Source organism: Rousettus aegyptiacus, unplaced genomic scaffold (assembly GCF_014176215.1).
Source record: "Rousettus aegyptiacus isolate mRouAeg1 unplaced genomic scaffold, mRouAeg1.p scaffold_m13_p_7, whole genome shotgun sequence".
NCBI classification, from domain to species: domain Eukaryota; kingdom Metazoa; phylum Chordata; class Mammalia; order Chiroptera; family Pteropodidae; genus Rousettus; species Rousettus aegyptiacus.
Window position 1 is genome coordinate 33,743,150 of NW_023416310.1, and position 243,793 is coordinate 33,986,942.

Genomic DNA, 243,793 nt, shown 5'->3' on the forward strand with positions numbered 1-243,793 from the left:
TGGAGAACTGAAATGAAATGAGAATGAAACTGAAATGTTTAAATTCTTATATATTAAGCATGCATACAATTAATTTCCAGTGTGTGGCTGATTGTGTTGTGCAATCACTATAATAAACTCCTGTCCCTTTGGGAAAGCCAGGTCCTCACAGAGCAGAAACTCAGGGGGCTAAACAAACTGAGTTAAGAATTTACACATGAGACATGGACAGCAAGAGCTTCTGGTACTTTCACTTTATATTTCTGACTGGTCCCCACCCTGCACAGTTATTTCAGGACAGGAGGTGCTCCTGGACTTCCGCCTTCAGCTAGAATAGCCGGAAGGACATGAGTGTGTAGTCCCAGGGGCTGGACTTGGCTCCTTATTCTGAATGGAGTCACTGGGAAAGTTCCTGAACCATCCCTCTCTAAGCAATCATGAATCCACACTTAATTCTTTCCCCTTAAAGTAAACCTCATAAAAATATTCTCCCTTAAACTTAAATAAACCACAACAGGATGACTACTCTCAGAAGTTATAATAGTTGTAGCATTATTGATTCATGAACAATTGAATTATTTGAATTAGTGCCTAAGAACACAAAAGAAATTCTTGTACTTTTTCACAAGTCCCTGTGGAATTTCCCATTCCAATGAAAGCAAGTTACACTTTTTTTTTTAATTTAGCAAAAGTACCATTTTCAACCATCAATGTAACCACTTGATAAGTTTTTTGCTGTTGTTGATTTATGATTCAGATCTTTTTTATAAAAAAAGAAAAGAAATGCAGCTACCAAGAACTACGATCACAAAGATAAATTTGCAAAGATTATATTGCATGTTATTCTCTCCAATTTCTGCTTACCTTCAAAGAAAACTAAAGGGGAAGAACGGCACTGACGCCAACTCAACTGGGCCAAAACCAAAGCTGACCCAGAGTGGGCAGAACCCACTGAGCTGAGGTCAGAGCAGGTCCAGCCTTGCCTCTCTGCTGGGCAGGAGTCTCAGTAGGATTCTATCTTGGGCCATCCTGGCTGTGACTGCTCCTGGTTGACTGACCCTGCCTCCCGCTCTTTAGCTTAGGGCTCAACTCCAGTTCTACAGCTGACCAAAGTGCTGGTCAGGGCCCAGTGCTTACTGTCAGTCTCAAGGTTCAGGGTGCCCTGATCTGGCTTAGAAATAGCCAGGCCATCAGGGGTCACAGCAGTGGAGGCTGGGTCCAGGACTAGCCAAGGAGTCCGAGATCCATTCCACAGCTACTCAACTCCAAGGGCTTTGACTGGAACCAGAAAAATTATGGCAATGCGGCAAATTGTCTGCCCAGCAGCATTCAGCCCTAGGTCAGTCACAGTAGGTGTTCAGAACCCCTGGTCCTATGTAATCTATCAGAGACAGACAACTTCCACTAAGAACTAAAAACCTGGACAAGCTGTCACTTTGGAACTATGAAAGGAGGTAAAGTCAAAGCATGCTCTTTGACTTTAACTCATTCCAGTCTCTCAAATGAGAACAATAACAAAAAATAAAAACAGAAGTTATCCATCAGCAGTGCAATATGCTTTATACTAGGCTAAGCCTTGTATTTTCACCAACTTGGATTTTCTTTCACTTGCAAATTTAACGCAAACCCTTTGTTTTTGTTAAGTGATGGCACACATATTTCTTTTTATTTATTGTGTGCTGGGCTTCCTACATGCTGGGCATAGTCCTAAGTGCTTTATAAACACGATCACATTCATGTATGTGTATATATATATATATATATATATATATATATATGTACACTTATCACAAAATGTACACATTACATGGTTGCATAAATTCCAAAAAAGAGTGTGCTTTTAAAAGTTTTGTGACTGTGTTTTTAATATTTTTAATTGCTAAAAGTAATATGTCCCCATTTTAAGAAAGTAAAGAAGGTTTTATAAAGAAAAGTGAATAATCTTGTTCCTTTGCAGATCCCTCCTCCTGAGGTAACACTAAAAAATGGTTTTTAAAGAAACCGAAGTCTCAAAGCAAACAAGTAGCGTCAGATAAAAAATTACATTTTCTTAAGAAAAGAAAAAAAATTAAGAGATGAAGAAGAAAAAAAGATAAAGGAAAAGACTCATAGCCTCAGCATGGAAAGAGGCTAAACAGAGTATCTGTAGTTGAACTTTAAATTAATGTTGTTGAGGTGGGAATAGTAAAGAATGAACCATACATCATTGTAGACTTTGGAGGGGGAATGGAAGGAACAACGTGAAATGTCAGGCCTTCCATAATTGATTGGTGAGTTTCTAGTCATTAAATAGAGATAGAGAGCACCTAGTAATTACTTTCAACAGACATTTCAAGTTGAGCCACATGTCCTTTTTAAAATTGTCCAGTTACCTTCTGTTCATATACCCCAAGGATCCATTTGCATTTGAACAGTCTGCCAATACGAAAAGGAAATTTTGTACCTCTTCCCTGGAGAGAGGAATCACGTGGCCTGACCAGGAAATCTGGAAACAGTTTGTCCACTGAAACCTCCATTCTCCCCTTAGATGTGTGCAGGAGACATTTGGCCCAGTCTCCAAGAAGGCTTGGAAGTCAAGAGAAGCTCACAGGTGCCCTGGAGGACAGGATCTAGGATGGTCAGTACCAAGGGGGTCCTTTGCGGAACTAAAATGAAGCACGACATAGCAGAAAAGATTCTGAGTAGAGGGATTAACTAAAAAATAGAGAAGGGTGTAGTACTGAGGATAAAAATACAGTAAATCTTCCAGGGTCACCATTGCAATTCTCAGAAAAAGGAAGGCTTCAGGCTCTAGGGACCACCCTTCCAGCTGCAAAAATGTCACAGACTGAGAATCTTTGTCTTCCATGGAGACCAAAACAAAGATCAAATAATGGAGGGGGTGAGAGTGGGAATATAGAACTTCCTAGCTCGCTGACCTTAACATGGCATGTGATTTGAAAGCTTTGTTGTACCACATAATAATCAGTCTCTTGGCCTTTTAAAAATTCATGTGTTAACTGTTATTTCATATCTTCGTAAAGAACTGTTAACCTCTACCCATAGCTAATTAATAACTCTTAATCTTCAGGTGTCTTGACTTAAAGTTCAAAGCATTGTATATAATCATGAGACGTGCTTTAGAGGATATTTGTCTAAAGCAGTGGTTAGGCACCCTGGCTGCATGTTAGAATCACCTGGAGAGTCTTAAAATATTGATGCCTGGAACCCATCCTCAGAAATTCTGATTTAATTGTTCTGGAGTAAGCCCAGGTTATCCATATTATTTTTAGAAGTTCACCAGGTGATTTGAATGTGCAGGTAGCAGTGAGAAACACAGGTCTCTGATCCTTGGACTCCTAATCCCTTCCTTAATAACCATCCCTTTCTATGAAGGGTGCACAAAGAAAACAAAATGAAGAACCCTTTTGAGGAGTTTTGGCCCCCAATCTCACTACAGCAGTGTGGTAAGCTAGGCTGGACCTAAGAATGTTTTTGCATGCATCCGAATAGCCAAAACGAAAGACAAATGAAAAGCTTACTCTTCTTCTCCATCCCCAACTAAGCCTCTGTCGTCACCACTCCAACAAAAGGAACAGCCACATCGACATACTTGCAACTCATTTTCAAGCAAGAAAGGATAAGTATCCCAAAATAGAAGGAAATGCAAATCAATATGAAAAAGGCAACAACCCAATGGAAAAATGAGCAAAGGATATAAACAGTTAATAAAAGAGAAGCCTCTAAAGACCAATAAACATAGATTCCCAACTACTCCAGCAAGCAGGGAAATGCCAATTAAAACCACAAATATGACAGATACCATTTTATAGTTATCTGAAGGACTAAAATCCAAAAGTTTGGTAATACCAAGTGTTAGTAAGGATGGTGAGCAAGAACTCTGATATATCACAGATGGGATATAATTTTGCGCAACCACTTAGAAGAGTAATTTTGCCAACGTGGAAGGTGTGCATACCCTTCTAGGAATCGATTTCCCCTTCAGGGTTTTGCCACTCAGACGGAGTATAGAAGGAGACATAAACAAGGGTACCCACTGCAGCACTGTTTGTAATGTGAGTAGGATGGAAGAGTTAATACCCTACAACAGTGGAACAGATAAGTGTGGATTCATCATCATACAATGAAATAGTATATTCGATTAAAATGAATTTAAAACACCTATGTATTTCAAAACACTTTAATCTAAAACAATGTTAAATGAAAAGTGCAAGCTAAAAAAAGTCATTTTCAGTATACCTTTATGTAAAATATTAAAACTCACATGAACAAATATGTAGAAAAAGTTTAAAAACCTGGGCAGGAAAAAAGAACATGAACAATAAGAAAAGTTATTACCTTTGGGAAGAGGTAGTATATCCTCAGTTGAGACTCGGGAGGCATTTCAACTGCAACTAAAATGTTTTCCTTCTTCTCTCCTTCTTGTCACTTTTTAATCTGAAGACATGTGGCCAAATGTTAACAATTTTAAAAACCGGGTGTAGGTAAATGTGTGCTGTTACACTTTTATCTATATCTTATTGTACATTTGAAACAGTAATTAACTTCTTTAAAAAAATTTAAGAGGAAAAAAGAAAGCATGAGCGTCTCCTTCAGTAGCTGCTTTGGTATATTTCCTCTCCCTTGCTTTAATACTGAGGAGGCAAACAGTGGTAGTGGAGAAGCCTGCTGCAGGCTTCCAGGATCCACCTGCTGATAGGGGTGCCAGGTGACCCATGCCACGGGCGTCAATCACATCAGTCTCATGTTGCATCATCAATGTGCGTTCAGTAACTCCACTTTGGAACACGGGAGAGATTTGACTTCCAGAGTAACACACCAACCCTGGAGTGACGAAATCTCTTTACTTATATAATTGGTGTTTTATGTGGGATAACTATTAGAGTTATATTTAACCTGTGTTCAAATGCTCTGGCCCTATAAAGGATCAGGTTATGAGTCATTCGCAAGTAAGTCAAGGGGAAACTGGAAGCAGCTGGGGAATCAGTGCTTGGGGGTGGGGCATTTGCTGGATGAGAAAACAGAGAGTATAGAAGTAGGAGAACTTGTCAGAGCCTGCAGCTTTGTCATTGCGGGAGGCAGGGCCCTCCCTTGACTCCCTGCCCAGTGCCCGGTGACCCCAGGCTGCCAAGGTGTTCTATTTATAAACAGGTAAAATGTCCTCAGGGAGAAAACTAAAAAAAAATTGAAGCTTTTTTGCCCATCTTTTCTTCTATGGTGTTGTTTCATCTCTATATTCAAAATTTATAGAAACTAAGCTATTATACACTTAGGTAACCAGTTTATTTGAGGAAACATAACTTGAAGAAGGAAATATAAGAAAATGGCTATATATATATATATATGAATATGTATGTATCTATTTTTTAATTACTGCTTTCGACCATGTCTTGTCAATCATCCTTTCCATCCCTTAGCATCATTTTTTATTGTTTATTGGTTAAAATAATTATATAATTCTCAGATGTACATTATAATTTGACATATGTATATCCTATTGTGTGTTTACCACCCAAAGTCCAGTTTCCTTCAGCTACCATATATTTGATCCTCTTTACCCACTTCACCCTCTCCCTACCCTGCTATATTCAACCTCCTTTACCCTGCCTACCTCCCCCTTTCTCCCCTACCCTATCTCTAGTAACCACTAGTCTATACTCCATGTCCATGAGTCTCTGCTTGTTTGTCCTATTCATTTGGTGCTTTTAGGTTTATATCCCACATTTAAGTGATATCATGTGATTTCCAAACTTTTCTGTCTGCCTTATTTTGCTTAGCATGATAATCTCAAGGTCCATCCATGTTGTTGCAAATGGCAGTATTTCATCTCTTCTTATGGCTGAATAATATTCCATTGTATATATGTACCACAGCTTCTTTAGCCAATCACCTATTGTAGGACACTTTGATTGCTTCCATGTCCTGGCCACTGTGAATAGTGCTGCTATGAACATCAGTGTACAAATATCTTCATTGATATGAGTTTTCAAGTCTTTGGGGTAAATACCCAGTAGAGGGATTGCTGGATCATAAGGTAGATCAATTCTTTGTTTTTTGAGGAACCTCCATACTGTTTTCCATAGTGGCTGTAGCAATTTGCAGTCCCACCAACAGAGTACGAGGGTTCCTTTTTCTCCGCATCCTCTCCAACATTTGTTATTACTTGTCCTATTGATTATAGCTATTTTAACAGGTGTGAGATGGTAGCTCATTGTAGTTTTGATTTGTATTTCCCTAATAGCTAGCGATGTTGAGCACCTTTTCAAATATTTGTTGGCCATTTATATGTCCTCTAGGGAGAAGTGTCTGTTCAGGTCCTCTGCCCATTTTTTGATTGGATCATTTGCTTTTTTGTTGTTATTGAGTTGTATGAGTTCTTTGTATATTTTGGATATTGGGCCCTTATCAGAGGTGTTGCTTGCAAATATATTTTCTCTTCAGATGGTTGTCTCTTTACCTTGTTGATTTCTTTTGCTGAGCAGAAGCTCTTTAGTTCAATGTAGTCTCATTCACTTATTTTAGCTTTTATTTCCCTTGCCTTTGAGGTCAAATTGCTTAGCATCATTTTAGGCAGATATCTCTTAGGTCACTTTTAGTTAATAAAATTTGTCCAAACTAATTCATAAGGAATTTAAAGCTCTCTTCTTCTCCAAGGTAGGTTTGGCGTGTGTGTGCATGTATGTGTGTATCTGTTAAGGGATACAGGACCTGGCTCTGACACTGCCAGCCCCTTAATTCTCAGGAATTTGTTAGAGGCTTGGAAAGGGACATAAGAGGATTAAGAAACCTGCTTCTGTTGGCTAGTGATCCTCTGTTAGTGATTGGGGGAGGGTCACCAGTATCACAACTAGTTTGTTGTGATTCTCTCTGAAACTGGAGGTATGTTAATTTCAGAGCTACCCAGCACCCATATGATGCCTGGGCCAATTACAAACAAGTGCTCCCAACGAACCTTCTTGAGTGGTGGAATGCTTTCCTCTAAGTCTTCCACAGGAATAGTCCAAGCTCTCCAGTAAAGCCCCTCATGGCCGAGTGTATGTCAGAAAGCAGGCTGTTAGAGAACGCGGGCTACACGAGCATGAATTTTTCTAGGCTCCATTGCCATCAAGCATAAAGAGGCACCAGGACACCTTCCCTGATTCAATGTAGCTGCTGGAAAGAGGTTGAGTCACTCACAAATTTGGTTAAGGTCTTGCTTTTATCCTGAGGGAATCTGTTCTATTTTATTAAACTAAGACCGGCCATTGAACCCCAATGAATAATTTATCAGTAACTACATCAATGGGGAGCTAGGGAAAGAAAACAAAGGTTAGAGAGGAAGCACTCAAAGCATTCCTTCAAATGACTATTCTGGTCATAAGAGGGACAGAAAAGAGTGGAGAGGGAGGAACATATGCCTTGTTCTAATTTAAAAAAAAAAAAAAAAACTAAACTAAAACAAAAAAACTTTTTATAAGAAAGAAGTCCACCAGAAAGTTCTCTCTGGAGACAGGACAGTCCCCTCATCTGACCGCGTCCACTTCCTACAGCCCTTACCTGTTCCTCTGACTCGCTTTTATGAAAGCTTTGGATAGTGATTCTGTCTAAGTCTGGACTGTGTTTCAGGCTCCTCCATGACAAGGGAGCTATGAACATTCTTTCCTGAAAGGAAGTTGTCCTTAAAGAATGTCATTCATACCAAATGGCAGGTGTGTTTTGCTCTTTGGACCTTGTCAGAAACCTTCTATTTCAGATGAAACTTGATCTCTTTCAATTTTGAGACCTTCAGCAGTTAAGGCTCCATTTCTTATGAGCTCTTATTTTAAAATTCTGTTTTCAATATCAAAAGTTTTAAACCTTAGGAAGAGTTACCATATATATTCTGGATAGAAATCGATTTGAACTATATAGATCTTGAAATAATCTATGGACTACGTCGGTTTAACACAACAATCCTTGTGTTAATGTTTTTCAATATTTTTTATGTTGCTGAGATGTCGAATAATCAATACATATTCTGTGCTCTGAAGATGTTTCTAGTTTGCATTGGTCAGAAGTTACAGTACTGATATACGGTCAATATAAATTGCACTTATACTTTGTAAAGTGCTTGTTAACTTCTGTCAAATACTGAAAATAACATTCTGAGGGTAATGAAGAATATATATGACGAGATCTTGTTTATAAGGTCAACAGATGCTTATCACCAATTAAATCATATATTTTTTTTCTCTTAGTTAAAACATTCATGGCATTCATTTCTCTTTCAAATGTGCAGCAATTATTTACATTTTATGTATACATGTTAATTAAAATTACTCTCCCTTTAAAATATTATAAACAAAAATATGATTTCCAGCTTCTATTCGAGTTGTTAGAGCAACCTGGTTTGCAATTCAGCAAGGAAAGGATGAATCAGTCATCTTCTCAAACAAGAAGCACATGGGTCTGAAATATTTATAACAAGGGCAGGTCAAGGATAAGTGCACTTGAGGGTGATTGTATGCAATTAGTAGGATGCACAGCCTAATGATATATAGAAAAAGTGACAGTTGCAAATAACATAAGCCTCTCTAGCTAAATATACATCTTCCAAATGTCTCTGAAACATTTCGGAATGTCTGTCATTAGTAGCTATCACAGCAATGGTTTTAAAGAAATGCCATATCCCTTCATAAAAGTGAGTGGATGGCTCATTCTACCCATCTGAATGTGACTCAAAGATCTAGTTTCCCATTAGAGAAAATTATAGGGGTTGGAAAAAGTGAGAGGGTGGGAATAGGGAGAGAGATTGAGAGTGTGTGTGTTAAGAATTCTAGGAATCCAATCAGAAATCCACCATTGGGCCCCCCAAGCTGCTAATAATGTGATACTAGCAGATAATGAATTATGGTATATTAGCTCAGTTTACTCCTTTGGATGATTTAGCAGAGGCACCTTCTTTAGAGATATTGAGATCTGACTAGGAGTGCTGAATCTCTTTCCTTTATAAAGAATTTTAAAGCACAGAAACTCTCTGATTTTCTCTCCTACACATCCCTGCTCCTCGCAAGAGATGCAGTAAAGACGTAAATGTCCTCTGAGGTGGAGTTGTTGCTCCTGTGGCTACTAGAGATCCCTCAAGGAAGCTTCTTCCTTCCTCAGGACCTCTGCATCTTTTTGCTGTTTTGAATAATTTATGTTGAGCTTTTAGCTTTTATATGCCCTGTCTCAGATTCTTTTGGTCATATCAAGTAAAAATGCTCACATTTTCCCACTCTCAGTGAATTGATCTGGCTACTTAACTGTAAAGTATATTCAGTTTTCCATCCAGAAACACTAGCGAGTTGTTATTTCTGCAGTCTATTGAGCTGCCTTCTTCCTGTGTTGGATGTATGTCAACTAAGCTGGAACTACATTTCCCAGACTTCTCCCTCTTGCACAGTTGGCTTGGGTCAGAGGAGAAATTCTGTTTGAGAACCAGACAACAGAAATTAAGCAGTCATATTCTTTCTGTGCTTGAAGATTGATACTGGCACGGGATACTGTTGTCACTAACACGTCACTGCAGATCTGGTGGCTCCGCTGGTTGGTGAGGGGCAGCAGCCTGGCCCATAGCTCCTCCAGATCCCACCAGGTCTCCTATGTCAGCTTTTCTGACTCCAGGGCCAGGTGCATTCTTCTCCGTAGGAGAGTGTCACCAGCTTATCCTGCAGGTCATCTGCATCATAAACTTGGAGGCTTGTAGGTAGTTGAAAGTCCAATTTGAAGTCTAGCCATCCGTGCAGTTTCTGCCTTATCCTCACATGTGTCTATGCATCCCTCACTTCATACCCATCTTTCCTTCCCAAATGCCTGCCTGCAAACTTCAAGTTCCAATACCAGAGGCAGAAGCAAAACCTCACAGAGACTGTTCAATCAGCTCCCACAATTAAATAAAGTCAAATCCCTAAAATAAATCCCTTATGTTGTCACCTCAAATGATTATACTTCTCTGGTAAAACCTTGATGGATACACTAATTTTAACTGGTTGGGTGTATTTTAATAAATAAAGGAAAAAGGATTTAGGCTATAACTGTTAAGGTCAAAGTTACCTGTCCCTTAGCCTCACCCCGATGGGAAATCCCCAATCACACTTAAAACATTTCTATTTGAGCCAAATACCTGGAATTTGAACCAATAATGTCATCACTTCCCGTTCTAGTGCTCAAAGCAGTTTAAGGTTTTTCAGTAACTTTGCTTTAGGCCCTCTGACATGAAAGACTCTCGGATGGGTTAATGAGTATCGAGTGGCCAGGGTATGACTTCACCTTTGGGAGTATCCTGCTGCCAGTCTTCCATTGGAAGTGGGCTGTTCCAGGCACACCAAGGTCCTCTGACCTGCCCAGTCAGCCTCTCCACATTACAGGATGTGTTCAGAAGAGGCATTCTAAGGAGAAATAGTAATCTCTTTGGGCAGCCAAGCAATGAGAATTTATTTGACTCTTCTACATGGGTGGGTCTGTTGATTTTAAAGGATATGTTTTAAATTATAAAAGCTACCCAGAAGCCACAAAACTACATTTTGGTTACATATATGTTTATGCATAGGGAGTTGATGAGATCTGGAAAACACTTTAGGAAATCTCAGTATTATTCCCATGGCTGAACTTTCCTAAATATAATGACTTTTTTTTTTTCTTTTTAACATGAGAGTTTCTTTTGGATCGGACTTAGGTATATGGGTCATGCCTTGTACAAGTTCTTAAATAACCCAAACCTAGATGAATAAAAGCAGTTTCTAAACACAGCTGCTCAATGATGATGGAGATTGTTAACATCCTTTTTATGAGGAAGAAAGGATATTTTCAGATATGTTTTCTTTCCTCTGTAGTTTGCTTTTCATTCAATCCAAAAATGAAGACATTTTTTGTTAACTCAAAATATCCATTCTTGAAGTAATTTTGGGGTGATCTTTCTGCCTTCATCATCTTTACACTATTGCTGGATTTACTTCACATAAGTTCAAGCAAATAGACTAATATCACTCTAGCTAGGCCTACAAGTGTTCAATTATATGATTCTAGCAGGAAAAAGTCACAAAAATAGAAGCCAACATTACCCAAATAAAGGAGAATACATCTTTTTGTTATCTGCCATACTCAAATTCATTAGAGCCTTGAGTGCCCCCAGGCTACATCTGTCTGAGGATGCACAGGGGCTCATGCATGTAGGGGTTTTGGGGGTTCATACATATTCCTTATCTTTTATCCATCTGAGTTCAATAATAATTAGTAGCTAACACAGGTGTCAGATAAATGAAGATCAAAATTTTTGGCTTTCTTACTAAGGAAGGCTAAGTTAGAGACGTAGCTTAGTTGTACAATAGCCTTATTCCACAGTATCCTCAGTCAGGCACAGCTGTACAACTTCAGTCCTCACTCACAGGGTTTGGGACACTCCACTAAGCTTCCTGCATGATGAGGAACAGATGAGTCAAAAGAGTGCAGAGAGAAAAGAAATGAGCTGAACATGCCCAGTTCCTTCCTCCAAAAAATCTACTAGAGAAGTCACTATCCCTTGCACAGGGAGAGGAGAGTGAGGGATAGGGAGAGAGACCATGATGCTGCTCTGGGGAAGTTTCTCTCAATGAATCCTGCTGCCCTTCCTGGGCTCTGTTGTTGTCTCCTACAAGGTTCCACCATGGTTTCTGGAGCCCTCAGGGAACCTGAAGTGGCCCAATATTTACCAAGGCAAGAGAAAATGTTTCTATCCTTTTATATTTTTACAGTGGCATCTTGCTAACAAAATCCCAACTACACTCATGCTGTCAATATAACAAGCTATTTTCTTCCCCAGCCCCCTTGCATGAAGGGATGGCCACATGACACAATTTGAAATAATAGCACATAAACAGAAGTCTCAAATTTTTCTGCTTTCCGGATTTTATACACACACACACACACACACACACACACACACACACACACACACAGCTGGTCGTGGCCTCCCTTCCCACTTCCCTTTCTTCCTGCCTTGGACTGGAAATGCTGGAACTATAGAGCCATCTTGTAATCATAAGGAGTCAAGGATGAAGGTGAAAATTAGCATATTGAGGATGGTATAGCAGATATATAGAAAGAGACTAGGTGCCTGGTGGTATTTATTGTTGATCAGCAAAGCTAACCAACCACCAACCTACTTCTGGGTTTGTTATGTGGGAAAGCAAAAACAAAATAGAAAGCCTTTTGTATTAGACACTTTAAAATAGGTTTTCTGTTACTTGCAGATAGTTGGGATCTGAACTGATAGCAACCCTGTTTCCCCAAGCAGCTTCAGAAGAGACCTGCATGAAGCAGTAAAGATGAAAGAGGCTCTGCACTCTGTCTCACCTCCCATCCCACAGCCAGTCAAAGCATCCAGACCAAGACGGGTGGCCACAGGGATGAAACGTGTTGTGGCCATTTCACCCCTACCCCATCATTTAATAACGCCGTGGAGCAGAGCCAATTTCTTCATTCTTATCACTTATGTGCTATTTAAATTCCACTCTCACTGCCTATATCAAGCCAAGAATTCACCACCTTATTGATACAAATCACAGAGTCCATTCTCCTGGTTTTCTTATTTAACCTAAGGGTCAGCTAACTTGCTATGTCATTTACCATTTAGAAAAAATAGGATAAGTGAGAATTGTGTTTCCAATAGAGTCCTTTTATAACAAGCTATTTTGTCACCAACTTCTCCAGCTTTTAGGCAATCAATTATCTTCTCAGCAAACTCAATAACTCATTATCATCTTCAAAATCAGATTTGTACTGAGTAGAGAAAGAGGCTGAGTCGAAGAGACTCCCAATACCAGATCAATAAAGAAATCACATTTTCACCCCCTCAATAGTGCATCTTCACATCCCAGGGAGCCCCACCTTCCATAATTTAGTAGTATTCTATGCTAGTGAAAGAAGTCAGAGGATGTTAAGAGGGGAAAAAACCACTACCACATCATACTCTAATTGGCTGTTCCCTGAGACATAAAAAATTGAAAAAGATTACAAACCAAAAAAGATGTCTGGATTCTTGTCTTATTTTAATCAGAAATAGTAAATAATTTTTCTTCTGCCAAAAATATTACCAGATCCAGGGAACGTTGCAACAAATAAGTACTTAATGCATTATTAGTGGTTTTTCGCTTCCTTCTATAAGAATATAAAATTCTTTTAAATTAATCTATATATTTGTTGTAATGTTTCTGTCACTTCGTGGTTTCTATACACTTGAATAGTTCTGTGTGCCTAAGAGTCTTATTTTTGTCTGGCTGTATCAATTAGAACGTGAATCAATGAGAATGCATTGAACTGCAAGGAAAACTGAATAGTGGTTCAAACCCCAAGGATATTTATTGTTTAGTTATCAAGAAATTTTGAGGCAGTCTATCCTTGAGTTTGTTCAGTAACTCCTAGCAGTAAGGGTCTTCCACCCTGCCCTCCCCAGAGAGTTGGTGGTGTTGCAAGATGACTGCCACAGCTTCCAGAATCAGTCCTCATAATCGAAAAGTCTGAGCTAAGAGACAAAGACAAAAAGGATTTTGTTCATGGGTCTCACTTCTTTATCAGCGAGGAAATTTTTTTGTAGTAGCACTCTAACAAGCTTCCCCTTGGACATTATTGGCCAAGAATGGGTCACATGGCAAGTACTGGCTGCAGAAGAGGTTAGGACATTCAATATGGCATCTTCGACCTTTTGTATAGGAGACAGGAGAAGAGGAAGTACATTGGGAAAAGCTGTTGAGTAGGCCGTGGTCTTCTGCCATGGAGTATAAACTTTTAGGAAACAGTAACTGCATATTTTTATTTGCTCTGTGTCCTTTCATAATAAAACAAAAAAAATACAAAAATAATAATATTAAATATATTCAAATAGTTCTTTGAAAAAAGAAAAAAATGGCCCATAATTCTGTCCCCATTACAAAGACTTCTTTTTTCATATTGTCTTCTCACTTTCCATAGTCCATATTCATATTTTTACCTATTTATAATCTAATTTTGTTTTCATTTACTATTACATCATAATCATTTTTCTACATATTGTTCATAATTATAATTTTTGACGAATAAATGAATTTAATTAAGATTTATATATCACAATTTACTTAACCATTTCCTCATTACTGAACGCATAATGATTTTCCATAATTGGGCTAAAACATCTTTTCTAATGTAAGTTTTTTTCTGCTAGATTATTTTAAGTGCGAAAAAGCTATGAATAATTTTATAACAAAACACTATCACATTCTCATGCAGCCAGAATGACTTAGTTTAAAATTCCACTAGTAATATATATATATATTTGAAAATCTAATCACAACCTCACTAGCACACTGCTAATCATTCTTTAAATGTTTCTTTTTTCCTTTTACTGATTTTTCAACTCTAAAATATTATATTTTGTTCCCACTATTTTCCTTTTTTCCTGCCTGGGAGACCAGGGAACTAAACCAGTGAAGGGGAATCTTATACCACCATAGTTGGGGCAAGGCTGTTTCTTACTCAGCAAGGTTAAATTAAAACACTAATATCATTTAAAAGGTGCCTCTGAAGAGTATGTGAGAGATTGTTATTTTCTACCTTGTTTTTTTTTTTTTGCTAACTATACATTGAAAATTTATTACTTTGATAATGAATATAAAGCAATTACAATCTATTATTTTATTTTTAATGAGTTGATCTTTGAAAGTACTGACACAGATGTGTAAGTAAAGAAAAGGGTCCAAACAGATCATCAGAACACAAAGAGCCTAAGACAGGAATACAGAGATGAATATAGAGCCAAGGCTTAGGGCGTCCACAGAGATCAGAGCACAGAGCTGCATGCCAGTCTAGCAGACAGGATGCTGGAATCAAAGGCTTGCAGGCAGCTGGTTCTCATGAGCTCCCGCAGCAAGGCAGGAGACAAACCAGACTTTTTCAAGGCAAAAGGAAGATCAGATTGTTTCTTTGATTCCTGTTAAGGTGTTTTCTTACTATTATTGTTTCTTTTGGGGTGAATTGTATATTTACATCTTAAACTGTGCCTTTGTAATTTCTATTGAGCACCTCCTATGTGCCAAGCATTGTTGTAAGCACCAGGGTGCAGAATCAAATAACAAACTCCCTAACCAGAGAGGAAGGGTAACTGTTATGAGGAAATGAAAAGAAGGGTAAGGACAGAGAGAACGTTTGAGAGAAGAGAGAACCTCTCTCTCTTATACAGCAGGTCAGGGAAGACTTCTCTGATGGAGACACGTGAACAGAGCCTGAAGTGAGAAAATGAAATATGGGCCTATCTGGGAGAATGGTTTTCCAGACTGAGTGAAGAGAATGTGACCCAAGCATACTGGATGTTTCGAGAAAAAAGCATGTCCAGCATGGCTGGAATAAGGAAGAGCATGGTAAGAGATGTGACTGGAGAGAAACTTGGAAGCTAGATCCCATCAGCTCTCATAGGTCAAGGTAAAAACTTGGGATTGTGTTCCCAGTATGGGAAAAGTAGTTGGGTTTGCAATGACTTACATTTTAAAGGAATCAAAAGATGCTGTTTGGAGAATAGATTGGCTTGAGATGTTGGAAATGAGTGAAAGCTGGAGGTTATTGCAATAGTCCAGGTGAGAGGTGCTAGGGGTTCAGACTAAGATAGAGGTGATGGAGTTGGTGAACAGCTGTCAGATTCTGGATAGTTTTCAGGCTAGAGCTGACAGAATTTGCTGATGGATTAATGTGGCATGTAAGGGAAAGAAAGGAGGAATCTAGGATGACTCCTAGGTTCTTGGCTAAGTGAATCCATAGTGCCTTTTACAGCATTTTGGAACACTGGGGGAAGGGCAGGATTGGGGAAGAAAATCGAAAGCTCAGATCTCTTGAGTCTGAGATTAGGTGTCCAAGTGAAGATGTTCAATTGGCAATTGACTATATTAGTTTGGAGTTCAGAGCAGAGAGCTGGATTGAAGATTTAATTTTAGAACCACCAGCATATAGGTAGTATTTAAAGCCACAAGCCTGGATGAAATCACCAAGGGAGCGATTGCAAGTGGAGAAGAGGCTCTTTCACAAGGGAAAACTGGGAACACGAGGAGGATTCAACAAAGGTCATAAAAAGGAGTGGCCGGAGACAGGAGAAGAGAACCAGGTGGACTCAGGGTTCTGGAAGCCAGATGAAGAAATTCTTTCAAGAGTTGTTTCAATTAATTATGTCAAATGCTACTAAAAATGTCTAGTAAAATGAAGACTAAGAATTAATCTGAAGTTATGCTCTGGCTCTTGGTAGACTCCCAGATGTCTAAGGTGCATAAAAAGGCCATTGAAAGCAATCCCAGCAACCCTGGACTATTCCAAAGTGACATCGACAGGATTTAGATCTCTGTAAGGACTAGTTGGCTGGTAGCCAGAGGTTGTCTGAGATGTTTCCTCAGGTATTTTTGAGGTTCTTTTGAGGATTAAATGGATAATAAATATAAGACACAGGGTCTGACACAGTGTCTTCACTCAATAATGTCAGCAGTAGTGATTGTTGTAAACCCAGTGAGTCTCATTTAATTTTTAGCTCTTATCTCAGTCTGTTGTTTAGCAGTGTTCTTTGGATAAGCACTAAGATCTCTGGAAATGACTGAAAGTAATCATAATGCCTTAGAGCTGAAAGAACTATAGAGATTAAGCCTTTCTCTTCAATTTGACAGATAAGAAAACAGATCCAGCAAGATTAGGTGACTTTCCTCCACCAGATTAGTGGCAGGATTCAGACCAGAACACCAGTCTCCTAATGCTGAATCCTTCAGAATTAGTTGCAGTAAAGCTCATGGCTAGAGAGTTGAACATTCTGTGTCAGGGGATCTATTTCAGATAACTGAGGCTTGCTCCTTTTAATCACCAAAACTTAATAACAATCATTATCATCATCATTATCACTCTTGATTAAAATCTTCTACTGCTTTTGATTAAAACACTTCTCTTGCACAATAAAGTTATTTTAGTCTAGAGATTTGAAATCCTTAAAGTCAGCTTTTCATGTTACCTTAATTATTTACCAGTTACTTTAAGCTTTGATTTGTAAAGCAAGAGACAACTTCATGATTGTTACAATATTGTAAAATTGATCACTTGATATTTTCTGAAAAGTCAGAAATCTAAGGAGTTGAAAAGCACAATAAGCACATGATTCTGCATGGAAGAGCATCCACCATTAAAAGAGCACATTTATTATACATTATACATATTAGAATTGTAAATATATCATAGTGGAGATTTCGCTGCACAACACATCTTGAAACTCATGGAAAAAGTAGTCTTAAATGAATGTTATCTTTCCTTCAGCAGTTCAGACTACACATGGAGCTCCTATATATTTATTTGCTGAAATAAGTTTTATCTCTGCAGCATTTTTCTATAGAGAAATTCTGAACATCACTTCATTAGACACCCAAATACTCCTGAGAGATGAGGAAACAGATGTTATTATTCCTATTCTATAAATGAGAAAACTAACATTCCAAAATGTTAAAATACCCAAAGGACATAAATGAACAGAAATAAGGTCCCTTTCTCCCTTCTCTTTCTCACCGGGCAATCTTTTAGACTTGTCTAGAAGTCTGAATTTAGCCCTCAGTATTTTCAGCTGTTCCAGGAATAGAGACTGCCAGAAAATAAAGCCCACTAATTCCCAATGCTCACAAAGCCATCTTCAACTTTTCCCATCACTAATGACCACAGGCTTAGCCTCTGCCTGCCTCTAAGGTCATGTGGTCTCTGCTGCTACAACAATAGTGAATCTATCACATTTCGCTAGTAAATGTAAATTGCCAATCACTTACATTTTATCCAATCTTGTTTGAACTGAGCTGAGCATCTCTGGGAAATAGAGTAGCAAATAACAGAGTAGCAAAGGATTCTTTCTTGCCTTATCTAGATTTTGGTGTCTGTGAGTGATGAGAGATATACTGTTGGATGTTGGGCATGTGGAATGCTCTGGAGAAATAGCTGACATCTGGATAATTACAGGATGATTGGGTGGATTAAAATTAAAGAAAGTAATACATGCTTGCCAAAGGGACTTGGTCAAAGAAAATATTCAATAAATGTTAGTGGTTGTTGTTATTAGTATTTGTAGATTAGCTGGTAGAATTTGAGAAGATCTAATAATTGTAATCATGGTTACTATTTATTAAATTACACTTAAATCTCATGATAAGGTTATAAGGCGATTATCATTTTCTCCTTTCCACTAATGAGAAAATGACAGATTTAGGATTTGATAAAGATTTCTCTGATTTCAGAAAGCTTGTTCATTCATTCATTCACAAATATTTATTAAGGTACTGTGTACCAGACACTGAGCTAGGCAAAGACGTGAATGAGATAGACCTGGCCCTTGCTCTTACAGGAGTTTGAGTCTGGGGAGGAGTACAGACAGGCAAAGTCCAAATGTCATGATGTCCCAAATTCCACCTTCATTCTTGCCCTGCCATCTTGAATACAAACCTCTGCCCTTCTCTTTATCCTCCTAAAATAAATCCACTCCAGGAAGAAAAGGATATTTTGCTAAAGAATGCATAAGGAGAGTAGTTTATATTTCACAACACACAGAATTGCTCTCCAAAAGTCTCCACAAACATTTTCGTCTTCCCCGTCACATCAGTCCTGAAGCTACTCACCCCACTCTACTCCCAGTCTCCCAGTCCAGGAACAAGCCCCAAGGTCTGCTCTCCAGACAACTCTATGGCTCTCCCTTCCTTATGCACACTACATAACTCTTACCTCTTAGGTGTCAAACAAAGGTTTGACATCCCCTCCCTGGAAGATGGCAAAGGGATTATGAATACATTGTTTTTTATTCTTGTGGTTCCATACTTAAACAGGCAGATCTTCTGTGCTATGATCCCCTGTGTTAAGAAGAGCCACATAAGAGGGACCTGGAACCTGGACTTAGAGCAGCAGAGCAGGTGTCCTGGAAAAAGTGACATCTAAAGTGCAGTGGATGATATGGTTGCCTCCTTAATAGCCATTGCGTAGCCTACCCTAATTTGGAGGTTGAAGTAGAGGAACTCATACCTTCTATATGAAGCCCATATACTTTGCAGGAAACAATTCCACTCCCCAAAATCAAGTATAAGCTAAACAGCACAGCTTCATCCCCCAGCCATAGTTATTGATTCAAGGGTGAACAAGGACCTAAGCTAGGCTGATAAAACTAAAAAGTGGTTTTCAGGTAGGGGAGGGGGAAAGGGTCTGGAAAAGAAACACTCGTCTTTTCTTTAGTGGATATGAATAAGGAAGTGCATAGGCTTAATACCTACTATTGGACCACCAGACTCACCAGGAAGGCTATGTTGTCCCACAGAGTGAAGAGCTAAAAAGAAATTGAAAAAAAAAAAAGAAAAAGAAAAGAAAAAGAATAAAAGAAATTGAACCCTTCATTACTTTGTAGAATTGCTGAAATACAACCTCAGTGATATGAGCCTCTCTTGTCTAAGGCAGTTTGGCTTGAGTTTTCTGTTACTCACAATCAGATCTTCTGATACAGGAGATCTGACCAACAAGTAGCCAATAGCCTAGAAAAGGCGGTAGGCAAGTCCCAGATCTACAACTCACAAATTCATTTAAATGAAGCAGTTTGTTTTTCAAGACAAATATAAAATACAGGATGACTCCTATATACTCTTAAATTATCAGCTAAATAACATGATTTTAAAAAAGATCTGATTTATAATCACAACACACATACACTACACACACAATCACATAAATTTCCACAGTTAAAATAATTCGGGACTAAGTAATGTGATTTAAAAAAAAAAAGACTTTGTAACTTTGTTAGAATATTTGTTAGAACATTCAAGTGGAGAAACAGGGATAGTTCCAAGGTGAAAAGACTTAATAACATTAAAATGTACCAACATAATTGAATTTGAGTTTAATTGACTTTATAGATTTAATATATTCTCATCTAAAGCCCAATAATTATTTTCAATCCACAAAATTATTCCAAATTGTATATATAAAAAATAATACCATCAACAGAGAGTACAGAAAAGAAAATCAATGAAAGTTTCTACCAATATCACCCATTAAAACCTACTACATAAATCGGTATGTAAAAAATTACTGAGATTTTTATATTCTCTTTTTCATGTTAACACTTCAAAAAAATCAGGTGTATATTTACAGAATTTAGACTAGCTTCATTTCAGATCCTCAATAGTAATGTGTGGCTGGTGGCTATCTAATTAGACAGTAAAGCTGTGTGCAAATAAGTCTGTCCTTATTTTTATGACTAAGTATGTTCCTTCCTAAGAGAAAGTGCCCTCCTGAGTTAGGCAACTGAAAAGGGAACCCCTGTTCCCTGAAAGTATGCTTGCCAGATAAAATATAAGACATCTAGTTAAATTTGAATTTCAGATAAACGAAGAATAAATTTTTTAGTATAAGTATGTCCCCTTCTTCCCCAAAACCTACTACATAATAGCATAAGGATGAAAATAATAAGCTAACTGGATCACAAGTTAATGGAACCAAATAAAAAGACTTCCGAAGCCCTGAAAACTTACAGAAGCATTTATGTGGAACAAATTGACATGTTACTACATAAATTACACACACATGCATTTTAAAATATATGTACCTATTACAAAATAGTTTTTTAAAATATAAGGAAAGGAAGGTATGTAGCAGACACTTCTAGTTGGATGATTAAATGATGGTTCTCAACTCCCTTGTCCCTTGTCATCTTCTACAGCAGAATTAAATACTTTCCCAGCCACTATTACAGCTAGATGTGACCATATGATGCAGTTCTGGCTAATAAGATATAAGTGAAAATCTGCTGGTAGGTTTCTGAGAAAGCTTTTGTTTTCCTAATGAAGGAACTGATGTAATTCTCGTTGCCCTTCCTTCATACTTCAAATACAGTGTTCTTCCTGCTTTAAATACAGACAAGATAACTTGAGATTCAGCAGCCATATTGGAACCCTGAGGTGATAAGCATGAGGGAAAGGCAAAGAGAATTTTGGAGTCTCCAGTCCAAGCATCACTGAAATGATGCCAGAAGCTACTATATTAATATTATATTAATCATTAATCTGTTTTTGAATTTTTCTGTCCCTTACAATATTTCGATATCTTAAAAATCTTGCTGGCCAAGTAGAAACTGCCCTTTCAGAGCTAGCTAATGCCTAAAAATAGTAAACAACTTACTCAGGTAGTACACTTCTTGTATACAAGCCAACCATCCCCTTTATTTCTCTCGCACACCAAGCCAATATTTCCCCAGCCCTAAATCATCTCAGGATCAGGTACCAGACAACTAGAGACGATCTTTACAGCCCAAAGCCCCCAGAATTATTACTCAAACTAGCCAAGTTGTTTACGCTGCCTTGTCTTTCCTGCAGAAACCCCAATAAAGGAACAAAACCTGATGCTTCTCCTGTGGTTCTATGTGGCATGGCATGCCCTCTTCAATCACAAAATGTAAATAATAAATTTTTTTAATGGCATTGATCTCTCCATGTCGTCATTCAGTCACCCCTATAAATTAAAATTCCACAGGTACATTTCAAGACAGCTAGCAACTTCTAGACTTCTTCTAAAGTGAGAAAAGTAAACCCCTTTTTGTTTAAGTTATTGTTATTTGGATTTTGTTTAAGTTACTGTTATTAAGTTACTTGCAGTCACATAATCATAACTGATACAAGGAATATTTGATAAAAGGTACTAGAATTGGTGATAACAATTTTAAAAGTAACTAAATGCTCAATATACTCCAGAAGGAATGAGTTAATTTTTTTATTATGAGAAAAGAACAAAACATTGGATAAAAGATTTAGCAAATCCATGAGGAAGAACTTTTTTTCCTGAAAACTTTATAAGGAATCATAAAGTGAAAGGTAAATGCATATATAAATTTTAAACTTCTGTACAATCAAAACCATAAAACATAAGAAAACAATACAAAAAATATATCAAATATGACAGACTATATGGTCATGAGTAAAATATAAAAGGATTTTATTCAAATTTATTGGCTATATTTCTTTACTCTTATAGATAAATGAGCCAAGAATATGAACATGCAATTCCCCCAAGGAGAAATAGAAACAGTAAATAAACACCTGAGAAAATGTTCAGCCTGGGTAGTGATCAAAGAAATGCAAATTAAAGCAACCTTGAAATGTCATTTGACACCTACTAAATTAGTATTTTTAAAATTGATGGGCTGGCAAGGTGACAGTGATATTGGCACACTCATTCATTTCAGGTGGTGCTGCAAATGAATACTACCTTTGAGAAAGCACTATGGCAAGCATGAAGAAACATTCATGCTTTTTGACCCAGTAATTCCAATTTTTGCAATTAGCTCTGAGGAGAATAATTCAACAGAAGCAAAGAGACACATTCAGCACTGTTCTTCAGAGTCTTAGCAATTCAATTAAATTCAATTAACATATATTTTACACCTTCCACCTGCCAAGCAGAGACAATAGGGAATCAGAAATTAATAAGACACTGTATCTGACCACAGTCCAGCAAAGGAGTCAGGTAGGTAAATACAGTACAAAACAGTGTGATAGGTCCAGCAATAAAAACACAGATAAAGTCAAATAAATTAGATTTTTTAAAGTTAAGTTTATTGGGGTAGCATTGGTTAATACAGTCATATAATTTTCAGGTGTACATTATAATTTCACATCTGTATATCCTATTGTGTGTTTACCACCCAAAGTCCAGTTTCCTTCAGCTACTGTATATTTGATCCTCTTTACCCACTTCACCCTCTCCCTACACCCCTATATTCGACCCCCTTTACCCTGCCTACCTCCCCCTTTCTCCCCTACCCTATCTCTGGTAACCACTAGTCTATAGTCCATGTCCATGAGTCTCTGCTTGTTTGTCCTATTCATTTGATGCTCTTTGGTTTATATCCCACATGTAAGTGATATGTGATTTCCAAACTTTTCTGTCTGGCTTATTTTGCTTAGCATGATAATCTCAAGGTCCATCCATGTTGTTGCAAATGGCAGTATTTCATCTCTTCTTATGGCTGAATAATATTCCATTGTATATATGTACCACAGCTTCTTTAGCCAATCACCTATTGTAGGACACTTTGGTTGCTTCCATGTCCTGGCCACTGAGAATAGTGCTGCTATGAACATCAGTGTACAAATATCTTCATTGATATGAGTTTTCAAGTCTTTGGGGTAAATACCCAGTAGAGGGATTGCTGGATCATATGGGCCGAGAGAAGGCTCACCAAGGGGACAAGGTGAACCTATAAGCAAAAAGGCTCAGAGTTAAAATAGAGACAGTGAGTAGACTAGTACTGTGGGAATAGAGCTTCCAAGAGGAAGTTTATGGAAAACTAAAATTTGTGGCAGAGCAGAAAGAACTTTATTGCCCTTGTTAGTCATCTATGATAGCAAGAAATGAAACATTCTTAAATCACCAACATTGGAAATATCTCTTTATGAATTATGATACACAATGGACCTTTGTTCTACTGTAAGAATGAAAATTAGGAAAAGTCATATAAGGTACTTTTAAACATGTACAATATGCAGGCAGGATACCTGAAGAGCAACTGCCCTTGACAGACCTAAGCATTGCTCTGAAATTCACCTTTGCTTCTTTTTTCCCTCAAAATTTTTTTTTTGAAATATAATTCATACACTACAAAGTCCACTCATTTAAAGTATACAAGTCAATGCTTTTAACATTCGCAAAATTGTACAACAATCACCACTACATAATTCCAGAATATTTTCATCATCTGAAGAAAGGAACTCATTGGCAGTCACTGACTATTTCTTCCAGCCTTTGGCAACTACTGCTCTACCTGCTGTGTCTATAAGTCTTACCTGTTCTTCACCTTGCCCTTTGAGAAGCCTCCCAAACCCCTGCTGTCCTCCCCAGGCTTGAGTAAGCAGAGGCAGCACCTAGTCAATGCTCTGGTCCCAGGGGATATTGCCCCTCCCCAGAGTGTAGCTGTCTGATCACAAGTAAACACCACTCTTTTAAAGGCGCAGACATAACAGGAAATTAAATATAGACTATGTAAAACTAAAATATGTTATAAGAACAGGTAGCTTGCTCTGTGGGGCTATCAAGGTCACAATCCTTACCTGAACTTCTCCTCCCTGAGGTGAGTCCCATTTTAGCTCCCACCTCCCAGCTTTCCTCCTTGATATCTAGAGCCAAGAGAGTAGGTCCAGTGAAAACCAGTGCGAAGAGAGCATTAGGGTGGGGCAGGAAGCACACCTTCCTGGACAAACACACACAAAGGAAATGGTGCGTTTTCCTTTTCCACTCCAGCACTTGCACAAGGCATGGTTACTGTGGTGGCTTGGTCTCTGGCCACCTTCACCAAGTTCATTATCTCTCTTCCTCTCCAGCCTTATCTCTTGCAGGAGACTGTTTTGTTCCTTTCCCAGGGACACTGAGTGTTAAAGCTGCAGTTCTCTGTGGAAATGACCACAGATGAGTTTCCTTGCAATTGTGTTTGCCGCAATTTCCTGACTAGCTAAGGAAGACACTGAACATTTGCTGATGAAGTTTGACCTTTTTGTCACCACAACACATTCTCTTTGGCGGTCTCAGTGGTTAGAAGACTTTACTTTACTCACCACAAACTACAGGAGTGATTCATTGTCCTGTTTCTCCCAGTCTCCTGATACACTGTGTAGTGAAGACAGGGATGAATTATAACAGCATGTTGAAAGCACAGACATAGAGGCAGTCTAGCAACATTAGGAGGGGCACTGACCAAGAGTCAGCATGTGGAACCTCTCTGTTCTCAGTTCCTTCACTGATAAAGTGAGGGTTGGACTAGAAAAAGGCCCCAGCAGTTCCTGCTATATTGAAATTCCATAGTTTCTCCAAATTAGTAAGGTAAGGCCCAGGTCTCATTGATTAGGAGATGTCTGGTCTCAGGCTCCTTGTGAGAGAGAAGGGAGGGGAGGCAGAGGTGGCAGGGGAAGCAAGACAGAAGGGAACATAAAGGACAGGAGAAGTTTCAGGAGGTGATGGAAGAAAAGCGGACAAGTGAAGATGGGAAAGGACAAAGGGGAAGGCAGGAGAGGGGAGGGAAGGCACAGGAAGGGATAAATAGAGGGAGGAAAGAGCAGATACAGATGAGATGAGAAAGTAAAGGAAGGAAGGGGACCGGAGAGGAGAGGACAGATGGACAGGATGGAAGAGGAGGGGATGGACGGACAGGAGGAGAATGGAGGGGAGGAAACAAATAGGGAGGGCAAAAGAGGAGAGAAGAATGGCAAAATTATTAAGAAGAAAATGGAAAGAGGGTGAGAAGAATGCAACTAACATTTCCAATGTCCTACTAGATATCAATTCTCAAAACGACCTTCAAGGGAGGTACTGATACTGCTCTTTCACCAACAAGAACCTGAAGTTTCAGATTCTTTGGGACTGTCTCCTGCACGTGGGATAAGCAATACCCCTCTCCTCCAAAGGATTTTGATGCAGTTGGATAGTCTTTGAGACAAGCCAGTCTAAGCAATTTGCCCAAAATCTCACTGAGTTAATCATGGTGCTAAAACTCATACTCAAGCCTATCCAATTCTGAGACCTGTGTTCCTTCTACCCTACTAGGCTGAGAAAAGAAAACACAAAAAGAAGTGAGCAAAGGTTTCAGAGTGGATACCTCTTCATTCATATAATAAAAAATGGGGTAAGAAACCCTCTTAATAAAATCTACTGTCCAAAAAAAAAAAAAAAAAAAAATGGAGGAAGGAAAAATTAGGCTGAGTTAAGTAAAACCTATTCAGTTCAAGGAATATATTTAAGATAAAATTTCAGAGGCATTCTAGGTACATTAGACCTTTTCCATAATTAACATGTCTCTCTCTGTACTGGGCTGGCAATAACTCTTACTATTTTATTCTTTAATAGGGATCTAGATTTAACAATGCATTTTATTTTATAGTGCATTCACAATCTTGACAGCACTTTCACATTCATTATTATTATTATTATTTTGACCTTTAAAATAACAATAAGTAGGATTTCAAACACAGATTTTGGAATAAGACCTCAGTTTGATTGCCACCTCCATCACTTATGAGCTGTGTGACTTTAGGCTGGTTAATTAACCATTCTGAGCTTCAAACTTCTGTCTTATAATATGGGGATAATAGAAGAGCCTACCTCCTAGGGCCGTGGTGAGCATCCAAAAAGATAACACCTTTCAAGCGTTACCTAGCATATAAAAAGTGCTCAATGTTATGTTAACCAGTATTATTTTTACATATGTTTGTCAGAAAAATTATCTGACACTTAAAAATGGGCAGATAAGATTACTGGACCTTCTTTCAGTGCAGTACTGGGTGTGATTTTTTTCTATTGGCTTTGCAACTCTGTAGGTACAGATGCTGACCTGAAAATTTGTGCCTGGTAAAAAGGCAAATAAATAAAATCTTTGACATGTATTCATACTATATTTGCCTAAGAGATATTCTTTTACCATCTTGAAAATTATACTTTACTTGAAGCTAATATAGATAAGCCTGTCCCATTTACTTGAAAGACTCTCAAAAAGGTTGTGACTCCCAGAGTTTGAAATAAATTTTGGTTTCCTCAAATTCCAGTCAAGTATTTTTGTGCTGTCCTATTCCTTTGCCAAAAAGTTCAAAAATAGAATAACAATAAAGAATATAATACAAAAGAATATAAGGCCACACTCTTCCATTAGGCTTCAGCAGTTTCCAGGCTATCATCACAGCCTTCACTCAAAGTGAGAAACACCATGTGAAACTGCTTTCTAAATGTTCTCCTTCTCTAAATGATTTTCAAACTCATAGAGGAAAAAGGGACACTCCTTAAAGACGGCAATAGTTTTAAAAGGCATGGGGTCAGGAATCCGATAGTTCACTAACCTAGTTAATGGGAAATCAAAACTATTTGATGCAAAACAAATTTAATCTACATTGATTAGATAGAGAGAGACTGGGTTAAATCTATTTTGGTGTTTGAGCAGACTCAGCAACTCTGAGATCTTTATATTCTCTTTTCTGGGCCCGTCAGGAAAGTAAGCTTTCAAAATTAGAAGTGTAATTGAGAGGGAACCCTGTATCTGTGGGCTAAACTCATTGTTATGCTCTAGATGAGGATATCAGTTGAGACGTGACCTTGAATTTCTAAATTGATTTGGGGATAGTAAATCCCCTTTGGGATGGTGAGGAGAGCACAGGACGTGTGGGAGGAGGGAGGTAAGCAAGAAGGACACAAGGAAGTAAACTGTTCACATTCCACACATCAAGATTCCAAATAATTGCTAAGTGTCCAGAAAAAACTCTGAGTGAAAGACATAGAGTAATCATTTTATTTTTATTCTGCCAAGTAAGATAAAATTGGGGAAAAGTTATCATCCACTGTCACCATCACCATCATATCATAAAATATAAAGAACACTTAATTCCCAAAAAGTAGAAAAGATGTAAATTTCATCATTTTTAAAAACTGAATAAACTTGGTATAATGAAAAGTTCTTATGCTGACTTTATTTCTTCCATTGTACCATGGTCCTTTAGAAATGTCACCACTGATAGTGGGAAACCATTGACTTAAGTGAATGGTTCAAGGTCAATGAGTAATCACAGACAAGTTTCCCAAGTCTGTACTCCTCTACATGTCTATGGCCAAATAAAACTCTCTAATAAATACTCTCTGGTAGGGTATTATAATGTGTAGGTGAGTAGGTGATCTCAGAAACTTGGCATTAAAATGTTACTTAGAATTTTTTCCCATACATTAACTGATTATAAGCCTAGACATACCTGAAAAAAAGGTTAAATGAAGATAATAAGTATACGTGTGTGTGCATAGATGTGTGTGTATAATGTACTACTGAAGAATTCTTTAAAAATATTTTAAAAGAATTTTAATATGTAAATTAGTACATACCTACTGAAACTAATGACTAAGATATCTAATATGGTTATGTTGCATATAACACAAGTAGAATTTCCCTTCATTTCAGTGTAAATTGTTTTAAAAATAAATATTTTTTAAAGAATAAGATAAAAAGGCACAAATAACAGAGACAATTGAAAAAAATGTTTGGTTTCCTGGGGCAACTAAGAAACAAAACCAAACAAGGCAGACAATATCAAGTGTTATTCATTTACCACCAAACAAATTTATTTAGGAATAACACCCACATGAAAAAGAGAATATATTTTGAAAATGGAAATGTGAATAATTTCCCTTAGATGACTTAATTTGTATGAAGAGGAAAATCTGCTCACAGAGTATATGCAGAACCCAAAAGACAGTGATTGGAAACAAAGCTGTAAAAGGAGGAGAGAAATATTCCAGGCCAAGAGAGTGTTGGCCTGCTCACACTTGAAGTAGGGGGCTGGGATATATGTCATAGCCCATTAGACGCCATTTTAGGCAATTAATAATTTAGGGCCCAAGGGGAGCACTGAGTGACTGTAGTCATACATATAAACGAATAACAATAAGGACTAAGTGTTCTGTCATTTCATTGCCCCACAGGTTCCTGGAGGACAGTAAACAGGGGCACAGTGTTTGACTCACTAGATAAACAGCAATAATAAGAGGAATCATTATGATTCCAATTCGGAACTCTAGCTCTGCAGGGGGCAGCCACATAATCCATTCAAGTCAAAAAATAAGAAAACTCCATTAGCAGCTGTCCTCCACCCCCAATCCCCTCTGATGAGGGAAAGGAAGAGAATTTTTTCCCCACACTCCCTAAGCCGTGGGGGTGTCTCTTGAGCATCTGAACAGCACTCAGGAAATGAGGCTGTTCAGTAAGTTGATACTGTGAACCACAGGTCCTCTGAAGAGCTTAAATGGAAAAATAACACTAGTGGATAGATTTGAATTCCCAGTAAAACCAAAGTTATTCTTCCTATTTAGTTCTAGTAGACACTGTCATATTTTAAATAAACTCTGTATAATATTTGTGATTTACAATCAGATTAAAAATCTTATCTTTTGATGCAACAAGCAGTCAAGCTTTTCCTGGCACTCAGGACAAGCAAAGGAAGCTCGTATCAAGCTTCTTGGGCCAGAGAATGTCCACCCAACACACCCCTCCTGGAAATATCTTAAAAACAAAATGACTCCCAGACCCTCCCATTTCCCTTGGTTATAGCAGTCGGAGCCCATTGTGAGCTTAAATCCTGTGTCCTACTGGAGATATATGCCCAAGCAGAAGAAAATAGATCTCATGACACTGATTTTTTTTGAATTTTAATTAAAAAGCTGGAAATACTTCTGACTTCTCTTGCTTCAAACTTCATCTCAGCTGAACTCATGTTAGTCTTTCACTTATAGGGACAGTCTCTGTGAAGAGGTGGGGAAAGCATGAGAAAGGAGGAGTTCAGGGACCTGGCTTTACTCTGCCTGTACCAGCAGCCAGCTGTGTGTTGATTGTGATCATATCACTTTATTTTCCTTCTCTGAACTTTAATTTCTTTAGCTGGATAATTAGGATCTTTTCTAGTTTCAAAATAATATGATTTGGTGTTTATAACTATGTGATTGGGCAGAAAGTTTGTATAGCTCTGTTGCCCAAAAATAAACTGGCTATATCATTCTATTGTTGAATGATCAAGGTAACCCAATTTGAAAACCCTTGGCTTATTATTGTAGCAACCTTAACTACTTACCGGCTTGACCATAAAACAGTCCTTTTGACTGCTTAAAACAGCAATCAGAAAGATACTCAATGGACTTAGAAGTATAGATGAATTCAGTGAGAACTTTAACAAAGAGATAAAAAACATAAAAATGGACATGGATATTATAAAAGGGAACCAGTCAGAAATGAAGAACACATCTAAAAAGAAAAGTATATTAAATGAATAAACGGAGTGAATAAAGAAGAGGAGCAAATGACATATAGAGGATGGGGAGCAAAGGACACTCAGTCAGAATGGCAAGAAAAAAGAAGCCAAGACTATAATAATAATTTAAGGAGCCTATACGTCACTATTAAAGGTAAAAATATCCATGTCATAGGGGTACCAGAAGGAAAACAAGATGTTGAAGAGCTATTTGAAAAAATAACGATGGAAAAATTCCCTGACCTGGTGAAGGAAATAGACATAAAACCCTAGAAAGCTCAAAGAGTCTCCAAAACCAGGAACCCAAAGAGGCCCACACCAAGACACATCATAATTAAAATGCCAAAGGTTAAATACAAGGAGAAAATCTTAAAAGCAGCAGGAAAAAAACAGTTACCTACAAGGGAGCACTCATAATACTGGGCAGCTGATTTCTCAAAAAAAAAAATTGTGCAAGACAGAAGGGCTTGGCACAAAATATCTGACGTGATGAAGACCCAGTATCTACAACCAAGAATATCTTATTCAGCAAAGCTATCATTTAGAGTTGAAGGACAGATAAAGAGCTTCCCAGACAAAACTAAGCTAAGGGAATTTATCAATACCAAGCCAGTATTACAAAAAATTTTGAAGGAACTTTTATAAGAAGAAAAAATATGTATCAAAAAATGGAATAAAGAATGGTAATAACTACATTCTCATCGACAAGTACTTCAAATGGAAAATAATTAAGTGCTCTCACCAAAAGATAAAGTGGCTAAATGGGTAAGAAAACAAGACCCCTACCTACGCTGCCTAAAAGAGACTCACTTCAGATTAAAAGACACACACAGACTAAAAGGAAGGGGACAAAAAAAGATATTGCCTTGATGGACCCAGAGGGTATTACACTGAATGAAATGGGTCAGATAGAGAAAGACAAATATCACATGATTTCACGTACATGTGGAATCTAAAGAACAAAATAAACAACAACAAAAGCAGAAATAAACTCATAGATACAGAGAATATTTTGAAGGCTACTAGATGGGGGGGATTTTAGGGGTGACAGCAAATAAAGGCAAAGGGATTAAGAGGTACTAATGGATAGTTGCACAATAGACATGGAGATGTAGAGTGTAGCATGGGGAAGATATTAATAATGTTGTAATAAATATGTAAGGGGAAGAGGGGTACTAGATTTAGTGGGGTGATTGCTTTGTAAGTTATGCGAATCTCTGATCACTATGCTATACAACTGAAACTGGTATATTATTGTATGCCAATTATGATTTGAAAAAATGCGTTGAATTGTACAATATAAATACAAGCAAATAATTGTCTATTATATTTCAATAAAGCCGGGGGGGGGGGCGGGGCGGGGACAGCAATCGAAACAGTTAAAACAGCTTAAAAAAATAAAAACCATCTTTGATCAATTGGTCTTAATCATATAATCTGGGCTTGAGACACATATCCCACAGGTTGTTTTGAAAACTCTCCTCCCTTAGTGTCTATAAACACAACTCTGCTGCATCTTGGATTCTGCTTCTTATTCGATTTTACAACTCCTCTTTTTCTGTCCACCCCCCTACATGTAACTTTCTTAGTACTCCTTCTCAGACCTTTTCCTCTCACAGTATTTGCTCTCTTTAGATGATTTCACCTTCAGCCCACAATAATGTGATGTAAATGTCAACAAAAGTCCAGATTTTAGTGTTTGCTAACTTCTGTGGTGTAAATACTCTGACCACTGCTGGATTCAAGCTACCAGTCATTGTGGAGTTGGGAGCTGATGCACAAAATCAGCCCTTACCGGCTGTATGAGCCAGCTCCAGTATACCACCACACCCATCCTTTCTCTTACTACCTACATGCTCTCTTTCTCTCTCTCTCTTGTTCCAGACTCAAATCTACCTGAATTTCAATCTTCTTAACATCATCAAGGAAAAACAGACACGATCTTCCTAGAAATCTTTTCCTGTATTCCCAGTGTATCAAGGTAACCATAGATAAAAGTGAGTGATCCAGACTACGAGAGATGTGCTAACCTTAACTATTGCATGAATGCATCTTTTGAGCAACACTATGACTACATGTTGGTGGATGGGAATAGATTTTTTCCCAGCAGGGAATAGATGTTTCTGCTCAGTCATCATGTTAAGTGGTTTCTCTTGAGACAAGAAATGGGAGATGAAGAATGCTTTGAACTAAAAGAGAGAAAGATCTAGGGCCTAAGATCAACTAAGTTTGAATCTGAGGTAGAGAGAAGCCTAGAGTTTGTTCTGCTAGCAGAGGAACTGCTGCTATTACATGGAGGCAGTGGATGTTAACACCAAGTTTCTAATCCAGCAACAACATGGAGGCTGAAAAGGCAAGGCAGAAAAGGGGCCAATTTCTGGAGATCCCAGACTGAGGCAGCAATTGTGGACCTGGAGAGTCTTGAGAGGGGACAACTCATTTCCAAGGCTGGAATGGAGATACATAGGCAGCAGTCATTCATAAGTCTGCTGATCCCAGGGAGTCAGGATCTCAGAAGGGCATTAACAGTAGCAGCAGTAGCAGCCAAGCATCAATATTAGAAGGTTAGAGGGGAAAAAAACCCAAGGGACTTGCTCTGTAGCTCAACTGAGAAGCGCTCCAAGACATTCAGAAATAACTGATATGACAATGACAGCAGCTGGTTTCCAGCAAGAAGTTCCACATAAGCCCAACGCTATAAGAAATTAATATACCAAGGAATAATAACTATGTTTTAGTCACAGGCCAATAGGACCAGGGTATTCCCTTGGATTACATTTATTTCCATCTATATCAGACCATCTACCCCGAAGCCTAAGCCTGAAAACTGGGAGTCATCCTGTATTTTCTGACCTATTGCATATGATTAGTCACAAAGTTAACAGTCTCCAGCCTTTTTGGCAGCAGGGACTGGTGCTCCTATGAGAATCTAATGCCTGATGATCTGAGGTGGAGCTGAGGCGGTGATGCTAGTATTGGGAAGCAGCTGCAAATACAGACGAAGCTTTGCTTGAGCCTGCCACTCACCTCCTGCTGTGCAGCCCAGTTCTAACAGACCATGGACCAGTACTGGTTCACAGGCCAGGGTTTGGGGACCCCTGATTTAATGTACCTTTGATTTATTAATTCTTTGCCCTAGACTGAACCAACAATGGCTTGAAGAACTTTCTGGATATTTTCTCCTATGCTTTTCATCAGCTAAATATGGATGAAGAAAACTGAAAGATATAATCTTGCTATCCTCAATAAAGTACATTTTCATATTCACTAAGATATTACATTTAGAATAAGATACAACATTTAGATGTATTCCGCACTTGTATGTATTCACAGAGGAATAGAAAACAAGTGCAGGTTAAACTTAAATTTTTCTCATTCATGAAAGGTTAATAATAATAAATGAATAACTTTTAATAATAAAAAAAGTATAGCCTCTGGTTTTAACTTTAATTTTAATCACGGCTGAATCAAATATATTTAAGGTTTATATCAATTTTTTTTCCCAATAATTACTTCACATTATCTCATTTAGTCCTCACAGTAGCTCCAGAAGGAAGTTACTGTTTTTATTAATTTGTTAATTTATAGTTGGGGTAATAGAAGTTTAGTATTGTATAAGAAGTAGCTCAGGGTGACACAGCTAGTAAACGAAGGGGCAAGGGTTTGAATTTTCGTAGTCTGCCTCCAGGGCCACTCTTAGACAAACTGCTAAATTGGCACCTCCCTCTCCTTTACTCCAGACATCTAATTGATATGACAATTCTACCTCTTTCCCATTTATTGACCTAACTAACCTCTTCTATCTAACCCAACTAGCCTGAGTTTGTTCAGGCTTCTTGCTTAGATTATTTCTTTAGCTTTTTCATTAGTGTCTTTGTTTATAGTTCTGCAAATAAAAATACAAATCTGATAACTTCCTTCTCTTATTTGAAATGCATACAAATTAAAACTACAATGCAATTTCACTGCTCTTATTATTCTGCTTGGGCTGCCATGACAAGATACCACAGACTGGATGGTTTAAACCAGCGGTCCCCAACTCCCAGGCCATGGACCAGTACCAGTCTGTGGCCTATTAGGAACTGGGCCCCACAGCAGGAGGTGAGTAGCAGGGGAGCTAGCAAAGTGTCATCTGTATTTGCAGCCATTCCCAGCGCTAGCATCACCACCTCAGCTCCACCTCAGGCATTAGATTCTCGTAGGAGCACCGGTCCCTCCCAGTTGGGAAACGCGGGCTTAAACAACAGATATTTATTTTATCAGAGCTCTGTAGGCTGAAAGTTCATGATCAAGGTGCCAGCAGGGCTGGTTTCTGGTGAGGGCTCTTTTTCTGACCTGTAGATGGCCTTACCTCTGTACGTATGGAAAGATAGACACATACACACACACACACACACACACACACACACACACACACACACACACACAGAGTGTCATATTTGGGATTAGGGCTTCAGCATATGAATGGGGAATGGGGGACACAATTCAGCCCATAACAACTACACACACACGTGAGCACACACACACACACCAAAATGGCTAAAACGGGGAAAAAACAAACAAACAATATAAATTGCTGGAAACTGGAACAACTGGAACTCTCATATACTGCTGCTGAGACTTTAAATTTGTCCAATCACTTTGTAAAACTGTCAGAATCCAAGAAAGCCAAATATATACTTATGACCCAGAGATTCTACTCCTAGGTGTTTTGTCCAATAGAAATGCATACATGTACCAACCAAACAACAAGTACAAGAACAGGCACAGCAGCACTATTCATGACAACCTCAAAATGTAAAGAACTCATATGTTGATACAAAATAGAAAGGATATATAAATTATGGCAAATTCATACGAGGAATATTACATAACCATAAGACTGAATGAACTACATCTCCACATGACAGAATGGATGATGCTCAGAAACGTAACGCTATCTGATAGAAGCCAAATGCAAAAGAGCACATACTTTAAAAATCCACTTAAATAATGTTCCAAAACAGGCAAAACAAATCTATCATGTGGTCCCAGTGGTCCCCCTTGGAAAAAGGAGTAGTGACCAGAAAAGAACGAAATAGGGTTTTAGGGGTTCTGATTACTTTATGATCTAGTTTCAGGCTATACAGCTGTGTTCAGTTCATGAAAATTCATTAAGCTGAATATTGATCATATGTGCACATTTCTGCATATATTTTACACTTCGATAAAAATTTTTCTTAAAAAGAAATATTCTAAAGGCTCCATATCACTCTAGAATAAAGCCTGGTCTAAAGCCCTTTGTGACCTGGTCCCAGGCTAACCTTTCCATCCCTATCCATATTACTCCTGGCCTCAACTCCAGCCAAAATGAGCCATCATCAATATTCACAATGCATCATGCTCTTCGATGCTTTCCCCCTGCCGGAATACTCTTTCGATTTCATCTGTTTCATCTACCTGGTTGACTCCTCTTAAATTTTAAAAATCAGCTCATGCTTCATTCTCCACCAGGAAGTTTCCCCTCACCACTCCCAACCCCAGCTGAGTTAGGAGTCCCTGCTCTTTCCTCCCTTCACATTCCATGTACTTATCACCCTTAGCACACTGCACTGTCATTTTTGGTTTATAAATCTGTCTTCACTGCTGGACTGTGATGTGATGAGGGCAAAGACTGTGTCCTTTATCTTAGCATACACAGTATCTAGTGCCAGGCCCACCAGATAGCAAATGCTCAAGAACAGTAAATGAATTAATAAAGGGATTAATGAAATTTAACTTATATTTTCATTTGGTTACAAGATTTTTCTTTAGTCATACTAGCAAGAAAAATTTTTTTAAATGAAACTAATTTGGTAGCACAGACTATACTATGCCCCAAATTTAGTTTGCAATGAGTGCTTTGTTCCCCATGAACATAAATGTCAGGGAAACCAAATACACATTTCTTAAAATATATAATAGTAATATTGCCCATTCCCTAAAGACTGTCCAACTGTACAAAATAACTGCATTCCTCTGGAATATGGGTGAAGTGTTAATGTTCTTGGTTGGCTTGAAACTCAAGAAATTCCTCTAACATCTAGATTGGCCATGTATCTTGGTGGATCTGCCAAAAATTCCTCAGATATCCTGGTCTGGGATTTATGAACTGAGAGGTTTATAATATTTCAGAGTGTAGAATAGACTATTGTTTTACATATTAGACAAGTCAAGTAAATGCAGTGAAAGCTGCGATTGGGCTTGGGGCCTGAAAAGTGAACCAAGTTAACAATAGTCATTTTCTATGCAAGTTCCAAACAGCCTTACAGCAGACAAAAGGCTAAGTAGTGATCATATTGGCTTCTGTACAACATTTCTTCCTACGTCTGAGTTTGAGCTTCAGGTACGGCTCCGTAATAGAAAGTCATAAAAGGTATTAATGATAACAGGTAGGATAAAAAGGATAGTATTATAGCTTTATTATCCTTGTGTCCTTGATGATATTATATCCTTGATAATAATTCCTGGTAAACAAGGGTGAACTATTTGCAACAGAACAAGCACAGATGTGAAACTTGACCTCAAACTGATTATCACCCAAAAAAGGCAAAGGTAAAGAGACAGTAGTTTATTTTAAATACTTGTACAATCTGAGTAGTGAACCTAGGCCTGCCTTTAGAGCATTTGTCGACTCCTTCTAGATGAGAACCTCTCACCCACTGCACCCCAAGGATCGGAATTGCAGACTTATTTGTACTGTCACTGATACTACCCATCCTCTTGAGCCACAGCTGATTGGACCAGACACAGGCATGTGACTCAAGCTGAGGCAATCAAATGCTCTGTTTGGTTTTGGGCGGTAGTTAAGCCAGTGTTCCAAATGAGAGAAACAGTAGGGCTGCCTGCCCAGCAATTTGAAGTGGAAGGGAGAGAGGAAGCAGAGAAAAGTGGACAGAAGGGATACAAAAAACCATCGTGGCAGGATAGGGAGCTGCTGATTCTGTTTCCAATCCTCTGGAGAGATCTGATATATTCTCCACCCAAGGCTGGCCTGCTCTTTATGACAAAACACCATATTTTGTTCATGCTGGTTTAGGTGGGTTTCTTAAGTCCTGGGACTATGACATGAGTGTTCTGGTTCAGGCAGGAGGTCTTTACTTGCCCAGTGCCTTAGAAAATTGAGAGAAGGTACAACTGAGCCTGGCCCTCACAGTCACTGCCACGGGCTGAAGTTTTAGCTCTGAATACCAGGGGCTTGCAAGCTGTTGGTTAATGGGGGTGTTACATGGTTCTTTAAAAAAGGAAACATGACATCGTGAATGATGACATTTGAGTGTCAACAATACACATTTAAGCCTGTGGAAAATTTTAATTATGATAGCTAACACAGGAAATTGCATTTATGTATGGAAACTAAATTTAGAAGCCTGGACAGATTGTCAGGATCCCTCCTAAATCCATGTAAATAGCTCATGCCAGGTGCCAGGAAGTAACTGCAGTAGCAGGGACTGGGCAGGCAGGCAGGTCCCTTGGATGTCCTAAAGTCTGAAGGAAGAAAAAGGTCTTTTCTCTAGGCAAGTTTATTTTTTCAGAAGCCTTATCTTCCAAATTAAGAGAGAACAGTTTCTGAAGCATTTTCAAGTCAGTTCTTATTATCTCTTTGCTCTGTGTCCATAAACAAGGAAAGGGTGTGGTCACAATTTGGATTAGCTCAGGACAGTGTTTCTATAGTCCAGGCCAGCTGCCAGAGGCAGGACCCAACAGAAAAGGGGAAGTGTGGGAGTGGGTGAAGGGAAATCCCTAAGGCTCCTTCCTCTCACCACTGTGTCCCCCATTCTTAGGGTCCCCTTCTTCTATGGTGTTCCTCCGTCACGTCAAGTCCCAGGAACATGAAAACTGGGGTGAGAAACAAAGGAAGTGACATTAATAGTGGATCACTAGGGCAAGGACGTTGTAGTCAAGCAGACATGTTTAAACCCCTGGTAGTAACATCAAGCTACTCTCAGACCCAGGAAAGAGAGGCCTCTTGAGGGCCATGAGCTCTAGAGAGCCCTACTCTGGTCTTCCTCAGCAGTGCTCCAGCCCATGGACTGAAGAGTCCACAGGGTGAAAGGAACATGCCCGCCTAGCCCATCTCTCTCCTCTAGACCATGTTCCAGGTCTTGAGACACCAGAATTTTCTGAGTCCTGCTTCCAGAACCGGGAAGGCCTCTTCCTAGGCGTATCTTCTGAAGGATGTGTATTTTGATTTCAGGGTCTCTTAGGAGCAGTTGTTTGTAGAGTCTGGACAAGAGTTGGTTGTTGCCTACTGCAGTACAGGTACACGAGTTTCAGGGGTAGAAAGAAAAGAGCACCAGGACAGGTACTGGGGCTTGACAATCTATGCAGCACCTCTTTCTAGCTTATACCATGGAGTCTAAAAATTCTAAATTTGAATCTCACCTTCCAGGTTGTTAGGAAGGTTTATTTTTCAAAGCAGTAGGAGAGAACATATTTTATTTTTATTTACCTATTAGCTTTTGCCATGGTATGTGGCTCTCTATTTGTACTCTTGCTCTAGGCTCCTCAAATGTTAGGAGTGCGTTACGCCACTACTTCAACATTGTGTAACCTTAATTAAGTTGCTTTATGTCTCTCAGTTCCAATTTCCTTATGTGCAAAATGAAGGCAAAACAGTGGCAGTTATTTTGAGAATTTAAAAAGTAATTAGTTTTATTATCATTATGTGCCCTTTGGCAAGCTACTTAATTTCTCTGTGCCTCAGTTTTCTCATCTGTCACATTGGAGAATATTAACAGTACCTGTCTTATGGGTTATTATCAATTAATGTATGTAAGGGTCTTAAGAACAGTGTCTAGAGCATAGTAATACTATATAAATATTAGTTGTTATTATCATCCACTGCCCACTACCACCACCTGGCCAACTGGACTAAAGGAAACAGCATGTGCAGTGTGTAGGTCACAGTAAGACACACCTCTGCCACATGTTTTAGTTACTTTGAGACTTTTCTTGTACTCCATATTCATCTTGTGATTTCAAAATCCCTACCAAACTTAGGAAGTAAGAAGCCTGTTCCTGGTTCCAACTGCGACTGTTGCTTTGGCCAAGTGTAATCTGATGAATACAAACTAAGAGTCCTGTCCTGGAATAACCCTCATTCTTGTCTGTAAAGGGCTTTGAGATCCACTCAGAAGGTGCAAAACAAATCTTAAATCTCTAGGCAGAGATGTGGTGGTGGCAGCAAGTGAGAAATGGGGGAGGGATGTTGGCCCTTCTCCTGAGATCCACCAATTGCCATTCCTTGCTATGGAAGTATTTCTGCAGCCCTGTGCTTTGGCAGGCTCTCCAGGCTAGGCTGGGTTTGGGAATTAACTTGAAATGTTAATTTTGTAAATTAAATCTAGAGAAGGCTGATCCTCCATAAGAGAATACTTGATCACACAATACCCATAAGCCACAGAGAGCTACAAAAGGGGTTCCAAACCACAAGTCCCACTGCCTTCCGATACACAACACTGCCTCTGTGGATGAGCAGCGCTTTCTTCTACTCAGCACCCAGGCAGCTCACTCCTGTCTGCTTCGACTTTGTGAGAGATCACCAACAGGCAGCTTAGATACCAGAGCTCTCCATGGGAGTGAAATTTAAGAAGGGTACCAGAGAGGCCATTAGCAAAACATCAAGCATCAAGCCTCCAGCTCCTCACTTCAGCAGCATCCTCTCCCCAAGGACCTACTGCAGGTAGGTTCTTCCTACATCCTCATGCTCTAAAGACACATTTTATCTTAGAAATGTTCTATTACTTGTTCACATTAAGCCACAAGTAACTTAAGAACAGCATAGAGTATTATAATACCCCTCTCAAATTTTTCATTTTAAAAAAGCTTAAGAAAGTCCTAAGCCAAAGAAATGAGGCAATTTCAGACAGCAGTCAGCAGTTGGAGAGGGTTTTTGCCAGGGTGGTGGTCCTGAGGAATGGCAGGCTTATTCCAACGTCCTTCTCACCTCAGAATCCATTTATTCAGCCTAAATGCTTTCCAACTCGTGCTTTCAAGTATATTAGGAATTGACTCCACAAATTCATTGGTGTCACTGTGGTTTGGGGCTGGTCCCACGGCTATTCCCCAGGGCCTATGAGCAGTGACCATTAAATCCCTGAGGCTATGGTTTCTGTTGAGGCCTTTGCTTTGGAGTCCCCTTCTCGTTATGGTCAACAGCTCTGAGTTCTATGTACAAGCAGGAAGTGGTGTCTCCATCGTCTTTCATTTGTGTTTGGTGGCTCTGACCATATACATCACTGGCTACATCATAGCAGTGGATTGTTTAAACATATGGAAAATGCTAGAGTGAAGAAAAGGAGCACCATGGTGCTGCCAATGACGGTACTTGCTTAAATTAGTATAAGTGGTACCTTTGTTTTTAATATTTGAAGCAGGGTGAAAATAGGTAAGTTAGTTTGTATGTTATGCTGAACAAAACCAGCAATAATTATAATTATAATGATAATTATAACTATAATCACTCTTGTGACATTTCTTAAAGGGAGTAGCTTCTCTATATGACTAGTAAAAACTTTTTCAAGAGTTAAACATCTGAGCTATTTAAATTCTTCTGCTAAGTGTGAAAAGCAAATTAAGTAATCACATCGCAATCACTCAGATCAGAAGAATGAAGAGTGTAGACTTTTTTTTTTTCTTTTAACTGGTGAGGTAGTAGGGGAACATTTAAACTGTCAAAATTCAGTCAAAATCTCTAGCCATTAAAAGTTTTCAGGAGATAAATAATATCCCTTACAGATGGTTAGCTAGGATGACTATCCTTATGGAACAATCAAACTAACATCTATTTGATTATTGACTGCTGTGTGCTACAGAATGAGGGTGGAAGTTCAGGGCATGCGGAGACCATTATGTGTTATGGGTGTGTCCACGAAGCTGCAGAAATATTTTCCTTAATGTTCTGTTTATGAAACTTAGTTTGTTGGACAAGTGCTGAAGAGTCAAACCAAAGGATATGATAGTTACTATTTTCATCCTAATTTAAATGGAATATCTAATTTAATGAAATATCAGTGATATCATAAGCCAGTTTACACCAGCTCTTCTCTGCTCAAAAGAAAACAGAGATATCTCTAGTTTATTTCCTGTGAAGTAAAGATTGATTCCACCCTGAATATATCTTTGTTTATTTATAGAGCTGTTTCCTGTTTTCTTTTTTTATCAAAATATTTCAGCTGTAGCTTAACAAATTGAGTAGGTATAGGAGCTTCTGCCCCAACCCTGTCAGACAAGTGTGTTTAATCACAGCTCTGAAGCAGATCCACAATGTTAGCAACTGAGGCATTTAGCAAAAATAAAAGAGAAAAATATTTTTATTCTACTGAGAATCTCCAATGGTAAAAAAAAAAAAAAAAAAAGAAATGTGAATGGAAAGAATAGCAATGATAAAACAAAATGACTATACCTATATTATATAACAATCAAAAAAAGTGCCATCTCACATTTCTATGTTTTCTTTCAAATAATGAGCATGCTTTTTTTCTTTGGATATTCTTTGATGCTTGAGTCAACAGCCTTAAAGGCCTAACATAACTGATGTCTGCCCCTTTATGAAGATTTTACATATCCCTACCCAGTGCCATTATTTGTTGACTTTATAGTCAATACTCAGAATATATGTTTGGTTCCCTATTTCCTATTTTTTGGTTGTGATGGTGGCTGAGGGTGGATATCTTACTTTTGCCCTCGTGGACCACCTACATAAGTGAAATCAAATTCCAAGGAAATGTAGTCTAACTCCCTCAAGCAATACATAAAAATATTTTATTATTGGAGACTGAATATGTACGAGTCTGTTAACAAATGCAGCTTTGGGGTATCAAAAGCTGGAAACTTTTTTCCTGTTTCTTTCTACAGAGGAGTCAATAATATTGAACAAGAAAGAACTGTATTACTTTTAGGCCAGAGAAGTGAAGGCAGCAGCACTTGAGGAGGTAAGAGAGTTAATCATGTGCCCTAAATTGAGCTGGCAGAGATATACTTAGTGAATCCAGTTAACTAATCTTTAATTTTTGTACTAGGCACAGAGCCAGCATGTCCAGTTAACCGGGAAAGATGATTAAAGAGAACACTATAAAAATGCTGAACATAATTCACTATCACTAAATTAGGTATCTCTAAAGCTGATGATCTTGCTCATATAAAATCCAATGATATGACCCAAATTGTGAGGAAAGGAATCCAACCTGGTTGGAATAGAAAAGACAAAACAAAAACAAGGAAACTTTGTCTCATGAATCATTTTTGTTTGGAAAAGACTGAATTTAGGCCTACAGTGCACCTAACTGCAATCTGCAGGCTGCCGATAAGCAACCATGGAACTAAACTCAGCAGTTCAAGGTGGGAGAGAATTTAGTGGACAGAGTCTACCTTCTGAAGATGTTCTTCTTACCAGAGCTTCCTGAGACCTTCTAGAGTGATCAGTTCCAAATTAAGTGCAGCCATAGGGAGAAAATAAAAGATTTGGCCAGCTGCGGACACGGGATTTAATTATCTACAGCATATTTCTAGCTTCAGAACAATTTCTGCTTCTACCTTAGAACCCACTACAGTCCAGGCGTTTAAGAATTTTACCTTAAAGTATTTAAATACAGGTTATTTTTTGAAAGAAAATTTCCAGAGAAAACATTTTTTAAAAACTGCTTTCTAATTATAGATACAATATATGCATGCATGTATATGAATAAATAACATTTTATTCACATGTAGAGATTTAATTCAAGGAGGTGCCTTGGCTCTATTCCTTATATGGAAAGTTTAAAGAGAAGGATCTCACCATGGCTTTTTCCTAAGTTAGGTATATTTTTTGGAACATGTTTCATATAATGTTACTTAGTTGCTCCAATTAACTGGACAAAATAATTATTACACATACAGAAAACAAATGGCCCATTCCTTTAATATAAAAATGAGTATTAAAATCAGTAAGAAAAAAGATGAAAAATTCTATAGAAAAATAGGCAAAGGATCTATACAGATATTTCACAAAAAGGAAAATAAAAACAGGAAATAGACATATAAAAATATATGTCAACTTCACTCATAGTTTAAAATTTCAGATGATGATGAGAGCAATTTTCACTTCCAATGGGCAAAGATTAAAAAGAGTGGTAATGCCAGTATAAGATATGAGGAAACAGTCACTCTCATACATTGTTGGCAAGCATATTAATTGATATAGTATTCTGTGGTAGCAATTTTACAATATCAAAGTTGACCCCAAAATTTTACTTCTAGGGATGTAACCCATAGAAACATTCACATAAGAATACTAACGCAGTACATGGATGGTGGTTGCAGCATAGTTCCTAATAGTTAAAAACTGGAAACAAACCACTAAAAAAAATAAAGTAGATCTGTATATACTCACACAAAAAGTGTTCCAAGATACGGCAAGTGAAAAGATCAAGTTACAAAAATAATATGGAAAATGGTTTCATTTTGTTATATGCAAAGAAAAAAATTTAATGGCATAATACTAAAATGTAAATAGTGTTTATTTCTAGAGGTGGCATTTTGGACCACTTTCCATTTCTACCGTATATATCTCTGTACTATTTGATTACATATTAAGGTAAAGTAAAAATAGTTTTAAAAAATAACAGTATGAACATCATTTAAATAGTTTTCTTACCAAACAAGTTAAATCCGAATCTCAACATGAGGAAACAATCTCATAAATTCAGATTGTGATATTCTACAAGATGAACAGCTCGGAGTCCTTAAATTTATCAATATTATAAAAAATGAGAAGAGACTGTTCCAGATAAAACATGAGACTGTTCTACATTAAAAATAACTAAAGAGGTCACTCACCCTTCTTGCTTCACTGCATCTTCACAATGACCGCATGCAGGAGGCAATTAGCTCCATTTTACAGAGTTGAAAATGGAGCCCGGCAAAGGGAAATGGTTTGCCCCACCCCCAATGCCAGGGCACCTGTCCAGATGGAGGCGGCGTCATTTCCCTCCTTTCCTTCATTGGTAGGCGTATGTCATCAGCATGATTGCCAATATGCACAATTTCTTTTTTAGACTGGAAGAAGTAAACATGCTTATACATTTTATAATATCATAAACGTACCTTCTCTCTTACTATAGTGTTCGCTGCTGGGTCATAAGGCACGCGAACGTCCCCCTCTAGGTGGCCATAGCAAGCCTGTTACCAAAGGTGGGGCACCAATCTGCTCTCCCACCTACTATAAACAAGCCATCTGATTGGTCCACATCCCTGCCAATGATTGGTGGATGCCTGGCCATGTGAGGCCCACCTGGCCAATGAGAATGAGGAGAGGGCTCCCCAAAGTATGCTGGGAAATTCGCTTAATCCCAGGAGTGACTAACCCTAACCATAATCTTAACTCACAGTGGGAGTAGGGCTCTCTTCTCCTTCAGGACATGAGGCTCCAGCCACCTTGTGACCACTAAGAGAGGAGAGAAAAGCAAAGAAATAGAGTTGGGTCCTAGGCAGCCATCACAGAGCCCCTGAATTAACCACCCCAGAGGCTACCCTGCCTTTGGACTTAAGCTTGTTACAGAGAACTCTGTATTTTCTCGCTGTTTTAGTCATTCTGAGTTGGGTTTGCTGTTACTTTCATGTTTTGCTATTACTTTCAGCTGTTACTTTGAACTGCCTCTCAGCCTAGTTTTCGAGCTATTCCATCATGACTCACTCTCCTTTTTAGCAAATCCTTTTTCTGCTTTAATCAGCTAGAACTGATTTCAGTTACTTGCTGCTTAGAATCCTAATGATACAGAAGAGAGTCTGAACTCAGGCCTGCCTGCCAATGAACAAAGGTGCCGAGACAGGAACAAGGGAGAATATTTGCAGATGGACATGAGAGGAGATAGGACAGAGGCTGGAGCTCCAAGAGTTACCTGCCCTCTCTTGGGTGGGAACAATGAAGGTCGTGGTGCAAGGACATAGCAGGGGTCAGATCCTGGTGGGGCTTGAATGAATGCTAAGCAGGAGAATGTTGACTTTATACCTAAAGTCACGAGATTTTACCAAAAGAATCACTCACTGAAATTTTTATTTTAGGGAGTTTGCCCAGACATGGTATTTGGGGGCCCTGAGCAGGAACTCTGTTATCTTCTGAGCTCCTACTGTGGGCCATTCAGGTCTCCACACCATCTCTGCTAAGCCGAATAGCTCCCCTCTGAGGGAGAGATTAGTTTTCCAGATGAGAAGCCTGTGGTGCAAATCAGGGAAGGGACAGCCCAAAGCCCCGGTACTGGTCAGGGGCATAGCCTCCCCATGCATTAGAAGAGAGTTAGCACTCCAGAACTGATCCTGCCAAAATAATCCGCACAACTCCAGGAAGGGAGAAGCCTTTGTACTGATCAGCAAAATGTTTCCGTAATTCTCAAAACCCAGTGATCGGGTCACTTTAAGGTTGTCTCTTTCCATGGCTACTGAGGCTGATAAGTGACGTCCCATCTTTTTATGCTACGTTAATTTAAATAAAGCCTTTGCCAGATGACAATAAATAATAACTAAAGAGAACTGATAACTAAATGCAATGTGTGATCTTTGATTGGAGCCTGTATACATAAAAATCATTACAAAGGACATTTTAGTACACAATCACCTTGGTAAACTTAGATGAAAGAACAGGATTTCTAGAATTATATTTTGAGAAATGCGAGTATGGGAAATACTCCTTTAACTGAAATGTATTGTGCTCCGCCATGCTAGATGTTCTCAAGGATATATTATCTCATTTAATCTTGGCTATTTATAGGAGAAGTTGATTTCCTATCGAAGGTAAAACTCTAATTATTACTATGATTGATGAGGGACACCAATATAATCAATTGTAGAATAGCTTATCTGGTTTATAGATTTCCAGTTAGTGCCTAAATACCGATTAGGATTTATCATTAGGTTGAGGAATTTCAAATCTTTGAGGTTACTTGAGATCAATCTTTATCTTTTTCTAGATGAGCAAAAGGGACCCAGATAGGTTAAGTGATGTATCCATAGTCAGTTAGAAGGAAAACTGGTTTTGGAAATCTTGTCCTTATAATTTAGGACCCTTATAATAAAGCCATAAATATTGATTTAACCCTTGCTTAATATCAAAAATAGACTAGCCTGCCCTGAGATGGTACCCTTGCGTAGAAAGAGCCTGTGTGGCTTAACAACTTTAGGAAGAATTACATGATAATCCTCAAGAAGCAAAGAGCCTCTAACTCCTAGCACTTGTAATAATGCAGGCAGTCTGCCGAGTCCAAGCCAAACCAAGACATGCCCTTTGCTTGACTTTTTTTTTTATTATTACATAAGAAAGCACTAGGAGTTCAAGCCAACACATTTTTCTACCTAGAAAAAAAGAAAAAAGAAAAAAACTACAAAAGAAAAAGAACTGAGTGCTTATAGATGATGGATTACAAAAGAGTCCTAAGTCTTTTACGTATCCTCCTGACAAATATTTCCCTGTAACACGTTCCCAGCAGGCCTCAACCCATCTGGTGGAATGATCGGAGAGAGATTAAATCATTTTTCTTTTATAAAACATGTGTACCTCCTTCTCAGCTGGACTAAGACTTCAAATTTACATCCCCTATTTCATATCTTCTTCTGGGAATAATCTCATGACTCACACAGTGGATTTAAGGAAATCAAAAAGCCTTTCTCCTTAAAATGACATCCCTGACTGGGTCATGCTCACTCCTCAGGGGCCAGTGGAATGTCCAAAATTGGTGATGGTGAGAGTGTGACTTCTCCTTGTGGTGGGGCAGATACTGGTAGGGTAGGGCAGGCAAAGAGCTCTAGAGGGCACAGTGAACCACAGAGGTATTTGTAGGGGTAAGCCCAAGTGTAAATAACTGGAAGAACACATGCAATGCCAAGATGGGAGGCTACTGAGATTGGAGTTGCTAAGTGTTTGGAATTGAATGGAAATTGGCTTATAGCACAGACAGGTCAGGGCCAGACAAGAGGGTCTCTTGGAAAAAAAGCCCCAGATTCTAACTAACTAGTGTGGCTCATCATTTGTGGATGGCAGGGCCTGGTGTCTTGAGTTGGCCAAGATCAATGGACTTGAAAGAGGCACTGGTCAGTGAACAAAAGCTAACCCCAATCCTTACATCTAAAGAGATCAGCAAGGTGTGAAGTCAAGGACAAACCCGTAATTGGACAAATAATCAAGTTTGACAAGGGAAGAACAAGAATGCAAGCACAAAGCCAGGGTGGTCAATGATAAAGGAGTGCAGTACACTGCTGGAGGTGGGTTAAAAGAGTGATGCCAGGGCCAAGGAGTGGATGGTACAGGCACTCTTCATTCTGTTCTTGCTGCTCTAATGGGATGTGTCTTGTACCACCAGAAGTTTGTTTATTCTGTTTCCTTGTAGTTCACTGAGAATACAAAGGGAAAGGAGAAGTTTGCTTTTGGGTAAGAGTATGTTTGTGTTGATTGAAAGTTTGAGTCCATAGGAACATCAGAATTTCAAACATTCAGGCATTACTAATGGAATATGCTGGGGCAGTAGGAATGGGGGAATAAGGTCTAAAGGACTGCTCTATGATCAGCCACACTGAGTTCTCCAAATGACTGGGTGGAGATCCATGGGTCAGGTCAACGTATACTTTTTAGACAAACTCAGTGAGAGTGCACACATTAGGGGGAGAATGCATACATTTGCACTCAAGAGCCCTAACAGCTCAGCTCAGATACATTTACGCTTAGACTTAGAGGGGACAGAATGAGACAGCTAGGGTGCTGGGGGATGCTAGGTTCCTAGCAAGTAAGCCTGAGAACACTGGACGCCAACGGGGCAGGAGAGAAAGGGGGGCAGTTGAGCCCTCGGGGTGCTCCAGAGCCTGCTCAAAGAAGTGGATAGAGTATGGAGTCCAGTTAACAGGATGCCAGTTTACCTACCTTTACCACAGCTTCTGCCATAGTAGGTCAACTTTCATCTATTTTGCACATTGGGTTTCTGTGATTTTCTTTCATTTGGCTTTAGGTTATTTGAAAACCACCACCCTATATCAACAACATTAAGTGCTGTTCATGTCCTCAGCTCTGTGTTAGATACTATCTTGACTATTTGCCTAAGATCATCTCCTCAAGGAGTTTGTAGTCTCTCTGGAAATCATATTAGCAAAAAGGACAGAACAATATAGGGCAGGACTTACGTGCTAAGGGATGTGTTAGGGGGTACATGTGCCTCATAACTGCAAGAAAAAAAAAAACGGATCCTTAAGTTGTGGGGGTGAGGGGCCATGCCAAAAAGTAGAGAAGTTTCTATCAAAAGAAAAAAAAAAGTGGCATTTGAGCCAAACCTTAAAGGAGGAGAGGATTTGAATAAGGTGGTAGGTTATTCCAAGCTGAGAGAAAAGCATGAACAAAGGTATCGAGGTAGGAACTCTCAAGACTAGTTTTGAAAACAGCAAATAGAGAAAACATATGGATGACTGACAGTGTTTTCCATTTTTCAAATTACTTATTCAGATTGTATCCTGAGCAAGAACAATTCCCTGTGGTTTATAAATAGGTCCCAGTTGTTTTAGTAGAATGCAGCAATGATGATCATTCATGGAATGTTTCAAAGAGATTTCAGTTTTTCAAGGGCCAGGAGAAAATGTATAAATGTGTAAGCAATGGTCCAGTGCATGAAACACCATGAATAAAACCTAATACAAAGTTTATGCAGAAACTTAGTGTTCCTGTCAGGTACTTGTCTCTGTTTCATTTTCCCTCCAAGGATTTGCTCCTGATTTACTATGCAAAATTCCTAAGGCTTCAGATGGCATGTACCTCTGAAAATAAAAGAACGAGAATAGAAATTGAGAGATAAAAAAAAAAAAAACCCACAAGAGATTAAGTCATTTGTCTGAACTCACAGGAAGGGCGGTGCCAAGGTTACAATTCAGGACACCCAACTCAGGTTTCCTTTCAGCCAAGATCTTGAATTCTGAATTTCTATCTACCTCTATAACCAAGAAGCCACCAAAATTGTACAGAATTCCAATTCGTGTGATTCCTAAGATGAAAACCATTTTACTGTTTCATAGTTTGGGGATCCCAGTTGCCTATACTTGAGAAACATTCCAGCGCTTACGTATATGTTACATGGTGTCCAAAAGAAATATGTTTATATTGAGTTAATTAGGTTTGAGACAAATCCATATTTTTTTTTTTTTTGCAATTAACATAATCAATTTTCTAGCACTGTTCTATTTTCCAATCACTAGCATTTATATCACTATATATTGTTCATTTTGGCCTAAGAAAGATTTGAATGAATACATCTTTTTTATTTGTATTTTCCCTTTGGTTTCCTCTAGTACTATACACTGAGGACAAAAATAAACTGATCATTATCCCAAATATTCTATCTTCCAGTCATAACTGGACCCTGGACTTTGTTCACAGCTTGGACTGATTAAAATTAAGTTTTAATAATAGTTACAGTAGCAGCAAACTACTTTATTACAAAAAAATTGCTTAGGAAAAACATCCAACAGCCAATTCTATCTTTTATCTTAAGAGATCACTATTGAACAGCTCCAAAACTATGAAATAACTCTATTACTAGTGATCCTACAAGTTTTTGCAAGAATTTGAAGTTGTATCCACCCCAGCTCTCTAAATAAGAATGAGCATTATTAAGTAGTCCTCTCATTTATCTTACGGGGTAATAAAACCACCACTAAAAGCATTTCTGGCCATTCTAATAACCTTCTCAAAAATTCTTAAAATACTCCTTGAATTGAAAAGGTAGCTCCACTCGACTTATCAAATGTAATAACTGCCTACCAAAAATGTCCTTTGACAAGCAAAATTTGTAGCCAAAGAGTACTATTTTGACACCATATTTAAGATTTGCAGAATCTTTTCTCAATAATAAAGGCTTTACTTGGTTTAGCCATCCCATAAGTGTAAGTTTTACTTTTCATGAGGATTTTCGGAGGGAGTGGGTGAAAGTATTCTTTTTTGGACATATTCTCTTTCACAGTGCTATGATAGCAACATTGGATTATATATTAAACCACCAGCTAATTAGCAATGAAGTTCACAGGTATAACCTAGATAAGCATAGTCTACATATATTTTTTGGTTCCCAACATCCCAACACCTTTACCTTGGGTATGGAAGAACTAGAATAGAATTTGGGAAATTTCTACTCTAGAAATAAAATCAGGCTTTTCCATTTGATACATAAAACAAATAAAGACAAAACAAAGAACAAAAACCACCAGTTTTCTGAGATGTGGAAGTTTAGTTTCTATGCAGTCCTCAGGAAGTAAGATTCAAAATATGCCCTCCAATATTTTAGCATTATATAAATTGTAAAGAGTGGCTACATACATGGGTGATCAGGAAGCATACCTTCCTTTCTCCATGATGGTCTAGTTAGGCTTTCCCAAGCTGGTACCCCTCCTAGCACTATTTCACTGACTGTGATTTGAACAAAGGACTTGAAAGTAGTGGCAGAGTACTGTGGTAATATTGTTTTGAAAATTTGAGTTGCAACATCTACCTCTTGGTTGACTTATGAAGCCTGGCAGTATATTAAAGTATCAGAGAAAATCTTCAATTAAGGTCTATTTTTGGTTATCTTAGCATTTCCCAAGCTTAGTTAACTACAGAACCCCATTCCTCTCTAGGCCATTCACTAGTACTCTGTGAGCTACCTTTGATTAAATGTTGGCTTGTGCAAGAGTGTTGCCTGTCACTCAGACACAGGGGCCTCAAAGGCTCACTCAATAGCTTTGAGACCTTGAGCAAGTTACCCTCTTAAAATCCTATTTTCCTCATCTGAATTAAGAAGTAGAAAATAATATCTATCTCTTAGGATCTTTTGAAAACAGATTATATGCTAAATATTCATCTCCTTCCATTTACAAGCCATAGTAGTATAAATCTTTGTCTCAACATTCCAATATCCTCTGTGATATGACTACTTTCTTTCTCCAATATCATCTTCCAGTAACATGGAGAGGTAAACTTACCAGCTGACTTTTGACTACAGGCATGTTACTCACCCTCTTTGTGTCTCCATCTGTAAAATGGAGATAATAATGGTACTTGCCTCATAGGGTTTTAAAGATTAAAGGCTAATATAGATTAAGCACTCAGAATAACACCTGGCATAAAGTAACTGCTCAATAATCTCAATAAAGCTACCACTAGTCTTATCTTCTAATTATACATCGTGCTCTAGGCATAGTCAGCTCCTTGCTATCCAAGGATACCTGATGCTTTCCCATGTCTGTGTCTTTGTTCTTGCTAATCTCTTCACCTAGAATGCCCTTCTTCGCCCTTTCTGCCTGGTAATATCCTGTCCGTCCTTCCCAGGCTATCGCAAATGCTACCATCTTGGTGTAGCCTGTCCAGATTCCCCCGGTTTTCATACACACTGAATGAATCCCATCAGGGTTTTATAGCTCTCTCTTGGCTTTTATCAGGTTCTACTTTATATCCAGTGAATTTTACACTCCCCGAGGAGCAACATACACACACACACACTCAGCCCCAAACACATCACCACACATTACTGCCATACGCACTCAGTACCCAGCAGTGTAATCCAGCCCTGCTTTGGGCTAGGAATGAGGAAACCTGGGCTCTGGTCCCTGGCCAACCACTCTGTAACCTTGGGCAAATCACTTCACAGGAGCTTTGGTTTCCTCTTTCTTAAAATAGTGGGTTGGAGTAGACCAGCTCTAAAGCCTCTTCGATCTTTACCTTTCTGTAAGTCTAGTACACCCTTCTTGGGCAGCCATATACAGGCAAGTGGAATTTCAAGTGAATAAAGGGAACAACATTTGAGTCAGAAATGTCTGATCAGAAATTTTTGATGGTATTATTCGTAAAAGCAAAAGACTAAATAACCCACATAAATAAAGTGTGGCAAATAATGAAATGCTATACAGCTGAAATAAAAGAAGGTAGAGGAGTATGGGGGAGAGGAGGAAGGAAGCTTATCTTGTGTGGTAAGGAAAGATCTCTAGGACGTATTAAGTGAAAAAATAGCAAGGCTCAGAACTGTTGGTGGTATACTACCTGTCGTCTAATAAAGGGAGAGAGGTAATAGAAATATATATTTGATTTTATTTATATATGTTCAAGGAGACACTGAGCAGGTACCCTAAAAGAATATATCAGAAATTTTAAAAAGTGGTTACCTATAGGGAATTGGGGTAGGGTATACGGTGGATGGGCACACAATAAGAATGAGAATTTCAATGCATACCTTTTAGTATTATTTTGATTTTTAATCAAGATGTGAATGACTTTAATGTGAATATATTACCTACACGAAGAAAAAGCTAAAATTAAAAGCGAAACCTGATTGTGACAATAAGTATTTTAAATAAAAGCGGATGTTTATCTTATTTATTTTCAGTTTTCCATGGGGCTAGGAAAGAACTAAGGAATGATTCACTACTTTATTGCTGCAGCTTTGTACTAAAGTATGAAGCCCCGTGGTAAACTTGTTATTGCAAAGATAAAACTTGGCAGTTAAGGTGTTCCTGGAGTTTTCTTGTGAGGCCAGCCACATTGATTCTCCAGTTCATGCCACCTGATGCAGGTGGCTGAGAAACCAGATGCTTCCATCCATCTGGGATGTAGTTGGTGATCGTGTGGAAGGTGAACAGTACCAGAATCAGCACCCCTGCTCTTTCTGGAGGATCTGGGAAAATTCTGTTGAGGAAGAGCGGAGGGTCAGCCTAGCAAATTCTCAAATCCTCTGGGAAGGCAAATTAACAGAGAAATGATTAGAGAGGGCTCTTAAAGATGGTCAAAAATAGCTATGCCTACATTACAATAGCTAAGACACAATTTGGAGGAAGCTTTCAAATAACTTTCCTAGCCTACCCATAGAATCTACCTCTCAGATAGCATAAATCTTCCCACCAAATGAGTGAAATCCCAGGTTTTTCTCAAATTAAGTTAGCCTACTGGCTTAAGAAACAGATCTATAAATATTTTTTGTTCCTACCACAGAGTCCCGTAGCAATTAGAAATCCAGTGTATAATTTTCTCAGCTTGCTTTGGTCCAAGGTCCTCTTTGCAGAGAATCCTGAGAGTGTAAATTACTTGCAGCTGAGACAGGCCCATACTTACCCAGCACGGATTGCACCAAACCCCAGCACTCCTCCTTGGCTGCTCTTGGGAAAACCTCAGAAAGGCTTTTCAAAGTGGACCTCATTAAAACAAACACCCCACCTCTACCCCCATCTCCTGTTTCCTTCAAAAAACAAACAACAATACTGCTCTGTTCACCAAACACAGGGGGATTTTCTGTTTAAAGTATTTTTTCTTATTCCATATTGGCAGCACTTATTAAGGAGTGGATGACTTTCAAGTTGGGTGAACTTTGTTTGAAACATTAGCCCATCAGAATCCAGGTGTTAAAAACTTTTTAAGACTGAGACATATCCATAGCCTTTATCTAAAAAACTATTTTGAAAGTTCTATTAAAAGTACGTCAATTAAAAAAAGTCTGCCTTTGAACACATATCGCCAGTCATTATGTTTGCTTTTAAAGCTAGTAATAAAATGTCTAACCTTGGAAACAGTTTGGTGTCAGACGAACCTGGGTTTGAATTTTGTTTTCATCACGTATTAGCTGTAAGACCTCAGGCAACTGACCCAACCTCTGTGTGCCTCAATTTCCTCATAGATTAAATGGGAATAATAACAGCATATACCACGTAGATTAGTTGTGAGGATTAAATGAGTACAGTAAGTCCTCATTTAACAACATCAAGGTGTTCTTGGAACTGCAGCAAAACAATGTATAACAAAACCAATATTACCATAGGCTAATTGATATAAAAACAAGAGTTAGTTCATCAACAGTACCACGAAATGATGTTGAACAAAACGGCATTACTCAAGAACCTACCTACATGTAAAGTGCTTAGCAGAGGGCCTAGAGATATATGTGAGTAGTAAAAACAATAATGTTAAAACAATAACAAAAAAAAAATCATTATGCCTTGTATCTGATTTGGGGGAAATGCTTATTAACTGAAATCTAGCAAATCCTTCTTCATTTCTGTGATTCATAAAGGCTTTAATTTCCATCTTAAATAAGGCTTGTCATTAAAATTGAACTCTTGCTTGTTCTAAACTGTGTATAAAAGAAAGAACCCAAGAGAAGAAACTAGCTTGCCAACCATGAGAAGCAAGCAAGGAAAGAATTTCACTGCCTCCATGGCAAGTGATCAGATAGTCTTAGTGCTTTTAGTCATCCTCTGAAAATGAGACGTAACATTTATGCTGTGACCGTGCATCCCCACCCACACAGCATCCGAGGGCATAGGGTGGGAAATGAGGATACCCCGACATTGGAAGTATGATTAGAGGGCAAGATCTAACCACTCGATCTAGGCAAAAGAGTTTCTCCTCAAATCAGCTACGTGTTAAATTTCTCTGACTTCTGTGGGGGAGTGATTTTTCTCTCTTTCTTTTTGTTCCTCACCCATCAGTCTATGAATTTCTGCAATTTCTTGGATGAATTCTAGGCATGAATCTAGCCCACTTCTGGAATCCTTTACACAGGCTGGAAAACTATGTCAAATTGGGGGCTTGGGGTGACAGGTGATTTATCTTGACACAATGGCACTCTGACATTGCCAAGGTTATCTTTAGACTATCAAAAGAATGACACCAGTCATGAAAATATTAGCCATACTTGTTTTCTGCTCACAGGACAGCATCCTGGCTTGGCCCCCACAGATACCAAGGCCATTGTGATGGATGCACTATGGGAAGCCTGGAAGTCAAAAACAACTTCACTTTGGAGTTCTTGCTTTGTGGCATATTCTAAATTCTCGTTGCTTTTCTTCAGTTTTCCTGAGCTTAAATAGTGAGGATGCCAATTACTGCAGTCCTCGTTGACAGTGTCTGGCACAGACTTGCCCAACAGAAATACAATGTGAGCCATATATGTAATTTTAATATTTTGTAATAGTTATTTTTCAAAAAATAAAAATGGTGAAACATTAAAAATAGGTTTTATTTAACCTACTATATTTAAGATAGTATCATTGCAACATATAATTGATATTTTAAAAATTGAGATTTTACATTCCTTTTTTTAACTAAGTCTTTGAATCTGGTGTGTATCTAGATTTTACAAAATTCACAGTTAAACAAGTAGATTCAAATACCAAACTTGTTCCAAACATTCTTAAAAATTTTCTGATAACTGAACCAAGACTCAAGATTTTAATTTAAATTTAAATTAATTAAAATTAAGTAAAATTAATCCTCTTTCCTGCCCCTTTCCCCAGGCCTGGGCAACCATCAATCTGTTTTCTATCTCTACGGATTTACCTATTCTGGATATTGCATTTAAACAGAATAACAATGTGACCTTTTGTGTCTGTTTTTTTTTTTCACATTATGCTAAATGTACATATGCTAAATATACTACACTAAATGTACAATGTACTAATACGTTGTAACATGTACTAGTGCTTCATTCCTTTTATGGCTGAATAGTATTCCATTGTATGGATGTACCACATTTTACTCATCAATTTATCCATTGATGGACATTTTAGTTATTTCTACCTGTTGGCTATTGTGAATAGTGCTACTATGAACATTTGTGCACCTGTTTTCAATTCTTTGGGGTATATAGTTAGGAGTGTAATAGCTGGATCATATGGTAATTCTATGTTTAATTTTTTGAAGGACTGACAAACTGTTTCCCATAGCAGCCGTACCACTTTACATTCCACTAGTAATGGTAAGAGGCTTTTAATTCTTCCACATTCCCGCCAATACTTGTTATTTTCTGTTCCCTTGCCATGTTTATTGAGCTATAATTGATATATAGTACTATATAAGTTTAAGGCATATAGCATAATAATTTGATGTATGTATATTGTGAAATGACTAACACAAAAAGTTTAGTTAACATTCATCATCTCAAATAGATACAAAATAAAGAAAAAATATTTTTTCCTTATAATGAAAACTCACGATTTATTCTTAACAACTTTCATATATATAAAACAGCAGTGTTAATTATTTGTCATCATGTTGTGCATTACATCCCTAGGATTTATTTATCTTGTAGCACTGTTTGACCACATTTATCCAAACCCCTCCCCGCACCCCAGCAAATTTGGTCTTTTCCATTTACAAAAAAAAAAAGAAAAAAATTAAACATTTCCTAGTGGTATGAAGTGGTAACTCCTAGTGGTTTTGATTTGCACTTCCCTGATGACCAATGATATTGAACATATTTTTATGTGCTTGTTATCTATTTGTATATCTTCTTTGGAGAAAATTTTATTCAACTCTTTTGTCCATTTTTTAATTGAGTTGTTCGTCTTTTTGTTGTTGAGTTTTAAGTGTTCTTTATGTATTCTGAATACTAGATCCTTACTAAATATATGATTTGCAAATATTTCCTCCTATTCTGTAGATTGTCTTCTCACTTTCTTGATAATGTCCTTTGATGAACGAGTTATAAATTTTGATGGAGTCCAGTTTGTCTATTTTTGTTGTTGTTTTCAGGCTTTTCGGTGTCATATTTAATTATCAATTACTTACTCCTTGAAGCACATTTCAAAAGAAAAATAAAATGATAGCTTTATACCTGAAAAAATACATACTTTGAAGTTTTATTTTACTCGAAATTTATACATTTACATTCACCCGCTAATTGGTTGATAAACAAAGTGTTTCTTTGAACATGTTTACTGAGGGAAAGGTCAGTTCTTTTTTGCATAAGCCACAGCTATCAGATTTCTAGTTTTCTTTTAAGTTATGAACTTAGAGACAATTATAAAGCAATCTGGACTCTAAATATGTCAAGGTTTTTATGACTTACATCCTTCCCTACTTTTTTTTACTGTTATCTTGCCCACATATATTTTGATGGCAATATTTTTAGTCTTTAATCAGACATTTCAAAAATACGCAACTTAGTTTTCACTGAAAGAACTCTCTTTTCACACTCATATTTAATTGGTTTATGTAATGCTTAATTATAATAAGCGTACTTACTAAGTATAATAAGCATAACTGGCATAAACAAATTTGGGAACAAACACAACTGATTGTAAGTATACAGCATGACTGTAGAGAGCTGAAATTACAGGTGTAGCAGATGACAGCCTACTAGCAGAATTTGTTTAGTGTGCCATGGACATTGGTCAATATGTTTACAACACAGAGGGAGTGAACAGGGTGAGGCAAATCAACAAGTGGGCTAAATGAAGAAACATTAAGAGTACATCCACTCTACTATTTTAGAGGTGTAAATTCAGAATTACTTTAAAAACTTAAAAAAAAAGTTATAATATACACATAGCATAAAACCGTTAAACCATTTTAGGGGTACAGTTCAATAGTATTAAGTACCTTCACATTATTGTGCAACCATCACCACCATCCATCTCTAACTTTTTTCATCTTGCAAACAGAATACTTCTTAATAATTAATATACAATTCCCAAACACACAGCTCTGATATGCTAGCTTCTAAGCAGACACCTCTGGCACTTAGTAGCTATGTAAATAAACTTGGACAACTCACTTAACCTACCGGTGTTTCAGCTTTCTCATCTATAAAATAGAGTTAATATCTATCCCACTGAACTGACAAAGGACAAAATCATATGTGTTAAAGAACTTTAAAAAATCGAAAGCATTTTATAGTTGCTATTTATGATCACTACTATTGTTAATAGAAAATTTGAAGATCTTTTATATCTGTAAAAATTTTGTGATAAAGTACCATTTCTGCGGGAGACAAAGCTCTATATAATCACATGGTTCTAAAAATGGAGAGTAGAATGGTACAGACATGATATCAATTAGTTTTAGGTTCGTTTAAATTGACCTTAATTCTATTGTGAAGATAATAAACTTCAGCAAAACTGCGTCAGAGATATTTGAGGCATTTTATCTTTTCTAGATTCCTGCCTTCCACAGAGATATATGTCTTCTCCAAAAATCTCTCCAGATTTAGACTCTTTTCTTTGACCTGTTACTTCCTTTTTGTTCAGTGGTACACTGTACTCTCTTGGATGATGATTTTTTTCCACTAAAAGGTAAAAATTTGAAAGTGAGCAAGTATTTAATCTGAAATCTTGCACTTTACATTTTTGGAATACTTACTGCCACTTCATCAGAGTACCTAGCTAAGGTTGAGTGTGGTCTCGCTTTCTGAAGGAAATTTTTTAAAAAGTAAGTGGGAATGGAATGGGGAAGGGGAAGTGACTCATCTATCAAATAAAGATTTATTCAAGTACTGTTATCTGTGATAAAGGAAGCAGTTAAAAGTCACATTTCAGAATAGGATTGGAAGAATTTAAACTGAGGCATTTCCCAGTATTGCCATTGTTTTCTTTGGTATTTCATTAACACTGTGAGTGGGGAGGTGGGGGGGAGGGCAATGGTCCTAAATAAGTGAAAGGGAAACAATTTCCATTCCTAGTGGATTTCCCTTATTACCTAATATGTTGATTCTGTTCAATTCAATTCAACAAAAAAATTTTGAGCACCTCTGAAGTGTCTGCTTTGTATAGTAAACAAATGAACCTTACCCTTGGAGAGTTTACCTTCCGGCTGTGTTAATCGACCTTCTGAGAAAAATGTTAAATTATTTTCCTTTCTCAATTTTTTTCATATATGTTAAATATATGCATTGGCACATTGAAAGTGATGGTGAAGGCCTAAAAGGAAGAATCATCTTCGTAAATTGCTGAGGACAATTTAATTTAGTTTTATTCAAAAATATTCATTAAAAAATACATACAAAAGTATAAACCCATCAAGTTTCAGTTCTATTGATTTATTGATTTGAGATATACGCATGATCCCAACTATTTGCCTGTTTTTTATTTGTGTTTTATTCAGGGGTTGAGGGGTTGATCTTTTCTAATTTTTATTTTATTTTTTTCAATAATTTTTTTTTTCAATTACAGTTGACACACAATATTACTTTCAGGTGCAAACATAGTGATTAGACATTTATATAACCTACCAAATGATCACCATGATAAATCTAGTACTCATCTGACACTGTATAGTTATATTATTGACTATATTCCTTATGCTATACTTTATATCTCCATGATTATTTTGTAACTACCAAAATTGTACTTTTTAAAGGTTAGTCTTTAGGGGAAAAGCCTTGGGGGCTTTTTTTTCAGAGGGAAGGGCCCTCTTCCCTCTGAAGCTTACAGTGCCACCACAGTAGGGCATCCATACAGCAGGCAGAAAATCAGTTTCTCCGGACTCTGCTTTCTGTAGAGCATTTCTAGTCCTGGTCATGGTGATGACACCATCCTTACCTCCCCAACAGTGGTGGTGCCATAATTTCTACATAGCCTGGGGGATAGACGGGTGGACCAGCTGATTGAGAGGTGGCCCTGGCACTTGACAGAAACCTCGCCTGTCTCAGGGTATGTGGTTAGGGGAAGAACCCAAGCCCTCGCCCGCCCCTTCACTGCAGCCAGGTCGTTCCTATTCCCCAGGAGTGGCTCCAGGAGATTCCCCACTTCAGGTGAAAGGGAGCTGGCGTTATGGCCAGAGGCGGGAGCTGGGCAAACCACTTGTAAGGTCTGTTCCCAGCTACCCCGAGAGAAAGGGTGAAAAAGCACTCAACAAAGGAGAAAGATCTTGACTTCGCCATAGGAACAGCCCTCTTCCCCCCATCGCCCAGTTTCCCACGGGGTCGCAGTCGCTCTACATTAGGGTAGGCAGAACCTACAAAACACCATCACCTAGATCTGAACCAAACCAACCAAACGACGCTCTAAAATCTCCCTCAACACTCTCCATCGCTTTCGAAACGCAAACGTCGCGGGCGAAAAGAGGCTGCACAAGTCACTTAGACAATTACGCTTCCCTTTTCCATGGCGATAACCAAATTAGCCTCAAATTAAACGTGAAATGGCCCTCGCCGGCTGTGAGGACAAAGCCCCCATTGTCCCTTTGCCCGGGGGCGGCTGTGCCCACCCTGCCCAGGCTAGCCCTGGCCAGACCCCGCCGCAGGGAACGAGATCCGGGCTGAGCCCAAACAGAGTCTCGGCTGAGTAGAGGGAGGACGCGCCCCAGGTCCAGCGCGCTGGCGGAGCCGGCGCCGGGTGGGCGGCTGTGGGACTCCCCGCAGGCGCTGAGGGCGGGAGAGAGGGAGGAATCGAAGGAGGGAGGAATCAGGATGTGCGGGAGAGAACTGTGCACGCGCGTGTGCGCGCACTCCCGGCTCCCGCGCGCTCCCTCTCCCCGCCCCTCGTCCCCTCCTTGCCTGTTCCCTCCCCTCCTCCCCCGCCCCGCGCTCCCGCCCAGCCCCCGGAATCAGTGCAGCTGTTGCCGTGCAGGCTGCGGATTCCTCCAGTCCCTCCCTTGGCCGCCTCTCCGCCCGGAGCAAGCGCGCAGCCCCGCGCAGCAGCGCCCACCGGTCCTGTCCTGTGAGCCCCGGCCCCAGCCGCGGACAGCCCCGCGGAGTCGCCTCCCGGCCCACCCGCCCGGCCGCCGAGGAGCGGGAGGAGGACGGGACCCCGGCGCCCCCACCCCCTATCCGCGGGAGGTAGGTAGGGGGCCTGAGGCAGGAAGATGCCAACTCACTGAGACTGCCTCCTGGGCGGCGGGCGGGCGGCGGGGAGGAGGGGCGCGGGCCCAGGCCAGGAGGACGCCGCTGCCCTACGGCTGCCCTGCGCCCCGGGAGCGGCGTGGGGGCAGGGAGGCTGTAGAGCCCGGGCGGGGGCGGTGCGGAGAGCCTGGGTCGTCAGTGCTTGCTAGTACTCGGGTTTTGTGGGGGCAGGGGCGGCAGGCCCGCGGTGAGGCAGCAGCAGATCGGCGGTGCGCACCGCGGCAGCCCGACCTCATCCCCAGCGCAGGGCCACTGATTCCTCCTCCCTGTCTCCGCCGCTGAGTCTCTCCAGCTGGACACAGCGGCCCCTGGCGCGGGGGTGGGTGCAGAGTGGGCAGCAACGAGAGTATATTTTCGGGTGCCCTCGTTCTAGCCCGGCTGTAGGGAGCGGGGGCGGCGTTGACAGGGCCGAGCTCTGCGCGTAACGGTACGGGGGATGCGGCCAGGCGTGGTCCGGGCTGCGCTGCGCTGCAGCTGAGCGGGAGGCGGTGGCCCGGCGTCACCCCCACCTCCCACCCCCCGCTCCCCAGTCCATCCAGCGCATCCAGCCCATCCTCGCGTCCCCCGTCCGCCCCCCCCCCCCCGCCCTGCCTGCAGTCCCCACTCTCCCAAGGGCTGGGGCGTGAGCCGCCTGCGGGCGCGGAGCGGCCGCTGCGCCCGCCCTTCAGCTCCTGCCATCCTCTCTTCAACAGGTTTGTACCAGCGCGGGGACTCGCCGGGCCTGCCGCTGGGGTGGTGGGCTGGACGCCCCTCTGCTCGTTACCTCTCATAACACGCCCGCGGTCTTTTTTGGGGGGGGGGGAGATTTCCCTTTGTTTTTGTGATAGGACAGATGCCAAGTGGCTGCCATCAGATGGGGAGGGGAAGTGTTGTGGGGAATCAGTAAACAAACCATGTTCATTATTTTTTTAATCAAAAGCCATGCCACATAGTAAGTGAGGAGAGGGCAAGTGTGGGGTGCTTCCGCAGAGGAGAAAAATATATTCGGTGGATTTATTTGGGTGGGGATGTGCTTTTTTGGCAAGATGGATGGCTCACGGTTCCCTCGCCGTGATGCAGCACAATGCAGCAGTATCGCAGCCTCCCCGGGTTCTCGCTGGCGGGGCTTGGCACGGCCACTCGGCGCCTGCGGCCCCCGCCCGGCCCCACCCAGGCCCAGGGCTGCCCTTGGCAGAGGCTTGGAACTGCTTCTACCTTGTCATGCTTCAGCGGGACATGGCGTCAGGAGGACCAGGTCACCTACCTGTGAGGGTGGACTCTTCCCTTTGGGGTGACTCCCTCCCGCCCAGCCCGTTGGGCTGTACTGTGATGAAGGGGCGCCCTGCGGCGCTAATGCAGGCAGAGAGAGCGGGCCTGCGGCTGCGGACCGAAATCTGATCTCGGACCGAGGGACCCGAGTGCTAGGGAGGGGCGGCAGGGAGGACGCGGCCCACTGGTGTGCGGAGGTAGTGATGCAGTCAGTATTGGGAGTCGCAGTGTCTTTCTGTGGCTCATCCATAATTTTAACCACAATTAAGCTATCCATCAATTTCATATATGAAAAGTTGATATTTATTGGATCTTACAGCTATCACATGGGTTAATACTAAGAATATGAATTTTTCCGACAGGGAACCTTTTTTTTTAAAAAAAATAATAATAAACGATTACTCTATTTTAGTTCTTATGTGCCTGAGACATTTCTAAAAATATCAACATTCAGTAGGTTTTATATTTTTTTCGATAGATAGTAAATGATTAATCTGTATTTGCTGTACTTGTTTGCTTTTTCTGTAAATCCAATTACATATTTGGATGCTTTATTAGGGATTATTAGGTAAAAGAGCATCGATTGATGGTGAATCGGTATTCAAACTTATTTAGATAGCTAAGTCAATCATAACTAATGGGATTATGATGGTAACTGATTTCATTTATGTTTGTTTACATATATTTTTTATATACGTATTTTTTACAGATGTGGCTGGGGAGGGGATTGAAGACAGACCACCAAGGCCTCTGTGGCTGATAGCTGGTCAGAAGGAGATGGTTGCCAGTGTTCTCATCTGTTTAGTACACAGGGAGTTTCTCTTCTAAATGCCAATTCTACAATTCATTTATTCAGTGTGGGATGGCAAATGGGTACATTTCAAATGTCACCCAAACTCTTCTAAAATGTAGATAGGTGAAAAAGAGAATTTCAGTGTGCTAACTGGAAGGAAAGTTTAGTGTTCCAAAGCAAGGATGTGTCTACTTTTATTTTTTAAATTCTCATTAATCCAGATTGGTGGCATGTGATAGCACATGGCTCTGTAGAGTAGAACTGAATACAGATTGTGTGGTTTATGTTCATTATTTTTAGTTTCTCTTAAAAGAGGGCCATTAAAATATAGAACTTTTTGGATATGGGTTTTGTTGTGCTGGTTGTAGAAAATCGTGTTGCATAAAGATATTCAGGAGTACTGTTTGCATGGATTATCCAGACATTTGGGATTTACTACATCGTAAGGAAATATCCTGTGTTGATGTCACGGGAGGTTTATCTGTTCTGACTTGCACACCAGGTGCTGAATTCTGTTAGGTTATGCTCTTTGTAACTCTGTCCTTTCTGGACTGATCAAAACCTTCATCTGAGAGAATAAGAAGTTTGGGGCCAGTGAAAAAACTGGTCACTGGGTCCTCTAGTCTCCTGTTGCACAGGGTTTCTGAAGAGAATCTTTTGAGTGATAATAGTAACAACTGTCTGTGATGTCGTAAAAGCAAGTGAGAAGACCTCACTCTCTACTTGTGACACATCCTTAACAGAGACTTGGCATTGGCAGAATTTCATTGTTAGAGTTTGTTGGAGTGGTTATTTTGTCTTGCTGTATGAAAGTATGACTTTACATGTGGAGGTACTATTTTGAGATGGAAGGATTTTACTACTAGTAAACAAACAGACATGATGAGTGGAAATTATTTGATGTGGTTTTGTTGAAATAAGCTTTTCATTTTAAGAGCGTATTCTTAGAGAGAATTTTAAAACCCAATATATATTTTTTTACATGCGGTGATGTGATGCTCCTTTAATTATGTTGGGCACTGACCAACATCTGCATTATAATCAAGCTTTAATTAATGTTCTGTGAATGTCCTTATGGTAGTCCTGGTTTCTTCCTCCGATATGATTGGGAATGTAAACCTTTCTGCCATAAGGAGAAGGCTAATACCACTGCTGGAAAAGTTACTTCTGTAAGTCTGTGGAGGTGAGTAAAACATCTTATGGATTTTTCTTGTAAATTTCCAGTCTTTGCTGTTTCTTAAAGCGACTTTTCCTTGAAAAAGATCTAGTGTAATACTCTTGATTTTTCTGATAACAATTGCCTGTATTCAGGTTCTTAGACCCACGCTTCTATTTTTAAACATCACTAGAGAAGGCATTTTTAGTAATATGCCTTGTTATCATGATGAGGTTCATGGACAGTGAACAGCAGGATCTACTGGGAATTTGTTATAAATCAGATGCTTAGAGCCCCAACCCAGATTTGTCCAATCTTAATTTGTATTTTTTTTGGTTAGTAATTATATGTTTTATTTCTTGATCTACCACTTAACCATTTATAGCATTGATAAAGCCATTTTAACAAAGCAAAGCCTACATATGCATGCAAAAGATATGTACTAGATGCTGTAAATTGTAGACAAAAACTATCATAAAAATTGTTTATAATATATTTATAGAAAATAGTTATATAAATATGTAGAATGTGTTCTTATTGCCTTATTAACATTTAAAAAAATTTTATTTTCTTATTGGTTTCAAGTTCATGGTTTGTATTGTAACAAAACCCCTAAAGGATTTGTATGCACACTAAATTGAGAAATCGCTCCACTCCTTCAGCTAAGGGACCTCCATATCAAAAAGTTCCTTCTTGTATTTAACTTTTTTCTTTTGCCGAAGTATCAACACATTATTTTCTCTTGTGTCACTAAGTAGCGTTGAAGAGTGATACACTCACTGTGAATTACTTAATACAGAAAAACTTTATAAAGTCCTTTAAGATTTTGGTGGGATAATCCTACTCCTTATTTAAATTAATTAGTTTTTTGGGTTTTAAAATATTTTTTTGGTTCTTTTCTAAAGTTGAAAAACAACCCCCCCACCCCCTCCCCCGGTGGCATTGGCTTTGAGACAGCAGAGCTGGAGTCCAGGATGTGCAGGATCCCTTCTGCTCTCCTCTGGCATCTTCTCTGTCATCAACTGTTTCTTTTAGTATATTCATATCCTGTCCTTCTAGTCCATTCTTTTCTTAAAGTTATTTTTCATTAAGTAATTTGTACATCCAATGATAATAAAAGAAATATATTACAAAATCACGAACCAGTAGACACTCAGCCAGTGACTACCTAGCTCAAGAAGAGGAACCTTATGATACATTTGGAGTTCCCTGTGTGCCCTTCTGTCATCCCATCTGAAGCAACCACTGTCATGAATTTTGTGGTTCCCATTTCCTTGCTCTTCTTTATGGGTTATCCTTTTTAGAATTATTATTGAATTTTTATATTTTTGAACTTCATATAAATGAAATTATACTTTATGTATTTTTTGCGACTTACACTTTTAGATTAACATATTTCTGAGATTCATTTTTTTTACTGTAGTTCATTTATTTTCACTGCTGTATAGTATTCCACAATGACTTACTTATTCCTACTACTGTTCATAGCAATTTAGTTTGATTCCAATTTTTTGCTGTTACAAAAGGGCTGCTATAAACTGTTCTTCTATATGTCTCTTAGTACATATGTGGAGACAGACACACACACAAACACACAAGTTGTCTGTTTCTCTATTTCTGGAATGAAATTTGCTGGATCATAGATATGTTCATGATCAACCTTACTAGATAATACCAAACTTTTTCCAAAGTGATTATGCCGATTACATTCCTCCTAGTTGTGTATGTTACTGTTGTTCTATCACCTTGCTAGTACTTCATTTACCAGACTTTGAAATGTCCAGGCAATACTTGTGAAATGTTATCTTATTGTGCTTTTTGTTTGCAACTTCCTTAACTATTGTGCTTAAGTATCTATTTATATTATTAACCATTTGGGTTTCTTCTTTATGAAATCCCTGTTGAGTCTTCTGCCCATTTATCTTTTGGAGGTTTTTCCTTACTAATTCGTAGGAGTTGTTTATGTAGATTGCTTACTGTTCCTTTGTGGATTATAAGTATTACAAAAATTACCTCCCAGTTTGTGTTTTTTAAAGAAATTTTTCGTGGTTCCTTTTGATGAATAGTCATTCATAATTTCAGTAGAGTCGTAATTAGTTTTTGTCTTTTAAGGTTTGTGAGAATGATTTCTTTATGGCAGAAAATTTTTTCTTAGTTTGGGAAGAGTATGGATTTTGGAGTCAAATCTCAGCTCAAATCCTAATGCTTTTGAATACCAGTTATGTGGTCATAGCTAAATTCTAGACTTGAGCTAGTTCGTTACTCTTGGAACCACAGTTTCCTCTTTAGTAAAATTGAAGTAATAATACTTATACAGTTGTGAGACAGCAGTGTACAGTGCTGCGACATAGGTGTTCAGCTGGTAATAGTTCCATTACTTTCTCTTCAGACTGCCTAAGCTATATGAACCACCATCTTCTTTTGAAATGCTTTGCAAAAGCTACTTCAACGTTTTGATGTCAAAAGAACTATTCAACAGCTTATTTTATTTTTTAGAGGTTATGTATTGATTTTATATATATGGATAAGACCACATACTGGTCAGTTCAGGTTTTTATTTTTAAAATTAGTGTAACTACATTTCTTTTTACCAATAAGTATTTATACTAATGTTCTCCCTTGTCTGCTACTTTAAGATCATTTTGTAGTATTTTCAAAAATTATTATTTAATAAATAATTACTCTTGCCAGGACTTGAAGTTGGGTTAGGCTGATGATGGTGTGGGCTGGCTTAAAGTTGAATAAGAATTAGTTCCTGGATGCAAGAACAATATATTCTACTATATAGATTTTACTCTATATATGTACATAGAAGATAAAAGAGCTTTTACTGACGAGATATGTCATTTCAGCAAGCTGTTAACCCTTTTAGTCTCAGATCTAAATTTTTGAAGTGAAAAACTTAGATGAAATTGTAATGGGGTTAAAACATGGCAGATATGGGTACTGCTCCCTGTGTCCTTGGCAGACATGGAAAATAATCATGACACTCTTTCTGCAGAGCTGAGATAGAGTGTCAGTAACATTCTCAGTGTAATGTCCTAGGCAATAAACTACCAATTGACCAGGTTTGGCCCTTAGATTTTAAGATCCTGTAAACTCTAAAATTCTGTGATGATAAGATATTTGAGTAACACCTCAGCCATGTTCAAAATACAGTGGAATGGGAAAAAACTAGAAGCAAAGAGACAAAAAAGGTGATTGTGGAGGTCCAGAGGGTAAGGGAACAAGTTATGGTGGTGGCCATGGGAATGAGATGGAGGAGAGAGATGGAAGAAAGGTTATCAAGAGCCAATCCTGTGACAACTATTTGTAGGGTAAGTGAGTGGGAAGTGAGCCTAAGTGGTTGGGACGAGAATCAGTTTGTCTTTAAACATGTTGTTTGAGGTATCAGCAGAAACCTAGTGGAGACAATGTTCAAAAAGTTGAAGTTAGGTCAGGGATAGCATGCCTGACAGGAGGCGACTGGATGCAGGAGTCCTGAGCTTTGGGCCCTGGAAATAAACAACCAGGTCTCTCCAGGTACTGACAAAGTGACCTTGGCTCCTATGTGTGCTTCAGAATCTTCATCTGTAAAATGGAGGGAATTACAGTACTTATCAGAGAGGGTTATTAAAGCTAAGTGAGATAATCCAGTGCCCAATCACAGTATAGTTTAATTACCATAAAATGTGGAATTTTTATTTTGTCTCAATTTTATGCTTTCTTTCAAATAAATAATTTGATTTGTTCATAAAAGATACATTCCAGTAAATAATATCATTAATTCAGATAAATAATGCTAAATCAGATCTATATTAAACTTGTTCTTGTGTATTATGTCAAAATGCAGAAATAGGAAAGGCAAACCTGATTAATATTTATTTTTAATGAACAAAACACTAAAACCCTAATATGTGGAAAAAGGCTAGGAACAAATAGTTTATAAAAGAGGAAATCAGGGATGCCAATAACTACTATAATGTTCAAACTCACTAGTACTATGAAATACAAATTAAAACAAATAGATTGATTTTCCTACTTAAATTGATAGGTAGGGAATGCTCTCTGAGATGCTATGAGATGACAACTGCAGCACCTGTTGGGAGAACATTTGGCTTAACATACAGCTAATTTGAAAACAGGTTATATCTCTACATACATACATACATTATATATATATATATATATATATATATATATATATATATATATATATATAAAACAGGAACCTTAAATGTTTATACCTTTTGAACTGAACTTCCACTTGTAGCTCTATAATCTAAAGAAAGAATTAAAAATAGAGCAGTAAGTTTTAAACAAGGCTTTTAGCAACAATGACACAATGACAGTGAAAAGGCAAATGGGGCATAGTCAAATAAATTATGGTACAGTCATAGGATAGAATTCAATGTAGCGCTTAAAATAATGGTTTGGAAGAATATCACTGAAATGGGAAAATGCTAACAATATAATATTCAGTGGAAATAATCTGTATAACATGGTATAACTCAAGTTTTGTTCCATTAAATAGAAGACTGAAAGAAAATACACTAAAATGTTAATAGTTTGCATTGGATGGTGGATTGATGGATGAAAGGAAATTTCTACGACTTAATGTTTCTCATTCTGTATTTTGAAATATTTTATCCATAGAGAAGAGTACAGTCAACAATATAATAGACTACCATGAGACCATTTTTTTAATAACCAAAAAGCAATCAACACTTTAATTTTTAAAAAAGGAAAGAAGAAAGCAAACCTGGCCAGGAGTAGATCTTCATTAAGGAATGGTTCAAAATTCCAAGGGGTTGTCACATCCGTCCTTCTCTGTACTTACTTCAGAACAGTGGGCAGATGTGTAAAAGCATCTTAAGGGTGTGGGTCTGAAAGAGAAGTGAAGCATCCCAGGGTAACGGAATGCTAACTTGAGTCTCTACAATCATCGGGGCCAGCTTATACAGTGGGGAAGACCAGGACTTTTTAGTATTTCGGAACTTCAAGCTTGCTGGGAGAGAGGAGTGGCATTCTGTGATGTGCTTGTTCTCACTTGTGGAAACCCATACTGCTGCTGGAACAGATTTTGTAACCATAAGTGCACCATGTATCATTGGAATAGGTTGGAAATATAGATCAAATTCCAAGTGAAAATTTTAAAATAAAAATGACTCCAGATTTAGATTACTTCCAATTAATGGTTTCTCAGCATTTGAGAATATTGTAGGCGAAGAGTGGGAAGAATGAATTTTAATGATATCCTTTTTTGTATGAAAGGAAATTCTTATGTAATGTTATTTATGATGTTTATATATACATATATGAAGCATCTACCTGTTCTATCTTATCTATATATCTCTATCACATAGGTGAGAAAGTTGAGTGTGATTGAGTAATCTCTACCATGAAGGGAGGCAAAGGGCTATTTTAAGGTTTTTTGATTGAGGAATATTATAGGGTGAGTATTTTGAAGGTGAATTCCAGAAATGAGTCACGTCTAGCTGGAGTGGGAAACGTTTGGGAGAAAATAGTACTTTATGTTTTATGGACCATGTCCCTAACTGTATTGTATTGGCACTTTGTAAAATTTATCTTATAAAAATGAACTAATTTACTTCTCATGAATTTTGTATGTTTCCTGCTGTGAACCTTACGCAGTTGATTGAAGAGGGTTTCAGGATTAAGTGTGCTTTGAGATATGAAAGTAAAATGTTACAGTTTGAAGATGGCTTTAAAATCGACCCTTGTTTATATGTGTCATTAATTCCATTCTTAGTAAACTCTAAACTGTGAGAGTAAACTCCTGAATGAGTTTTAGAACAGTTGGATATCTCTGCTCTAGAATCTAGAGATCTCTGCTTGTTCTGCTCTTTAACATATAAACTTGAAGCTGTTAGGTAGTAAAATCTGTAAGAGAACATAACTATAGATTTTTACCCAACAAATGAACTAAGATAAAATTTAGAGTGATATATAAATATAATTGTATTCTTTTAAGCATATATGTTCAGTATTTAATTCGTGTAACTAAATATGTTCGTGCTTAGAGAGTTCATTAACCTAACAGAAGTTATCTCTGGGCAATGGAATTGTGGAAAAATTCTAATGTCATTTCTCCATATTTTCCAAATTTTTGTAAATGTTTCACAAGAAACTCTTGTTTTTTATCAAAAATATTCTAACACCATAACACACCTCATTTAGCTGGCTAAGAATGAAATAAAATGATTAATCAGCTAATATGCCTTCTGTTCAGATTTTTTCTACCATAAATTTCAGAAAAGCAATATTAACACTGAAGGTGTAGAGAACCCCAAAATTTAAAAAATATTTTTCCATTCCTCATTTAAATGTGCATTTTGTTAGGGCCTTGCTATTTCATTACTTCCATGGAGTGTGGGAAAAGATGTAGGAACTGGGCCCCAAGGGAGCCTCACAGACATCCTCCCAAAGATCAGCTTCTATGGCTGCTGCCTTTGGCTCTGGATGAAGTTCTTGTTGTTCCTGACCCTCTTGGGTGGTTGCTTCAGGGATAATTTTTGTCCTAGGGTGTTTGTCTCAAGACCAAATCTAAATGTTCAAGGGATTCATATTTTTCTGAAATGTTCTTTACCAACCGTATAGCATCTTTGGGGTAGGATAATTCATGTTCTTATTGTGGCTTAGGGCCTATATTTAAAGGAGAAGAAAAACCTAGATTCTTTCCTAAAATGATGCTTATTTATATCATTCCATGATGTTTAAACATTTTCCATTGTATTGTTTTTACATAGATTTATTTATTCATTTTAATTAGTTTTAAGTATACAGTAGGTTAGACATTTATATAGTTCATAAAACAATCCCTCTAATTGCTCCTTCTCTCCTCTGGTTTTCCACCTAGCCAATACATTAATGCTAACTGCATTCCCTCTGCTGTGCTTCTCATCCCTGTGACCATCTATCAACTACTAATTTGTACTTCTTTAACTGTTCACCCCATTCTCCCTGACCTCCCCTCCCCCTCCCACACTGTTGTATTTGTAGCCTGTAATGTAGGAATAGTTTTATGGTGAGAACAATAGTCTTAAAAGTTAAAATACTCATTTTTTACCTTTTTAGAATCCCTGAATATTTGATAATCCGCTAATATACACAGAGTATATAGTTTCTGAATAGCTTCTGAAGAGTATATACTTTCACAAAGGTATAATAAATTAGCACAAATCATGACAAATTTTAAAATTTTTTAAAATATTTTTTTATTAAGCAATAATATATATTTATTGTGGGTCGTATGGAAAATTAAAAACGAATATAAAGAAGAAAATGAAAATCACTAGGTGAATTCAGTGACCCTATAAGCTTGGAGTTAATGTTTTAGTGTTTATCCTTTAAACCTTTTTTTCCTGGTGCACATATTTGTTCATATCACAAATAAGGATCAGTTCTCAAATCTTAGGCCCAAGATGTAAAACTTTGACAGTCTAAATAATCACTTGATGTTTATCATTTTCAGTTTATACCAGTTTATACATATCACATTGCAAAACAAAATCTTTTGCTGGTCATATTTAAAGCGATGGTGTGAATACTGTTTATTGCTCTGAGCTGTTTTTCATGGTGGAAATGTTAAAGAAAAGTAGTTACTTCTTTTGGAGGGGAGGGGGGAGCTTTTACAGTGGAAAAACACCAGAAACTAAGTTCTCATTAGATAATGTGTGCTTTCTGTTTTGTTTTGAAAGGAGCTCCCATCAGAGTTGCCTTAATTCTCTTGAGAGATATCTCCATATGCTTCGGACAACATGTGATTTTACTTTTGTCTTCAGATTTCAGAGAGACTTTGAAACAGCTACCCTATAATATGTCACAAATGGAATGGATGTGGTTATTATAATCTTGGTTTTAAATGTAATATATTTTACCGGGCTGGGTTTGGTTGAAAGCATACATAAGAACTCAGCTTTCTTATGACCTATTTATTAATTGAATTCTTTAAAATTCTACCTTTGGATCTAGGATCTGTTTCAAGGAGAAAAAGCAACATTTGTATTTGATTATGCAAGTCAATTCTTTAAGCTCTGGGACATCAGATGGGTAGAGGTGACTTGTTGGCACTTCTTTGTTGCCCTAATTCTAGTATTTGACCTCTTCCTGAAGAAGATGCTAAAGTGGTTTCTTCATGTCCTAAGGAAAGAGGGAGTGGAGAGAAGGGAGAAATACCCTTTCATTGGAAGAGAAAGAAAGTCCTTTTCAGCAGTTTCCACAAGGTGTTTTGTTGGTCTTGTCTGGGGTGGTGGGCTCTGAGGAAAAGTGGCAAATGACCTTTTTCCCAGGTTTAAACACCGAAGGCCAGTGGTAGCTCCTTTCATAGTTCAGAGGGAAAATCTGAGCTTGGTGGTGTGAGGGATGGAGCAGAGTTGGGCGATGGAGCTCAGCTGCACTAGTAGACTTCCTCTGTCCAAACAGGTTCTTCAGAAATTGCCATCCTGATGGGAATCATACCCTTTAGGGGTGACTAAAACCCATCAAAGGAAATGCTAGATGATTAATGTGCCTATGCTGCCCGAAGCCTGGAATAGGGATCTCAACTTAACCTCCAGGCAGCTGCAAACATTGGGCCTAGCACTTGAGCGAGGCATCCAGCTGAGACAGTGGGCATACTAGTCCCTGTGCCCCAGGTTAGGGGAGAGCAGGAGGCTGGAATGTGGCCTTATCTGGACCTCTGACTGGATGAGCACACCTGCCGCTATTTTAGGAGGTGAGTAGTGGTCAGAGGTATCAGTCGGGTGACTTCTCTGAGAGGGGCCTGGCCCTTCTCACAGTGGAGTTGACAACTCTGTGCTGCCAGCTGTCCTTAAATACCCAGTTTATCTCCTGGGGCGGAGTTGAGGACACACCACAGGTCTTGGAGCAGACATTTGTGTGCCATTTGAGCAGGAAAGAAACCAGTGCACACCTTGGGTTTTATTCTTTGTTTTAAAGGTAAGATTTTTGTTTACTTGCTCGTTTTTAAAATCAACACCCACTGCTAAAGGAATTCCTGAGTTTCCTTGATAATTAGGATGATTTGTCATTTTGAAAGGCTTATTTTGCTTTTGAAGTGTATGTTTCTGACATTAACACCAGCTTTCAGCCTAGTTCTAGAAATCTCGTTTGATTTTTAAAGGGCAAAAATTTAATTAGAGAGCAAGCTTATTTATTGTCTTGTTCCTAAGGAAGACTATTCTTTTTTGGCAGTTTTTCATATATATACTTCCAGCTCTGGAGAATTATTTTGTTAGTATACGTTTGTATGAATATTTTATTATTAATTATAGGATGTATATCTGTTGGGCTACACTCTTGTTAAGGAAAACTTGTTCACATGAACGAACTATATCTTTAGTGGGTCATCCTTGAGAACTGCTTTTTAGTCTTCTCAACTTTTAAAGTAGATATTTAATGTAAAGTATATTGATAGCTGGCCTATCACTGGAATGTTGTGCAGCTGTGCAGAGCATGAGGCTCGGATGTGCTAATTTTGTGTGTGTGTGTATACATATATATATATATATATGTATATATATGAAGGAATGGAATGTAGCAGCATGTGGTTAACCATTCCAGTTTGTTTTCAAAGAGCACTTTTTTTTCTTTTTTTTGCCAAATATTAATTAGAACATTGACTTAGAGGATAGGATGTACTGCTATGTTAAACTATTCTTATCATGGAGGTAATGGGATTCATTAAATACTAAGATTATCTTTTCAAATGTACCCTGATTAATAATGTGCTTCGAAGTGTAGACAGTGGGGCATAACTGGAGTTTAGCCTCTATAGTCAAGGTGTCCCTTTTTAAAGATTTGATCTCGCTCTTTCCCCTTCCTTATCAGTTATCTTTCCTTAGTCCATCAGTAGTCAACCTTTCTTTGGGCAGTGAGGCACAGTGTTTTCCCCTAGTTTGAGCAGTGTTCTGATACTCGTTTTGGGGACCAATGTGAACCATTTGGACTAAGCCGCATCCACACAGGAGTTGGTTTGATTTTTTTTTAAATCTAGACACTGTGTGAAGTGACCTGATGAGAATGAATGACAGATTGGTTATATAATGTGGCAACATCTTACTTAGTGTGTCTTCAGAGATAGCTGGAATGTGATCCCAGGAAGGCTGTGCGTAAAACGTTGGAATGTGTTGGAGAACTGCCAAGAGATTGGGAGCAAGCACTAATGCAGCCTTAACCTGCCTTTAAATAGCTATATAGTTCAACAGAATATCTTAAAACTTGTTGTTTCACTCAAGCAAATTTGCTTCTCTGAGTGTATGACCAAGAGAGATAGTTGCTTTCCTCTTCAGTTTATCAAGTTTTTTAATTTTTAAAGGTTTATTTAATTCATCTTTTAGTTTCAACAGTCTTAAACAATCTAGTGACTAGATGTAGGAAAATACTTTTGTGTAACCTCTTATCTTGCATTTTTTAAAATAATGCAAAAACAGATTTATTTGTTTGCGCAACAGTGATGATTAGGATACTAGATAAGGAAAGCAGTCTTACATGGAGAATAACGAGATTCTTTAAGTAATCTAACTTTGGGGCCTACTTATCTTGCATGGTTTTATCTGGACTAATTACTAATGCATTATCCCAATCTTCTGTGTTGAGCTTCTCCTCACTCACCACACTTATTGCAAAATATGCAGTCTTTGTTTTTTAAATAAAAGTTGGGGCCCTGGAGGTTTAAAATAAAAGCCTATTTTATATGTCTGGTATATTGATATTTGAACACTAAAACATTGTAGAAGCAGAGTAAAAGGCATTTGTTACTGTCTTGCATAACCTTATTTTTTTATTCACTTTTTGACTTAGTATTAAGTTCCTTGGCAGTTTGTCTGTAATACTTGATTCTTGTTTGTAATTGATTTATTTTCTAACTGTGGTCTCTCAATTTTTAAAAACTAGATAGGCTTGATTTTAAGTCAGGATGGTAAAAACGTAGGAGGGGATGCAGTCTTTAGAAGGGGTCCAGTACGGGTTTGAGCTTGATGGTGACATGATCCGTGCCTGCAGATAGGGTGCTGCCTGCCAGGATAATCCTAACAACCTATTAGTCTGGTTGCTATGAAGACGGATTTTTTTTTTAATGCAGTATTCGGCTTAGTGAGTGGAAAATACATACCAATTTTCTATTATTTAAGAATTTCTTAAAAGATGTTAACAGATACCTTAATTATCCTATAACAGAGTGTATTAGAAATTTGGATTTATACATTGCAATAATTTTATAGCTTTTTATAGTAGCCCGCAGATGGTTTTATGTCTTTGTATTGCTGTCTTCAGATTTATAATGTCTGAATTTTGCTTTGTCACTCTTGGTATCTTACATATATTGTGGAGGGGGTCTCCTTCTATAGAAACATTATTTCTGGCTTTATGTAAATGCCTTAAACAGAGATTTATAGTTTATAATTATTCACCCTTTGGTCAATAGAGTTGAGGTTATTTTTTTAGGTATGTTTTTGTAATATGAAAAATACATTTTGTTTTTAAAACATGAAAACATTTTTTGGAAAATGTGGAGATACTTAGCTTCTTTAGATGTATTGGTCTTCTCATTATTACATGACAAATGGTGTTGTTGACATGTAGGAAAATTTCTTTGTCAAGCTAATGATTTAAAAAATTTTTAAATTATGTTTTTGCCTTTCTCTTCTCGTACGCATTCCTTGTTTTTAAAAAAGTGCTCTTGGATAGTCAAATAGATAAACTGAGTTCAGAGATGTGTGAACTGTGAGCCAGAGCCCTGGTTATCTTTGTGCTTAGCATACTGTTACCTGATCTGCTTGTGTGAACTTGCTTTTGCATAGTTTTTACCTTAAACCATCCATTTATCTAGAGTATGCATTCCTTTAATCTTGCAAGAGTCTTCAATCATTCTCTATCGGATAAGCAGGCAAAAAATAAAATATTTGAATATCCTATTTTCTGGATTATTGTCCAAATTAGAAAAATCATTTTAATTTACACATGCATATCGAAAGTTACTTCTCTCTGTATGCCTTATATTGGCATAAGCTTATGAGACTCGGAACATACAAGCTTAGCATTTAAAATATTCCAAACATAAAAGTTGACAGAATTTGCTTATATGTATTGGTGGTTGCACAGAACAGAACCAGTGTTTTAACTGGCTTTTTGTGCAGTGGGAAGGCAGATGGAAACATTATAGAAATCTGCTGCAAATGGCAATGAACTGGACAGGTGAAGACCCGTGGAAGTTCATACCAGGGGTAGGTGGAGTAATGAGCTGGTTTTTGAAATGCTAGCTATCTTAGATGTTTCTACAGCTGTTGTCAGCTAGCTGAAAATAAATTGAACTTGTTGGAATGGTAAGAGTTTTGCTCTCTTATAGGCTTAAAGTAGTGCTTTAGATGCCTATTAAGATATCTACTGTAACGTTATTGCAATAGAAAAAAATTGGTAACAGCCCAAATGTCCATCATTAGTAAGCAGAAGTAGGAATTTTAAAGAGGCAGTACAATGTTGTAGTGGTTAAGAGGGCCTGCCTTGGTCTGAATCCTGACTCCATCATGGGCTCTGTGACATTGGGCAAGTCAGTTTCCTCATCTGTAAGATGGGGGCAATCTTAATACAGACCGAAGAATGTTGTCGTGAGAATTAAATAAATTAATATAAGTGATTAACCTAATGTCTGGCAAATAAATAACTATTTAACTATTGGTTATTACTATATTGATAAAAATATTATTATTGAAAACCTAATAATGTAGGCAGGTTTTTAATTTAAGGGGAAAAGGCACAAGTTTATATAAATGGTGTGATTTCAACTATGTAGAAAAACAAAGAAAAAGAAGTAAGAGGGAATATTTTGGAGGGAGAGTGGTGGGATCATTTGTGATTTTTGTTTTTGCCTCAGTGCTTTTCTTTAGTGAAGGACTTGTCAGAGCCTTTCTAAACTTAATAGGCATTCTAGGGGGGAGAATGATATATGGTATTTCCCAAACTAACCTGACCTTGGAATTCTTTTCTTTATTTCCATAGCCTCTCTTAGGCCCACGGTTTCATAGAACATGCTTTGGGACACCCTAGTCTAATCTGTTCTTACACAAAGCAAAAATGTTAGAATTACATTTTAATTATTCCATACTTTGGGAAGCTTTGCTTTTGTTAGAAGAGTTCATTATTTAACGAGTGATTTGTATTATTATGAATCTAATTGCAGGCCGTATGTATGTGTGTGTTTAAATTTAGTCGTTATTGGTTAACGTGCCTGTGCTGAATCCATAGGATTTTTTTCTTCATGTAGTTGCTTTTGTGTCCTAAATTTACCATTGGAAAAAATAAGGTTAAACAAACCATAACCACACATCTTAGTGGTTATAAAGGATAAAATTGATTTGAACAGATGGCCCCAAAACATGTAAATTTTTGGGGGGGGGAGGGGAGGGACTGCACCATTTGTTCTTGGTTCTCTGATTTTCCATAACAAATTTTCTGGAAATTTTGACACTACTGAAATGAGGGCTCTGATAAGAGGTATTGCTTATTTCTCTACCAAAAGGTTTTGGATTTATACATAGTACTTGTTGCCAGGGATTTGATGCATGCATATGTAACAGATCTTACGGAAGTTTTGCTTAAATATGGCTATTAACTTCCTATAATAAAGCTTTAGGCAAGAAGGATCTCCTCTTTCATAACTATGTATCAGTAAAGCTTTATAAAGGCTAACTCCCCAGACCTTTGAATTTATGGCATTATTTTTTTTGCTGTTATGAATTCAGTTTCTGTTAGAAATAATGTGAAATCCAGGCTGAGAATTCAGTTTTCATTCTGTTTAATTTTTTTTTCTTTGCAAGTGAAAAGATGTGAAGACCAGTTGCTGTTTCCTGACAGGAGACACACTTTTAAATCTATCAGTCACTCAGCAGTCCCCCATTCTTCCTCTTTCCCACTATCACTGACCAGTGGTAGACTTGCCTTCTGAAGGTGCCTTGTGAAGATTTGAGGCAGAAAACCTTCTTTAGAGCATAGTTTCCAGTTTTGTCCTTTTTGTTGATTTTAGTATCGTTGTAGAAAAAGCATTCATGACCCACCACAAAAACAAACATTAAAAAATGTTTTTCACATGGCCTGGGGCTGACGGGAGTCAAACTTAATATATCAAGGAGTATTACAAACATGAGAGTCGTCACTGTTCATTGCAGGGCTGCTCCCGAGCCTGGTCCCAGGACCCTTGCCTGTTGCAGGCCTCCCAGGTATTTGGTGACCTCAGATGCTTGTGTTGGGTTTCAGCACCGTTAGCCTCTGTGTAGGGTCTGCTTTTAAGAGAGGATTGTTTATTTCCATCACCTCGGGGACTTGCAGTGGGGCCCCCTCATGGACCACCCTTGTGGACCAGCCAGGAAGGCAGCTGTCAGGAAAGTTTGTGGTCAATGAGTGTTTTCACATTGCTGGCTGCAGCTCATGGTCAGAAAGACTGTAGAGGATACATGGAATTAGAAATTTCAGAGCTGGGTGTGATTCTGTAGATTTCAATACAACCACACCATTGTGTACAACAGAAGACAAGCTCAGAGAGGCCAGGTGAGTTCACATAGCCTCACACAGTGTCAGGGAGCATTATTCCGAGCCATTTGCAGATATGGAGGAACACTCAGTTTCCTTGTGACCATCTTGTACTGAACCTTGAAAGACATTTTACCTCTGCTTATTTGGACCACTTGTGATACATTTTTAAAATTATATTAGGAGGTGAGCCTACGAGTTAATGCTCTTGTTGGCAGTTGACAGCTCTGTCAATCTAGCATTAACATTTATTGGGAAACATTTATTGTGAAAATAGATTTACATTTTACCGAAGATTAAAAGAGAATTTTTTGTTTACTTAGGGAAAGAAGTATGGAACTAAAAGTCAGCACATACAGCATGTCTACCTTCATCTTAGTAAAAATAGCAAACAACTGTGCCCTCACTGCCCCAGCTGGACTGAAGGAAAGTGAAGGTCATTCCAAGATAGAAAAGGATCTGGTTAAATATTACTTTGATAAGTTGAATATGCTTAAAATTTTTCAGACCCAGGGTTGTAGATACAGGCTGAGTGAGGAATTCTGTCTGTTCACAGATGATTTTTGTTGTGTATTATCAGTGATTTAAAAGGGGATAAAGGACAGTTCTGAAAAACACGATCCTCACCTCCCCCAACCCCTCACCCCACATGGATTTGTAACCTTGTAGGAAATCTAGGGTACGATGGGTAAAAGTAAAAAAAGTTAATCTCATCTTCCCTTGGAATCCTCTTCTGTGGAAGGTAAGACTAGGCGAGGAGTATCTTTCCATGGTTGAGTTCTATTTCAGAGCCATACTACATGGGTAGGACCCTACCTTTGCCAGTTACTAACTATGCCTTTGATAAGTGACCATAAAATTTATCATCCAGATTGGGTAATTTATGGGAGTGAAAGGGGACACTCTGAATAATTGTACCATGACAGCAGGCATAAACTGAGACTGTCAGAGGCAAGCCAGACAATATGATCAGCCTATTCTTATCAAAATACCTAATCTCAGTTTCTTCATGTTATAAAACGGGTAGGATGACAGTATTCATTTTTTAGGGGCTAAGGATTAAGTGCAATAAAACAGGTAAAGAGTTTGGGATGTTTGATGCCTAACTGTTCAATAGAGTTATCTATTTTTTTAAACAGTCTATTATTTAAAGTATTTAATTCACATAATAATCACATATCCAGTGTACTTTCTGTTATCTTCATATAATTTCTCCATAGCAAATTTTGCTTTTTATTTTATTGAATTAATAACATTTACTAGTAACTTCTTTCTTTTATGGCACTTACTCAGACTTAATTAATTACTTGCTTTATCTAGGCCCTTTACTCAAATGAAGGCCCTGAAAGTAAAATTTACTTTGTCAGCTACTCATGTATCTGGCACTTAATTGGATAAGTAGCATCTGTGGGCCAGAGAAGGATGAGCATTGGGCACTTGTTTATTATGTGTTGGCTAATTAGTATCCACACTAGGAAGAACAGTTTACAGTTGACCTTGAGATATAGGGATGGTCGAATGGGTGGGGAGTGCCAAAACTAGATCTCCTTGCCTCTCTTCAAGTTGATTTTTCCTGGCATAGTGATATGTAGGGTTGCCAGATTTGGGGAAAACAAAGAAACCAGAATGCCCAGATAAATTTGAATTTCAGATAAACACATCTTCTTTAGTAAAAGTTTATCTCATGTAATATTTGGGGCACATGTAAACTAAAAATTCATTTTTTATCTGAAATTCATCTTTAACTTGTCATTATGTAATTCTGATAATCCAATTATATAGTCTAAAGAGACTTTTTACCCTTTTCAATATAACCCACATTCAAATGTGTCTACAAAAGCACAGTCCTATTATAAGTATTGTGTTAACTTTTAAAAGTCCGTGTTTTTTTACCCTTCATTGGAATGGACATTTGAGAAGTTGTTACTGAGTAGCTGCTGCTGGGTAAGGCCAAGATAAAAAGGAATTCAATCTGGTTTGCCACAGCAGCAGGGATTACATTTGCTCTGTGAGAACTTTTTGGCCGTGAGTATGGGTGGACTTAAGCCAGCTCTTTCTCCTTGGAGGGGAGTCCATTGGTTAAGGTGATTTATTGGAGCCTTGGCCAACTCAGGGAGTTTTCAGTTCTGAGGCTGAATTACTTTAGGAATAATCTGAGGAGAGGGAGTTTAATTTTGCATCATTTTTATTTCACTTGTGAATGTAGAGGGAACAACTTCTATTGTCATTAAGCATGACCTTCAAATACTCTTTCCATTAAAATCTCTTCTTCCTGTTTTTGACTTTCATTAGTACTGCTTAGAAAATGCTGGTGAGTTTTTTGCATCGGCCTTGGAACTCTGTCAGCATTCATTCTGAAGGGCACTGCATGCCTTTGGGAAATGGTGATTGGAAGATTAGGGCCTGTGGAAACCTGAGAGTCTATTTGCAATTTCTGCGCTCTGGATATGATGACCGTTAAGTCGAGACTCAGAGAAAAAGCTTCACCAGGTTAATGATACACTTGGTGAAATTAGTAATGGTAAGTGAAGGTTGAGATTTGTGCCTACTGGAGAAGAGCGTGCCAGAACAAACGGGTTTTGGACCAGTACTGGCTTTGTAATTGCTGCCATTTAAAAAGCTTACCCAATGAAAAGGCACAGGTTTCAGATTATGCTTGAAGAAAAATGCACAGTGGTAAGAGCTTACTGTCAGGCACAGATAGTGTGTGGGTGGATCAGCCAAGGGGAAAAAAGTCCAATTAGAGCTGTTCAGAGTACCAGATTTGGAGGTGTATTTTGTTGTTAACTGGTGACTTTCCAGAAAATAATTTCTTTGTATGTAAAGACTCATGCTAGCCAGGCTTTGGATGCTGGTAGTTATTTTGAAGAACTTCTTTCCTCTTTTTACCTTCCTTTCTGAGCTCGCTTCTCCGCTCCTCATTGCTTCCTTAGTGGCTCATTCCAACGTTTGTCATTGTGTCGTAGGATCATTTTGTACAATGGATGGAATTAGTGTTCATATGTGTCTGGTTGGATGTTAATGGTAGAAATTTTTACATTTTCGAGCAGTGATTCTCCATCTTGGCAGCACATTGGTATCACCTAAGGAGTCTTTAAAAATGCAGATGTCTGGGTCCCACCCCCAGAAAATTTGATTTAATTATCTGGAGTATTAAATGGGCACTAGGACTAAGAGTTCCCTGGGTGTTTCTAATGCATAGTCAGGTTTGCAAGTTATCCTTTGGTCTACTCTCAGAATTATGGCTCTAGCCTATGCTATCTGATAAGGTAGCTATCAGCCCCCATATGGCTACTTACATTTAAATTAATTAAAGTTTGGTAAAACTAAAAATTCAGTTCCTCAGTCACACTAGCCACATTTCAAATACTCAGTAGCCATGTAAGGCTCATGGTTACTGTTTTGGACAGTGCAGGTATTGAACATTTCCAATATGGTAGAAAGATGTTTGGACAGTCTAGATTTAGGCTGTCTGTGGGATGTCAACAAAACAGGGCAGGAGTGGTAAACATTTGAGAAGTCTAACACAGGAAGGACAGGCTGCGAATAAGGCTAATCCAACAGGACCTGCCAGTGCTGAGTTACTGCATACGTTTTTAGCAGCCTTTTTCTCAATGGTCTTTTGGCACCACAAGCCCTACAACAGTTGGTGCAATGGATTATGTGTCATAACTTGCTGAAAGGCCCTGTTTAAAGCAAGCTGGCCTGCAGGGGTGTGGTAAGGACTGAGGGCAGGAAATGTGAATTCTGAATCAGGGTCCACAGCCAGGGAAGAGAGAATTAAGCTTTATTCCTGCAGAGCTGAGGAATGCCCTTTAAGGAACTAAAGCATGGGTATTTGGGGTAAAACTAGGAGAGAGGGGATTTTATCCCTTCTGCTGAAGAAACACCTGCCTTAGTTGTTCTGGCTCATCTCTAGTGTGTAGATGAAAAGGACAGTGTTAGCACGCATTTCCAGTGAAATAAAGTTCCAGGTTCTTGGAGATGGGGCAAGGAAGAGTTGAGAGGGATCAAAGTAAATCATTTTTATTCAGACATATCTCATAAAAATGAAAGTAGGGTAGGTACGGTCATGGAAGGGAAAAAGGGGGAAAATGAAGTTTGCCAAAGGATGCGAATTTTCTAAATGATGCCTTCTTCAGGCAGGTTGTCTTTCTAGAATCTGCCTCCTGCAGGAGCGAGAAACCCTCAGGCCAGCAATCCAGTCTATACTCCTGAGGCTCTTTGCTGAGCCTTCTGTCTTGCATTACCCTGGACATCAGCACCTCCCCAGGGGCAGATATCTGTTGCTTTTTCCTGAGCCCATTAAAAAGGAAAAAAAGCCAAGTGTTCATGGGCTCAGGGAGTGGGCAGGAACAGCTCTGCCAGCACATGAATCAGAAGCATGCAGTGGTCCAGGGGCGCGAGTCACAATGGCTCAGCAGGGCCTGTGAGTCACTTGACTTTTTCCTTATTTTGTCATTGTCTGTTCTTAATCTAGGATTAAGTTTAAGGGCCTGTTGCAGGTGTCATTTCCTTGTTTTGTTACATTTTGCCATGTTAAGTGTTATTCATGGAGTTGTATCTAAATATCTGTATTGGGAAGTAATAACCACATAGCACTCACCCTTCATCCTCCTGAGGAATGATCAGGACCTGTCCACTCTGCTTTTGACTGCTGGAGAAGAGGCATATTTCCTTCCTTTCCATTCCCATTTTCAGTAATTTTTATACATTTTGTTAACATTCATCTTTTATTTTGAATTATGTTCAGCATTTTTATTTTGCCTGTTTTTCTATATTCTCTTGAGCTTAGAGAGCTGGAGGAAATGTTAACTTCTTTTAAAAATAGGAAAATGGAAGATTGGAAAGACCAACAAGAAGAATAACAAACAAGCAAGCATTAATTATTATCTTGTATAGTGTAGGATGCCATCCTGGTAACTCGAGAGAGAGAAGTCCTTTATTGTTTGTGGATTTTGGACATCTTTAAGAATTGAATTTTAAAGGGAAAATGAAAATTTGCCTCTAAGCCCTTGAAAACTTGCATTCTAAAGTACTGCAGTTCTTCATATAGTATATGAGAAATATAGAAATAAGTAGATCTGGGTTCTCAACAAAGATTTAAGTTGCAAGTAAAATAAAAGGGTGAGGTGTGGTCCCTTAGGATCATCTTGTTTGGTGGTTTCCAGACATGTACCTCAGAACCATCTGAGAGGCTTTTTAAAAATTACAGGTTTGTCACATCTTATCCCCGTTGAGTAGAATTTGCAGGCACTGGGCCCAGGAGTCTGTATTTAAAATTTCTTGGTGATTTTGCCAAGCAGCCAAGTTTAAGGGACCATAGGCTGTATTAGTTTGCCTCAATTTTCAGATGAGGAAACTAAGGACTAGGGAAGTGAGCTGATTTCCTTGCAATTACAAGTAGCCAGTTCGAAGATTAGAGAAGGATGATTAGATCATAGACCTTTGTATGTTCCCTTTCACCCTTGCGAATTTGTGGCTCTAGTTTTACCTTAGACTGTTGTGCTGTCTGACTCATACTATATATAGTCTTACTGAAATTTATTTCTTTTCATTTTATTTTTAATTTTTGGCAATATTCTCCTTTTTCATTCCCAGAGTGCTATTTCTTGCTTCATTATAAAAGGTGGTGTGTCACAGGTCACACAAGCCTGGTGTGAACTTGGGGGATGATCTCTGGGACCCTTTTTCTCAGATTTTAGAGTTTTGCATTATCTCATCCTGGTGGCTTCTTTGTGATTTACAGTATCCTCCCTCTCTTCACCATTAAAAAAAAAAAAAGTTCTATCTCTCGATATATTTTTGGCTGCAGAATAACTCCAGATGGTACATCTTGTATAGGGAAAAAATAACAGAATTTTTCACACTTTTCCGTGAATTATTTTCCTACTTTCAATTTTATTGAATGTATTAATCTTACAAAGGACTCATTTTATATAGAGACTAATCGCTGAGCAAACACACTTGCGTTACATCTTTAATTGCATTGGCAGAAATTAAAGATATTGTTACTCTCACACTGTTACACCATTTGTTACTGTCTTACATCTTTAGCATATGCTAAAATAATCCAATTTTCTAGAAATAGAAAATTAAGAACTTTTAATACTTGGATTTTGTCATTGAGAAAGGAGTACCAAAATGGGATCAAATAAAATGATGTAATTGAAAGTACTTTGAAAAATACACGGCAATATGCAGATTCAAGTTATTGATTTTTTGAAATAATAATTCTGACTTGAGAGCTGACATGGTTTCAAATAATTAAGAGCTTTCACAGGAGCATGCATATAGAAATCCCTAATCGGGAATTTTTTGCATAATACTACTAAGTATGTGAATTATTTCCGGAAAATGTTCTTTACTTTGAAATGATCTTTTCACTGATTTTTATTAGTTGGATTTTTCTGGATCAAGGAGAGAGGACCTATGATCTTTGAGCCTAAAATATTTTGAACCCGAACTGTGTTTCCGAAGACCAGGAGAGCACCTCAAGGTTAATTATTCATGCTGCTCTCTCAGAGCCAGCCCAAGAATCTGCTTAATTTTGCTGCGTTGATGATGCAAAAGATAGACAACAACTTTTTGGACTTCTTATAAAGAGGTCTTTTAATTCAGAAAGAATTTAAGGGGTCTCCGCTGATAGTGCTTTAATTCAGGTAGGATCAAAAAAAAAAAGGGGGGGGAAACAGGACATTTGAAAAATCTTGGGACCATTGGAATAGTGATGAGACAGTTCTTTCAAAAGGCAGTTTCTCCAGAAATTTCTGACTGGGAAAAAGCAGTTAGAAATAACTGAGTGCTTCGATTAATCTACCGTGTCTGAATTTTCCCTTAGTTGTGGATGTGTTTTCTCAAACTAAGCTGGATAACTAATTGCCTTAGTAGCATAGATGGGCATGGAGCTTCCGTCAGAAAGTAAGAGTACTTCCCATTGCTGTGGTCTGTGCTGGCACCAGAGCACAGTTCTGCCCTCACAGGGCGAGAGTTCAGAGGAAGAAATGGGGAAACAGTGACAAGTCCTTATCAGGATTAGTATAAACTGCAGACTCAGAATTGGTGTCTTATTCAGGTAGGTGCCAGACAGGATAGGAACAGCTTTCTGAAGAATGATGATGCCTGAGACAACTCTTGAAGAATGAACGTTAGCTGGAAAGATTAGCTGTGGGAGAGTCTCAGCCTTAGGGAACAGCATTACACAAAGTCATGGAGAGAAGAGTGTGTTTTGGGAAGTGTTCTGTTGTGGCCTGAGCAGAGTGAAGGTAGCTGAGGCAAGGCGAAAGGAAGGGAGAGGGTATTGAAAGATTTTAGACAAGTTTATGTGTTAGTCAGAGCTCACTAGAGCTCTATTATGAAAGAATGAATTTCAATAAGGCAAAATGGGAGAGTAGGCAATAATTCCGTCAAGAAACGCTGAGGGACTTCACGTAGGTCAGGGTTATGGTTCATAATTTTTTCGGTTCCAGAGAAATTGTTAATAATAAATGTGACAGGAAAAACTGAATTCCCTGTGCATCATAGTCTGTCACTGTGAGGGTTTACTCTCTTTCCCATATAGTCATACATTGTAAAGTCTCAAAATCCATATTTAAGGGTTTTGAAGATTGCCCACATCATTAACAGGACTTTATAATTATCATTACCAGCCAGATATTACGATTTGAACTGTTGTGGTTAATGTTCTTGGTGAAGAACAAATTGGTAATTGTTGGCATATTATGTAAGAATAATTTTTTTTGAGTCATGTTCCTGAAGGCTTGCATGCAAAGTAGAATTTTGAACATTCCAAGTGCATTATAGCCATGCACCATTTACATTAACCTTCTTGAAACTTCTGTCAGTTAAGGAGTCATTTTTAAGTAACTTAATTCTTATTTCTCTCTCTTCGAAATTTAGATTTTCCTATTAGGCTTTGCCTATAGGCCCTTAAAGAAACAAACATTCAGCATTGCTGGTGAATACATTTATTTATATGTTTCCAGAGAAATAATGTGGTACTTTAAGAGCTTTAAAAAAAACCGCGTATAATATTTATTTCAAGGATATATTGTAATTTTTTAAATAACTTCTAATTATGAAAGTAATACATTAATGGGTTTTCATGTAATCATTCCAGGGCTAATCCTTGTTAACATTTTGGCATATTTCTTGGTCTTTTTTATTCACACTTACTCACATGCATATTCTCACATACTTTTTTATATAATGGTGCTCACTTTGTAATGTCATGAGTTGTATCCATTTTTAAAACTTTTTTCAAAAACATTTTTTCATGGCTGTGTAAGTACCCATACATTCCCCTATTACTGGACAATTAGGTTGTGTTCAGATTTTTTTTTGCTGCCATCAAAAGCACAGTGATAAGTATCATGGCATTCACATTTTTATCCACATTTACCTTTACCCATAGATTCCTAAGAGGGTAATTGGTGGGTCTAAGGAGTTTTATTTAATACCTGTTTCTGAAGATGTGCGTTCCCATGACCTTCTTACTATTCTTGTGTTTACCAGCTTTACTCCCGTGGCAGATGTCATCAAACTTAAGCAAGCTGGTAGCATTTTATATGAGATTTGTCTTTTGTTACTTTAAAGGTTGGCTTCTGGAACATTTATGTAGATCACAGTAGTCTTAATGCTGAGGACACATGGACATGTGTCTTATGTCTCAAGCAAAGATATTCCCAGCCTACAGTAGAAATGTAATTGACTACTGGGTGGATTTCCCTTTAATGTGGACTAAGAATGAGATTTATTGGCTTGTATAAACTTGAGCAGAAAAGTTAATAGAAATAATAAAAACTGTCAGACTCTGTTTAGTTCTACTGTGCTTTTAAACTCAGATTCTTTTAAAACTGTTTAGAAAATTGTTGTGCAGTTTAATGTGTCTACAGAATATTGAATACAGTATTTACCAGAAAATCCCATCCTTTGAAGTTTAGTTAGAACCAAAGAGTATATCTCAGTGTTTTCAGTTTTCTTATTTCTGCGATGGTCTGGATTGCTCTTACTTACATATTCTATACACCCTGTCCTTCGATGTGTTCTAAATTTGAGGAGGTTAAGGCAAGGAGAGAGGGTCTAAGACTGTGTGCCAAGATAGAATATTTTCACATTAGAATTTTCTATTTTTAGCTCATGTTGTATTTAAAGCTGAATGGCCTCTTCAACAGGAAGCCTTTTAAATCTTACATCTAATTTTAGGTGCCGATATGGTGCGTATCAAAGACACAGAAATTTAATATAACTTCTCCAGAATCACATGAGCTGATTACTGTCTTATCTTGGAACACATACAAAGAAAGGGTCCTTCTTCAAGACTGATACAATCACGACACACTCTTTTCTCACAACAGCACTGTAGAGAATTAAAGAGAAAGAAGCAATTAAATGTGCCATCCAAATCCTGAAAAGAATGAGGTGCAATGTAGGGGAACTGGGCAGTAGACAGAGCGCAAATTTTTATGTAACTGTAATGAATACAGGCATGACTCATTTGAAGTTAACTTCAGATGCGAAGATTGGGTTTTAAAAGTTACAGAGAATGATTATTCACGTTATAAAATGACTCATTCCTTATAAAAAGGACTTATTATCTTTCTTTTAAGAGGATAGTCCCCTGGTGCATTTGGGTACTTGTCTGCCCTTTTTTTTTTTTTTAATGAATAAGAATACCTTATGATACAGTTTCTTTAAAAATAACACTATGACTATTATATGACCCAGGTGTTCTACTTCTAGACATTTACCCAAGAGAAATGAAAGCACATGTCCACACAAAAACTTGTACACAAATATTCATAGCAGCTTTATTTGTAGTGGCCAAACTAGAAACAACTCAGATGTCCATCACAGGTGAATGGATAAGTAAACTGTGTTATAGCCATATAATGAAGGTCTTTTTCTATATAGTTTTGTTGTTGTTGTTGTTGTTATAAAATTTTGTTGTAACATTTTTTAAATTCTAGGAAAGTCAGAATTTTATTTTAAAAAAGGTAAATTGAAGAACGTACACTTTGTTCAAATGGCTTTTTTCATATCTTACAGAGAAATAGCCTTGGTCTAGTAGATATTATAACTAAACTAATGGGAGGAGGGTTTAGGGCTGGGCGAAAAAAGAAGAGGGTTTAAGAGGTACAGATTGGTAGTTGTGAAATAGTCATGGGGATGTAAAGCAAAGCATAGGTTATATAGTCAATAATATTGTAACAACTATATATAGTGCCAGGTGGGTACTAGAGTAGTCAGGGGGATCACTTTGTAAATTATATAAATGTTTAACCACTGTGCTGTACACCTGAAAGTAATGTAAAATAATACTGAGTGTCAATGCCGAGGAATAAAAATTTTTAAAAATAAATAAATGAAGAGGAGGGACGTCCACTTCTAGAATTAAACACAGATGGGTACATATAGTGGTATTTTGTTACCTAGTGATAATTATTTCATCTGTGCTGTTCACAGAAAGTAACCACCAATGTGAACTCTGTTTTTTCAAAGGAAGATTTATTTCTTATCAGAAATAAGTGAAAAAGTATAAATATCAGAAATAAGTTCAAAGCGTATAAATAACGGTAATGCTTTCTAAATGTTCCATATATTGTTTGAAGCATTTTATATGCATTAACTCATTTAATTCTCAGAACAATTCAGAGATATATGTTTAATTAGTCCTGTTTTACCTATAAAGTGAAGCACAGAGAGTGCTTAGTAACTTAACCAAATAAGTGATCAGTTTAGGTTATGGGAAGTCAACACTGCTTCACTAGTAGGCAAAGACATGCAGATTAAAATAACGAAGAGATGTCACTTTAGAGAGCTTTGGTGATCTTAACCATAATACTTGGTGTTGATCAGGGTAGAGTGAAAACAGGCCCTCTCATACAGTGCTAGCAGGAGAGTCCATTTCCGTAGGGCGATAGATTTCTCTTCTAGAAATTTATCCTAAGAAAATAATGGCCAATAATGGTTAACAATAATATTAACCACATTCATGAAAATACTGAAAATAGAGAACAACTGTATGTCTTACAGAAAGGACTTGGTTAAATAAATTATGGTATATCCAAACTGTAGAACACTGCTCAGCTACCAAAAACAATAATTTGGGCATGTGTTTATGGAAATAGTTGTTCAGGAAATAGTAAACAGGGATAAACATATAGTGTGAAACATGACAACCCAACATCTGTGCACGCCCTGTGCTCCTGGTTGTGGGTATTTGGCTCCCCACCAGGGAACCAGCATGCCCAGCTTCCTCCTGTGCTTACTGCGGTGCCGAAGAAACTTGTCATCTCTTGACTCATAACATGCATGTCCAAGGAACTCCTGGGATTTCCTTGAGGAACCTTCTGGGGTTCTCTGAAAATGTGCATCATAAAAAATGTCTGGCTTAGAGGAGGGAGAAGAGGAATGAATATATTTTGTTATATCTCTTATGTTAACTCCATTTAACAAATGCAGAAACAGAATTTTAAAAGTGGGAAATCCAGCCACAGCAGAACATCACATTAGTTTTGTTTTGTTTTGTTTTGTTTTCCCAGTCTTCTCTAAGCCCACTTGAGTATCTTCTTTCTCCTTCCCAATGAGTTTTCTTTTTTACCTTTTTACTGTCGTGCCCCCTTGGTGCTAGGACTTTACATTTTTTTCCTGTCAAAATTATCTTTTCAAATGAAGGTCTCATTTCCTCTCAAGTCCTTTTGGATTTAGATGTTATATTGAACAATGGCATGGTGTGTTACCGTTCTCAGGTAATTGAACGTTCACAACTCCCTTTTATCAAAGGTGTAACTATTTGGGGAATCACAAAAATTATGACACTTGACCCCGACCCCAGCCCACAGTTGGTAGCTCTCCCTGAATCCTCTTCTAATACATAGAATTTAAAGGCTTCCTTGCTATCAAAAACCTTGTTTCTTGTGTTACAGGAAGAACCTTCTGTGGTGTGCTTTCTACAGTTTGAAAAATGCCTGCGAATATTTTGGGAACTGAATATTTGGGAAGGGTTACCCTCTGGCTGAACTCCGCTTGCAAAATCCATAAATACAGGGTTTTGGCCCTTCACAGCAGGACAGGTGCAAGTGTGCACCAGTGACCCTAACAGTCAGAGACCATTTCTGTTCACATCCTGCCAAGAGAAGAGAGAATAACAAAGGAAAAAAATTTCTAGTTGGCTTTCCTATTGAGGGCATCCATTAAGAATCAAGCTGTTGCTGACTTGTTCTTATATATTTTTGCTTAAAGAATGAGTGTTAGAGAGTCCCAATTGGAAAGACCTTTGTTATGTTTTATGAGGTGGAGGGTGTGTCATGGAGATGGGACTTCAGAGTTTGGAACCAAACCCAAATTGAGAGGCAGCAATAGAGTATTGCCTAAGAGCACAGACCAGTGTTTCCAGTGGGGCTTTCTGCGGTGACGGAAATATTCTATGTCCATGCTGCTCCGTTGAGTCTCCATGAGCCACATGTGGCTCCTGAGTGCATATAGCTAGTGCCCTTAGGAGGTGAATTTTAAATTGTGTTTAGTTTTAATAGCAACAAAATTGAACAGCATAGGATAGATTCGAAAAATAGACCACTTGAGTTCAAGTCTATATTCCACTAACTTTCTTCTCCTTAATCTTAGGCAAGTTCCTTAGCCACTCTGTGCCACAATTTTCTCCTCTGTAAAGTACAAAAGACAATAGTACCAACCTCAGAAATGTTATTGTAAGGGTTAAATGAATTAATATTTGTAAAGGGCTTGAGCCTGGCACATAGAGCTATATAAGTGTTTGTTAAATAATGCATATATATATTTTAAATATATATACACACATATATATTTTAAATACACACACACACACACACACACACACACACACATATCCAGTTCCATGTTGTGTTTTCTTTCAAGAAACTCCCATGCATTAATTATCAATGTATTTTCCCTTAAACCCTTCAAGTACTGTGGAGATCAAAAAGTCAATAAATATTTATTGAGGCTTTCGTGGTAAGTGCTGTACTGAGATAACACATTGTGGGGGCATAGGAAACTTAGGTCTTACCCCTCATCCTAATAAAATAGGTAAAATCTAGCAGAGTTTTCTTATCTAATGTTTGTGGATGTTTAGAACAAGAAGGGACTTTAGAAGTAGAGTAAATATTTAGGTTTAGACCCAGAAACCTGGAAAAATCTTTGTGCCTGCTCCTGGTCAGCTAGTGGGTACTTCAGCTTCCATCTGACTGCTAGTTCACACTGTGCTTTGCACCTCTAGGGCCAGATATGTCCTGAGGCGCTCACCTCCCGGTTTGGAAGCCTCGATATACAAATTACCATTTGTCCTCCCTCAACTGCAAAGGTTTGCTCTTTCAGTTCTCAGGTGAAGATGATGACTGTTCTATTTTAGGTCTTCTTTACAAAATAGTGGGAATATTGAATAGTAGTTTTTTAATTTTACCCTTAACTAAATAAAATTTGGAAACCATGTTGGCCCTTCCATTTGTTTGTTTGTTTAACTTTACAAGTTCATGAGATTGAAAAGTCTATGTGAGACCATACCACTCTGGTTTATATAAACCTTTTTTAAAAATAACATAAGCCCCCACATTTATGAAATACTAAAAGTGAGAGGTTTTGGACCATAATTTGAGAAGAAATGGACATAATGAAGGAAGGCAAATGGTGGGTTGTCTGTTGATTTGCTTTCCGCACTTGCTAAAAAGTGGAAGGAGGAGGAGGAAGTCCGACAGTTTGCTTTACATATGAAAAATATTAAAATGTCAGCATGGCCCAGCCACTGACATAAGAAAAATTGTTTAAAGTCTCTAAATGATGCCCTAAAAACGGATTTGTAATTATCTAATTAAATTAATAAAGGCTACAGGTAATAGAAATAATATGGGAGGCATTTTCTGGCAGATAAAGCTTCAAAAACGTTTATTCACATCTGTAGATGGTTATGGAACCCCTGTTGTTACTTTGCTTTCCCCCTTCCTTAGTCCACATTTCTCACTATGAACTAATAGTACATAATAATAAAACCCTGGATGTCAGCCAACGCAGAGTTTTGGCTAACTTTTAGAGTGTTTGTGAAAGTTGAAAAAGCAATGCAGCTGTTATACTGGGTACTTTCCAATGGAGGGTATGTTTTCCAGATGAAAGCACAAATAGTCATTGAAATGTAATCAGTATTTTTGGTATTTGGTATAATAATTTCTTTCACTTTTTGTTATGTTAATTATTCATTTCTTAGGGTTTGTTTTGTGCTTTTTTTGCAACCTATAATCAACTAAAAGTGAGGGAATGAATGAATGTTTTAGGCAGTATTTCATTTTATGTTGGAAAAAAACAGTGGCAAGTAACCTCATTTGTTAGCCAAAGACTTATTTTTAAATAACCACATAATTTTTGTTTAAGATATTTTATTGTGAGACTGATGTTTTAGGCAGCAGGGACGATAAGTCCAAAATACAGTGTCCAAATTTTAGAACTGACTAGAAACTTCTAGATCATTCAGGTAGCCTGCTGCCTCAGTGTTCAGGTGTCCTCAGGCCTAGACTTGCTGGAGATGCCTCTTCCTATGAGAGACTTGACTTAGTGAAGAGCTCGCCTTTTTCTTCCCCATCCACCACCCTTATTGAGAAGGGGCGTGCAGGTGATTTTGGTACTTGGGGCTTAGGAACTATTTTGTTTTAAATTAGAAGGGGCTCTAGTTAATCAAGTTCTCAGCCCTTACTTTTTAAAGACCCTGCTGCCCACCCACACTTGAACGTAATTAAATCAGAATCACCAGAAGTGCTGCCCAGGCTGGGAACCACCATTCTAGTCCAGTCTTCTGTCTTTACAGATGGGGAAACAGGCCCTGAGTCCCTAGGTGACATGTCCCAAGGTCCCCACTGACACTGACCTGAAGTTAGGATAATGGGTTTCTAGAAGAGAGATCAGTCTCTGATTCAGGATCTCTGGTCATCTTCTCTCCCAAGAGGCTGGGAACTGCCCTGTGGAGAGTGGAGTCAGGAGGCACAGAGAGCAGGACCCCAGGGAAGAGGATGGAGCATTGATCTCCCTGCCCCTTTCACTCAAGTAGGAACTGCCAGTGGCTTTCCCACAGGAGCTACTGCATTCCTCACTGGGGAATGAAAACTGCCTCAGGTGCTCCAGTTTTTTTCCCCCAGAAACAAATAGGTTTATAATTAAGCTAAATGAAATGGCAGCTTCTAGACCAGTTGCTGTTTATCACAAAAGAGCTTTTTGAATAGTTGGTCACCTCTGCACACCTTAGAAGCCTCTTTCTCCCCTTTTAGAGAATAGCACATTTTGTTTAGGTACAAAATTTGGTATAACTGACAATTTCTAATGCTACCTGTATCCATTAAGGAAAACTTAAACCAATTAAGTGCTAACCTGGTTGAACAGCAAGGTATAGGTCTATGGTGTCCAAAAAGAGAGGCTGGATTCCACAAACACTGAGTTGGTCTGTTCCGAGCCTGTCTGTGTTGAAGGCTTTGTCTAAACTGCCGTTCTTACCTGCACACTTCGTCTGGCCGCAGCTACACACCTGAGGGTGGTAACCTGGCTTGTTGCCTCACCCTGCACTGGGTACCTTTGGGGCACCCTACTTGGGGCATGCACCCTCTGAGGACAAGAGAGCACAGAGGAAGGGGTTCTTAGGAGCTGTGAGAGAAGAGGAAGCCAGGAGGGATATGGAGCAATTTGTGTGCGTAGAAACTTTCTTTGAGAAAAGTTTGATTACATTTTTGGTAAGTATAGCTCCCTGAAAATTTGTACTGCAGGTGATCATTAGCATAGTTTGGAATGTTTGGTAGAAAAACATTTGCATTGTAAAGGAAGACTGGATTAAAGGGCTTTGGTTGATTTCCAGACCTGCCGTTTATTTTTGTAACGTGACAGCATCCGTTTCCAAATGTAAAACCCAGAGAAATGAAGAAAAGAAAAACATGGGCATTTTTCTTTTCAGGATGTCAGTCAGAGAATTCACCCATCCCTTATTTACAGCACTCGCTGGCCTCTGAAACAACCCCCTCCACTCCTTGCCCCCAATGTGAGACTGTGGCTGTGATGGGGGAGCTGGTGATTTTGTTTTCTGTCCCAGAAGGCCTCAGTGCTGCTGTCATCTAGAAGCTGATGGTGAAGGTTTGTCACTCTTGTCAGGAGCCAGTTACAGGGACCTAAGGAATGTACACCAAATTGCGCAGCCGGCATCAATTTAGGCTGTGGGACGATCAGGCTGACACACTTGTCTGACTTTACCTGCCCATCCTCCTTCCCTTTGAGGAGTTGGTTTACATCAGAGAAGACTGCTCCTGACATTTCTGGCTATTTCTGGCAACAGGCGCAATAGAGATGGAAGATGCCTCCTGCCATTTAGAGGAAATGAAATATTCACTTCAGAGAATACATTTCGAGGCCAGGATGTACATGCATGGGTGACAGCTCCCTGCCTGCTTTTCCTGCAAGGTTCTGTACCTAGAGAAAGATTAATGGACTTAGCCTGAAGTCAGACAGAGTTGTGTTAATGAAAAATCTATCTCAATGCAAAACGAAGGACAAACCCTGGCCTTGCTGGGTTTTTTTTTCCCCCTTTTTAGAATGCACACTGAAAGCAAGGGGAAGGGGGCGCCTCATCCTTCATTTGTAAAGCCTATTCAGCTGGTTAGCAGGAACTTTCTGGAACTTCTAGAGGGAGGGTCTTGGAGAGTGTGTGAGTGGTGAAGCAGGCAGTTTGACGAGCACAAGTGCTTGTTGGCTTTGCCCTCATTAAGAGTAAAGAGGGAGCTCTGTACAGACTCCTGAACTAATGTCATCAGCCTGCTCACCACAGAGGAGAATGCACTTGACATCACTGCCATGAGAAAAGACGAGAGCTGATGGTCTCTGCCTGTGTAGCTGGGGTCTTTCCTGGCACAGCAGTCACTCTGGATTTTACACTAAGAAGGGTTTTAACAATTGTGATCCCTAAGTTTAAAAAAATCCCTTTGCTCTCTGGAGCTTACTCTGTTGAGCTTATTAATTGAAAAACGAAAAGCAAAAAAACATTTTTGGGCCCTGGTCATCCAGTCTCACCTGTCCCCAAGACTAGAGTCTCCATTCTGCTGTGTTGTACTATTTCTTTGCATGTTGCATTTAGAGATGTGAAAATGATTTCGTGGGAATCCTGAATAAACCAATGGGTTCCTTCCTGTTCTTGGAAGACTAGGCATAGCGTGAGGGGTCGCTTTGCTCACTTGCTTAGTACCTTTGCAGGCAGAGCAAACTAAGGAGACCAGCGCCCTCCCTATCATCCTCCTACAGGCCCGTTGTGAGACAAAATGTGTTTTAGAGAAATCTCTTTGACAGGAGCTGCCTATTCCTTCTCCAGGAGGATCTGAGGGATTTAGCAGAGTTTAAGAGTATCCAAGGCTTTGAGGCAAGAAATCTTCATAAGCATGAAAATGACCATCCTTTTAGATCACCATTTTGATCCATGCTCTCACCACTAATCTCACAAATAAGTCTTCTTTCTAGTATCGAACATGTCAGTATCAAAAAAAAACACACATGCCCATCACCAAAAATCAAAACCAGCCAACTTATGGCTGAGAAATTGCTAAAGGCCTAACACTTAATTGTCTCATAGCAGAGTGTGGTTACGATGAATGGCTTTCCCATACATTCTTGCTGTTTCCAAATGTATCAGTTCACTTTTTTTCCAGAAATGTTTCGATGCCGTCATAATCTTTTTATAGAAAGTGGGTGAGATCTGGACACTTCTGGAAACTGCATTTAAACCAGCCATAACAAAACAAATTCTATAGCTTGTGTGGTACCTGGGGTATTTGACTTGGTTTGTCACCACTTCATCTTCTAGTATAACCCCCTCATTAGGTCAGGACATGGCTTCAAAATGACTGATGCCAGGTATGTGTGCATTGATGTTTAAGTACACTGGGGGGAAGGGTGGGGGACTGACGAGTTCAGATTCTACTCCATTAGCGCCAAAATCACAGTAATTTCTTAGGGAAATTCCTTGGAATGCAGCCCTCTAAATTAAAGAAACAAAGAGATTTTCATTTAAACGATATAAACAAAGGACTTGAGACACAAGCTGTTTTATATTCTGATGTTCTAACTTTCTTAAATAAAAACTATTTTTGTGTTTTCACAACTATTTAGGTAGCAGGAATGTCTCCACCTTTTGCAAGGGCAAAATCCCAGAGTCAGTAATATGCCCTCCGTGACAGAGTGTCACCCCAGCATAGGTAGTGTTTTCTAATTAAAAGCTTTTATTAATAAACATGTTTTATTTGGTACCTTATATTTTAAAAAGTGTAAAAAATATTAAGTACATAGTTGCCTAAAAATAATTGTTCTGATAAATATTTTCAATGATGTACTTAGTATTTCCATCAAAATGTAAAAGCTATTTTCAGAACTTCTTGCCTATTTTTTTAGTGGGGTTATAAAACCTAATGAAAATGTTTATAAATATAGAAAAATACTTTAGTTTTAAAGAGAATGCAAATATTTTCTTAATACAAAAGCATCCCAACAAAGAAAGGTTATAATTAAAGTAATACTCAGTTAAAAATAGGAATGGAAAAGCCATTCTTTTGACATATCCTCTGAGCCCCATCAAAGAGAGTATCATGCATACCTTGGACACCAAGATTTGAGTACTGTAGTATTCCTACAGTGTACTGATCCCAAGAATGGTGAGCACTTTGTGGTTAACCAAATCACAGAGGTCTGTTAGTCGAAAGGGATCTCAGAATTCTTGTAGCCCAGCTTCCCACACAGTACTTGGGCTGTCAAATGGTACTTCCCCACCCTGTAAGGAGCCTCTGGCTGCTCTCTGGCCAGCCTTCTGCATTTTTGGCGAGCTCTAGTTGTTAGAAAGCTCCTTCTAACTGAGTCTCGATGAGTTTGTTGCTCCCTGGCTGCCAGGGAGTCTGTGCCAGAGCCCACATGAGAGTTCCTGAAGCTACTTAAAGGTTGTTTCTGAGTGTCCCTTTAAGCCTTTTTCCTCTGTGGATTCGGGCTCCGGGACTGGAAATCCCAGGTGTCTTACAGTCTGGCTGCCCCCTTCTGGACAGTCTTGAGTAGGTGAGTAACCTGGGGTTTTCTCACAACATGGCCATCTACGACCCAGCTGCCTTCTGCTAGTGCTTCGCAGTGAGCTGACCACATTTTCTTTGGACTGCTGTCAGTTTTCACCTTTTCTAACTTCGGGCACTTTTAAAATCTTAGTGTAGGACTGCATGTGTTCTTGAACAATTTTGAGTCTCTTCTTAGTCCAGGATCCTCCACTCTGCTAAATGTATTTACTGAGGTAGTGAGGAAAGTGCTGACCTGGGCCCTGGAATGTGAACCTGCCCCTCCTCTCCCCCACCTCAATCCTTTAATCTTCAAGTCAAGTATGGCTGTTCAGTCAGCAATGAAAATTTGATTTGGGAAATTAGCCTCTATAGTTTAGACAAGAATTTGAAGTTGCCATTGAAATTTTTCCCATGGTCTGCAAGGGAAATAAAGTAAAAAGAAAAGTGTAGATAATTCTCAATTTAGGGATTTATTTCAGTTTTTGTTTGTTCTTAACTATTGATAGCTTTCATTTGAACAAATTTACCATTGGTTAAACTGGGAGATTTTTTCTTCTTGATAGGGCAGATTTGGTAGGGAAAGTGCTTATACTGCTCTGGAAAGATAAGAAAGTTTTAAGTATAAAGTTTATTTAGTAAATGTTTACTTATTGTCTATTATGTGCTGGACATTGTATCTAGAGATGCACTGATTTAAAAAAAATACCTAATAATTGATGGTGAGAATAGTGTATAAGATGAGATAGTCACTTAACAAATAATGGCACAGGTAGTTATTGAAACACTGTTGGTACTCGCCCTGAAGAAAAGATAAAAATGAACATGTGACAGGAGGCCCTGGGCTGGGCTGGGCTGGAGGCTTCAGAAGAAACTTCTTAGAGAAAGACTGACCTGATTCTCGTTTATCTGAGAATCACAAGTTACTGAGACATAGCAACTCCATTGCTAATGAGATTAGAAAGCCTTCCTTGATTACAGCATCGTTTTGGGGTTGGGAGTGGCATTGAATGGCACAAAAGATAACATTAGGGTTCACTCTGACAGCACTAAATATCTGGCCACCACTGGGGTGCCCAGCCCCTGATCTTCTCTCTCTGGAGAATCGTAGAAGACTATTTGTTTCTCTCCAGTTCTCTAAATTGCCCTACCATCCTGTTCCTCCTTAACTCCAGTGATGAGTTTGGCCAAAAAAAAAAAGCAACTAACTACTTTGAAACCACTTGGTGGAAGCAGGAAAAACAAAATGCATGTTATGTTGTAGATATTTTGGGAAGTAGGAAATGGGTGTATTAATAACATGTTTGAAGGAGATGAAAGGACAGGCTTGATTTTGGTCAGGCAAGAACTTCAAAGATGCAGTTTCCAAAGTCCCATCACCAGGGAGCTGTTAAAGAAGTCAGAGTGGTCTGGATGTTCTAGTTCTTGTTCTTTTAAGCCTCTTTCTCCCTGATGGGAATACAAGGAAAGTTGCTGTTTTCCTTTGCTCTTGAACTTGATTGAGGACTTCACCAACTAAGACCTTATTTTCCCTTTGAAGTAATTTAAGCACTAGCGTGGGGCTGGCAAGCAAATTTGAGGTGTAAGCCCATGCCCCTGTAGCTTTGGATAGGCTGCGCTTGAATTCTGTGCCTTTTTGAGAAGTTGAGGTGTTGGGTTGTTGGTTCAGTTGATTGGTTTATGATCTGACCCTGTGGTAGATATACTTAGTTGTGTCTGGTTACCTATGATGAACTCCTGTCCTTAGTTATGTATCAGAGAGCTCCTCTGTCATTCTAAACTTATGGCAATATTTTAAACACTGGCTAATTTTCTTGTACATCAGTGTTTAAATATAGAAAGCCAAAGTGAATCTCCATGTTTACTTTAACTGGCCTTTGTTTACCAAGCTCGATATTGAGCACCTTTGGAATCAAGCTTTTAAACAGTAATGTGAAACATTCTCATGGATTCTGGCCTGTACACATTGTTAAATAGGGGTTAATTTAATTTTATTTTTTTTAAGATCAATCAGTTAAGACAAATTTTAATAATAGAGGTTTGATCATGTTAAAATTGGAATTGTTTGCCTGGTTTTTCTGGGGTTGACCTCACTTCTCCTTTTTGAGAATCATAGGCCAACCTCTACTTATTTCATTAATTTGAAAGTTTACAGATGTCTAAGTAAGTTTGGGAAACATTTACCAAGCATGCAAAAAGAAAAGACTTACTGTTAACCTAAGCAAGTTTGAGGTTCTCTCTGAGAAATTTTAATAGTATTTAAGCCTTTAGAAATTTGGATATTATTAGACAAGCCTAGGCTTCAGGTCATTTTGCAAAGGGGAATGATTCTTAAAATATTACATATTAAGACAAATGTTTGTTTATCCCTAGTGCGATTGTGAAATTAGTGATTACTCCATTCCTATCCAAAGATGACCTGTCTTTATTTTGCAATAGTTGAAAATAAATGTCTTATAAAAAATAAATTCTTTGCTAAGTGGAAGTGAAAAAGTTGTTCCTTATATAACAATGAGAATTTTACTAGGATCCGAAATACGTTCTATTTAGGCGGAGGGAAGCATTGTATTTTAGAGTTACATTGTTTGGAGAGATACCACTCCTAACACCTACCATTTTACTTCACAATTGTTTTTGAGCACCCGCTGTGGCTTAAGCGTGTTGCTGGTAGAATAAGATGAACAGAACAGAGAGGATCCTGGCCCTCATGGAGCTTAGTGTCTCTGTGCATGTGTGTACCACATTCATTTCCATGACGTGTTGCTTTTCATTACGGTTTTATATATTTCTTTCATTTGACCATTATTCCAGGTATTTGAGATATACATTTTTTCTTGGTAGATAGAGAATGGAGGCTCTGGCATGCTCTAAGAGTAAAAGTCAGCTTCCAAATAGCACACGATTGATCCTTTGTTTTGGGGCACACACAATACTGACTTAGGAAATTTTACAAAAAACAAGGCAGTGAAATGCCAGACTCAGTGAACATTCAGGATCAGCATTGTGGTAGCAGTGCCATTAGACCTGTATTATAAGGCATTTAAAAGTGTCTGGAAGTAGGGGTAAGACCAAAATGGTTATTTATAGTGGCTGAGAAACCCCATATTGGCCATAAGATGATGTTGTTAGGTCTGCATTGAGTTAATGATTTCGATTTTAATTATTCTTCTATTAGGGGAACAAAAATAAGGATGATCTTTAACTATCAAGTATACGAAGATAGCCATGTACTTCATAGAAATTATTTTAAGCATATTTTGTTTGAGTCAAGGTAGATGGTTTTGAGACTTATAGACATTGGAAAAGCTAACCTTTCTAGATCTGCTTTCAAAATAAAGCTAGCTTAAAAACTTTTAGGGCTTGTCGGTTTATATTTAGAATCTAGATGTTATTGTTTGTAGGCAGAGAAAAGCAGGTACTTTGTTTAAAATGCTAATTTTAAAAATAGTAAATGAGCATAAATTTTTATGCAGTATATTAAGAATTTTACTTTCATTTGAGGCATTCAGTAAATCTGTTTATGATTTCACTGTTCTTTGTACAGTTTACTCTGTAAATGGAGGAAGGTGAAGGAGATGCCCTGTTTTTCCCCTTATGTTATACTCTTCCTTTTTGTAGAAATGTATTCTTGGTCATACTGTGTAATATGTTATTAAGCCACAGTGACTTTTTTTTAAGTAAGGAAAGGTTTATTGATAGAGAAGAAGCCCTGGTAATTCCTCCACTCCACCTTTAGTGATGAGTTCTTTTTAATGGATTGTTTTAAAATAAAATGAATTATGATCATTATATGTTTCTCTAGAAAAGTCTTTAAAAATAATTAATTTCCTTTATAGTAAGGGTTAATTTTGCTCCTCGAAACAGTGGAGTTTGATGTTAACCTGGCCATGTTAAAAAATAAAATTCATCTCTGGAGTTTTATTTGTAAAACTGGAACTAGCCTTCCAGTGGCATCTTTCATCATTGTAGGAAAGAGGTTATTTCTGAATATTGGGAATGAAGGCGTCTTAGTCCATTTGAGCTGCTGTAACAAAATACCACAGATTGGGTGGCTTATAAACAACAAACGGTTATTCCTCATAGTTCTGGAGTCTGGAAGGTCCAAGACCCAGGCTCCGGTAGTTTTGGTGTCTGGTGAGGACTGCCCCTTGTTTCAGAGACTGCTGTGATCTTGCTCCAACCTCACTCGGAAGAAATGAGGTTACACTCTGGGTGTCGTCTATAACAGCACTGATCCCATTCATGAGGGCTCTGCCTTCATGACTAATCTCTTCTCAAAAGCCACACCTCTAGATGCCATCACATTGGGTATTAGGATTTAACATGTGAATTTCGAGGAGATACACACATTCAGTCTATAGCAGGAGGTTTATAATGAGTGCTTTAGTCTTTGAGTATTGTAGACAGAAAATGGCTAAACCATCATTCTTTCCCTCAAGTACAGCTGTGCGTGTTTGTGGAGAGCAGCTCACTGTGAAATTTTTGTATCAGAAACGTGATGAATGGGACCCATGGTATGGGACATTCTGATTCTTTCGTACAAAGAAATATGCTGTTTATCTTGTGGTCTTCTAGGCTTGCCTTCAAAGTCTTCATTTACTTAAAGGTGATACACATTTTCTCTTAACTTAGACAGTGTTTCTTAAACTTTTTTTCATTATTCCTTTTCTTTACCAGGAATCTTTTAGACGTTTTTTTCCTAATCTCCCACCTATGAAATTTTAATACCACAGAATGCTGGATCTCTGTGCTTATGTGAAAACGAGTACATTTTTTCACTCCATCACCAAAATTTTCATTCTTTGGGAGCAATACCACCCCCATTAAGAATGCACAGAGCTAGGAGGCTTGGTTCTGTGGGTTGCTGCCCTGTGCGGTAATTAGAATTTGAACAGAGTTAACCTGTTTACTCACTTCTTTAAGAATCTTGAGTCCATTAGATATTTTTCTGATATGGGCACTATTAAAGTTTTGTGCCTCAAAATACAGGCAAAGTTATTCATTTAAAGCATGAGCTTCACACCTATACACACCTGGTTCAGATCCTCTTGGCTTCCTCATTTCCCTGCTATGCTACCACAGGCAAAAACCTTAGTTTATTCATATGTAAAATAGAGCTGATAATAATATCTACCTCAACAGGTTGTTGGGGAAGACTGAATAAAAAAGCAAGTAAAGTACCATCCAGCAAGAAAATTAAATTATTTGTAATAATATTAGACTTTTCTTTGGTTGTTAGACTCATCGGTTCTGAATTTTAAAGGTTAGTTTGAGTTCTTATGGTCCTGGATTCAATAGTTTATTAAAGATAATATAGATGTTGGGCTTAGAGCTATGTGACTCAGTCCAGTTGTTTTAAATCTTTGGTAGGCCCCAGTTTCCACATTTTATTAGGATAGAAAACAAAATAAGCTGGTTGGAACTTCATATATGGTGGTAATCCTAAGAAATATAAATGGATTATGTCTGCCCACTAAACGACAGACTCTTGGATTGGATTTTAAAAAGTAAGAGAACTACCTAAAACAAAGATGAAAAGAAGATGAACTAGCAGAATGGAAAAAATATATGCCAGACATATTACTATCAATTAAAGTAGAATTAATGTGTGAATGAGGAGAAAATAGAATATTTTATAACATTAACGACCTATCAAAAAGATAAAATAATTGTGATTTTTCTATGTATCCAGGGAAATTAGAAGGAAAATCTGATCGGACTGTGATTATAGTAGGAGATTTTAACATGCTAAGTAAAACAGGCAAAAATCGGTATAGAGTATTTGAAGGCCACCTTTAACGAGGTTTAATTATTGAGCATCTCTCAGCACCCTTCTGTCTCCAAATGGTCTATGAATTTTGGTGAGTTTGTACAGCCGTATCATACTTTTGATATAGTTGATGTGTTCCTGTAAAGCTGTAAGTAACTTGGATGATTTAAAAGGTAAATGAGACTGTTAAACAGTAACCTTCAAGGCCAAAAGTTTTTCTGAAAGAGTTTATCGAACCAGAAAAAGGACCAGGTCCTGGGTCATGCAGCCTAAGCTACCAGCAGCAGGGCTAGGTGGGGAAGACAAACGTGCCTGCCGTCCGGGGGTTAACTCTAATATACAATAAGTTTGAGAAAGAAAGACGTAAATTGTTTTGAAAGACTTTACGTTGGCTCTAGATAAGGGGCCAGAGAAGATAAAGCAGAGCTAGTTCTGGCATAGGCGTGTAATTTGTAAGGTAGAAGTTTTTGCTGCTATTTGATTGGTTGTGGGCATCAGGAAAGTTCACTCATACATAGGATGCGGTGGCATCTGGTGGTTGGCTATTCTCTAAGAGCTGAAATAGCATGTCTTGGTGAGCAGAGAACTCAGAATGTTTAGAATGGTATCTTGGGCCTTTTTGTGGAGCTAGCTGAATGAACCTGAGTAATCATATGTTGGCCGAGTTTATTCGCCACCTGGGTGCTAGGTGTGGTTTCCTGCAGATATTCCTCTTTATTGGCTGTTTTATGCGTCCTGCAGGATTCTTGCGTTGGGCAAATCACAAGCAGGGTGTGCATCTCGTGCTTTCTGGTAACTGAAGAGTTGAGAAAGGTGAGGCAGAACTCTAACGGGTCTCTTTCTGGAAATTCTCAGGCACCCAGTTTGGTCTCTGAGGGTCGCTGAGCAGGAAGATGGCACACACGTCAGCAGTCCAATACATGCTTTTTCAAGTCTTCATCAGAAAAGTGGAAGGGTTTTAAGTGTTTGCAGAACATTTGGTCTGTGAATTCTGCCAAAGTAATTGTTAGCATATGGTTTTCCTTCTCAAAAAGGATTGGCAAATGTTAGTCACCTTTTTAAGTTTCGTTTAACTTATTTGAGCCTTTAATTAAGATTGGTGTGTGTGTGTGTGTGTGTGTGTGTGTGTCCTCTTTTTTGCTTTACCCTCTGAAATCTGAGTAGTTCAGCTAAAAAAAAATTATTTTCATGAATAAAAACTAAAGAGGGAAGCTGAAATTTTAATATGCACGTGGAGAGGCACCTAATTAAATGTGTTTTCATGTTATTAGCAGCTTTGTCTAAAAATGTAACTTTTCTGAAAGCACAGTGCTTACCAGGTCCATGCTGCTCAGAGGAGTATGTGTTGTGGGCTTTGTGACTGATGGAGATAGACCAGGGTGGCAGCTTGAATTTACATTATTACTCCTATGGCTTCACCTTCCAGTCCTCTATCTACTAGTTTTTCACCCATCTAGCCAGCCCACAAATAAATAATTAGCAAACACTTAATGTTTCTAGGCACCTCGGTAGGAGTTGAGAGATATAAAGACATTATGATGGAGACATGACCTCAGGTCTTTGGCCTATTAAAATAAGTAAACAAATTTCATAATTATGAAACAATCTTATAATGATAAGTGATAGGTCAAGGTATCTAAGGTGTCTGGGAAGGAGTACAGATGCGGGCTAAGGTTGTCTAATTTAGGTGATGGCGGTGGATAATTAGGGGTGGCTTCCTGGAGGAGGTGATACATTCATTAGGATTTGTGGGAAAGGTGGAGAGCTGTTTGGGTACTAGTTTTGAAAGTGAAACAAGAACATGACCTTTTTCCTCAGGAACTGCAAGAGCTTAGGACAGGAATAGTGGGTTTAGGACAAGAATATTGAGACCTTGCTGGAGAGCTGGGCAGGACCCGCTCATGAAAGATCTTATTTCTCTTCAAACTTTCTGACATTAGTCTAAAGGCATGGGGAGTTATCATTCTGAGGGCATGGGCATTGTGGGTGTTCCAGGAATGAAATGATTAGAATTATATTTGAGAAAGGTCCCTCTGGTGGCAATGTAGGGAAATGGCTTAGGGGTTAAAATTAGAGGTGAGGCATCGCATAGCAAACTATTGCTCGAGCTAACTCACAAGGTTTCCAGGAAGTGGAAGCAGTCATGAGGCGTAAATATGGGAGGAGAGGAGAAATGAAGGATGACTGAAAGGTTTCTAGCTGAGGTAACTGGGAGAGATGAGGGTGCTAGTTAGGGAGTAGCAGGAAAAACAGGGCTTGGAGAAAGGAATTATGAGTTTAGTTTTAGATACTGATTTGTTGATCTGTAGGGTAGGAGCCAAGACAGGGGAATGGGTAATGTCTGTCCCCCAGGGATTTTGTGCAGTTACAGAAGAGGTGGGAGACGGAAGCTTGGAGATAAACTGTAAAGAACAAAAAACCTGTGCGTTGGTGTAATACCTGTGTGACGTGGAAAATAGATATGGGATCTTGGAAAGTAACAGAACAAATAAAATGTTTTCTGTCTGGGCTTTGCCAGGTATTGACTTTCATAATTTTAATCAATAAAGAGGAGAACTAATAGAATACTCCTAAGATTTGGAACAATGATGCTCCAGTTTCTTTCCTAATGGTTATGACCTCGTAGCAGGCAGCACATCTCAGAGCTGTAGGAACCTCTTTGCCTCATAGGTCTAGGATAATTGTTACTCATCTATTTCTGTTTTCATCTGGCAGTTTGAAGAAATAAAATTATTGTCTTCTTAGTGGAGCAAAAAATGATAAAGCTTTTAGAATTTCTTTTTATCTTTTGGAAAATTCTAGTTCATAGGACATGGAGTAGAGAAGAGAAATTTGGTGGAGAAGGCTTGGCTTTTTTTACATATTCCTTTCTGTCTGTCTCTGTCTCTCTTTGTCTCTGTCTGTCTCTCTCTGTCTTAGGATGAAAAAGAGCAGGGAAGGTAGATACGTGCTTTTAATCATCTTCCCAAAACCTAGCCATAAAAACTATGGTTCTTATGCATATTACACCCAGGATATTACTGCTTTTTATTCATTCAAGGATTATTTAATGAGTTCCTGCTGTGGTGATCAAGTTGGATAGAATCTGGGCCATCACCCGGCCAGTAGAGGCAATGAGAACCCTTCCCTGGTAGAGGAGATCGGGTTATCTCATGCCAACTGTACATAGTCCTCTAAAGCTTTCCTAAGGGCAGACCCACTTGGCAGAATTCCAAGATGGCCAGCCTTCCTCTCTTCTCTGCTCCTAATCTTCCCACAGCCATTTAAGAAGTACAGATTACTTCACTGGCCCTTGGGACACAAGGCTGATAGCACCTTGGGAAAATCTAGCCTTTTATAGATAACTTCCTGGGGACACCTATATGTGTGATGCAACTGCCTTCACAGCGACACAGTTTCTTGTTGAAATGGGTTAAAGGATAATGATGTGTTTGCAGCATGCTGTGTTTTCTGGACTCCCCACGCTGTGTGCATACTGTCCATGCTCTTTCCTGGTTTCTGACTATACCTTCATCCCCACATCGCTCCACTGTTGCTGTTGAATTCCTGTTGTTGCTGTTGAATACTTAGAAGGACCCTTTCACTATGACCTTGGTAGGGATGTGGGATGTTTTGCTTTGACATTGCCCTAAAAATTAAAAAGTCCCTGATATCCACATTCTTAGAAACCCGAATGAAGTAATACCTTATAGCATTAATATTTCTTTGTACACAGACTAGTAGGAACTTTTGCTTCTCGCCCTCTTTTTGTTTTAAGGGACAATGGTGTTAACACCATTAAAAAATTATTATATGCTTACATTCTCGTTAAGGACTTATTTTAAGCTTAAGGAAAGGATTAACACTTTCTCATTGAGAAATGTGTGGAAAGCAGTTGGTAATCTGAGGGATAAGTCAGTAGTAGGAAAAGATTCTTAGGGGGCAAAAGGTCGTAGTTGGGTTTACTCAAGAGTCAGGTGTGGTGAAGATGGGGCACAGGTTGGTTAGCTGCCCAGAAGGCTGCGGTGTGGCTTGTTCTCAGTGGTCAGCAGGTGGCACCAGATAGCCAAAACCAGTCTAGAGAGAGGTGTGTGATGGTTAGATTTCACCTGGGGTTGTGTGAAATCGCTTTCTATGCTTTCAGAAATTTGAAATTACTAGCACTTTTACATTTTCCCCCTAGAGACGGCAGCCTCCAAGGCCGAACTTTATAAAAGTCTTTGATATTGATCTAGTCAAGAAAATTAACCATCTCAAAGTTCAAACGACAATATCAAGTTTTATGACTCCAAATGTTAAGAGCAACTGTAAGATCACTCAATAGAATATACTTACTGGCTTAGGTTTTTGAAATATTTTGTTTTTATGAAATCTTATAAATACATTGCTAATATAGTTGTTAAAATTAGTTTATCTACTGACAAATTTATGTTGTTGGGATTGATTATGTTTGCCTGATGGGAATGCAGGATTTTACACCCAACAAGGATGTTTTTGTGTGAGCAAAGATGTGTGACTATTTGAGTTACAGATGTATGGCTCACTTGTAAGGTGGACACAGTGCTTTTTCCTTAGAAATATGTAGAGTGTGTTGGTGATGTTCTTGAGTAGCTTGGGATGAAACAGCTAATAACAAAAGGGAAGGCAGTTTTGTGCTCTTCCACCAAAAATTATACCGATTAAGGTGCAGTTCATTTGTTTCAGCTTAGTTTACCATGAGAACTTGGTTGCATGTGACACTCGTGGTTCTGTGCTAGAACTTGAGAAAAACTACATTTAAAGCACAGTGAGAGAAGTGTTTCTTTTCTGCATGTGTGGTTTTATTTTCTTTGTATGGTGATATCTGTGAGGGGAAAAATCAACTCTAGTGATTATTTTGTGGTTGCTGGTGGTGGTCAGGTTTTTTTAGTGCACAAACTCGAGAAATGAGGCCTGCTCACTCTGGCCTGTGTGCATGTTCTTGGTGCACAGTGAATGAGACTTTCACTAAATAAGCATATGGTAAATTATTGAATCTTAAGATGAAGAGTGAGACAGGATGGGAGGGGGGCGGACAAACAACCTTTTCCTTGGGACTTCCTCCTCCTCTTAACTTACCTAGCTAGCTTTGTTTATAAAACATATAGAAATTTAAACACACAAGTAGGAATTAAGAACTCATTCTTGCTGAAAATGTGTTTTTCCGCGCAGCACCAGGATTTATCTTTTAAAAACATAACATCCAGTGGTGTCACTTATTAGCTGAAAATCCTGCAGTGCCTTTCATCGCACTTAGGTTCACAGAGCCCTTTGTGGTCTGGTCCCACCTACCTTTCCAACCTCATTTCCTTGGCTCTCCCCATGCCCACTAGACAGACTCCAGCCTCACTGACCTAGTCATTTCTCTAACAAGCAGTGGGTGTCTCACTGTAGAGCTTTTACACAGCCTGTTTCCTTTGCCTGGAATGCCATTCCTTTTGCTCAGGGTGTGACTTGTTCCCTTTTGACATTGGGATCTCAGTTTAAGTAAACACTGACTGAGAGAGGTCTTCCCTGACCACCAAATCTAAAATGTGTTCTCACTCACTTTCTATCATATCACTCCACTTTTATTTTCTGGGTGCTGTTTGTCTGGCTCCTCCTACCAGGACATAAGCTTGACTAGAGCCTGATCCTTGTTCTTGTTTACTGTTAATCTCTAGCATCTGGAACTGTCTGAGATGGAGTAAGTCCTCAATAAGTTCTGGATGAATAATAGTTGTATTTAGGAAGCCATATTGAAAGCTAAACGTATTTATTTCTCTTAATTTTATTAGGTATTGTAATAAACTGAAGACAGCAGTGGGCCAAAAGTTGAGGCCTAGGTTTTTGTTTCGCATTTATCCCTATAAAACATTGTGTGACCATGCGTGGATCCCCGGGGTGTGGGTAGTGAGAATTCATAGCATCACCGCAACATAAATTATTGCACCCATTACTTATTGAATATTTACTGTGCGCCGATACTGCCCTTGGTGCCACACATTTGCTATCTCATTTAATCTCAGGCATCAGTTTGCTAATATGTAAATGAGATGTTTAGATGAAATGATCTGTTCTCTTATATAACATTTTATGAATTTCCAGGAGAAGCTTAAAGATTATAGTTTATGTTGACACAAAATAGAAATAAATGAGTTCATTCAGAAGCCCCAAGTAGCTGTTCATCTAGCTCTGATAAAACTTTAAAATTGCAAAGTTTATTTTTTTATCATTTATTTATTATTTTATTTTATTTTATTTATTTATTTTAGGTGAGGCAACCCTTGGTTGACCTCAACAGATTACAATGACCTTATCAGTCCCTTATTTTTTAATATTTCACACCTACAGCACCTGGTCTCCCTGGTGGTCTCCCATCCAAGTACTAACCAGGCCTGACCCTGCTTAGCCTATGAGATCAGATAGGATCGGGCTTGTTCAGGGTAGCATAGCCATAGACTAAAATTGTGAAGTTTAAATTTTAGAAAGAAGGAAGAAACTCATCCTTTGTTGGGCATTCATTATACTCAACACTCTCAACAACTTATAGAGTTATCTTCCCTCTTTGATGGTTGGGGAAACTGAGGGTTAGAGATGTTCAGTACCTTGGCCAAGGTCACACACATGTTTTGAAGCAATGCTGAAAGTTCAAAACCAGCTTTGCTTGACTCCAGAGACCTGTTCTTGACCAGTGTAAATTGTTTTACCTTCTACTCACCTTTATCCCAGTAGGTTTTGTGAGGTTTCTGCCCTCTTTAGATGACTAAACAGGTTTTTCCTTGTCTTTCTCACAGAATCCTAGGGAGGAGCTGATGTGGAGGAGCCGCTGAGACAGTTCAGGATGACGACCACAGTAGCCACAGACTACGACAACATCGAGATCCAGCAGCAGTACAGCGATGTCAACAACCGCTGGGACGTGGATGACTGGGACAATGAGAACAGCTCCGCAAGGCTCTTTGAGCGCTCCCGCATCAAGGCTCTGGCAGGTAAGTGTCCTTTATACTCTGTCACAGAGGCCCAGGATGCCTTACAGTTCCTTTTGAAATCATTCACCCTGGCTCCCTTACAAGACTGGCTCACCTCTACTTAAACATGTCCCATGAGAGCAAGCTCACCATTTTATAAAGTAACCAGTTCCATATTGGGAGAACTGTCAGTCCTAAGTCCAAAATGATGCAGAACAGAGGGGTTTTTATAACAGTTTAGCAAGAGCTGCCCTAGAATTGTAAGAATTACTTTTATTTTTGATGCATTTTACGTTTTAAAATAATGAAGCATAAATATACAAATTAAGCTGTGTACTTAGTGCCTGCGACGTATTAGTTGACCTGACCTGTTACTATAGAGTATTCACTTTGAGTGATCAAGGTTAGTTAGTTTCACCTGCAAGGGTTTTAGATCAAACGGACTAGCTTAATATAAGGGCACATTTAATGCTATAACAGGTAAGTTTGCCATTGATTCATTAAAATTAGCAGAAACACATCCTCTCATTGTGATTTCTCTCTCCCTCGTTGCTGCTGAATACCTAGAACACACCTTCACCATGGCCTTGGTTGGGGTGAGGACTGTTTGCTCTGAAAATCAGAAAAGAGTTTTGTCACAACGAATACTCAGCAGTACTGAATCAATTTAAACCAAGGGTCATAGTGGAGTTTATGCAAGGTCTTGCATCTGTACTTTGAGATTTCAAGTAAAATGGTTTCCAGGTGAGAAAAGTGGGTTTATGATTTTTTTGTTCTTAATGTAATCATAGTCATGACTTAAACAGGTAAGTTTATTGTTGATTGTGAATATAGCTCACTTTTTTGTTACCTATACAGTGTAATTTGATTTGAGGCGTGTATCATTTTAAAGACCTCTTGATTGTATGCAAAAGGAAACCTAACCCGAACTGGTTTAAATGACAGAGTTTATTGATCAAATAGACAAATTGGTCTTCAAGCAAGAGTTACTCCTGGTGTTAAATGGTGTGATCAGTTTCTTTCTGCCCGCTTCTTGGCTTTACTCAGTAGTGTGGACTCATTTTCAGGAAGGCTCTGAGAACACTGTAGTCCCAAGATAGGTGCCCTGGGTCTCAGATCTGTCTGTGAGGGCATCGAGCAGAAAAGAGCACCTCTGCTCCCCAGTACTTCCACCACAGTCCTGGGACCAGTCACACTTAAGTGTTTGATCTTGACGACGTGGGTCCTGTGCCTGTCTGAGAACCTTTCTCCAGTTGGAATCAGAGAAGAGGATATGCTGATTGACATCAGCTAATCAGGACACACTCCAGGAGTGAGGAGGTGGTAGGGAGAGGTCAGTTCCACCCAAATCGATTAGGTAGAAAATTTGGAATATAGTAGGAGGTAGGAAGAGGGAAAATGATTTTGGGAATACAGACAATTAAATGCTACAGGAAAATTATTTAGCTGCCTTAAAATAATGTTTCTTCAGTGGTGGTGATTCGAAGATCTTTCTTGAGCTTACCTGATCTGAGGACATAAATGAATGATTAACCAGATAGTCACTCTAGAATTGGAGCTTTGTTTTCCAGCTTATTCATTAACATGGAACCTTATGAAAACCATGATTCTGACTTGTGCTAGTGGATTGACTTTTTACATCTCTTACCTCTTTTTCTCACATCTTCATTTGAGCCTTTAGACCAGTATGATATTGGTGGCTAGTTATCTTTGAACATGAGCCATTTACTTTCTGTTTCTAGGCTACTGTGTCTTTTGTTCCTTTTAAGGAAAATTGTACTTGAAAACTGCAGAGCAGCTTCTTGTTCTTTGTATCTGTTCTTTTCTACAGTTCCAGAGGAGATGCCCAGCTGTCCTTAGTATTGATCAGTTATCCTTAAACTTCCTAAGATGTCTTTCCCTCTATGTTATTTAGGTCCCTGAACTATTGTAGTTATGCTGATAATAGCACTTTATATGATACCTACTGTGTGTCAAGCACTGTTCTAAATGCATTGCATATATTAACAGTTAATCCCATAACAACTGTATGAGGAAGACTGTTCTCTACAAAATATGAATGGCAAAACTGAGGCACAGAGAGATTAAATAGCTTGCTCAAGGTCATACTGCTTATAAATAAATAGTTGAAGGCAGAGTGGCTCCAAAATATGTACTATTTTTCTACATTCAGTAAGATACAAAATGTCTCAAAGCTCATTGGTGTAGAGTGTTGATAATGGGTAATTCAAACATGTTAAAAATTTTTCTATTAGAAGGCTCAGGAATGCATCCCGTGATCTAGAAGAAGATATGTGTAAACATGACAAATTAGTGAAAAGAAAACATGCCGCCTCCAGGTTAAAGATATTTCTCTTTTCTCAAAATCAATTACCAGTCTTCTACACCACCTCCACATTAAACTATATCTTTACTATATCTCTATATCTGGATTCACTGAAAGCATTTGATATTTCAAATGCTTTCAGTGAATCCAGAAGGTATCAGGATAACCATGTGTTTATTGGAGGAAATTATCTTCCTTATTATCTGACTTCCCAGTTCTTGGAAACAAAAAAAATCTCTGCGCTCTCTGGGAATTTTATATGCGGATAGCAAGAGTAACATAGGAGTCCAGCAGTGTCTAGAACAGTGGTTCTGGAATTTGAGTGGGCATCAGAATCACCTGGAGGTTTTGCTAAAGCACAGATTGCTGGGCCCACCCCCTAGAGTTTCTGATTCAGTAAGTTTAGGATGGGGCCTGATTTGCATTTTTAATGGATTTCCAGGTAATGCTTATGCTGCTGGTCTGGGGAATCACATTTTGAGACTGATGTAGAGTATTGATGGTTGTCTGCTCTGCTTTCTTGAGTGTCTGGGACCATTTGTCTAGGCCTAGCTACAGCCTAGGGAGAATTAAGGTCTCGAACAGTTAATTCAACAGTTATCTTAAAGATATAGTTTAATGTGGAGGTGGTATGGAAGACTGGTAATTGATTTCGAGAAAAGAGAAATATCTTCTTGTCCCCTATAGAGAAGTAGCATAGTGATAGGCTCAGCATGAACTTTCTGTTACCTATGCATGTTCTGAAATGGGAAGTTTTCCGTTGGAGCAGAAGAAATATACTTATCAAGCGTCCTGTCCCTCTAAGGCACTCTACAGGTTTAGTCTTCCCTAGACTTCAATCTGAATTCTGACGTGATTTACAAAAGACATTAACAGTGTAGTGCATCTTGTGTTGGTAGTGTAACTGCTACCTTGTGTTGTGTCCTTTACTAAGTGGCTTTAAATGTGTGTATCTCTGAGGAAATAAGGTGAGGTAAACTACTTCCTACTTCATCTTTAGGAATTGCTGTTAACAGTGGTATAGTAAGAAATAAATTTTGTCTTGTCTCCAGTTCCTGACACAGAGTTCCTAAAACCCTTGGAATTTCCTGAGTGGCTTTTTTATTCTAAAGAGTCTCTTTCCTCATACCTGGATTTATGCTAATGAGGTGACTTAGGGTCTGTCCCCTTAGTACTGGACCCTGATCACTGGAGACACCAAGTAATTAGAAGGTGGGAACTTTCAGCCCTACCCACCAATCTCCTGGGAAGGTGGGGCTGGAGATTGGGCTTAATCACCAGTGGCCAATGATTTAATCAACCATGCCTACATAATAAAACCTCCATAAAAACCCCGAAATGTGATTGGGTTTGGCGTTTGGCGAGCTTCTGGGTTGGGGAACTTAATCACTGTACTGGGAGGTGGTACACCCTGACAGGGCATAGAAGTTCTGGGTCCTTCTGTACTTTGCCCTATGTACCTGTTTATCCATTTGGCTGTTTATCCTGGGTTGTCCTTTATAATAAACTGGGAAACGTAAATAAAGTGTTTTCTTGAGTTTTGTGAGTTCTAGCAAATTATTGAACCTGAGGGGTGGGAGTGGTCAATGAAACTGCCAAATTTGTAGCCACTCAGTCACAAGTACAGTGGCCCGGCACTGGCGACTGGCATCTGCGGTCGTAGCCGTCTAGTGGGACAGAGCCCTTAACCTGTGGAGTCTATGCTAACTCAGGTAGTTAGTGTCAGAATTAAATTGAACTCTTGGACACCCTTCTGGTGTCAGAGTATCAGATTCAGATATTCCACAGGGAAGATGTGTAATATTTTCTCTGGTGTGTGTAACATGTCCATTTAACAACCAAAAAAAAAAAAAAAAATGTAGGAATCAGGCCTGCAACCACTTGTGAAATGCCAGTTTATCATTGCAAAGATGAAAGAGTCTGGAGCTGGTTCATGTCCATTGCCCAGTGAGCTTTGAATCATTCCATTCTCCTTAATTTTGCTTGAAAATCTGACTCATATCTCAGTCACTCATCACCCCTCCTGCTCCTCAGTAGTTAGAAACATCAGAGAGAAACACCAAGTGGAAGCATAGGGAACTGAGCTCTCCCGTCTTCATAGTCTCTAGGCATCCCCAACTTTTCTGGCACCAGGGACCGGTGCTCTTATGAGAATCTAATGCCTGATGATCTGGGGTGGAGCTGAGGTGGTGACGTTGGGGAGTGGCTGCAAATACATTTGGTGGGGGAGGGTTGGGGACGCCTGGTCTACCTAGAGCCTCTCCTAGTAGTGGAATTTGAAAACAGAAACTTTTTCTCAAAGTTAAGAAAAGCTTCTTCAGAAAGCATTTTCCTCACACAAGTTGGGTGAAGAGCGAGTCTCTCAAATCTTCAGCTTGTAAAAGTTCAAGACTTAGGCATGTTTTAGAAAATAATTAAAATTATTATTGACAGTAGCCACATGTTCAAAAATTTTACATATACAAAGCTGGTAAGATATATACTTATGCCTAAAATTGAATGTTCTACCATTTACAGTTCAGAAGGAAGATGAGAACATTGATCCATCATGTTGTATAGCAAAGAGATTATGGCATGCTGATTTAGCCTGGAGGCAGAGAGCTGTGAAGTGATTTTGATGCATTCTGTAAATGATTTCCCACATCCCATGATGGCATACACACATTCCTGACCTCTGACCAAATTACCTCAGTAGTGTGGAACACGTGGTGAGAAGGAAAGTAATTCAGAATAAGCCAGACTTCTGGGAAACCAGCATTTTATTTGAAATGAAACATAAAACTTGAATCTTTTAAGAAATGTAAATACTAAATGTTTTTGTTTTTATTTTACAAGTGATAGGTGATTATGGTTGTAGGTTATATTTTATGGAATCAACACAAATTAGGGGAAGCAGGAAAAGTAGTCTTCTAAGAAGTACAACATTAAGTGTGAAAATATTGATAAAGTAATTATAGTTAATACCTTATATCAATACTCAAACAGTGAATTTAAAAAATTGGGAGGATATATACCAAAATATTCACTGTTTATTTCTGAATGACTTTCCTTTTTTCTTACCTGTATTTGAATTTTTTCCTGAAAGAAAATCCGAGCTATTTTGTAATTAGGAGGAAACATCTTAACGTCCAATGTTACATTGAGAAGTTTAGATTAATTTTTTTCCCAAAAAATAAAGGCATATAAAGGTGGCAGGAAAAAGCTTTCATATGAATGAGCATTAAAAAAGAGACGAATTTAAACAGAGATTACTCTGAGAGTTGTCACTCAACATTTATGAGATAAAATTTTGGGCAAGAGCCTTTCTGCTAAGCTATGGACATGCAGAAGAAATTGGCTGAGTTTACATGGTAATGGGGAACTCAAAGACAGCTGATAGCCATAGGAAGATGAGATAAAAGCACCTAATTGTTTCTTTTACATTACATGTGTAAAGAATTATTATTGGCTGTATGTATAGGCCAGACTCCTTTTAAACGTAGTCATTTATTTGAGTGACCAAGAATTTTGGTGACGCTTTTAAATTAGCTAAAGTAGTGATTTATTTTAAATATTTAGATCAGTGCTTTCCAAAAGAAATGTAACACTAGCCACATGTAATTTTGTTTTCTAAGTAAGATATTTCAATTAATCAATTATGTAAAATATTATGCTGTCACCACATAATCAGTGTAAAAAATTATTAATGAGATGTTTTCCATCTTTTATACTAAGTCTTTGAAATCCATTTTGTATTTTACTACCCACATTTCGCATAGTAGTTGCATGTGCCCAATGGCTACCGATTGGGACAGTGAAACTCAATTGCTTTCACATAGACATTTCTATTGGCTAAAACTTTATAGATCCTGCCAAATAAATGTGAGCCTTAAAATACCCATCAAGTATTTGGTCTTGGGTCTATTAATGAAGCAGTTAGTAGTTGGCCACTTGGCTAAATGTGAATTTCAGTTTTGAAGAGGGATAATACATCAACTGAATTATTATTTTAAAAACAAACACTTCTCCTTTTTGTGCTTTCCAATGCTAAACTTTTATCAAGTGGATGCAAGGTAGCAACAAAGATACTCTACAACATCTATAACGTTGCTCTTTCAGCTGAAAAACTTTGCATCCTCCTCAAGCACTGTTTTTGGCTACAGAAGACCCTGTACCACATTTGTTTAAAAATGCATATTCCAAGGTCCCCCCAGCCTCCTACTGTGGGAGGGAGCACAGGAATCTCCATTCTTAATGCCTACAATATACTTTGAGAAACACTTTCCTGGGACATGACCTAAGTGTCCTCACTTAATATTCAAATGCTGTTACCCTTGAGTATTCCTACCTAAGTGAATCAACTCTTTATCTTTCTTTTAAAATAGTAATCTTTCTTTTCCTCAGTAAGCAGGTCACAGTTTATGTTTTGATATCTTGACACCTAAGAAGGCGTAATATTCTGCTCAAATTGAGTATAGTGCCGTCTCCTGGCAGGGAGAACACACATTCTTCCCGTAATCCCTGGCCTCACAACATCCCGTCTGGGTGGATCCTTCACCAGGTGGAGATGATTAAGTGCACCTCCCCCCCCTCACTCCAGAAGGGTGGAAAATTACAAATTACTCTAGGCCTAAATTAGCTCTCTAATGCTAATTAAAATTAGTGGAGACAGTTATGGATAAAAATATTCAGGCCCAGGGACTGAGAATTAGAGTAAAACATGCCATCACTTTCTCCCAGGTGACTGCAAATTTCCAGCTATCATTGAAATTATGTGCTTAAATTATTTACTTAATCCCAAATGGATAGACGTGCACATAGATGGAGGGTATTTAGTTTAAAACCATAAAAGATTTTTAAGTTTACCTTTTTTTTTTTTTTTTTGAGAGAGAAGTCTTAATGTCTTTCCTACCTGCCATCATGAGTTTTTAATTAGTTGGTCTAGATACTGGCTTTATATTTTTTATAATCTCCTATAGCATGATGGTTTTACTTAGATACTTTCCCATGGTATTTAAATTGAATATTAATTTAAAATGAATATATGTATATAATATTTTACTTTTACTTTTTTCTAGTAAAAGTACAGAGCCAGCTTTTGAATATGTAAAGAGAGCTATAAAACATAGTCCGGAATTGTCTAAAATAGGAAGATAAAACCTATTTACATGAAACATTAGCTAAGCTTGTGTAAGTGCCAAGAATGTAGTGTAGGTAATTAGTGCCCTAGTAATTTAGAGAAAACGATTGATCTCAAGAGGAAATAAACCAAATTCGTTTTAAAAGGATGAGTTGAGTAATGTAGAGACTTTGGAACTTGGAGAGAGAGAGACTGGGCCTTGAACCACAGCTGCTTTAGTTTCCTCTGCAGCAAAATAGAGACTAGGCTGCAGATCTCTGAGGCCCCCTCTCATTAAAACAGAAAGTCTGTGTTTGGCTTCTCAAAGTGATACACTACCTGAAACTTGGACTCATTCCTTGAAAAATAAGCTAGAGCTTTCCTTATTCCCATACCCATAGCCCTGGTCAGATGCCCCAAGGGAAAGGCTTCTTGCATGATGGAATGGATTTTAATAGTCAGGATCAACAGGAATTTCATAGTTACCCATTATTTTCCTCATCCACTCTTGAGACTGTTTCCCTAAATGATTCATTATTTGGGATTATTTGTGAGAGGGCCACAGTCCATAGCACATAGTAAATATACCACCCATTATTCGTGAAATCTGAATCTGAAAGAGCATTTCATATCAAAGAAGTTGATGAAAGCTACTGAGGAGAAAGTCTGTTTAGGTCATTAAATGCAGTCCCAGATTATACCCTCGGTTTATTTTCCGTACACATGTGGCTTCAGTAGTTCTCTGACCATAGGAATGCTGGGATGTTTTCTTTCATTTTTGGGTTACTGTTTCCTCAGGTTTCCATCTCCTCCCTTTCAGCTTACTGCTGCCGGGGTACTCCTTACCCCTCCCCACTTTTGAAATTAGGTTGGATTCCTGCTACTGTTCCTCAGATTCTGTCCTCACCTCTGCAATGGCCTAAATCTTATAGCACATGAGGCGAACAGTCCTGGCTGGGAAAACAAGGCTGCTATTCCTCTCCTTTATTAACTCTCTTAACCATACTATATTCTCTCTTCCTAACTCACCCCCATTCCTGCCCCTCAGTCTTCTAGAGCCCAAGTTCTCATTCCTCAGTCACCTCAGGGAATTTCTCTTGATCTTCATTCCCTTATTCATCTCTTACTTCACCCTTGGCCTTTGTCTTTAATGCCTTTTCCTGCCTGACCAGAATATTTTCCTTAAGTCAGTCTCTTTTGAGGGACTCCAACCACCATTTTTCTGAGAGTCTCAGATGTTTATAATGGAACTTAGGGAATATCCTCTGTTTTGCTGGGGATTGCCTGGGTAAGCAAAAGAGTAAAATTTTATGATTTTCTCCTCTCTTATGCTTATCTTGGTGCTCTCTCTGTGTGTGCGTGTGCGTGTGCGTGCGCGCGTGTGTGTCTGTGTGTCTCTCTCCCCCGCCCCCAAATTGTCTCTTAAGTATCAGCTTTATTGAGATATAATTCACACACCATAAAATGTACCCCATAAAGTATACAGTTCAGGGGTTAATATACTCAGAGTTGTACAAACAATCACAACTAATTCTAGAACATTTTTATCATCTCCAAAAGAAATCCCATACTTATTAGCTGTCACCTCCATTTTTACCTCCTGCTAGCCCTGGGCAACAGTGATCTACCTTCTATTCTGGACATTTCATGTACTGATTCCATTTCATGCTTTTTGTGACTTATTCTTTCGCTTAGCAAAATGTTTTCAAAGTTCATGTCGTAGCTTACATTGGTACGTCATTTCTTCCTTTGCTCTCTTATGTAAGTAATACTGGGAGATTTGTGAAAAAGAACAGAAAAAACATTTTGTGCAAGCTACTCAACATCATAATAGTGTGATTTCTATTTGGCAGTTTCCTGGAAACAGGTGGCAGACCTGTTGTGGGCATCTGAAAGTACCCTACTGGTGGGTATTCGGAATCTTACATGGTCATATTTGTTGCTTTTATTAAATTTACTTACACAATTTAACTCTTTTGCCAACTTTTTACCAACATAGACCTGTGAGCAGGTACCATCATAGGAAGAGGTACAGAAAAACATAATTTATATACAGGGCATTTATAACATCCTATATACTTTAAAAATGAAACATGTCATATGGGAAGAACAAATTGAAAATGTCAAAATCGATTTTATATTAACAATGCAATTTAGATATCTGAGGTTTTATTTAACTACCATTTCAATGATACATTCAAGTTAATTTTCTAATTTGTAGAGAAAATTGATGCTAAGTAGATACTAAAATACGTTTTGATTTTTGACACCAAGATAGTTAGAGAAGATGGTTTTGATTATTAAACTATATATTAGTCAGTAGTTTTGACATAACCACATTAACTAGTAATCAGGTGGGAGAGGTCTGAGTAACAAGCATTTGGTCTGTGTCTGCTGATTGGCTTCTCTGAAAAGAATCCTGCATTCAAAATTATTTTGGTTAGTCCTTTTTGGTTGTCAAGAACAGAGCTTCACTTGAGTTATCTGAATTAAAAAAAAAAGATACGTGTGTGGTAGAGTAGGGGAGGAAAGGTGGAGAGTTATTGCAAAGCTTCAAGAGCATGAGATCCAGAAATCCATTAATGACTGAGGCTGCTGTAGGGCTGGGGGCCATTCACCACCTTTCAGATAGGCCATGAGCCTCATTCTTTGGCCCTCTGCAGAGTAATAGTATCTGTCCCCTCATAACTCAGCTCACACATGGCTTTGGTGTACTGTAATTTGAACGCTACGTCCTGACAATCTTTTCTCTTTTGACCTCATTGCTAAATGACTCAATATCCTGGTTTTCTCTAGTTCAAATTTCTGTGAGGTTGAGCTTGGAGATGAGGCTATGATTTGCCCAGATAATCTTTTTATATCAGGTTATGAATGACTAGATACATACAAATAATTACTTTTAGAAGAGGTATTCACAACACTGGTGAAGAGCAGACAGCTGTGTGTAAAAAACATACCAGCCCCATCCACCTAGGGCTTAGAGGGCATCTGGCTGGCATTTGGAGGCTGTGGTTGGCATTTCTAATGCAGAATTCTGGCATGGTGGAGGAAGGTACTGCATATTAGGACTTTTGGGGAAAGATAATGGGGTATCTTGTCTGATCAAGGGAAGAGCTAAACAGCCAATGTGAGGAAAAGGCAGGGTGCAGACAGGCCTGGAACAACAGAAATTAAGGCTTTCTCTCTCTCAATTTCTTGCTTTTGTCTCTGCCTCTCTAGATGGTCTTCCAGATGACAGGAAATATGGTTACCATCTTCCCCCTGGAGTTTGCTGTCCATCACTTTCCCCATTTTTCAAGTTCCATTTGTAAACATGGGGGTGTTTGATAGAGAGGCTGTAATTTACTAGGCTTTAGATGGGGGCTACACCTGAATCAGTGAACTGTGATGTGGAGTATGGAGGGATGTAAGAACATGGCAGCTCTTCCTGGAGCCTCATGGAGCTGTTCCCGATAAAGGGGTAGGTGCTGGGCAGATGACAATAAGTAATATCAAATGTTTGCAACATGTTTTCAGATAGAAGATGTTCTTAATTAAGACATAAAACTGTTTTATAAAATGCAAGGTGATGTTCACTGTTGACTAATTGTTTCCTTTAAAAAAAAGCATTCAATAATGTATAGTTTCCTTTGAGATCTTTGAAAAAAATAAAGTTAACAAAGATAAACAAACGTTAGCATTTCAATCTTTCGAATATGCCTCTAATAAGATGCTTTAGTTTACACCTAAGTTATTAACTGATCAATTTTGCATGATGATTTCATGCCTTGAAAACAGTTTGTCCCATTCCTTCTTCTTGGGGCCTCAAGGACCGGCACCATTTGTAGAGTATTATGGGCACCCAGTAACAGTATCATTCCAAATTTTTTAGCAGTATAATGAGGTAAGCACCATATTAGCATATGCTTTACTCACATGTAATCTATTTTTGGGACACAGATTGTGTGTGTAAAACAAGCAATGAATGGATATATAAGTATGCCAATACTTATCCCAAATCCAAATCTTAGCTTTTTCATTCTCTTATTGATAAACATGTCCATTTTCCACAATTAGGTAATCATCAAGGGAATTTGCTGAGCTCTAAGTTTTGACCTCTTTCTTGCATAGCTGTGAATTTCAGAACTCTAAGGCGTGACATAATTGGGTGACGGGCACATGTTATTGTGTGAGGCTGATAAAAATTTTGCCACACAGGTTTAAATTTCTTTAGACTCCTGAGATTTCTTGAATATGTATGTGAATTGCATTTTATTTGTCACATGATTGTGTCTGTAGGCATTTTAAGAAACAGATGGACTGGAGACAGGGAGACTCTGTACCCTTGGCCAGAACCCCAGGCCCTCCCAGCATTACATGTTACCCACGGGATCGCCCTGTAAGTCTTCAGGAAACCCAGGCTCTCCCCACTGTCTCCAGTCAGAGCCCCCAGCTACTCCATGGAGCCATCTTGCCTGTGTGGTCTCCACTGACCTTTTCAAGAAACTTATTTAGCCTTTGTTATTCTGTACCCTACTCCCTGAATCTTATTAGTTTCCAGTGAGTGCTCGAAGTGGGTATATCCATATTCTCCCTCTAGCTGACAGCTAAACTACTTGAAGACAGTCACAAGGAGTAATATTTCTTTGAGCATTCCCTACAGCGCCCATGTAAGTCTGAATGCAGTTAGATACTTTTACATTGTGTATTACAACGCGATGCATTCTAGAAAAAGAAAAAAATCCTGCAATAGTGGACAGTGAATGTTTTCCCTTCCCCAAACCCATCCCCATCCCTAAAGGTAATTCCTTTTAAAAGTCCGATGCATATATTTTGAGTTATTTTCTCTATATATTATTGAAAACACTTTTTTCCTCTAGTAATAAACATAAGAAAGACCGGCTGATTGTTAGAATGAGTTTAACCTCTCTCCCTGGGAAGAGGTTAAACTCTTAGGTTTTCATTCCTGCAGGATCTGATCTCACTGTTATAATATTAACTTTATGGAGATGCTTTTGTATATTGGGACATTGTAAGCTGGTGCAAACGATTATAGTGGGGATGGAACTTACTTTACACAGCCTTTACACAATGCTCTCTGTTTGGCCCCTGCCCTTTTTGTGCTGTATTGTCTGCTCCTAGGGTTTTACCCTTTTTGTTGGAAAGAGCTAAAGCTAAAGATCTCTTTAATTGCCCATTCCCTCAGGTCTCTTCAGTGTTTCTAGACCTCTTCCCTCTTAGCCTTCTATGTTTCCTGATCCTGTAGGCACTTTTGAGGGAATGGGGCATCTCTAAAGAGGTCAGCCTGCAGCCTTCCTTTGTTTTCCTATGTGTCATCTTTAGCCTGGAGCAGATGCCTGCATTTGGCATTTGATAATTTAATGGTTCATTACAAATTTATAAATGCTAGGTACAGTTTTCCTCCTGGAATCCTTTTTTTGTGACTTTATGGATAGAGAATTTGGTGAATGTGGTGGCCAACCATGACAGGGAACGAAATGCTGTAATTGTAGTATATGGTTCCTAGAATACTTCCATTTTCCTGTGATAACTCTAAAGGCCATTCATCTGTCCCTCAGGCTAGGATAGGAATAGACTAGAGTGCTGTTGTCATTGTTGTTGTCTTAACTGATACATAAATTAAGCCTTATATGGTTAACACCAACAGAAACAATCTAGTAACTTCCTAAATCTACAGAGCCCCCACGTTGAGAGCCATATACTTTAGCCATCTTGGTCTGGAGGTCAATTTTCACCTTTTTCTCTAGCCAGTAATAGAACTTTGACAGTTCCGTGTATTGATAGTGCCAAAACTGTTTTATATACTGAGTTTGGAGAAATAAATTTACAGACCAAATCTCTTAGTTCTGTATATGTCTCTACTATGAAAACACAAAATGTTAATACTTGGACCTGCTCGCTTGACAGGGGATTAGTGTACGCTTCCAGCTTGTGCACTGAACACACCATCCATGGAATTGTCTCCTAGCATTTGAAGGAAGGCCAGCGTTAGTAGGAATGCTTGTAAATAATGTAGAGGTATTCAAGACTGCCTTGAGAAATACGGGATGGAAGGGAGGCAAGGTTGGAGGACACATTTGATACTACTTCGAAACCCAAAACCCTGGCACTGAATTAACAGGTGTGCTTGTGTGGCTTTCTTTGTGCATTTAATCAGCCATAATCCTAAAACGTGCCCGTGTGTGTGTGTGTGTGTGTGTGTGTGTGTGTGTTAAACTCCCTCACATCTGGGAACCATTTCACTTGGCACACCCAACACCATTATTGCCTGAAGTAACTTTTATCATGGAGAATGAAGTTTCTAATATTTAAAAAACTGAATCATGTTGATCTAATCTATAACTGAATTATGATTTTGAAAAGAAAAATTTTGAGCACAGTGTTGGTAAGAAATAGTTTCCATGGCAACTGAGTACATATGTAGGATATTTATGTGTGTATACATAGCATTAAAATTTCACAAAATAGTGTTCACTTGTAGTACATGAGATGCCCTGATATTTTCTATTCTGTTCCATTTTTTTAAATGCTGATATTGATCCATAAATTGAATTTAATAACTAATGGTGTTGGAAAACTCTTTGTTAGCAGGTACATTTAAAAGTACTTCTAAGTAGTCCCTATTTTTAAGCTCTGTGAATCATAATTATGTGATTTGACATTTATCAAATATATGAAAGGTCATATGTGACTTTTTTTTTGCTTCATCCATTTATTAGTGAATGAACGAGTGACATGTTTATTGAGCACCTACTATTCTTCAGGCACTATGATTATAGAGTTGGAAATACAGAAATAGGTGATTAGATGGAAACAAGTCTGTGGTCAGCAGAAAAGATTTATAGCTTCACAGAAGAGAAGTAATGGTAGTAGATGGAATGGAATTTTAGGCTAAGCAAACGGTGCTGTTAATGGCATGATGGTGCCCGGGTCTCTTAGGGAGCCATGTGCAGGGTGCAGAAGGAGCTTAAGGTGGAACTGTAGGAGTGGACAAGTAGGGCCTTGAATGTCATACCAAGGAATTTAGTCCTTATCTTTTTGGACAGTGATTTTCAACATTTAGCATAGGAGAATTTTAATTTTCAAATAGAATTTTATTTGTTACTTCAGTATGTAAAATGGCAAACTCCAAATCACCTTGATGGACCGGAGTGGCCTACCCTCAATTTCTGTCCCTGGAACTCCCGAGGCCCCTAGTGACTTAACCTGAGAACCACTGGTATGGGTTCAGGGAATGGTAGGATCCGACTTGAGTCTCCATAGGAGCCTGCTGGGAACACTGAGGAGAATGGCTAGAGAGAGGGAAGCCATTTTTGAAGATGGTCATGATTTTCCAGGGAAGAGACAAGGAGGAGGCCCTGAATCTGAGGAGGTGGCAAAGGGCTTGAGAGAGCAAGGACCTAAACTGCTGAATTGGAATCCTCAGGACTTGCTCTCCAGTGAGCTGTGGAGAGTACTAGAAAGCCAGAAGGGAGGAGCATGAGTTTGGTTTTGGTTATATTAAGCCTCATGTCAAGTTTTTCTTTTGGGTCCCTGTACTTGAGGTAGATGAGGGTCGTGGGGGTGCAATTTGGTCATGAATCTACAAGGCAGACCACTGTTTAGAATTTTTTTTTTTTTTTTGGCTCTATCACATGACCTCCAGTTTTCAGGATTATGCCACATTTTCCATAGTTCATATTTGTCAGTATTCTCTCCAGCCTTTGGAAACTGTATGGGCCCTAAGGCGCTCTCAGCCTGCCTGTGCACATGCAAGTTGGGGCCTGAGCTCCCGGATGTTCCTGGTTCAGACATCCAGGACTGCCCATCTCAGGGCTGATGCTGAGATAGGAAGAATGGCTTTAGATGCCTGGGGTCTGAGAGTAAATCTCTGCTCTGCTACATAACCAGCTGTAAATTAGTGGGCAAGTTACTTCTGTAGGCTGAGAATTATCATTTCTACCTTGTGGGATTGTTGTGAGAGCTTAAAATGATGTAGAAGGTGCCTAGCTCAGTGTGTGGACACAGTAGGCCTCTGTGTGAGGTGTTAATTATAACATTCTATTATGAAAATAAATCTTCTGAAGAGAGAGCTCCCCTCCTCTCCTGCAAGGAGGCCTTCCATACTGAGAAATATTACATTAATGCAAGGCGGGAAGATTAGAAATCAAGGTGGAAAAGCAGGACCATTCAAAAGTCACATGTTCTTATGGCCTAAAGACAGTGGTGACCCATGGTTTGTTTGCTATCGTGTTTAAAGGGTATTTATGGCTCTCAGGCCTTCTTCCGGAGGTCAAGAAAAGCACCAAAACAGACTTTTACTTTTTTAATTTTAAAGAAATAGTAGGTTCTTTGCATTTTCACCTCCTGTTACTGCATTTACCAGTTTGAAGTTTGTACTCAGTTCACATTAAAATGATTATAACCCTAACCATTGATTGAGAGATGATTTAGGGGGAAAGTGCAATACAAATATTTTTAAACTTTTCTTAGAGTAGAAGTTGAGAAATTATTCTCGCCCACCCCCCCCACCCCCCGCCCCCTGCAAGATTGGAGAGAGAGAGAGAGAGAGAGAGATGGAGATGAGAGCGGGAGACCTGTAATCCTTGGAGGGAGGGGGCCGTGCTCAGCATAGAAAATCCAAGTCAACTAGGCTGACTCTACGGGAAGAGGCTGGTTCTTCATGGGGGTTATTTAGCTTTAGTGCTCTCTTCCTCTTTGTTGAGACAGCTGTAGTTTGGTATTGGGGGATAATAAAGAAGAAATAGTACTAGATTTTCAGGGGGATTATTTTTAATACTTAAAATTTGTGTATCACTTTCATCTGGGAGAAGATTATAAAAATATTACTATCATATTAGGAGCTGTCTTTGGTAGGGGGTATTACACACATTTTACAGATTTCAACCTGAGATTTTCTGAATTGCGTTGTTTGTCCCAGTCTGCATGCCTTAGTGGTACTATAAATCAGAGGCTCCTGCGTTCCAGGGTGGTTCAAAGCCTCTAATGCCTATTTTTGACCTGCCTTTTCTAACTCTCTTGGAAATTGCTGTCCTTCACATAAGTATTTGTAGGCCTCTGAATGCCCTTTAATTAATGGAGGAAAATAATCTTATATCTCCCCCTACAATTACTTCATATTAGAGAATTATGAATAAGACTTTGAGATACCGGGGAACTTGGAAGATTAGAACTGTTGGAGGAACATAAATTAGGGCCAAGTTTTTGGTTTTGAGACATGAATACTCATTTGATGACGTCAATGATGACTGAGCTTATTAAAACCTTTCGCACTAGAGCCAGACATTACCTATGTTCAACAGGGAAAAGCTGAGAGTAAGAATCAGATATTTTACGGTATTCGTTTTGTTTTTGACTGTCAAGCACAAGAGAAGGGTGACTAGTTTAAAAAGAGAGGCCTGTTGACCTACATAAAAAAAGGGTCAAATATTTACTTGAGTTAAATAATATAATAAAAGAATTATAAGAAATGGAGATATAAAATATAGCTAGCTGTGACTGTTGGTAGGTTGTACAAAAACTTGAAAAAAATTTTTTGAAAAGGGTTATGTTTTTAATTAAGAAAGGGTGAAATTAAATAAGGAAGGTGTCCTAAGACCCCACCAAGTGACAGTCATAGCTGAATATTTCATTTAACGTGTCTGCTATTCTATTACTACTCTTGTTAGGGAAAAGCCAGCAGCTGAACATTGAAGTCTAGGGAAAATGTTTCTTGGGTCAGAAAGCTTTTTTATGGCATTTACAAAAGTGGCTTCAGATAGGAGGCCACTATCAGTACTGTTACTATAGTCAGGAGATCTAGGTGCTGCTGGGCTTGGCTAGTTGAGACTTTAGAGAAATCACCTAGCTCCTCTCAGCCTTGGTTTTCATCATTCAAAAAACGAGGAAGTGGGCTGGTTAGATAGTAAGTGCCTTTAGGCCTCTAGTTCTATGTGCACTCCCGAGGAGTTAGCAGGCTGCCTTCCTGTGGTTACCAAGGTGAGTTTGGCCTCTTTTACTGGTGGTTTCTGTGTGCACAAAGAGACTCGAACTGTGTGTGGGTATAGGGAAGATAGCAACCTTTGTCCTTCTCCAGGAAATAATAAATGCCATGTGACTGACTCAAGTCCTAGGCTCTTGTTGACTTTTTCTTGTTAACTTTTTGTTTGATGAATCAGAAATGCAGGCTCTTGGAGAGTATTAACAAGACTTTGATTATAACCACTTCAGATTACAGGCTTTTTTTTCCTGTGTAATGATTTTTGCCATTTGCCCTTCCATAATCTTTAATAGGAAGAATGGAAGGACAGAGTTTTTAATCAGTAAGAACCTAGTCTATTGTTTCCTGAGCCCTATTGATCTAAAATGATTCTTAACAGAAAACCGTGTATATGTCCACATTGATAGGATACCAATATTCTTTAGCTGGCTGGGCAAGTGTAAATCTTTCAGTATAGTTGGTGGTGGAACATCACAAAACCTTAGGAATACAGAACACCTGTCTATTTAATATCAGCCAAGGTGATCCTGTGTGCAGGGGGGTCAGTGTATGCGCGCACACACACACACACACACACACACTCAAATCATGTGAGTACATGCCCGCTTAACTATGATGTGTTATTATTGACTGTTCCTAAACTACCAATTGATTACTTTTGTGTTTTGGGGACCCTATCTAAAGATGGTGACTGGAAAAGTTTTTGAACAATTTCATGAAGGTTGGCATTGTAGAGATCACAGGCCTGACCCTAGTGGTAACTCTTGTGGTAAATGGAGGTTTCTCTATAGCACTATATACAGATGTGAAGCTTGGAGACAATTTGAAGACAACGCCTAATTTATTAGGCCTTTTGTTGTGAAGATGAGAGTTGGCAGGATTCCTTGAAGTTTTTTTTTTTTCCTTTAAAGATTGAAGATAGATAGGTAGAGGGATCCTTGTATCGATCCAAAGTATTTGAGAACATTCTATTTGAGCTTTATAGTCATAAGTATTGTTATGTAGCAGATCTCTGGAACTTTTTCCTCCTGCAAAACTGAAACTATATGTATGGAACAACTAACTCTCCAATTCCCCTCCCCCCAGCTTCTGGCAACCACCTTTCTACTTTCTGTTTCTATGAGTTTGACTCTTCTGGATACCTCATATAAGCGGAAACATGCAGTACTTATCTTTTGGGGACTAACATTTCATAAAATGTCCTTGTAATGACTTAACATAGTGTCCTCAAGCTGCATCCATGTTGTAGCATGCGATAAGACTTCCTTATTTTTTTTAAGGCTGAGTAATGTTCCATTGTGTGTACATACCACATTTTCTTTATCCATTCATTTATCAGTGAACATCTGGGTTGCTTCTTCCTTTTTACTGTTGTGACAATGCTTTGGTGAACAAAGAGCGTGCAAATATTTATTTGAGATCCTCCTTTCAATTCTTTTGGATATATACCCAGAAACGGGATCACTAGATCATATATAATTCTAGTTTTAATTTTTCAAGAAGCCATCATACTGTATTTCACAGCAGTTGCACCATTTTACATTCCCACCAACAGGTTCCAGTTTCTCCCCATCTTTTACTACAGCTTTTATTATGTTATTAAAATAAGCTGTAGTGGATAGAAGTCATCATCATGATCACAATTCATGTTTTTCCTGGTAGATGGTAATTAAAAGAGTAATAGAAATTGTTATGAAAAGGTAAATGGAGAGATGGTTATAGGTGAGCATGGCATGTTTTAGATAAAAGCTTCTTAGTTTCTCTCTGATCTCACTTCATTCTTTACTTGTCATTAAAATTTCAGTTATGAATAAATCTATTTGCTGTATGTTTTCTTAAGATGCCCCTGAATAAACTGCCTCAGAATATCATAAGAATAATGAAGAAAAGCCCAATACAGAAAACTGAGAAAGGATCTTTGAATGAGAATTAATCGGGACTGACTATGTGTTTGGTTCTGTGCTGGGCTGAGAGGATGAAATCGAAGCTTCCAGTACCATAGTCTATGTCCTCATTCTCTGTACCTGGTACAAGTTGGACATCATAAAACATGGAAAAATATGGATCATCTGCCACTTATACACACCTGTCGGTTCCAGCATGGTATTAGATGCTGGAAGGTGAGGCGGGAGAAGGGATGGGAATGTGCTTTTTCTGATTTTGAGCCCTGGGCCCAGGTCATTGACAGAGACAGAAGGAATGAATGTCACTTCCTTTATCCTCAGCTTCCTCTACCTTCAGGTTTGCTCTAGAAAGGAGAGAGGCAGCAGGAATTCAGAAGGCCTGCTTTCTAGTTTGTGGTATGCAGTGACTTATATTGTATCACTGGGCATGCCGCTCTATGCCTCATTTTTCTTGTCTGTAAATGAGCTGGTTGGCTAAGGTAGATGAATTTTGAAAAGGACCTTCTTGACACCTGTTAGCAGTACTGGTTCTTATTGTGAAGGATTGAGGTATGGACTAAGGGGTGTTACATTAAGTGGAGTAGGCACTGCAGTTCACCATGTGGCGCCAGCTCCCTCACAGAGCTTTTGCTGTGTTCAGGCTTCTGAAATGGTTAAATGGCTTTGGAACAACTGTTTCTTAGCGGATAGTGGGTTAGGGGGTGTAGAGTGAAGGTTACGTAAGGTTTGCATCTGCCCTAAAACAGATAAGTGATATGTTTCCAAGAGCATTATATCCAGAGGATCTTAAGAGACTCTATTTTAGACCTGTTGGTTTTTAGGGAGAACACTGGAAAGGCCAAGGGACTGGCTCAGGGTCATAAGGCCAGTCATTGTCAAAAGCTGAGACTGGAGTCCATAGTTTACTTCTCTTGAGTTCGTAACTGGTGCACTTTTCATTATTTTAATTAGATAGATAAGACTGGTGCACAAGAAGAGATAAGCAATACTCTAAGGCAAAGCATGATAGGTGCCAGACAAGGGGGGCTGACAGCATGCTGATATAGAGTTTCTGAGAAGGAGCAGTCATCCCAGCTGGGATAATCTGGGAAGCCTTCCTGGAAGAGGGAAGTTTTGAGGTGGGCTTAAAAGATAGGTGGACTTTAGACCCAAGAGAGGGGAGCACCAAAAGTAGAGGCTTGGAGATGGGAAAAGTTCGGCTGGAGCAAAAAGACAGGTAGGAGGAAGGGATAATGACTGACAGTTATTGAGCATCTACCTTGTGTCAGGCACAGTGTCATCTCACCCCGAGTGGTGGAATGACATCCTGACCATGCACTTGTATGTGGACCTCACTTCTCCCCACCTCATCTGTGTACTTCAAACTCGTCCTCCTTGGAGTAAGTCAGTAATACTTTGGTCTAGTGGGAAAATTCCTGTTTGAAAAGGAGGAGGACAAAAAAAAAAAAAAAAAGAGGAAAAGATTGTCTGTTTTTTTGTAAAAAAGGTCTTAGACATAGTTGATAGTATTTAATTCTTTTACAGTAGGCCTGGAGCCTGCCTTCCATTTAATGGCAGCTGGCGGGCCTTGGCGCTCCTGAGTGACCAGGCTGACCATGAATTATTCAGGGCCTGTGCCCAGTGAGTGGCTGCCTAGCAAAGTCCTGTGGGAAGGAGGCTCTGCTATCTCACTGGGAGATCAGCAGAAGCTCAGGTGCTAAGGAGGAAGAAGTGACTGCACTCTTAAAATATTTCACATTTTAACAAGCCAGGGCTGCATGCATTGTTCCATAGCTCTGCAAGTGGGTGATCAGGACCTGTTTTTTAAAGAGCAAGAAATAATACTCTCTACCCCCAATTAATAAATAGAATAATCTATGCTCTCATGTTAGCATGGTACATGTTGGCAGGGATTTAGTTAGAAGTTACATTAAAATTGCAGGTAATGTGGCATAGCAACAGAGAGCACTGGTGTGGAAGAAACCCTGCTCTGCTCTGTTCTTTTTTCAGCCAAGTAGAGAAATGCTGTTGTTGATCCATTCAGAATGGTACTTACTGAAACTATAACTTTCACTAAGCACATTTGTTACATGCTACCCATCTTTGTATGTGTGTGTTCATGCGTGTGTGTGTGTGTGTGCACGCGCGCGCGTGCGTGTCCTATTTCCTCAAGTAGGTTGAAAGTGCCTGTAGAGAAGTCACTTCTTACAGCATCGTGGGTCGCTCTGATGGGCGGGGCAGAGAACATGTTGCATGGGTTGACTTTTGCTCTCTGTAGACCAGAAGGTATGGGGCCCGTGTCCTGATGATGAGGTTCGCATCCCTCCACTCCCTCCTTCACTCCCCTTCCCTCTCCATGTGCCTGTACAACCTACTCTTTTCAACTTTTCTCATCACAGCCAGTCTATATTAAGCTCCCAGAGAAGGTAACGAGTAGGAATACCTGAGGGCGGGGTCCAAAGGCCTATTTTCATGAAGAATAGATTTGTATTTCTTTTCCTGTTTCTTTCCCATCAGCTGTGCTGCTACCAGGAAGAACCATCTTCTCACTGTCCCATCTACTTGCTTACAAAACTCAGGCCTGATGCCTCTGAACACCTCTCTGTGTGTGTCGGCCTTTTCCCTCCCTCTTAGAGGTGGGAAGCAGAACCAGAAATCCTGGGCAAGAGCAGGCCTGGCTCCACCTGCATTCCTCAGATGTTCTTTTCTTTTGAACTACTCTACCTGCAGTGGAGGAGCCCAGTCTTGGCTCTGGCTGGTGTTACATTCACAGGCATAGCAACACCTGTTTGCCAAAGGTGGGGCCTCCAGACTGGAGCATACTTTTGTCCATACAGGGAAACTTTGTTGGTGTAGATAACAGACAAATAAGAATACAGGGGTAAGGTTTGCCTGGGGTAGAAAACGACATTCCTTCCCCAGGACCTTGGATGCTGGTTACCTAAGTGTAACTTGCCATTTTTCTCCGCAGCAGAGATATCAGTGCTTTGTATTTAATTTTGCTGTGTCTGAACCAGAAGCAGGAAAGGGGTGTGAATGGAAATTAGATTTGCCCGGATATTTTATATTCAGCCATATAACTGTATAATTTTGTGGGAAGTGTGTGAATGTATAAGGAGAAAGAGAAAATCATATCCTCCAAGGAACAGAGATAGCAGTTGCTGCAGATGGAAAAATACCTTTAGCCTTCTTTTTAATTTTTCTCCTAGTTATTTTAAGTCTGTGTCAAATCTGATAGCCCCACCTCAAACAAAAATTGGCCTTTCTAAAAACATGGGCTTGTTCTAAAGTGAGTATTGTGTTCTTGCTCTCTCTGAGGTATTACTGCTTCTCTGTCTATAAAATATGATTTCAAGTGTGCCTTTCCTAGTGCATAATGGGGTGAGTTAAAGAGAAGGGAATGGGTTTGCATGTACTTCTTGGGCGGAGGAATGGTCCTGCCATTCCAAACTGTCTTTGTCCAGAAACCTAAAGAGGTGAGCACTCTGGTTCCCAGCCTGAAGTCAGTGATTCCACATGAGACCCACAGCATCCTTCACCTGGTAGCCTCTTTGGTGAAGAGATGTCCCAAGGTGGGGTAGATTTAGTTTTTGAAATTGCTTCTCTGAGAAGTTTAAAAATTACTGATCATAGCTGCTGGGATAGTGCTAAGATCTGGAAACAGCAGTAGAGAATGGCAAAGAATTTGGCACAACAGTTTATATGTGAAACCGTTTTGTTTTCCTGTCTCTCCCTGTTCCCACCACTTCTTTCCCAGATCTGGGGTTGGTTTTTCAAGTCCCTGAATGTGTACAAATCCCATCATATTTTAGTATTTGGTCATCCTCTCCCAGACATTTTCAGTCTTGTTAACGTTTAGATCTTCAGGAAGTGGACATCGCATAGTTTACCCTTTCAAGCCTGCTGTAATACAGGAAAAGCATTCGTCTTTTTTCCCCCCTTTCTCTTCTCTCTCTCTCTCTTTCTCCCCCCACCTCCCACCCCTTTTAACCTATCAGACTACATAAAGCCTTTTAGAACAGAGTCTTAATCCCACCCCTCTAGTGTTTCCATTCACATGTTACATGCTAAATCATAATGAATCTTAGTGTACACGTCCACCAAATATGAGAAAATATATCAAACCAAATCATACAAGACAATGTGAAGCCCATTCACAACAAGAGAATCCTCAAAGTAGTATCTTTTGCGTGAACTTGCAAAAACTGTGCCTGACCATGTTGTAGAGGCTTGCTTGAGTTTTAGGTTTGTCTTGAATCACTTATCAAGTTTTATGGTTTTTCTGAAAAGCTTAGAAACCATTAGTAAGCTGATATTATACTCTGAGTACACAGGAGAAATAGCACTAGACTTGATTGGTTTGGGGTACAGGCTGTGCCATTCAGCAACTGTGGGGCCGTGAGCAAGACACTAGATCTCTGAACTTCAGTTGCCTTGTCTGCAAAGGGGACATAATACCTACCTCACAGGGTAGGTCATTTGAGAAAATGTAAGTGAGAGCATTTTCTAAGCTACAAAATGCTGGAATAATGTGACGATGTTGTTATGGCCATTCAGTTTATGTAGAGATCGATGATAATTGGGACTATAACAATAGTGTTCAAGAGGGAGAAATCCAAATCACTCATACATTTAGAACCAGAAGGAATTTTTTTTATGACTGTCTATTCCAATCTGTTGGATTTATAGGTGAGAATTGCTAGGCCTCGGGAAAGTCAGACATGCATGCAATTATTTGGCTTCTTGGTGGCACTCAGGAATTGGGATGGGCCTGGGTACCTGGCTCTGGACTTGGGTCTTTCCACCACATCGCAGCACTTCTAATTTGTGCTGTCCACACATAACCACAGGGTCTTGGTTTTACCTTTCTGGCATCACATGGATGGTGGATGATGTTACTCAGGCTTCAGTTGCTTTGATTCCATTGCTGACGTTGTCAGTCAGTCGTGGCTAGAATAATCCCTGGAAATCTCGATGCTTCTTGAAGGCAGGCAGAACTGCTCATCACAGTTGGCCACATGTGTTGATTTCTATGTCGTGGGTTAGAGAAAGTAGTTTTTCAGCTTAGAAAAGATTGAGCTTAGAAAAAATTGCAGTGTCTGTTTCTACAGAATGCTTGGTGAACTATTAAGCATTCTGAAAACTGTCTCACTTCCCTTAATGATCCTTATTCACATGCTACATGTTTCTGCCATAGATGTCTTCATCTTAGATCACTATTAATAAAACTGCGGGTAGAACCTCTGGCCTCTTTTTATTAAGTTAGAGTTGGGCAAGCATCTTTAAATTCCTTCTTTCCTCCTCACACCCTCCATCCTTTCCCTCCTGTCTCCGAAGGTAAGTATTGCTAAACTGACTGCTCCACCCATACCTTTGAGCCATTTTCCCATGGCCTTTTCCTACCTGTGCCAACTTAGGGCTGAAACCTGTGCGCAGAGGACATGCTCAGGTAGACCCTGCCCCAGCACTCCTTCCCCTGATCCCATAGCTCCTATTCAGTAGTCATCTCTTCAGCACTCCTGCCTTCTTGTTCTCCTTCTCCAACTCCTTGTAACCTTGCTTCAGCTTTTATTACCCCATTGGCCTCCTGATAAACACTGGATTACTTTTTCTCCGAGTTCTAGTTCTTTATTCTTTCTGCATTGCTTGAGTAGCTCTCTTCTGTCTTGGATTTCATTCTGTAACTCCTTAGGTATCTCCACTGCTGTTTCTTCCTCCTCCAGGACCCTGGTCTTCTTCCCCAGGGCTCTGTGCTTAGCCTTTTTTGCCTCCCTTCCTAGATTTTAAACCCACTACAGCTGTAACCCTCACTCTGTGCACAAGACTCTTATCTTCAGCCTTGAACTTTAGTTCTATCCTTGCCTGCTTCTGGTCATGTCACCCCACAGGGTTGCAGGTAATTCAGATTCAGCCTATTTAGAAGGGAATAATCAGTTTTCTCCTGCACCCCACAGCCAGCTCTGAAAACCCAGTCATCTTCAGCCCTTGCCTTTGAACTCCCACTTACAGTCTTTTACCAGAGTCCTGTGGATTAACTCTTACATCAGTCCACTCCTTTTTATTTGTATTGCCACACCCCGACTCATTCTTTGACCTAGACAAACTGCAGTAACCACCGAAGTGACCTTGCTGCCTTCAGGCTCTTTTCTTTCTACTCATTCTAACCTACTGCTAGACTAGACTAATCATCCCAAAGCCCAGCCCAGCCCAGCCCTCATCCTCCTCTGGCTCAAAAGTCTGCCAAGGTCCCCAGCCCACGCTTAGTTTCAAGTTTGCCTCTCATGGCTGACAGTCCCTTATGCGTCAGATAAATGGTAGCACCGTTTCTGGGACAGTTCAGGCAGTGCCTTTACTTGAGCTGCTTTCCTCCCATGAGTAAAGGTGGCTTCCCCTTTGTTCCAGCCTGTTGATAATCTACCTGCATTTCAAGGTCTGGTCAAATGTTGTCCTTCTTGGAGCTGATCCTGTTTGCCTTACTAGGCAGATGTGACCTCTTTGTCCTCAGAACTCTCCCCGCACCCCAGCACATATTCTCTTTTTCTAGTATGGGCATATTTTTGGCCCATCTCCTTTGGCCAGCAACTCTCCCCATCATCCATGAATCCTCCAAAGCACTGGGCAGTGTTCCTGGCACACTGTTGGTGTTCAGTAAATAGTGAATGGAATAAAGAACGAGTGCTTCTGGCCTTCCTTTACCACCTCCTCGCTGGTGAATTGGAGATGGTCAGAAGAGCAATCAAGATCCGTCCTTGTTCTTCCCTGGGGCCGTCACACCAAATTGGATTCTCACTTCTCACCTTTGGGGTTATAAACTCCAAACCTGTCTTCACAATACTGGCATGTGCTTGCTTGGCTTGTTCTAAGACAGCTCTTTAGGATCGAATGTGGCCACACTAGTCCCAGCCTCTACCCCCATCACATTGTATGTAACCTGGCTAATTAGAAAGCTTATTTCACCTACTTCCCCATACCAGAGGCAGCTGAAAGGGAGTCTCTAAAAGTGGTGACTCCCACTCTATTCACTAAGTGGCTTAAAGATAAAAAATAAAGTATGGTGAAGGCGCACACACTTTGCAATCTCATTTTCTGTGCCTATTGCTGGACACGTAAAGACTTATCACTCCAGCAGTATATTTTATAGTGAAGGAGGGACATGTTAAGATCTTAACTGAGATAATTCTCCAGTCTACTCTTTGTAGCCTTGTTGTGATATGTGGGGTGAAAATGCAAGAAGAGGTGCATTTTGAAAAATATACTCCTAATTTTGAATAGTATGACCATTTTTAAGGCATTTTCACATCATCCCCTCCGTGACCTTGTAGAAGTAGGCATTAATTATCCCTGTCTGACAGTAGAGGTTTAGAAAGAATCCGGGGTTTCTCTAAGGTCATAGGTGATGAAGAGGTTTGGCTAGAACTGGAAACTCAGGTCTTGGGAATCTCAGTCAAGTGCTTCTCCCATTGTCCCTCATTTTGCCCCCTTCCTAAATTGCACCAGCGGTTAAAGAGCTTTAGAAAACGCTGTACCTCTTGGATGTTGAGAAATGTCTTTGAATCCTGGGCCTAGCTTTAGAAATCTAAAGGTTGACACTGGATGTCTTAAAAACCGAGCAGTTTGGATGGCAGGAGCGGGGGTTGTTCAGAGTTGAGCAGTTAGCTAGACTCTAGGTTTGTTTTATCTCTAGCCCTGGACAGGATGCAGTTGCTTGAATTACAACTGCCCTGGGGACTAAAGTAAACCTGGGGTGGAGGCCCACCTCTTTAGTGCAGATTGGAATCCCTCAGGAATGACATTGCCTTCTTCAGTGAGCATAGCTGCAGGGCTCCATGCTGGGGAAACACCAAATTAGTAATTAGTTGTCTGCCTGTAGTTAGGAAGGAAGAGTGGGGGATAAGCTAGGGTTATTTTCTAAGAACACATTTTGATCACCATTATTTTCTATGTAGAGGATTTTATTTTTGGTTGAGCTTAGTGGGAGAAGCAGCTAGGGAAGAGAGTTTAAATATTTTGAAGAACCCCAAAACGTGGAGGTTTTACAAATCAAAGTAGGATTTGAGGGTAATTTCTGTTCTCTTCTCTCATTGGTTCATAAACTCCAACAAGTAAGGGATCCTTGAGGTGTTTACCTGTGTCTCTTTCTCCCATAATGCCTTGCAAATCGGTGTTCCCATAAATCTTGCCTCAAATTACTATTATAGGGCTAGTGTTATCCCATAAAACCTCTGGCGTAACGTCTCGTAATGTCAGCAGAAATCTGCGGAAGAGAGCCTTCCGTGAGCATGAACTTATACCTCCTCTCGTGGTGGCTCTGCAGTGTCCAGAGTGACTGTGCTTTACTTTTACACGGTGGCCGCCCGGCAGTGGTTGGCGCCCGCGCAGTAGGGACGCCATGCGCGTCCAGGTGCGCGGTCCGCGTGGCCGCGTTATCTCCGCAGACGCTAAATAGTGGATGAGCCGCCCGGGCCGGGGACCTACGGGGCTCCTTACACTCCCGAGCGCCTCCTTTTCAAGTGATAGTAATCGGAGACTTTTCCGTTACGTGAGGCTCTCAACAAAAGATTGTAATTCCAGCAGCTTTGTTTGGGAAGGTACCACCGTGGCGGGCGCGGCGCGTCCTGGGCCCGGCCTGGAGGTCGGAGGCTCGGGGCGGAGGGGCGGCTGGTGGGTGGGGGCCCGCTGGCCAGCGGCCTCCCCCGCGCCCCTCCTCGTGGTACAGCCTGCGTTTCCTCTACAATGCTGTTATGCTAATCAGGTGACATCACCGCCCAGCTCACGGCGAGTGGCTCCTTATTAAATTACAAACCGGCGGCCGCCGCGGGCAGCCAGGAGGAGGTGTGTGCGCTGCTCCCGCGAGCTCCGGGCTCGGCGACCCGGCCAAGCTTAAGATTGGCTGTATTTTGAAAAAAATTTAAGAAGGACTCGCACCTCCCTCCTTCGATCCCTCCCGCCCCTCAGTAATTTATTTCGAGTTTCTAGCCAAGGGCCACAGAAGGAAGGAAAGCAACAAGGAATTAGGTGCTTAAGTGGTAGCTCCTGGCCGGCTAAGGTGGACTCTCCTACAGCCAGCTTCCTATCAGATCACCCTGCTGGACTTTCAGACCGGAATGGGGCTTGCCTAAGGTCCAGCCCTCTTCGCAGGGGCCGGGAGCCAAGCCGTGCGGAAGCTCCTGCGTGTTGGATGGGGGTAGCGGGGGCCGGAGCGGGATTTGCACCGTGCAGCAGGTCTGGGTGTTACGCGAGGCATAATGGAATTGCAGAGGACGTCTAGCATCTCCGGGCCGCTGTCGCCCGCTTACACGGGGCAGGTGCCTTACAACTACAACCAGCTGGAAGGGAGGTTCAAGCAGCTACAAGGTAAGTAAGACCCCCTTCTAAAGGCCAGGCCTGCTCTGGGGCCGTGCCTACAGGGGTTCGGAAGCTTTATTTGTGCCATATGGTACGTGACCCTAATCAAGGCGGGCGGCCGGCCGCTCGGCCTGGCCCCAAAGCCTGTGGTTGGCTGTGAGCACCCCATTCACTACTTAGAAGACTTTGTTACTCTACTCCAGAAAAGCCACCATTTGGAATCCCTCTGGCTCTCCAGTATTCTTATGAGTCTCTCAGAAGTCAGGTGTGCTCTACCCACTGCACACACATTTTCTGTCCTTTAGCTATTTCTGCATCTCAATAGCTTAGGTCTAATAGACCTATTAATATGCAAATAAGTGCTTCCAGGTCGGCTGTGTCTTCCAGCCCCCAGCCTCTTACCTCTGGGAAGCCTAAAGGTGTAAAGTGCACACTGCTCTACACCCAGTCCTTCAGAACAATAGCAGAGGGGAGGAGGGAGTGGTCTTTTTGTGTTAAGCCTTGAGTAAATTACAGTTTTGATTCTGAAGCTTAATTTTAACTCTTTTGATGCATTGTGTTGGGGGAGAGCCTTCTCATCAATTTAGTGGACTATGTAATTTAAAATGAAAACCAGTTATTGTCATTTCATTGCTATGGGTTGGATTAGTTGGATCAATTACAGGTTTCTTGGAGTCTATATTAGTCTCAAATAATTAAATGAATCCACTATTTTACCGCGCATATTTTTATGAAGAGCAGGGTCCCGTGCACAGCAGTGTGTGGGGTGATGGGCCTAAAGCCTGCAGCTGGGTTGGTTCCTGCAGCCCCCTTGGCTGCCTCTGCCCAGCCAGTAGGCCTGGCTGGCGGCGTCTCAGCTTAAATATGAAAAGGGATTCATAACTGAAAACAGAACTCCTTCCGATTGAAAGCCCCTGGAATCAAGTAATAGGCTGGGCATGGTTCTAGTGCTGTGAAAGAGTAGCCTTCTCAGACTGTATGTTTCTTATTTTAACTCTTCTTGGTGCCACAAATGTGGTTCCTGTGAGGAGGAGGAAGGAAGCAGCTCAGTACTAGAATGTTTTCATTGGGAAGAGGGGGGAGGATATTTTCCATTCATAGGTTTATTTGTCTTGTGAAAGTTGACATAATGACACTTTTCTGGAAAATAAGAGATGGAACAGGTTGTGATTTTAAATATTTGTTAGGCTGTGCTGCATTCCTTGGGCAGTTAGCTAAGAGGAAACTCCATTCCCTTAAGGGAATGGTTATGTCTCTGGTTCCTTGAGTTCTTAGGAGGTGGAATATGCTTTTTTGGAAAACGCGACGGCCCATGGCTGATGGGGTAACTTGCAAGTGGTAAATAGAAGAATGGGAGTGTGTTCCTTATCTTCTGGGTCTGTGTTAGAAGATCTACAGTTTCAGGTACTGAGAATTCAGAATGCACCTCTTCTTCAGATTTTGTTAAGACACAACAAAATCTCTGGATTTTGTTGTGTCTTAACGCCAAAGAGAAAGCACCCAGGGGAAACCATCCATCAGAAATCCTATCACTGTAGTCACTGAAGAAATGAAAGACCTGGGTGAAAATGTAAGATGCGTGGGGAGGAGTGTACCCTTAGGCCTATCCATAACAAAAGGCTGTTATTCTGAAAGGTTTGAAGACGATTGTAAAACTGCTCTCTGAAAAGGGTGGAGCTTACACACAGGAAATGTCTTAAACTGTCTTTTCTGGTTGAAGTGAAATTTAAATTAAAAAGAAAAAAAAACACTATGTGCTCCTGATATTTTACCTCATAATGTTTCTTAAGGGAATCCCTTCAAAAGGGGTGGGCTTCACTTATTTGTATGGTAGCTTTTTTTTTTTGGTGTGTGTGACCTTTGTCTCCTGATTTGGTTCCAGATAAACTCTTATTTCTAAATATTGTGGTTTAGGAGTTGCAAAAGTTTAGTGTTGGTATTTCTATACCAGAAAACCACCCATGTTGAGGAACTGAGAAAGAATAGATTAACTTTCAGGTATGGTGGATCCCAGGAGAATTACAAACATTTAGGATCATTCTCCCTAACAAATGGAACTGATTACATTTTAAGCAGTTTTCAGATAATTTTTGATAAAACCTGTTCTAATCCTCATCCCTCGCCTTTCTGGTATTTTGTTTAGTATTTGTAGTTCTACAAATTAACATTTTTGATAACATACAGAGTCTGATTTAATTTTGTACATGCCTGCAAAGCAGCCTTTTTTCTAGATATCCTATGTAGCAGTTGTAACCCAAAATTGTCAAATAGCTTCTCTGAATCTATTAATTTTTTAAAATGCTTCTTATATGAACTTATTTAGCATCTGTTTTTGAGAGTACTATGATTTTGTGGCAGATACTTTTGCATTTTTGTTGGTTTCAAATTTTCACACTGGATCCTGAAAATTTCAGTAGGGACTATGGGATTTGTTGTTACTAGCTAAGGGAACTATGACAGTAAAATGAGCCTGGTCTATTTAGATAAAGTAGTTTTTACAGATTTATGGGTAAGTAAATAAGTGTGATTAAAAACAAAATCTCGGTGATTTAAGGGACTGAGATGCGGAGGTGAAGTCTGTTATACCAATGCTCCTGGCATAAGAAAAGAGGCAGGACCTTTTCTACTTCTGGTGGCCTCAGACATTTAACCACCAACAAACACCCAACACCCAGCTCACACCTTACAGACACACCCAATGCACTTGCTTGTGCTCTCTCTCACAAAAAAGTTCACCTGCATAATTAAGTTACCACCTTCTTCAGTCTGTTCATTTATCTTATAAGGTTGGGTTAGTTTGGTTTTCGTTTTTAAAATGAGAGAAATAAACAACAAAACTCAACCTCACGTGTTTAGAAAAATATGTTTGTAGTAGCAGAGAGGTTCATAATACCTTTTTTTCAGTTTCATAGCAGACGGTTTAAGTCCTTACAGGAAAATACTCCTGTTACTCTTCTACTCAGAAACTATTACTTGTGCCTGTTGTGTAAATTAAATTATAAATTCCTGAGCTTGACATTCAGGACCCTCCCCCAAGTAGTCCCACCCTGTATACTTCCTGTTTCAGCTCCTACATTCCGATCAAATCTTCCAGGTAGGCGGCCTGCAGCTCGTCTTAAAACTCAGCCCTGTGCTTTGCCTTCATGTCTACCTTCTGCCTCAAATGACCCACCTTCCATTTTTCATATAGGAATCCTTCCTACAAGTTTTTATGTTCACATTCCAGTTACTCCATGAAGCCTCTCCTTGTCTCCTCCATTGGGGTTCGTAGGGTAAAAGATCTCATTTAGCGCTTACTGTGTACCAAATTTATTAGTGTAGGGACTTTATATATGGTATCTTTTCTAGTTTTCATAACACCTATGAAGTTTTAAAGGTAAGAAGATAGAATCAAGTAACTTGTCCAGGGTTACAAGCATTGATGGGCTCAGGCTGCAGATAGTTATGCAACCTTTTTTCTTCCCAGACTTCTATGTATTAATATTTCATTTCTGCAAAAAAAAAAAAAAAAAAAAAGGCAACACTGTGAAATGCCCACCCTGATTCCATCTCCTGCCTACCTGCCCCCTCCAGAGCGCCGAATCTATTGGCTCTGACAGTGGAGTTAACGAAGACAAGACCTAATTGACAAGCATCAAAATGAATTATTTCTGCCTTCATTGCAGCCTGACTCTGACATCCAGCACCTGGTATTTCTGGAGAAGGTGCTTGCTTTTAGCTTTTCTGGTTCAATGAATTTATGCCACTGTCCAGAAAGGATTACGAAATAGTCTTTTCTTCATTGGGACATAGAAGGCGACTAAAGAGTTTGAGGCCATGGGAATACGTTTATATTAGCGCTCTCAAGTTTATTGTCATCTACAGTTGTCTTGTTGAATTTATTTATTTTTGTTTTAATTTCTTACCTTAGGGACATAATATTACTGGTTTTATACATACCTATCATGAAGAAAATTTATTTTTAAGTTTTAAGAAATTTCCAGTTAAAGTACCTAGATGTTTGTCTTGCTTAATTTCTAAAACCTGGGTTACACCTGTTTGAGAAGAAATGTTAAGTTCTTAAGTATAAAGTAATAGCCTTCAAGTAGTTTCAATTATGACAGTGAAAAGAGTTGGTGCAAATGATATTTCTATTTTTGTTTGTAGGGAACAAGATTTATAAGAACTTTTTTGGGTTTAATGAAAGCATAAAAGGTTGGAGTTTTGGTCTGGATACCTAGCAATACTATGGTACTATAGTTTTTCTGAGCCTAGATAACCTTGTGGAATAATGATAATTCACCAATTAAAAAAAACACACACATAAAAAACCTGTTAGCAGTTTACTAGCATTTAGGCTCAAAATTTAGAAAAGTCTAACAGATTTGTAAATTAGAATCCTTTTTGAATGATGTAATAAGTATTATTAACGTGTATAGCACTTAACTTTAATAGGTATCTCGCTTAATTAAATTAAATTATTTAAAGTATCCAGTATGGGATCTAATACTTAGTAGGTTCTAAATAAATGGGCATTTCCTTAGCACTAATAACAATTCTGTGTGTAGATATTCTCTTAAACTTTTTATAGACAAAGAAATAGATCATTGGATTATGACCAGCAATGGAGGACACTACCTCCCTAGAATCCACGTTTCCTGATTCCTAATTCGATGCTCTATCTATAGGACCAGAGTACTGGTTAAGTATGAGCCACAACACCAGTTACCCAGTACCTTGAGTTCATCCTGGTGGTGCAGAAAACTAATGAGCTCAGAACTGCTCAGAATTCTGGACATGTGATGCTGTCATTTTTTTTTTTTTGGTGGGCTAGGAACACAGTCAAGAGAACACCTGATTCCTTTAGCTTAAATCCAGCAGTTGACTGGGATGACTGTTAAAGGGACTGTTGGAGGCCAGCTAGGAGGAAGAGGAGGGTGGCCGATCACTTCCTCTGAGGAAAAGATGCCAGTTTTCAGAGGATTGTGAAATAACGAGACTCTGGATGTCCTGACTGCTGAGGAAGTTTTCTGGATGATGTATTCCCATGCCTTGGGTCTGAGAAGGGGTCTGTTCACAGCCCCATTGCCTCTCCCTGTTTTAATCTCATTCCATGGTTTTCTGAAGCCCCCCATGCAGCTGTCCAGCCTCCCTACAGCCAGGCCCTGGTGAGAGCTCTCCCGCTGCCAGAACTTTGGGGCTTTGGCTTTCGCCAGCCTTCGTAGCTCTAGCTGCTCCTTCCTCAACAGTACTCCTCATTCGCTAAATCTACCCTGCCTTTTCTCATCCTTGAGACACTGTTCTCCTGGTTTCTTCCACTGGGAATTATTTCTTCTGTCAGGGTCATTCTTTTGAGGTTTAATTCAGATGATACTTCATTCTAAGTATTCCCAGAGGGAGAGGGGAGGTCACAATCCCTGGTTGGATTCCCTTCTTTTAAGATTTAAGCACTTGGTCATTATGTGATTTTCACAAACTTTGGTGCTAGTTTGAGTATTTGCCTCTGTTTTCTCTGCATTTCGCAAAGTCTGAGAACATAAAGACAAAAGTCTGACATAACTTGCATTGCACATAGCAGTCACTAAGTGTTCGTTAAAAGCTAAATAAATGAAGTTAATATTATGGACTGCTTTATTGCAGTAGTTCTCCAGATGTGGTCCCTAGATCAGCAGCATCAGCATGTCCTGGGAACTTGCTAGAAATACAAATTCTCAGGCCCCACTTCTGACCTACTGAATCAGAAATTCTCTGGGGATGGGGCCCAGTAATAGGTGTTTTTAACTAGTTGGTGTGATGAATCACTCCCTAATTGGATCATTTGTACAGTCTTTGCAATTGGGGATGGGGCAGTAAGAGGGAAACAGACTGCATGAATTTCATGAATTGCTCTCAAATAGGAGCAGATTTCTTACTGAGAATGACGAGTACTGAAAAAGTGTTTTAAACAAAATTGTAAAAGTGGAAAATGCAACTAGTCAAGAATGGGCTCCATCTTGCTAAATCAGAGAAGCCCTTTAACATCTGTATACTTTAGCCACCTCATCTGCCAGATGGGGTCATTTATCTGTCTCAGTTCCCCCGCCGAGTTAGTGTGGAGAGCAGTTTAGAAGGAGATGTAAGTTTAGAAAAATAAAGAGTAGTATGTACAGTTCAATAAAGCATCTGATTTAGTTCCATTTAGATTCTTAAGGACTCTACTGGATATAACCTTAAAAGTCCCAGCAATTTGTGCCTCTGGAAGGGAGGCAGATGGCACCTGGCCGTGGCTCTGTCCTTCCTGGATATCAGAAGCTCTAGGCTGCTTTCTTTATCTGAGTATCTGTTTGGTTTCTCTTCAGGGTTGTGTTGAACGGCAAATGTCATAATCTAGAGTATGTTTCCTTGAAAACGTCCATGTTTATTGAAACTATAAAATATGGTTATTCTTTACATAATACTATGTATTTTTTCTTTTAAAGAAACCTACATATAGATGAAGTCTAAGACTTCAGTATTATACAGTAGTTAAAATATAGACTTCAGGGTTTGTTTCTTTTTCTTCCGGAAAATGACATGAATAAGTGATAGAGCTTCAAATTTTTCAATTAACAGCCATACATCTGTTCATACTGAAATTACACTTGTGCACATTATCAAAATAAGCCTGGTAAATCTCAGACATTTTTAGATCTTGGTGCCTTTTTCTCCTCTTGACCTGATAAGTTATCAACTCTTAGGCCCCAGCTATGGAAAACTAATGATGGGAAGTAAATGATAGGGACATTGTAAACATTTTTTTTTAACTTCACTCTTCTTTGCTGGCTTGACTAATTATACATTTGGCAGTTAAATCATTTTGTGGGTGCAAAGGGCTCGCTATTTAAAAGCTCGCTATTTAAAAGAGCTGAGGGACCCAGGTGGGGGAATTAAAGCAGATTCAGGGTGGCCAGAGTTGAGAGTGTGGAACAAAGTAAGCAAGGGGAACAAAGTAAGCAAGGGCCAGTGGGAGGATAATTGAATAAAGGTGGAGGATGCATAGTCCTCCAAATCGGGTTAAGGAATTTGGAAGTAAGTCAGGCAGTGGGAAGCTCCTGAAGGATTTTAAATAGGAAAGTGCCTAGTTCTGACTTTTTTTTTCATTTTAAAATGAACAGCTGGTCTGATTTCTGAGTATGATGATTGCTTTTGGAGGGTAATGGTCAAGAGAGGAGGCAGGAGATCTTTTTACAAGACCCCTAAATGGTTCATATGCACATTCAAGTTTAAAGAAGTGCTGCCTTGGAAATAATCTCTACCTGTCTCTTCTACCCCTGTGAGCAGAGAAGGAAATAGTCCTAGAAACATTAAGACCTTTCTGAGGTTTTATATCGTCTGCATTAAAGGCAGGATTTTCGTGGGATATTATTTTTCTTGTAGGTAAACTGGATCATTTTAACTATTTACAAAAATAATCTTGTATCCAAATGTATAGTAGTTAATTAAGGAAAGTTTAGTATTGCCCTTGGAGATGACCAGGCTTAAACTCATCATGGTTGGCTAATTCCTCACTTTGTAAGTCTTTGTAGAATTTGGCTAGAGTTTTTCTACTTGCTAATCCTAGGAATTGTGAGGTTAAAAAAACACAGTTTCTTTTCATTTACTCATTTGGTATTAATGGAGAATTACAAAAATACTCTGGACCAGCTTTCTCTAAATTGTTCCAAAATTTTACCACAGCGTCCTAGGAAGTAGAGGCTTATTAAGTCTTTACCTGCTTTACAACTTCAGCCTTTTATATACTTTAAGTCTGTTTTTTTAAGTCTGTTTCATTTTAGTAAAATGACGCTATATTAAACGAATGTTACTGTCCTTGCAGTTAAGACATAAGCCCAGTTTCATGTATATCAGATTTACCTAGCAGTGCCTTTAGGTTTTGGTGGTAAAGGTGGATTTGAAATACATTAAATATCTGTTATTTAAGAAGTGTTCATTTTCTGTGAGTCTGCAGTTGAAGCTTTAAAATTACTGGATATTGATTGGGGGAGGGGAGCACCTGCTTAAGCTTGTTGGCTAGAAGTTTTCTTGTCACTCAGAGGAAGAAGTAAGGGGGCAGATTGAAATAAGTGACTTCTGTTCTTGACTGGTACCACTCCAGAACCTTCCTGACAGAAGAGGCACAGGCAATGAAAGTAGTAATCAGAAGGTGACTCAGATGATCTTTCAGAAGTAAGGTTAAAGGTCGTTAACGGATAGCGTTAAATCTCTATTGTTCCAAAATTCTTTTTCTATATTTACTGTTTAACAGCCATACTATGATAACTTCAAAAGAAATAAAAGTGAAGTAGTTATATAAGATCCTACAACCCAGCAAATTTTAACTTTCTGGTAGTTCATATACAACTTAACACTTTTACTCATTTTATAGATTCAGTTTTGTCTCAGTGTCTTGTTTATAGTGTTTACTTATTTTATATTATAAAATTTTCATATGTGGTTATTCCTGTGCCTCTTGCCAAATATTGCCAATTTGCTTTCTAAATCAGAGCAATTTTTTTACTAATCTGAGCCTCTTTCCTCATCTGTGAGATGAGGGTAATACAATTCTGTGTGATAAGATTGTCCTAAGAATAAGTGAAACTCTGCATAGGAGAGTATCTGGTACACAGTATCTGGTACATAGTGGACCCTCAGTAATCAATGATAACCATTATTATTACAGGTCCTGGTTAAATGGCAAAACAAGGCCCAGTAGGGGCCAGTCTTTTGAACTTGAACTGACAGTTTCAGCCTCCACCCCACCTCTGAAACCTGTTCTGGGTGCGGTTTCCTTTAGCATGTTAGAAGAGTGTTTAGTTTGCCTGAAAATGCACCCAGCTGAAACACCCCCTTTTTGTTCCCCATTAGAAAGAACATGGGGTTGATGGTAGTCACTTGAGTCTGGTGTCTTTGAATGTAGGTCGAAGGTCACAATGGTGGTGCCTCTCTTAAATTCTGGGTCTGGAGCAGTTACTGCTGAAGCCAGAGCATCCAGCACTTTGTCCAAGAGAAATACTGTAGCCTACTAATACTAACCACCCTCCATAGATTGTTGAATGCTTCTACTGTGTTTGCTTTTGAAAGACCTTTCTTAGCCTGTCTCTCTCTGTCTCTCCCTATCTTGTTTTCAAGAGGCACCAGGACCTTTAAGTAGCAAATCCAGCAATCACAGTGGAAATGGAGACACAGGCTGGTCTATAATTTGGTTTCACAAAGACTTTGTGAAAGATCTGGCCTTAAAGTCCATTTCTAATGCTGAAATGATGTAAGTGGAAAATTAATTTGAGGATCACTGAGGCACACTTTATTCACAAAGAATGTGACCAAACATAAAGTCTGGAGGCTCTGTTCTTCTTTGGTGGCAAGGAAATTACATAGGCTGTATCATTATTTGGGTGAGTTTTTATCCCCCACCCCGCAGTCAGAGTGCAGTAGTGATGGAATTTTGGAGTGAGAGCTATCTGAGCACTGACTAGTTGGAGGAGTGTGTGTGTTTTGCCTGAATTCCTTCTACAAAACCATAGCCCTTATTTTGGTGGCACTGACATGCACATGGTGGTTATCTCTTGGAATGTGGTCTTAGCAGTTTGAATAATTTTTTTTTTTTTTAAAGAGAGACTTTGAAAGTCTATTTTAAAGTGTAAAGTATACCAGGTCTTTGAAAGTCAGCCTTGTCTGTTTGAACAGTTAACTGCCAGAAAGTCTCTGTAGATTGCTAGCTTGAATGTACGGTGGTTGAGAGGTGAGTATAGTCTGGTGTAGAGTGGGTTTCTGGTGCTCGAAAACAGTGCCCTGATTTCTATTGAGGAAGACGTTTATTGCCACAGAGGTTTAAGCAGCTTGCGGTAAAAAATTCAGCCTTTCAGTGGTAGAGGGAGATTATGCATTATCGTCGAACAACTGTCAAACAGATGAAATCCTGGCTGCACAGTCTGTGGTGACGTGTGGGCGGGGTGGCCAGGGGAGCTGGGGAGGAAAGTGCTCTGAACCCTGCGGTGGTGGTGTGCTGAGGGCTGCCGAGGGCTGCCGAGGGCTGCCGGAGGCCGGGTTCAGTGTTAGGACATTTTTTCTCTCATTTCAGAAACACAAGGGCGGTGGAAAGCACGTGGGCTGCGGATTCACATATGCCCCAGCATTCAAATAAATCGTAGCTCTCCCAGAGACTTCTCACTGAGCCCCTTTTTTTCATCTGTTAAAAACCAGGATGAATAAATAGTCCTTGGGTTAGTTGTGCAGTTTAAGTTAATATGTTGTTTTAATAGGGTGACCAGCTAATCCTGGTTTGCCAGAGACTTTCCTAGTTTTAGCACTGGACGTTCCACGTCTGGGGAATTTCCCTGAGTCCCAGACAAGCTGAGAGATGGGTCACCCCAATTATATATGAAAGTACCTGTTACTGTGTATGGAGGACAGTGTGTAGGTGTGTGTGTTCATCCTTGTATTCCTTCAGAGTACTTGGCACATAAATAAATGTTTCATAAATAAAGGAATGAATGAATGAGTAAAATAATAAAGGCAGCAAGACATATACAGTTGTTTCAAAGTAAGTTAGTTGATCTTCCCTGCTGCCTCTTCTCTCCTGAGAAAAGAGGTGACCTCATCAGCCACATAATAAATAATGTGTTGAATGAAAGAATGAATCACAGGATAATGATTTTGGCTTTGAGATGTGGCTAAACTGTAACTTTAGGAAGGGCTTATCTCGGGTCTGTCTTTTTTATCTTATAAAGTGAAATTTTGGTAGGACCTTAGAGACCTCCCCCATATAGTCCCTGTACTCTTCAGGGCACTGGGGGATTTGCTTAATTTTAGTGGGGAGGAGCAGAGAGGGACACTCGCAGGACTAAAGTCCTTGGAGAGAAACAGTTCCTTAGAAATTAATTAGGCATCAGATGTCTCTTCTGTTTTTCCTTTTTCCTTCGAGTGAGATAGGGCAACTGAGATTCCATTCGCTAGGTGTGGTAGCCATTCAGAGTTTTACATTGTGAGACTGTACATTGAATGTTACTTTTCTAACTGCCAATATGCCTTTGCTCACAGTGATATAGCATGAGTAATGCTTTTCTAGAAGCCAGGCAGTTAATAATACTCTGAGCAAATAGAGGCAGGGCCTCAGAAATTTAGATACCAGATTAATGTGCAAGCTTGGCCTTTTAAACTGAAGATATCCATGAGAAAAGTAATTTTGGTCCAAGATCTACTTCCCAGCCTTCAGTGCCTCCCAATTCTGTACCACCACCTTAAAAAAAACTTTGGTTTTCCTCTGCAAGTATATATGATTTCAGTTTTGAGATGGGAGGTTATTTTTTTTGCTTGAAACAGAAGGAAGCAATTTTTAAAAGTCATACTCATTCAGCAGTGGGCTTGACTATAGTTAAGCTTGATTAGGAGTTCTTGGCCATAGAACCACATACTGCAGTCTTTATCAGGGTAGTACATTCAGATGGCTTTTTAGGGAGAGAGAAAGGGATAGAGTTGAGGGAGGGGCACTAGCGCAGTGACCTGCTTGGCTGGGCCCTGGAGCTGGCTGTCTTGGGAGCAAATGCCACCAGTGGGCTGGGAGTCAGATGGGAGGGCGGGCCCAGATCCTCAGTTTAGCCATTGTCATCCAGTGATTCTGAAATGACCTTCCTTACCTCATTTTCCTATGAGCTCATAGTTGTCTGCAAACATAAATTATGTCTTGGATCCTTGCTCTCTCTTTGTTTGATAAGAAGCAGCTCTTTTGCTCAGTGTTTTTTGGAAGAGGAAAGTGAGGCACAGGTCACTAACTGATCCAGCAGTTGATTTGGGGTCTTCCTCTTTGTTCCCCCTCCCCTCCCTAGTGGGAATTCACAATGTAATTTATTCGCTAAGGTTCCAACTTACATTGAAAACCAACAAACAAAACTCGTGTTGGAGTCGGAGACCCGATGGAATAGTTATTGGCATTACTCAACCTCCGTTGAGTATTCTGCGTTAAGGACAGCCTGTGTCTTCAGCTCTTTTTCCAGGCACTGGGGTACAGTGTCTATCCTTGTCCTTAAGCTCACAAGAGAGGAACACATATACAATTTTTGTAATAAAATTCTGCAAAATGGAGAACACCTCTCCTCCCTACTCTTCAGGGGTTACTGTGAGAATCAGTTATAACAGTGTGTGTAAATTCCCTATGAGAAACACAAATCCGTAATAAATCTAAGAAATTTTTGTTGGGGGAAACAAATGGTGAGGCTGTCTTTGTTCTTAGGTCCCCTGGACTAATTTGGTGTCCACTGATGAAGGAAACAGAGACCTTTTCAATAACAATGGCCAACATTTATTGAAAGCTTATGTACCTGACTCTGTGCCATTTATTCTGTGCATTACCTCATTGCACACTCATAAGAATGCTAGAGATAGGCACAGACATTATCTCTATTTACAGATGAGGAAACCAAGGCTTGGAAAGATGAAGTGCCTTGCTCAATGTCACACAGCTAGTAAGTGGTAGGCCTGGCAGTCACACCCAGCTACCTGTGTGTTCACAGAGCCCTACCCGACACTGCCTCATCAGAGATAGTTATCTTCCCGGGAGGGGTTAGGTGTGGCTGGGTGTGGAGGGAGCTCTTGGACCAGGTCCTAACAGAGGCCTACGCAGGTTTTTGAGTCTGCTTTGAAGTAGCTTCCTCAGCCCTAGCTTCTCAGAAAGCATCCTCCCCTCTGGGCTTAGGATTTATGATGTGGTTTCCTTCCTTCTGCCTCAGAAGGTCAGCTCTTCTCCTCCAGGGTCAGAAAGCCCATTGGTTGTTGATAATCTGCTGTGATAGAGTCATTTGTGCTCTCCCTGTGTTCAGGATGGGCCATGCTTGTGTCACAAATGTGGGGGTGCCATGAGGGCCTGCTCAGTGCAGTCTGGTTTGGAATCAGAGGTCACGCCCTTTTTACCACATTGCTCAGGAGTCCGCTGACTCCTGTGATGTAAACGGTCAACCACTAGCTTTTCTCCTGCACCAAATGTGACTTAAAAATTTTTTGTGGGCATCCTGGCACGAGGCCCGTTTGAACCAGGTGCCTTCATGTACATATTATTTACCCTTTCAGTAGCCCTGTGAGGTAGGTGGTGTCATACTTGTTTTGTGGATGGAGGAACATGTGAGGATCGGAAAGGTGAAATGAGGTGGCTTAGTCAGCAAGTGACAGAACGGGTGACTCTGTGAAATTCTGCAGAAAGAGGGGGCCGTTTTCAACATCTCCTTGAACTTAAAGTATATGCTTTTCTGTATAGGTGGAGACAGATACCAAGGCCTAGTGTACAGGTCTATCAGCACATGGGTAAACTGTATTGATTTTAATTTCATTTTAAATTTTGTTGAGGTGTGTATTTAATCATTCTTATTAGGGATTCAGCTAAATTCACAAGTGTTTTAAAAGTGTCACGCTTAACCTAGAAGCAAAATCGAATTACACACCTTAAAAATGGAAGGCTCACTTATCAGTTTTCTCAGATATCACTTTCTGATAAAATTATTGCTATCGTGAGTAAATCATTCCATTAAAAACAATACAGGTCTGTTAATTTCCTTATCATTGGTATTGCAAGGGGCAAAACATTGCTGGGATTGGTAATGTGTCTGCATATCTTGAAGGACAGAGCTAACATTCACCCACATGTGGGTAGTGTTTGGTAAATGCAGTTAGGATATCGGGAAGGGGAGTGGATGTTGAGCCAGGATATAGTCTACATTCAAGTGATATTGAGCCTTGGTGCATCAGGATCCTTTTCAGCATAGCTATGGACATGTGCATCGTTAAACCCACTGCTAGTACTGTGTGGGCTCTGGATTTTAAGTTGTTAGTAATGAAATTCCTGCAGCCAGAGATCTCGTGATGCAGAAATGGTAGTGACTCAGTGGTCTCTAGATTGGTTGTGATGATGGCTCAGCTTCAAGGTATCAGAGACTGATTTGCATTTGTCCACAAACCTCTGACCTAAAAGGAGAGGGAAAATGTGTTTCCATTATTTGGAAAGCTGGGTCCCAACATGCCTTTGCTTAGGCAGTCATGAAAATCTTGTCTTTCGTCCTTTGTCCTGAGGGAATTAACCTGTAACACAAAAGGAACATGTTTGGGTGGGTGCATGCAGCAGCTAGCTTCCAGAAGTACCTGGTTTAGTTTAAGATTATAGCAGCAGAGTTAGAGGGAAAGGTGGGTATTGGTGGTGGTCAGTGTTTTATTCCTGCTGTCTCCTTTCTGCTGCTGATTGGCTCAATTAATTACTTAAAGCTAGGACATCGATTGGGAGGTGTACCTATGCCCAGGAAGACAGCTTGTTAGCTCTACCTGTTGCTTCAGTATCATTACTTTGGTGATAGAAGTATTGTTATCTAGAACTTGTTATCAAAACTCAGCTGGCAAAACCTGGAAACCAGTTGCTTATCATGTGCTCTAGTTCAACAGTCCCCAACCTTTTTGGCACCAGGGACTGGTGCTCCTATGAGAATCTAATGCCTGATAATCTGAAGTGGAGCTGAGGTGGTGATGCTAGTGCTGGGGAGCTGCTGTAAATACAGATTGATGAAGGTTCCCTCACTTGCCCGCCGCTCACCTCCTGTGCAACCTGGTTTCTAACAGGCCACGGACCACTACTGGGGCTGGGGACTCCTGCTCTAGTTGATGCACTGATACAGACTGGTTGTTGGCATAGAGTAGTAGCATGTGCCTCCTAAGTAATGAAGAATAAGTGCTATAGGTAAAGGCAGTATAAGGTTTTAGAACATATTTATACCTCTGAGATCACTGAAGGAGTCGTGGTATCCATCCAGCAAGTGAATGTCATGGTGAGCAAGTTACATTGTTAAGCACATTAGGACTACAAGTATGTAAGAAACAGCCACTGCCTCAAATCACATTCTAAAAGGGAATACTGGGTAGAAAGTGGTAGGTGTTCTAAGACATGCAAATAGTATCCCTCCATTGTAGGATGTGAGAGGGACATTTTGGCTCTGACATTTGAGCCACAACTTTAAGTATGACTAGGATTAGTTAATGAGGTGGCGGGTGTTTGGGGTGGGGATGGGATATGACCAGAGGGAGCCGCGAAACTAGTGAGGAATGTTGAGGGGATGGATAGTCATCTGCTTAGGATGCAATGTGTAGTTTTTCCATCCATTTTGATTATTAATGCTTGGTTTTAGTTGAGATTTGTACCCTTTTTTATTAGCTAACATCCAGCTCATGTTGGCACAGGTACCAGGGAATCAGGTGCTTAGCAGCTGATGTTGGTGAAATGACCTTGCGCAAGTGACTTGCCTTTCATTTCTCTCACCTGATGCATTGCTCTCATCTGATAGAGATTTGAAGATCCCTGCAAATAAATAAATGGTGCATATTACTAGTAGTACCAATAAATAACCAGTGGTAACTTTCATTTTACTAAATGCTTCTCCAGGGTGCTGCTGGGTAGATGCCCACTGCTAAAAAAAAAAAAAAAAAAAAAAAAAAGTAAGCATGTGTGTTCTCTGGGCTCACAGAATCATTCTTGGCGAAGAACTACAGACTACTGAGGAGAGGGAAAGCGAAAGCAAAAGCAAAGGCAAAATATAATAGCCTCATGCACAGAGAAGGAAAGTGGGTCCCAGGAGTGGTGCCTGATGGTAATAGCAGTACAGCTAAGGCTTCTTGATACTTGCAAGCACTGTCGTAAGTACTTTGCATGTATTGATTCATATGCTTCTCATAGCATCCCTGTGAGATAAGAATGTTCTCTATTTTGGAGGTGAGGAAACTGATAACAAAGAACGCTTTGCCCAGGGACACGGAGCTAGTAAGCGGGGGAGTAGGGGTGCCAACCCAGCAGTCTGTTTCTGGGTTCTCTGAACCCTTAACCACTTTGCTGGGTTGCCTTAACAGCATTTCCCCCCTGTGATGCTTGAGACCTGTGCTTTTGTAAATCTCTGATTAGCATTTTGTTAGGACTTGGCAACCCGGATTTGGTGAGAGCAATTACTGGGAAGTAGAAATTCCTGTTCCTATTCCAATCATAAAGAATCTGTGAGACTTTCACTCTTAATTGGTGGTGGTGGTGAAGGGCGGCATGGTAAATACAGTATAAAATTCAAGCTTTGCCTAGTCTTGGAGGACTCTGTTCTTTTTGGTGGTAGACTGCTTTGGTGATTCTGGCAGAATAAGAGAGACTCAATTGACAGTGCAGACTCTCCCCCCTCCCCCTGCCACCCACCCAGTGGTACAAGCTGCTTGTCACCATATCACAAACTCACCATCTCTGTCCTAGCATTATTGAGTTGTCATTGTTTTAGATGTTTTTGGTTTTGGTAGTGGTGCTTTTTCTTTTCATTTTTGCCTGGTGTTTTGCCAGTAAACAGAATTATTTGTAAAGGAACTTGGAGAACCTGGAATGAAGGTACTAGTACTGATGTAGAATTTTGGAGTTAAAGGAATGATGTTCACTCCCAGGAAGGACATAGGCTACATACACACAAGGTAACCCTGGAGCAATTTTCAGCAGTGACGACATTACCTAGGAACATGGAATTGGGCCAAAACCCATGTTTTAAATTCAGATTCTTGGAGTTTGCTGACTTTTCTTGACTTTAAACATTTTCAGCTGCTGGAGCATTTGTTAGTGCGTTTAGGCCGAGTTGCCTCATGTTAGATGATGTCCGTGTGTGAATAAAGTAGATAATCCCTATTTCTGGTTCCACCACTGCTGCCAAGCGTGAGCGAAGACTTCCAGCTGCTCTTTTCATTTTGTTTTCAGGCCGCTGTTTGAATTTCCCCATAGCAGATATAAAAATAATGTTTAAGAGGGGGCACCTTAATTGTCATACCCTAAAGCCACAAACTTGGTTTTGTTTGCCATCCATTGTGTTGTAAGTTTGGCATAGGGAGAAGCGAGTAATTTATATTTATTGTTTGTACTCTACCTCGTTCCAGAAATGATTTAATTTGGCCTTGGTTAATGTCTCCTGATGATCATTTGTGTGTGTGTGTGTGTGTGTGAGAGATGATAATTCTGCTGCCTGGAGAGTCTGGAATCACAAGACTCATCATAGGATTGCTATGTTGGTGAACTCTGTTGTTGGTGTTGTTCTCTTTGGCCTCTCTATCCAGAAAAATGTGAGTATCTTTCTTAGGGCTTGACATTGCTTGACTGAAAGGTGCCATGTCACTGCTGCATGTCCTTTTTCCCCTAAAAAAAATTTCTTTTGAGGGTGCTGGAGACAAACTCTCTTGTACGAGTGTGCGTTTTGCAAACTGTCATTTTGATTGCTTTTGAGAATAAAGCTTATGTTATTGATTTATATAGTTCAAGTGATCTCTATTACCTTTTCTTTGAAATGCGATATACTTAAAACGTAGAAGGAGCTATGACAAGCATGTAGCCAGAATGAATTATAATAGTTTACCTTCACCTTATAGTACCCCTCAAGTGTAAGAGTGTGACCCAAAGAGGGAGAATACAGTACCAGATTATGAACTGCCATCTTTTGAGGTTGATTCTGTGGAGCTAATAGCCAGTATGTGGATATTATATGGGTAAGCCATGTATCACAAACCAAGCATTTCTGAAAACACCTAAACTCCTTATCGTTTACATTTACATATAGGGACCACAGCACCCAGCGAGGGGGTGCTTCATCTCTTTATAATAGAAACAGGACAGTAAGGAAAATCTGAATGTCTTAATATTAGAACTTAAAACCAGATCCTCACTTAGCTGGAGCATGTGGCTGAAGATTGGGCAGTCAAAACTTGCTGTTTGGTCCTGCCTTTGAGTCGGGAAGGTGCGTCTATAGTGTGAAGTGTTGAAAAGCACCTTTGTGAATCTCAACTGCTGACTATCGACCTTTAGGTTTAGGTATCATGTAAGTCTTATGGAATTGATGAGACTATAGGAACCGGATCTAGCCAACGCATTAAGACTAAAAATATTGTTCATCAGGTCTTGCAGGAAAGTACAAAGTGACAGATCCTAAAAACTGTGAAAGCAAATAACCTACAGCAGTTAACGGTATTTACTTTGGAAGCAGGTTATAAACCCAAATCTCTCTGCTGAACTCTGATGTTTTTTTTTCTTTCCCGGGGTATAAGCTGCTGATGAGACCTGCTTTCTGCTGTGGCTCGGACAAACCCACATGACCTTCCTTGTGTAAATAATTAACAGGGGAATATATTTACATTGAAGTCATGTATGAAAGCGGTTTCCAGGATGGTTCTGACAGCCTCTGGCCCCTGTGCGGAAGGAAGCTAATACAGAAAAAAATCCAAGCTTCCAAATGGTCAGATGGAACCCCAGAATATCCTCTTCATGACAGTGATGGCTACAGGGCTATTTTTCTGTGAAGTAAAACCCTCTATGAAGGTGAAGGTTAGGCTGGGGTAAGGAGTAGATTTTCTTTTTTTCAGATATGCTGGGTAGTAGGGGTTAAAGGCAGAGCTGTATAGGCACACCTTGGAGATAGTGCGTGTTGGGTTGCAGACCACCGCAGTAAAGCAAGTGTCATAATAAAGTGAGTCATGCTCCTTTTGCTGACGGAGGGTCTTATCTTCAATTTGTAAAATGCACAACGTCAATGAGGCCCAATAAAGTGAAGTACGATAAAATGAGAGGTATGCCTGTATGCGGACTAAAAACATCGGAAACTTTTGGGAAACCAGCAACATTCAGATGCTTTGGGCCCACTTTTGTGGAGCATTTTTTGTTTTTAATACCTGCACTGGCTCTTTGCAGCCGATTTCTTGACCGCATCACATAAAGGGCAGATTCACCCACGTGATTGGGAAAGCAGTTTGAAGCACAGGCCTTGTGGATTGGGAAGATCAATAGTGTTGCCATCATCTGCTTTCTTGTGTGTGTGTGTGGGAGAGGGTGGGGAGATTGTAACCGTAGTATTGTCAGATCGTCACTCTTCTAACAAAGAAAAAACTTCCTTCCCTCATAGCTTCTTGCCAGTAAATAGTTAATTCCAAAAGGAGTTGGATTTCTATAATGTACTTCCAAAAAGTACCAGCCCTAGAGGTAGCCAAGATGAGATGAACACATAACAAATTTAATGATAAAAAACTAATGTAGGATGGAGAGCAAAGAAGTTATCATAGTCATTAAGTGTCTTCATGATTAAAACCTTTCCTATTCTTGGTATTGGAGAGGAAGGGATGCTCTGAATTGAGAATTCTCAATAAAGGCTTCAGTGAGACACCAGATGGTGACTGTCCTGCATCCTTTGGTGTTGACAGAATTTGGTCTTGCTTTCCAGGGAATCACAGCTGGCACAGAGCTGCCACAGCTTCTGGGCTCTCAAGGTTACTCCTTCTTGGCTGGCGAGACAACCCTGGGGAAGCCTAACAGTCACGTTTTGGTTTCTTTTCCTCTTTTTAAAACCCTTTATTCTTCATGGGCCCATTTTGAGGCACTTCCGGGATTTTCCTGGGGGTATATCCCCCCACAATTAACAAAAAAGTCTAAGGCCTGAGCTCATGACAAGAGCAAAACCCCCTTTCCCTTGTTAATACTGTGCTTCCTCCTTACTGACTAATTAGCCAGCTGCTGTAGGTCTCATTAAACTTCATTAATCCTGAGCATCTGCCTATAGGAACTGCAGCAAGATAAAAAGAGGAAACTGAACTAAACATTTTTGTTGCTGCTACTAATTACCCCAGGCTATACTTTTGATTAATTAATTGCTCTGCTTCCTTCCAAATCTGAATGAGAGGACCTTACCCTCTGCCACATAGCGGGCATTTCACTCTCCCTCGACTGCAGATGGTGCTGCTTTGTGGTTTGGTGCATGAGATACCTGTATCAGGTCAAGAATAGAATCGCTCTGGAAAACCAGGTAAAGGAAAAACATACCTGGAAGTCTGGTTGTGTTTAACCTCAGCTTGTTCAAAAACTTCAGTAGCTATTGCTGCCTTTTTTTTTTTTTTTTTGCATGCAATCTTAAATTATCCCATCTGTTTCTCAACTTACATGATAGCAAAATAGTTACAAAGCTAGTTTTCTTAACTCGGCAGGTTCCAAAGGAGGAATTTTTTTTTTTTTTTCCAAAGGAGGAATTTTAATGGGAGTGGGGGTGGGATAGAATGGATGTCTCCAGGCTGTGGTTAAAGGTGACCTTTGAAAGGAAAGGGAATGTGTTGATCTTTGAATGTGGCAGTTTGGTGGTAACTGAAAGCAAGGACTCCTTGATGGTGCAGGGTGAATTACACCCCTCCCAGGTGTCAGGCAAGGGATGGGACCATACTTCTCTGATGGGACTTGGAGAGATTCATGAAGTTGGAAGAATAATCGAAAATATAGAGGATTCTTTCTGATGAGGACCTATATGGAAATAAAACTCCTGGTGTTAGAATTGTCAGGAATTAAGGTTACCCTAAGAGATTCGTCCTGTGTGCTCCCTTTAGGTGGGGAAAATTTGTATTCAGCATTCAGGCTTTTGAACCTGCTTTCATCTCAGTTGCAGCATAGTTAGTACGGAATTCTGTTTAGAGCAGTTGGGGCTATGGAGGTGCACTTTGGTTTAAACTCCTGGGACTCTACTTGATTTGTGACTCTGGGCAAGTCACAGAACCTCTCTGAGCCTTAGTTCTTATGAAAAATATACATTTGATGATAAGAGTACCTACTTCACGCAGTGGTTTCGAGAATTAAATGAGTTTGGTGAAGTGCTTGGAAGAGTGCCTACCCCTTACAGTAAGCAGTAAACCTAAGTATCGGGATGGATGTGGGAGATGACGATTAAATTCCCTAATCGTTTAGGCCCGTGTCCATGGAGTTTCTCACTTTTGTGGCTGAAGCATGAGTAGATCAACGATAGATCAACGAATGCCGTTGGCCTCTGATCTTATCCCTGCTGCAGTGCAGATCGGTGATGTCATCTGGACTCAGATCTCAGCTCTGAAGCTTTGACCCCTTGACTCACCTCTGATCTCTTGTCACCCTGCGATATAATTACCTGTGGATGAGGCTGGAGCGTCATTAAATTGGAAATCCCTCCAGCATCTAGTCTGACTTCCGATTGCTTAGTCAAACAATTTACAAACACTGGAATTTGTTTTTCCTGTTGATGAAATCTGAGGTGGGACCCAAGAAAATAAAGGGTATAAAACTGGAGCGCTTCTGACCAAAGTGCCAGCAAGAAGATACGTGGAGCCTGACCTCCAGGTTTCTGACTTGTTTCTTTGGCATCCCTTGCTGGGAAGCTGGTTTGAAAACCTCCTGTACCATCCTGTAGACCTCAGTGTTCCTTCAGTGAATGGCACTTATTTTTCTATTAATATCCTCAGTGTCCCATCTATTAAAAAGAAGTACTAATATTTGATTACTGTATTTTGTTTATAAATGTTGTATTAAGTTAAATAGTATAAAATTAAATAGCTATTTAGTATTCCCCAGAAGAAAAACTGGGGAATTTTACTTAAGAGTACTCATTGAAGATAGCGTTTCACATACGAACTTATGTGGTGCCCTGGGAGAATTCTTTCTCTTCCAGTTGAGTGCTCAGTTGGTAAACTTCAGTTCTCTCACCAAGTAAAAATGAATTGTGTCAGTTTTCTCTTCAAATGGAAATGCCCTGTAAATATTTCAAAAATGGTACATGTTTATTTTTTTAAAATAATCCAAAAACAGTGCAGAAATACAGAAGCAGACATATCTTCTGTCTTTAGTTTCTCACTTGAGATGATTACAGTTAATAGTTTGGAAAATGTCTTTTCACACCTTTTTATGTAGTTACTTATATTTAAACACACACACACACACCCACACACACTCCCCATTCTGTCAGTGACTGTTCATTCATGGCCACCTTCCTAAGCCTGTGTACTGCAGATTTCCCTTATTTTTAATGCACACACTTCTTTTATATGGATGCATTATATTTTATTAGCCTGTTTGTATATATTTAGTTGTTTCTGTTGTTTTCTGTTTTGCTGTTACTATCCTTTTTTTTTTTACTGTTATTTAAAAAATCTGCAGTCTATCCTGCATGTCTTTGCATGCTTGCCACAGGTATTCCTAGAAAGTAAATGTCTACAGGTGTGATTGGTAGTGGAGGAAATGCATATTTAAAATGTTGATATTGCCCACTTACCCTCCCAGCAACCACATATGAGTGTGCCCATTTCTCCATGTCTTCAGTAAGGATTTGTTTTTTGAGTCCAAGAAATAGTTTATTTGCACTTTCTTTCATTAGCCCTGAAAGAGGAACTTTGGTCACCTCAGCAGAACCTCCAGGAGCCTCCAGTCCTTCCCACTCATTTCCAAGATTATCATCTTTATAGAGGCTTAGGAGGAGAAACAACCAAGGTTTACATGAAGCAGTAAAATCCCCTGCAGAACAAATCAGCTATATCGGTAGGCTTCCCAGGTCGCATCTAGGCAACTACCAGTAATACTCCTCCTGTGCCAGGGTTAGTTTACTCTCTCTGTGCTCCCCCATAAACTACAAACAGCCAGGTTTCCATACCTGTTGTAAGCACCTTACTTTGTAGAGTGGGAGATGAAACCTAGCTTGTTAGAGATAGGAGGGAAATGGGGTAGGGGCCTGCGTGAGGGTGCACACTCTGTTATAAAGATCTGCCTTCTATTTCGTGGGAAGAGATTTGCATGTAAGTTAGGCAACACTAGTTTGTTTCCAAAACAAAAAGAACAGAAAATCTGATCTTCTTTATGTCCCACTTTTGTTGCCTTTTTTTTTTCACTTGAAAAAAATTAAAGTAGATGACTAGTTAGTTGTAAGTTAAGAGGATTCATTATGACCTCGGTGACACCTTGTGCATTATCTTCTATGAAGCTGCACTTAAAGCTATGGTTAGTGTTTTTATTAATAAAAAATAAGTTTTGATTAAAAAAAAAAAAACTAGTATAAACTGTTAACGGTCCTGCCCACATTTGATCAGTGTGAATGATCCTTTGGTGGCACCACACCTGTCTACTGGGTTATCATAGGGGTTGAATCTGAGTTTATTTCCTCTTTCAGTTTTTCTGCCCTCTCTTATTAAAACAAGGCAATGTGTACAGTGTGCTGCCCGCCAAAACTCTGCACTATTTGGCTAAGAAATCTTGTGTAACCATTTATTGTATGGGTGAGGTTGAGGAAAGCCACAACGGAAGTTAGCAGAATTGTTTTTCAATATTTGACCTTGTGAGTGGTAACTTTCTCTTTTTCAGTTAAAGATGGCTTAAAATAGCTAAATGGTAGTTGAATATGGGTATCATTTATCTAGTGCTCTGAATTCTCAAGGAATTGAAAATTGCTCGCTAATTTTTTAAGGAGAAAACTCTTAATGCTTTTAGGTGCCCTTTACAGTGCCTTCATACTTACTTATTCAGTACATGATTGCTCATTTGTTGATTGCCCTGAGATGAAAAAATAAAAAAATAAAAAATAAAAAATGTTAGGCCTGTATGGCTGAATGCGGGGTGCTTGTGTGTATAACATTAGCTGTTGCAGGCAGTGAAACGGTTGGCTAAGTTAAATACATAACTGAGGATTGGGTCAGAGCTTATCATCTAGTATTACTTTCCACTTAATGAGAAGTGGAATTTTGGTTTGATGAACTGGGATATCATTTAGAAAATAATGCTGAGCTGTAAAATTCCTTAGTTCCGTTCAGAGAGCTTTTCATCTTTATAATACTATGCATTTTGTTTTTGAATTTTGTCACAACCATTATTTCTGAAATCCAAGTACAGTTTGGACACCTTCCTCCCAAACACACATGAAGGCTTAAGTTTACATATACAACTGTAGTTTTGGAGTTTTGCTGTTGAAGTTGAGATGGTCTTATTTAATTTATCAATCTGTCATTTCAACCATGATAGTTTTTATAGTGAGTCATGGTCATTGGCCAGAAGGGTTTTAGACGACTGATTGGTAATTTTTTTTTTTTTTAGGACAGAAGCCAGATAAATTCTTTTGTTTCATTTGTTTTTAAGTATAACTTCTCATTAAGTAGAACTTTGTCATAATTCTGTAGTTCCAAGTGATAGCTTATCATCACTATGGGTATCCTTGTTCCAAAATGCTGTCCTTTGTGGTTTAAATTTACATGTGTCACTCTATTTGGAGGACTTCCACGATGCCTTATCCTACAGGGGAATTCATTCAGGAAGTGATGATTTTAGTAAATGCTGTACTATCCATGAAAAGCAGGCAGCTTTATGGTGACAGTCAGGTCTTCATTCCTCCTTGTCTGTGTGTGTCTGTGGGTTAAAAAAGAGTCCCTCGGATCTTAGCTTTTTCGGCTCAATAACTACAGCTAATTTGGACGTCCCCATTTCATGGGAGAGCTGTCAGAAACTGCTCCGAGTGCCTGAATTGGTGCAGTTGTCTTGTGACAGCAGAGCCTCTCTGAAAACATTGAGAAGTATCCTTCTGTATCTTGAATGGCCTGACAACAATGTGACTCCAGTGTGTGAAAGAGAGTTCTGTTTTTTTCCTCCCTGCAGTGTTGACCCTAAGAATTCAAGAAAACTAGAGAAGATAGAAATATCACTAGTAAGGGCTAGGGTGCACACAATTTGATTTTTAATGTGCTAGTTTAGACCAGCTACATGGTCCACAGAACAGTACCGTTGTTTGTTTTTGTGCATTACATGACAAAACAAACGTCGTAAATTTAAATTCTCTTTTACCACCTCTACTTCATCCCAAGGCTCCTCCTATAACTAAAACCTACCTATATCCCTTTAAAACGAAGCACAGGATTTTGTCTTTACTCGTGAATTTGTCTGCCACATGATATACTTAGAATATAATATTTACTGCTTTCTTAGTTGTCGCTTAGGAAAAATAATACACAGACACAATCCCAATATATTGCAGTTAAATTACCTTTATAAAGTCTTATCTCCAGTGTGTCTGTTATGGTTGTCCCCCTTTAAAAGATGCTGCCCTAGTTAGTCTGTATTAATTCTCCCATTTACATTTGATAATTAAGGATATGGTATCTGTTTAGTTCCAACCCTTTTTTTCCCTTATTTTTGGGGGGATATTACAGGTTACCCTCAGTCCGCCTTGGACTTAATATTTTTTAGGCTGCTTCTGGAGGGATTTGGGGGAGGATAAAGTGTCCTTCACAATAAGAACGGGAGGACCTAACGCTTACAAGGAGAGTACAAGGAGAGGCGGTGAGAAATTGGGAGATGTGGCCTCAAGCCACCAAGATCTTCCTCATTCTTTGAACATGAAGGTGTGGCCTTGAGTTCCAGGAATGCCTTGTCCTTCCCAACAGCTCCGGTAGTGCACTTTTAATACTGTCCTGTCAGGTAACCAGATGAATGCCCTTCACTGGGGAAAGAGAGGAGAGGGCTCTGAGTGACCTGACATGTGGGCAGTCCTAGTAATATAACTAAACCAAACAAACAAACGTGTGGCTACTGTACATCTACCTGGCTGCATGTTTAATAATGAAATTTAAAAGGCCCCCCAGTATGGTGCCTTATTCATAGCAAGCACTCAGTGCATATTTGCTAAGCTGATTTTGATTTGAAAACAGAACCTAACAAATGGGATATGGGACCAATGACATAATAAAAATGTTTAAAACCAGGAATTGTTGACACTTTTTTTTTTTTTTTTTTTTTAAGGCTAGCGAGTAACTATATGAGGCTTCGTGGCCACATAGGGTATCTCTCATAGCTCTTCATCTTCCTCTGATGCTGCCCTCTCCTGCCCCTCCCCCAATAAAAAACTATTCTAGCTCTCAGGCTGTATGAAAACAGGCTACAGGTTGGAGATTGCCGATGTCTATTTTAAACTGATCTTTTCAGTTACGAAGGAACCAGCCTGAGATGGATGGCCATGATTTTTTTTCCAGTCGTTTTGGGGAGGTAACATCTTGTTTTCCTTGGGCAATGTGGGATGTTAGTGTGAGTGGGTGGGAGCTTTGGGTTTCTTCAGAGTTCAGGTGTGAATTCTAATCTTGGATGTGCCTTTGCTTAGTCACATGCCCTTAAGTGGATCACCGAACCCTTTGCCTCTTCTAGTTAGAACTAATGGCTTGTAATAAACAAGGGTCAATTTAGCGAAGATCCTAACACAGCATCTACAGTGCATAGGAAGAGAGTAGGATGTGCTTCATCCTCTGTTTTACCGATTCTCCCCGGCAGCCATTTCAGGCCGTTTCCTGCTGGCCTGGTCCCTTAGGGATGGAGAGTGGCAGATTAGCAGACTCATGACATGGCTTCCTGTGTATATATGAAGGCAGTTTTGAAGTGTGCCCCCCCTTTTCAGGCAAATTTCATGAACGATTTCTTCATAAGGCTTGTATTTTTTGAAGGCACTTTTCCCTCTTGGATTTGGCGTTTTATGCTACTGTTAATTCACCCTAGTTCTCGCTTTAGCTCTCATCTTGGAAGAGTTAATGGTGTTACTCTGCCTGTTTGCTTTGAGTTCATCCCCACCATAACCTCAGCCTCCTCCACAGTATTGGCTTTTTGTAGATGAGGACTTTAAGGGGCTCACCTTGAAATGTTAACCACAACAGGCACGTGGGACCCTTGGAAATTGGCTTAGTGTCTCAGTTTATTGTTGTCATCTCAGAGGTTCCCCCTGCAGAGCTTTGGTTTCCATGTTGGCAGAATAGGCACCGTGTTGCTCAGAAGGCCTTCCGTAAGCTGCAAGCAGGGCCCGCTCTGCTAATGTGAAGCATAGATGCAAGGTTATATACAGTTCACACTTCTGTGGTCTTCGTATCAGACTGTGAAGTATCAGCAGAGAATTGCATATTTGCTGCTCCGCGTGCATTTAGAACAGAGGTTTACATGCGTTTTGTCCATGAAATTGGTTAAACTCTTAGGAAAAACATTTTAACTCAAGTTCTATTTATATACAAATCAGCAAATATAAATTAAAAGCCTCCAGACTAATCCGTCACAGGGAGGCTTTCAGTCAAAAGATTAGTTTCCTTCCTTTCAGCTGCCTGAAGATAACAGTTTGATTCTCCGTTATCAATACTGCCAGTTGCCTGTTTCCGGTTTCCTGCTCTGTGTATTTTGCATGTTGCTCATGGGAAATGATTTATTTATTTTTTCAAGCTATGGCACATATGTGGGGACTCCACCCTACTATATTCTTTTGTTTTTATTTTTTTAATTTTTTTTTTTTTAGCAACTCAGTAACTGAGCTTTAATGGATACATCGTTAAAATTAGTATAAATTAAGTCTTGTGACCATGTGCCTGTTTGGGTCATGTAAAGATAATGTTATAATTACAACTTCATGTGTTTTGCAGCTTCACTCTTACTGTACAGGTTTGTGGTGGCAATTACCCAGAAACAAACAAAACCAAAACAAACAATTTTGTCATACTTGTAGGTTCCCTTTGGGCCTTTTTAAATGTGAAAGAACCACAGAATTACAATTTTATCATTTATCAGACATCGAGGAACAGTTGCAAGAAACAATTCAGTTGTGATTTTCAGTGCTATATATTGATAACATTTAACTATTTAGGGCCTATGTGATGTGGAATTTCTTTCCTCCTCAAAATTTCAGTATAACAACCAACAGCAGCAAGTTTTATTGAGAGTATATTTGTTGCACACTGAAGCTTTGCTGATTGATTCAACGAGTGTTGATTGTGCACCCACTCTGCCAGGCATATGCTCAGGCTCTGACAGATACACAGTTGGGTCCTTGCCCTAGAGGCAGGCACAAGCTAGTTGCTGAGAATAGGACACAGGATACATAATAAAAAGATAAGTCCACAGCCATGCCACTCTGAACATGCCTGATCCCATCTGATCTTGGGAGCTAAGCAGGGCCGGGGCTGGTTAATACTCGGATGGGAGACCACCTAGGAAGACCGGGTGCTATAGGCATTAAAAAGAGAGAGAGAGAGACCACATCCCATCAAATGAAGAAGACTTATAAGAAAAGCTAATCTTGGCCTGGGTTTTAAAGGAAGGGTAAGAAAAGAGAAAGTCCCTTCCAAGTAAGGAGAATGGTTAAGCAAAGGTGAAGAATAAAAAAGAATGTGTAAGGTGAGAGAAATTATGAATAAGACCTCTTGGGTTGGAACACAAAGGTAGTGTGCTAGGGAATATCCCAGAGGAAGCAGGTTTCTAAGGGAAGGCTGCTCGGGACCCTCGAAGGCAAGGCCCGGAGATCTGGACTGTCTTATGGACGGGAGGCCACTGAAGGTTTTGGTACCGTGGTATGACTTTGGAAAATGGGGAAGTTGAGTATAGTAGTGATGCTTAAGATGGGTAGAAATGGGAAAGGCACAGGCAAGAGGGACTTCAGTAATTGTTCAAGGGTAGGGCCTGAAACCATCCTCATTATAGTGAATTTTTTCTTTCAAACCCCCAAAAATATACTGTTGAAATCATTCTCTCGGCAACTGATCTTGTACTACTCTGTGATATCTTTTATTATTTTTTTAACTTTCCAGTTTGTTTCCCCAGCTAGGACTTCTAGTTCATTTAGGGCAAGAGACCTTGTCTTAGACATAGTTCTGTATACAGTATGCATTTAATAAATATTGGAGCTTATGAATACTCTCAGATTAGTCCTTACTCAGCCAAACAGTATTGTTGATTTAAGTAGCCAATCATGGGATGTCTTCATGGGATGATTACTTCATTGTCTCCTTTTCTTCTCAGCTTACATCCTTGTACTTTCTTTCTCCTGTGAACCCAAGTCTTTACCTAATTTAGCTATGTCTCTATACAAAGAAAAATTGCACACGATCGCCAGCTCTTACTTAAGGTAGGCTTTTATCTTAGCACGACTGAAGAAGATTCTGATAGAACATATTCTTGGGTTATACCAGCATGTTCAGACTATTCGAAAAGTAGAAGATTTGCTCTCATAAGTGAGATATAAATTCAGTCTTTAAGGGAATAATGAATGTTTCTGTATTTCCCTTATTTTCCATTAAGAGATGTCTCATATCTTCAGACCTTTCTTTGTCCCTGTCTTCCACCCCTTTTCACAGCCAGAACTGTGGCATATGGTGAATATGATTGCGTTTATTTAGCACTCTGTGCAGAGGGCGTTGCAGAAAGATGCTGTACAATTATTTCCATAACACAGTGCCGTCCGCTATTTCTTTATCCTGTAGCTTAACTCATGCTGCAGACAGTGTTCACTTTTCCAGTTACAGCAAATTCTCCAGAGTGAATAAATATATAAAGTCATCTGTATTGATAATCGTTATTCCCTAAAAAGAGAGGAAGTCGATTATGTACTTCTATAAGAGGATGATGATGGGGAGAGGCTATTCACTGTCCTTTGGTTGAAATTAAGTAACTATGTTTTTCTGTTCTAAATATCTCATCCTCTTTCTCTAAGACGTCCGCTGAAAATTTCATGTAATTTATCAGAAACAAAAGACAGTGAATATCGACGCTTGGAAGACAAGATGTAGCCATGCATCCTAATCCGTCTTAACCTCACTGCGCTTTTTGGGCTTTGGTGATGAGAACGCTTTTGTTCACCTCCCTGACAGCGTTGCCATGCGGATCTCGTGAGCTTTGAGGAAGTATAAATTGCTGTTCAGGCGCATGTGATGGTGGTATTGCAGGCATGCCATCTTATAAAAGTCTGTTTTCAGGGAAGAACACCATAATAGAATTTCACTTATAATTCACTCCATCCAAGGATCAGAAGCTGATGTAGATGTAGGTTGGGTTTTCTCTGTAGTTCTCCTTTTCTAGGTGGTTGACTAATTCATCTCTGAGCCTTTAGAGCTAAAAGACTTAGGTAGCTGAATATTCACACTTAGAACCACTTCTGGTTCATAGGTTCTCGGTTCCAGGGATATTTTGGTAGAATTCGTGTTTGTGGGAAAGTTGTTTGGAGAGAGTGTTAGGGGTCCTTCCTGACTCCCACGCATTGACACGTAGACTGCGTCACCGAGCTCCCTCCCTTGGAGAGCTACTCGTTCTTTTTGCCCTTTCTTCCCTAGGTTTCCCACTTTCCTACCTCTGGACTGCTGCTAGTGCTGCAGCTGCCTCAAGTCCTGACTTGAATCGGCAGGTATAGCTGATACCCAGTCTGCTAAGTAGTGTCCTCAGGTAGCATCTTTGCTTCCACTCTGCCCAGCACACTGTGACAGTCATTGCAAAGGGGGGTCAATGAGCAGTGCTTACACTTGAAGGCCTGCCTGTATGTGGAGGAGTGAGGAGACTATTTTCTGTAGCTTCAAAGGTGGAGCAAGCCTCTGCGGCCACAGTCTTTATGGGGACGCCATCCCAGTAATTGGAGTTACCCGGTGTTGGTACAGACCCTTTGACAAAATAAGGACTTGGGTTAGGATGGTGAGATAATCGATGAAACATGATTTTAAAGAAAATTGTTGTGCTAAAGGCATTAATTGCCTGGTGATTGGGAAGCAGGCTTTGGAGCTGTCTGCCTGGAGAGTGAGTGGTTCCTGCCTCACGGAGAAGTTAGGTGGAGATCCGCGCCTGGACATAGTGAGTGCTCAGCAAATGCTATTACTGTTGTATTTAAAAAGAGAACGAACAAGCCATTTTCTTACTCTGCCACTCAACAGCTTCCTGCCACACATTGTAGCTTCCCCCCTCCCTGGTATTTTTAAGGAGCCGGCCCAGGTGGGATTTTTTTTTTTCCGCTTTTGAAAGAAGGTTGATCCAGATGACTCTAAAGATTTGTTCTTCCCTGAGGTTATGCGATTCCATGATCCTTGAGAAATTTTTCAAGTGGTTTGCACTGATGAGAGTGGTACCTTGCTGGGGAAAAGGAGAAGGAACTAATTTAATGAGCACTTATAACAAGCCAGGCACTTTTATGTGCATTTTACCTCCTCCCATTTCACTCTAGAGCAACCTTTAGGTGAGTCCATCTGAATAAATACAGTTGTGTGGGGGGGCGTGAGGGGCAGACACAGGTGGGAGATACAGGGAGCAGGCCTAAGAGGTGCCTGAGTTTTGGAGCCACCACCTACCGAGTTTTGGGCAGGACTGGGTAGGAACCTGCCACCAGCGTCTGGCTCGGTTGTGTCAGCTTGGGAAGAGATGCTGGCAGAATTTGGCTTCATTAACAGCAGTACAAAACCCTGACAAGGAAAAAAGGAGAATGGAAATGGTGTGGGGGGCAGAAATGTCCATAATCACACCAACCCAGATGGAGCCCACCCCTGTGGTTCTGCCTGCTGCTGCTTTCTTGAGCCCTTTGTGGAATGGATGGGCCTGAGGGCAGGGAATTTCTGCTGCTACCGGCCAACATGCAAACTATTTGGATCAAAAAGACTGACATGGTAAAGAGAATAATGAATGAATAGCATCCCTACTCAGCTGTCCCTCTCAGCAGAATGCTGGCCTAGACACTGTGAATGTCACTTCCTATTGGTGTAAGCCCAGAATGTCTCCACCCAAAGCGCACTGCTGACATCTGGGGCTGGAAAGTCCTTTGTGATGGAGGCTGTCCTATGCACTGTACGGGGTTCGGCAGTATCCCCAGCTTCTACTTATCTTATGCCTGGTAACACCTACCCCTGAGTGGTGATAATCAAAAACGACTCCAGACATTGCCAGATATCCCCTGGGGAGAAAAATCGCTCCCAGTTGGGGACTACTGATCTAAATAACAAAATCAATAAAGGAGCTTATTAGAGCTCCCTTTCACATCACCAGCTTTGCTCATACTTGCAGAGCTAGAAATGGTTTCTCTTCTCTTGGCTACTCCTTCACTTCCTCACACAGCTCAGGCACAGTGACAGCAGCTTGAGCTTGGAAATACTCCTCTGGACCATCTTCCACTGTTGGTGCCAAGGGCCTCCTGCTCCTCAGGCAGACGTCTGGCCTGATCTGCCCTGGCCTTGCTGGGTTGGGATTGCAGGGTGATGTCATTGTGCCTTCCCAGGAAGGGTGGAACAAAGGACAGGGTCCCCAAGGACATGCAGCTTCATCCTCATCCCAGCCGCTGGGTGGATTTTTTTTCCCTTCCTTTCCCTCCTTCTGGCCTAAGAAGTGTTTGTTGTCCACCAAGTGATCCATTGTAAGAAGACACGCTAAGCTGGCCGAGCTCTGTGTCTCCGGCCGAGCCTGTTTCCTGCCCTTCATGTGTCATAGGGTGTTGGTTCTGGTCCAGTCCCTGGATGGAATCTTCCACGCCTTTCCTAGTGTGGTGGTATGAGACTGAGGAACTTGGACCCTGTGTGATTTTTCTAGTATGTTTATGCTACCTGGAACCTGCTCCTGAAGTGTGAGGAGACTAGAGAAGGGAGGGGAACGAGAGGGAGGGCAAGAAGGCACAAGCCTTTTGTTTAATTCTTTAACATATTTTCCTCCCCTTTCTTCCTTCCAATGGCATTTCTGAGGACTGCAGCAGCTCTGGGGAGCCCTCTCTGCACAGATCCTCACTCAGGCTGTTTTATTTCCACTCAGTTCTCTCTGCTGCATTCCTGACCTCTGTACGTGTCTCCTTACGGGGAGGGCTGTAACTCTTTAGGACAGGTGCTGTAGGGGGTGCATTGGCTGTCATTTGAAGCAAATCCTTGGAATCTCCTGGTAAAGAAACCTGTTAATTCACAACCTGAAAGAAGCCTGGAGTGGTTCTGTAATGCGAGATTCACCCAAAGGAGTGACAGTTGGCTGAGGAACGCATTGTGTGTTTGTTTATTTAGAAATAGCTTAATCCAAGCAGGTTTTCATTTTGATCTTGTTCCCTTGATAGGCTGGGTGTGGTGTAGTGACTTTGAGCCCCAAACCCTTTAATTAAAAAGCCTAAGATACCCATCAAGGGCTTTATGAAAGAGATTTCCAACTCCAGTATAGCACATAAAAGATAATTATAAAAATAAAATTACTTGACCCTAAATACATCTGAACTGTACTTAGGAGAAGCTTAATTTGTCTTTGTATTCTGCTCTTAGGGGGAAAAAACCAGCAACAACAACAAAAAACCAGCTCCCTGTGTCACTGTAAAGTCACCATCCATCAGGATGATTGTGTGATTAAAAATGGATGTGATCTTTTCTGTGTGACCTATTATGATGTTATTGGTGCAGCTCCTTTTTCAGTCTGTAGTGTCCCCTTCAGTGCCTTTTTCTTGTTACCCTCAGTCCTGCCCTTTCTGATCTTTTGTTTTTGGTTGGCCTTTGTTCCTGGGGAAAGGCCCTCTTTTCCTCTGAACAGGCTGTTCCTTTAGGGACATGCTGGACTGGGAGGAGCCGCTGGCTGCAGCAGGTGGCCGCTGTCTTGGCAAGGGCCCCAACTGCCTCACCTACCAGGCTGGCAGCAGTAAAGACTTATACCACATTGTCTCTCCCTCCCTCCCTCCCTGTGGTGGGTGGATAGAGGCCTCAGCAAAGCCTTCCAGGCACACCTTCCCAGGATGCTCCTCTAGCCATCCTGGGAACCCCGTACTCCCAGGCCACCTGGAACACACCCAGTCAGCAAGGATGGCCTTTCAGTTGTCACACACTGGTGTTGAAATACATAAAATATTGGTAGGATCCTCTTTCTTTTATTGTAGATTAATGTGTAAACATCTTGGTGGGTTTGGGGCTTGCACTGGAAGGAGTAGGTCTTGAGTACTTTGTGTGTAAATTCATGCTGACAGAACTAGACCTGCTCCTTATTTAAAAGGGAAAACCACAGTGGAATTAGACGTAATGAAATGGGACTGACTTTCAGCATAACGAAAGCATTCTTTCCTATGTCCTGCATACGCTTACATGCAACAAACTTCACGACACTTGCTTCATTACTTATTACACTTAGAGGAAATAGTCCATTGAATCTAATAAAATAAAAAGTTGGGTGGTCCAAAAAACCCAGTGGGACACCATAAGTAACTAAATTTCCATAAGTGGTTAAATACTCTAAATTTTTTCTCAGCCTAAGTGAGGAAAGTGAGCAAAATTTTATACATCAGAAAGGTGACTGTCGAAAGGAGTCAGGAAGTACAGGTGGGTGGATCCAGGGCACGTTCCGGAAATCCCCACCGAAAGTCTTTTTGAACATTTGGCAGAGGCAAGAAGATTGGAAGCCTATTTGTATGGAATGTTAAGGGCCAGTTCTGAGATTATATGTCTAGACTTTTATCCTTTGAACTGGACAGAACTTGATCACTGAGGTTTGAAAAACAATACTGTTTCCTGGATGACTTAGATGTGCAGTTACCACACATTAGAGCATAACCTAGCAGTTACCTTTTCAGTGAATGTTGAAGTTTGGCGATGTAGCTGTCCACTCACCTTACAGACGGGGACGCTGAATCTGATGTCTGAGCACATTTTTGACGAAACCGTGGGCCCAGGCCCTGCCCTCTCCATGCCCAGCCAGATCTCTTTGTACTCTGCTGTGTTGCCTGCCATTTTCTGTGTTGTTGACGGGGCTTATGACTCAACAGGTTAAAGGGTCATAGCAGATCAAGGTCATGAGTGAATTTATCTTATTAGGTGATGCCTGGTTCTTTGTACAGGGAAGGCGTTTCTTAATGTCTTCTGAGCTTTTCTGCCCCACATCCTTCCATGTGTTGTGTGCTTCCCTTACACTCGCCTTGTAGAGGAACAGTAGCTGTAACATATATTAGAAACTTTACCAGTCAAATGTTAACACTACTGGGCAGGACTGCAAAGGACCCCGGCTGTGATCTGCTGTACCCTGCTGCCTCTTCAGTGGAGATGGGAGAAAGCGACATGAATGAGAGCAAAGGATGTTCCACTGGTGGCATGTTTAAGGGCTCAAAGTGTTCAAGGACTTACATGATTTTTATATTCCCAAAGACTTGATTGTGTTTAAGAGAAGCTAAGTATAGGTTTCATTAGAGTTTGGCTTTGCTGTTCTTCCTTTTTCTGGGATCCTGTGATTGCTGGCACATAGATGCCACTCACTGCCCATGCTGTGACTGGTGGTAAAGTGAGCTCTCCTCTGCTTGCAGATGAGCGTGAAGCTGTGCAGAAGAAGACCTTCACCAAGTGGGTCAATTCCCACCTTGCTAGAGTGTCCTGCCGGATCACAGACCTGTACACTGACCTTCGAGATGGACGGATGCTCATCAAGCTGCTGGAGGTCCTCTCTGGAGAGAGGCTGGTAAGCGGGAATGCTATTTAGCATCTTACACCATTGGTGGGAAATATTTTTGAAAAATCCAGTGTGGACTTGCCTCCTGCTGAATTCTACAATTAATGGTTGATATTTTCAAAAAGGAGAACCTCGATAAGTGAGATGCGCACATTGGGGAAAGCTCCCATGTAACATTCTCGAACCTGTAACAAGTGGCCATGTTCTGGTAATTTGTGAGCTTACTGCCTTCAGTCAGATGTTTGGCTGGTGTTCCCCATTAAACAGGGCACAGTATTGGTAATGGAAGGTCTAGGCTGGGCCGCTGGCTCCAAGGTAAATCTGTATTCCACAAGATCATGGAATAATTTTACATTTTCTTATTAATCTTTGTCTTATTCTCTGGAAAATTCGGGCTGCCGTTTTAAAGTGGCAAGGATTGGATTCTGTGTTCTAGGTTGTTTTTTAATTTTTTCTTTCTTTCTTTCTTCCATCAACACTTTTTTAGTATTTCGGGGGTGGAGGAAGAGGCTGGTGTTTGTCATCTCCCTGGAAACTCACTTTCTGATGAATTCACCACATCATTTGGGCAGGGGAGGTTTTTGCCTACAGTGAAAATTTTATTCCCATTTTGTTTACCAGAGCTACTACGGCTGTCCCTGATGTGATTTTTATGAACCTTAAACCAGTCTCCGTAACTGACCCAACAGGTTTTGTCTCGCCGTGGTTTAAAAATGGATACTGTATTCTACCAGGGCATATGCAATTCCATAGGTGGTGGTGGGACCGAGCCAAAAGCTGACACCCAGGGAGAGAGCCCCACATCTGTAGTGACATCACCAGGAAAATATGCTGGTGGTTGGCAGGGCTGCCAGAAAGCCTTATTTTTAACCTGTTCTCCACCCTATAACTTGACAGCCACATGGCTGTGTGTGCAGACCGACCCACGCACCTCTGACCACAGGCAAGGGCCTAAGGTTGTACCCTGCCCTATTATTAGCCCAATTTCCTCTTTGAGCCCAGAAAAAAACAGAGTCGGAGTTTTCTCTCTCTGCTTCTTTGTTGAAGAACAAGTTCTCTAAAACAAGGTTCCTCAGCCCCCAGGCCATGGACCAGTACTGATGCATGGCTTTTTAAGAACTGGGCCACACAGTAGGAGATGAGCGGCAAGTGAACAAAAAGCTTCATCTGTATTTGTAGCCGCTCCCTAGCGATAGCATCACTGCCTCAGCTCCACCTCAGGTCATCAGGCATTAGATTCTCATAGGAGCACTGGTCCCTGGTGCCAAAAAAGGTTGGGGACCACTCTTCAAAATACAGTGAAGCCCCATCTTATCGGTAGTGAGTTTTGTCTGTGCTCTTTGTTCTCCATTGTGCAGGTGTTGTTGCCTCATTTTCTTAGGGAATTTGCGGGTCCAGCTAGACAAACTAGATAAATAAATGAGGCTTCTGCCTAAGACTATGATGGCTGTCTCGAAGCTGGTTTGTAGGGTGAGTGTGGGGGTAGTGGGCCCACATGGAGAGGGCGAAGGTTGGTCATTGATTGCATTTTTTTATTTTTATTTTTATTTTTGAAGGGAGTCTTGTCTGAGCCTAGGCTAGAATTATTGTGATATACACCTTTAGAGTTTTTGTAACCGGACTTCCCCTCCTTTATCTCAACCATTTTTTCCTCCCTCTTAATGTTTAATCTAGTATGATTGTTTATTGATTTTTTTTTTTGAATGATGTTTTGAAAGTAGCTTAAAAAATCAATAAAGGTTACATAGATAGAAATTAGTTTGAACAGTTATTTTTGTTCCAATAGGGTCCAGTCTTCCAGGCTGTAGGGCATAAATTGTTTACCTTCGAGGGTCCGTAATTCTTTTATACCAAGAAGATTGTGTCCTTGATTATGTCCATTGGGATCAGGCCCATTGCCTTTTTTTTTTTTTCTTTCTAAACAGGGCAACAAAAATATTCGTAGGGAGAAAAAAAGCAGCCAACAAAGCGTAATTCTTAGTTGTGTGTGGATGCTACCCACTCTTCTGTTTATTTGCTGCTGGCAATAATTTTTTTTTTTTTTTTTGCGGTAACCCAGAAATCTAGGAGAATGGAGATGGGGAAGAACATAGATGGCCACTATCTCCAACCTGTCATGCAGCCAATGCCAGAAATTGTTACCACTTTGTTAAAAGTCCCAAGTGTCCTCTTTTACTATCCATTCCTCGCAGCCAACCCTGATTATAGGTTGGGCAGTCTAATTAATCTTATTCTAAAAATAAGGATACCATAGATAGAATGAGCTAAACCTCTTGTGCATTCAGACTGGAGATTTTTAGCCTGTTTGCCCTGGGATTTATTTGGTTCATGGAATTTTCTGGAAGGCACACAAAACCACTCTCTGCTGTTGGTTGCAGGGGCTGCCAGGAACTCAAGTTAGAGACCCTCCATGTAGGAGAGGATCTCCTGAGGGCTTGCCACAGAGGATCCTTGTATATTCAGATTCCAAAACTAATGAGGTGGTTAGAGCTTCCAGGCCTGGGTAAATTAATGTCCACAGCTAAGTGTGTATCATCAGATAACATTCAGTCAGCACTGGGCTTTCTGCACCAGTGATCCAAAACCCTGGGTAACATAAACATTTGCACTCCATCTGGAGCCATGTGTCAGTCTGCATTTTAGCTTTAGCACTTACCACCAACTTGGCAGAAGGTAGTATAGTAGATAAATGGTTGAGGGCCTGGAGTTTCTAAATTTATTTTATTAATAGTTTTTTAGAGCCAGTTTATCCCCCTTTATAAAGGAGAAAATTTGATTTTTACTGAGTGAAATGCAGTGAACCAGACAATTCCACACTAACCCCACCCTGCATTTTGGCTCAATATAAGTAGAGTTAAATTTGAGCAGGTTTTAGATAGACATTTGGGTTATCAGGGCACTTGATGCTGATGCGCTGGGGAACATCAGAGGGCAGAGATCCCCATCTCTGGTCCTGGTGCGGGTAGGATCCAGGGCCAGAAATGTCCCTCTCTCTGCTTCAGGTATGTCAGCTTATCAGGCAGTGAGGAAACTGGGCTGAGCCAGGAAGCTGCTGCTAACGGGGATTGAGTTGACGACAAAGAAAACCTTTCTTTTCCAATATCTTACTCTGAAACTACTATTGACTATAACTCTTTATAAATCGCTCACTCACTTTAAAATTCTCTAATAATGACCCTTGATTTCAGCATCAACTGAGCAGGTAAAAGTAGTGGGCATAGAACCTGTGCTGGTCACTTTGTCATTGGCCAGATTAGAGCAGGACTTGAAAGGTAAAGGTGTGTCCCATGGCAATACTCACATTTAGAGGGAGTAGGGCCTCTGGCACAATATCATCAGCTTGGGATTTGGTCGTAAAGTGAAGCCCACAGGTTATAACCCAGGTTTGAAGCTTGCCTGTCGCCCTCCCTCCATGGGCCTCAGCAGGGAAGAGTGGTTCTAAGTAGGATGGCCAGTTTTCTTCTGCCTTGCTCCTGCTAGACCGAGCCCTCACCTCTGATGGAAAAAGGACAAGGTTTTTCTGAACACCTCTGCCCTCCTCTCAACCCCTGCTGTTTCCATTTGCAGGTGTCACGGGTTTTTGTTTGCCTGTTGTTTCCTGATATTCTGCCTTCTTACTTTGTTAGTCGCAAAGAAGAGAAAGCAACCACCCCCTCCCACCACCACCACTCCGCTTTTTTTTTGGCCACCTTTAATTCCAAAACAGGCTGAGCCAGGTGGAAAAGATAGATTTACCATGAGATTTGTTTATTACGCCTTAAATTTCACGTTGAACTTCTGAGTGAGCTTTACATAAAGACTTTGCTAGGAGAACCATACTGGTTTGTATTGTTGAAACGGGGTTTTGTGGACCGGCCACAGTACCTGCTTGTTGTTTTTAATATCATTTTGTTCTAAACGCCAGCCACAGAAAAATGCCCCTGTTAAATTGCTCTTCCACTGCACAAATGTGAAAGTAAATTAATAATAATAGATACCATGTGATAAAGCAGGGGGTCCCCAGCCCCCAGGCTGCGACCGGTAGTGGTCCATGGCCTGTTAGCAACCAGGCCGCATAGCAGGAGGTGAGCAGTGAGCTAGGGAAGCGTCATCTGTCTTTGCAGCTGCTCCCCAGCACTAGCATCACCGCCTCAGCTCCACCTCAGATCATCAGACGTTAGATTCTTATAGAAGCACTGGTCGCAGCCTGGGGGTTTAAAAGACAAAAACATAAGCAAGTGTCCGTCGCACAGGTATGCTAAGACCAGTTAGTGTCTTTTCTCTATTCCCTATTCAGTTGAACACTAAGGTCAGCAGGCACTTCAGAATTTACCGTGCATGCTAATAAGCCTTCCACCCTCCAACACATAAATTGTATTTTATAGCTGAGAGTGACTTTTGTGGCCACTAAGTTAGATTCCTTTCATGTCATAAGACTATGCAAGGTCTTTCAACTGGGTTGTGACAGATTTAGGCCTGGAGTTGGCTTCTCCAAATTCCCAGGTGCTGGTGGTCTGTCCACCCTGCAACCTTTGGTGAGCTGTCGCCCCAGGTGGCTTCAAGGCAGCTTTGGACACCCATGGAGAGAATCCCGAGAGAGTCGGGGTTACCAGGGTAGAACAGTGTGGCCCAGCTATTCGGCAGCCTCGTAAAACACCCTGCCAAGAATCCTCCCTTATGTCGTCTTCTATTCAAGAAGGCCAAATTGGTTCCAGGAAACATTTGTTTTCTTTTTTCCATCTCTCAGCTTTGACAAAATCTGTCTTTGTGATTATACCATAGTTCTGCAAATTGTGACACCCCACAGTATATACTTGACCCAGATTCAAGACGGGGTGGGCAATGGGGACAAGAGCCGTGGACCAGGAAGGAGCCACCCAGATTCCTCTTTCCTTTCTAAGGGCACTTGGTCCACTTGGGCAAATTTGACCAAGGCCACATTGCTTTTCAGAGGCAGGGCTTGGACTAAGTGCTCTAATAAGCAATTAGAATAAGGTTGTCAGATACCAGAGGTGGTTATTTAGCCCTGTAATTCCTACTCCTTCAGAGTCACAAAGATGATGGGGTCTAGATCAAGGCCTGGAATGGAGCTGTGGTAGATAAAGATACAGAACTAGAAGGGACCTTAAGGGAAACAGGAAAAGCGCCTGCAAAACACAGGAACACGGTCCATGTTGTGGGAAGAGCAGGGAAGCTCGTTAAAAGTATTTAAAGGAGGATCAGTAAAAATAGGCATTTCCTCAGAGGAACCCCCTCCCTGCCTGCAGAGCCCCCTTGTTCTGAGTCAACATGAGTTTGGTATTGATCCTTGTCTCCACATTAATGGCATTCCGATCTGCCCCATCAGAGACGACATGCAGGACAGAAATGCGATGTTGCCCTGGAAACAAACCTGTGTCACATCAGGAATTTGACAATAATTAATGGAAGCAAGATGGGGAATGCCCCTTTTCTTGGCGGAATTAGCCACTCTTGGGGCAAGGCTTAAGAAAAGTGTTTATTATCGAGAGATGAACCCCTCCCTCGAGTTCCATTGTGTTTAGTTTTCTCCATTGTTACCTCTCCTTCCTTTTGAGAGGATGGAAGTTCCATGGTGTAAAAATAGCTCTTTAAAAAACAAAAAACAACTATCTGCCAGATGGGAACTGAGTCTTTTTATTTCCTTTCACGTGGAAACGTGCCACTTTGGCTCTTGGTAGAGCATAAAGAGAACTAGTTTTGGATTCCTGGCCCACCACATACTGACTAACTAGCCACACGGATTACATCATCTCTCTAAACCAATGTGTTCTTATCTGTAAAATGACAGTAGTAATTATTATTATTATACAGTGTTATTGTGAGGATTAAATGTGATAACAAGTGTGAACCACCTAACAGAGGCTAACAGAGTTACTGCTCAGTAAATGCCAGCTGATCATTTTTAGATCTTGCAAGATACACAGCTTACATGACCAGTGTATATCTCTGAGATCATTAACACTTCCTAAATTTAATCTCTTATAATTATTGTTCTCATGCCTTAAAACATTTTAGAAAACCCCTCTGAAGCAAGTAGAACACAAGACTTGGGAGTTGGCATACTTAGGTTTTAGTGTTGATTTTTATTCCCCTCATACAGTGCCACCAGCATATCCTCTAACACTCACCATGCCCTGTTTATTCTCCTGATTTAAAAGCGCCACTGAAGATAAGTGCGCGCTTCAGTTGGGATGGAAGGTGGCAAAGTGCTTGAAAAACATAAAGGTGGCATAGTGAGGTGATGAAGCAGATCTCCCAAACACTTCCACTGCACAATAGTTAGGCTAGCTACAGAGCAGTAATAACATTTAAAATATCTCTGTAAATCAAGCTTTTCAGACGTGTTTGCTAGTCATCTTTGAATTCTAGAGTTCTTACTATACACGGAAGCCCCAAGTATTGAGGTTTAGGTATTTTCACAGCCTCTGCCCTCCCTCGTTCCATCTCTTCCTCAGGGCACCAACCAACCACATTTTTCTCTCCCAGCTTTTCTTTTCATTCTGGTCCAGAATTTAATTTGGGGTGGCAGAATTAGAAGAGTAATAGTGGCATCACTGTTTGGGGGCATGTTTGCTTTGGCTTTTAAATTTTTCAGTTGATGTATGTATGTCAACTTGTCTAGCTCTTGGTGAAAGAGTTCTAAGCATTTCCCATTATCTACAGAAGGGTATGTTATTTCTAAACAGTTTGAAGCTGAAGTAGCATAGGGAGAGGGGAGAGTCCCCCCTTTTAAGTGGAATTAATTGTTGGGAGGAAAATATTTGAGGTGTCCTTTGCTGATAGAGATATTGGGTTTGAGAACACCATAACGATTAGTTTACTATTTCACTTATATAGCAGCCCTTTGAGATAACAATTGATATATCCCCATCTTATGGGTAAACAGTTAAGAAGTAGGACAGTGATTTGCTAGGAAGTGGGGAGATTGTTACTTGAACATAGGCATTTTAACATCAGTGAATTGACCAACAAAAGCATATTGTGTAGATCTGGTTTGCTCACGTTTGATGTTTTGAAAGATATAAAGGCCAGGAGCAATAGGAAAATTTAAAAAGTATATATACTTTGGGGGAGGAAAGCAGAGCATCAACCCCCCCCCCCCAGTCTTGGTTTGATTTGGGGAGAATTGCTCCCAAAAAGGGAGGGAGTCTCCTGAGAGCTTTCCATTTCCTCTGACTTTTAGAAATCAGTGAGTTTTTTGGGGGTTTGTTTTTGTTTTTAAACCATTTGAAAGGAGTCTGATCATTTTACCCAAAGAGGTTAATTTGCGAATTTTATTTCAGCTTCTTCTTTTGTCTCATGCTGTTTCTGTTGGCTAGTGCTCTCTGGGGACTTGAGTTGTGTCTAGGTCTGGAGTGAACGAACTATCCTTAGCTCATCTGGCATGGCCAGTCAGCATCAGCATTGGGTCCCCACCATGCAGCATTAGACTTCCCCAACCTGCAGGAAAGTATTTGGACCCCTATCACATCCTCCCCCCTCCACGCTTTTGCACCCCATATTCATGCAAAAATGTGCATCCTTTCCACTGAGATTTTGGAGAGAGATATTAGTGGCTTGAATGTCTCATGTGTGTTTGAGATTGAGGGGTTTTTTTCTTTCTTTCTTTTCTTTTTTTTTTTTTTTTTAAAGAAAAAGTCTGCAGAAGCAGTGGTTATGCCTGATGGAGCCTGGGAAGATACTGACAGCCTCCCATCTATTCCTTGTTCTCCTCTTCCCAGCCTCTTTCTGTAATTTCACCCACACTATTCCTATCTCCCTCAATTAGGAAATAAACCGTTCTACCTTGATGGAGATAGACTTAGGAGACATATCTTACTGCAGTTAGGAGAATGCTTCTGTCTTCATTGCTCTGCAGTTCTCAGTGTGAAGAAACTTTCTTTGTGATTGAAACAGCACAAGGAGGATGGACCACTGTCCTACTAGTCAGGTACACAATCGTTGAAAAGAGATGAGAGGAAAAGGTTTCAGAACAGCAAAGAGAAATGTCAAGGCCCCTGTGTCAGAGCTCACACACATTCTTAGTGGCAGTTCGTCCCCATCCCTCAACTCGGAACACAGTTTTAACCAGGAGCCTCATTGAATCCAGAGCCACCTGGATATGTGACGAATTAAGGGGCTGCTGTGAATAGTCACTTTGTCAACTGTGAGAAATTACTGCTGATCAGAGATCAGAGGAACTGGGGTTACACACATGAGAACCAGATGCAGAGTTGTGTGACTTCTTACCCACGGGGCAGTAGGCCCACCTGTCTCTTGAGGGACACTGAGATTCCACACCCATCTCTCCCTCTGGGAAGAGCAGCGTGATGATGCCTGAGGCCACCTGGAGGCCAGTATCAGATGCAGTCAGCCACAGAACTGCAGCTCGAGCCCCCACCCCTTTCTGCTCTACATCTAACCTTTTTATTATGTCCATTAGATTGCTTGATTTTGATGTAGCGTTACCACTTGACCTAATGTAAATAACAAATCCTACAATTTCCCACATACCTGAATAAATTAATTGTGACGTTTCTGAGAGAATAATCCCTTTTTGGGAGGGATGAGTGGTCTGTAAGGAAAGCTATCATAATAGTGTGAAAAGCTTGACTTTTAGAGACATTTATTTTTCTATTGCTATTTGAAAATGGAATCTGCCACTTGTGGTAAGGCCTCTGCTTATAATCTTATTTCCTCAGGGTCAGAGCACAGTCTTCTGTGCTCACTATTTCTTTTTTGTAAGGGAAGAGAAAATCAAGAAAAAATGACATAATCTGAGATTTGGGTACTTAAAATGGCCACTTTGTTACCCAAGTCATCTTCCCTATGGATGTTGTCCATGTGGCTAATAACCGAGGATCTCAGCTGTGGGGGCAAGTGGGAAACAGGCAAGACATTTACCGCAGGGCTGGCTGCGCCCGCAGCTGCCGAGTCGTTGCCTTTCCTGGTGACGCCAGCTCATGTAGCACACACCGTGCCCAGTCTGTCTGTGTTCAGTTCGTTCCATGTGGACCTTATGCTCTGAACCAAACAAGAGGCCACCGAGAACCTAGCAGAATTACAAGGCATCATTCCTCCTCTCAAGAATCCAGTGGTTTAGTTGGAAGTAATAAAAGCAATACATGAAACAACATCAAAATATAAGATACGTTATAATCAGTTCCTAAATTCTGTGGTCAAAACCATAAATGTAGAGTTGTGAAAACAGGGTGACCAGTGAGAGCTAGAATAGCCGGGAACGTCTCCTCGAAGGGGAGCTGTGCCTTGACCTGAGCTTGAAAGGTGGGTGGGCTACGGTGGGATGGCCAAGAAGTCACTGGGGAGATAGGATGGCAGCCACCAAGCCAGCCAGACTGAGGACATTTGTCTGGCCAGCGGGGTGTGCACAACCTGGTGTGGTCTTTGTAAAATGTTGAGATCAGCCTGAGGTGCAGCCTCTGATAGAGGGGGAGTGATGGGAAATAGGCTCGGGGGAATGGATGGATCCAGTTTGGGGAGGACATGAGCTTTTTCTCAACACAGTAGATTATAGAGGCCCGTTGAAAAGGGTGTGTGTGTGTGTGTGTGTGTGTCTTTTGCTTTATTTAAAATATTCACCTTCCAAGGACTTTTTTTGGATTTTGATATAACTGGGTAAAAGGAAGAGACATGTAGGGTCTGCAAATTAGGCTAATATTTTTTCTCCTTTGTCTTTTATTTTCGGTAAGTGACACCCTTTTACTCAGTTCCCTCCCAGCATCCTCACAAAGCCATCTGATTCTCTTGATTTGGTGGTGTGTCTCCTTGTTTCATTTGAGCCACCCTTAGGAAACAACCCAAACCAGCAGGTGGCAAACCTGTTTTTAGTTTAAAGCAGCCAGAAAAATTTCAGAGGCATTTCGCCATTCATCTGCAAAAGATTGTTTGGGCGACAGTGGTACCTCTGAAATTCTTTGTGAAAATCGGGTTCCTTTTTCTCTAAACTTCCAGTTCCTGTGCACATTTGTAAATTGTGTAGCTTCCATGATTTAAAAACAAAACAAAACAAAACAAGAACTCTAGTGGTTGTTTACCACCCCTCGAGTAAACTTTTCTAAGGCTGTTGGATAAATACTGTCCTTGGACTGAGTGAGCACACGTGGTTTTTAATGGTTGGGTTCGAGTAGGAGAGAGTTGCATGAATGGGCACGTGTGAATTTTCCGGGCAGTAGCTCTGGGCCTGTCTCTGCCCCACTGGATGATCCATTTTCACCTTCGGCTCACTTATTTCTAGCCTAAACCCACCAAGGGACGAATGCGCATCCACTGCCTGGAAAACGTGGACAAGGCCCTTCAGTTCCTGAAGGAGCAAAGAGTCCATCTTGAGAACATGGGGTCTCATGACATCGTGGATGGGAACCACCGGCTGACCCTCGGCCTCATCTGGACCATCATCCTGCGCTTCCAGGTAAGGGATTTGGCCCGGGAGTCTGCCTTCCTTCAGAGTATGAGCATCCTTGCGAAGCTTGCTTCCCCCCATTCCTGAAGGACTGGGAAGACCCAGTTGAAATGGCATCTTGGAGTCAGATGTGTGGAGCTGTGTGTCACATCCCGCTGCCCTACTACAGGCACAGCTACTACTTCCTCCCTCGGTTTTGCTGTCCCCTGAAGGTCTTGGCTCTCTTGTCAGATACGGGGGTTTCTGGGTAGCATCCCAGCGCTCCACGCACTGGCACTTACTCTGAACGTCTGTTGTCAGCCGCTCAGCTTTCAGAAGCAAAGATGGGTTGATGCTCGGTTATAGCACTAGGCTGTCTGAACGTTGGAACGTCACCAGAATGTGGCACGTGTCAGAATATTTTTAGGAGAAGATATTTAGGATTATGACCCATGTGAACTCGGTTTTCACCTTCTTATTCTTCTTTGGGTTTGAGGAAGCGGTCTTCTAGGGGAATGTGCCTTACGGGTGGTTTGAATTGACGACGATGTTGTGGTTTTGTTACAGTCGATGGGAAGGGTCCAAGTGTAGAAGTACTCTGAGCCAGAAGGCACTCTCAAGGTCATCTTGTCCATTTCCTTCACTTTTATGAGGAAACGGAGGAGCCTTGATCAGGATCAATCGCACAGGCAGTCAGACAGAGCTGCAGTGCATGCTCTGACCCCTTAGAAGAGAGCTCAGCATTTCAGGCTTGTGGACCACCTCTGGCTTGATTATTGGTTCTTTTCTCCAAGCAAATAATTCGTGCTTTTCAATTAATAATTGAAATCCTGAAACACTTCTTAACCATAGTGTCAGGTTACTCTACAAACAAATGTTCTCAGTGGCTGTGTTCTCTGCGCCTTTCCTTCCTGTTCTGCCCCTTTGATAAAATCTGCTTGATTTTTCTGAGCAATTGAAAATCTCACCAAAAAAGGGTAAAAACAGATCAAATTATATATAGCTCTCTTTGTATTCTTATTAATACTCTGAGATCAGCCTGTAACCAGTCTTTTTTCTTCTCATTTCCCCTGGGTTTGGATTTGAGTTAACACTGGGCGGTGGGGAGCGGCGTGGTGTGTGTGTGTGTGTGTGTGTGTGTGTGCGCGCGCGCGCCTGTGTGCTCTCTCTCATGTGTAGGGGGTGGGGGCTGCAACAGCTATACACAGAAACTCCCCTCATCGGTGGTTCCCAGCCTGACTGGTCATCAGAGCCCTTAGGAAAGCTTTTCCTAATTCAGCGTCCCTGTCCCAGCCCCTGTGTGTGATTCTAATGAAGTAAGCCTAAGGACGGAGCCTCTATTGAAGATGACATCATTAATGGAGTTAATTACAGCGATCAGTGACTTTGTTTTGAAACTGAACTCTTATGTAGTTTTCTGTCATTTCGTTCCTGAATGACTTAAAAATGGAATGAATGTTATTAAATTCAGTAATTATTGCTTGGCTTTAGGCCTACAGAGGTGAAGTTAACAGGACACTGCTTGAGCCTCACTTCAGTTTCGTAGGAGTAAAAAAGTTCAGTTTCTGTTGCCTTTGGCCTGTAGTAATCAGAGCATGGAAGGGCATCCTCAGGGTGGCCTCTCTTCACATGGAGTCAGTGCCCACATCGGTGAGCTGGCAAATGCAGCCTTTTCCAGGATTCTCGGCCTGAATTGGGTTGAGTCATTGACTAATTAACTTCTGACAGCTTGCCTTTTTTCTGTACTTGAACTTGTAAATGCCAATATGTACTTTCTCTTTTTCCTTTGAAGCAAGAAACATAGGCTACTGATGTCACGGCATGGCCTGCAGTGTTAGTGTCTTACATGAATGACCCAGCGTTATTAAACCATCATCACCCGTTCTACAAATATGTGTTGTTTCTGCACGAGTCAGGGCCCAGCTTACATTCTTGCCTTTTCCATGTATCTACAAAGATTTCCCTTTTTCCCCAGCTTCTGAGTATACAGCCTTGTCCTAAGGTTCCTGGGTGTGTGTGTGTGTGTGTGTGTGTGCTCCAAAAACCTAGGATTTGGCCTGCCCTGTCTATACAAAATAGGTATTCCTTAAATATTGATGACGACACACAGGTGTTATGCTGATGTCCCTTTAAAAAAAGAGTTAAAACATGGGGTGGGAAACTGGAATGAAAGTCTTTGAGTTTGCCTAGTCTAAATAGGGAGCTGTTTTCATTTCACAAGGATAGACTATTCTAAATGAACAAGTCTGGAAACAGATTTCCTTCTTCACATAGAAGCGTAAGAAAGTTGACGGGTTAATGTCTCTAAAATTCCACCTGCCTTTCCTGGTGAGTCTATCTTACCCTTTGAATGAGAGTTACTCTTTACATTTACTTTCTGCACATGAGCTGATTCTAATAATAGAGTTGAGAGTTTGTGCAAACTCAGACTTCACATACTTACCACAATTAAAAATGGAGAACTTTTTTAGGAGTGTAGTTATTTCAACTTCTAGTTGTTTTTCATGTTAAAAGTTTCTTTTTAATCTTATACTTATTGGAATGGTTAGAGCTAAAAGGTTATGACTGGCCTCCTTGGCCAACACCATTCACCTCCAGCCCCCATCCCACATTTTATTATTATAGGCAAGAAACTAAAGACAAAAAGTTGTTTATCATTTGTCTAAAATCACATAATTGGTAGGCAGCCCCTAATCTAAAGCGCTAACATTTATGGGTTCCTCTCCATGAGCTCAGTGCTTCATGTTCTTTATTCATGTAAGTGCACAGCAGCGCTATGAGAGAGCCACTCTTACTGCTGCCATTCCTCAGATGGGAACCTGGGGAACTAACCCAAGGATACGTAGCAGCCGGCAGAGCCTGGGTGCAGACCCAGGCAGGCTTTGGTGCCCATTTGACCAGGCTCTATGTATAATGTTAAAAAGATGCTGCCTGTGAGTGGCTTATGAATGCAGACTGTCTTAGACCATTGGGGCTGCTATAACAAAATACCACAGCTTATAAACAATACCAGTATATTTCCCACAGTTCTGGAGGCTGTAATTCTAAGATCAGGATGCCACCGTGGTCAGATGAGGGCCTTATTCCAGATGGTAAACTTCTTGCCTTATCCTCAGGTATTGGAAGGTGCTAAGGATCTCTCTGGAGCCTCTAATTTATAAGGCACTAATCCCACTTATGAAAGCTCCACCCTCATGACTAAAGCACCTCTCAAAGGTGGCCCCACCTCCTAATACCATCTCCTTTTAAGTTTAGGATGTCAGTGTAAGAGGTTGGAGGGGATATAGTTACTCAGACCAAAGCACAGGCCGTGGAAGAAGCGCAGCAGTTAGATGCGTGCTTTCTCGGAGAGTTTGTGCACGCCACTGCCTGAAGACTGACCCACCGTCCTCATCTGTGAAGGACACACCCTGGTGTGAAAAATGTTTGGTCATGAAAAACAGAACTGAATATTTCTGCTGAGATTTAAGGTGTACCGTGTGGACAGTCCTGCTAGCTCGTAGCTGGGAAGATGGGCTAGCTCGAGGGTAGAAATGACCCATAATCGGTTCTGAGAATTCACGCAGGTAACTCATCTTCACTGTCATCTTACTTTGTGCAAAGTGGAAAGTCTAGTTCTGGTCGGCGTTTCTTTGAGATGAACCCTAACTTCAGAAAGCAGTTCTCGCTGACACTCTGAGGACATGGTCTATAGGATCGAGCTTTGACCTGGAGTTCACTCTTGATGATACGCAGGCCTGTTCTTCTGTGTCATTGTTGGACAGCCGACTAATCTATTTGTCTAATATTTCTTTGTAAATCTTAGATCCAGGATATCAGTGTGGAAACTGAAGACAACAAAGAGAAGAAGTCTGCCAAGGATGCATTGCTGTTATGGTGCCAGATGAAGACAGCTGGGTGAGTGTGAACTCAGAGGTCAGGGCCGCCTTGCCCAGGACCGAGTTCCACTGTAGTCATCACTTACACGGTGTTGACAAGTATCGCTTCCACTGCTGCCATTGAGGAGTCTTGTCATGTAGCCCATGAGCAGTTGATAGGCTGACCTTTCAGCTAGCTCCCAGAATGGAAGGAATTCTGGTTTACAGCCGGGACCTCTCATCGCCACAGTCAGTCTCCCTCTCTTTATTAAGGAAGCTCCAGAGAACAGTATGTCTTGGATTTGACAACCCTGAAACCATGTTTAGGAATCATATCCATAGTTGTGGGTTTTCTCCTCCCATTTATTTCTGCTGGTACGGGGGCACTTCGTGCACTAAATGTAAGAGTAACTTGTGCATTATCTGTCTCACTTTTTCCTCCTTTTTTTCTTTCATTGAAATTTCAGTGAGGATATATTTCAGGGAAACCGCATCTTTTTTGTTGCTTGTGGAAATTGCCGGGGCTCATAGGCACTTACTGAGAACTGATTATGTACCAGGTTAATTGGAGAATTGCTATTGGGACTACTTGGAGGGTGGACAGAATTGTCATGGGCATGATTAATCAGTGACAACCACAAAGGGGAAACCACAAAAGGGATCAAGTTGGGCAAGAACATTTATTTAATCAGTCACAGATAGAAAGTTACTGATAATCAATGTGGTATAGAATAGCTGATTGATCAGGGGCAAGTTTCCAACATAGGAATGCTTTTCAGAGAGGTACTTGATTTACGAAACTCCATCCCATTCAGTGGTGTAAGGAAAAAAAGCAAGCTGTGCGTCACATGAACAGGTGACAATCCCAGCTATTCCCTCTCCCGAGGTAACCTGTGAATTCGGTTCTCAGAGACTACAGGGTCCTGATGCCGTTGCTGGCAGAGTAGAGAGCCAGTGGAAGTGAAGAGGTGTCAGAGGCATCTGGGTGTGGTCCCTTTTTCCTCAGTAAGGGTAGTGTTTTAAATCTAGGACACAGTTTACATCTTTTGTCAGGTTGAATTACCAAGGAAAAAACGCCATGTGGATATATATTTTATTTTCATTTTATAGCAAGTTGAAGTTGAAGTGATATTTGCTCTGACTTGGTTGTCCTTACTAATACTGCCTCGCATTTTTACAGACTTTAAAAAAAAAAAAAAAAGACACTGATTTTAGCTAAAATATAAACCTGTATTTGGTAATCGTTGTGCTTTGTCTTTGCCAGGTACCCCAACGTCAACATTCACAATTTCACCACTAGCTGGAGAGATGGCATGGCCTTCAATGCACTGATACACAAACACCGGTAAACAATTCTGGGGTAGAGTGTTCGCATTCTTCCATAGCAGATCTGGGTGACTTTTGACCCTCATATCCGTTGCCTTAGATGTTGCACCACGTTGGAAATTCCTGCGTTCCATGTGAGGAAAATGTGAGAGAATACGTAAATTCTCCCAGATAAAATAAACAAGTTCTCCCATTATCCTCAGTTCCTCTTAATAAACTTTGAAGTGTTTATTCAAAAAATCAGGTTTCAGTCTTTGATGATTAAATAATAATGTAGAGTTTCACTCAGTGAAGTGGTGACCGACACTTTTGGAGTAATAATCATGTCTCATTGGTCACATGATATGTTTTCAAGCCATGGTTTTTGTTGTATTCCATTGTTGTTCTGCATAGGCCTGACCTGATAGATTTTGACAAACTCAAGAAATCCAATGCACACTACAATCTGCAGAATGCCTTTAACCTGGCAGAGCAGCACCTCGGCCTCACCAAACTGTTGGACCCCGAAGGTAAGGACTCAGGAGACAAAAGGTTGGGGACCGTTAGCATCTCTAGCACTGGGGGGAGCAAATATAAGATCTGCTTTGTATCTGTTTGTTTTATTTGTACAATATGCTTTGGGAATTATCCAAGGAAGAGGAGCTAAATTTTGGTGTGGGAATTACTTGAGGATTTGTGCAAAAGAGTACATTTGAAAAGGCCATGAAAGATGAGTATGATTTAAACATGTTCCAGAGGAGAAGGCCTGCTGGGCAGAGAGGGCTTGTGTGAGCAAAGGTGAGGAAGGTATTTCTGGGGACTAAACAGTTCACTGGGAATGGTGTTGAGAATGATAATAGGAAGGTTCCATAGAAAAGTGGGTAGGGGCCCAACAGTTAAAAATTTTTAGGGGTTAACAGCAGCAGTGGGGAGTCATCGTAGCTGTGCCCAAGGAAGAGTACCTACCTCAGGCTCTCTGGCAAGCAGCATGGCTTAGAGAGGGTGGAGATTGGGGGCAGGGACCTTGTTAGGAGTCTATGTAGTATTTCCTTAATAAGCAAGAAGAGTTTAATGAGGAAGGTGCATTGGGAAAAGGATGTGTGTGGGTGGAAGAAGGAGTAGCATTCACAGTCCCTTCTTATGACCTACTGCTGGGAGGCACAGAATCTTTGCATGGCATTGATCTCTCTGAGTTCGTGCAGCAGGGCCCCAAGGACTGACTGACGATGGCGGTGGAGTTTACCTGTGTGGGGGTAGCCCTTCTGTTGTAGCTCCCTTGCTTAGCAAAAGTCCTAATTCTAGGCTTCTTTTTAGCATGTGATATTGTCGGCACTTTTTCTAGTTTTGAGAAACATTTAAGTATAAGGATTTCTTTTATGGTGCTAGATCTTTTTAGATCTTCTCAGCTCTAAGCAAATATTAGAGAGAAAACGGTATGCGAGTGAAAGTTTAAAGTTCTTATAAATATAGAACAGGAAGTTTAACTCCCCAAGGGCAGATTGAGGTCATGAAGCTGCCAGGCAGGCTCTTTGCTGTTTTCCAATGCATAAAGTTCACTGATACATTCACTACAGGAAGCTGGGATAAAATTATCTTTGTGTTAATCCATTAAATGATTTCTTACTATAAACAGAAAACAAAAATTCTTTGGGCTATGATAAATCTTCCTACTTAACCCCTGTCTTACTATGGGAAGGCATTCTTATTAGCCCTAGCTCTTTGTGCTTTGATAAAGAACCTTTTATTTTTTTAATCACTGTGACAAAAAAATTTTTTTAACTTGCTCATTAGTTAATCTTTCTAATCACTACTCAGTATGAAAAGGGCATTGATGTTCCTTGGATCACAAGACGAGGAGCTAAAAAAGGCAGTCATCGATGTCACTTACTTACCCTGTGGGTTGGATCTAGAGTATTAGCTACCCTTGCTGTTATTAGTTGTCCAGGATTCCACAGAGCCGTTAGTTAACGTGTGGTTGTAGGCAAGTTTAAGGAAAAGATTTTGTCTGCTCATTCCTTCTTGGTTATGTTGAGATTTTGCATTTATTGAATTGCATACAAGACCAACTTTTTTTTTCCCCCTGGCCTGTCCGCGGTTCTCTCTCCTTGGGGCACGCTTTGATGGGGCTGAGCAGATGCAGAGGTTGGCCACAGGGGCTCGGGGTGGGAGCAGTAGCTATGGTTCTGGCTCCTGCTGCCACTGACTGCCTCGACACTGGGCAGGGGCTTTTCAGTCCTATGTTCCAGTGTTCCCATCCTTAGAATAAGAGAAACAGACTTGCCTCACACAGGGCTGCCAGGATAGAAGTAAAGGGTGCATGTGTGAATGCGTATCAAAAAAGATTCCTCTTCTTGATCTATCTCGAGTTGAGTACTTCACTCAGTAATGCTAAACCTTGACTACTTCTTCACTCATGTGCTCCCTCCCTCAATATTTATTGACTACCCACTTGGTACAAGACAACTCACTGGAAATTGGGGAAGTAGGGTAGCACTGGACTTACCAAGACAGGGTTTCTATCCTCGGGGACTTAGTTTTGCAAGACATAAAATGGGCATAAATAATTATAATACCTGGCAGAGAGTAGACTATGTCCATATAAACAAAGTCCCTAAGGGAACAGAGGGTAGAGACAATAATTCCAACTGTAGGAATTAGAAACAACAGTGTTATAACGGTAACTTTTCAGCTGGACCTTGAAGGAAAAAGGTGATGGGGTGGGAAAGGCCATTACAGGTAAAGAGAAGTTCTGAGTAAAGGAAAGAACTGGGAATATGGAGTGTGTATGATGAATAGCCAGTTTGGTTTAGATATATAGTGCCTGAGAAGAATTAGTAGGCTGTAGAATGAGAAATGTCTAGAATAGTACCTGGAAATTAGAGGAAGCCTGAACAAGTATTCAGTGTATGGATGGAAGGAAGGAAGGTTATGGTAAATTCTAGAGGACTAAGGGACTTATACATTATTTTTCAGACTGCAGGACACTTTCAAGTAATTTCGAGCTAGGAGAAAGTATATTCACAGCTGTGCTTCTGGAATATCAAATAGGTGCAGTGTATAAAGTGAACTGGGTAGTAACGAAACACAGTAAGGAAAACATTGCTTCAGGTCTGGTTATATAACCATAACAGTCTGAACCATAACCGACAATAAGGATTTCATAAATGGAATCATCCAGACTCAGACTCAGTCAGTGACTGACTGGATATGGGCAACACGGAGATAAAGATGTCTGTCCACAGACTGAATGGGAGAGATTCTGCTGCTGTCAGCAGAAATGAGGACTCCAGGAGTACAAACTCAGTTTGGGGGAGGGGTGGCGGGTGGGTGTGGGCAGGGGGGTGAACATGGTTGTCTGGGTAGTAGCCACATTGCTAAGAGTTCTGACTGAATTCCCGTGTTCCTTTCTCTGTAGTGATTTTGCATATATTTTGTCTTCTTGGTGGCATGGGAACCTCCGGAGAAAGAGTCATGTCTCTTAAGACTATATTTCTTAATTGCAAAAGTAGAAGACATTTATGAATATTTATAGAGTAAAGGAGTTGGATAGTTTCATCCTGATTAGCCTTTCAGATGATGCACTGATGGCATGACTCTGAAGCAGAATCGAGACGCAGACCTCTTCCGTGTTAAACAGTTGTTCTGTGGTGTTCTTGCTGCACAGTGAGCAAGAGTACTGAAGGAAATGTTCTCTGGGTTACAGATATCAGTGTGGACCACCCTGATGAGAAGTCCATTATCACTTATGTGGTAACTTATTACCACTACTTTTCTAAGATGAAGGCGTTGGCCGTTGAAGGAAAACGAATTGGAAAGGTGAGCTCACACTGATTTTATGAGATGTGAGACATAATTAAGGTTCAAATCTTAAAGTACTGCCACTGAGCCCCTTGTTCTCCCATGCACTCATAAATTTAGCCAATAGCAATTTGGGGTGGATGGTCCAAAAGGGAAGTAGACAGAAGCTTTTTTTATCCCAAGGAGTAAAGGGAGGTAGGAGTGGTGGCTGAATTATTTAGGAAAGGATTTGATGGGGATCTCAGACCCAGAAACACCCATCCCTTCACCTGACCAGAAAATTAGATAAAATCTGATTGAGCCGGCTAATGTCATGGCCTTGAAATCTGACTTCCCACAGTTTGAAAAAGCCTCAGTAGTATGCTTTTTATTTCTCATTTGGCTGATGTTCACCTGCTGTATACTTCAGAACACCTCAAAGCAGATGGCATTGTCATCTCAGTGCAATAGGAATAGAAAATTCATGAGCATTCTTGGGACAGGACCAAGCAAAATAGAGCCCTTTTTGTTTTTCTAGGAATTTTTGGAACTGAAGCAACAGGAGTCATTCAGACTCTTAAACCTTTGCCTGGGGGTTGGGAGGTTACAGAACCAATTACAGTTGAGTTAAGCTGTCATTGCTCACAAATAATAGCCACAGTTGGAGTGCCTATTAGCAAATGGTTCCTCAGGATTACTTAAAAGCCTGGTTCCAAAGTAGTCCTAGAAGCGTCATTTAGTGTGCATGTGCTCATTTTGTGTTGCAATCACATTCTCTTTGCACATTATGATAAGGATCGTTTCTATTTTTCTAACTCTTGTTTACAGGTGCTTGACAATGCTATTGAAACAGAAAAAATGATCGAAAAGTATGAATCACTCGCTTCCGACCTTCTGGAGTGGATTGAACAAACCATCATTATTTTGAACAATCGCAAATTTGCCAATTCACTGGTTGGGGTTCAACAGCAGCTTCAGGCATTCAACACATACCGCACTGTGGAGAAACCACCCAAGTAAGATGCAAATTGGAATGCATTATCATTAATATGGGAAGGGAGAGCCTTGCAGTCACAGACCCCTATTTTCTGACTGTGTGTGATCTCATCTCTTAATGAATGCCTCCCACCGGTGGCCTGTCTTACTCCTTTTCATCTGATCCTGTGCGTTGCTGAGCTTTGTTAACAAATCGTGCCTTGTGTGAGTCTTTTCCAGTAGGTCATGCTACTGATACATGAGACACCTAAGAAATGGTCCCGGCTCAGATCTCTAATCCAAAACTCTAGTGCCTAACATGTTTCACCATTTTGTAGTTTTGGGATTTCAGAGAAGTAGCAGTTGTGTGTATGTTGTGTTTTATGAGTCCACGTGGGTCTGAGGCAGTAACCCATAACAGGCCCACTTGATGTACTGTAGCAAAATGTGTCAATATTCAGTGTTAGGGAGAAACAGATGATAAATAGTTTATATCAGTTCAGATCAGGTTTTGCTGCCCCCAAAAGCTTGATTTTTCACATCTTTTTAAAGTTCATAATTGTGGAATAAGGATTGTGGACCATATCTCATTATAGTTCAAAAATTGTTCTTTTTTTCTGAAACTCCACTCAGTTGTGAATTCCTTGCTGAGGTCTCTGAAATCCACTGAAAGTTAAATTAGGTAGTCATTTGAAATAATTTTACTGAGTACATTCAGCTTTGCTCTCTGAATGAAGTAAGTTCATCACCCAAGACTTATGGTCTAAACCTTGAATGGGGTGACTAATAAAAGAGTGGTATTGTGTGCCCCCAAGTATAAATCTGAGTAACAACAAACAACCAACCACAAAAAAATTCCACAGTTGGGCACATTTTGAGGTCTGTAAAACCCAAAAACTAACCCACTGTGGTTTCTCTAACATGCATTCACATAAATCAGACCAAAGATAAATGGCTTTTAAAATTGTGTGGCTGCAAAATGTGTTTTTTCCCCTTGCCAGAAGCAAATTAATATTTCCCCTTGAAGGAATAAAATACAATAAATAATATTTATGGCCGGGTTTTTTTTTTTTTTTTTTCCTGTGCTTCTTAGATTTACTGAGAAGGGGAACTTGGAAGTGCTGCTTTTCACTATTCAGAGCAAGATGAGAGCCAACAATCAGAAAGTCTACATGCCCCGGGAAGGGAAGCTCATCTCTGATATCAACAAGGTAAAACTGATCCGTCTGGTCTTGCTTCGGCCCGGGAGGCCTCCCGTAGGCCTCAGGTTCTGTCATGGGTCTTGACTGCTGGGAGGCAGGAGACAGAAAGGGTCCATTCCCACTGAATTGATAAGAGGCAGCTGTTGCCCAGGTATTGCAGAGAGTCAAGTGAATACTTGAGGCCAACCGGTCTGTTGTAGGTTTGAGGGGAATGTTAGATTTTATCAAACAGCCGGGGTTCTGCCTGTTTATCTTGTTACTCTCATCTGTCTGAGGCAATTGACTCAAACATCTTTAAATTGCAGAAGGGAGAACGCAAAACCTTATTTCCTGTCTTATTTCCTGTGTTCGTAATCTCTAGAAGTTGAGGCTTGGAATTTTGCCTCCTTCCATCAGTGAAGCTGTCAGAGAATTTCCATTATTGTGTATTATGTCAGCAGTTATAGATTTCACAGTGGGCATTATTTCCAAGTAGAAATTTGAAAAAAATCTAAAACTGTGGTCAGTTGTACCTATTAAGATTCTTTTAAGAGGAGTTTTTTTTTTTACATGGAGTAAGATTTATTTTGTAGACATAAACTTAATGTGGACAATCAGTAAGAGTTGAGGGGAAAAAGCAGTAAGGATTTTGGGGGAAAAAAATGTGAAGTAAAAACAAGTGGTTCAAGGCGGGGTGAATGAAAGATAAATAATTCTTCCTGAGAAAAATCATTTATCTTTTTTATATGATCAGAGCTATTGAAGATAATTAATTACTTTGTTTCCTCTCAAAGTAGAAATTTATAATTTAGTTATATTGCTCCGTATCTACCCTGTTTTGTTTTCCAAGTACAACACAGGACCTTTGATTTAGGTAGGGGAGATCATTCCCAAGAGGCTAAACTGAGAGAAAACTTATTTTTTCCTGAGGGCTTAAGAGTCAGTGAAGGTGAGAATGAGACTTCCTTTGTAAGTTCCTTTTTAAGGTCTTTTTGAGAAGTACTAGCTGTTGACTATAGCCAAGGAAAGTTCCCTGAACATTGCAGGAAACTGTTCTTTTTCACTTCTGTAGGCCTGGGAAAGACTGGAAAAAGCAGAACACGAGAGAGAACTGGCCCTGAGGAACGAGCTCATAAGACAGGAGAAACTGGAACAGCTCGCCCGCAGATTCGACCGCAAGGCAGCTATGAGAGAGACTTGGCTGAGCGAAAACCAGCGTCTGGTGTCTCAGGTTGTGCTCTAGAAATTATTCAAGAAACTGCTCCCAGGGTAATCTAGAAATGTAGGCATACCCAAAGGCTGCAGGACAGCTACTTATCAACATCCCGTATTCTGAAGTAACTGTCAAGTCATCATGCCCACTTCCCATGAAGAGGATGTTTATAATTTCTAATATACTTTCTCTTCTGTTTATCTAACTTTTCATAGATTTGGAAGCAGCTCAGGCAGTTTTGTTTAGAGCCAGTGAGCAGAGTTTTGTTTAGAGCCAGTGAGTGTGTGTGAACCATTCACATTTATTTAATTTTTAAAAATTCCCTCTTACCCTCAATCTTTGACCAACTAATTCTTCGAGGCAGTTAGACTGGCCATGAAATAAATAAAAACGGCTTTCTTTTGTACTTGGATTAACATAAACTGTCATCCGCTTCAGTCTTGTAAGTCAGGTGCTAGATATGAGTTGGACCCCGCTGTAAAGTGAGCAGTTACAGACTTGTTCTGCAGAGGGGGATCTGGGCTTAAGCATAGAGTTTTAAGGGTCCTAGGGAAGACAGAGTGGGGGTCAGTTGCTCATGGGATGAAATTTGTCTTTAGGACCACCAGACATGAAGGCATGCTGAGAAGTCCACCTGTGTTCTGTTTCTTTGTTCCAATTGGATGCATTTTTGTTGTTGTTGTTTCTCTTCATTCTGTTTCTCTGTAGGACAACTTTGGTTTTGACCTTCCTGCAGTAGAGGCTGCCACGAAAAAGCACGAGGCCATTGAGACAGACATTGCCGCGTACGAGGAACGCGTGCAGGCTGTCGTGGCCGTGGCCAGGGAACTCGAGGCGGAGAATTACCATGACATCAAGCGCATCACAGCGAGGAAAGATAATGTCATCCGTCTCTGGGAATACCTGCTGGAACTGCTCAGGGCCCGGAGACAGCGTCTCGAGATGAACCTAGGGCTGCAGAAGATATTCCAGGAAATGCTCTACATTATGGACTGGATGGACGAAATGAAGGTAAAACTTGACTGCAGGGCCAGACCTGATCCAGTGAGGCCTCCGATTTTCCCACCTACCAATACCCCAACAAACATCATGCCCCTCGTCTTAACTGCCCGCTCTGCAAAGCCAGAGGAGGGCCACGGTACCCACGGGAGGATTGTTAGCTCACGAGTAAAGTTGAGATATGTGAAGTCTGAAAAAGTTGCAGTGAAGATCAGTTCTACAGCTTGAGGTCTGCTGCTGTGATTTAGATCTGATGTAGATGTATTCCATGGTAGGGTATCGATCAGTTGGGGTTTTCCATGTTTTTAATTCCTTCGAGTTGATCTATGTGTGAGTGGCTCTAGCCTGGGGAGGTGGCTGGGGCAGGTGGGAGAGTGGTAGGCAGTGTGGACAGAGTGCATCTTGGGAACCAGTCAGCCCGAGTTCAAATTGTGAGTACCAGGGCTGCCTGCCATTTTCGAGCCTCCTTTCTTCATCGTTGAGTGGAGATCATACTGCCTGCCCCACCCAGTTATGTTGGGGCTGGACACGATAATGTGCATGGATCGTAGGACGGGGCTGGTCGGAAGTAGATGTCGGTGCTGGTTTGTGCTTCCCCTTCCGTTACTGACAGTCCTGAGCAGAGTTCCAAGCTTTCCTCCGACCCAGGAAGAGGCCAGCCATTCTGCTAGAGCCCTGTGCCTGTTCACATCTTCTCACGCAGGCCATGGGAAGCTCATCCATGTCAAGCAGTTGCCCAGCTGGAAGACGTTTCACTTCGTAGCTGAGACAGAACAGGGCAGTTTCAGGTCATACCATGAAGCTTCCGTTATGTCAGCACACTGGTGCCAGGGGTTTCCTTCTCGAGATGTAAGCCCTCGTCTTTTGCTTACCTCTTGAACTGTTCCTGGCAGAAGGCACGGTCACCTGATACCATCAGTTTTCCCTCTTAACTGTCCCAGATTTATGATGTTCTAAAGTGTGATCTGTCTTGACCCATTAAATTGAAATGTTAATAAAACTTAGCCAAGAGGTGCCTTTCATTTTATAAATCATGATGGTACATTATAATTCAGATTGGGCCAGAGACTTCCTCAGCATTAAGTGGGATGCAGAAATTTCTGGAAAGGGTGTTTGATGAGGCCCACAGAGTGGGCTAATGAAAGAAACAAAAGAAAATGTTAGTGGGTTCCGACTTAAAACAAAGAAGCTTCTCAGGCCCATTCTCCTTATTTGGTTAAAGGTGTCAGGGGTCAGCAGCTTCTGAGAAATTCCTCTGAACTTTGAAGTGAAACAGCTCTATCATCTTTATCTTATCTTCTTGAGTAGTTGTTGCAGAGTTTCTTCTTGGAGTTTCTTCTCCACCCCAGTTGGCATTTCATACTGGTTCCTTGCCCTTGTTTTTTCTATTCTGTATTTTTTAGTGTTTATTTGACTTGCTTATTCCAAGGTAGATGATCGTTAGTTCGATATGTCTCTCCTGATGCAGGCCTTTAGGTTTGGTTTGCTTTGCTCTGGTTTGCTTGTCGTCTTCCCCTCGAGATATGGGGAGATGGCTGGCCAGAGGGAGGGTGCAGCTTGGTTGCTGATGCTCAGCTTTTCTAAAGATTATAAGATGCTAAGGTCAAGGCTGTATTCATAGATGCCTTTCTGTTGCCTCTTGTGCACAGGTGCTATTACTGTCTCAAGACTATGGCAAGCACTTGCTCGGCGTGGAAGACCTGTTACAGAAGCACGCCCTGGTGGAAGCGGACATTGGCATCCAGGCAGAGCGGGTGAGAGGTGTCAATGCCTCCGCCCAAAAGTTTGCAACGGATGGGGAAGGTAGGCATGGGCCCTTCCAGACATTGCCTCCTAGTTACCAGTGATTCATCTTTACAGAAATAGCTAAGTTATGTGTGGCAATGGGGCTTTTGAAGTTACTGAGTTATTGTAGGTTCCCAGTGGGTTTGTGTGTTGCCATGCTGTGGGTACATGAGATACAGTGGGGTGCCCTTCCAGACACTTGAACTCTGTCTTGCTTTTCTGAAATGGACATGTCTTTTCCTTAAATACTCAAGTGATGTTTGTTTTTGAGTGGCTTGGCGTTTGGCAATGAGTCTTTGTCGGACCGTACCCGATGCATGCCAACAACCTGGTGTGTCTGCTCAGGCATCTCCTGGCTTGCACACCTGGTTGCACATATCTTTGTTTCAAGGATGTTTGAAAGGATTGGGTTTTATTTCTTATATTTTAGAAACAAATTCAGCTGCCTTTTTTCTTAAAATTTATGTGCTTTTTTGGTTTATAAGTGATCCAGAATAATAACACTTAGAGCAAAAAACAACTCTTATCATTTTCCCTTCTCTTCTCTTACAGTCAAGATCTTACAGTGTGCTCTGTTGCCTCATAAGATGGCCTTGCACTTAGAATTAAACTGGTAACCTAGTAGTAAGAGAATGGGGTGTAGCTCACTGCCTGCAAATGATCAGGAACCTTTGCTAAACTCTGTCACACACCCACATTCCTTACTTGCTGTTAAACAGGTTACAAGCCCTGCGACCCCCAGGTGATCCGAGACCGCGTGGCCCACATGGAGTTCTGTTATCAAGAGCTTTGCCAGCTGGCAGCTGAGCGCCGGGCCCGCCTGGAAGAGTCCCGTCGCCTCTGGAAGTTCTTCTGGGAGATGGCAGAAGAGGAAGGCTGGATACGGGAGAAGGAGAAGATCCTGTCCTCTGATGACTACGGGAAAGACCTGACCAGCGTCATGCGCCTGCTCAGCAAGCACCGGGCGTTTGAAGATGAGATGAGCGGCCGCAGCGGCCACTTTGAGCAGGCCATCAAAGAAGGTGAAGACATGATCGCGGAGGAGCACTTCGGGTCAGAGAAGATTCGAGAGCGGATCATTTACATCCGGGAGCAGTGGGCCAACCTGGAGCAGCTCTCGGCCATTCGGAAGAAGCGTCTGGAGGAGGCCTCGCTGCTGCACCAGTTCCAGGCGGATGCCGACGACATCGACGCTTGGATGCTGGACATCCTCAAGATTGTGTCCAGCAACGACGTGGGCCACGACGAGTACTCCACCCAGTCTCTGGTCAAGAAACACAAGGATGTGGCAGAGGAGATCGCCAACTACAGGCCCACCATCGACACGTTGCACGAGCAGGCCAGCGCCCTCCCGCGGGAGCACGCGGAGTCTCCAGATGTCAGGGGCAGGCTGTCGGGCATCGAGGAGCGGTATAAGGAGGTGGCAGAGCTGACACGGCTGAGGAAGCAGGCGCTGCAGGACACCCTGGCCCTGTACAAGATGCTCAGTGAGGCTGATGCCTGTGAGCTCTGGATCGACGAGAAGGAGCAGTGGCTCAACAACATGCAGATCCCAGAGAAGCTGGAGGACTTGGAGGTCATCCAGCACAGGTGAGTGGGGGATTGCTGCTGGGTGTCGGGGGCACCAGCGGGCCCCTCATTACCAGCAGTGACCAAGAGGGGACTACCCTGCTGAATTGCTTTTTCAGGTTTGAGAGCTTAGAACCAGAAATGAACAACCAGGCTTCCCGGGTCGCGGTGGTGAACCAGATTGCACGACAGCTGATGCACAGCGGCCACCCGAGTGAGAAGGAAATCAAAGCCCAACAGGACAAACTCAACACGAGGTGAGCGTGAGTGAGGCCCAGCACTGTGTGCTCCCATGGGCAGGGCCAGGGGGGATGAGGTCACCCGCTGAGCCTTGCTGAGCCTTGCTGTCAGGAATTTCGTGCATGGGGTCACTGGCATTGTGGCGTTGATGTCATGGCACTGGCATCTGCCTGCCTTTCAGCATATCCAAATTTTGCAACAGTTGTTTTGAGGCAGTGTCATTCAGGGCATCCCCAGCACCTGCTCCTCCCCTCATCAGAAGTTAGGGCCTTTGTGAGATATCACACATCAGTGTGGCTCCTGTGCTGTCCCTGTGAAGATTATTTCTGGATCAGAATTCAGACATATTTGAGACATAATTGGCCAGTTGAAAGTCCTGATCATCAAGGTAGACCTTTGTCCTCGTCCAATCTTTCTGTTGAGTAAACCACATTTGAATAGGCTATGGTGACAAGGTGGCCCCAGTTCTGAAGGTTACTGTCAGGTATTGGGATTGGAAAATATTCATTAGGTGCAGCTCAGAGAGTAAGATGTGTGTAGCAGACATGAATGAATTGACTCTTGGGGACAGAAGTGTTGTCACAGCTCATATTGGAGCTCTTTAGCAAGTCCCTCATGTCAGGCCTTTTCCAGATTTCATTGCATCCCTGAGCTGTTTCAGTAATATTTGATGTCCATTTACTGAATGCGATGATTTTCCAAAAAACATGTAGTCAAAGCAAAACTGGGGTGAAAAAAAATTGCAGCTTCGACAGTCGCTATTTCATTATCCAGCCATGAGCTGTCGGCCTCATTTTCACACTGCTCTCTCGGCCGCCCCTTCCCCGCCAGGTGGAGTCAGTTCAGAGAACTGGTGGACAGGAAAAAGGATGCTCTTCTCTCTGCCCTGAGCATACAGAACTACCACCTCGAGTGCAATGAAACCAAATCCTGGATCCGGGAAAAGACCAAGGTTATCGAATCCACCCAGGACCTGGGCAACGACCTGGCCGGCGTCATGGCCCTGCAGCGCAAGCTGACCGGCATGGAGCGGGACCTGGTGGCCATCGAGGCGAAGCTGAGCGACCTCCAGAAAGAGGCAGAGAAGCTGGAGTCGGAGCACCCGGACCAGGCTCAGGCCATCCTGTCTCGGCTGGCCGAGATCAGTGACGTGTGGGAGGAGATGAAGACCACCCTGAAAAACCGCGAGGCCTCCCTGGGCGAGGCCAGCAAGCTGCAGCAGTTCCTGCGAGACTTGGACGACTTTCAGTCCTGGCTCTCCAGGACCCAGACGGCCATCGCGTCGGAAGACATGCCCAACACGCTGACTGAGGCAGAGAAGCTTCTCACGCAGCACGAGAACATCAAAAACGAGATCGACAACTATGAGGAGGATTACCAGAAGATGAGAGACATGGGTGAGATGGTCACCCAGGGACAGACCGACGCCCAGTACATGTTCCTGCGGCAGCGGCTGCAGGCCTTGGACACTGGCTGGAATGAGCTCCACAAAATGTGGGAGAACAGACAAAATCTCCTCTCCCAGTCACACGCGTACCAGCAGTTCCTCCGGGACACGAAGCAAGCTGAGGCCTTTCTTAACAACCAGGTAACCTTCGTTGTTACCTTTGCTGCTTTCTTCTGGGAGCAGGTCCTGGTTGCCTTTTGAAACGTTTTGTGCCGGGGCTGTTGGTTTAACCCACAACTGAGTGGAAGTAGAACGATGGTTTAGAGAGTTTGGTTCTTTCCTGGCTCCCATGGCATTGAAACCCATCATGATGCAGAGGACAGGAATTGCAGGTTTACATGGGAGCTGTCCTGTCTTGCAAAGCATGGTTCTCTTTCAGCTACTGCCAAGGACCCTTTATGTTCATAGTATGTCCTAGTAGTATCTCATTAAATTGGCCACAAACCGTGAGTTATTACTCCAATTTTAAAGGTACAGTGAGGACTTTAGGGGGCGGGGGGACTAAATAGCTGTCTTGTTCTAGAGGAGTCAGGGACTTTACCCAATGACACAAGGCAGCGATTAGAAAAAGGAAGACAGCTGAGACTGGTTGGCAACATCAGGGCTGTTAATTTCTCTTAAAAGAGAGTTTGAAGGGTATGTTGCTCTTGACTTCATGGACATGTGAGTGGACCCTTATGGCTGATGCACAAAGCTTTGCTGACTTTCCTCACTCTGGGAAAAAAATTAGAGCATTTAACCGCTTAGGGAAATGTAGTCACTTACGGTGTCCCACTGGGTTTTTCAGTCCTCCCAACTCTTTGTTAGATTCAGTAGATTGTTTTCTCTAAGCATAATGAGTGATGAAGCAGGTATGATGAAGTATATTGCATGTGTAAATGCATGTAGTACACAGGAAAGAATGCTTTTGTTATGCTGAAAATCAGGCCCGTTTTATTATGTCTTATTCTGCTGGGTTTTTTTTTTTTTTTTCCTCTTTTTAACTAAGGAATATGTTTTGGCCCATACCGAAATGCCCACCACCTTGGAAGGAGCTGAAGCAGCTATTAAAAAACAGGAGGACTTCATGACCACCATGGACGCCAATGAGGAGAAGATCAATGCTGTCGTGGAGACTGGCCGGAGGCTGGTGAGCGACGGGAACATCAACTCTGATCGCATCCAGGAGAAGGTGGACTCGATTGATGACAGGTACAGTGTTCAGAGGTTCCTAAGGAAGTCTTGCACCTTGGGACTCAAGCATCTGCATCACTGGCCAAAAGTCCTTGGGACTCTGGGTATAAATTCCTCAATGGGCATCTAGCAAAATTTAATTTGCCTACTGGAGGAAATCAGTGAGCAGCAGATGACTGCCTGACATCATAGTTCTCATTGTAAGACATGCACAGTGTCCACAAAAGAAGACAGCCTGAGAGGCCACACTTATCCTTAACCATGGACTTGAGAGCAGTAATGCTGAGTAAATGCCTTTTCAGTGTTGACAGAATTATGTCACCCAATGGGATCCCGAGAGGCAGAACCTTTCCCCAGCCACGGCCACTTTCACCCTCTCCCACACAGGGCTCCTCTGAAGCCTCTCAGAAGGGAGTGGGGAGGGAGGGTGAGGTTTGCTTGTCCTCACTACCTGACAGAGCCACAAAGGAACATTATCAGGCCTTTCTTAGAAAATTGGCTTGGATCATGCTGTAATAAGATCTTTTTTATGATGAAGGAAAAGGCCCTTTTCCTCTTTTGCCAAGGCATCTCATAAGATTGGATGCTTTTGTTTTATTTTTATTTATTTATTTGCATTTCTAAAAGGTTTTACTCCCTGACTGAATTGAAGGCCAGCGCACTCTGTTTGGTCTTCACCCCTAATTCTCACCCTGTCCTTGTTATTACTAAAGTGGGAGGTCAGGGCAGATCAAGGTTTGAATGCACCAGCGTGGGCCAGTTCTCAACCAGCCACTTTCACCCTGGTCTGGCCCATATGGGTCAGTCACTAGCCTCTGTGCCAAATGATCTTCTCTGGTTCCAGCTTGGGCTGGATTTAGGGCTTACTGTGAACCTGATGTCATCGAGAAAGAAGCTCTTCCTCAAGGCTTCACCTCTGGCTCCCAAATGCAATGCACAGGAATAAACTACTTGCTGAGACCATTTCCTTGCTTACCATATATCCGAGAGGATCTCCTAGGACCCCGGGACCCTGGCCCAGATTAACTTTTTATGTTACAGGGTGGAAAAAGGAATTACCCTTTCCACATAAAGATTGAGCTCCTGGCTTTTGTCTCTCCAGTTTCTCTTTTGCACTGCTTCAGGGCCTAAACCGTATGTTCTAAGGGTGGTAGGTACTGTGGATAGGGTGGAACGTAGGTTAATTATAATTTTATCTGTTGCTTTCAAAACAGCTTAAAAAAAAATGAAAAAAAAATCTCTTCACCAGATTCTTAAATGAGTGTGAGAAACAAGAATTGGGCAAGGCATTCTTGACCTAGAGAAAAAAGAATTTCCTTTTAATCCTGATGCTAGATTTCTCATTGTTTTGTAAACGTGATGCCCCATGTTCCTCTGTATTAGATGCACACAGCTGGTGTCCTGAAGGTGGGCTTGGCCGTTGGGGACACGTGCTTCCTCTGTGTATTTATACATCCCCTGGTGCTACAGCTGCAAGGGGTTGCTGAAAACAGGTGATGTTTAAAGACTGGAGACTCCTGGATGTGGGAGAACATTTCAGCAGCCCTCTGTTGTGGCTTAACCTTCCTTTTGTCCTTGACTGAAAGCCTGGGCTCCTGGGGTTACAGAACCTCCTTTGGATTTCTGATTTAAAAAAAAAAAAAAAAGCGGATCCTGTACTGTCGCTCCATAAGCATGCGAAAGATAGAAGAGGAGGGGTCTTCCCATAGAAAAGCCCTGGCTGGTGTTAACTGAATTCTGGTTTCACTTTAATGTCTCTAGAGGCCTCAAGATCTGAAACTGACCCCGAAGAATACTTTTCTGTTGTAAAAATATACAGTTCTGTGAGTTCCAGGTGTTATAGGGCACAAGCTAAGTAAATATTCGAAGCTTCAGAAATAATCCCTGGTCCAGAAACATTCTGATGCTCTTGTGAAGCTATTCTCATAGATGCAAAATCATTACAATGTGCTGCTTATGTTCCAGAAATCTTGTTAATTACGGCACAGTTGTTGAAATGAAAAAGTACCAGAACAAAGATACTGACTCTTAACAGATATGGGTGGGGGGCAAGGGGCCTTTAAAGTGTTTGTGACTGGGTGGAAAGGAGCCTGCCGTCCACGCCTGTCCCTGGCTGAGCTTCCTGGCTCAAAGGAAAATTCCAGCCACCAGGAAATCCTGGGAGAGCAAGGAACAGTATCTAGCTTCATAAAGCCAGACCTTATCTCACACAAGAAACAAAGCTTAAAAATTACCAGTCCATTTCACTCAGGTACCTGTAGTTCTTTACTTTTCGTAAGAACCAGAGTTAAATCTAGCACCTGCCCCGTGATCAGGGAGCTTTTGAGTCTTGTGATAGGGATAGGAGGTGAGAGAAGAGATTTAACCTTGCCTCAAACAAAGAGCACTCTTAGGACTGTGGGGAAACTACAGCCAAGTTTTACAGAAGGTCTTTCCCTTTAATTAAATCCACGTTTCAGCTTTGAAAGTCTCTCCTGAGTTTCACTTCCCATAAATGATTTCGGTCGCCACTAGTAAACAGTTAAGGCACACTCACTTCACTTGAGGGTTTTCTGAGTCAGCAGTAGTCTCTGCTGCCTGCACAGCTGTTTTTCGCTCCACAGAAGGCATCACTCAAAGGGGCCATCATTATGCCCTCCCCATAGATCTGCGTCATTTGGACGTGGGGCCCTAAGACACCATTTGGCTTTTCCCTTCTTCATGGCCCCACTACGAGAGAAAGATTACCCAATGTCTGTTGGGCACATGTGAGGCTTGATTAGCTAAGAAACACATTCAAGATTCTGTCTGGTTATATTTCTCCTTTAGTGTTTCTTCTCAGTGGCCAAAGTTTTTATTTACGTTATTTCCACATTTGTAACTGCCAGTATCTGTGAGTCTTCCTTGTTAACATAGTGCTTACATGGGACGCTGTGGAAAGGAATGGGATCTTTTATGCAAGGCCTTTGGCTAATGGCAGGACTCTTGCATTTTGTCACTGACTGCAACTCACATTACCTCCCTCCAGAAGATTTGCTTTATTGTCAAAAGTTCCTATCAGTAGTGACTGGAATTTGAGGGTACGGCACTAGGAGAACTTCTCTTGATATTTCTTCCCCACTCACATTTTTAGATAACTAATTCTTTAACCCAGATTTTCCCAACAATATTATTATTATTTTTTTTTTTTTAATTTTTGGTCTCTGAGGATAGTAATGAGATAAAGGAGGTTGGCCTTTATTATTGTTATAAAAGCAATAGAATGTTTAAAATTTGGAGGAGGGCTCCTACCTTTTTAACTTCATCCCTAGCATGTGCCATTTTAGTTTTTCTTTCTAATCTGTTCCTTAGAGTTTTATATCATTGAATTATACATAAATTGCTTTTATTTAGCATTATGTAAGAAGTATTTTTCTATCTTTGCATTTTGCTTAATGGTATAAGCATATTAAGATTCTCTTTTCAGAAGTTATGGAACCCCTTTCAACTAAAAAAAAAAACTGAGTCATTATCTGTATTTAGCATGTACCCGACAGTACTGTTTCCATTCATGTCACTCCTGTCGTTCAGTAGTCACTGGTGCCTATAGGAGCAGAGGGCGTTTTCCTCTGCTTCCTCAGGTGGGTGACAGCTGCAATGCCGTCACTTCTTGTGCCAGCGCTCACTGAGGGCACTTGGCGTTGCTGTAAGATCTTTCTTGCTCCCAAAGAGGGTTCTTTAAAAGTCAGTCCACAGCAGGTGTTCACGGCCCAGCTCTTTCTCATCGCTGTGGAGAATCCGAGTTTGTGTGCTTTTTCATCCCTGCCGTGGAGACGGGCGAGGTCAGATGAGAGGCCTTGTCTGGCCTGTGAGCAAGAAATTGCTTTGAGAATTAGAATGAAAAACTCAAGAGCCTTCCCCATTGACACTCTTCCAATTACCTCTCTTGTTACCCTTAGTCCGGCTGGTGTAGGTTATGTCAGGGGATGTCAAGGGAACTGTATTATGGCAATATTGTGTGATTCTCAGAGTGCGATAGCTCTCCTGGTGCAGTTTAAAGTGTTGTGCTTTAACTTCTTTAAACCTCAGGTACCCTTATCTATTAATGAAGAATGGGATTAGGTAGGTAGATAATCTCTCAGATCTAAAAAATTTTCATTCCCGGTTTGTTGTTTTTGGTGAGTTTTTCTCAAGATGAGAATCTGCTTATTAGGAAATGTTAATTTAAAGCCAGTTACCTGATTTATCTATATTTTCTTGGTCATGTACATGTCTTGTCACTCAATGAGTTTCTTGAAGATAAGTTTCCAGTTCTACCATGGTGCCTAACATGGGGACTTGTATACGAGCTTGCAAGCCCCCACCCCCAGCACCAGATCAGGAAGGACCGAATGGCTCATTTGACTGCATCCTCACCCTGTCATGTGGCCTGGACAGGTGTTTTGCTCTCTTTTGTACCATAGCTTACTCATTTGGAAGATGCTAAACTCTCTTATTTATCTTGTCACCTTGACATAATTTAAAAGTGTAAGCAAACTGTTTTCAGCACATACACAAACCCAGGATAGAGACTGAGTTGTGAAATCTGTGTTTCAAGATTCTCTACTTTCTGTTTAAAAAATTATTCTTGTTATCATTATAACAGACATAGGAAGAATCGTGAGGCAGCCAGTGAGCTTCTGATGAGATTGAAGGACAACAGGGATCTTCAGAAATTCCTGCAGGATTGTCAGGAGGTATGTCTCCCTTTAACCTCTCCCTTCCTGGTTTCTAGCAAGAGCCAGCCAGCATTTGGCAGAAGAGCCCCTGGAATTATAAAGTTAATTGAGGTTACAAATTCATATCACATGTAATTTTCAGGTGAGGCAGTACAGTACCTTGTCAGTTCTCTGGCCTACAAGTTACCACTTAGAGTAACTAGATTATTATGATCTGAAACTGTGCTGTCCATTACAATAGATATACACTGGCTACATGTGGCTATTTCATTTTAAATTAATTAAAATGAAATAAAATTGCAAGTGTAGTTCTTCCGTCTTACTTAGCTATATTTTAAGTGCTCAGTAGCCAGCTGTTATTAGTGGCTGCCATATTGGACAGTGCAGACTTAGAACATTTCCAATGTTTAAGAAAGTTATACCAGGTATCAATAACCTAGAATGTTCTATAACCTAAAAACGTTTGTTAGTTTAATTGTTTGAAGCAATGTACATTCTTTCCAATGGAATGGAAAGAACTAAAAGGAACTGGCTACCCAGGTGAGAAGCACAGATTTAAAACATAAATACTGAGTTTCTTTCTTACATAGGACTTTAAAATATACATCTTTCTGGCTTCTTAGATTTGAGCGTAATGTGCCAAGAACGGTAATCCTGACTTCAAATTCTGAGTTTTAACATGTGGTGTTAATCTGATGGTTCTCATAATACTTCATGCTCCCCCGATACATGCATAAACAAACTTGGAAAACTAAAATTGGCCAGAAGAACACCGTTCTCTGTAAGCTAATTGGAGAAAAGCATCTAGCTGACTTCACGTGTGAGTTCATGAGCACATCGTATTTCTCTATCTGCCAGAGAACAATGGAGTGATTCAGTCTTCTCTGGATTTTTTAGGCTAAATTGCTTCAGAGGTAAAAATGGATTGAAGAATATTCAAGTGAAGCTGCAGGGACCTTGGGTGGGGAGAGGAGTAAGGCATATGGGGCAGGATCAGGTTTTGTCCTAAGAACGTGACTCAAATCATCACAAACATTTTTGCACGCAAACATGTGGCTGTGTGTCAAAAGAAATATGACTCCAATAACAGTTGTTGTGTTAGACAGTCTGTCACAGAAGCGATCTTTCACGTCCATTAAACTGCTGTCATGTTGTGAATCTTGCAGTGTGCTCCAGCAGCTAAACCTTAATTTAAGAAGGGAAGCCCTTAAACTGTGTAGTTTAGGGTCTGTCTGTTTTCAGCACCACATTGATGAATCTAGGTCTCTGAGGAATTTGCCTGGAGCCAGATAGGCTAAAGACAGGAGTGTCTCTTCAAGCGACTTCAGGCAGTAATAATCCGTTTCAATAGGTTGCTCACTTAAAGAGGCATACATGTTCCAAGATCGAGCAAAGAGAAGAGTAATACGATCTGAAGTTCGCTGTGTGGAGTTGCATGTTGTGTTGCAGTGAATACCAAGTGGCCCTTTGACATTGGAGGGTAAAAGAGATCAGGAGATGGTTGTGGCCGGGGCTGTGCCTTTCACACATTGGAGGTCCTTGTAGGACCCTGAAGTTTCCCCTGAAGCACTGTCAGTGACTCTTTTTAACCTCAGTCTGTATTTGGGGAGGAGGGGGGAATCAGTGGGATTCCTTGCTCTTGCTTAAAGGGCAGGTTAATGAGTTGAAATTCATTGACCTGACCCTGCTGAAACCTGGGCTAAATTTGAAAAGAAGAATGCCAGGAAATGAGCAAGAGACTGAACCCAGGAGAAATGCAGTTGAAATTTCCAACCCGCTTTGCATTGACAGAAGCGTGGATTCATACATAGAAATGTGTACAAAAAGTAAGCCAATAAAATGATAGTCCTTTCCAGTGAAATCCCAGCAATTAGTAAGTCTTCAGAGCTTCCAAATTGCCATCCTTGGTTACAAGAAGTCCACTCCGTACTACAGCACCAGTGACTACATGCCTAGGAGGCTCAGTCTTGCATGATTTCCCCTTAAAATATACAGAAAGGTTTTGGCTGAGTTTTTTTTTTTTGTCCTGGAGTTGATTTGCAGGTCTCCTTGTGACCACTCTGCCAAGTCACCAGAGTGTATTTTTTCAGAATTTCCTCGTGCCTCCTAAAGTTGGTACAGCCATGGTGTCTGCTGGGAGTGTCGGATGTCCCACATCAACATGTATGGTTTCCACATAGTGGTGAAATTTAGGTCAAGTTTGGGTGTTTCAAAACTCTTGGAGTACATGTATAAGCAAAGGGGTGTTCTGTGTTATTCCTTGGCTGTAAACTTTGTGTCATTCAGCCACATTAAAATACTCCTCTTTTAAACCAGGATTTCTGAGAATGGAGTTTGTGTGTGTTTGCAAATCTACTTATAATTCTGGTAGATGTTTAGATTTAATGCCATTGCTGGCTGTTGGTATTCTTCAAGGCCTAAGGACTCCAGGTTGTCCCTTTGTCACATCCCTTTCCTCGTGGGTGCCTCGACTGGAGGAGGCATGGGTTGTGATACTGCCATTGTTGCGCCCCGCCCCCACCCCACCCCCCTCCCCTTCACTCCCCCACAATAAACAGTGCCTGGATGGGGAAGCTCATTGCAGCAGCAATATGGTGGGAATGAGCAGGGGTCTACCTAGTCCTAGTTGTCTTTGGAGGGTGCTAAAAACACCATAATTTTAGTGGTGTTATTTTAATGTATCCTGGGGGGAAAATGAATAATTTAAAAGGTACTGCTTTTCTGTCTTATTCCCTCACGCTATACCTCTTGCTTTCTGAAACTGGTGCTTTTTTTTTTTTCCTTTTTTTTTAAAGGAGGGTGCTATAACTGGATGTGTGCGGTGCAGGGGTAGTGAGTTCAGTGCTTTGTTTTTAGCCTAATTCAGTGATCAAAGCATTTGTCATATCCTTTTCCTATCTGCACAGTGTTCTTTTCTGCGCGGAATGAGTGTTTTGTTAAATGCCCACAAATAATAACTGTAGCTCTGATTCTGGAATGCTGATGAAGGGCTGATGAACTAGCAAGTTCCATAGATCACTTTCATTGTGCTACATCCCTTGATGCTTTAATCTGTAGGGTGATGTGTTCAGCAAAGAACAGATTTGTTTATAAGCCTCTGATTTTTATGTAGCTCTTTTTTAAATCTCTCTTGGGTAGGTGATTATGAAGAGTGAAAATATGTGAATGTCCTTGATACTTTGGATAAATGCCTTCTATTGTGTTTAATCTCTCTCTCTCTCTTTCTCTCTCTTTCTCGTGCATGCGTGTGTGTGTGTTAGTTAAATACAGGGGAAATTTTTACCATTTAGTTTCCTTTTAACCTATTTTCCCCTTTGAATGACCAGCCATAGCATTTCAGATTTTAGCTACTTACATTACCGAAAAGTAATTCTTTTAAAATAGGAAATTTAATGTCTTTTGTTATGTAGTAAATTTATTGTTCTTGCTTACAAAGGGCTTTATGAGATTTACTAGTTTTTCCCTCAATAAAGAGTGACATCAAAGATCTTGCAACCTTTTGCTTTCAGCCCCCACCCTCTCCTGCGTGGTAGGCAGATAGCCTGAGAAAGGTGAGGTGGTGCCGGGGACCTGCCACCTTCAGTGCCAGGGGTCTTCCCAGGACCTGCATCGTCCTCCTGGACGGTGTTTCCATGGAAAAGGTTTTCTGTTGCTTACGTGAGTTTGTGGGGGAGCCTTTCCCAGCAGCGCCCACGTACACAGGAACGGCCTTGGAAGTACTGATGCCGTGAGGGTTCCTGTTGGCTCTGTGCACCCTTCCTAAACACTTGGAGACAGGGCCATGGAGGAGTGAGGAGTTCAGGGGCAAGTTTGTTGTGGCAGCGACTGGTGTAAATGTGGGCTTCTCATGGTCTCACTGGAGAACGGACACCGCTTCGGTGCAGGTTGGCTCTGTAGTCCCTTGTGTATCTTCCTCCTGGACAAACAAGAAGCTCTTCATGGCTTAGCACTGTGTATGGGGTAGGAATTAGCACCCTATCATGGCGAACTGCAGGCAGGCAGTGAGGAGCCTGGTGAATTGGGATGAGAGCCAGCAAGAGAAGCGTGTCCAGAGCCCAGGGCTGGCAGACTCCCAGCCTGAGCCTCATGGAGAAAATTCCCTTCTCAGATCTGTCAGCAGCTGGCGGGCTTGGTGAGGCTTTCCAAGTAGTTCAGATCCAAGTAGAGACGTTGGATCTCAAAATCAAGTCCTGTGAAGTGTTCTATCTAGGTCTGAATGGAAAGCCCTTTAGAGAAGTAGTGGCCATAGAAAAAGGAGAGAAGGTGATTCACACGTAATGGAACCATTAAGAGGGCATCATTGTTGCCTTACCCCTATGACGACTTATTTATGCATTTTTGGCATTCCCATAGATAAACCATGAAGGGCAGGGAGATATAAAAGAGGAGGATTTTTTGGTTGTTTTGTGATAGACAGAACTAACAAAGTAAAAAGAAAACCGAATGGGATGAAAGACAGTCAATCATGATTAATGTAGTATAGCTGGCACAGATATTTGGAAGAGAAGGAAGGTTGTGACTTGGACTGGTTAGGACAGAATTTTAAACACAGTCCTCTGTTGGGGGAAGGTTATTTAATATTTAAGAGTGCCAAACAGTTTGAAAGCTGGCTGACAGAGCTTTTGTGCTTCTGGATTTAATGTTAGATGCATAGTTTAGAGCAAGGCTCAGGGAGATACCTGTCTTGACGGATCAGAAGTTATAAAGTAAATATTTGGTTGTCTGTTGGCATAGAAACATGCAGTATGTATATATAGTATGACATAACACAACTCTTTCCAGGCAAAAAAAGGGCTGATGTCTATTATCATAACCTCTGAAACCTTCCTCCCTGCCCCCCCCCCGCCCCCCCTAGCTATCTCTATGGATCAATGAAAAGATGCTTACAGCCCAGGACATGTCCTACGATGAAGCCAGAAATCTGCACAGTAAATGGTTAAAGCATCAAGCATTCATGGCAGAACTCGCGTCCAACAAAGAATGGCTTGACAAAATTGAGAAGGTGAGTTAAAATGTTTGATAAGTTTCGCATTTCTGCTGTGTGGCCACAGTGAGAAAATGAACTGGTTGGAAATGAGTTCCTTTGTACTTAGCCTGCCTTCCAGAACACGGGAGTCCTAGCTGGCCACATACAGAAGGTACACAGCCAGTAGCGGTCCCAGCTCACTTACCAGTTCTCGACTTCAGCCCAGCCGGAGAGGGAAAGGCAGAAGCCCCACAGGGTGGTGCAAAGTACTCAATTTATCTTCTCATGAGTACTAGCTGTTTAGATTTCATTGTGCACATGGGCAAGGTCCCTACTCTCTTGATTACATTACATATGTTGGACTATGGCAGGCTAATCAGGTTCAGGTGCACAGAATTTAGAAATAGTATGATTTTTTTTAATTTCTTTATTTTTCTTGTGTGCCTACTATGTATTAGGCACTATAATAATTTAAAATGTGTTGTTTCAGCATAGGGAGATTTGTTGCACCATAACTAACATGAATATGATGACGTTTCCCATCCTCTCTTCTCATCCGACATACTTTTTATGTTGTTTCAAACTCTTAACAGTTAAAAAAAATGTATTACGGTTTTTTGTGGGTGGAGTGGAGGGGATGAAGTCTTAGGTTATTAGCATTAGTTGAAACTACTTCAGCATGCTGAAATCACTTCTTGCTGGACTCCCATGAAACCTGTGTAGTGTGTGTAGAGTAGGTCATTGAATAGTAACTTCACGTGGAGAGACTGTGTTTGTGTTTTGAATGAATGAGTAAATCACAGTCAAATAATCTTAGGTTTGTTTTTCACAGTGACATTCGTTCTCTGGCAAACTATTTATTTATAACCACAGTGGTTTGTGTTTTCTAGGAAGGAATGCAGCTCATTTCAGAAAAGCCCGAGACGGAAGCCGTGGTGAAGGAGAAACTCACTGGTTTACATAAAATGTGGGAAGTCCTTGAATCCACCACCCAGACCAAGGCCCAGCGGCTCTTTGATGCAAACAAGGCTGAGCTCTTCACCCAGAGCTGTGCCGATCTGGACAAATGGCTGCACGGCCTGGAGAGTCAGATCCAGTCTGATGATTACGGCAAAGACCTTACCAGTGTGAACATCCTACTGAAAAAGCAACAGGCAAGTGGGCGAGGCAGACACCTATGTGGGCCTGTTCCCCTTTCACTGCTGTAGTGTTAACGCATCCACTGTGTTCCGAACCATCTGCCTTCTATGTGAAGGGATTTTAACCCAGCAAAACGTTTGCTCCGGTAGCACCACGGGACGTTCCCGAATCAACTGGAAAGAAACAATATGAGATGCATTAGGTGTTTGTGCGTGGGAATACATTTTTATTATTATCATCTTAGTTAATGGATAGTACCGTCGTTTAACACTTGAGCAAATATTCCTTTCATTCATTTCTGCAGTTTACATGAAAGAAAGTAACCATGTTCACATACTTTGCTGTAGAACATCTAGGTATGTAATAGTTCTTAGAGTTGTTCAGAGTGCTTTTTTTAATAAAATTTTATTTTTTTTATATCACAATATATTGCACTCTAAGGGAAAATGAATTAATGGAAAATTATAATCTATAATTATAAATTACTTCACATTTGTGAGAAAAAAGCTTCATTGAGGTTGAGAAAGCAAATCGGTGGCAGAATCTTCTAGTGGCTCCCCCGACCGGTTTGCAGGGTGTGCATCCGCATCCCAGGCTCAGCCGCTCTGCTCAGAACCAGTCACTATGAAAGCATCTTTGCTGAGAACCTAGGCTTGTTTCTTCATCCGGAGTGACACCTACCCTTCCTTTGCTAAATGATTTGGTCTCTCTGCTCCTCAGGTCATGAGGTGTTAAGGAGTTTTTTTTCATGGGTGGTTTTTACTCATAGTTGTTTACCTCCTCCTCCTATAAAGGGAGCCAGTTCCCAGTTGTGGCCCCCTTGTCTTCAAGCTATCAGAGTATGCAGTCTTCTTGGTGTGATGTTTACAGAGTGAGACACCTCTTCTTTCCATTTTACCCATTTTCTTCATGTCAATGAACAGTATGTTTTCAGCTGATTATCCAAGTATGTAAAAAAACCAGCGCACTGACTGAATAAATTGAGGGAAGATGATAACATTAGCTATCCTTCTTGCCTAAAAGAACTGGAACCTCAAGGCTTTACTCCTTCCCTAAACTGATTCCCAGCATTGTTATGGTTTCTGAACAAGCAGATGAAAACCGTCCTTTCCCCATAATTAATTGTTTCCTTGTTATTTCCCTCCCTAGGCCCTGGATAAACTTGACCGTTGCTCCCAAATTTAAAAATCCTAGAAAGGGATTATTTTTTTACTTGGCTGATGGAGCAAAATGCTAATCGATAGTTTGAAAGAAGTTAGGAACCATTTCATAGGCTGTCCACTGTATAAATTTATATTCTTCAATATTCCATTTTAGCCAGTGCCAAAAACAAGCATTTTATGGGGACCGTCTGTGTTACCCTCGTCTCTGGTGTGAAATCTGGTCTGTTTCCTGCTCTCAGATGCTGGAGAACCAGATGGAGGTGCGGAAGAAGGAGATCGAGGAGCTCCAGAGCCAGGCCCAGGCTCTGAGCCAGGAGGGCGAGAGCCCTGACGAGGTGGACAGCAAGCGCCTCACTGTGCAGACCAAGTTCATGGAATTGCTGGAGCCCCTGAGTGAAAGGAAGCATAACCTGCTGGCCTCCAAAGAGATCCATCAGTTCAACAGGGATGTGGAGGACGAGATTGTGAGTAGACCCTCGCCACTCGAGTGGCTTTTTCGTAAACCTGGCCTGACCTTCCTGGCAGCCCGTGTTCTCACTTCTCTGCCTGACTCACCTTGTTGCCAAGCTGAGCTGTCAGAGCTTGTGATAGGTGTATTCTGAGGGTCCTCCCCCCACCTCACGTGAAATGCAACTCCATTTTTCCGTCTGGTTTCCTAAAGATATTCTAGTGTTTTAATGTCCCGAGAGGAGTCATTTTAAAAATAAAGAATGAGGACTCACAGCAAGCCCAGCGTTGAGGATGAAGCAAGGTGTGGGAGACTAGCCCTCGCCCTGTGGGAGAAGGGCCGGCCCTTCAGCGGCAGTTCCCAGGGCGTTCGAGCACTCACTCTCAAGCTGGCCTCCCTGCTGTCCCTGCTCTACTCGTTTGAGTCAGGTATTTCTTCTTTTTGACCAGTCCTGACCATTTATTTCCAATTTTCTCCAGTTGTGGGTTGGAGAGAGGATGCCTTTGGCAACTTCCACGGATCATGGCCACAACCTCCAGACTGTGCAGCTGTTAATAAAGAAAAATCAGGTAAGCACTTCTGCTTGGGCTAGCTCAGTCTGACAACTGCTCCAGATTACAAAACAGAGAACATGAGAGAGCTTCGAAGGCTTACGATTTCTCCTTGGCTCTCACAGCTTGGCGTAAACAGTATGCTGTTACAGTTTAGCAAGCCCTTTGTGTGTGTGTTCCCTGCTCCCACAGACCCTCCAGAAAGAAATCCAGGGGCACCAGCCTCGTATCGATGACATCTTTGAGAGGAGCCAGAACATCGTCAGCGACAGCAGCAGCCCGAGTGCGGAGACCATCCGGCAGAGGCTCGCCGACCTGAAGCAGCTGTGGGGCCTCCTCATCGAGGAGACGGAGAAGCGCCACAGGCGGCTCGAGGAGGCGCACAGGGCCCAGCAGTACTACTTCGACGCGGCCGAGGCCGAGGCGTGGATGAGCGAGCAGGAGCTGTACATGATGTCTGAGGAGAAGGCCAAGGTGAGGGAGGAGGGTTCTGGCCCCAGAGGAGCCTCAGACGCAGCCCCTGAGCTCGTTTTCTGCTGGTGGCTATGTCTGTGTGAAACATCTCGTTGCCGCCTTTGGAGTATTAACGGGGGTGCCATGGTGCATGACGAAGGTCGCTAAAATCCGACCATGGTTTCCCCTTGACAGAGCTTTCTTGTCTAAATGCTGGTGTGTCATTAACAAACAATTGGTCTTCCCTTTCTTTTTTAAATAGAAATTTACCAGAGTCCTTCTTGCTCTCTAGTTATAGGATTGCCTAACTTTTACAACATATGAGTTGCTTTTGAGACAAATTGAAAGTATTTTCAGGTTCCAGAAGGCTGTCATGTACATATCTGTTAAACTGTGAAGAGTTTTCAGCCGGCCAGTGCATACTTGGTGTGTCTCGGCTCTACTTCATACCGCAGAGGGGTCTCAGTCATGCTTCAGTCCCCTCAAGTTGGTCTTTCACAGAGTCTTCCCACAGTCCAGTCCATATTGATGCTCTCGAAATGCTTGTGTGTTCCACTGCGCATATCATACTTCTGTGTTTTGTTTTGTTTTGTTTCTTTTTCTTTCGATGATCCTCCCGCCCCATCCCTCTTTAAGCTGGTAACGGGCTGGAGGGGATGGCTGTGGTTGTGACAGTCTGTTCTCCTTGCAGGATGAGCAGAGTGCCGTCTCCATGTTGAAGAAGCACCAGATTTTGGAACAAGCTGTGGAGGACTATGCAGAGACGGTGCATCAGCTCTCCAAGACCAGCCGGGCCCTGGTGGCCGACAGCCATCCTGAAAGGTGAGTGCCGTTTTGTAAAGGTGAGGCCAGGCTCTCATTTCCTCCTAGTAAGGGCGTCTTACTCTAGTCTTTACTAAAAGAAAATGGTAGCATTCATCTTGAGTAACTGGTAACATAGATCTTTGGGATGCATTTTTAAAACAGATCCAGTAGACCTGTGCCGAATAAGAAAGGTAAACTATTATATAGGAAATTACTCTTGTCAGTTAACTATCTCATATAGTCAAGGCCCTATTGAAAGATTATTGGTGTCATTAGTCAAAAGTATTGATTGATTTGCACAGATACAGATTATCAAAGCATCTATACCCTTGGGTTGAAAAAATCTTCAGTTTAGGAGATTACTAATTTTAAGAGCAGTGGGAGACAAGAATACATGGACCTATAAAATAAAAGGACTCCCAAGAAGAACCAAATGATACCACCTCCTAGTCTTACACATCAGGTCCTTAGAATCCCTTAGGAATAAAAATAAAAATTAGAAATGAGTGAGTGTGTAGGTCACCCAACTACATACTACGTTACTGTATTAACTCCAGGGGCAGTCATTTTAGGCTTTCTGTGCATATAGCTGCCTTCGTGATTCAGAAAGGAAGGGGATCGGCTTTGTGCAATATCCAGGGCAAGTTGGAGATGAGGTCAACAGCTGTATTGGTGTAGGGGGTCTTTCAGGTATTTGTGGTCAGGTTTCCATGGGAAGTGGCATTCCTGGTCCCCAGGGACAGGCATCGGCAGGCCCTGTCTGTTTGCATCCCCGTTTAAGACAGTCATACTGGGGAGAAGTTAGAGGGAGGGACAGGAACACAGCATACCTGGGACCCACAAAACAGGAACATCAGGGCCTGCTCTCCTGGCAGGAAGCTCATACAGCCCAGAGCCAGGTAAAGATGTGTACTGGATGAGGATATCATTTGTCCCTTTGGCGGCATGGTGCCTGAGAATGTAAGGCGGCTCCTGGATTTGGCCCTAACGTTGACCGTCAGAGGAAACCCTGACTTATAGAGCCAGCGGTGCAGAGTTAGTGCCTCTCCCCTCCCTCCACCACCAGGCTGGAGGGCCTTCTGCCTTAATTACTGTTTTGTTTGTGTGTTGGCTCTTCCTCACTTGAAGTTGAAGTCAAACTTTAGAGTTTTTTAGGCCCAATATGTAAACCAGAAATTCCCTTCAGGAAATTTTGTGTAATAGGCTCTCTTGGCATTTCTACCTCATTTGTTTTCTCCCTGAAGGAAAGTTAACATTTATGGTCTTTTTTCCCCCCTACCGCCCTCCTCCACTTTCAGTGAGCGCATTAGCATGCGGCAGTCCAAAGTGGATAAGCTGTATGCAGGTCTGAAAGACCTTGCTGAAGAGAGGAGAGGCAAGCTAGATGAGAGACACAGGCTATTCCAGCTCAACCGGGAGGTGGACGACCTGGAGCAGTGGATCGCGGAAAGGGAGGTGGTTGCAGGGTCCCATGAATTGGGACAAGACTACGAGCATGTCACGGCAAGTACTCTCAGCAGAGCCCAAGTGGTCATGCAATGAGCTGTGGGTGTGGAACTCCATTTGCATTCCTTGTGAGCAGATAAAACACCTTAGACTCAAATTAGAGGTCGTGGGATTTAGTTTCAGTTCCGTTTTTATTGCTGGGCAACTTTGACTTAGGCTGTTTAGCCTCAGTGGACCCCTTCTCCAGTAGTAAAAGAGGATGGAGCCCCAGCAGCTTACTCAGCTGCTGTGAATAAGAAGGAAGCCTGCTAAGAGGTTTCAGAGCTAATATCTATCAAGTCATGCATACTACTATTTCTTTCCAAAAGATATTCATGTGATCAAGAAATAAAATCTTCATAATAGTCTCATTGATGTCTTTACGTCCATCTCCCTTTCAGATGTTACAAGAACGGTTCCGGGAATTTGCTCGAGACACAGGGAACATTGGGCAGGAGCGTGTGGACACGGTCAATCACATGGCAGATGAACTCATCAACTCTGGGCACTCGGATGCTGCCACTATTGCCGAGTGGAAGGACGGGCTCAACGAAGCCTGGGCTGACCTGCTGGAGCTCATTGACACGAGAACGCAGATTCTCGCCGCCTCCTATGAACTGCATAAGTTCTACCATGATGCCAAGGAGATCTTTGGGCGCATACAGGACAAGCACAAGAAACTCCCTGAGGAGCTCGGGAGAGATCAGAACACAGTGGAGACCTTACAGAGAATGCACACCACATTCGAGCATGACATCCAGGCTCTGGGCACTCAGGTGGGTGGGGGAGCTCCCAAGGGCGGTGGGAAGTTTTCTTTCCATAGAGAGTCTTTGCGCATCTCTGAGAATCTTTCTGTTCCTTGGCTGCTCAAAATGCACCTCAAAGAATGGTTGAAATTAAATGCATACGTCTTTATGCACACACAGTGGTATAATGCTGCATTTGGGAGAAGTTATTAGTCCATAAAGTTAAAAGTTTGTCATATTTGCAGACATTGTCAGATAAACATCCTCATGATTAAAATAAAGAAACCAGATGCACACACAAACACTTGCAAGTTATAGATCTTCTCAATAGGAATCTGTGTTATTGTTAGCATATGCATCCAGAATAATTTCCAGAATAATGCCTTATTATTTTCCCTCAACCAAGTTCTGAGTTACATATCTGAAAAGAGATAAAACAAGATTCTAATATTTTACTATGCCTGGTTTTTTCGCCCCCAGCGTAAAACAGTTAATACTAAGACTTTGTTTAAAAGATGTTTGACGAAGTGATGACACTGTATCAGGAAGAATCTGTAGTATAATCACTCCATAGGTCGCTCTCTAGGTTCTGCAGTTTTTCTTATTTTTTAAAAAATTTTGTTTTTAGATGAAAAACAAATTGTATCTTTTTTCCTCGTAAATTTCATGGTTCTAGAGAAAAACTCAGTTTTATTAAAGATAATAGCACTGAAAGAAGTCAGGGGTTTTGTTCTTGTCTGTTAGGAGCACACTGATAATCTAGTGCAGGGGTTTGCAAACTTCTGCAAATTCCAGATAAGTAAATATTTTCAGTGTTGTAGGACCTCCGATCCTTGCTGCAGCTACTCAGCTCTGCCACTGCAGCATAAAGCAGCCATGGACAGTATGAAAATAAAGGCATGGCCGTGTGCCAGTAAATCTTTATTTATACAAACAGGCAGCCCCGATTTAGCAGTGGTCTGACCCTCGATCTCTGCCTCATCTTTACCATTCTTTGCCGTGCTTTGGGGTTGCTTCTCTGCAGGGTCCGCCTTCACTGCCATTGTCCACTCAGTTCACCTTGATTTGCCACTTCTAGAAGCAGAGGGAGATCACAGCTGGGGTTCCGTTCAGATCGAGTATGCAGCTTTTCCACCAAGGAGGTGGAAGGTGTCAAGGGGATATTTAAAAGTGATACGTGGAGTGGCTAAGGATCTGCATCATGCATAATCTAAAAAGGCCCACCACACATTGTATGGTTTCCAGTCTTTCCTTCAGAGCTGGTGGTCTTTGCAGCTCTGTGTGAAGACTTGCCATTCAGAAGCTTGTCAGCTTCATGTTCAAAGGCTTTCACTGCACAAGGGGTCCTGGAGCACCATGTGAATGCGTAAGGGTCCATGACGATGCGGTCCAGATGTGCGGTTAGGTCAGGGGCAGACTCTGGTGTGAATTAGGACCCACCACTCTGTATTGCTGCAAGTTAAATTTATTCTCTCAACTTCAGTTCCGTGACATATTGAGAACTGAGATGATGTTTGCAAAACATGTGCCATAGCAAGAGTTCTGTGACTGTCCTCTAACCATCGTTAGACAGCAGAAGCAGCTTAGGGGAACTTTCGGAATGCCTAGAGACGGAGTTGGAACACCTTACCAGCAGCGGGTCTTTACTCTGCACCTGTAGGGTCATTTGTTTCTAGAATTTAGAGAAACTAGTAACTGTGGCTGTTTTATATTTTTACATTTCCTTCTGTTTTATGTAAAGCACATAACATATTAGTAATGCCATACATGTATAAAATATGTAACTAAAAATATGCACATATGAGGGAATGTATATTCAATCTTCATTTACTAATAGGCTATGTGATCAAAGTCTACAGACAACACTTACTCTGGATGACAGGAGCCATTAGATGTCTGAGGGGAACCTCGGGTATATGCCAAGTGAGTTGCTTCCTTGTTTTGTCATTAAATCCCTTCACTTCATGAGGCTCAGAGGGATGAGGGAGCCCATCGAAGGTGTAGCAACATCCAGGGCAGGAATGCACTCCCGCAGGCCCGACAGTCTCCACCTCCCATACCCGCAGGGGCAGGCCGTTTCCACCTGTGAAAGCGCGTGTGTCCCTCCTGCAGCTATTAACTCAACCAGGCTTATTATAACAGCACAAGGGAAGGCGCTCGGTGCAGGCTTCCAGTGCTGGTGGTGTTTTTTGGTGCCATCCTGACCCACCGCCGTCCTCTGCTCTGTACAGGGTGGTGGGACGTGAGGAAACAATACGGTATTTGCACCAAATGATGGTCTTCAGCGATTCCTCAGATCAGTGGCTAACGCGTGGGAATTTTTACTTTTGCTATCCTTTTCTACCTTGCTTTTATGTTGTAAGAGCAAATTTAAAACAGCCAGAGGCACAGAAAAGATTTTTTTCTTTTGCTCGTTTGGAGGGATTTGGTTAGTCGTATAGGAAATTTGTTTTTCAAATAATTTCCTAGGAACTTGCTCGTTGTAATTCGGGTCATACCTGAGCCATAATTAATATTTCCAAAAGTCTCTTAGACTATGGACGTCACATTTACCATGGAAAAGAAACCCTACTGATTCTTCTTTGCATTTTTTGTAGGAACTTCTTTTCCTTACTTACCACTACCTAAAATCCTTTTGTGTAGTTGGGGTCGGTGATCAACCTCCCCTCAAGCCACAGTGTCATCTCCCCTCATCCCCTTTCACCCCACCTACACCCCCCACTTGGTATATACTTGAGGATTCCCTCACAGACATCTGACGGCTCCTGTCTTCCAGGACAAGTGTCGTCTGTAGACTCTGATTACACAGCCTGTTAGTAAGTGAACACTGAGTGTACATTCACCCATATGTGTATATTTTTAGTACATTTTATATGTGTATGGCATTATTAATACCTTATGGGCTATATATAAAACAGAAGGACTTTTAAAAATATGAAATAGCTACGGATTAGTTTCTCTTGTAAAGGCATTTCTTCCCTTCTATCTCTCAAAATAAGGTGAAAGCCTATTCTTGTTTTTCCTCCATTTTTTACACAGAAAGTAGATATTATGCACACTGTCTGCCCTTTGCTTTTCCACTTAGCCATCATCTCAGAGCACTTTGTATATGAGTACACAGAACCTTTCCTCATTCTAACAGTCTATTAGGTTCAGGTGGACAGACATTTACATAACTTGCAAAGTAATTCCTCCCCGCCCATTTTTTTTCATGACTGCATAGGCGCCTCTTGTATGGACGTGCCATTGTTAATTTAACCAGTTCCTTGCTGTGGGACATTTGCTTTATTTCCCATCTTTTTGCTTATATAGACAATGCTGCAATAAATAACCTTATATGCATTTCATTCTCTAAATGTGCAAGAGTTTATGTTGGACAAGTTCCTCAAAGTGAATCATAAAATCGAAAGGACTTACATTTATAATTTTGATTAGTACTGCCCATTTGCCTTCTGCAGGAGTTGTGGCCTGTTTTCCTATCAACAGTGACTCAGCACACTGGCAGATGAACTGTCCAACTTGAAGTTTTAATAACTGATAAGTGGCAAATTAGAGTATTTTCGCATAATATCTTCTCATAAGGTCCATTTGCATTTCCTCTTCTACAGGTTTTGAAATTTAAGTTTTGAAACCTGGCAAGTTACAAGTTAAAATCTTACCTTTGACATCAATCCATTTTTTCCAACCACATTAGAAGCTGCGTTTTGTGTTTTTCAAGTTTTAACGTCCCGTTGTGAGTGCTCTTACAGGTGATACGTATGTTGTTTTTAGCAATATTATCATGTCACAATGGCAAAGGTGTTTTCAAAATGTGTCCTTCATGAGAATTTCTCATTCATGATTAAAAAAACATTGTCTTTACCCTGAAGGAGCAAATAAGGTGTTTTTAAATTTTTTAGTATCTGGAGATAAACCATGTGTTTTCTGTGTCATCCTTATATCCCGGGCTACCTCTAGGGTCGCTTTCCTGACCGACTGACGAAAGTCCCTTCCCTGCCTGCATTCCTTTAGCGTTGCATTTGTTTTATCATTCATGCAGAACTTATTAATGTGGTTCAAGACGTTTGTAGTAAACTTAGGTTTTTGTGACTCAGATCTCCCTGATGAAGTTGTGGGCTTCTTAGGGGGCAGTGGCCCCATTATGACTTGGGGTTCCCATTAGTGCACAAACAGAGCAGCTTGTGGCATGTGTGAAGGGAGTGATGGGGGGGCGGAGAGAAGGCCCCCATGTCTGACCTCGCTGTCTCCCCGCCGGCTTTGCAGGTGAGGCAGCTGCAGGAAGATGCGGCCCGCCTGCAGGCAGCCTATGCAGGTGACAAGGCTGACGACATCCAGAAGCGGGAGAACGAGGTCCTGGAAGCCTGGAAAGCCCTGCTGGACGCCTGTGAGGGCCGCAGGGTACGGCTGGTGGACACAGGGGACAAGTTCCGCTTCTTCAGCATGGTGCGTGATCTCATGCTGTGGATGGAGGATGTCATCCGGCAGATCGAAGCCCAGGAGAAGCCAAGGTAACACTCCTAGCCCTCTGGGCAGGAGGAAGTCCAGCTAACTGACCCTGAGTAATGCACGGATGGGGTCTTCTGGAGAGAACCGGGGGCCTCGCCTGAGAGCTTCGAGGCTAGAGCCAGATGGGGAGGAGTTTGGGGGGAGCTGCCACCACTTCCGTGCCTCCTGCACTCACTTGTCAGGGAATAAGGGGTCCAGTGCTGTCAAGCCCTCCCCTTTTTTTGCCCCATGTGCCACACCCTCCCAGGCCCTCCTGCCCTCGTCTGCAGAGCACATGCAGCCATGTACCTTCGGCACCACTAGCTCTGCCTCATCATTGGGATGAGCTGGCTTTTCTGAGTTCTCTGTATCTGTTAGACTCAAAACCATTCTGTCCCTTTTCATAGACATTGCTAACGGTGTCTCTTAACCCTTAGCATCTGCTTTAATGGTGTATTAAGATGATTATTTAACGTTTATTGTGTATCTTCTCTTGGCTGTGTTTCATGCAAAGCAGTAAAGAGAAGCTAATGGATAAACAAGCAGACACATATATAACTTGCAGTTCACCCCTGCCAACTCTAGCTCTCATTGTAATTAAGAAATTAACTTCACCCATATATACATATGTATGTGTATGTATGTATATATAGCAACTGTATTTCCTAGATCCGAACTTTCTGGTCATAGATTTTAATCCATGAGAAGCTCTCAGCTCTGCCAGTCATTGATCTAAGCTAGTTCTCCCTCTGTGTGTCTCTTCATGTCTGAATAAGGAAGGGATGTCAGTTGCTGTTTTGAACGCACATGTCCTGAACTTTTGGCAGCTAACTCAATGGGGTACAATTGGAGGGTGTCCCTGCTGATGATGGCTCTATACCTTAGAGAGTCTGAATTGCATTGCAGAATAAAAGTTTAAATAGAAATTCACTGGTTTTTCCAGTATCTGCATAGCACTCATTTTGAATTATTCAGGCACACTCCTAAAAAAATGAGAGTAGCTTCATTCTAAACGTTTTGCATAGCTGGTCCTGAATTATACTGTCGTCGTGCTTTAGCTGCAGTGGTCCAGCCTCAGCTCATTCTGAATCAGAATTTAAAGGTAAATTGTGTCATCAATAGTTTCCTTCAAATTTAATTATGTGTTTCAAAACCTACATATTTATTTGAAAAGCTTAATCTCCTAAAGAAGGGGTATTATTTATCTCCTTTTAGGGATGTATCATCTGTTGAACTATTAATGAACAATCATCAAGGTATCAAAGCTGAAATTGATGCTCGTAATGACAGTTTCACAACCTGCATTGAACTTGGGAAATCCCTGTTGGCGAGAAAGCACTACGCATCTGAGGAGGTAAGGTGCCATGTTGCTTTGGGGCCACGGGGTGGGTGCAGCTGGTGTTAAGATGTAAAATGATTTCATTTTGTAAGTGAGTGTGTGTGTGTGTTTACATTTTTATATACCCGTGCACATGCGTGTATATATTTCCTGTGTGTGTAGAATAAGGCAATTACTCAGATGCTAGGCATAGAGCCAGTAAACCTGTGGCACAGCAGACAGTTTTTGAAGGCCCTGAGCTGAGATTTTGTCCTCGCTCACCTTCATCAGTAGTATTCCCAGGTGATACTCCTTCTCTGTCATGTACCCTAGATCAGTTTGTTCTTTAGTGGGCGGTTGCTACTTCTAGTTATGATGATAATAATGAAGAGATAAAATGGTTAGTCTGTGTGTGGCTCTCTCCAGGGGAGTGGACGTTCTCTCATAGAGGTTAGGGCTCTGTCCCTCTCTCTCTTACCTAACGTTTGCCAGAGGGAGCCCCCGAGTCTGGATGGGGCTCAGGGCAGTGTTGGCCTTTTTGTGACAAAGCAGCTTGAGGTGGAACCCAGCCTTCCTCTCAGCACCCCGTGCATTTCTCTCCTCTTTAGTATGCAGCTAGAGTAAGCAGTCCTTAGATATTTCTTGGCTTAGTGGTGATCTCTACGAAATATGTATTTTTCGTGTATGGAGTGGCCTATCAAGGGGAAAACTGGGAAGAAATGGTATATTCTATTAAGATGGTCCGGGGATCCTTTTATTTTCACAGATCAAGGAAAAGTTACTTCAGTTGACAGAAAAGAGAAAAGAAATGATTGACAAGTGGGAAGACCGATGGGAGTGGTTAAGACTGAGTAAGGACTTACTTGGTTTTTCTTTCTTTGCTCTTTCTGGGTGTATATTGAAAGCATGCAAGTTTATTTTCTCGCTTTAGTTGATTCGATGTGGTGTTATCACTTATGATGTTTGGAGTTCTCTGTTTTTTTGTTTGTTTTTTAATGTCTTATCTCACCATTTCACACCAGGTATTTTTAAGTAGTTCCCTGTGGCATATTTATTATTTTTTGTTTATCTTATGATTGATCTCAGTGTTGTAAGTGGGATTTGGGTGTTCTTTAGGAACAGCATGGGCATGACAGAATTTGGTATCCGTCTTGGAGAGTACAGAAGCCCCCCCTCCTACAGTTATCTTTAAGAATTATTCTTGCAGTCAAGAAGATGAAAAGTTAACCTGAACAGGTTTTATGTTTGCTGCTCTTAGAAGAATAAAACAAAATAAAAGCTAATAACTATAATGGTTTTGCAGTGAACTGGGGCATCATCTTAAGTGTTTTATATATTTTTCTGTATTTATTTCCCACAGTGACCCTCTGAAGTAGATGTACTTTTAATCTCTTTTTATAAAGGAATATGTGAGCTAAAACAAAGCTTATCATGTATTGTATTAGGAATGCATTTAATAATAGGTACGAACACTAAAAGTAGCCCAACTCAAGCATTATTTGCCATACTTTGCCATTCTGTGTTTGGGGCTCTGGGCTGTCCTCAGACACTAAGAATGCTTACTAGAAACAAAACCCAAGGGGCCTTTTCTAAAAGGTATGTAAACGACCTATTGAAGTCACCTCACCTCCTTGGGCCTAGAACCTTCCTTCGAAAAAAATCCCACTTTTGACCAATCTTTGGATGAGGATTTGGTCTGTAAGTTTTGAGAATTCCCAGGGCAGGTTCAATTTAATTCAGCAAAACCCATATTAAACCCCGCTGTGAACTAGGCATAGTGAGGCAACAAGTCCCTAGTGCAGTGGTGGCCTTTTCCTCGTGGCCATGTCTGGGCTACCAAGGTGAGGAAACAGCCAGTAACTCTTGGGGGCGCCGATGCTGCCCACTGTTCATCTCTCACCCATATGGCCTCAAGCAATGCTGCTGGAGGTGTATGGCAGTGAAAGTTAGGTCAACACCGAGCCCCGGCCTGCCTTCTGCGGTGTTCCCTCACATGTGGAGGAACAGAACCCGTAAAGCAAAAGCCTTAGCCCATATCGTCCCCACTTTGTATAGTGCTACCATATCCTCCTTCCCTCTAAAAAGCCCTAGTCCCCCAAAGAAAAGAAACAGAACTACAACCCCAGGGTGATTTATGAATGCCTGCTCCATCGGCATAATCTGGTTGGTTGCGTGTGGATTGTGAATTACCGGGCCCTGAGGCTTATCTCACTCACGTAGGGCTAAGTGAGCGGACTGTACTTTCTTAGCCTGTGCTGTCCAGTGTGATAGCCTCTGTCCACGTGAAATGTGACTGGTCCAAATTGAGGTGTCCTGTAAGTACTAAATACACTTCAGATTTCAAAGACAGAAGAAAAAAACAAAACCTATTAGTAGTAATGTTTTTATACTCCTCACAAGTTGGAAATGATATCAGTTTGATATATCAACTTGTCTAAAATATGCTTTTAAATTGATTTCACCTTTTTTCTTTTCAGCGTGGCTACTAGAAAAGTTAAGGTTGCAAGGGTAGCTCATGTTACGCTTATGTTAGATGGCCCTGATATAGACTTTAAACTAGTTGGGCAGACAGCTGCCACCAGAGGGCACTGCCGTCCCTGACTGCCAAGTCACTGCTCACCAGCTCTCACCCTTGGTACCCTGTGCAGTTTTGGAGGTCCATCAGTTCTCAAGGGATGCCAGCGTGGCCGAGGCCTGGCTGCTCGGACAGGAGCCATACCTGTCCAGCCGAGAAATAGGCCAGAGTGTGGACGAGGTGGAGAAGCTCATCAAACGCCACGAGGCTTTTGAAAAGTCTGCAGCAACCTGGGACGAGAGGTTCTCTGCCCTGGAGAGGCTGACGACGGTAAGTGGCTGCTGGACACTGAGGTTCTGGGCCTGTTGGTTCTCAGGGGCAGCCTCTCCCTCCTGCTTGCCTCCTAGACTGGAAAATCCACATTATTCCTCTGTTTTTAAAAGCAGTAAGGATATTCCTGAAATTGGTGACTTTCTTGGTATAGGACCTGAGGATACTATCCGTGCCACCATTCCTCAGTCGTTTTCTGAGCACCTCGGCTTATGATCACTGATAACAGCTTCTTGCCTGGGAGTTGACTAATTGGGGTTTGCTTTTCTCTTTTGATCCGTTTTTCCTCCTGTATCTCATAGAAGCTTTGATTTCTTGGGAGCATAACCTTATAATTTTCTTCAGAATTTCAGAATTAGAATTCCCAGCACCATAACTAGACCACTGAAAAATCTCACCATTCCTGATAATCTCTTCTATCAACATAAAGGCTTTACTTAGAATAGGGCCTGTTCACTGGTGTTTTCTTTCCCAGGACACTCACACTCCTGGTAGAAAGCCAGTTCTTTATGGTTTACAAAAATGGTGTTCTTTTCTGATCTCTGTAATTCTGGGGACTTAAAATGTATCTGCATACCTTTGTGCTAAAATGGAATAATTTTCGTGCATGCATGTTGTGCATGAAATGGCTTAGTTTCAATTAGACTGTTCTGTGGCTTTTTTATGTGTTGTTTGTGTTTTGGCTGAACACAAATTACTACCACAGCACAAGAAGCCTCCTGAGAATTACTACAGCTCTGTCTCAGTGGCGTTTGAGCTCTGATGGGAGGTCTAGCGTGGACCCTCAGGCTCACTGCCTTTCTTCTTAAGCAGAGTTCAGAGCTGCATAGTTATTTAGAGGTTAAACCCAGTGTCCCTGGGGGCATAGAGACAACTCATAGGAATTCTGCCACCCCATGAAATAGGCTTGTTTCATTACTAAGGGCTCTGTGTCCTGTAGTTCTGAGTTGTTGCTGCAATTTCCGAGATCCTAATACCATTTTGCATAGGTGTTAGAGTTTCTGGTTGGCCATTGTGCTCTACTGTAGAAAATTCAGGCTGGAGGACTTCCTGGGTTTTTTAGAACGCTTTTCCTAAAAGAGGCAAAGTTTGGGGCTCTGCTGAAAGTCACCATGTTTTTCCTTAGTTGGAGTTACTGGAAGTGCGCAGACAGCAAGAGGAGGAGGAGAGGAAGAGGCGGCCGCCTTCGCCCGAGCCGAGCACGAAGGTTTCTGAGGAGACCGAGTCCCAGCAGCAGTGGTGAGTCACCAAGTTGCCGCTGGAGTCTTAGCTTTAGTGGCAAGTGAGGTTTAGGGAGCCTCTTTTCTAAGCCTGTGCTATGTGAGGCCTAACCACATGTCCTTCTTATTAATTACTTCTGTAGAACTTTTAGAGTCTGTGTAGTCCCTCCCGGATAACCTTTGAGAACACTGACTTGTCCACAGTCACATTGCTGTGTAGGTGGCAGAAGTGGAATGTGCACAGTGCCCTCTCCACTGCACCCATGTGCACGTGCCCACACTCTGAGAATGTCCATACAATTAAGTGGATGGAGTGAGCCAACCACCCACGTGTCAGGCCAGTGATTTTATGGTGATGCTTTTCGAACGTTCTGGGTGATTTTACATGAAGGACAGAAATTATCCTCTCTCTCTGAGAGGCTAATTATTTTGCTGTGGTAAGGGCTTCATGACAACCCCTACCACCGCCTTTATGGGACATGCCTGCAGTCTTACTCTCTGTCTAGGGTTGGGTTGAAACACGTGGAAAGTTTTTTTAAAAAGAAATTAAATTATGTGAAGGAGGGCTGCATATGTTTTTCTGAGAGAAAGCTAGTGACAAGATTGACTGATGTTGTTCTCCCCATGCACTCTTACCGTTTTTCTCCTCTTCTCCTTTTCTTTTTTCTTCCCCATCCCTTCCCTCCTCTGTCCTATCCCTCACCCCTCACCCCCACCCCACCTTTATCTAACAGGGATACTTCGAAAGGAGAGCAAGTTTCCCAGAATGGTTTGCCGGCTGAGCAGGGATCTCCACGGGTTAGTTACCGCTCTCAAACCTACCAAAACTACAAAAACTTTAATAGCAGACGGACAGCCAGTGACCAGCCTTGGTCTGGACTGTGAAGTTCACTACCATTTGTCAAGAACCATTCTTTCCAAATCCTGTTGGTTTGACCTTTTGTCTTCCACTTCACCCACAGTGTTACAGTTTTACTTAATTCATAGCCTTCCTTGGTTTCATATTTGTTTGCATTTAATTCATGTTTATTCGACTCTTTTAACTGATGGATGCTCAGTTGCCTTTAAAGCAACATACTTATTTTTGTTTATGTGAGCTTTTTACTTTATTGAGATTTTACAGCGAAAGCCTTACATGAGTAATTGAAATTTAATGAGATTACAGCAAAATGAAGAAGAAAACTAGAATCCGACAGGTATGACATGTCCAGTTATACTAACAGGGTGCAGTACTGCACCATATGTAGCCCCCTTTACAGAGATTATTAACCTAAAATAGTTTACTCGTAACTGGAAAGACTGGTGTATGAGGAATGAGACTTTAAGTACTAAGATTAAAACCGGAAGTCACCTGCGTGACATGCCATGAAGGATGCACTCATTTATTGAAAATGACGAGGAACAAAAAGAAGTTGGATCTACTTAGGAAGCTCTTTTCATTTTTAGATGCAGAATCTCAAGTATTTTGAGACCCTTGGATATTCATTACTTTTGACAAACCAGTTCCTCATTTTTTTCTGCCAAGTCCTGAATTGAGAATTCTGGGCTTACTTGCAGCAGGTAACGCAGCCAGTCTCAGGAGTAAAGTGCCCGCTGACTTCTGCTGCCACCTCTACCTTGGTCACCGTTGGCACCGCTGTAGTGCAGCACGTGACAGCAGTTCTCAGCATGTTTGGGAAGCCTGCCTCCTGGACTTCCAGGCCTGTCCATTCAGTGGATGACTTTAGGGTATCAAAGTGGTGTTCAAACACAGAGCAAAAGCCATCGGCTTCACCCTGATTACTTGAATGATGCACGTGGTGGGCCACCCCTAGGAGCAGTCACACACCTCCTGGCTTCAGAAGTAATTTTAGGGTGGTCCTAGATAGAAGCTTTGTTGTATATCTCGTATGGATCTTCCGATTCATTTTTCATTTTCTTAACGAAAGTGAAGTTTTTTCATGGAGTTCTCTAATAAGGAGTCCTTTTGGATGACATCTGTCAGACCACCAGCAGAATCAGACCACCAGCAGGGATTGAAAATGTTTTAACAGGAATTCTGTTCCTTAGGAGTGAAAGCTAATGAAAGAGGTGATTTCCTGGTACTGATAAAGACAAAAAAAAAAAAAAATCCATATTACATCAAAGTCTCGTGAGACACTCACTTGCTCATTTGCCATATTTAGATAATAGTGGAATCAGAAACCTGTTTTGATATGTGTTCTCCATGAGTTAAGTCTGATTTGTCTTTTCATTTCATGATGCATGTCTTTTTTTTCTTTTGTCAGGATAACATCATATAGCATCTTGTTTGTTTTTCCTTATTTCTATGTACATATCTATCTACTTGTGATTGTAGATGGGTATATAGATAGATGCCAAGCTTCTTAAATTCTGGGGGTAGTGTGCACCATTATTGGGTCTCTGCCTTAAAACACACCAAATTCCATTTTAGAAAAAAACCACTGCTTCGTCTCTGGTTTTTAAGGAGCCCTGCCGTCTGTTTCTGGCTCCAAATTACATGTGTCGTTGATCTATATGTATATGTGATGTTTCCATAAATATATGTTTAAATTTTGTATTATCAAGGTTAATACCCAACTTTGTGCTTTTTGTATTCAGAAGACCAAAAAAAAAAAAAACCCCAAAAAACCCACATAAGCACATAGGAAAGGAGTGATGTTTTGGGCATTTGTTCTCATGCCTATTTTTATCTAGATTTTTAAATTGTAGCTTGCCAGAACGAATTTATTTTTAATTACAATTGGATTGTATTAGAAGAAAAGCCTTTTTATTATTTTTAAGCTATGGTGCAGAGACTCAAGTTAATGAACATGAAAATAATGTTGCTTCATGCACTTAGAAAACCAATCAGGTGTTTCTTGTGCTACTAGTCGTCACGTTGCATTTGTGTTCACCTCGTGATATAAATATCTCGGGTGTACTCAGCCACTAAAGCACTCTGGACTAATCGCTAAAGAGAAGCAACATGGGGTCGGGGATGGGGGTGTATCCACGTGTACCCATTGTTTGGTCATAGCACTATGATTTGCTTTTGATGTTTGTCTCTAGTGGTGTGTTGTCTGTTGGCATGCTTAAGCACATGTCCATTAAAATTCATTTTGTTCCTTTTATTTTTCTTGTTTTCTTGGTTAGTGATTCATTTGCATAAACATTAATTATCTCTGCATACTGGTTTGGGGTTTTCTCTTTCCTTCTAACTCCAAAGAAAAAAATTTTTGCTGCAGCATTTCCCCCAGAAGAGGCTTGCCTGGCCTTCACCTACCTACCTTGAAGTCTGACCAAGTATGATAAAATTTAGCCTTTTAAAAATAAATAGTCCTCTGTCCAGGTCATTGTTGTCACTAGCAGTTTTCGAGTCACATCTGCAGCACTAATTTTTTTTTAACCTGATTTCTATACACACTAACTCCATGTCTCCCTGGACTCATGCCTGGCTCAGGCCTTCCAGACCAAACTCACACTTCACCCCCACCAGAAGCTTCCTGAAATCTCACACCACCAGAACAGATTTGTCAACTTTAAAATCCACTCCCTTTCTTTTGACTCAGAGTTTTATTTTCTTTTCTTTTCTTTTATTTTTGTTATTTCCCCTCTCCTTTAAAAGTGAAAGAGAAACATTTAAAGAGCGTATTGCTCATAAGCACATGTTCACAGGCCGTCACTTACAAGGCCAGCGTAATCACCATGCGTCCCCCCACCCCCCACCCCCCACGCCTTTCTTCTCTAAGAATCCGTTTTCCACATTGCTCTACAGAGAAAGCATTCCAGTCAAAAAACACCCTTAAGTTGCATACCCTCTGGTCTCATCCTAAACCCTGATGCTAACAGTGATAGTTTGTATAGATGGAATATATAAACTTGGGACTCCTGCCCAGACACTTAGATAAGACCTAAACAAGAGATCCAGTTCCTGAGAGTTGACATATCTGAGTGTTCAAGTAGTGGTGGCCAGTCTACCGTTACCCTGTTGGGGTTGTCGCTGCTAATTTGGTGTCATTTTGGTTCTGGGCAGCAGTGGTGGGGGACATATCTAACGAGCGTTGCCATTGACACCTCCATGTTTGTCCGTGTGTGAGGGGAGCAGGTTGTCTGTAACCCACTGCAGTGTCAGCCGCACCCAGCTTTAGTAACGCGTTGATCCCACGCCCTGGGCGTGCCAGCCGGGGGCTGCTACAGTTAATGGTACACAGTTGATGGTACACAGGCTGAAAGCGATAATGACTCGAGACCCTACTGCATTTCCCAAGCCGCAAAGCCATGAGGGTTACAATATAAATGAGCTTGGGAAGGAACAGCTCCCGAAGACGTCTCCAGCCTGAAGGGTCAGAGCCGCTGGAAGCCTGGCTGTCTCTGGGCTTCCTCGTCTCAGTGCAGCAAGGCTCCGTGATCAACCAACACGTGATGGGGAAGGCCCTGGTTCTGTCTTTGTTTGGGGGTAAATAGCTGTGTGGTGTTGAGTGACTGTGATTGGCTTTTCCAGCTCCTTTAACACAAACTACAACCCACTCACGATACAACTTCGGCAGATGTGGTTAAATTGATGTTTGTTGACTTGCCTCATTTCCTTCCAGCTCTTAAGTTCCAAAGTCTAACTGGGATGGTAGATGTGAAGTGCATGATTGTCGTCCTAATTTCTGCATGTGTTTATGACGATGTGTTGAGGGGAGCGGGGAGGGGAGAGCCAGAGAGCATTTTCAGAAACCAAAGGTCTTTCCTTGTCTTTGGGGGAATGCTGTGTAGTTCTGATAGAGTTGTCTATCGATCTGTTTGTGAATGCCCTTTCGCTTAAACTTCTAGCCCTTCTGGTGGCGTCCTTGGTTGTAAGGTGGCTGCTGTATAACGTCCACTCTCTCATATTTAATATGTGTGATTGTTATCGTTGTCCTTTTGTTTTAAAGTAACCATAAGAGGAAATGATCTGAGTTATATTAGAGAAAATGGATTGATCAGAGGAGCAGAGTGCAGTAAAACTCATACTGGCATTTCGCTTTTCTCATTTTCCCATAAATGGGCGGGCATTAATCCCTTCCCACCTTCTAATGTCCTTGGTGTCCAGCTGGCTTTCTGGGATGTGCAATGGTTTTACTGTACTGCCTCGATCTGTGCCAGGCATTTATACACAGCCACGTGTGCGAGTCAGTTAGAGCGTATGTGGTTACCCCCTTGAATCATGGGGTTCGCTGACTAGCCTCTCTGCTGTCCCTAGATGGCAGAAACAATGGACACAAGTGAAATGGTCAACGGCGCTGCAGAACAGAGGACAAGTTCAAAGGAGTCCAGTCCCATCCCCTCCCCCACCTCTGATCGCAAAGCCAAGACTGCCCTCCCTGCCCAGAGTGCCGCCACCCTGCCAGCCAGAACCCAGGAGACGCCCTCGGCCCAGATGGAAGGCTTCCTGAATCGGAAGCACGAGTGGGAGGCCCACAATAAGAAAGCCTCAAGCAGGTAACAGCAGCAGAGGCTGAGGCAGTAAGACCGGGAGTCGGCCCATTAAAGGTCAAGGCAGGCTGGTCTCGAGGTGGGAGGGGAGTGCGCGTTCACGTAGTCGATTTGTTCATAGCTTCCTAGGCATTACATTCTTGGGACTGACATTGAAAATTGGGAGTAGATGCTTCTTCTTCACTGGGAGAGGAAGTTAAGTGTGGATGGAGATAACAAAAAGAGGCCTGAGCCGTTCACCCAGAGAGGGAATGCTGCTGGACTAAGGCTGGGTCTTCCCTGAAGCGAAGTGATTTCGTTGTGGTTTTCCTCTTCGTGTGATTTTTTAAAGACATTTGCTATTTCTCCTGCCTCGCCTCCATATCAGTCTTAAAAGTCATCATCTCCCAGTAGCTCTACTTTCGTTATCTCTGTTATACAGATGAGGAAACTGAGGTCCTGAGAGGTTAAGGAGGCTCACTGTCCTTAGACACCTAGTAAATGGCATAGGTCGGGTGAAACTCGTGTCTGACTCCACAGCCTATGTGCTTAACCAGTAAACCAGACTGCCTGGGAGCACCATGTACAGTTGTGCAGGTCGTACGTTAGTTAGTCCCGGAAATCCTGTCTAAGCTGCCATCCACACTGAGGACACGTAGATTTATTTAATGCACTCAGATGGCTGTAAACCATCTTGTTCTAATAAAATCTGGGTTACCACGGTTTGCCATGTCATGAGGAAAGGCCACCTTTTTCCAATTCATCCAGAGGTATTGTAAGTATTGATGGCCCTGGATCTGCTTCCCTGTCAGGTTGCCAGCCGCAGAAAGAATGAAGCTGAGGTGGGGCGCTGCTTAAGGATGGGGGACATGTTTCATATGGGAGAGTATCACAGCAAAGGATCCAAACACCAAAAAATCCTTTCCTGTCAGAGCCAAGAGTACCTTTATTGAACAGAAGAAGGCACCATGTCATTGTTGTAGTAGTGCCTGTCCCCTGCCCCCACCCCCAACTCCCTTTCCCAGATGCAGAGAGAAAAGTTGGCCTCAGAAACCTGCTGCCATAGCAGCGTGTGCTCTATCCCAGGAGTCCACAGAGGCATTTGCTTCCTTTTGTTTAGTTCCAGCAGATTTTAGCGTGGGCTTTCAGTAAAGAAGCTACAGCAGTCGTGAGGATCATTTTCATATTAATCAAATCCTTAATTCTTCAAGGGAGTGTGGTATAGAACCTTGACATTCCTTTCTGTACTGCTCAGGTCCTGGCACAATGTTTATTGTGTCATAAATAACCAAGAAATGGGTTTCTACAAAGATGCAAAGACAGCCGCTTCCGGGATTCCCTACCACAGCGAGGTTCCTGTGAGTTTGAAAGAAGCCATCTGTGAAGTGGCACTTGATTACAAAAAGAAGAAACATGTGTTCAAGCTAAGGTGAGAGTCGCTGTGCTTCATGGGTGCTGGAGAGTGGGTGTGTTTATTCTCTCTCTGGGGGTTGGTTTTGTTAGATACTGTGATCACTTGGTTCTTCTCTGCTATTTAAAAAGTCACCAAGAAAATGACAGACCGGTTTGGTACACATCTTTAAAATCTTTGGAGACTGGTCAGTCACCAGTTTCCCTGCGATTAATGGCACAGTCAGACACTGAAGAACAGATGGTTTTGTTTTTATAAGCTGGAACTTATTGTTCTCTAAGAGAAGATGAGCTATTCACATTTCACAGTTTAAGTTTAGGGGGAAAGAAATAGTTTCCCTGTTTTTTCAGCTTATCCAGACTCAGGAGATGCTGTTCTATGCTCATAGTTTTCTGGTGATGGGTCAAGTGAGTTACCCTGGAGCTGGATGGAGACAAACAGGAAGTGAGGGTGTGGGGCCTGGGGTGCCGCGCTTCCCTCACTTGCCCAGCGGGTGCTCCAGCTGCCTCTGGAACCATCTAGCTCCAAATGTCTCTGCCCTGTAGAACACGTACACCTCCCCCAGAGTGGATCTAAGCTCAGAAGTTCTGCTTATACTTGGAAATGGTCAGAAAAACCATTTTCTCTTCTAAAAATTTAAGAAGTGTTTGTGTCGGGTGGTTAGGATGTATGCTTATTTTAATACTACTTTGATTTGTTGCTTTGGGATCTGAAAAGCTTTGGTCCTCGTTTGCAAGTGTGTCTCGCATCAGTTGGACTAGGCCAAGGACTGACTGCAAATGAGAGTGTCAGATGGTGTGATTTACTAAGCTCTATTGATGAACACTGGAGGGCTCTTCAGGACCTGGAGCACTGTTCTCTGTAAGACAGGGCACAGACAGCCTGGCTCCCTGGCTGCCGCCTCCTCTTGTACTCCCTTGTTGCACCTGTAGAGGGTCGGGGTATTGGCAGAGGGTATTACCCTTCTCCCCAGTGGCAGTGCTCCTTTCCTCTTGACAGCAGTGGAGTGAATGAGTGAGTGACCAAGCCAGTGGCTTCTCGGTGTCCCAATGATGGCCTTGCAAGGACAGTCTAATTCCAAGACTTACATTACAAGAGAAATCTACAAGACCATTTCTGTATGTCTCTTCAGATACTTTGGTTTTCGTAAATGTGGAGGATACAAGCTCAGAAGCAGAATTTCAGAAGGGCTCATAAATTTTAAAGACTTTTCTCTTAAATTCAATACAGAGCAGTGGTCAGGCATCCCACGTGGTCTTTGCCACAACAAAACCAGATGTTGCTTCATTTGGGACTTTTTTTAATCCTTGCAGTGGATGGAAATATCAGGGTGCCTGTGCGTGTTCTGATGTCCAAGGAGCCACAGCTGGGCCTATGCAGGCCCCAGGCATGGTCGGTGTTGTGTGCAGAGCTCTGATGGGCATTTCCAGCGTTATCCACATTGCCTGCGTATATCCCACATAGGATATGGAAGTTGCGGGAATGTTTTTTTCCTTAACTTATTTTGTGACATACTTTCTTCCTTCACATTACAGACTAAATGATGGAAATGAGTACCTCTTCCAAGCCAAAGACGACGTAAGTTTCTCAGATTCTTCCCTCTCAAATACTTAAGAGTTTGCAAGTGCTTGTGGCATGATAAGCTTTACTCATAACGTCCTTTGTATAGCTAACTGATGATCAGTGATGGCTTCGGGCATCTGGTCTCCAGTCACTGATACTAGAAGGTGTTCGGTTCTCTTTTTGTGCGTTGTGCGTAGAAGGCAGCATCTGTCATCGTGCTGTCTCTTTGCCATGGCAGGACATCTAGCCCAGGGTCCCTTGAAGTCCACGGAGGAGAACTTGCCCACCCTCTCTCCATGGATGATGAGGCACAGTGAGGTGCTCCCAGGACTGGACGTGGGTCTCGATGCCCCATCAGGAGCCTCCCCACTGCACTTCACTGTCTTGAACTACCCATTTCATGGTTGTGCTCCACCTTGAGGGGGAAGAGGGTCAACTGATAAGAAAACAGCATGTGTAATGCTTTAAATTTGAAAAGCTTCTGTTTAATCTACACAGTGTTATATGTCAAATATATTTCAATTAAAAAAAAAAAAAACGAAAGGGAAAAAGAGCAACTTCTGGGGTGGGACCTGACAGCCCACAGGTGGAGACCCGTCTTCCAGCTCTACCAGGTTTGTAGTGCCATGTCCTAAAGTAATGACCTGCAGGTACTGCAAACTGAATTCTTAGGAGAGTTGAAACATATTCAATCTACTGATGAAGCAGAGGTTCATTTAGGAACTGCTGCCCACCCCTGAGTTAGCCCTGTTCCCCAGCCTTTGACTGACAGGCTCAGATGGTTGTGCAGTTGCAGCAAGAGCATTTTGTGCCCATCCCTCTTCTTTGTCCAGGAGGAAATGAACACTTGGATCCAGGCCATCTCCTCCGCCATCTCCTCTGATAAACACGAGGTGTCCGCCAGCACCCAGAGCACGCCAGCATCCAGTCGGGCGCAGACCTTGCCCACCAGCGTTGTCACCATCACCAGCGAGTCCAGTCCCGGCAAGCGGGAGAAGGACAAAGAGAAAGACAAAGAGAAGCGGTTCAGCCTTTTTGGCAAAAAGAAGTGAACTCCTTTCCTTCACCTCCTGCCCTTCTCTTCTTACCTTTTCAGTGAAATTCCAGCATGCAAGCTCAGAACCAACACATTACTCTCTGTGCCTAATGTTCCTCAATGTGGTTGATTTTTTTTTTTAATTTTTTTTTTTTTTTTTTTATTTATAGAGCATTTCTTGGGGAGGGGGTAGGGAAAATACACCTAAACACTTTATCTCCAAGTTACAAAAGTTTGAGGTGCAGAGGGAAGACCAGATTTTTTTTAAATGAAATTATATAGATTAGATCTCAATATTTAAACTGTTCCTCAATTTTGTGAGGCTGTGTTGGAAATAACTCGCCTCTAGTGCTGTTGGTTTGCAAGGCAGCGGTGCTTAAACAATATTTCCTGTGCTCACCAGAGACAAAATGTACCAATTTCCTGACACCATTCTCTTCCATTTACTTCCAGTGGTTACCTTGAGTCTTGACTATTAGAAGCACCCGGGATGGGACTAACTTTAATTCAACAGATCGTGTATTATGATCTCGCTGCAGCATACTGCGGCTCCATGTTAACTCCACAGACCAAACCGTTTGTACCTGGCAGCACTCACTAACACGCACCATGCGGCTTTTCTGCATCACCGCGACGACGGTCAAGAATGTCGGTATACAAGAAGGAATAGAAAACTGATACTGTTTTAAATAATCTGTAATTTCAATTTTTTTTTTTTTTTGCTGAAATACATTATATTGTATGTTTGAGATAATTCTAGTACAAAGTATAATAAAACTAGATGTATAATAAACCCTTTAAATCATTGGTTAAGTGTACAAGTGGAACTGAAGCATTTACTGGACAAAGTAATGTTACTCTAATGGTTACTTGCTCGTGCGTTGCCACACTGTGTTATAATTTGCTTCATTACCTTGCTATTTGATACATAGTGTGCATTTCTCTCTCACTGTAACGAATTGTAATGACAAATTTTCATCTTACTGCACAATCAAAATGGCATTGATAGGAATGAACTCCAGAGGCTGGGCCTGAGCAGGAAGGTGGTCACTCAGGCCCGGTGCTCAGTTGTATGACCTGTACCTCTCAACTTTTGCCCTATCTGTTAAATATATGCTATGTCATTAAATGCTTTTAAATCTAGCACAGTGGGTATTGTTGTTTTTCCTTTCCTACGTGTACTCCATGTAAGGAAATTGCAAAGCAAGAAATAGCAAATGGGAAACAATTAGATAGTCTATCTGGGTTTCTGTCTTGTGTTTTTGTACACAAATGGTGTACCAGCTTTGAAAACTACAGTGAACAGAATAATATATATGGAATGTTTTACAGCTACACATCCAGGTTTTAGCCTTTATTCGTGAAGAAGTCATCAGAGAGCTTGCCAAAACTGAACTCTGAGGCAATTTTTTTTTTTTTTTTCGTAAAGGGCCAGAGATAGATAGTAAATACTTTAGGTTTTATGGGCCACACGTGTTGAGACTCTGCTGTTGTGTAACACAGAGGCAGCCACTGACAGTGTGTGACTTAACTGGATGTGGCTGTGTTCCAGTGAAACCTAGTGGACACAGATTTGAATTTCATATAATTTCTACATGCCACACAATATTAAAATATCTATATATATATATAGATATGTATATCTATATATATATATATATATAGACAATGTAAAATCTATATTTTATACAGATCATTCAAAAACAGACAATAGGCCAGATTTGACCCATGGGCCAGTTGCTGATGCCAGCATGGGGTCATGGGTTAGATTTGTGTGTTACAGTTGTCCTATTTTATCTGTCGTACTGATTCCATGTCATTTACATGTTTCCTTATATAAAGAAGCTGGATACTAATATTACGGATTTTCAGTAAATTATTACACAGAGGTCATTCCTAGCATGACATCAGTCCTGGGCTTCACAGCTGAATGGCATTGGAGCTCTCTGTGACCGCTAGGTGAACTTAGACCCCACCGTTATTTCCTCCCCTGCTTCTCACATGTACCCAGTGCCGTTTATCTCACCGTGACACGCCCTTGCCCTTGCCTTGCTCAGGATTAGAATTAAGTTGTTCAATTCTCAACAGAGGGACCTATGACCAAAATGTTAAGAAAAAGCATCTTGGAAAATAATAATTGATTACAGCCTTGACTAAGCCAGGCAGATGGCAAGCAGGCCACACTCAAGTAACCAGCAACTCAATTCCATAAAAAGTATAAATACATGGAACGTTTTGCACATAATTCTAGGGGTTCAGTGATCCCTGACTTTGTAGCCGGGGTTTGGCGGTGCTTGCTCTCCTTGCTATAACTTGCTGAGGATCCACTGAGGCCTGAGAGTCGAAGATGATGGACAGTGGGGAGGAGACACAGCGAAAGAAGACCAGTTTCTGTGGCCCGTCAGGGCCGACGTCAGCAGGTATGATTAGAACTCCCAGTCCAGACATCGTCACTATCAGAAGTTACAATCTGTATGTATAGCTGTGAACTTTGATCCTGTCACGCAAGTAATGGATTTTTTAAAATCCTACAGTATTGGAGGATTATACTCATTTTTATTTCTATAATGTACTATTTAATTTTTAGCGATACAGAATGGGTGATAATACTGGCTTCTATACATTTGAAAAGTGAGATGCCTGTAAAATAAGACTGTCAGGATATAAAATGGGCATGCTTGATTAGTGAAAAGCCACCTTAGTCATATTTGAACAAGTTGGAATGCATCTTCAATTTGATGGCACCTTAGTGTTGTGTCTTCTTGGGGGTACTTAGCGTGTGATGCTTCTTACAACCCGTGGCATATTCCATTGGGTGATGGGTGCATTTTTATCTTCTCACTGAGTTTTTGGCACTTTTAAGATTAGTGATATATGAGGGTCCTGTGATATTTTACTTCTGGATACATTGTTTTCATGTGTTAGTAGAAATACTTACATACTTAGGAAAAACAAGATAAATGAGTGTTTGCCATTATTTGAACTGACCTTTCTAAGCATGACCCATAACCCAGAAAGTCATAAAAGAAAAAGATAAAATTCCATCAAAGCTCAAGAATTGAACGTCACGGTGAAATCTTTCAGTTTCATTTACCAGTGTTAACCGTCAATGAAATTATCCTTTTTGAAACTTAAAAATGTTCCCTCTTTTGGTCGGAGCCCTTTTAAACTGCGTTCTGGGTCCTTGATAATCCTGATACCTTCCTCCCTGTCTGGCATGACAAGATGTCCCAGGTTCATCCAGTGCATTTCTTGCTCCTAGACCTGCAATCAGATTTCTCTAGAAACCTTGGCTTCCCTTAGTGGAAAGTGGTATTCCAAAACAATAATAATTTGTGTGCTAGCAATCTTCATTACTACCTACTGGGTTGGTCTTTGTTTCTAGGCATATCAGTAGGTAGAGCTAAGAAAAAATAGCTCTAGTTCATAATTCAGGATCGTAGGGGGTCTTTTGTTTTGTTTTTTTACATTTTCTGTATTGTAATCTTTCACTCAGAATCATGGCTCTGAAGGATACAGGGGGCATAGTTTTAGAAGATCCTACAATTACTCATGTGCTTTATCCCATGTTACACACATGAACTCAGAATAGTAATACTAATAACTGCATCAGTATAATTACTGAGGTTTTTTTTTTTTAGTCTTTTGTGTGTGTTTGAATTATTGCTTCACATACAATTGTAAGAAATTAATTCGACACCTTTTACCCAGTTTCCCCCAATGGTGACATCTTGCAGAACTGTACTACAGCATCACATCCAGAATGCTGACATTGATATGGTCAAGACACAACATTTCTATCCACACGAGTCAGGAGGATCCCTCCTGTTGCCCTTTCACAGCCAATACCTTATCAATCTTGCCCCCTCTAGCCTCCGACACCACCAGTCTGTTCTCCATTGCTGTAGATTTGTCATTTAAAGAATGTCGTATAAATGGAATCGCCCACAGTGTGACCTTTTAGCACTGACTTTTTCGCTTAGCGTAATTCTCTGGAGATTCACCAGGTTTGGGGGTGTATCAGTTGTTCCTTTTCTGAGTAGTATTCCATGGTGTGGGATGTACCATAGTTTGTTTTTACCACTCACTGAAGGACAGACATCTGGGTAGTTTTCAGTTTTTGAATACTACAAGTAGAGTGCTGTAAACATTTATGTGCAGGTGTTTGCGTGAACATACATCTTCATTTCTCTGGAATAAAAAGTGCCCAACAGTGCTGAGAAGGACTTTTAAAAAACATATTTGCACGTGTTCTCCACTCTCCTGTTCACCTCCACTTTTATGTCATTTTGGTACAGTGTCTGAGCAAATAGTTCCTACTCTGCTCTCACCCTCTTAACCCTCATTTTGTCTTAGTTTATAGTTAATGCTCACCACCAGTCCTCATGCGGGTGTTTCCTAATCATTTTGGTTGAAGCTTGTTGCCTGGGTGGTAGTGATGTGTGTGTTTTAAAAATTAGTTTCTTCTTACAATCCCTGAACTGCACCCCCACCCCTTTATTTTTGGCCAGTTCTCTGGGTCAAGCACTTAAAAGTGAAGTGCTCTTTTGTTGCTTTCAGGACTGAATAAAAATTTCCCAAGGGGGAAATAAATGTGACCTTCAAAGTTTTTCAAGAGTTAGACTCAACTTTAAGAATGCAGGCTCCCCCTAGAAAAATGAGTTTTTCAATATATTAAAATAAAAAAGGCTGTGAGAA

The 243,793-nt window shown here is 40.8% G+C and overlaps 1 protein-coding gene, 1 long non-coding RNA gene and 2 pseudogenes across 5 annotated transcripts; 3 read left to right on the plus strand and 1 right to left on the minus strand.

Moving 5' to 3' along the window:
- The first annotated feature begins 60,108 nt into the window (after positions 1-60,108).
- On the plus strand, positions 60,109-240,238 carry SPTBN1 (spectrin beta, non-erythrocytic 1). 4 transcript variants are annotated; one of them, XM_036224202.1, is made up of 36 exons: positions 60,109-60,307; positions 109,707-109,901; positions 173,323-173,474; positions 183,700-183,873; positions 187,649-187,740; positions 188,965-189,045; positions 189,420-189,535; positions 192,709-192,821; positions 193,611-193,798; positions 194,851-194,968; positions 196,011-196,169; positions 196,860-197,162; positions 198,800-198,953; positions 199,655-200,525; positions 200,624-200,761; positions 201,576-202,332; positions 203,180-203,382; positions 207,968-208,058; positions 212,896-213,042; positions 213,897-214,160; positions 215,549-215,773; positions 216,237-216,326; positions 216,501-216,782; positions 217,453-217,583; positions 218,864-219,068; positions 219,452-219,826; positions 224,060-224,304; positions 225,497-225,635; positions 226,366-226,450; positions 228,248-228,444; positions 229,571-229,683; positions 230,399-230,462; positions 234,874-235,112; positions 236,341-236,514; positions 238,032-238,074; positions 238,893-240,238. In XM_036224202.1, exons 2-36 carry the CDS (start codon positions 109,754-109,756, stop codon positions 239,109-239,111), a joined length of 7,095 nt encoding a protein of 2,364 aa, XP_036080095.1. In that variant the 5' UTR covers positions 60,109-60,307; positions 109,707-109,753; the 3' UTR covers positions 239,112-240,238. The 4 variants fall into 4 exon arrangements, with proteins under 4 accessions (XP_036080095.1, XP_036080096.1, XP_036080097.1 ...); XM_036224203.1 differs by lacking the exon at positions 60,109-60,307 and adding an exon at positions 60,959-61,062 and having other exon boundaries at positions 238,893-239,137; XM_036224204.1 differs by lacking the exons at positions 60,109-60,307; positions 109,707-109,901 and adding an exon at positions 137,980-138,520.
- Positions 109,255-109,372, minus strand: LOC118606208 (annotated as a pseudogene).
- LOC118605083 lies at positions 116,860-133,286 on the plus strand. The gene is made up of 2 exons (XR_004951888.1): positions 116,860-122,191; positions 122,227-133,286. It is a non-coding gene; the product is annotated as an uncharacterized LOC118605083 (long non-coding RNA).
- LOC118606308 lies at positions 166,174-166,292 on the plus strand (annotated as a pseudogene).
- Positions 240,239-243,793: the final 3,555 nt, after the last annotated feature.

Bases quoted from the DNA above. Each gene is read 5' to 3' on its own strand.
- SPTBN1 (XM_036224202.1), top strand. From the start codon at position 109,754: ATGACGACCACAGTAGCCACAGACTACGACAACATCGAGATCCAGCAG. The intron at 193,799-194,850 runs GTAAGATGCAAA...TGTGCTTCTTAG, and splicing joins ACTGTGGAGAAACCACCCAA to ATTTACTGAGAAGGGGAACT. The intron at 216,783-217,452 runs GTGAGGGAGGAG...TTCTCCTTGCAG, and splicing joins TGTCTGAGGAGAAGGCCAAG to GATGAGCAGAGTGCCGTCTC.